The sequence below is a fragment of the Sus scrofa genome, chromosome 16 (assembly GCF_000003025.6).
Source record: "Sus scrofa isolate TJ Tabasco breed Duroc chromosome 16, Sscrofa11.1, whole genome shotgun sequence".
NCBI lineage: Eukaryota > Metazoa > Chordata > Mammalia > Artiodactyla > Suidae > Sus > Sus scrofa.
The window spans coordinates 30,523,920-30,812,277 of NC_010458.4; the positions used below are offsets into that span (position 1 = coordinate 30,523,920).

Consider the following 288,358-nt stretch of genomic DNA (forward strand, 5'->3'; position numbering starts at 1 on the left):
ATGATTGTTTCCAACCATCTATTACTGTTTGTTGCTCTATTCAACTAACTCTTCTATAGGACTGATTCAAGCACTTCAGTCAGAAATGATAATATTTTTGACTTGTATTAGGGCTTGCAGCCACATAGAATGCTATTTAGATGGAGGGACATTGAAAATATCAGTAAAGAATGATTCTGGATTCGTTTTCTGGCTTTTCAAATCCTCTTGCAGAATGAACTGGATTTTTTTTAACTGAATCTTTAAAGACCCATTATTGAACAAGTAACTTAAAACAGAAGGCCCAGATTCTAGTCTTGGATCCACCAGTGAGTAGCTGTGCACTCTTAGACAAGTCACTTGACCTCTCAGATCTCGGGAGTGGGGGGTGGGGAGGGACTACCTGTATGAGAAACTACCTGCCTATAAGATCTTTTTCTCAGCTATAATAATGAGCTTCTGGGGCCACTCTCTGCAAAAGATTTTCATTTTAAATTGTCATTATGGCAGGTGTGTGGACTTGGCTGTGGGTGCAACTACTGGTCTTCACTTGAAGTTTCAGGTCTCTGCAAGTAAAGGGGCTATTGTAGGCCCCATAGCATTGAAGGAATAAAAGCTGGGTCCTTCTGACCAAGGCTGTCAGACTCCACCTGCAGCCTGTGAGACACCCCTTAAACTGGCGGGCCCCAGACTACATTTAACCATAATCACAGCTTAATGAAAAGAGATTGAGAACTAAAGAGTTTTACTCCCTGCTCTTAGACTAATTTGAATTATTACTCTAGACAAGCTACTTACACTGTCAATTTCACATTTTCACCCTTGGCCAAAAGGGAAGAATAACATTGATTCTAATCATATCATCTGATTGTTGTGAAAACTGCCGCCCCCACCCCTTCCAACACACACACACCTCCCTCACTGCAGTCAGATAGAAAAGTACTTTCAACATCTTTGGTAGACGGTGGTCCCAGTGCAGTTTGTGATGACAGATCTCATTGATTCAGAATATATATGTCGCTCACTGGCCCACCCAGATGATTCATCTTAAAGGACTGCTCTTAGCTTGCCACTTCCCTGCTCAAAACCCTTCTAAAGCTCCCACCACTTAACAGAGGTAATCTGAAGTCAAGGTCATAGCTATTGTTTAGACTCCTCAACTGTGGACACAAGTCTTTTGCATGCTTTTTTCTCCATTCTGTTTTTTGAAGCACTTCCATGAGGCTGTTGGAGGATCTAACAGATCAGCCTGGGCTTCCAATCCCTTCCTATTCCAGGGTTGCATCTGTCCTTCGTGGAAGAGATGCCCACCTCACATTGGTACAGGCTCTGCCTGCAGAGTCCTTCGGTCTCTTCTCCAGGCTCCACTCCCATTGCTTCTGCCTCTTCTGCTCCTACAACCACCAGGCACTCACTTCTTCCTGTTGGGGCCTCAGTCACAAGGCTGAAGTCCTGGGCTGCCATCCAAGGTCTTCAACGGTCCAACCCCGACCTACTCCAGCCTTTTTTATCTTCTCCTCAAGGGGGAACCTTTTACTCAGGCTAGAATTTATTTTGTAACTCAAGACATCCTCCTTGCTTAGAATAACTGCTGCCATCCTTACCCTTTTCACAATGTCTCAATCTTTGCTATCTCACACAGTTTAATGAAACCTCACCTGCTCCAAGATGCTCATGGAGACTTGGTAGCCTTGTTTTCTCTTAATAGCAATCACTTTTATCCTTTGAACTCTGCTTCTGACACTGCAATGCTGTCCGAGCTGACTTTTAAAGGCAGGACTTTAGTCCTGCTACAAATTTGTAAGTATTACCGCTTATGTAATTGTCCTGGACTCTCTTCCTTAAAGACCAACTAAAATATGGATTACATGGGACAAAAGTTTGGTTAGAGGAGTTCCCATCATGGCTCAGTGGAAACGAATCTGACTAGCATCCATGAGGACTCAGATTAGATCCCTGGCCTCGCTCAGTGGGTTAAGGAAAGTGCAGAGTGGATCAGAGGGCATATTAGCAGAATCTAACTTGGCAGTTAAAACATCCTTGCAGGGAAGTGGCATAGGCTGACACATAAAGGTGAGGCAGAATTAGCCAGGTGGAAATGGGGTGGAGCCGCTCCTGTGGAGTGGGAAGGAGCACAGAACCTGTCTGGCCAGAGCAGACTGACCATCGTGGAGAGTGACAGGGATGAGGCTATCCAGTGCTTAGATTGTGCGGGTCTTTTAGCCCATGATAATAATTGTGATTTTTTTTTTTTTTTTCTTCTTAGGGCAGCACCCACAGCAAATGGAAGTTCCCAGGCTAGGGGTCAAATCAGAGCTATACAGCTGCCTACTTACGCCGTAGCCACAGCAACGCAGGATCTGGGCTGCATCTGTGACTTACACCACAGCTCGCAGCTGGATCCTTAACCCACTGAGTGAGGCCAGGGATCAAACCAGCAACCTCATGTTTACTAGTCGGATTTGTTTCCACTGCGCCACAACAGGAACTCCAATAATTGTGAATTTTAATCTAAAAAGTGACAGCCATGACAAGCTTTAAAAAGTGAAGTGAGGAGTTCCTGTCATGACTCAGCAGGTTAAGAACCCAACTAGTATCTATGAGGACACGGGTCCAATCCCTGGCCTCACTCAGTGGTTTGAGGATCTGGCATTGACATGAACTATGGTGTAGGTCACAGACGCAGCTGGGATCCTGTGTTACTGTGGCTGTGTCATAGGCCAGCAGCTATAGCTCTGATTGAACCCCTAGCCTGGGCACTTCCATATGCTGCATGTACAGCCTTGAAAAAAAAATGTGAAATAATTACATTTTTTTTTTTTTTTTTAACAATGAATCCCAGGAAGAAAGGTTTTGAGGGTGATAAAAAAGTAAACAGGGTACATCTTTAATGTAACAAAGGAGGGTTTGGTAGGAGGAAGTGGGTGGGACAATGCTGATGATACCTGACTTCTCTGCCCAACACATCTGCTCCAAGCTGGCCTTCACTGGTAACTTCTGCCCACCTTTTCCCAGCTATAAAACTCTGAATGACTCTGTAGCTGAGGTCAGTCAAGATGCCCCTGGAGGCAGCAGATGGCTGCAGTCTACCCTGGACTCTCGCTGGTTCTTTCTGGAGGTGGGGAGAAGAGCGTGACGTGGGTCAGGCAGGAAGAACAGCCTGTGAGATGGCATTCTTCTCCGCGTGAAGCCGGGCGAGGAGCAGTTACCCTCTTGGCACCAATAAAGAAATAGAACTGATGATTCCGTAGGTGGCATTTTCTTTTTCAGTATCAAAGTAATCAATGTCCTGCTGTGGTGGCAAGAGACACTAAATTGCTGAGGCGGCTGCCTTTGGATGAGAAAAAATTGGGCACCTGCACTTAGGTCCATAAATAACTGAAGGTTATTCTCCCTGGGGATGAAATTGTTGGTCTAAATAGTCCCACCAAATGCTAATTTAGGGATTACACTGTGTCTGTCTAAATTGCCATTGTAATTTCAAGACAAAATCTTGTTTGGTCAGAGCAAAAAATATATTTTAGAAACACAAGTTTATACCTGAACCAGGACTTTTGGCTGAAATTCTCCAAAGGCAGAGAACTTCTCTATGAGTGTTCACCCTTTATTTATTTATTTATTTATTTATATGGCCTCACTTGGAGCATATGGAAGTTCCTGGGCAAATGATTGAATCAGAGATGCATCTGCAACCTACTCCACAGCTTGTGGCAACATCAGATCCTTAACCTACCGATCAAGGCCAGGGATCAAACCAGAATCCTCATGGACACTATGTCGGGTTCTTAACCCACTGAGCCACAACAGGAACTTCGATTGTTCATTTCTTTTTTTTTTTTTTTTTTTGTACTTAAGTATGCCCAACCTCAAATCCTCAAATCCGTATGGTTGTTATAAAACCAGTATAGGTCTATAATTATTATCAATTTCATTTTATTCATAATCAAATAAGCATTATTGAATAATAACTCTATGGCTAAAACTGTCCTAGCTATCAATCCTCTTACACCTGATAGCATTTTGAGAATTAACTTTGCCATCCTGAACCTACTTTCCTAATGAAATTGTATCAGTCTTACTTCTATGCCTGGCACGAGGATTACATTCGGGAATTCTTTTTGCACATGGAAGGATGACCTTTAGTTTATGAAAGTTTCTCTTCTAAAGCTATAAAGTATTCTCTCTTCTGGTGGCCTTTATCTTAAGTATTTATAAATCTGCTAGTATCATAAGTATGTAATTTTTTGTCCATCTTTCAGATCTTCCCTAGATGCTTGTTCACAGATACATTTGAACAATTGGAGTAGCACTTTTCATACAGATATTCCAGATATTCCAGAAATATAAAGGCAAACCTTAGATCCCTCAATGTATCAACCTTCATCTTAAAGGGACCTTACAATAACAGGGTGATGTCCAGCCTGTAGTGATCAGAATGTGGGGTTTCTGAGAACATCTCCCAATACTATTCTTTCATCTTTCGTATCCAGTTGCATGCCTGTCTAGTCACCTGAAACCTTCACTCCAAATCAGAGTTGTCAATGGCTCCTTCCTGCCCTTTGTACCTATTTCAAATCCTGTAGTTCAGTCTTCAAGCCCTCACTAACTGGCTCCCATTGAACCACTGTTCTTCAAAGAAGTCTTTTCTTCTTCATTTTGGTTTTGGGCGTTGCATCTGCCAAGGCATACGTATAACCCCAGTTCACTTTGGCTGCCTGACTCTAGTCATGGTATTTCCCTCCACACAATGCTCTCTTTCTCTTCATCCCATCATTTCAAACCTTGAACTTTAAGCTCCTGTCTTGCTAAAGGCCACATCCTGTATAAAACTGTATCCGATGTGTTAAATCCACATAAGTAGAGAAGGAAAACATACTGTGCAATGAGATAACAAAGAGAAACAAGCTGGTCCCCATCAGAAACATAGGAAAAGCCTCTGCCACCTGTGTGAAGGCAGAGAGTGCAGGCGGCAGAACACAGAATGCCCTCTGCTAGAGCCACACCATGGAGCCTGGTGAGTCTTCCCCTGCCCCAGCAGGATACTCGGGATTCTGCAGAAAAATTGAACTAGAGAGGCTCTGGACCAGGAGACAGCCGACACACTGAAGAGAGGAAAGAGGATCATCCTGAAGAGAATTAATTGAAATTCTACGAACTGAAATGAAACTCCTCAGCAATCTTGCACTCCTCAGTTTCAAAAATACTGTGAGCCAGGTACATACTCCAGTCAGAGCATTGGAGGCACCTTCTCTGGAGCAAACAAATAATCTCAAAGGAAAAGAAAAAAAGAATTTAATGCTACTGGTTTTGGAATAATCCCCTGATGAAATGGCCACATCTCTACCCAGTCCATCTATGGGGAAGTCTACCAGTTGCAAAGTTGTGCTGAAGCACAAAAAATTCCAAATTAATGTTTTATTAATTTTAGGAAAGTCTCTCCTTGAAAGACAGAGGGGAAAATAACCACAGAGGAGAATTTGAAGGAAACAGAGGGAATCCTGGGAATATAAGGAAACATCAGAACTCTGACTGGTTTCCTTGGAGACAAGATAAAATATTATATCTATGGAGTAATAGAAGACTATTTTAAAAATAAGCAAATAACAGGAATTCCTGTCCTGGCACAGCAGAAATGAATCCACCTGGGAACCATGAGGTTTTGGGTTTGATCCCTGGCCCTGCTCAGTGGGTTAAGGATCCAGTGTTGCTGTGAGCTGTGGTGTAGGTCACAGGTGCCACTCAGATCTGGTGTCGCTATGGCTGTAGTGTAGGCTGGCAGCTGTAGCTCTGATTAGACCCCTAGCCTGGGAACCTCCATATGCCATGGGTGTGGCCCTAAAAAGCAAAAAATAAAAAATAAAAATGATACACCATATAAACAAAATTAATATAATTTTGGAATATAATATTGAAGATATATTTCAAAAAGTAAAACCCAAGACAGAGACTGAAAATAGGTCCAAATAAACTTTGATAAAGGAAAATTTAATGCTGCTGCTGCTGTTGATGATTAGGATAATATATATTTCTTATATGAAAGGCATAAATTTCTAGCTTGAGTGAGCTCATCATCATATTGAGAGTAAAAAAATGTTAAAAGCTTTCAAAGAAAATAAAAATATGCCCCATAGAAAGGATAAAGTATCAAGATAATAGACTTTTCAGCAGCAACTCTAGAAGCTAGCATATAATGGGGCAAAAGAATCAAAATATTGAAAGAAAATGAATCCCAACCTAAAATTCTAAAATCAACTAAGTTATCAGTCATGTATAAAGTTAAAGAAATAAATTTTAAGACCTTTTTCATGAATAGCTTTTAGAAGATTTTCTCCAACAAAATAAGGAAATAAACCAAAATGAGATAAAAACAGATCCAAGAACCACAGATAGTGTTTCAGAAGCACAGCTCCAGCTGGCCTTCCAGGCAACCAGATCAGAGTAATAAAGAGGTTATCTAAGAAGATCTTAAATTTAAAGACTAATATGCATCTGGCTATATTTTCTTTTAAAGGTAAAATGCATCCATCCCAGAACCAGCTTCTATTTCTATTGCTTTGTAAACTAGGCTGAGTCTGCCCATTCTCTGTGAATACATCAACAGATAAAATGTGGCAAATGGCAAATTCCAAACATGAGAAAACCAAGATAGGTTGGTGATGCTGTGCCCCAATTCAAGCCCTTGTTTTACAAATACAAGTCATTTTCCTCAATTCAACATAGAGATTCTGTTTGTTTGTTTCCCCTTACAGTTGTTCCACAGTTGTAAGGCCACAGTTAATTCTGTGACATAACCTCAGTCAGTGGGCCTTTGGCATATTATATCCTTAAACGGTCTCTCCATTGTTTTCTCTATGTTGAATTTGAGGGAAAAAAATAGACCACTGTTTTATTGTTTTACACCATCTCTCCATTGAAGTCTTTCTCTGACTCTCTGCTGCTTCTTCTGTTAGTGTTAACTGACTTCTCCATCTGTTAAAATCTGCTCTATGCAATTTTTCTAGCCCTGGGAAAAGTGTCTGGAATGTGAACAATTTACCTATCCTTAGGAGCTTGTCTTTGATAAGAACCAGACTATTGCTTCCTATTCCCTTCTCCCCAAAGAAGACAAATTCTTCCCAAAACTGACACCACTACTTTAGTTTTCATTTAGTTCTTCTAGCTGTTATGCTCAAAACTCTTGAAAAAGCAGAGACATGAAAATGATTAGAAATCTTGTCAGTAGAAATTACCTCAGTTTCTTTTCAACCTTTAGATCAGGGAAAAAACAAACAAATAATGCAAGGCATTGTGGGTTTGATTGTCTCCCAGAGGAGTTGATATGGACAGATCGGATTATGTTAACCAGTCTTGTCTCTTACTTTATCTTTTAGTGAGTTCCTCATGTTAATCAGGTGAATTTAGTCAAGGGCTGTGCCATCAATTTAATTTCATTTCCTTATACTGTCTTTACTTTTTAAATCAAGATTGGTATGGTTTAATTTGAAATTTCAAATGGATACAATTATTTGTACCCAAAAAATAGCAATTTATAAATTCTTGCTCGATGAGGACACATTAAATGATATCAGATGCTAGTGCTGTACTTAATTGTAATTGGTAAATATTTATTTATTTATTTATTCATTCATTCTGCTCCTGTGCCATACGGAAGTCCCCAGGCTAGGGGTCGAATCACAGATACAGATGCGTGCCTATACCACAGCCACAGTATGCCAGATCCCTGAGCTGCATCTTCGACTTATGACTTACGATGCAGCTTGTGGCAACACCGGATCCTTAACCCACTGAGCAAAGTCAGGGATCAAACCCGAATCCTAATGGGTTCTTAACCCACTGAGCCACAATGGGAACTCCTCAATAGGTAACTTTAATGAACTCTTCTTCCTTGATAGAATTAAGTAAAAAATAAACATTTGCAAGTTTAGCAATATGTTGCTTAATATAATACATGTTAGCATTATTTTGAAGAGTTACTGCCTTCAATGACTGTTGGACTGGGAATCCAAAAGCCTTGGTTGATTGGTAACTAAAAATATAACATTAGGAAAACCACTTAACCTTTCTGGATATCAGTTTCCTCATGAGCAAATTGAAAGGGTTGGACAAAATTATCTCTAAGATCAATTTCTAGTGATACATGATTTTATAATTGCTATGCTTGTGATAGAAAATTGCTAATAAAAAATAACAATGCAGGTTAAGAAGTATTAATTCAAAAGTGAATACAAGTGAATGGCTTCAAATTGATAATCTGAGTAAAAGGGATGTATGTGCTGCTTCAGCAAATTATTATAATTCAGAAGGAAAGGTGAAATGAAAGTTGCAAAGTGTTGTTTTCTTTTTGATTGTTATCATTAGTTTTGAATCTTATCATTCTTTGTTAATATCATAATATAGGGCTCATGTTTATATAGTAACTTAATTATCCTGCTCTCATCCTTTATTTAAAAAGCTATCATATATGGAGCGTTTATTGTGAACTAGGTCTTTATTACAAGAATTTTATGTACATTTTCTAATTTACTTCTCACAGTATGTATATGATGTTAGTACTATTATCAGTAAAGTATAGGAGTTCCCATCGTGGCGCAGTGGAAATGAATCCGACTAGGAACCATGAAGTTGCGGGTTCGATCCTTGGTCTTGCTCAGTAGGTTAAGGATCTGGCATTGCTGTGAGCTGTGGTGTGGGTTGCAGACATGACTCAGATCTCGCATTGCATTGGCTGTGGCGTAGGCTGGCAGCTACAGCTCTGATTGGACCCCTAGCCTGGGAACCTCCAAATGCCTCGGGTGTGGCCCTAAAAAGACAAAAGACAAAAAAATAAATAAATAAAAGTAAAAATAAAACGTAATAATACAAGTGTATCAAGTAATAAACTGAGGCATAGCAAGGTTGGTTAATTGTCAAGTTCATATAATTAGCAAATGACAGATTTTTTTAACCTGGATCCATCAGACTCCAAAGGTATCTCTTAGCCACTCTAGTGCCTTATTTATAATTTTTCATTAATATTTTAGCAAATTAATGTGCTACAATTTTCTCCAATTTCTAGTCACTCTTTAAAATGTTGGAAATTTTTTTTCGATTCTCACCTTTACAAAAATGCATAAATGAAAATGCTAACAGTGGAAGATGCTTCTTAGCCATTACATAAATCTAATATCTTGTGAAAAAGCAGAGAACTAACACAAGACTTCCTTGTCATTGTCTATTTGAAGATTGATTTTTCATGGACCATAAAAAGCTACTTTCCAGAGTACAGACACAAAGTCACTGGCAGGTTGGAGATAAGCGAATTTTCAGGAGGCCCACCTCTGTATCCAAACTGTTAACTCAATATAATATCAAGTTCCAAAAGTAAAGCTGTTATCTTATGGCTGCTTGACAATTTCATTTGTACCTTTCAAGTGAAAAAAGTAAAAAACTAAATCTTACTTTTTATGTAATCCAATTTATTACGGGTTGAATCATGTCCCCCTGAAATGATATGTTGGAATCCAAACTCCCAGTCGCTTAGATGTGACCTTTGCAGATGCAGTCATGTTGCAATGAGGTCATTAGTGTGGACCTTAAAGCAAATGAATGGTGTCCTTAAATAAGAGGAAATTTGGTCACAGAGACAGACACATGTAGAGGGAAGGTGATGTGAAGAGACAAAAGGAGAAGATGATCAGCTAAAAGTTGAAGAGAGAGGCTTGAAACACATCTTTCTCTCACAAACCTCGGAAGAAACTGACCCCTTGAGTTCAGACTTCAGCCTCCAGAGCTGGGAGACAATACATTTCTATTGTTGAAGTCACCCAGGATTTGGTTCTCTGCTACAGCAGCTGTAGCAAACAAGTATTGCTTTCTAGGCCTTAGCGATAGAGTGCGAAGAACTTAAGATATAATTTCAGTGTTTTTCTGCCTCTACCCTGTTTTGGAAAAACCAGACCTCTAAGTTTACTCGTAGTTATCAGTCCTATGTGCTTGAAGCCTTTCTGCTTTTTTTCTCCTTACATTTTCATTATCTGCCTGACATGCTGTCCTTGTAGTCACTGTTTTGTGAATCCTGCTCTTGGTTTCTCACATTTCACTGGTGGAAACGAAGATGAAGACCGAGAGAAGGGAGGGTGAAGGACAGACTGCTAAGTGCAGAGGGGTGCTCAGGACCTGGGCATGGTGCAGTATATGGAGACTAGAGTGGAGGTGGGGTCCAAGGAACACCTTATCCTCGACATATATAACCCTCAGTGACCTGAGAGGTAGTAGGTGGCTCCTCTCAGACTCAGAGACTCTGATCGTAGCTTAGGGTTTCTGAGTAAGATTACCAAACTCCATGTAACAACAATTAGTGGAGTGTAGTTTCACCTCCCAAATCTGAAGAAAAATACCTGTATCAAAGAAAACTCTGGTTACCATCAACTAAGTTAATAAAAATACATGAATACTGCAGCATGTACACAATTAGTTAATAAATTTCAACTCAATAATTATCTGAAATTAGGAAAGCATAAAAGATAGGAATGTGCTACATACCAACTCCATGTTTTTGTACAAACACCATGGTTACAAACATGGATTGTAGAAACCATGGTTTGTACACCATGGTTACAAACACCATGTTGTGAAATTAATAATAAATGGTACTGTGTAATCAAAAAATCTGAATTTGCAGACTAACATTATTTGCCAACTACTTGGCTATGCATAATTAAATGTTTAAATAAAAGGCTAAAGCATTTATGTATATACTCATCCAGCAAATATGTTTTATGGTCTCCTGTGTTCCAGGCATTTAAATAATTTGTAGAAAGTCGTGATTGCAAAGGTTTTCTGTTGTGTGCTTTTAAGCATGGCATGTAATGTCTGGAGGCTTGTGTCCTCTCTTTCTATGAAAAAAGGAGTTGTATTATATTACCTGGAAAGGTCTTCCCACTTTAAACTTCTTTGACTTTTATGATTCCATTCACTCCATACTTTAATAAATTTGTTCCCACTGTTTGGTATCTTTAACTTGTGCAGAAATCCATTCTCTTGATTATAAAGTCCAAACGTGTGGCTGGTTCTTTGATCTGCTTAAGGATGCTCCCAGGCTTCAAGCTGTTAAAGTTTTCTGGGTCATAGACTAAATTTGGAAAATGGCAAGATTTTAAGCAGCTACTACTGTAAGATTTACTACCATACTTTCTATTGTCCCCAAATAGCCCTTCTTAACATTTACCTTCTACTTCTGAATATGCCATAAACAGTCCACTTACCTTTTCAAAATTAACAGCTATCGTGAGCACATTAAAAGGGCACCATTGTGAAGTTTGTTTTATGTTTCTTTCCATTAAAACATATTATTTTCAACATCTTGCTGTTTTACTTCTTTTCCCTGGTGTTGAGCACAATTACCACAATATTCTTACAACTCTGCTTTAAAGCTCTCCTCCCAGCTGAAAGCCACACTACATCGTTAACTCCACAAGGTCCAATAACGTTTTCCCAAACATGTTGTGACTGTCACCACTGGAGAGCAATGCTTTTAGGGAAAAACCTGGAGTTGGTATGTAGCATGTTCCTTTCTTTTATGCTTTCCTAATTTTAGATAATTATTGAGTGAAGTTTATTAGCTAATTGTGTACATGCTGCGGTATTCAAGTACTTTCATTTATGTAGTTGACGGTAACTAGAGTTTTCTTTGATACAGGTATTTTTCTTCAGATTTGGGAGGAGAAACTGCACTCCACTAATTGTGGTTACTGGAAGCCCAATATGGTTCTAACTAGAACTTAATCAACTGTAGTTATAACGGAATTATTCCATGCACCTTGGAGAATTATATTAATTTTTCTCTACTAAGATATCATCCAGTGGGATCTATACTGAAGTATCCACAAACCATGGGCACTATTTTACCTGTAACAAGGGGAGCAAGTTGAGTAGCAGGAACTTGAACTACTTGAGTCAAATAAACTCAAGTTCAAGTTGAGTATTGTAACATTTTAACATTTCTAGTATTGCTCTTCTCTGGTTTCAGGAAAAAAATGACACTTTGATTTCAATTAAAATTAATTTTTGGGGTGTATAATTGAAAAGCCCTTAGCTTAGCTTGAATTGATTTACTGATCACTAAAATAAATTTTAGAAATTCAATTTTCTTTCATTGCCACCTTCAGTAAATCTTTGTCACATACTCTATTTTTGGTTCAAGGTGCCATTTGATTTAAAGGTCTGTGTGAGAAGATCTCTTGGGTAGGGATGAAAATTTACTAGATAGTTTTCAAACATGTTCATAAATTCTCCAAATTGTCCTTTAGCTCCGTACTTGCCAATGCTCTAACTTGTTGGTCATTTGGTAGTCTAAAGCACTCTCAAGACCATGTCTCAGAAGTTATTCAGAGAAGACCTAGGTTCCTGACCAAGATCATTGAGAGAAAGCAAAGTGACTTAAGGCAAAAAAGGCATCTAATGATGGTGGAGATGATAATTCTTTATCATTTTATGGAGGAGTAATTGACGTATATTTAAAATTTACAATTTCATCATGAATCCATAGTTACTCCCAAACATTTCCTCTTGCTTAGCTTTAACTCTCCTTCCCATTTCTAACTGCTCTATCCCCAAACAACCAGTAATCTGCTTTTGCCATGATAGATGTGTGTGGTTTTCTAGATGTTTATGTAAATAAAATCATACAGTAGGCATTCTTTTTTTGGTCTGGCTTTTTTCTCTCAGAATAGATAGTTAAGTTTCACTCATATTATTGTGTGCACAAATAGTTCACTGCTCTTGCTAAATTGCATTCAACTACATAGATATACCATAATGTGTTTATCCACTCACTCATTAATGATAGCCAGCACAAAAATGAGAAACTCAGCCTTACAATGACAGGGGAAGCATTAGTTAACATGAATGATCTTGGAATAGGATCTTGAGCCTTAGATGAAGCTGTGCATATCAACACCTTGATTTCAGTCTGGAGAAGCCCTACACAAAGGATTCAGCTAACTTGAAATCAGACTTCAGACCCATGGGAACTGTGTGACAATAAGTTTGTGTTGTTTTAAGCTTTTATGTTTATGGTAATTTGTTACAGAGCAGAGGTCAGGAAATGCTTCAGTGAGGATTGGCATATGAAAAAGTCAAAGTCTGCTCAGGAGGTAAGAGGAAAGAGAATATTGTTGGCAGAGGGTGCAGCTTGTTCAAATGCTTGTTGGTGGATGGCCAGGGGAGCATTCAAGGAGCTGGAAGAAAGACATTGACTGGAGTGTAGCTGCTCAGAAAGAGACTGAATTGAGATGAGGCTGAAGAGGTAACTACGCCCTGTAAATGTTTGGTCTTTTTGTTAAGACCACTGAGACTTCAGGAAGAATTTTTAATGTGTTGTAAGGTGGAGAAGAGAGTGGGATGACTGTGATCAGATTTGCTTTTCTGGAAAGATGACTCGATCTGCAGTTTGGAGGATAAACTTGGAGAGGGCAACGGTCAATGTGGAAACCAGTTAGGAATGCAGTACTATAACCCTGGAGATAGAAGTGGGCAAACACAGTTGAGCATTAACAGTGGAGGCCAACAGTGGACAAATTTGAGAAATATTTAGGAAAAGCCTTAGACAACCATATAGAGATAGAGAGTTTCATGCACTGATTCAAAGCTGAAAACAGAGGTCTACACAGAGACAAACTCATTGACTTGTAGAAGGTAATTGAAGCCACTGAGTATGTAGGAAACTATCTAAGATAGCAGATTCTTAAACGCTTATTTTCTGCAGGATAATATTGCAAAGAAGACGTTTTGTAACCAGAGATACAGGAATAAAAAAGTGTACCAAGGAGGCCAAGAAAAGAATATTGTAAAGAGAATTTTGATACATAAATTTTACTTATACTTTGAAATATTTTCACGGTATAAATAAATACTGAGAAGCCAAATAATATGAGCTCTAAAGATGTCAGTTGTGTTTTGAAGCTCTTACAAAGAACTGTTTGGATGAGATAATACGGCTGGTGAGAAAATAGAAATATGGTAATATTGACAGCATTTTGGAAAGGTTGTGAAAAAGGATGGAGAGAGGCTTCTAGCCGGAGGAGAAAGGAGGTCAATGAGATTTTTGAAGTTTGTTTTGCTTGTTTGTTTAAAAATAGAGAAGATTTAAATACCAAGGAAAAGATCCAGTGAAGGAGTGAACCATTGTCCTTTGTTACTGCTGTGCTTTTATTACTTAGCATGATTATTTTTCCTATGGAAAATTAGAAAGTTTCTATTCAACAGCATGGGTAGTCTTATAAAACTTTAGAGATATTCTTTTTCTTTAGGATCCTGGCTTAAATCTGAATGACAGAGAACTCCAAAGGAAGTCTGTGTAATAAGTAAGCAAATAAGTGAACTCATTCAGAGCTTGGTGTTTGTTGTTGTAGTTGTTCTATGATTGGGGTTGATCAATTCACAAGGCACTACATTTAATAGCAGCTTCTGTCTTCTGAATACTGTCTAAGCATCTGTGATAATTATTTAGGCTCTAAAAGGGGATTGCTACTCCCCAGGAGCTCAAAATCTAGTGGATGAGCAGATCAGTAAAGGCACTGGAAGGTTTGTGGAGTACTAATGGAGGAGAAACTGGAGGAGATTTCTATTTCCTGGAGTATTATTAAATGTTCCTTTTAAAGTTAAATTCTTGACCCAAGAAGTTAATGCAGTTTTTTTTTTCATTGTTCCTGATATATATAAGAGCCAGAGCCAAATTTCTATCATCACCATCCTTAAAATCAACTTGTATCCATGCTGCATGGCATTGTTAAGAAAGTCCTGGCAGTCATCGTTTGTTGATGAGCAAATTTATGTATGCATCAGCCCTAGCCACCATACGTTTTTGTTCCAATAGGATAACTTCAATTTTTACTTTGCCAATTTTTACTTTGCTTCTATTTTCCTCTTAAACTTTCTCTGACCATTCAGGATTCAGTGAAGGGTTGTCTATACACCCTGCCCTCGGGGCATGGGTGATATTGCAAAACTGCTGAGTAATTGTTCACTGAATCTCAAAATAAATGCATGAAAAGTATGACAGAACCTATAGCTTTGAAATAAGTGAGCCCAAAGTCTCAATTTTATATCACAGAGGAGGAAGAACAAATGAGGAGATCCAAAGGTGGCCAGTCAGCTCTGGGAGACTGTCTAACTGCTACCATGTAAAGCACCATCTTTGCCATTATGAGGAAGCCCGGTGAGAATCACAGCCGCTTAAAGATGGCTCAGTGACCAATCAAGGATGCACTGAACTTTGTACAAGGAACATCTTCTTTGTAACTGTGCATTTGGAGTGGATAAGCAATGAGATTCTGCTGTATAGCACAGGGAACTGTATCTAGTCACTTGTGATGGAACATGATGGAGGATAATGTGAGAAAAAGAAGATATATATATATGTGACCGGGTCATTTGGTGTACAGTAGAAAATTGACAGAACACTGTAAACCAAATAAACTATAATGGAAAAAATAAAAATCATTAAAAAAATTAAAAATACCTACTAATTTGTCAAAAAAAAAAAAAAAAAAAGAAAAGAAAAGAAAAATCTTGTGGCTACCCTGAAAAGTGGTCTTCAAACAAGATGATTTGAGTATTGGCCAAAGAAAGTAGGACTTACTTGCATATGGTCTCTGATGTTAGAACACAATCAGTGAGAGGAAATTCTACATGTAATCTTGAAATGGGAAGCTCCACCCTACCAAAATGCGCCAATTTTTTTTTTAATTAAAAGAGAACATCATGCATGGGACAGATAACACATTAGAGGAGTCAGAGGAATGGGGCTATCATTGCTGGATAAAATTAACAATTGGGGATAATCACCTGTATTCTCTTACCTATTAAGTCAAATTATCTATTAAAAAATTTGATTTTGAAAATCCATACCAATTACTCTAATATTCTTTTTGTTTATTCCATCATATGTGTATCTAAGAACATTATGTGGATATTTCACTTGATGAGTGACAAAACTAAGTCTTTTGGGGAGTTCCCATCGTGGTGCAGTGGTTAACGAATCTGACTAGGAACCATGAGGTTGCGGGTTTGATCCCTGCCCTTGCTCAGTGGGTTAAGGGTCCGGTGTTGCTGTGAGCTGTGGTGTAGGTCGCAGACGCGGCTCGGATCCCGCGTTGCTGTGGCTCTGGTGTAGGCCGGTGGCTGCAGCTCCGATTAGACCCCTAGCCTGGGAACCTCCATATACAGCGGGAGCGGCCCAAGAAAAGGCAAAAAAAAAAACCCAAAAAACCAAGTCTTTTGACTCATGATGTCCCCACACTTTCAGGGCAATAGGCGTTCTTGATGTACTCTAAGGGTGCATTACCAAGCCATGTCCTCTGTGGTCCCAAAGTAATGATCACTTAGAATGGATTCTTGGCATTAACTTACTCTGTATGATTCTTCAGTATGTAGATTTTGATAAAATTTTTCACGGAGGGAAAAAAGTTATTTTTGGCAATGTAATCCTGTCAGATAGCATTGCTCATAATTTACTGCTGCCTTCTTTTGAAAAGTAATGGATATAAGATGTAAGTTCTTAATTATTTGACTGACTTGGTTTCCGAGGTCTGCCAAAACATTTTCTTTTTATGGTTTAAGAATTATTTGGAAGCAGACTTCATATGAAATAGCATAAAATCATCTATTAAGAAATATGTAAAATTTATATATAGAAAAATTCTAGAAGTTTCTGTGTAAAATGTACATGTAGAAAAATTCTAGAAGGATATAGAAGAAACTGTATATAATAGTTCACTCTATGGGGTTCCCATCATGGCTTAGTGTAAACGAATCTGACTAGTATCCATGAGGACACAAGTTCGATCCCTGGCCTCGCTCAGTAGGTTAAAGATCCAGCTTTGCCATGAGCTCTGGTGTAGGTCACAGATGAGGCTCAGTTCTGGCGTGGCTGTGGCTGTGGTGTAGGCCAGGTGGCTACAGCTCTGATTCAACCCCTAGCCTGGGAACTTCCGCATGCTGCATGTGCAGCCCTCAAAAGACAAAAAAAAAAGTTCACTCTGGACAAGAAAGTTGAATGGCAGAGATGGCTACAGAGGTTGAGAAGCAAAATTTTAATTTTTTTCCTATGCATAATTCTCTATTGTTCTTTTTTGGTTTTTAAACGATGATCTGGTATTAACTTTATAATTGAAAAAAATGTCTATGCCTTGAGAAGCTTATCTGGCTTCTCTCGCACATTTTTCACTTTGCATTTTAGAATGCATTTTCTCCTTTTCTAGGTCATCGCTGTTTGCAGTTTTGCATATAAAACACATCAAAAGAGATACCTCTCTGACTAGACTATAGAATGCTTTTGCGTTTTTCCTTCTTTTCGTATGGAAAAGATTTGTAAAATGAGATCAGTGAATGCTGGGAATAAACAAAAATCAGTCATGGCACTAAATCTTCAAGGTAGACATTCAGTAGCATTTGTTCATTGTAGATTTTATGTATCTTATCAGCAAATAAACTTATTTTAGTAGAGTGAGTGGATTTGTCTTGGTAAATGTTTAGAGCAGTATGTTTTCAGTATAGGGATTTTGGCAATGGTTTAAATTGTGCATTTACATTTTGTATAGGATATGACAAATCCAATCAAAGCTTATTTCACTTTTTATGATTCCTTCTTATAATAAGAAATACAATAAAATGGAATATGAATGTCCTGAGGCACTCACTACTCTGTATAAATAGGACTTTTAATTAAGGAAGAAAATACATGATTACTTATTTTATTAATTTAATCTTAGTTTTTGTCATTGTATGTCTTTAAATTAGCTGCTATAAATTTGTGTCTGCAATACCATCATACTGAATAAAAGTCTATAAATGGTGATGCGAATGTTGCTGAAGAAATTGAGATGTTATTTCAGGACATTATTCTGTTAGAAATCTCAATTATTTTGTTTTAAATGATGGTCCTAGAACCACCTTTTTTTTTTTTTTTTTAAGCTAAAGTGGCTTTTTTTTTTTTTAGTGTCACATAACAACATTGGATTTTAATATAGCTTCTAGCTTTTATAATAATTTTCTTGATTAACTCTGAAAGTTTGATTTATTAGAATGACAGTATTTCTTTTTTCTAATTTTTGAGACAAATCAAAATAATAGAGAGGAAAATGACCCAAATATTTTTTTAATATTCAGACAATTTTTAAGGAAATTATTAAATGAAATTAAAACATTAGAAAGAAATTTAATAACTCAAGAAGTATTTATCAAATTATTATCCGGTACAAGACAATGTAATCATTGCTTTAGGATATTCATTTATTCATTTGAAAATATTTATTGAGCATCTACTATGTGTCAGGCTCTAGGATAAATTCTGCGGATATGTAGACCATTTAAAACAATTTTTTAACACAATTATGTCCCAGGCTTTATTTTTGGAACTGGGATACAGTAACAAACTAAAAAGAAAACATTCCTTGTCCTCATGGAGCTTATATTCTAGCTGATAAAGACAGAAGGACATAAGATAAATAAATGAAATATATAGTACATCACACAGTGATGATTGCTAAAGAGGAAGTATAAATAAAGCAGAGTTGGTATATGAAATATTGGGGAATATGAGTGAACTTTTAGATAGGGTTCCAGGGCAAAACTAACTGAGATTTTGACATTTTAGTAAGCACATGAAGGAAGCAAACAGAGCTATATCTGGGAAACAGCTGATATCTTGACAAGTAGAATCCTAGGCAAAGGCAATAGGAAATGCAAAGGCCCTGGGGTAGGATTGCGTGTGCAAGGAGGTCAATGTAGCTGTTGGGAGAACAAGGTGGAGGGACTAGAAGAGATTAAAGGGGCAGTGAGGAAACAATTACCTTTGCAATTGATTTTATATGGCCTTATAGGTCATTGCAGAAATTTGGGCTTTTACACTAAGAGAGATTGCAGGTCACTGGAATTTTTTGAGCAGCCAGATGACACCACTTATGTCTCAACTGGATCACTTTGTTGTCTTTAAAACATACTGCAGTGTGGCAAGGGGAAAAGTAGGCAGATTAGTTGAAAGACCAAATCAAGGACTGAGCTCAGATAGGATGCTGGTGAAGTGGTAAACATCCAAGTATTTTTTGCAGTTGGAGTCAACAAGATAGTGTGACAATGTTTATATGAAATGTATAAGGAATATAGGAGTCAAGAATGACCCCAAGGTTTTGAGCAACTGTGTTGGAGTGGGAGTTTTTATTTAACTAAAATAAGGAAAATTATAGCAGAGAAAGATTCCCCTCCCCAGTCTCACTCCTAGGAATGATGGCAAGTTTCATAAATCAGTTTTGTACATGTTAAATTTGATTTGCCTCTGGACATTTGAAGATGTTAGACTCTATGGTGAAAGGTTCAGGTTCATGAATCACTAGCATATAGATTATATTTAGTGCCGAGAGCTAGATAAGGTCATTTGATGGGGATAACCTAGAATGGGTTCGAAAGACTGGAGGGCATGAGAAGTTGCATTGTGTACAGATGAAGCTCCAAGGAGTTTTGCTGTAAAGGAAAGGAGAAAAAATGATAGCTAGAGATGGAAGTAAAGATATAAAATGTAACTATGAAATGGCTATAAATAATATTTGAAAAATATGTTTTTAAACATGTATCATTTTGATTATAGCATCTCATACAATTCATATCATAACTGGTACTTTAAAAACTAAAAGTAGCCCTTCAAAGAAGTCCCAGTTTAACTGTAATGTAGAAAATGGAAGACAAAAATTACTGAGGAGGAGTTCCCATTGTGGAGCAGTGGAAACAAATCCACCCAGTAACCATGAGGTTGTGGGTTCGATCCTGGCCCTTGATCAGTGGGTTAAGGATCTGGCATTTCCATGAGCTATGGTGTAGGTCTCAGACGTGGCTCAGATCCCATGTTGCGCTGGCTGTGGTGTAGCCCAGAGGCTACAGCTATGATTCAACCCCTAGCTTGGAAACCTCCATATGCTGTAGATGTGGCCCTAAAGAGCAAAAAAAAAAAAAAAAAAAAAAAAAAAATTTACTGAAGAGAGTTCATACCTCAGAAGCTCACCTGAACAGTGAGCATGATTTTTGAAGTTTGTCTTATGAGCTCAAAGAAATTGCACTGATAGTGCCCTGAAAGGGTCCAGTCATTCTATACACTTTATAAGAAAATCAACTAGCAAGAGGCCGTTGTATTAGAATGGAAGTGGCAACAGTGTGCAAAGTCATAATGGGATTTTTATTTAACTTGGAATTAGAACTTTAGGCGGAAAATGCCCCTTATGGGAGGAAAGTTTTTCCAGAAGGAAATGGACAGAGGGATATATATATATATATATTTTTTTTTTTTTGAACCCTTACCTTACTCTTTGTGAAGAAGCACCCTTAAAGTAAGAAATGGGCATCATAAAACAATTATTGTGTCTGGTGTTTTTTTTTTTTAAACTATGTATTAAGGGTTGAATTATATTTCCCCACAAAATATGGTGAAGTCATTACTCCTAGTATCTAAGAATCCATTAATATGAATACCTTATTAAATATAACACTTCACCTGCATTATCCCAAATCTCTAAAGCAGACTTTCTGCAGTGTAGGTATCACAGCCTGAATGTTACAGATCAATGCTTTACATGGATCAATGCTTTACAGATGAGGAGTCAGAACTTTAAAGGTGCTCAAACAGTGATTGAGGCAGAATTCTATCAGATCTGAGCCTCTCCTCACGGGTAGGTTATACGCCTCTCTCCCGTTAAGCTATGAAGACAATAATACAGGGGAAAATGATCAAGATGGAAAAAGGCATATGTAGCTTTTGTGTTTGTAATTTCCTAACACTTTAGTTTTTAACATACGTGAATTTTTCCTTCATGTTTCATGTATTTCGAGATTAAGAGATTCAACCAATAAAGCAAATGAGTGCTCCACAGTGCATGGTTCGTGTGAACAGACGCCAATATAAAAAGAAATCACTGTGTGACTCTAAAAATAAGAATTAAATAAAAAAACAGATGCCATAATTTCTAGAAAGGTTGCTGAAAGGAAAAAGAGTAATTTTCCCCTACTTCAAACAAGCACAGAAAGAAAACAAAAACCTGACAGAGTTCTGTATCACCTCAGGTGAGAAAATGCAAAAAGTGGCAAAATCTGAATAAATGAACATAAACAATGAAAAATGAATAAGCTAAGCATGATTTTTAACAGGCTCATTAAATAGACAATCTGGAAATAATTGTATACTAAAACATGGAGGAAAATAATATATATTATGACTTTGTTACAAAGTCAAAGACTTGTGTTTTGAAGAAAATGGAAAAAATTAGATATAATTATGAGAAGATATGTTTCTGACTGGAAAAATCAGAGAGAGTATATTTGGCTACTAGTTCCATATACCTGTGTATGTGTTTTAATGTTTACCTTATTGGTTTTTTGCTTTATCTTATGTATCTTCATGGATCAATGCTTAGTGAGGGAAAGTATTTTTGAAATAGAACACTGGATCAGACAACAGGCTCCTGCTTTGGTGGATAAATTTCCTTAGTGTCCAATTTTTCAAGATAGTTGTTTATATTGACCTCACATGGCTAAGTTCTGGACTGTATAACCTTAGCTGAATTTCATTCTGTCTTGTCGAAGGGCATTTTTGTCTTTTGGTTGGGCTGGGGAAAGTTCAAAGGTCAGGCAGCTGGAAAGAAGGTGGCCATCGAGGAGTCCTTTTCCTCGCCTCCAGTCCTCCTCATCTCAAGTTACTCCTTTCCAGTACCATCGCCGTCTTATCCCAAAGCAAACTGCTCCCTGGGGCAACTGACATTTTCGGGAACATATTGCAATGGGATCCACAAAGCCTCTCCGTGCTGAGAAATGGAAAGACTATGCTTTATACATCAGCCCCATAACATATTCCTCTGTGAGTTTAAGATGAAACTGCTGTTCTTGTATCAGCGAAATCATCTGCAATAGTTTTATATGTTATTGTTTTATGTTAACATGGTATTGTGAACTACCATAGTAATTAGGAGAATAAACTTAGGTACCAGACAGAGCTGGTGTCTGGTTTCAGGCTTCTCTACTTACAAAGTGATGCCAAACAAATGATTTAATCTCTCTAAGACTCCAGTGCTTTCTGATGGGGTTGGTGAGAGCAAAGGACATGAGCCTTGGAAAGCACTAACACGAGTGCCTGTAGAAAGTGGAAAAGAGCAAAAATTTTCATCATTGTCTATGTTACCTTAGACAACTTAACTACCCTGTGCCTCAATTTCTTTACCTGTAAAAAGAGGGTAATTATTTTATCTGATTCATAGCGCTTTAGTGAAGATAAAAGAAAAAATATGTCAAAAGTACTCAGAACAGTGTTTGCCACAAAGTAAGTAGTTAATAAATAGAAGCTTCTGTTATTATCATCATCGTTGTCATCAGTTGTATGAACAGGATCAGCAGCATTACTTATTAATATGAGTAGTGAAGTGAGATTCTAGCTAAGTTCATTTATGATTGGTATACATTAAGTGTGGCTAGCTTTGGGAGTTCCCGTCGTGGCCCAGCGGTAATGAAACCGACTAGGATCCATGAGGACACAGGTTCAATCCCTGGCCTCATTCAGTGGGTTATGTATCTGGCTTTGCTATTGCTGTGGTGCAGGCAGGCAGCTACAACTCAGATTTGATCCCAGCCTGGGAACTTCCTTATGCCGCAGGTATGGCCCTAAAAAAGCAAAAAAAAAAAAAAAAAGGTGGTAGCTTTGTATAGGTGGAGTAGTCTGGGTGATTGCAGGCTTGCTTGAAAAATTTCCACCTCACTCCATCTCATCCATACATATTATTCCCATAGAGTTCCCCACGACTAAAATCTCACCACGAGACATGTTTTTAAGTCCCCTCTCCAATGGATCACTTTGAAAGTGGGAGGGAATTTAAGATATAGAAACATCTTTATTTGAAGAGTAATAATGCCCAAAGCCAATTATAATATGGATCAGTTTATCAGGTCGTTTTCCTTCTTGATAATAAGAATGCAGATAATGAGTGGTCAGATTCCCAAAGTGGTAGAGTAGATCAATAGGCAGAACAAATCAGAATAGGAGGCAAAGCAAGAACATGTGAGAACTGCCAAAGAACAATACTGCTACTTTAAAGGTAGAATGGGTTTTATCCAAATGACTAAAAATACTGAAGGGGCTGTTCTTGTCTCTGTTCTTCCCTGAGTGCAAACAGCTACAGAAAAATTGGGGTAAGGAATTAGTGGCAGAATTTGATTTATAAAAAAAAAAAAAATGTGCTCAGAATGCTCCCAAAGGCAATGCTCAAGGGAATGTCATCTCTCAGAAAGAGTGAAACGAATGGATGCATTCATTCAAATCTTCCATATTGGGAAAGGAAGCTGTTGATAAGAAATGGCTGCCTGATTAGTCTTTTGAGTAATAAAAAGGCAATAGAGAATGTGCATGAAAAGAAAGAATTTGAAAGGTTTAGGCTCGTGAAGAAAATGTCCTCAGCAAAAAAAAGTCACTAAATTATAAAATAGTTTGTGAACTAAAATGAAAGATGAAATTGGAAATTTAAGAAGGAAAGGGTATGTTAAGTATTAAAATATTAACATTTGAATTGAATTGTTGATTTTTAGTGATTTTAGCAGCACCAAATCTATGCAGGGTCATGAATAATGTGAAGAGTCAACATTATATAGACAGTAAATGAGAACATTTTAGAGAAAGTATTGCCATCATACAGACTTCTTGAAGTTCACTAACCTTGGAAATTTCCTTTTGTGGCACAGGTACAAAATGATCCAGATTGACTTTCTATGTATTCACATTCACCACATAATAAGCAATCAAGAGATAATTAACAGTCCTTGAATTCACTTTAAACTTTATAGACTCAGCCAAAGTAACAGCTATATTTCATTTTGTAAGGCTGTGGCCTTTAGAAAAGTGACTGTAAATGATGTAATATGTAGTCAAACGAGTATCATTCTGGTTAAATCAAGAATGAGTACCTTTTGTGGTGAATGTACAGACAAATGCAGAGGTTGCTCTATATCAGAACACCAGGACCAGGCCGGGGTAGGGTTAACTAATGAGTTTATTCCTCCCTCCCTAAAAGGAAGGTTTTGGGGATTATCCCAGAGCTGATTGACCCCAAAAGTATCTTTTCATCAATTTATACAGTGTCTGAAATTTCTACCACTGAATTCCCATTTTGACATCATGCCTAGAAGATAGGGTTTATTTAGTTAGAGATAAGTTAGCTGAATGGAGTAATAAACATCAACACATTTGCTTCTGCTAGTTATCACATTTGCTTCTGCTAGTTATCACATTTGCTTCTGCTAGTTATCTGCTGTCATCTACTATGGAGAAGTACCAGGGGAAAAAAAGGACACACTGGATGAAATATCTGCAAAGAGGACCTGCCTGTGGAGTTCTAATCCATAGATGACCATATGGGCCAAGAGTTTGCAAGGAAGACTCAAAGGTTGGGGATAGAAAACTAAATTGGGGAAGACATTGCTTTGGGAAAGTAGGTGTTCTCCTTAGTAAAAAAATCCTTTCTCCTCTGGAAAAGAAAGAGAGAGAGAGAGAGAGGAGAGGGAGAGGGAGAGGGAGGGAGGGAGGGAGGAAGGGAGGAAGAGAGGAAGAAAGAAAACCAAACTAGGGATTGAAAAGGAGTTAATGCAATTTCCATGGAAATCAGCACTAACTTGACAATTTTGCTTAAATATGGTTATTTTATTACATTCCTGAGAAGAGATTTTACTGATACAATTAAAGTTGGTTCAAAAATTGTTGAAATCTTTGAACATTATCTGAGAGACTCTGGAGACAATGTAACATGCCTTCATGCCTTGCTGTATCTAGACTCAAAAGACACACACACACACACACACACACACACACACACACACAAAAAAAAAAAAAAGCGAGAGAGAGAGAGAGAGAGACCTAAGCTTGTAAACCCAGCATTAAATTATTATCATCCTTATTTGTATGGGAAAAAATAAAACTGGATCTCTAGCTTACTCCACCCAAAGGTTAACTGAAGATAGATCACAAATATAAATGTAAAACCCTGGCACCATAATGCATTTAGAGGAAAACTTTGGGCAGGTAGAGGTTTCTTGACCAGAACACTAAAATAGATAACTATAAAAAGAAAAAAAAAGATAAGTTGAATTTCAACTAAACTAAATGTTCTTATCAAAAGTCACGATGAAGAAAACGTACAAGCCATAGACTGGTAAATATCTGCAGTATATATATGTCATATATATATATGACAAAAGGACTTGCATCTGAAATACATAAAGTCAAAAACGAAAGTATGAACAACCCAGTAAAAAGAAATATAGAAAATTCACAAAATAAAATATACCAAAGACCAATAAACACCCAAGGAAGTGTTTATCATAATCAGTTATCAAGGAAATGAAAACTAAAACTGTAATGAGCTATCATTTCACACGCATTGGAATGGCTACAGTCAAAAAGATTGATAACATTGAAAACTGGCAAAACTATAGGGTATCTGAGACACACACATTGCTGGTAGAAATATAAAATGGTCCAACCATTTTAGAGATTTTTTTGGTAATTTATTTTAAAATTAAATATATATGTATCGTATGACTCAGCAGTTTTACTTCTAGGTATTCACTAAAGAGAAATGAAAACATAAGTCTACAAAAACTCAAATGTCCATTAATATATGAGAGGATAAAAAAAATTGTGGCATAGTCATACAATAGAATACTATACAGCAATGAAAACACACTAACTGCTGCATGCAATAACATCATTAACTCTCAAAAAGCATTAAATTAAGCAAAAAATTCTAGGCATAGAAGAGTATATACTCTGTGATTCAACTTATATGAAGTCCAAAATCAAGCAATTGCATGATGAAAGAAATCAAAGTCATTGCTGATGTAGGGGGAAAGGGAAGGAGGCAAGAGGATGAGACTGACAGGAAAGGGGCTTGAAGGAACGTGCTGGTGTGACAGAAATGCTTTAAATCTTGTTTTGGGTGAAATTTCATGGATGTATAGATTATCACAATTTTAAAATTGTGCATTTTTGATTACTCATACAGGAAATAATTCTCAAATGGATTCTTTCACATTGAATTTCTATTATCTACCAGGTACTATGTTAATGGCTTTATAAGTAGTATTTATAAACAAATCTAACATTCCTTATTTTAATATATAAGGAAATTGAATCTCTTTAGATTTACTCCATGAAACTCATGACAGATTAATATTTAAAGCTAAGATCTGATGCCAAAACCGATGCGCTTCCCAAACTTCTACACTTTCAGAGTTAATATTTCTTATAGTCCCTAATGACAAAATACACAGATTTGGGAATTTGTGGATACAGTTGAAATGGATGGAGCTATGGAGAAAATAGCTCAAAAACTGTGACCTGCTGTCTGAAATTTTGTTTGTGAGAACTTATGTGTCACAGACAGAAGCATAAAAGGATTCTCAGCACAATAGTGAACTCACACAATGGCTATTATCTGAACAATTTTAATGTGAACTATTTTAAGAAGCTAAGTTATTTGGTGCACACACCTGTTCGAATAAATCACTTTATAATTCTTTCTTTGATAGAATTACAACTGTCAAAAATGTTTAGACAGAAAAGGTATTCTTTCTTCTTCTATTGTTCCTTGCTAAAACAGCACTTTACTGACTGGGGGTGTGGTGAGTAACTATTGAAACATGGAGAACAAATACGACTTTTAAAAGAATAGCCTAAGTAATACTGGAGTCAATGATACAGCCAGAGAAGCTCTCAGAAGTTGTCTTTTCATAAATGAGTTTCTTTTGCTCTTTGTCATAGAGCTCAAATTTTTCTCTTTGAGGTTAACTTTTTTAGGACTTGATGATATTTTGCTTCTCATGAAGGTCATGGAAATGCAAATGCCTCTTGGAAGAGGAGAATCATTAGACTTTACCAGTAGAAACATGAGTTCCTAGATAAGGAAACTGAAAATAGATGGAAAGTAGGCAGCCATATTACAGTATATAATATATATACTTTGTTTATAGCAAAGTAATGCTATAAACACCTTAAATTTACACAATGGCAGTTTTCAAATTTATCCAATATAAAAAGAAGGTAAATATGTTGGTTAGGCTAGGATAGGCTATGCTGTGGTAACATGTCAATCCTGAAACCTCCACGGTTTTATAACAAGGTTTATTTCTCACTCACAAGATTGCCAATGGAGCTCAGGTGACTCTTGACACACCTTTTGTCCATGTGGTAACAGAAGGATCAAAGTTGCCTCCATCCCCCTGTTTGGGCTTCTCAAAAGTGGCTTTCATGATCTCTGCTAAAGACCAGGTGTGCGCCACCTCCACTCACACCCCGTTGGTCAGAACTCAATCTCACTGTCCACCTTACCACAAAGAGGAGCAAGAAATATCTTGCTGAGTGCCTGGGCACAGAAAATGATGTGTACGAACACACTGTTGATTCCACAGCAGTTATCTTAGTAATGAGAAGACACTGAAAGAGAGGTTAGCAAATTTCAAATGGGAAGTCAGCCAATTTTAGAAAAATCAAGAATGGGCCACCTTGTATAAGAATGCAAAATTTAGAAATCACAGCTACCTCATTCCACATACATATTCCCCCAGCGTGAGCCTTTGTTATCTTCCCAAGTGCCAACTAACCTTTTGGTTGTTCTATTTTATTAACTCTCAAACCTTATCCTCAACATCTCATTGGTTCTCTTCTACTAAGGCATAGTGATGTCACCACTGGGAATGTGATTAAATCTAGTTCTCTACCTTCTTTACATCCCTGAGAAGTTCACTGCTGGGATTATGCGCCATCCGTCCCCTCCAGTAACATGTGCTTAAGAGAAGGTCACTTATTTTAAATCTGTCAAAAGAAAAGAAAGAAAAGAGAACACTTGATTTCCAGATTGAGTTTGTCTATAAATCTCATACTCATACCAACTCCTTTGGAACACAGAGCTGGACTTCAGGAGAAAGTGATGTGAAAAGGAAAGACCAAGTAAGCCTCCTGGCGAATACCTTACAATCTTAAATGACATTCATTTTACTTAAACATTCTTTATAGGAAAAGGATTTCCAAGTCTTAGCATCATTTGCATTTATGATGAAATGCACCGCTGAGAAGATAAGAGGGAGAAAATGAAATTTTGTTTTTGTTTGAGCATTATCTTTGTAGATATCATTTTACTGCTAAGGAGGAAGATTTAGCAAATACTTCTCTCTAGCTCTGAAATTTCTTTTCATCAAGATAAGGAGCTAAACAGTAACTTCTTTATAGAAACTTGTTTTAAAAGACTTTACCATTCTTTGACAGAAAATACTGATTCACACATTATGGAATAAAAATTGATCATCATGAGCTCAGTTCAGTAAGATGTTTGCAGTGATTACTCTTGACACTGTCACAGACTTTAAAGTGCTTAGCAAATATTTCATAAATAAAATGAAGATGATTACAATAAGTGATTTCTCATCATATTTCTTTGCAACTCGGTAAGCATAGCAAAATGCCAGATGATTCCCGTTGCTGTAAAAATCAATCAGGGGGTGATAAATAATTTTTCACAAAATGATTACATCAATGTCAGCCTTAGAGTGAAAAAGCATGTTGAACATATTACGAGTAGAGCAACACTGATTGTTTCTGAAATTGTTGCTTTCTTAGTATGAGGTTTAAATAAATCATGGATGTATTGAGGGGCAGAGAAATAGCCTTGCAATAAAATGGTGAGGCTGGTTTTTATTAGGAATGGAAACTGAAGCAAACAGCAAACCACCAGCACCACAGCAGCAACATGCAACTTCTGATTTCTTATAATCATATGCTTTTGATTGCCAAGTATTGGGAGAAGTCATCTTTTACACCATGTCAATTAGATGAAAAATTCTGGTCACGTTGAGTATTTCTTTCAGGGCACATGATTTTGATGATTTTTGATCCCCTTTCTCTCTCTTTTTGTCGTGGTGGCCATGATGCAATAATCTCTAAGAATAGGGAGATGATGAGGCTGAATAGAGCAGCTGTGTGATTGACCATCGCAGTGGTCACAATCCAGAGGACCAAATCAGCTAACTGGGGTGAGGATTAGCACACAGGAAATGGCTGATTGGTGTGCACTGCCTCTTCTCAGCTCCAACACACCATGACGCGTCCTCCAACCAAGGCATCTGAAATATGAGATTGTGGGACGAACTTGACTTGAAGTGAGGGTGCTTTCCTGAAGGAAAGAGAAAATTAGGGAGAGGAAAAAAAGGCTTGATTATAAGCACTATGATTAGGACCATGATAACCACAGTTCAAGCTAAAGCATAAAAGGCTTTTTTTTTTTTTAACAGACATCAGTGAACATGGCAGATGCAGCTTTGACTGTCCTCAGCAGTAATCCTTGTTCAATCTAAATCTAGTCTCCTCATATTCTTAGCTATTTAAATGTGTTACATAAGATTTAGGAAAAAGAGATAAATAGTATATGAGAATATGAATGCATATATATGATTTCCAAAGGTTAGGGAAAAAATAAGATAATTTGGCAATTGTATTTTTGAAAATAGCATACATTTAAAGTTAAGGTAAATGAAGTTTGTCTTTCTGTTAAGCAGTCAATGTTCAGCACACTATTAGGATAAAATGCATCATTTCAAGTCAGTACCTCCTTGAAAAGCTTTCTTCCAGCCCCACCCTCAAAGACACCCACAGCTTTCTCCATTCATTTTGTAAATGCTCTTACTTCACTTTAAATCAAACCAGTAAACATATAAAGATAGGATCTCCTTCTTTACTAATATTTCTTCCTAACACTTTTCTGGCATGAGTTTTTCTTTTTCGGAAGTAGAGGTAAGGAAGGGGCTTAGGTTTGAGAGTCAGTTAAGGAAGAGAATGGAGTGAGCAAAACGAAATTTTGGGGTCTTTAATTTTTTTTCTGAATATATTATTTTTTGTGTTGTTTTAGAAATGCAAATGATGGCGCCCATAAAAATGCTATTTGAATGTTTTAACCCTAAATATATAATTTGTGGATCTGGCCAAATTCTAATCTATGTTGAGAATGCATTTATAATGTAAGGGAGTAAACCCATGTAGGTTAGAATAATTTTTGGTAGAACTTGAATATGTATTTAAAGGTAGAATTTGAATATATTTTTAATGCCTTTTTTTTTAACTTGAGGAATGAAATTCTCTGGAATTGATAACTGAGAATGAGTTTGCATATGAATTAAATCCTATTTCTCAATTTTCTAAATGTTATTATAAATGAAACACAAATGAGAGGATGGCCCTTAGCTTCTCAGATCAACTCCTCAGATGTATCAAATTTTCCAATGGTAAGAAGCCATATCATCTCTGACTTGTGGTTCCTTCCTCCAACAAACATTCATCAGGGTTGACATGCTGGCCTATACTAAGCACCAGAATCAGTCTTCCTGACAGTGAAACAAATCCCTCCATTTTCATAATATAAAATACAAATAAACCAAAATATGTGTGATGAATTTTGCCAAAACACTTGACTTTTCAATAATGCTCTCATTTCATTGCCAGAGCATAAAATGTGGGATATTTTTAATTTAAATAAATGCTGACATGATCAGTTGAATGGGCTTTTTTCAAGGGATATATTTTAGTCTACACATCTAAGTTATTCTGATATTCTGATTCAAATAGAAAACCTTCATACTATTATGGCAATTATCTTCAAAATCATCCTTAAATTATTAGGAAACATTCTTGATACTGACAGTGTTTAGAAATCCAGCCAGTAATTCAGCCCCTGAGTACTGAGGTAAGACAGTTTACCTATATAGAAATAAGCCATTTATTAGGTCTTTAACAAAATTGCCTATTTCTTTAATAGACTAAGATTATTATGCATTAAAGAGCATAAAGAAGATGGCAAATGTGGAGATAAAAAATAAGAGCGAGAGGGTGAGGGCATAGCATCATGACTTTAAACCCATATATTTGAAAACTATCATATGAAGAGATGAATGGAATAATTTTATATGTTCACAGAGTTAAGAATAAATTGATAGAAAATTCTTCCCTGTATTTAGGCTTAATCTATCAAAATTGTTATAAGGGAAAAAAGAAAAAGGATGAACTGCCTCAGGAGGCTGTGATTTCTCTCTCACTGAGAATATTCAAGAACAGGAAGGCATTCCTTTACTAGGTCAACAGGTATTTATTGGCTGGCCTCATCCTATGCAAGAGATACTGTGTGGGTCCTGGGAATAAAAGATGAATAAATTCAGATGAAATAGCTGCCCTCATGGAACTTCCAAACCAGTGGAGGAGATAAACACAAATTGAAGAGATATTCTAATTACTACTTTGCAGGAGTAGAAAGAGGTGGGGGAAGGAGAGCAAGGGACTGTCTAGAACGTCAAAAGAAGGAAGCAACAGCTAAGATGAGATCCAAGGCAAGAAGAGAGTTAACTGGGTATAAAGGATGTAGAGGCAAAGTAACAGAAGTACAAGTAAGTGTGGCCCATTCAAGAACCTGAAAGAAGCTAAATTTGGAGCAGGGAGAGTGAGAGGGAGTGCAGTGTGAGGTGGGCAATCAGTGGCAAGATGTATATGATCTTACAAGCCTTATTAAGCATTATTTGGTGTTTGTTTTTATTTATTTATTTATTTTATCTAGAGAACACTGGGACACTCTCTAAAGTTTTCATTTTTTTAAAAGGAGGACTATGATTCGACTTGGGTTTTGAAAATATCATTCTGCTGATGATGAGGTAGAGGATTTATTGGATGGGAGCAAGAGTGGATATGGGGAGTGGATGTAGCATTTAGAATAATGCAATAATCAAGGAGGGAGGTATTGCCTCCTTGCATTAGGCTGGTGGCAATGCAGATGGAGAGAAGGGGGTAGATTTGAAAAGTTCTTGAGAAGAAAATCAAGAGGCTCTTGTGTTAGTGTGGGAGGACTTTAGCATCACTGAGGTGCTTGTGATTCAGATAGAGGGACTTCTAGATGAAGTCTGGGGGTGGTAATATAGAGGGCAGATCATGAGTTTAGATGCAAACATTTTAGCTTGGAGATGCCTTAAAGGAGCAAAGAAGAGATATAAAGCAGGAATTTGTTTGCAGTCACCTTAGGCTCAGAGGAGTAATCCAGACCAAAGGTAACATTTGGGAATCAAATAATTAACAGTTGTAGGAATGAATGATACAGTCCATGGAGTGAAAATAGAATAGGGTCAAGTTTTGAGAAGTTGCACTATTTCATGATTGGACAAAAAAGGATAAACTTGCTAAGAAATCTTAAAGGAATAGTCAGAACCACAGGTGCAAACCTCTCATTAAAAAACCAAAAGCAAAAACAAGAGAAAAGAGCATTTTAAGAGGTGGCGAGAAGTCAACAATGTCAAATGTACCTGAAAGTCAAGACTACATAATGTCCACTGGGTTTAGAGATGTGGTCTACATATGACCTTGGGGAGAGACAGAGGGAATTCATATATAAGTTGTCGGATGGGATAAATTCCAAGGTTCCTTTCAGTTGTAGGATTCTTTAAATTTTTTTTTCATAGAAAAATACATTTCTAAACTATTTTATCATAAGATTGGTATTTCACTTGCCCCTTCAAAAATGTTTTCTAAATTTGGGACCATATTTATTGGAAAAAATACAGTGCAAATTTGTGCAATGATGTTTACACATTTTCAAAGGCCAAAGTGAAAATATTTGTATCTTCTGGTTTTATTTTTAATGAAAATCTCTTCAGCTCGGCTGCTTCTTGACCTTCCCCTCCACAGCAATTCACACCATGTTGGAATGATAATCTCAAGACTGATTTCAAACATTTTCATTCTTTCCTTAATCTGGGAAACCAGTGGGACGTATCAAATTCTAGTCATCATACTAAATTACAGTTCCTTGGAAGTGGAAGATACCTCCCTGGTGATATATTTATCTAAAGCTGGGAAAATCCTAATAGCCGTTAGGACGTTGCCAGAGATTGTTTTGCTAAACATCACTGGGGTCTATCCTTAGCTCTCTAACGAGTTCATGGCCAGATTCACAATATTGCTCCCAGCATGCTCTGTGTGGTAATTTCCCTCTCTATAAAATGTGTTGCCCCCACTGATCTCCATGCAGGGTTCTGTCGGTGTATTGATGATCAGATACAAATTGTTGTAAGGGTTCAGTCTTTCTTAAACGGTAATGATCCATCATCTTTTTCAGGCTGCATGCCTCTCAGAGTGTCAGATGGCTGGGTTTTAACTGCTCTTTCTATGGATGGTTCAAACTACTCCCAGCATTTCTGGATCTCCAGCTCAACCAGCTACTCTTATAAGTCAGTGATTACTCTGTCTCCCCGCTGAGCTATCCTGTAATACTACAACCTGTACTGGCTTTATGAATAGCAAGTAAATAATGGAGTGGCTTTGCGTCCCTCCCTCTGTCCCATTGCTGGTCTCCCTCCAAAAAATCTTGACTGAGAGGACAGAGGAGCCCTCTGCTGGGGGTCTCCACTCTCGGCTGTTCCCGTGATTCCTCCCGGGAGTGGTATCTTCCTCCTATGAGCTCAGCAGTTTTTCCTCCCACAATTTCCAGAGGAGCCTCTCCACAGCTCTCTGTGGCAGTGGCTGCCCTGTTTTTAGTGATTTCTCAAATTAGTAGTCCGCTGTCAGCGTCAGCTTCTCTCAGCAGTGAGACTCAATGACCGTGACTCCTGGCGCCTTCCTGCAGCTCAGAGGAGTGGGAACTGTTTAAACCTATAATGTTTACTGTCTTGGCTCTTGACCAGCAGCCACTCTGACTGCCAGCCTGTGCTGAGTCTCTAGCATCTCTTGTTCTTTTCTTGGCAATTCTTAGCTAAATCCTTCACCAGCTAGGTAACCCAGAATCTTTCTCCGCTGGATCTGAAGGTGATTGCACAAAAAGTCCTTCTGGAGCTGCTGAAATGGCTCTGACAGTTACAGTCGCTCAAAAATAGCCTTTCCAAGTTATTTTAAATCAACCTAGAATTAGGACGAAAAAATGTCTGTGACACTCACTACAAAGTCAGTCTCTTGATTTTCCTTTTTATTTATCTGTGCCCTAAAATTAATTTGCTCAGGGCAAGTGTTCTTTTTTTTTTTTAAATATAATTTTTTATTTTCCCACTGTACAGCAAGGGGGTCAGGTTATCCTTACATGTATACATTACAATTAAATTTTCCCCCCACCCTTTCTTCTGTTGCAACATGAGTATCTAGACATAGTTCTCAATGCTATTCAGCGGGATCTCCTTGTAAATCTATTCTAAGTTGTGTCTGATAAGCCCAAGCTCCCCATCCCTCCCACTCCCTCCCCCTCCCATCAGGCAGCCACAAGTCTCTTCTCCACGTCCATGATTTTCTTTTCTGAGGAGATGTTCATTTGTGCTGGATGTTAGATTCCAGTTATAAGTGATATCATATGGTATTTGTCTGTGTCTTTCTGGCTCATTTCACTCAGTATGAGAGTCTCTAGTTCCATCCATGTTGCTGCAAATGGCATTATGTCATTCTTTTTTATGGCTGAGTAGTATTCCATTGTGTATATATACCACAACTTCCGAATCCAATCATCTGTCGATGGACATTTGGATTGTTTCCATGTCCTGGCTATTGTGAATAGTGCTGCAATGAACATGTGGGTGCACGTGTCTCTTTTAAGTAGAGTTTTGTCCGGGTAGATGCCCAAGAGTGGGATTGCGGGGTCATATGGAAGGGCAAATGTTCTTAATCATTAATATTCTCTCAAAAGGTAGAGTCTCTACAACTTAGGCAGGTAGGCAGTGACCTAACTCAACATGGAGGGCATGTGAGAATTGTCTCTTCCAGACTCTCTACCTCACAGGTCCCTCAATAATACTTGGCATAGCTTGGGAATAGCTCTGGTTATCCCACAGGACACTTCCAGGAAGACAATATAGCATGATAGCTATGATATGAGATCTGACATTAGACTAACCTGTACTAAAAAACTTGCCTCTTCCACTTACTGATTATGTAACTCTGGGCAAGTGACTTTATTTTCCCAAATCCTACTATCCTTTTGTGTTAAGTGAGGATGATAATTACATCTAACTTTTATGGATGCTATGGATGCCTGATGTATAATTAGCTGTCCATAAAACTTAATGTTAAAAAAAAAAAAAAGAATCTGACTAGGAACCATGAGGTTGCGGGTTCAATCCTTGGCTTCGCTCAGGGGGTTAACGATCCATCGTTGCCGTGAGCTGTGGTGTAGGTCGCAGATGTGGCTCGGATCTGGCGTTGCTGTGGCTCTGGTATAGGCCGGCGGCTACAGCTCCGATTAGACCCCTAGTCTGGGAACCTCCATATGCCATGGGTGTGGCCCTAAAAAGACAAAACCAAAAACTTAATGTTGTAGGTTTTTCCACACTCCTCTCTGATGTACAGAGAAAATAGATTTTTCTCCCTTTTATAAAACCATTTTGGTCTTCCTTGTAAACCGAAAAAGGAACCTAAAAAACTAACTAGAAAACTTTAGTTCACTGCAACTTAAACAGTCTTTTAGGTAATGCTTGGCCTCCTTTGCTGAAAGTTATCAGGTTTCCATTCCCCTTCCCCTCCAACCCTCCAAGATGGCATTAGATATAGAAAGAAAGGGTAACTGAGGAGTTCCCATCATGGCTCAGTGCTTAGTGAGAACCATGAGGTTGTGTGTTCGATCCCTCGCCTTGCTCAGTGGGTTAAGGATCTGGCATTGCCGTGAGCTGTGATGTAGGTCATAGACGCGGTTCAGATCTGGCCAGTGGCAACAGCTACAATTGGACCCCTAGCCTGGGAGCCTCCACATGCGGCAGGAGCAGCCCTAGAAAAGGCAAAAAGACAAAAAAAAAAAAAAAAAGGAAAGAAAGAAAGGGTAGGTGAAACTAACTGTGCCCTTACTGCATCAGGGAAGAAAGGGTCCAGAGATCTATGTGATATCTTTGTACTCTTCTCTCATCTCCATGGCGATGACTTTCTGTACCTTGCTTGCCCTGCTGGCATCCTAGCTCAGGTCCAGGAATTGACTAGCCTTTTGGTTTCATTATTCCCCTGTGGAGCATCCCAGTGATTCAACCTTCTGTTGGATGCCACTGGTGCTCTGGGCACCTCCCCCTCCCTATGAAATACTTCTGGGCTTAAATCTAGAAGAGGGATATCAGTACCTGCAGGTCTTCCTTCTGTTATCTCCCAAGACAGAAAGGGCAGGCTCTTTTTCATCCCTCTAGATTCTATCTTCCTGTTCATAGCTTCAGTCTATGACTGAAGTTTAATGTTGGGTTGGATATAAAAGTGAGATTTACTTACTGACAAGAGAACCCAAATTTGGAGCTACTTTGAAATTCTATACCTCTTTCCCTCTTTTCCTGCTAAAACTTGTATCCTTGTCCCATTTCCTATACTGTTTCTAAGAAGATGGATGTTGGGTATCTGAGTCAGATTTTTCTCTATTCTTCCTGGGGTTCTCCAGAATTGACCAGACAATCCTAGACATCATGGGGCAAGTCCTATTCTCTACCCTGTGGATCCCTCTCCCACAGGGTCTTGGTTCTCTCCCAGCAAGAAATCTCCTGTGGGGTGGGCATCACCAATAAAGGAGGTGAGTGGTGTCTCTGCCTGAAGACAGAGGGAACTGTAGTGGCTCCTAGTGCTTGCCAGTCTCTCTTTTCCCTTCTAATCTCTGGATTGAAAGAGGAGCCATTAAACTGAGCTGACTCCTCTAGACCACATGATACTGGCCTCGGTTTCAGAAAACTGTGGGTTTTCTTTCTGGCTTAGCTGAGATGTCTCTTTAAATTTTTACTGGTCTCAATTTTATGTCCCAAGTTTTCACTGGCGGAATTTACCTTCCCTCTCTTGAGTCAAAGGAAGGAGCTTAAAGATAATTTTCCTTTCTTCCTTCAGCTAATTCTTTGGTTACTCTAACCTGAGCATTAGATTTTTTTTTTCTTTTAGTAGCATTACTGCTGTGATCTCAAGATAGCTAAGTATAGATTCGAAATTAGTCCAAAATGCAGATTTTTGCTGCACACAAATCTTTTAAAAAGAACAATCTGATAGGTTTACCCATTCTGCAAACTCCAGCCCTCTCCTCAAGTACGAGATTTTTTTCTTTCCTATTCTCCCTTGTTTTTTTCCCCTTACATTCCAATGTATACACACGGGATTTGAAGTTAAAACATTGTTGTTTAGTATGTAGAAGAATGAGCATTTCATTTGATTTCCCAGTGAAAATTCACTTGGCTCTGGGATGGAATTTTGAGAGCCACCTGTGACAGGAATACTTTGCTTTTAGGCTATATGCAAAAGTCCAAGGAGCTCAGTGACAGAGAAGTTTAACAGAGCTTCTAGAAAATTGGTGGAATTTTAATTAGAACATATGCAGGAGAAGTCAACTTGTAGCATTCTTAGCAGGTGCCTAAAAAGACCACAAGAAATTATCTCAAAGGCTTTTTCTCCTTCTTTCTTGATATTTGGGCAGGAACACCTTGGGTTCCAATTTGGTTGGGTTAAGAAGATGAGGTACAGAGGAACCTTCCCACTGTACAGTTAACCTTGGGCCAAGTAGTGACCCTCAGACCAAATGAGTAGAAAGGTCCCCTGATATCCACGGCCTCACTTAGTCCACATTTGAGGACCTAGTAAAGTATGGCTCTTATGGCCAAATATACCCTGGCATGTGGAACAACTCTTGGAGATGTAAATTCAGGACAGAGTTCTGATTTCCTCCCCAATCTCCATCTCCATCTCAAGGGCCAGGGAAAGGTCAGATGAAACTATGGATGAAGTGAAAGTACCTTTCAGGAACATTAAAGTTCCTTGCTAAGGGTGGCAGGTGTTACCCCTCGACATAGTCGATGTCAGAGCTATCCTGGCAATCCAAAGGATAAGCAAAAATCAATAATACATAAGCTTGGAGTCAAAGAACCAAAAAGCAAGATATTGTCCAAGTTGAGTTTTTCCTTCTTCAAAAAATGGGCCTTTTAAATCTACATTTGAGCAAAATTACAGGTCAGCTGAGAGGAGGAGTCTCTTGAGCTGTTCTCCTCACCGTCATATCGGCCCCCATCTACTTCTGTCTATTTGTCATCAGGGGTGGACATGAGTAGCCTTAATACCCAATGGGCCGTTAAATCCTACCACATCTGACAGGGGCAACTAACTGCCTTTATGGAGATGATTATTACCTTGTTGACATTATCATTATAGACAAAACTAGTTACCTTAGATGGTGCACCAATGCACACTTCAAAGAGGAATCCAAACTAATTAGGTCAATGATAAATTCTTAAATATTTATTTTTTTATCATTGCCACATAACTAAGTTATAATGGAAATATGGCCAAGCAACAACAAATAACCACAAAGTGTAGTTATTGTTATTATTTTTGATATTAGAATAACAGATAGTTGGCTTGATATTTTGATGATCCAGATTATCTGATATGTTTAAATCAGATGCAGAAAAATCTCCCCTTCTTCCTCCAAATATGTTAGATGTTGATGTATTGATATCGGGTAAGAAAGTGATGTATCTGTGAGCGAGACTGACTTTTTGCAGGCCCATGGAACATTAGGTCAAAATAAAGATTTTTCTTAGAAACAGATCTGTTTAGTTCAGTTGGTTAGGTGTGCAAAGGAATCAGTGTGGAAATTGTGTGACTGCAAGCTAATGTAATTAGGGAAATATTTCGGTCAGGGGCAACTAAAGCATGTCTGCACTAGTTTAAATACACCTACAGCCTACTTGTGGGAGATAATGCCTTTATGTAAGCAAACCGAAGTCCGTCTTCCTGTGGACAATTCTGTCCAAAAACAAATATGCAGTAGCACCAAGCCAGCAGACTGGCCTCTCAGTGCAGGCTGGCAGGCAGCCAGCACCAGCCTGCTGAGAGAGAAAATTAAAGGAAAAAAAATAAAGCAGCTGCACAAGGTGAAGTCTGATGGTGGCTGTGGAGACGCTTCTGGGCAAGTGAGGAAAAAAGGTCAAGGTTTTGCTTGTGCGGCGCCTTCAGAGCTGAACTCACTGCTGGGGTGTCCTAGTTTCACAAAAGGCCGGGCCCTTTTGTGGGGGAAAATGCACATATACAGAAGCTATCTCAGAGCTTGAGCACTGAAGTGTGCTGTTAGGAACAAATATTCTCCAGTGGCCACTGTTTTGTTGTTAGCATCTGTCAATTGTAGATTTCAAGTCTATTTACTGACCTCTGTGCTAGGATCAATGACTCCTCAAAATTAATGCAGTCAGTGGAAGAGCTTCATCCTGAGAAGGAACAGGAAGAAAGGGCCACCACAGCAGAGAGAGTGCAAAGAGATACTAAGTCTTCTGGCCATAGGCTCCCACTCCCTAGTCTTGGTGAAATATCTCTCACCAGATCATTAATTGTTGGTCTCAAGGCTCTTGGCTGAAGAATATAGAAATCTATTTTCTCTGAAGACTCTGTTTACCTCACCACTTCACCTGTTTCTTTGACAATTCCAATCCCACAGTTCATTCAGCAGATGATTATTAAGCTCCTACTATATGCACATACCTTGTTAGTATTTGTTGACTCTTAGTTTTTTTGTCATTTTTCTATGTCCCATCTAAGGTCACCAAGCTGCAAAGGTTGAGGTGACGTCATTCATGTTGTAGTCTACATAGTACAACCTTTCTTGGAGTTGTGCTATGCAGAGGCTTTAAAACTATTGTAATGGAGAGGGATGAACATCCTTTGAGGACCAGAACCACCATGTGTTGCTTCTTGAAATTATCCTGGGTTCAACAGAAGATGGAAGTTAATGGAAGCATGGCATTATTTTGTTCTTTTTTTATGGCTGAGTAATATTCCATTGTACACATGTTCCACAATTTCTTTATCCATTTATAGAAGCATGTCATTATGCCAGTGACAATTGTAGTGAATTTATCTCTGCTGAGGAAAAGAATCAAGTATAATATGCACAGGTTGTTCAAGTTGTTTGGTCCCTGAACATTCAGCAGTAAGTGCTCTTTCATGACTACCTTATTCTTATGTCCCATCTTGAGAATGTGAACAAGTTATCATACTGGGGAGAGATTTCACTGTGATAGACTTTTATCAAGGAGAAGAACTGATTTTAAATCAAACACAGGTCAAATGATATACTATAGTTCCCATGGTTTATTTTAGCCAGAGGCAAGAAACATCTTTGCTTTTGTTTCAGTATTTAAACTTCTTTTTATAATAAATATAAGTATTAACTTAATCTTCATGCACATGATTACAGTTCTCTGTGTGTTTTATTACCATCAAGATTGCTAAAACTCACTTGGGGGGGGGTGTCTCTGAACAAGCCTGTACCCCATTGTTTACTGAGCTCACTGGAAATGATTTAGTCCTTTTTATCCCACTTTTTTCTCCTCCTTCTCCTCCCCCTTCTCCTTCCTCCTCTTCTTTCTCTTCTTCTCCTTCTCCGTCTTCTTTTCCGCCTCTGTCTCCTCTGCCTTTGCCTTCTCCTTCTTCACCTGCAGCACATGGAAGTTCCTGGGCCAGGGACTGAATCCAAGATGCAGCTGCAACATTTAAGCTGCACAGCTATGGAAATGCCAGATCCTTAACCCACTGTTCCATAGTGGGAACTCCTGTCCTGATTTCTAGGTTAATTTTGTATTCCATGATTATATTTTCAATTCTCTTATGGATATGAGACAGTTTCACAACTCATCTTCAGAAACTACACATAATTTTCACACATTAAACTTTACTATTTATTTAACTTCCAGAGATACTTTCAAACTCATATAATTGGAAACTAGAAATATAAACAAAGTCAAGCAAAAAAAAAAAAAAAAATCAAAGACCCAAGTTGCAAGTTTATACTGTTCAACAAAGTGTTAGACCTTACACTGCAATGTGGAAGACTTTAAACCATGGCTCTTGTGCCCAAAGAATATATAATCTGAAGATTGATGGAGATTATCACAAATGGTTGAAAACAATATACTGATTAAAAAGCTGTATATTGCACTTATTATTTTAAGTATGCCAGAATATCCTAGAAGATGGGTGTAGAATGGGTTGAAGCTTGAACTGGGACTTGAAAAATGGATTGGAATTGAATGTTCAAGGATACATAGCTAGGTACCACTCTCAATCTCCATCATTCTTGGAATATCCAAATATTTAATAAACATCAACATCTGTCCAACTCAGTGCCTATGCACATGCTTTTCTCTCTACCTGGAATGTTTTTTCTTCGGTCTCAAATTAAAACTTGCTTTTTCTATTTCAGTCCCTTTTCATTCCAGAGTAGGTTAATTCTCCCTTATAATTCCTCATTATACCCTGCATTCTTCCTTTGTTGCACTTATAAAATCTGTAATCGAATATCATGTAATTATATTTTTGTTTAATCTCCGTGATCAAAGTGCAGGCTCCAGAGTGTGAGGATCAGGTATCCTTTGTTCATCATCTAATGCAGTGCCCAGCACGTCCTAGGTACTTGATGCCTAGGATGTATGACTTAATGAGCCAAATAGAGACGATGCTGGGGGAATAAAAATGAACAAAGCGTGGCATTGGTCTTGAAGAACACATGACATAACAAAGAAGAGCAGGTGCCCATAAAATAGTTAAGATTTTTAGGGACAGCTTTTCCAGAAAAGTTTTATAGTAAGGAATATTCAATGTGAGAAGATTTATAGTGCTCCTGACTTGTGAAGATCACTGTGTCCACAATATATAATTTAAAGCTACCTAATATAAGCCTGAATGGGTACACGACAAGATCTACTTGCAGATTTTAAAGAATTATGGGACAAATGCCTTTGAGAGAGTAAAAGCATTTGAAGCGCAGTACTTTTAAAATAAATTACAACCTGAAATGGTACTCTAGGGAGAGCGGAGAGATTCAAAATGCTCTTTGTTCTTTGATTTCCCCCCCCCTCATTCATATGTAATTATTCTTCTCTTTTGTCTTTGGAATTATTGTTTTACGCTTCACATTTCAGCTTGTTTAGTATATGACAAGATTAATAACCGTCACACCAAAATAACCAGTAATTATATACATTTACTATTTTATGAAGCAAGAGATGACAATTAGCAGGTTTTAGAACACTGGAGAGTTTATTCTTAGACATAGTTTTCCTAATATTAATTACTAAATGTAAGTCATCACACTGCTCAGTTGTAGTGGTTATAATTATGTTGGATGAAAGAAATGATAATTCAAAAGTGCATATGTGTTTGTATAAATATAAACACCAATATAAAAATTGTCCTTAGTGAAGGCTTAAGAGGAATACAACTGATTCAAACAAAGCTGAACATTTTAGTACAAACTGAATTAGGGAAATTGATGTTTTCTCTTATTTAAAAGAAAATAAGAAATGTATTACTCTGGTGGTAAATGTTGATGATGGGGTAGGCTATGCATGTGTGGGGTTAAGGGATATATGGAAAAATCTCTGTATTTTCTCAGTTTTCCTGTGAACCTAAAACTGCCCTATAAAATAAGGTCTTAAAAAAAAACACAAAAATGACTCAAATATTATCCATGATTGTAACAAGAGATGAAAATATGCTCAATGAAGATAATTATATTGGAGAATTTGAGTCCATGAATATTTGGCTATTTCTGCTTTATCATACTAGAAACAACCTTGCTATGGACAGGCTTGATAGTAGCACCAGTATTGCTGGTCCAGGAAAAGGAACACAGTCATCAAATGTTCTCCTTCTATGTAAGTCTTACATCTGAACTCTAGGTATACAATTAAAGAATATTCTCTCTCTCTCTCTTTTTTTCTTTTTGGTTTAGGTGCCAATAAATGTCCTTCCTCTTACTTTCAGTTTAAATGTATAAATATCACATACTAGGTATATGTAATGTAATAGATAACATTATGTGTAGCTGAATCATGTCAAGGATATATTCACCAATAAGTTATATAGTATCAGACTAACAATAGCTTTAAAAAAAAGCTAATTTTCTTTTGTAACAATAATTATGGAGGAAGGCAACTCGGGGTGGGTATAGCTGTTCCAGGAAGTCATCAGAGAACTAGACTGCTTCTCTTTTTATGCTCTACCATACTGTTTAGCTTTCATCCTCATGGTCTCAAAATAGCTGCAGCACTTTCAAGTAACACCCTCATTCCAGGTAGGAGGAACGGGGGGATACCTTATTTCCCCCCATTAAGCCTTTATTAGGGAAGGAAAGCTTTATCCAGGGACTGTCTTATACACCTTATCGGCCAGAGGTGTGTCACAAGGCCACCTCCAACTGCAAGATGGGCTTGGAATTGGAGAATTTTACCCTCCAGTCTCTTGGAGATGATAAAGAGTAGATGGGTTGGAATGGATGTTTATTGAGCCAATTTAAGAAGTTCTTAAACTTCCATGAAATTTACTTAAGAAGCTCTACCTAAGAAGTTCTACCCTCCCTTAGAGAGATTCTTATAACACATATTTAGTAAATGTAGGTAGAGGACAATTGCTTTGGTTACTCCAGCTATGTAACAAATTACCCCAACGAAGCAGCAAAAACAGTATTTTTTTTTACATGTTCACACATTCTGTTGGTCTGTAATTCAGACAGGGCACCATGGAGACAGCTTGTCTCCATTCCATAGTGTCTGGGACCTCAACTGATATGACAATGCAAAGGGCTGGGGGTGACTTTCATCATGAGGGGTACTGGAATCATTTGGAGGCTACTTCACTTACATGCCAGGCATCTGGACTGGAAGAACTTGAAAGCTAAGCTCAGATGGGGGATCAGCTGGAACACATGCACTTGGCCTTCTCATGTCACCAGAACTGGGGGCTAGATTCCCAGAGAGAGTAGGCCAAGAGCAAATGCACCAAGTGACCTGGGCAGAAGCAATATGGCTTTCCTGACCTAGCCTTGGCATCCCAGAGTGACTTGTAGGAGCAGTCACAGGTGCACCCAGATTCATGAGGAAGGGGCAAAGATCCCCCTCCTCTCAATGGAAGGAGGTCCAAGGAATTTGCATCTATACAGTAACAAGGATGGGACTAGGTTCTCTAAGAATGACATCTTTTCAATTTTCTTGTCCATCTCCACCATTCCTATTGAACATTGAGAATAGGCAGTGTTAACTCTATCAGGAGAAAATCCTTCCCAGTATTCCTGAAAGCTGGTGAGCTATTTAACCCCTGGGCAGGGCAGAGCGCTTAGAGCTGGGGTGGCTCCCCAGTTGCTGAGTCTGCTTATTGGGAGCATGGCTGGGACAGGGCTGCAGGTCCATAATTAAGCAACCCCATCTTCGCACAAAGCATCTGTCCTCTAAAGTACTGGCAGGGGTTTTCTGTGTGAGAGTTCTCTGAGCGCAGAAAATTACTTTTCTATTCTCCACGCAGTGTGGAATGAATGACCTGTGTTTGTACGGAGGCAGCCAGACGTAGAGTCAGATCACTGAACAGATAGCAAAGTGGAGCCAAGGAAGGCGTCCCTTTATCTGAAGCATGGAGTGGCATGTTGTCTTTACAGGGCAGGAAAAATAGCACAGCAACAATTCTGAATGAATTAGGTCCATGAAGAACAATTTCAGGCATTAGATAGCATTTCTGGTTGCAAGGCCCTTATAGTAATATCCTTGGCAAGGAAGTGCAGTGGGATGATTTAATCCTGGCTCTGACGCTAACTCCAGGATTCTGGGCATGTTTCTGCAGCTCACTCTCCACTTTGCTTTCTCATCTGAGGAAATGGGGATAAAAATGCTCATCTTACTCACTGAGGACTAATTGAATAGTCTCCCTGGGGAACTACACTGGCCTCCCTGAAGTGTCCTACCCTCGACTCTGTCCCTGGCAATGGAAAGTCTGCAGGTCCCTGAAGGCTGTCAGTTCCCCTTGGAAACTGTCCGTAATGCTACAAGAGACTGAGTCAACTGTCTTGCTGGCATACTCCCATCGAGAGCTCTGGGCTTACCCCTGTCAGAGCTCTTAACATTCAGCAGCGCACTTCACAAATTCTAACTGCAAAACAGTTATGTGCCAGTGACAATCCTAGGGGCTGGAAAGGCAGCAATGAATAAAATCAGAACCATCTCTATTCTGCTGTTTTGTATATCCTAGTACAGCAAAAAAAAAAAAAAAAAAAAAAAGGGCAATAAATCCTTGCCCACAGCAAATAAGAAACAAAAATAATTCTACATGGTGATAAGGGCTACATGGAACCAGAGGGTGTGAATAGGAATGAGCGACTCTTGAGGGCACCCTATGGGCAGATGGGAAAATCCTAGCCAAGGATATGGCATTTGCGTTTGAAATCTAAGTGTTGTGAAGTAGCCAGCATATAAACCCAGTACAAAGACTTTCTGAGCACTCTCTTGTCTACTAACATCTTCTTAAAATAGATACTTTTCATATTCCCCCTTTACATACAAGGAGACCAAGATAGAATGGTGAAGAAACTTGCACAAGAAATAGAGCTAGTACATGGCAGAGCTTAGATTCAAACCCAGACACACGGCTTACAAAAGCCCATACCCACCACTCGGTCTCTCCTAAGGCATTTGATATTGCCCTAATATTTACTTTTTACTTGAATGTTTTTTCTACTAGACCATGAATAAATTAATGGTTAGAGTTCAGCCCTAGCAGTAATGCCCAGGTCTTAGTCCATTCTTGTGAGAGGAGATGAGCTCAGGGTGTTGTTACTCCACCATCTTGGCCTCTCTCCTCTTAGTCCATTCTCAACAAATGTTTATCAAGTGACTGCATGAGTGCATGCCTGCAATGAGCAAATCCAGATGAAATAAAGCACTCATTCAGTGCTTAGCATTAGTAATTCAAATATTAGTTCTTACTCCCCAACTCCTTGAGTTAGACTCATATAACCTGCTGCTGAACTTGAAGAAACTAGAAGATTTATAGGGGAAAGGGGGGGGTCACCTTTATAATGTATCAACAATTACATTAAGAAAACAAAGTCTTTTAATTTGTTAGCAGAAGATGAAAAAGAGTAACTTTGGCGAGTTCTGAAGAAAAACACATGGGAGCGAGGAACCTGTAAAGTAATAAATTTCCTCCCTCTAACAAAAATGATGGCCCTTGTGCTCTAAAGAAAAGCAATTTGGAAAACTTCCACATCTACGCATTTTGGGGAAAATGTAGGGAGAAATATGATGTTAGTTAAATGTCTTTAATAGGCACTTCAAAGTCCTGGACCATTAAATCATTTCCACAGCTTTTTGACGGTTATCGCCGCCCCCCAATCATTATAAAAACCACTCCTCGAAAAGCTGAAATAAATTGGAAGGGCAAAACAGACTTGAAAACTTTGCATGAAAGAGAACTATATCTTGTACTTGAGAAATATTTTTCGATGTCAGCACATAGCTGCCTCCTGCCAAAGATGAGCATGGGAGTAGCGACCTTTGTGGATGACTTCTCTTTGTTAGATTTTTGCCCTACAGAATTTTAGAAGCCTGGTCACAGGAACATTTAAGGATACCAGGTGGTTTTGAAATGCTTGGTTGAACTGGGTGATTTATCTAAAATGTAACATTTGAAAAAAACAATTCTTCCATGAAGAAAGCGAACATTTATACAAGGTGGATCAGTCACAGTGTTCTCAGAAGTAATTGTAATGCTCTTGCTGCTGCTAAGTTTGATGGAAAAGAGTGGTGCTTAGACTGGCTTTTGGGTCCCTCTAAAATCCATATGTTGAGGAGTTCCCATTATGGCTCAGCGGTAAAGGACCCAACTATTATCCATGAGGATGAAGGTTCAACCCTTGGCCTTGCTCAGTGGGTTAAGGATCTAGCATTGCCATAAGCTGCGGTGTAGGTCACATATGCGGCTTGGATTTGGCATTGTTGCTGTGACTGCACTGTAGGCGAGGAGTTACAGTTCCGATTCAGTCTCTAGCCTGGGAACGTCCATATTCTGTGGGTGTGGCCCTAAAAAAAAAAAAAAAAAGACAAAATAGAAGTAAAATTCATATGTTGAAATTTGAAGCCCCAAGGTGATGGTATTGGGAGAGAGGGTGTTTGGAAGGTAACTAGGTCATGAGGGTAGAGTTCTCATGAATGGGATTAGTTCTCTTATATAAGAGAACTCCCTTGAGCCTTCTGCTTCATGTGGTTACAGGGAAAATGCTGTCATCTTGGACCAAGGAGCTAAGATGTACTAAAAATGTCACCAGTTGTTCCAGCAATGTTAGGGTGAGACTTTCTGCTCAATGAATTACCTGGGGTGGGCACAGTTAGAAGAAAAAAAATAGCATTATATATTGTTAACCACCTAACATCCACACAAAAGATCTGGGGATAGCATATATTAGTTTGTTTTTCAAGACAATATATAACTCCTGGATTTAAGAAACTGTCCTATTAAGCAGTAAAGTGGCATAAAGGGAGCAGAAGAGACATCAAAGAATCAATATTTGCCATAGTCCAACATCTTCTGTGGAAGAGATGACAGGCAGGAGTACAAGCAACCGCTGAGTGCCAAATCAATGGAGGGTAGCCAGATGCAGGAGATACAAAAGAAATACTACTAATTAACTAGTGGGTTAAAGACACAAACGGTGATCTGAGCTTATGGTTACAGTTTTGCACATAGCAGATACTCAAGAAATTTTAAAGACCGATTGCCTGAATGACCAGCCTGATGTACCTGAAAGGAAAAAGAAATACGGTTTTTTGTGTTGTTATTATGCAATTAATTTGAAAGACAAGGTGTGACAAAGGAAATCAACAAATGCAAACATTAAATACAGTTGGTTCAAAAATCAATTTTGAAATGTGTAATGTGAAAAAGTCCAGCTATGAATCAGCTTTTTCTCTTTGCACTCATTCCTTATGTTAGTAAATACACCATCAGCCATAGGTAGAATTTACTGCTTTTGTAAATGCAGAATGAACAGCAGGTGGCAGCAAAGGATGCTGTAAGAGAAAGTGACTTCCACAAGCCTGTTTAGAATTCTCTAAAACTTATTTTGACAAGGTGCAAGTAGAGAAGGCAGTCAAATATGAGTGCTTTCTGAGTAAAGCATCTGCTTTAAAAAAGAAAGCATTTGTGAGGGTTGATCACGATACCCAAGTTTAGATGCTTTTCTGTCATTTTAATCACCTTTCGACTAAATGAAAGGATTGAAAAGCTTAGTGAAAATACAAGTATCCCACAGCAAAGCCCAACTAATCCTCTTACAAAATGGACATTTATGCTGAAGAGAGATTTCTGTAATAAGACATGACATGCAATATTTATTACAGAAATTATCTCCAACCAGCATGGAAATATGCCAGCTGGAGGAGATATGTCTCTTGGCTCAGAAGAAATATTAATGGAAAGATACTAATAGTATTTTTTTTTTTTTAAAAAAAGGCTATAAGTAAAGAAAACATTAAAGCATCATTAGGTATAGATGGGCTCCTTGAAAATGTGACAATGTGGGGAGTTCCTGTCATGGTGCAGCAGAAACTAATCCAACTAGGAACCAGGAGGTTGCGGGTTCCATCCCTGACCTTGCTAAGTGGGTTAAGGATCCAGCATTTCCATGAGCTGTGGTGTAGGTCGCAGACTCGGCTCGGATCTGGCTGGCGTTGCTGTGGCTCTGGCGTAGGCCAGCAGCTGCGACTCCAATTCAACCCCTAACTTGGGAACGCCCATATGCTGCAGGTATGGCCCTAAAAAGACAAAAAGCCAAAAAGAAAAAAAAGAAAATGTGACAATGGGAAAAAAAAGAGCATGGGGCCTCTGGGTCTTCTTACGGTATCTGAAAACAGGAATGATGGATATACTACAAAGAAAAGAATCACATTAATTTGCTAGAGAAAGAAATTAGTGGGGAAGGAAGAAATGTGACAGTCTGTAAATATTTGTAACAAGGGCATCCACTTATAAGAAAAACCCAGGGGCCTCCAACATTAAGATCAGCTTCCAGGTTCCCTAGAAAACCAAAGTGATGGTCCTAGTAGGTAAGTTTTTGCAAAAGATTACACTTTATTTCTTTACATTTCAGCTGTTACATTATCTGTTTCAGTTGGTGTCCAATAGGTTGATGAGTAATGGGTGGAGTTGAGTGTTTCCCAAGACATTGAAAATAACTGATAGAAAGGCTCATCATAGAATGATTTTAGGTTCATCCTCACTGGGCTCCCAAGTGCTGCTTCAACCCTGGAATAACTGATGTTTAAGTTATGAAATTCCTCGAACTCCTATTTCTTGAATGTAAACTAGGACTAGAAGACTATCCCCTCTCGGAGTTCCCATGTGGCTTAGTGGTTAGTGAACCCAACTAGCATCCCCGAGGACTTGGATACGATCTCTGGGTTGGGGATCCGCTGTTGGCGTGAGCTGTGGTGTAGGTCACAGATGCGGCTTGGATCCAGCATTGCTGTGGCTGTGGCATAGGCCTGCCCCCTACAGTTCCAACTGGATCCCTGGCCTGGGAACCTCCATGTGCTGAGGGTACGGCCCTAAAAGACAAAAAGATAAAAAATAAAAAAAGGACTATCCCCTCTCACCACGCCACATAAGGATTAAGTATGACAATGGATTAAAATGCTTCCTCATCGAAATTATGTTAAATTCTAATTCTTTTCTCTCTTTAGGAATATCCCCAAAGATGTTGGGGCATTTTGAGGAATATTTCCAAAATAACTCCCTCACCAACAGCCTCAGTGTCAAAACGCCCTAGTTATAACATTCTGCCTTCCAATGGAGCAAAATCCCTTGGAGGATTCATAAGGTATGACCTCAGGCAGATGCTAACAGTAGAGCGTAGCAGATGAAGTAAAGATGGTCACGCCGCAGCTCCCAGTTGGCCACAGCTGTCTGTCCTAACCACAAAGACTATCTAGTTAACTTTATCTGAATTCAATGTCATATTCCTGAAAGAGAGACTTTGATTTCTCTCTGCATCCTTGAAAAAGAGATTCATCCCTTTCTGGTCCGTTGTAGGAGGTCAATGGTGGGGGTGGCTTCTGGAGTGAAAACATGGCTGCCCAGGTTCCAGTCTGTCTGGAGGCTGACTTCTCAGAGTGGGTGTCATTTTACCCCTGCACGTGTGTACTATTTCCACTGGTATTGCACACACACTCACATGCTCACTCACATTCTCTTCTGTATATTTCTATTATCAGAAAAATTATTATAAAAATGAAATCAAATTATTTATGGATGCTTGCTATTTTGCTTAAACGTTACAGATGACAGGTTTTTTCCTTTTTAAGTAACCATGAAATATTTTTTGAATTGAGTTGCCCAGGATACCGTGAAAGTCTTACATATCAACAAGACTTCAAAGCAAGTCCCTTGATCAAGTTGGTACTTATTTACTAGGAAAAAATTCACACAGATAAGCCAGTTCTGAAGTTGCTGTCATGATGAGGTATGGGGTGTGAACAATTTCAGGGCTGTGTCTTTGAAATGTTCATACTTATGGAAACCTTGAAAAAAACATTTTGTGATTAAGAGCTCTGTATTTCACATGGTTGATATTTTATTTTACTACTTTAAAGATCTTAACTATACGAATATTAGTGTAACTATCGATCATCTAATGCAATATTATCTTATGATTCTTGGTGAGATTATATGAAGTGAGAACCTAACATTCTATTGCTGTTTACAATTTTTTTTCTGTTTATTTTGAGATGTTTTATCTCTAATTGCCTTCTCCAACACATCCTTTTGATGGTACTAATAATATCAGGTTCCTCTGCTGAAGTTTCTCCATCAGTGACACTGAGCTGATTCTTGAAACCCAGAAAAAGTTTCAAAGATTTTATGCAAATTTCTGCTCAGAGGCCCAAAATTCAGGTCTTTAATCCCCCTTATATATATATATATATTTTTTTTTTTTTGTCTTTTGTCTTTTTTGTTGTTGTCTTGTTGTTGTTGTTGTTGTTGTTGCTATTTCTTGGGCCGCTCCCGCGGCATATGGAGGTTCCCAGGCTAGGAGTTGAATCGGCGCTGTAGCCACCGGCCTACACCAGAGCCACAGCAACGCGGGATCCGAGCCGCGTCTGCAACCTACACCACAGCTCACGGCAACGCCGGATCGTTAACTCACTGAGCAAGGGCAGGGATCGAACCCGCAACCTCATGGTTCCTAGTCGGATTCGTTAACCACTGCGCCACGACGGGAACTCCCCCCTTTTATATTAATTCATTTGTGGAGATCATAGGAAAACTATGAAACAGTATTCTTGGATTACAGGATTAGGGATTAGGTTGGGTGAATGGGAGTAATAATAAGTGGTCTAATTTTATTTTGGTATGTTAAGTTAGTGGTATGTCTACCTAATATATGTGTATATATGTGTGTGTGTGTGTGATTCTTTTTGGTACCAGGCAAAAATCCTAGCTATGCTTCGACTATAGAAAAGACCACATCTCATTAATCTGCATTCTCAATAATAATTGTCAATTAGGAGAATGACTAGAACAAGTAATCACGCACACACACAACTTTTTCATTGACACTATCCTGTGTTTTTTTCCTAGTATATTTATAAACTAAGTCTAGAAAGTGTCTTAAAGTTAACCAGTGGGATTGCTCCTATTATTGAAGAGAAAATTGAGACACAGCTTATTAAAAGACTTGCTCAAAGTGAGACAGCAGCTTACTTCAGTGTGACTCTGGAATCCAGTCTCTAACTTTGAACCAACTGCTATTTCTAGTCCTTCTCACAACTTCAATTTTATATTAATATTATTGAAGTTCTTGCTACCTATGTTTACCCCAAAGAAGGAAGGAAGAAAACAAGAACCTAGTCTCAAAAATCTTAAATTACATTAAGATACAATCTGACATTCAAATTCTGAGTAAAGTTTTCCAACAATCTGAAAAAAAAATCTTTGAAACAACATCTCCCAAGTAGCCGAGATAATAATGAGCTATATTTTTCTAAGCAGAAATTATAAATATCAAAGGACATATATAAACATTATATGTTAAGCCAGTTAACTTTTTCATTGGCACTCTAACCTGTAATTATTTTGGAAAGACCCAGAAAATCAGTCTCAAATATTGGTTCTCTACTCCGACTGCACGTTAAATTATCTGGGGAGGAAAAAAAGGCGCCCGAGTCCCCACTGAATTAGAATGTCAGAATCCCTCAGCCCTGGGCCTTATCCCACTCTAGCCCGCTAAGGGACAGCATCAGACCGCTGAAACTCAGGCATGTCTCCATTGCGTCTCTTCCCCTTAGATCGCAGTAGGGGGCGCTCCGGCACCGGGTTTACTCCTTCGCCACTTCTTCCCCACCCCCTGCCCAAACCTCAAGACAGTGCCGCAGAAAAAGGCTTTCATTTGGAAGCCCTCAGAGAGGGAAAAGACAGGGAATTGCACCTTAATTATTTATATATCCGACGTCTGGGAAGTAGTGTTTAAACAGTATCCCCAAACTTGCCTCTACAGAGCTTCTGACCCAATGACAGCTCACCTTCTCATCCTTTGGACTTGTGAAAATTTAACTTCCCGCTGGGGTAGTCTGGGCAGGCAGCGGGGTGGAATGGTTTACGGCTTTGGATCTTGAGCAGTTCACTGTTTAAATAAATCTTGGTGAGCAATGGAGAACAATCTCCACATTAATCTTGTGTAATTAGCGTTATAACCCTCAGCAGCCTAAGAAGCACTAAAGACAAAGGTTTATGCAAATATCCCTTCCCTCGCCTGCTGCCCCTCCGCCTTGCGGGGTCCCTCTCCCCCCATGTCTCCCTCCCTCCGCTGTGGCGCAGTCTTCGAGGCTCTTTTTAATGACGCGGGACACTAGGTACCTTAAATTTAGTTAATGATAAAGTTCTTGACTTTAAAAAATAAAAGTAAAAAAGGAGACGCAGTAGCAACCTAAAGAGGGGAGGGGCTTGCGCAGGCCGAGGCTTTTAGAAGGATTTAGCCCATAAGGAATTGGCACCTGCCTTTGGCAGTCAGTATTGTCCAGTTAAGGATAGAGCCTACCCTGTGGGGAGAATTAGGGGTTGGGAGGCGACATTTTCTCCAACCAGCTCCCTAAGGGTGCATACCCAGTGTGGACGCTCTTTTGGCAGGAAGGGATGGCTATGGGAGTTCACCCCCAAGGACCCTACCCTGCCCTCCAGACGCGCACATTTTCCAGGCATTAATCTTGAACTGAGCCCTTGGCTGTGAGGAGTTGCTAAAAGGAGATGGGGCCCCAAAGGAGGAGAAGAGTGTAGGGAATCTTAAGGCACAAGTCTTTACTTGCAGTTGTGGGAGGTGTAGGGGGAGCGGTGCGCAGAGAGGCCGAGATGCGCGCACGGCCGCGCATACGCCAGCACAGACACCCATCCGAGGGCGTGCAGATCCCCTGCCTGGCTCTGGATTATCTTCTCTGTGTTTACTGTTTCGGAGGGCTTTACGTGAAACGAATAAATTTTTACTTGCTCCCAGGGACTGGCTTGTTGTTTTATGGCATGTACTTATTTAAAGCCTCTTTTGTCGGTGTTGAAATGGTCCAAGCTTCCAAATACTGTGCAGGGCTATGAGCGTGGAACAAGCAATGAGCATCACTGGCACAGCAAAATGCAGTGGCGAGAGAAGCCTTATTCATTTCTTACACACACACACACACACACACACACACACACACACACACTGCTTGCTTTTATTTTTTACAAACCAGAACCTAATGTTTTTTTAATGTCTTATGCAGAGGACTAAGGGAATGCAGTCTAGAGAATTATACCTGAAATACTGCAGGCATTGAAGAATTTCCACAGAAATTGTGTTCTGATTAAAAACAAACCTCAATACAAATCTATTTATCCTTCTTCCATCTGTATATGCTTAGGGTTTATCCCTCCCTTTTCTGACTCCCCCCACCCCACCCACCCAAAGGTAAGCACAATGCTAGGCAAAAGCTAAGGTTTGGCTCTTTTAACCCCTAATAGCTGTCATCTCTACACTTTGTTTATGAAATGGAATAAGAATGGGAGGGGGACTTAATTTAAGGGCACAAATGGGCTGTATAAATACAATATTCATTTTTTAAAAGTGAAGTGGATTTGGTTTACTCTGAAGAACAGTAATTCAAACAGCACCTATCTGCTCCAGATAGAGTAGCTATGCACATCTATACAGGCAAGTTTGAAATTTAGAACAAGGCTTTGATTTATTCCCTTTCTATCAGTGATTAATGCCCCTTAATTAGCTAATCTCAAAGCCATTATTTACAACCAGGGCAGACAAAGGGAAAACTGATGATCCAACACTTATGTCAGTTTAAAATTTTGAAACAACAAAAAAAAAATGCTTTATTCACGGTGGAGCCCCGAGTCTTTCAAATAAAATAACAAAGAAAAATATTTGAAACCAAAATAAAAAAATAATCAGGACAGAATAATACCCTCCCCCCAGACAATCCCAACCATCTCCCTACTTTTTCCCCAGAAATTGCTGCCTGGAGCAATTTGAGAATGTAGATATTTAAATGGAAAAGGAATATATCCTTTGTGTCCTCCTTTCCTTTAAATCTATTAAAGTTCTCAATTTTAATAGCCGAAGCAAGGGAGGCATTTATAGCTGAGTTTTATAAAATCTTAACAGGAAAAGAGTTTTTGGATTTGAAAGCAGTTTTCTCTTTATACTTTGTCTAGGCGGGCTTTCAGGACTTGAGTTCCAGGCTTGCATCTCAAATCGGGTGCTTCCGAACCCCTCCGGTCTCAGGGTCGTAGGATGCCTGTTAGACCTGGGGCAGGGCCTGGGGGGTTGCGAATTTCTGTTTTAGCACAGCTCCGCAAAGCGCCATGCTCTCAGAGGCTCAATTTCAAGTGACTCTTAAAACTCTTCTTTGGACAGAGCTGCAGTTGTTTGGCTCTTTCTTGGTAGAAAACCAGATAGACGGGTAATCCTGGGGCTTTCAGAGCCTCTTTCTTGGGTGCTAGAAGGGGTCACCTTGGGAGCTGGCCAGGTTGCGGGGAAAGCTGCTGAGGAGCCTTGGAAAGGGGCGGAGCGGACCAAGTCTCAGCTGGGATATTGGCTCTATACGGGACTAGCTGCAGGTCGCCGCAGGCCTCTTGGGTCATCTCGGCTGTGTAATCCTTCTTTGTCCCCCTTTAGAACCCACAGTGAGGAGAGCACCCCCCCCCGCGCGCCCCCGCCCACCCTCATCCTTATCAATTTTCTCCAGGGAAAACCGTTCCTGCGCTGCATCTCGAGTCCTTTGTGCACTTGGGCATGTTCACAAATAGAAAATACCTAAAGAACAAGACACCGGGAAATGTTTCGAGGCAGATGTGGGCAGCCTAGGGCAACCAACAGTGGGACTGAGGGCGGCCTTGAAAGGGGCCTGATCCGAAAGACAGAAGCGGTGGATTTATCTGTGGACTCCTGAATCCCAGACCAGAATGGGAACAGAAATCGGCCTCCGCAAATTGGAGTGTTCCCTTCAGGCAACAATATAATGGGTTTGGAAATCCCGTCTGGAAAGTAGCCGGCCAAGGAGTAGGAAATAGAGCCTTACTGGAATGCAGGGAGCAGGAAGGAAGAGTTTTTGAGCGGGAAGCGTTGGGGGGGGGGGGTGTTGAGAGGGGACATCGGGGAGGGAGGAAAAGGAGAAGGTAAAAAGCTAGAGGAGCGAACGGGGAAAAGCAAGAGGACCTGTATCCTTTGTTTGAAAGCACCCGCGTTCTAAATCGTAGGAACGAGGTCATCATTAGCGCTCTGACCCAGAGGAGAGACGCATTAGAGAGAGAAATGAACAGGAAACCCGCACCTCCCCGCCCGGTTTATTTCTCTTTCCTTGAAATCCCTCGGCCTCGAGGTTCCCTTCGCCTAAGCTTTCCCCCTCTCTCCCTCCCCCGCCCCTTGAATGTACAAAGCACCGAAGCGGAGAAGGGAGGGAAGGAGGGAGTCAGGGAGAGAAAACCAACAGGCTTTTCAGAGTAAAAAATAAACCTGTGCCGCCAGATTACTAACATGTTTTTTCTATTTGCATCGATTTATTTGGAAACAGTTGTTGGGGTGATAATTTGGCCTGAGAGATTATTAAAGTCTCAAAGTTCCCAATGATTGTGGACTCCTGCTTGTAAAAATACCGATTTTTTTTTAAATACTGTTTCTTTCTTTCCTAAATGAAACCCCAAGAATGCACTTTGGTCTTGGGGACTGAGGGGCGTGGTGGACAGACAGCTGTTGAATGCAAACAAAGATTATACCCAACGCTGTTTGGGGTTCCATCTGGGAGGATTTTTCCTCTCCGTCCCATTCCAGGGGAAAGGAATGGATTAGGAATAGGCTCGTCAAAATTTTGCATTTGTGGCAGAAAGATGGAACAGGAAAGAATGAACCTTGAGAAACAAAAGGATGATTGAGATTTGGTTTCTAGGTGTACAAAATTTGGAAATGCACAAAATAACTAAGGAAGCCACAGAGATACCAACACTCTGGGAGATATCTACAATGTTGACTCACAAATGAATCATCTCTTCCCTTCTCTATCTTCCTCCAACTGATCAAGAATTGTGGCCCCACCTAGTAAGCTGCCTAGGAAGCCAAAACTGCAGGATATTTTGAGAAACAAGGCTTCAAATCTGCCTGAAACTAACAAAGCAACCCTTTAGTCAGCCAGACTGCCGCTCCCTCCTCTCTCTCTGGCTCCCTCTCCCTCCCTCTCCCTCTCTCCATCTTTTCCTCCCCACTCCCACTTTCCTCCTGCTAGCCTCGCCCCAATTAGCCCCCAACTGCAAGTCAGCCTTACACCTGCTGGAAGGATCTTGGTGGGAGTGGAGGAAAGTGGTGGGTTTGGTTTTCTGCAGAGTATAGAGGCACCTTGTCAAATCTGCCAACAAACCCCTGTAGGATCCTTTTCAGGAATATGTTGAAGCCAGGAGCCAGGCTGGCTTTCCTCTGCCTGAGTCACTGCCCACGGTCACTTTCAGTTTCTCCTGTCAACCAGCATGCCACTCCTCCTCCGTCCCTTTCAGAGCAGTTCTATGCTCCACAGAGTTTGCCAAGCTCTCTTACTGATTTAGGGTGCGATATTTAAAAGAGGGGAGAATAGAGTAGCTTGAAAGAGAAGGAGGCATCCATTGGGATCTTCTTTTTAAATTTTTAATTTTATTGACACACTTTTGAAAGGTTTGTTTTGGTATAAGGCGAAGCTGCCAGTTCCAAATACAAACAGACGGACACACACTGTGTATATCAGATGTTGGGAATAAAAATGGTTTATTGATTGAAATAATAGAGGCATTATTTTGATTTGTCTTGACATGAATGCTGATTTATAAAGCTCTTCCCCCATTGATTTCTTCTTGTAGTTCAGACACATGGAAATGATAAAAATCTCACCGAAGCTCACCTTGGTGCTAATCAAGAGAGCTCAGCGCAGGTTATAAATCTGATATTATATTTATTGCTTATCTTTATTTGAGGGGTTAGTCCCCATCCTAGGATTGTCCCCTTTCAAAAAAAATTTTTTTTCGGATGCATCTGTTTTCACTTTGCACTTTCAACGGGCTGGAGCAGACAATAGTGTGAAAAACATCTGAAAATATGAGGCGACAGAGCTGCATGTGTGTTTCATTTCTGCAGTGTTATGGGAGAAAATAACAAAAGAAACACACTACACACGCACACTGGCCCAGGACCACTGCACAAAAGGCTCGTTGACCCAGGGCTAACATACAAGACAAATTAAAGAGAGGAGCAAATCGGAGGAGGTGCTGGGGCAACCAGGGGCCGGGCAATTTGGGAAAAGATCAAGGACAAACGATAAAGAAATTGGACACGGGCTGGGAAAGAGCTGAGGGAGAGAGTAAAGTGTCCGGGACTGGAACTCGTGTCCCCGAGGAGGAGGAAAATAATGTTAAAAACAAAAAACAAAAAAAACCCTGAGGGGTTTTAAAAACTTTGCTGCACGGTAAAAGAAAAAAATAATAATCATAAAATATACACAAATCCCCCACACAAAAGCAACTGGCCGCCCCAAAGATAGGTGACTCTGTTTAATTGCTGCAGAGTCAAGAGAGTCCCCCATCTGGCCCGAGGTTGGCACAGGACAGGTTGGGGGTAGACTGAGGAACGCCTTTCCCCGTGAGAGGACACCGATTTTTGTGCTGTTTAAAGAAGCAGAAGTACAAAGGTGGGAGTGATCTTTATCTGATTATCAATGGATAGGGGATGTCCTCTTTGTTGCCCCCGACAGATGACTACGTAAAAATAAATAAATCCCCGTTGGTAAAAGGGGGAAAAGTATTTAGTAACAGAGCATCAGAGGGAAGGAGACTGTGCGCGGCTGCTCAGGAGGTGGACCGCAACTGCGGGATGCAGCCAATCCCCAGGCCTGCGTGAATTTAGGGACAGAGCCCCCGGCCGAGAGTGCGAGCAGGAGCCTCCTCGCTGTAGAGCAGAGAGCGTCGGAACCCGCCAGGACCCCCGCAGGCAGGCGAGTGCCTAGGGTTTCTGGACTCTGAGCCAGGGGGGGTCCTGGGGAAAAGGTATGGCGCTAGGGCAGCGGGAGGGATGCCCTGGATTCTTGATATTCTTCCCCCCCGCCCCGAGTCTCTGTCTCCGTTTACCCCACCTTCTGGGGGACGCGCCTTCAGAAGAGACCTGGTGGCGAGTTGAGGGAGGATCGCATCCCTGCGACCCTGAACTCCCCACACCCCAGCATTAAAGATTGAACTTGGGTTCTACCTGCTCTGCAGACCATTTTACTTCTCTTACTAAGATCTTAATTCATTGCTCAGCCCGTTGCTGCCGCAGAGCCCCTGTGGGTTTCTCCAGATCCCCTGCCGGGTGTCTTTCCAGGGAAGCCCAACCCCCTGACCCCCGAGGGCACACAAGGGTTTTCCGGTTGAAAACAGTCTCAGACTTTGCGTGGCCGGTCCCCTCCTGAAGCTCACCTCAGGCAGTGGCAGCAAGTTCCCGTCCAGTTGTTAGCTTTCCTTTTGCAGGGATGGGATCGCCTTCAACTTCCAAGGCTGCCTTCCCCGGGCGAGTTCCACGATAACTGAGCATTTCTGTATATTTAGATCTTTGGAGATTTAGAGAGCACGCTTTCATTTATACAACGTCTGCCGACAGCCTCGTCACGTTAAGGAATCCTGTTCCGCCTCCCCATACGGACGCACACTTATTTTTATTTTTAATAAATGGTTAAAAAAATCAAAACAAACCTCTGAATCAGTCCGCCCAATTTTATGCTCCATCTCCTCCGTGTATGTATTACATTCTTTCTGCCAATCGATGGAAAAGAGTGTTTAAGGGCATCTGCAATTTCCTTTGTCACTTGCCACTCTCTGTGTATAGATTTTACATATCATTTGTTTACCAAATCAGTTTGTCTTTTCTCAGTCCAGAATTCAGGATTTGTGTTCAGGCATTAATTAGTTGACCAGTACTCAGAGGACAGTACGTTTAGAGGAGCCACCTGATGAAGAAGGGGATCACTACACGGAAGCTGTTGTGACAGATCCAGGCCCTCTGCAGGCTCTGAATTAACTCAAAGAGCCCTCTGCCTTCGGAGGACTCCCTAAAAATACCTTAGTTTGAAGAGGGGGTGGGGTGCCTAATGTAGCCCAGCTTCTACCTCCAGGCATTACAAGATGCTTCTTGCCCAGCCCAGAGATACAGCGTAGTTTCATTCCCTTGACTGCAGATAATATGTAGTCACTTCAGTTCTCCAGATCATATGATGCTTACCTACATTCTAGTCTTGAATAGCCTCAGGTTCCTTATTGGGTCCCGGCAGGTTTATTTATTGATTTCTTCACTAGATTAAATCATGATTCAACATGGCTGAATGATGTAGAATTGTGGGTGCTCTTTTTGTTACCTTAATTAAGATTCGCACGGAAAAAGTTTAAAAGTATTTTAGTGATGGTGGTTTCCTCAGAAAGCATCCTTTAGGTTTGTTTGTTTGTTTGTTTATTCCACAAAGTGAACTTTAAATTGTCAGGCTCTCAAAGTTACTCTTTAAATGTTTGGCTGCCAATTTCAGGTTTTCTTCCCAACGCTGCCCTAAGCCAATGATGGCAAATTGGACCAGATGACCACTTGTCCACTTCTTAAGAAAATCTTGTAAAAAAACCTTCATCACAATTTACCCACCAGTCAAACAATGGGCATCTCAAAATGGATTGAGCTTTGTCTATTTCAGCAACTATCAGATTCTGTGGCATTCAAAATTTCTAAGCAGTAATAGTTGAGATGCATTTTGGAGACAAGTTTAATCTGTGCTTGGAGCCTCCACTTTATCATTTATGAAGGTATCTCTCCTTGGGTGCAATATCTCTTTATACTAAGCTTTCAGTGGTAACTAGGGACAGACACCAAGGTGAGGCGGGATGCCATCTGAGATGTTAAGGGCAACAGCTCTTGGGTAAACAAAAGAAAGCCCTGAGGCAACAACCTTACTTCAGAGCACAGCTGTTCCACTGAGTTCAAGGTGGCTTCTTTTGCTCTTGTCTTTATCATCAAACACAAGTTGCCTTTATCTAAGATTATAATAAAAACCCTGGCAGACCAAAGCAATATCTGGCCTAGGATGTAATTTCTTTCTTTGGAATGCAAGAACAGTTGATAGAAAAATCTCTTGGTTTGCCATGATGTTGTCTTTATTACCATGTGAGCTGAAGTGAGTTAATAAATAGAATTTAGGGAGTTCCTGCTGTGGTTCAGCAGAAACAAACCCAACTAGTACCCATGAGGTTGTGGGTTTGATCCCTGGCCTCGCTCAGTGGGTTAAGTATCTGGCATTGTCGTGAGCTGTGGTGTAGGTTGCAGATGCAGCTCAGATCCCACGTTGCTGTGGCTGTGGTGTAGGCCGGCAGCTGTAGCTCCGATTCCACCCTTAGCCTGGGAACTTCCATATGCCGTGGGTACAGCCCTAAAAACAACAAAAATAAGATAATAAATAGAATTTGGAATAAACTGTAAACGATTGTCCCTCAAATACTAAGCTACAAATAGATATATAATAAATCTGAGAAAAGAGGCAGAGTATCTTCCCAACTGACAAAAATTATACTGTAACTTGATTGTAGGGTTGGCCAAAAAGAGTAATAGACACAAATGACGGCTTGTCCTTATCCAATCATCAGCTAGGCCAGAATAGATTGGGGCCAAGGAAATTCCAGTCTAAATCCCTTTATTATAATTCTATGTTCACTAAGCATTTTTCTAATTATCATTTAGCTTGCTGTATATATCGGCTGATTTATGAAAAAAGGAGTATTGAGGTCTGGGAGATACATATCTGCCTCTATCTATCTATTTATTTATCTATCTACTGTCATCTAACCACTCAATGGTTATTCTGGTTTTGACTTTGGTCAAAGTGATTCTTCTCTGAATGACAGAGTCACTTTTGGTTTGCTAAGAAATAACTTTTTCAGGCCTGCAAGACTGAGGATTAGCTCTGGATTCTGAGGAGCTTTCTGGCAAAGGTGTCCAGCAACATTTTTTTGGCAATGGCCAGATATACCTTCTTGGTAATAATAGCCACTCATTGGCTGTCTGCTCAAACATTTCAACAGACAGCAACTTTGCCACTATAACTCCAGTGTCTAGACTCTAGAAGTGGCTGATAAATTATTTTCTAAATGAACAAATCAAAATACTGCAAATGTTCCCATCTTTTATCAATAATTAATTCATCTAAGCTATTCTTGAAATTATAGTTTTGCGAATCCAACTAGGAACCATGAGGTTGCAGTTTGGTCCCTGCCCTTGCTCAGTGGGTTGACAATCTGGCGTTGCCGTGAGCTGTGGTGTATGTAGGTTGCAGACGTGGCTCGGATCCTGCATTGCTGTGGCTCTGGCATGGGCTGGTGGCTACAGCTCTGATTAGACCCCTAGCCTGGGAATCTCCATATGCTGCGGGAGCGGCCCAAGAAATGGCAAAAAGACAAAAAAAAAAAAAAAAAAAAATTATAGTTTTGCTTCCCATCAAATCTTGGAATCATTAAGTATGATACCTACCCCTATATTGTACTGGGTCCTTTTATGTTTCAAGGCAGTGTGTTTATTTATTTATTTATTTGTTTATTTATTGGCCATACTCACAACAAATAGAAGTTCCTGGGCCAGGGAGCGAATGTGAGTCACAGCCCCAACCTACGCCACAGCTGCAACACCACCAGATCCTTAACCCACTCTGCCACAGCAGGAACTCCTCAATGCAGTTTAAATTGAATGTTCTTTGGATGCTGAATTCTGCTATTTGATAAGCACATGTATTTTATTATTTTATAGCCTTTGTTCCTAATTCTTTTAACTCTCCTTTTTCCCTAGTGAAAGGAATCACCAAATTTATTTAGCTGTTCCCATAGAAAAATTATCTCTTGATTATAAGTTGCCCATCACTTAATATTTTATGTTTAATTTTTCTAGTGTGGCAGATAATACTGCATCCACTAATTCAGAGATGAATACATCTAAATTTTGTAAAAGTTTAATTCCTACCTCCAGGGCTGTTGGAGGATTAAATCAGATAAATCAAGCCAAAGATTAAGCACAATGTGTAGCACTTAGTGCTAAAAAAACCCATTAGTTGGTACCATTTTTAGCACAGATGTCCTCGGGCCGAAACTTTTAGAGGATGAGGTATATTGACACCTGTTTCTTTTTCTCTGCTTGTAGCTAAGAGCTTAGAATTCCTCCTTTTATAAATATATTTGAAGTTATTTTTCCCTAAATACATTTCATTAAAATTGTTGCTGCTCAGGGCTTTAATATAAATGTAGAGATTGGCATTTACACTGTGCAACTCTCTTTACAAGTTATTTTAAACAAAGTTAAAATAAGGTATAATCCATCATTCATCTCTTGGTGACCTCATTTTTCACACATCCCTGCTTAAGTTTACTTACCTTCCCATTTCTCTGAACTGTGCAGTAGGAAGAAAAAGATCAAAGAATTGTGAACTCACTGGACCCTACTTTAGACATATCTGATTTCTAGAATCTAAGCCAATTCTTTATTCATTGAGGGTAACCAAACTATTTTTTTTAATGCTCTTACAAATGTCCCTTTAAAATGTTTATCTAAATTTTATCTCCCAATTTCTTCTTCACACACTTTTCCCATCCTCCTAAAAATGCTTTTATATTAGTGGGTCAAGAATTTTTCTTATATATTCCACACTACCTTTCCTCCAATAGCTAATGCTTTTTTTTAAAAAAAGATCGTTTTCATTTAAATATTTTCTCCTAATTGCTGAGAATTGAAGCAAAACTTTGTAATCTCCACTTAATTTTTTATAGATGGCATTTTTTTTCTTATTTATTTATTTTTTATTTTATTTTTTTCCCCACTGTACAGCAAGGGGATCAAGTTATCCTTACATGTATACATTTTCCCCCTCACCCTTTGTTCTGTTGCAATATGAGTATCTAGACATAGTTCTCAATGCTATTCAGCAGGATCTCCTTGTAAATCTATTCTAAGTTGTGTCTGATAAGCCCAAGCTCCCGATCCCTCCCACTCCCTCCCTCTCCCATCAGGCAGCCACAAGTCCATTTTCCAAGTCCATGATTTTCTTTTCTGAGGAGATGTTCATTTGTGCTGGATATTAGATTCCAGTTATAAGTGATATCATATGGTATTTGTCTTTGTCTTTCTGGCTCATTTCACTCAGTATGGGAGTCTCTAGTTCCATCCATGTTGCTGCAAATGGCATTATGTCATTCTTTTTTATGGCTGAGTAGTATTCCATTGTGTATATATACCACTTCTTCCGAATCCAATCATCTGTCGATGGACATTTGGGCTGTTTCCATGTCCTGGCTATTGTGAATAGTGCTGCAATGAACATGCGGGTGCATGTGTCTCTTTTAAGCAGAGTTTTGTCTGGATATATGCCCAAGAGTGGGATTGCGGGGTCATATGGAAGTTCTATGTATAGATTTCTAAGGTATCTCCAGACTGTTCTCCATAGTGGCTGTACCAGTTTACATTGCCACCAACAGTGCAGGAGGGCTCCCTTTTCTCCACAGCCCCTCTATCACTTGTTACTTGTGGACTTATTAATGATGGCCATTCTGACAGGTGTGAGGTGGTATCTCATGGTAGTTTTGATTTGCATTTCTCTTATAATCAGCGATGTTGAGCTTTTTTTCATGTGTTTGCTGGCCAATAGATGGCATTTGTGCTAGCAATGCACTGAAACTGCAATGCATGAGGATTTGTACGGGACATTATATATTCTTGCCTCGAACTTCTCAATTTTACACTTAAGTTTTTTTTTTTTTTTTTTTTAATAAAAAAACCCAACATGTGAATGGATATCATTCCATCCAGTTTTAGGACCAGTTATTTAACTCTTGACTTTTCTGTCCTGCTATGATGACTAGACACTCTCCATAGCCTTCAGTAAATTTCAAAGCAAAGAAATTCTTCCGTTTTACCCTCATTTTCCCTACATTTTGAGTGCAACTTTTTACAGATTATTTAATGTGTGTGAAAAGATGAAAAAAAAAAAAAAAAAGGCACAAATGGGTAATCTGAGGATCTGGGCCAGGCTCTGTCATTCTAGTTTGCTGTGGGACCGTAATGAAATGTTCTAAGTTGTTCCCTATTTCTTCATCTATTAAATAAGGATAATAATTATTTTTTACTTATTATAAAGGTTTGTGGACTTATTAATGATGGGATGTATGAGGGAGAGAGGAAGAGACTCAAATTAGACCACGTAATTTAAGGCTCCAAGGAAGGACCACTTTCTGTGACCATACCTTGTGTGAGGTATGCTACATGTAGATTCCATTCATTAGTATTATCAGTCATATTCATGAATTATATTTGGGGGGAAATTATTTAGCTCTAATTTTTAGCTTGCTGCTTTCTTGTCTACCTAGCTTCGTGCTTGATTTTGCTCTTTATCTCATTAATAGCCCGTGCTTTTTTTAAGGAGGTGGTACCCTCTCTTATCTCCCGTAGGCTTTTGTTTTATCTTTTTAGGGCCATACCTGTGGCATGTGGAAGTTCCCAGGCTAGGGGTCTGTCCAGAGCTGTGGCCTCTGGCCTACATCACAGATCATGGCAAACCAGATCCTCAGCCCACTGAACGAGGCCTGCGATCGAACCTGTGTCCTCATGGATGCTGGTCAGATTCGTTTCCACTAAGACACAACAGGAACTCCTCCAGTAGACTATTAATTATGTCGATATTTTGAAAGCTCTTCATTTTGGAAACATTTTTTTCCTCTACAGATTCTTTTGACTTTAGAGTTGAGAGCCTTGCTTTTACGGCTTTGGCTCTGACCCAAGGTTTGTTGAATTTGGGCTATATGCTTATCTTTGAACTTGAGTTTTCCTATTTGTGTATGGACATATCTTGCCTTTGCTGGTGGAAGGAAAGGTTTAGGTTATGTTGCAGGGCGGGGTATGTAAGTAGTCCATCATCTGAGCTCAAAATATCACTGTTCTGTTTGGGTTCATCTGCCAACAGGATGCAGCACTGTTTCTACAACTCAAGCATCTGCAGGCACGGGTAACAAATGTTTCTGTTGCCCCCTCTTGCCACAAGGAGGAGGGGGAGAGGTTTCAGACTGCCTGGCTATCTGGTACTTCAATGTCCCAGGCATCACAGCAAACTCACAGGGGCATCAGGGGATATTTTGAAGAAATGGTGATATTCAACATTTGATAGACACTGCAAGAACTACGAGGTCACAGTTTCAACATTAGATAATGCTACCTTCCTTTTGATGATACCATATTTTTGCGAAGCTGGTATTTTGGAGTTTGCCGTGACAAAAAACAAGTACCATGCGAAAATCAGTGTGGAACAGGAAATAAAGGGGACAGTGTCCAGCGTGGTTCTGCTAGGGATGGAGTAGGCACAGGTAATTTTAGAAGTCCTAATAAAGGACCACAGATAACAAGGGAAAGTGTAGCGGACATTGGGAGGTCACTGTAAGTAAATAAATTGCTCAAAAAAGCCATCAGAACAGGGCAGGCTTGTTTGACTAATGGGAGATGCGAGAACTGCCTCAGGTCCTTGGGGGTGGGATGAGGCCTGCATTCAGATTGAGACCAAGGGCAGGAGTTTGAGGACCGCCCTTCTGCTGATTTGAATACACACCTTATCAGAAACCAAGGAGGTGGAAAGGCAGAGGCAGTCTTTTCCAACACCCACTCCCATCAGATCCTGAGGCAGAGCCTCCTTTCCTGCCTGCTTGCATCTCACAAGCGTCCTATCCTAATAAATCAAATTTCTTGCCTATCCCTTTGTCTCTCGCTGAATTCCTTCTGTGCAGAGACATGAAGAACCTGAATCTCGGTGACTCCAGGCCCAGGGTGAGTGATTCCAAGTTAAAACCTTCGGTTTAAGTCCCAGTCTGGGTTTCCGCTGGGTTCGAGTCCCAGCACGTGGGTTCAAGTCCCAATCTGTGATCTGTCTAGGTTCAGGCCAGTAATACTGTCAGTTTCAGCTCCGGATTTGAAAAGTCATATTGTGCCCAATATATATACATATTCTATTAGAAAATATTCACGGTTATTTATGAGTGAAATACAAATATTTTTTCTCTCAATCACACATATTCAAGTGGCTATTAAGTTGTTAAGACACAAATGCTTAAGTTGTTTGTATCTAACTACTTACTAATAAAACTATTTGCTACATTGTATATTTCTTTTGGCCCCAGGGTAGAATGAAAAAAAAAAAAATTACTGAGACATGAATAGAATGTGAACAGAAAATGTTCCGGAACCACTGGTCTTAAATTTTTCATCGTGGTTTCCAGATCAACAGTTCTAATGCCCAGAACTTTTTCCTGAGTCTTGCCTCTCTTGTTACTGAAATAGAAGCAGCCCTGAAACATCTTTTAACATTTGCAACAGTTTTAAGCTATAGTTCCCTTCATTTTCTTTCCCCTTCTGCTCTCTGTCTTTCAGGGATTCCTAAAAATTTCTGATCCACTAATATCAGATTGTTTTCCAGTGATACTAAGGCTTCTCAGTATGGGAGGGTGTGAGGTGGGGGGTGTGAGGTTATAATGCTTTGTATTTAGCCTACTGTTTTTTATCCTATAAACCACATTGTAGTCCTTGGGCAACTTTAGGTTTATATACATTAAAAAAAAAAAAAAAACTCTTTTTCTCTCTTTTTTTACATTTTATTTTTAAATTACTTAATGAATTTTATTAAATTTATAAGTGTACAACAATCATCACAAACAGATTTTACAGCATTTCCATCCCAAACCCTCAGTACATCCCCCCATCTCCTAACCTGTCTCATTTAGAAACCATAAGTTTTTCAAAGTCTGTGAGTCAGTATCTCTTCTGCAAAGTTCACTGTGTCCTTTTTTTGGATTCCACATGTCAGTGAAAGCTTTGATGTTGGTGTCTCATTGACTGACTTTACTTAGCATGATAATTTCTAGCTAGGTCCATCCATGTTGCTAAAAATGCCATTATTTCATTCCTTTTAATGGCCGAGTGATATTCCATTGTGTATATGTACCACATCTTCTTGATCCACTCCTCTGTCGATGGACATTTAGGTTGTTTCCATGTCTTGAAAAGAGTGCTGCAATGAACATCGGAGTACATGTGTCTTTTCAAGTCATGGCTTTCTCTGGATAGATGCCCAGGAGTGGGATTGCTGGATCAAATGGTAGTTCTATGTTTAGTTTTCTGAGGAATCTCCATATGTTTTCCACAGTGGTTGCGCCAATTTACAATCCCACCAACAGTGTAATAGTGTTCCTTTTTTCCACACCCTCTCCAGCACTTATTGTTTATAGACTTTTTGATGATGGCCATTCTGGCTGGTGTAAGGTGGTACCTTATAGTGGTTTTGATTTGCATTTCTGTAATAATGATTGATGCTGAGCATCTTTTCATGTGTTTTTTTGGCCATCTGTATGTCTTCTTGGGAGAACTATCTGTTTAGATCTTCTGCCCATTTATTAATGGGGTTGTTTGCTTTTTTGTTACTGAGCGGTAGGAGGTGTTTATAAATTTTGAAGATTAATCCCTTGTCAGTCAATTCATTTGAAAATACTTTCTCCCATTCTGTTGGTTGCCTTTTTGTTTTGTTTAGGGTTTCCTTTGCTGTGCAGAAACTTTTTAAGTTTAATTAAGTCCTATTTGTTTATTTTTGTTTTTATTGTCAGAGGTGGATCTGAGAAAGAAGATGTTGTTGTCATTGATGTTGGAGAGTGTTTGGCCTATGTTTTCCTCTAAGAGTTTTATGGTATCTGGTCTTATATTTAGGTCTTTAATCCATTTTGAGTTTATATTTGTGTATGGTATTAGGAAGTGTTCTAATTTCATTCTTTTACATGTGGCTGTCCAGTTTTCCCAGCACCAGTTATTGAACAGGCTGTCCTTTCTCCATTCTATATTCTTGCCTCTTTTGTCACAGATTAGTTGACTGCAGGTGCATGGGTTTAATTCTGGGCTTTCTATCCTGTTCCACTGATCTATATGTCTGTCTTTTGTGCCAGTACCATATGGTTTTGATGACTGTTGCTTTGTAGTATAGTCTGAAGTCTGGGAGCCTGATTCCTCCAGCACCATTTTTCTTTTTCAGGATGTCTTTAGCTATTCTGGGTCTTTTGTGCTTCCAAACAAACTTTAAAATATTTTGTTCAAGTTCTGTGAAAAATGTCCTTGGTAATTTGATAGGGATTGCATTGACTCTGTAGATTGCCTTGGGTAGTATAGTCATTTTGATAATATTGACTCTTCCAATCCAAGAGCATGGTATATCTTTCCATCTGTTTGTGTCATCTTTGATTTCTTTCATCAGTGTCTTACAGTTTTCAGAGTACAGGTCTTTTGTCTCCTTAGGTAGGTTTACTCCTAAGTATTTTATTATTTTGGATGTGATGGTAAATGGGATTGCTTCCCTAATTTCTCTTTCTGATCTTTCATTGTTAATATATAGAAATGCCGTCAATTTCTGTGTATTAATTTTGTATTCTGTGACTTTCCCAAATTCATGGATGAGCTCTAACAGTTTTCTGGTAGAGTCTTTTTCTTTTTTTTTAATTGTTCTTTCCCATATATATATATATATATATATATATATATATATATATATATTTTTTTTTTTTTTTTACTGTACAGCATGGTGACCCAGTTACACATACATGTATACATTCTATTTGCTCACATTATCATGCTCCATCATAAGTGACTAGACATAGTTCCCAGTGCTACACAGCAGGATCTCATTGCTAATCCATTCCAAAGGCAATAGTCTGCATCTATTAGCCCCAAGCTCTCCATCCACCCCACTCCCTCCCCCTCCCCTTTGACAACCACAAGTCTCTTCTCAAAGTCCATGATTTTCTTTTCGGTGGAAAGGTTCATTTGTGCTGTGTGTTAGATCCCAGATATCAGTGACATCATATGGTATTTGTCATTCTCTTTCTGACTTACTTCCCTCAGTATGAGAGTCTCTAGTTCCATCCATGTTGCTGCAAATGGCATTAGTTTGTCTTTTTTGTGGCTGAGTAGTATTCCATTGTGTATATATACACATCTTCCTAATCCAATATCTGTCAATGGACATTTGGGTTGTTTCCATGTCTTGGCTATTGTGAATAGTGCTGCAATGAACATGTGGGTGCATGTATCTTTTTCAAGGAAAGTTTTGTCTGGCTATATGCCCAAGAGTGGGATTGCTGGATTATATGGTAGTTCTATGTATAGATTTCTAAGGTATCTCCAGACTGTTCTCCATTCTTGCATTGCCACCAACAGTACAGGAGGGTCCCCTTTTCTCCACACCCCCTCCAGCATTTGTTATTTGTGGACTTATTAAGGATGGCTATTCTGACTGGTGTGAGGTGGTATCTCATGGTAGTTTTGATTTGCATTTCTCTTATAATCAGGGATGTTGAGCATTTTTTCATGCGCTCTTGGCCATTTGTATATCTTCCTGGGAAAATGTCTTTTCAGGTCTTATGCCCATTTTTCAATTGGGTTGTTGGCTTTTTTGCTGTTGAGTTGCATAAGCTGTTTGTGTATTTTCGAGATTAATCCTTTGTCAGCTGCAATCCTTTGAAACTATTTTCTCTCATTCTGTGAGTTGTCTTTTTATTTTCTTTTTGGTTTCCTTTGCTGTGCAAAAGCTTGTCAGTTTGATTAGGTCCCACTGGTTTATTTTTGATTTTAATTCTGTTGCTTTGGGAGACTGACCTGAAAAAACATTTGTAAGGTTGATGTCAGAGAATGTTTTGCCTATGTTCTCTTCTAGGAGTTTGATGGTGTCTGTCTTATATTTAAGTCTTTAAGCCATTTTGAGTTTATTTTTGTGCATGGTATGAGGGTATGTTCTAGTTTCATTGGTTTTCATGTAGCTGTCCAGGTTTCCCAGTAATACTTGCTGAAAAGACTGTCTTTTTCCCATTTTATGTTCTTGCCTCCTTTATCAAAGATTAATTTACAGTAGGTGTTGGATGGTAGAGTCTTTAGGATTCTCTAGGTATAGTATCATGTCATCTGCAAATAGTGATTGTTTTACCTCTTCCTTTCCAATTTGGATTCCTTTTCTTTACTTCTCTGACTGCTGTGGCTAGGAGTTCCAAAACTTTGTTGAATAGTAGTGGTGAGAGTGGGCATCTTTGTCTTGTTCCTGACCTCAGTGGGAATTCTTTTAGCTTTACACCATTGAGAATGATGTTAGTTCTGGGTTTGTAATATATGGCCTTTATTATGTTGACGTAGTTTCACTCTATGCCCACTTTCTGAAGGGTTTTTGTCAAAGGCTTTTTGTGCATCTATGAAGAGGATCGTGTGGTTTTTACTCTTCAGGTTGTTAATGTGGTGTATCACACTGATTGATTTGTGGATATTAAAGAACCCTTGCAGCCCAAGGATTAATCCCTCTTCATCATAATGTACAATCTTTTCATGTATTGTTGGATTCGGTTTGCTAATATTTTGTTGAGGACTTTTGCATCTATGTACATCAGTGAAATTGGCCTGTAGTTTTCTTTTTTTGTGGTGTCTTTGTCTGGTTTTGTTATCAGGGTGATGGTGGCCTCATAGAATGAGTTTGGGAGTGTCCTTTCCTCTGCAATTTTTTGAAATAGAGGTGTTAGCTCTTCTCTAAATGTTCGATAGACTTCGCCTCTGAAGCCATCTGGTCCTGGACTTTTGTTTGTTGGAAGTTCATTAATCACAGTTTCACTTTCAGTACTTGTAATTGGTCGGTACATCTTTTCTATTTCATTTTGGTTTAGTCTTGGAAGATTACCTTTTTAAGAATTTGTCCATTTCTTCTAGGTTTTCTGTTTTATTGGCATATAGCTGCATATAATAATCTTTTATGATCCTTTGTATTTATGATGTCTGTTGTTCTTCTCCTTTTTCATTTCTAACTATTAATTTCAGTCCTCTTTTTTCTTGATAAGTCTGGCTAAGGGTTTATGAATTTTGTTGATCTTTTCAAAGAACCAGCTTTTAGTTAATCATTGATCTTTTCTACGGTTTTCTTTGTTTCTATTTCATTGATTTCTGCTCTGATCTTTATGACTTCTTTCCTTCTACTAACTTTAGGTCTGTCTGTTCTTCTCTCTCTAGATGCTTTAGATGTAAAGTTAGGTTGTTTATTTGAGTTTTTCTTGTTTTCCTGAGGTAGGCTTGTATTGTTATAAACTTTCCTCTTAGAATGGCTTTTGCTGCATCCCATAGGTTCTGGAGTGTCATATCTTTGTTTTCATTTGCTTCTAGGTATTTTTTAATTTCCTCTTTGATTTCTTCAGTGATCCATTAGTTGTTTAGTAGCATGTTTGGATTTTTGCAGATTTTTTCTTGTTGTTGACATCCAGTTGTATAGCATTGTGGTTGGAAAAGATGCTTGATATGATTTCAATTTTCTTAAAGTTACCGAGGCTTGATTTGTAGCCCAGGATGTGATCAATCTTAGAGAATGTTCCGTGTGCACTTGAGGAGAATGTGTATTCTGTTGCTTTTGGATGGAATGTCCTATAAATATCTATTAAGTCCATCTGGTTTAATGCTTCATTCAGGGTCTGTGTTTCCTTATTGATTTTCTGTCTGGATAATCTGTCCATTGCTATAAGTGGGGTGTTAAAGTACCCCACTATGATTGTTATTGTCAATTTCTCCTTTTAAAGTTGTTAGCAGTTGCCTTATATATTGTGATGATCCTATGTTGGGTGCATAGATATTTAAAATTGTAATTTTAAGAGACAAGGAAGGACACTACATAATGACCAAAGGATCAATCCAAGAAGAAGATATAACAATCTTTTTTTTTTTTTTTGCTTTAATTATTTTCTAGGTACTCTCTCAATTATTCTTGGCTATCAGTTTTTTAAATGCACTTGATCTGTCATATTTTGGAATATTTCCTCTTCTTTTTACTTAGAGATCCTGGCTGCTCTACCAAATAGATCATTTTGTATAGAAGAAATTATTTTTCTTTGCCAGCCAGGAGGGCAGAACTATATCATTTTGTTTCCATGAAATCTTACTCGTTTTACAAGTGTTTCCCAAATTATTTTCATGACTGGCGTTTTATTTTAGGCCACTGCTAAAATTAATTGGATAAAGAATTGCTTGGCTTTTTGTCTCCACATTGGATGTTGTTTTCACTCCTGAAATCACTATTATATAGTTGTTTGCTCATTAGTATATCTCAGACTAATTTTTGTTCACATTTTATTAGAAAATATAGCATTTACCTTTCTGGTATATCTTTAGTACAGATTTGCAATCATAAACACTGACATATGATTAATGATCCAGTTTGGAAATCTGAAGTTTTCATGAAGTCATTACTCTTTCCTGAATTGAATTTTTTAATAAAATAGCTCTCTCCTTCATTATGGGACAGCATTGAATTTTTCTCTTTGTCAGTAAGAAGGAAAAAATAACCCCTCTGATAAATTAGGATTTGGGGATTAGAATGTACACAATGCTATATATAAAATAGATAAACAACAAGGACCTACTGTATAGCATAGGAAACTATCTTCAATATCTTATAATAATGGAAGAAAATGTAAAAAAAAAGAATATACATATTTATACACACATATACAACTGAATCACTTTGTTGTACTCATGAAACTAATATAACATTGTAAATGACTATATTTCAATAAAAAAAATTGCTAGCAAACAATACAAATCAGAATAATAGTCTCCATCAGACTAAAAAAAAAAAATCCCTTTATTTTAGTCATTTTGAGCAGCTCTAACAGAGTACCATAGTCTGGGTGGCTTAAACAACAAACATTTATTTCTCACAGTTCTGTAAGCTGGGAAATCCAAGATCAAGGCATCAGGAGAGCTGGTCTGTGGTGAGGGTGTTCTTTCTGGATTACAGATGGTCACCTTCTTGCTGTATCCTCACATGACAGAGAGAGAGGAGCAAACTCTCCTGCCTCTTCTTAAAAAGACACCAATCCCATCATGAAGGCTCCATTTTCAGGACCTAATTACTTCCCAAGGCCCCATCTTCAAATATCATCACATTGGGTATTAGGATTTCAAGGTATGAATTTGGGAGGACACCTTCCATCATTGTTTTTAGATTTCCTCAGTTGGCTAGCACCAAGGACAGAAAAAGCAAAAGAACTCTTTAGCCATGCTTATCTGCTTCTGCAGATTGTGCAGCTGGGAGAAGGTCACATGAGGTTATATTCACATGACATAAAATAACTGATTAAGAACCTCACTCAAACTGGCTGTTAGTTCTCTCTCTCTCTCTCCTTCTCACACACACAGAGCACACATTCTGTCAGGTGGGTGTGCACTGGATCCACCTGTGGTTAAGAGACAGTAGCATGGATCAATGATGTCATAGAATGTGCCAACTGGAACATGTCAGTGGATAATATAAAACTTGGGACCTATCTCTGTCCCTACCCTTGACTATAGCCTCATTTCTCATCAGGATGCTTCAGTGCCTAAAATTACCTCCACTTCTCTTGGCTAACTTCTCTAGCTGTACTATTGCTACATTACTTTCCAGGAATCCATTAGGTTGGTTTACCAGATGAGCTTTAACAGAGAAAGCCCTGAGGCAAAGGAGCACTGAGTAGGTCAGTTAATGGGTGGGCAAGTCGACAGAAAAGTTTCATGGTTGTTTCATTGTCAGGAAGGTAGTGGAGCTGTCAGGGGCTAAGTGACACCTGGAGTTCCCAGGGTGTAAGATTAGCACCCAGCCACCCTGGAAATGGGTTTATAAAAATGGAAGTGAAGTACAAACCTTAGCTGTGTTAGGATTTTGCCTCATGTCAGTCCTGTCTGTCTCTTTGGGTTTGTCCCTCCATCCTGCATTCCTCACATAAGATCCAAACTAGTGTTAGAATCTGGGCCTTGGCCAACACCCTATGCCCCCCAATGCCATGAGGTGAAAGATCTCTTTAGTACCCCTCAGAACTTTTAGTAGAATTACTCCAAACCCTTTACATTGACAATGTAATCAATTTCCAGGAGTTTTGCGAAGAAAATAACATATAGTACAACTTCATTATAGAAATTGGACCATCTTAGAATTTGTATTAATTCAAACAGGAGTTTCTCTGAGTTGCCCCATTGCTAGCAAACAATGCCAGTTAGAATAATAGTCTCTATCAGGCTTCAACAAGAAAAATTTGGGGAACTTAAAAAAAAAAAATTGCTTCAGAACATTCTTAAATTCTTTACTCTGCATTTTGTTGGTCTAATTAAAGTTGATATGCTAGCTCAAAAACAATTTTAAACATTTCTATTGTGATTAAAATTTCATGCTTTCCACTCTTTCCTGGAAGCCAGACTGCTATCCTATTTTTCTAAAATTAGTGGTGAATCTTGACTGATAAAAATTCTCAATTTCTTAGCATAGTTTTGTCCACAACTACTTTTAGAGATGGAAAACTTGAACCTATTTATTTAAAGGTTACTTAAATCAAACTTAAGTTTCCTAATTTGGTTTGGATGATCAGTTATGTATTTGTAAACTGAAAATATAAACCAGCGAATAAATTCAAAAATTTCCAGGTAATACTAGCTGAAGTGTTTCCAAACTGAGATAGCAATCTTGATCATAAGCTCAGGTTGGCAGGCGAAGTTCCATATGTCCCATTTCTTGTTTAAATATTTGATTTCTTAGACGATTGCTTAGAGTGGGGCCACCATACCTGAGGCAGAGAAAACACTCACTCAAAATGTAGTTATTAAAACAAACAAGATTTCTTTGTAAAGAAATCCTATTTTTGGTATGCCTCAGAGATGTTAGGTGGTTGAGATATGCTAGAGTGGGGGCATTGCTGTGTTTAATCTTGTGATTCATTATTTAGCAAACAGAAGATAGGTCCCTTTGCAGCATTACAGAAAAAGAACTGCTCAGAGCTGGAAAAAAATACTGAAAAAAATCATTTTTTTTTTTTTTGTTTTAAACTCAGAAGTGTTTTCTTTTCCAAAAATATGGAAAAGTAGTAAGTCAGTCAGTAGCAAATCAATGATGAGTGAAGAATGGCTTTTTTTTTTAAACTATATTTTTGTTGGTCTTTCTGGTCATTCTTTAGCATATCTATTTCCTTTGTCACGTGCATGCCTCTACTCTCTGCAAATGACCGTTCCTCCCCATTATTATTGATGTTTTTATTTAGTCAGTGCCCAACAGCACATTATGTTGGCAACTGTTGTTTCAGAGAGGAGGAGGCTGGGACTCAGAGAAGGAAAGTGAATCACTCTCGGCCACACAGAGTTGGCTGGTAGGAAACACAAGAGGAACAAGAACTCAGTTGTTTTGGCTCCTAATCAAATTCTCCCCACTCCCTTCAAAGCTCAGTTCCTCCTCCTATCATTTTAAAATGCCTAACTATTGCTTAAGTTTGACTTCCAGCTTTTGATACAATTTGACCCTGGAAGGGCAAGTTAGATTGAGCTGATTCAAGAGCAAACAGTGTAAAGAAAATGATAAATGTATTTCAGAGATAAATATGTTTAATTAGAGAACAAGTATGAATACCTATAATAGGAACCTCACTTACTACTTCCAAAGGAAGGTAAAGCATACATGTAATTTTTCATGCTCTATTGTTTAGGAAATGAATTATGTATAAATTGTTCCTAAAATAGCATGGTAAGTTATTAACATACATTCAATGACTTCTAGAGGAATGCGCATTAAGACACAAAGGCCATGCCTGTATGCAATCATGGAATTTACCATTTTAATGTAGATTGAGGTTTTTTTGGGCGGGTGGGGGTGAACCGGACACATCTTATCAAACCAGTTTGGAATGACAGTGGTTCAAATGAACTCTCTTTATCTGTTGTTTTGTTCTATAGAAACAAAGAGTAAAAAGATAAAACACCATTGAATTGACTCCATACAAATGTGCTTTAGACATCCTCCCTGGAACTGATTCACCTTTGTTTCTGTTTTGTTTTCAATTTCTCTGTCTCCTCTTCTTTTTAGTAAATGTGAAACATGACGTAGAATGTGAAATTTTTATGAGGTTTCCATTTATGTCAACTCATTCCTACCCATTCATTATTTATTTGGCAATTAAGAGAATCTGTACTGCTATTCAGTTTATTGTGTCAACAAGCATTTGTTACAAAGCTACTAATTTTCCTGGGTTCAAAAGAAGTAGAAGTCCTGGAATATTCCCGAGAGCCATGGCATTTAAGAACTCAAAATATTAGTAAATAATATTCTAAAAGTTATTTAAATTGCTTTGCATGAGTATGGGAGGGTATGGTTTTAGAAATGTGAGTTCAAAACGAGAGCAGGAAGAAAGATGCTTATATTATACCATCAATATACACATTTAACATTGAAAATCTGACTCCATATCACTGTTTTTGAATACCCAGTGGATATGTTCTACTAAGCCAGACTCCAGCCTTCATTTAGGTGTTAGAGTACAATTTTTCACACTGCTCTTTATAAAAGACTCTTTCAGACACAAGTTCATCTATAAAAATCCAAAATATATATTTGATTCATTTTCAAAACCATAAAACCTTCTTCATACAAATGAATTTTATACACATTACTAAATCCTCTAACATTCTAATAATCTAAACTTGTCCCTCACCCTTCTAGGATAATTCTGTCTTGTATTCAGAAGGACAAGGCTGAAGAACATTTGATAAAATAAGTTTTATGTGTTATTTATGAGAAAGACACTTAAAGATTTAAATAAGCCTTTAAAATATTTACATTTTTACTTCTGACTTTTTGTTTTATACTTTTTTTTTTAAATGGGCTTTTCTCCTATATTTGATGTAGGTTTCAAACTTTAGATTTATAGTTCAACACCTTGCAACAAATTTTGTAAATATTCGGTGGGGGCTTAGTCTTGCGATATAAACACTTCTTGCTATTGAAGCACTGAGCAAAAGCAGAGCCCCTCATTTATTATGAGACATCCAGAAGACTAAAGAGATTTTGAACTTTTTTTCTTTTTTCTGGAACATCTTCTTCAACAAGAAAAATGAAATGTCATCATGCTAAGGTGAATCATAATAAATGTTATGTCTTGTCTGACACTGAAAATAAATCCAAGTAAGTTTGGAGAAATATTGGTGGCTTTTTCCCCCATAGAGGTTTAGATCAGCTTTATAAATTAAACAGTACGCGTTGACAGCTCAGGGGCAGTAAGTAAACTATTCAGTAGATAATCTCCATAGAAACCAAAAAAGTTTAACCATCTCAATCTAAAACTGCACTTCTAGGCTCAACTGATGGATATAAAAAAGAGTGAATCTTTCTTTTCTTCAAATTAATGATTAGGAATAAAAGTGCCATTTTAAAAGCTTGATATCAAACAATTTAGAAGAAATACACAGGATTAATTGTTGTAGTGGGAATTTCAATATGAATGTTTTCCCCTAAAGTTTTATACTATTCTTTGTTAGCTTATAGAGAGCTTTTCTTGTTTGCCAGGCAATTTTCTAAACACTTCATATATATAACAACTCATTAAGTCCTTAATATTAGGAGATTCTGTTATTACCCTCATTTTACAAATGAGGAAACTGAGGCACAGAGAGTTAATCTTCCTCCCACTCCAATATTAAGTGGTGGAGCTTGGACTTGACTCTGGGCTCCATGGTCGGTCATATTTCCTAGTTAAACCACATAGCTTCTCTAGAGCACATACCTATATGAATATTTATAGCAATTGATTTGGTGACAAGGAGAAATGTTAATTGTTTTGAAAGATAAAATCTTGACTCGGATTTAGTTATTCATTAATCCTGAAAGTGTAATCTGACAGATATTAAAAGGCAACTTTTCCAGAGTTCCTGTCATGGCTCAGCAGTTAGTGAATCTGACTAGGATCCATGAGGACATAGGTTTGATCCCTGGCCTTACTCAGTGGGTTAAGGATCTGGTGTTGCCATGAGCTGTGGTGTAGGTCGAAGATGCGGCTCGGATTCCGCGTTGCTGTGGCTCTGGCGTAGGCCTGTGCCTACAGTTCCGATTGGACCCCTAACCTGGGAACCTCCATCATGCCATGGGTGTGGCCCTAAAAGACAAAAAGACAAAAAAGGAAAAAAAAGAGGCAACTTTTCCAAGATTTGTCTGCTCTAAAGTCTACAACTGCTTTGAATACATCACTTTCCCTTTCTTTGGTGATAAAGGCATTGTAGAATATAACAGGAAATCTTGTCAGTTGGGAGGCCAACAAACAAGCATAGATTAGTTTCTGTGTGGGTTTATTTATTTATTTATTTTAGCTACTATGCTTAGTTGAATAGTGTTCCCCCAGTATTTATGTCCACTTGCAACCTGTGACTGACTTTATTTGGAAATAAGGTCTTTGCAGATGTAATCAAAATTAAGATAAGGATGAAACTCAAATCCAATATGACTGGTGTTCATATAAGAAGAGGAAAATTGGGACACAGAAACACAGACACACAGGGAAGAAGGCCATGTGAAGACAGAGTCAGAGATGGGAGTGATGGAGCTATGAGATAAGAAACCACTAGAAGGTGGAAGAGGCAAGGAAGGTCTTTTCCCTAGAGCCTTTGTGGGGAGCAAGGTCCCCCTGGACTACTGAATTCCAGGATGCTTCAGTGCAGTGTTGTCTGTTATGGGTGGGCCAAGTCACTCTGTCAATTCTGCAATTCTCTTTCTTTCCTTCTTTCTTCACTTGCCATGGCACCCACCCTTTGTCCGGAATCGTATACTTGGTATTCAATATTTATTACATAATTAATTAGCATCCATGATGCTTAATTTTATGTACCAACTTAATCAGGGTAAGGGATTCCCAGATAGCTGGTAAAACATTATTCCTTGATGTGTCTGTGAGGGTGTTTCTAGAAGGGATTAACATTTGAATTGGTAGACTGAGCACACGGGCATCATTCAATCTGCTGAGGGCTGAAATAAAACACAAAGGTGGAGGAAGGGCATCTTTGCTCTCAGCTTGAGTTGGGACATCCATCACCTCCTGTCCTTGAACATCAATGCTCTTGGTTCTCAGGCCTTTGGATTTGGACTGAATTACACCACTGGCCTTCCTGGTTCTCCAGTTTGCAGATGGCAGATTGGGTGAGTGGGTCCTATATAGTAAATGTTTCCTCCCTATCTATCTATCTATCTATCTATCTATCTATCCATCCATCCATCCATCCATCATCTATCTATATCTCCTATTGGTTCTACTTCTCTGAAGAATACTAATACAGCACCAAAAATATTCCAGGTGTGGTTTTAAACATGGAATATAGCAATGAACAAGAATGGCCCATGGTTTCAAAGCCTTGCTGCTTAGTAGGGCAGATTGACACATAAATAGATAATTATAACGCGGTGGGGATAGTGCCTGGATGGGATGGAAGACATAGGGTAGGTGTGACTTTCTTCTTGGAGGAGCTGAGTTTTAAATATAAATGAACCCTCTCTGTCCATTTCTCCCTCTAAACTATAATAGGTAGGCACATTAAGCACTCCTTACAAGGAAATACAGATGATTATCAGACCTATTGTCTGATTTCTCCCATATGTAGAATTTTAATAGATGTGAACCCATAGTTATAAAATTTTGGTCCTTATTGCTGATCATAAGAGATATAGCTTTTTGAGAAGTAGAAACTTTTTAGTGCTCTTAAATGTGAAATCAGTAACCTCTGATATTGCCTTTTGTGTGGCTATACTCTGTCCATTTCTTTGTCTGGAATTCATTATTTCCTGTACAGGTTTGGTGAGAAGCTGAGCTGGTAGAATCTTAGTAAATGCCTGGTGCACATCACTCTGTGCTGGATCTGTCATGGTATTTAGGGATATACTAGTCAATGAGAGAGACAAATTCCTGTCCTCCTCACAGCTTGCCGTCTTGGGAAAGGCAGGAACTGTGTTTCCCCAAGTTACTTAGGTCTGAATTGAAAGTTTCCATCCTTTGCTAAAGGCGATATCATTAGAGCCATCAGATTTAAGATGATTGTGTAGCTACTGCAACCATGTTTGAAAAGGGAAGCTTTCTGCTTGTTTTTGTCTATTTAAATGACTTGGCCTGAGATACTCCTCTCACCCCCAAGAGAATTTAAACCAAGTCATGGACTTGGTCTAGCATGTAGATATTTGTACATTTGTAGCTGCAAAAAAAAAAAAAAAAAAAAAAGAGAGAGAGAGACACCCACTCCCCCCAATTAAATGCTCAGAAGCATTTAATTACTTTCCTTTGAGACTTTAACTTTAACCCTGTTTATTACTCTTAAACCACTCCAGAGGGCAATATTTTTTATTGGTGACAGATTGCCCAAACTGTTGCCAGTGACCTAATCTCCCTCCGCAGACATGACTGCATTTTGCTGAGAAGCATTCTCTGGAAGGAGGAGAAGATGTGTGTCTATATAAAGGCAAGTGCTCTGCTCTTTGTTATTCCAGATTTGGATGTGCTTGCATTCAGATCCATTAGGTAGACATCAAAATTTTCACTTGAAATCTAAGGCCTGGATATAGCAAAATACACACAGATGCATAGTCTAATTCTCAGAATCAGTTCCTCGTTACATTGGTAGAAATTTGGTATTTGGTGCCTTACTGATGTGATTTTGCAGCCTAGGAGGAAAGGTCTGTTTAAGAAACCTAGATTCAAAACCAAGCGTCAGAAAAAAAGGGCCTATTTTTAACTTTGCTAATCAACTCTAGACACATTACTGACCTTTGCACCTCTGTTTTTACATGTACTAAACAGTACTATTCACAGCTGTGCCTTTGTATGGAGTTTTGATGAGCACCAGCCCGTATAAGATAAGGGTTAATTGTTGCTCTCAAAGGTAGTGGCAGTATCCGCTGGCTTAATAATCACATTTTATTATCTCTACCTTTCCCAGTACTTCATGAAGTTAGTGTTCATTGGTTTAACTTAACTGAGTCAGAATAAAATTGGTTTAATGTGTTGCATCAGTTAAGAAGTATGTAATGACAGATTTGGATAAAAAAAGAATATTAAAGACTGAGATCTTTTCTGTCTTATCTCCTTGTATATAATATGTAATCATATATATAAGTATAAATTTCTTAATTATTAACATTTCAAAAGATTATTTGGCCCTTGCTATCAATGAGTCCTTGCAGGCACCTGGCACAAGAATGTGTATAGAGATAACACATGATTTGACAGAGCATTTTGAGGCAAAAAATATGTCCAGTCTGGCATATGAACTTTAATCAAGTGCCCCCTCTATCTTATTGGATATGGATTAAAAGGAGGAGGAAAAGAAGGAAAAAAGAAACATAGATATCTTCTAGATCTAAACCACTATAATTTCCAACCCCAAACATGATGATGTTTCAATGCCATGCTTAGTAGAAAAATAGTTGGTCTTAAATTACGCCTACTTAATTTTAGAGAGCCTGGGAGCTTTTATAGGTAGGTAGGGCCTACGGTAGGATGGAACTGTGGGAATGCTTACCAACCAAAGAACATATGAAGGTCAATTTACTCCTCCATAACTGAGAGGCTAACAAGTTATGATTCTTAGACAAGCTCAGACTCAATAAAATGTTTGCAAAGGGTTGCATTTCATGAATAGGATTTAATTCTGACCACCATGAATTTTACTTGCATCTGTCAGTGCTATGCTGATATATATACACTGCGTTGGAAGTTCAGCTATAAGAGGCCAGTGAGTTAGATAAATTTCACATGACATCTAAAACATGGATGGTGAGAACTAACTCTCCACACATACACAAGCAAGCACGCATGCACGCACACACTCACTCCCTCATACTGCAAATATTATGTATTTGACATTGTTGCCATCATAGGTTAGGAAAGAGTATTTGCTCCTTTTTTGGAAAAATGTAAAAACACTTAAAGACATATATACAAATAATAATACATTAAGTGTCTGAAAATATTATTAAATGTTTTAGATTTTTAAATATATATCATGATCTAGTCAAGGAAAAGAAAACCAACTGAAATATCCTTGTAGCATAAAAGAAAATATAATCAAACCTGGGCTCTCACTCTAATTATCTAAACTGAGAATTTGTTTACTTTTCTTTGGGAACAGATGTGATCCATCACAGTAGCCCATAAATAAGGTGTCAAACTGTTCAGCTGATCAATGAATATAAATTATTGAAAAATAATGTAATTCCCAGGTCACCGAGGAATTGAGCTTACTGCTATTTTAAAAGAAAGACTTTCCATTCTTAAAAATATAGGTGCATGTTTAAGAATGTGTGGTTCTATTCTAAGTGGAATTTCTGGCCCTAAATTTTTTGGCAGATTTGTGTTTGCTTACAGAAATAAATGAAATTCTTAGACTCTTTTTACCTGAGTTTCATCTTTGTCCTCATTAGAGACAACTATTTTGGAATTCTTACATAATCTCCTATGGTAGTTAAAATATGTCCACAAATTAATTGTTGCTCCTCTTAAAAATGTGGCAATTAATTTTCACCTCCCTTAAATGTAGGGTGTTGATTATGTTCAGTGACTTACTTTCGACGAAAGAATATGATAGAAGTGACTGTGTGTGACTTCTAGGACTAATCTTAAAAGATATTGTACTTCTGAGTTCCCCTTCTGGCTCAGCAGGTTAAGAACCTGACTAGTATCCATGAGGATGTGGGTTCAGTCTCTGGCCTTGCTGAGTGTGTTAAGGATCCAGAATTGCTATAAGCTGCGACATAGGTCCATAGGTCATGGATGCAGCTCAGATATGGCATTGATGTGGCTGTGGCATGGGCTATGGCCTACAACTCTGATTCAACTCCTAGCCTGGGAACTAGATATTGTACTTCTGCCTTGCTCTCTCTTGGATTCTCTATCTGGCAAAAAAAAAAAAAAAAAAAAAAAGCAAAGATAGGAAATGGAATGGAAGAATGCGGATTTTAGGAAGGAGCTAATTGTTGAGCAGACCTCAAGTACCTGCCACATGGACCTCTTCATGGGCTGCTTGTGTGTCAGCTTCAGGTCCCTGCAGGCCCCTTGGCCAAACAAAATAGAGGCCAAGGCAGGAAAACCACAGAGCAGTTATAGCTAAAATTTAAACTCTGTATAAAAAGAAGAATCTAGAAAAGATATTTTGGGACAAATAGCACCAGTATTCTTTTCTAATTGGAGATGATTATAACAGATAATCAATAAATATAATTGAATAAATAAATGAAAGCAGTAGAGGAAAATCTGTTTTTTCTCTAAGTTTTTAAGATTACTGTTTCTGTCCAGGTATGAATTCATTATGAACTCAATTATATGGGAGTTTTGGTAAGACAGAGTATATTTTGTAGAGAAATGAGATGAGTATTTAAGATCCCTGTTTCTGTCGGGGTATGAATCCAATATGAACTCAATTATATGTGATTTTTGGCAAGACAGTATATTTTGTAGAGAAATGAGGTGAAAGAGGAATCAATATGTGGTAGGCAGAATTCTAAGGTGGTTCCTAAGATTCCTGGCCTCTGGGGTATATGTACTTTCTCTGTAATTCAAACAGTAACCTAGGTTTGCTACGAGGAGATTTTGCAGGTGTAATTTAGGTCCCAAATCAGGTGGCTTTAAGATAAGATTATCACTCGGGCCCTTTAAATATGGATTTAGAGTTTAAAGCCAGAAGTCAGAGATTTGAAGTATGAGACCAAAGCGTTGCTGGCTTGAAAACGGTGGAGGTCATATGGACAGGAAGGTGGGTAACCCATGGGAGCTTAGGGCAGTCCCTGCTTTGGCAACCATGGAAACAGGGACTTCAGACCAACAACTGAAAGCACTCAACTCTGCCTATAACAGAAGTAGACTTTTTCCACAAAGACTCCAGATGAGAGGAGCGTGGTTGACACCTTTGTTTCTGTCCTGTGATACCCTGAGCAGAGAACCCACGCAGGCCCAGTGTATCAGAACTTCCCACCTACAGAACTCAGTTAAAATGGGTTAGTCTTAAGCTGTGAAATTTGTGGTAACTTTCTTGCATAGTAATAGAAAACTAATACACGGTAAAATTAGTGTCACATTCATAACTGATTTTTGTTAACAGCCACAGCAAGAAAGAACAGCGAACTAATTCCTGAGATAGGCTGCTTCAGATACTCTAATACACACTCATTTTTATTGAGATGTGTATCAGCCATGCTCCATGCTTCACTAGCCAGTAAGAACAACATATGTGGCATTTTGAGCAATACACTCATCTGAATTACCTGTTAAATTAGGGAGAAAAGAGGCTTAAAATGAAAGGACAGATTTCACCATGGTGTACTTCCCTAAGTGATTTTGTGGGAAAAATAAATATCATAGGAAAAAGAGATAGAAATGAATTATGGCAGAAAATAAATTAAAAAACCACAAGTGACCTACCACCTCTCAAAATGTCTCTGGTTTAAGAAACGCAGAACTGTTTAATGTGTCCACTGTCTTGAAAGCATTTTTAAAATATATACATTTGATAGATTATTTTGGTCAATTGAACCTATAATTGTAAATGTTTCCGTTAAAAGCAACTAAGAACTTAGGATTCTCTCTATAACTGTTTACCTTTTCCCTGGAAGATTATTTTGTGTCAGAGCAGGCTTTTGTATCTTGTAATAACATCAGGAAAAATGCAGAAAATATTTAAGCAAATATCAATTCCTTGACACAGCTAAGGTAGATTTTCAATTATTTATTAGGTTAAAAAAGTTTAAAAAATGAGTATTAAATACCTAGTGGCATTGTTATTGCTCTATTGTTATTATTGGAAAAAATCTTGTGAAGAATTTTTCTTGGCTCCTTTTGGGTGTTTCTTTCTCCCTCAGAATGTATGTTATAATTCATGCACACACACAACCATCCATGTTATCGGTCTGAACTGAATGCATTCTGTGCAAATCCCAAAACTGTACTCGTCTCATCATATCGCACGTACTGCTTTATCTCACTTATTACTCAACATCCTGGCCCAAGAAACTGTAATCTCTCTCTCTCTCTCTCTCTGTCTCACACACACACACACACACACACACACACACACACACACACACAACATACACAAGCCGACAAATGGCTGCCTAGGAGACAACAGAAATTGGATTGAGGTTCAGAGTACCACATCTGATTTCTGCTTTAGGGGTTTTCTTAGATTAAAAACAAGTCATCAAATCTCACAGTTCCACTGAAGGATAAAGGGGAAAAATGAGATTTTTTTTCTACCACTCACGAATCCAAGAATATCAGTCTAGTTCTGAGAAAAAACCTTTTTTATCATAAGTTCCTGAATCTGGTCAATGTAAAAATAATTCTCTAAGTCATGTAACCATTGTCTTAAGCAATGACCACATCTGCAAGGTGTTTTAGAAGACACTTAGACCTGATTTCTAAATCACTGAGACATAGAGTAGAATTTATTTTGTGTGGTTTCATGGTGCCAATGTCTCTTTTCTTGTTTTACATGGTGTTGGCATTGCGTTACTGAATTGGACCGGAAATACAAGATCTATTGCTGTAATCAGTGTCTTGTCATTAATCACTTTGTTCCTTTGCTCCACCATCACTCCTTGGCAGAAAGTACCTCAGCAGCTATTTCAATCATTCACATCCATTGAAGGATCTCACAACCAAAGGACTTGGTGCTGGTTGCATCAAGGTCTAGCTAGAAGTTAGAAACCAATTTGAGAATTTTAAACAAGGAATTTAATGTGGGAATTGGTTACCAAGAACTGGAAACTCATCTGAAACTGCAGGTGAACTCAGAGATAAGCAAGAGCCAGAAGCTTTGCCCCTAAGCTGCAAGGACAAAGGCAAGGAGGCCTGTTGCCAAAACAAGAGAATGTCTAGGAATAGCTGAGACCAAATGGAGTTTGGATAGGCACAGACACCATTAAATCTTTAGTAATGGCAATTGGAACTTAAAACCTTCCATTTTTCTTTGTCAGTCAACTCTCATTTTGGAGAATGATTCTTACAGATATTCTCCAGATGTCCAAAGTTCTCTACCTATGCAGTGAACTTGAAACTCCTCATTCCCAATACAAACTCACCTGTCCTTCTGTCACCATGGATGTACTCTTTCCTCCTAATGTAATTACCCTCCCTGGCCTTTGAATTCTATCTTCCTCCCTAACGTCAGGGAATGTAGAACATCAATTTTAAACTCTTCTGTGTCTTCAAATCTTCTGCTAGTTATTGCCAGCAACATTTTAGATGTTCAGGTCTCTGCTATTTTCCCCTGCACCCTCCTCCCCCGCCCCCCGCTGCAAATCACAAGGAGAAAGAAAAAAGGAGCCACCTCTGCATTTTCCCATTCACAGCCAAGATTTTGAAAGCCTTGGTGTTTTTTTTTGTTTTTTGTTTTTTTTTTCCTTTTTATGACTGCACCCATGGCATATGGAAGTTCCCGACTAGGGATTGAATTGGAGCTGTAGTTACTGGGCCTACACTATAGAAAGCAATGCTGGATCCAAGCCGCATCTGCAACCTACCCTGCAGGTTGATGCAATGCTGGATCCTTACCCCATTGAGTGAGGTGAGAGATTGAATCTGCATCCTCATAGATACTATGTCAGATTCTTTTTTTTTTTTTTATTTTTTTTTATTTTCCCACTGTACAGCAAGGGGGTCAGGTTATCCTTACATGTATACATTACAATTACATTTTTTCCCCCACCCTTTCTTCTGTTGCAACATGAGTATCTAGACAAAGTTCTCAATGCTATTCAGCAGGATCTCCTTGTAAATCTATTCTAAGTTGTGTCTGATAACCCCAAACTCCCGATCCCTCCCACTCCCTCCCTCTCCCATCAGGCAGCCACAAGTCTCTTCTCCAAGTCCATGATTTTCTTTTCTGTGGAGATGTTCATTTGTGCTGGATATTAGATTCCAGTTATAAGTGATATCATATGGTATTTGTCTTTGTCTTTCTGGCTCATTTCACTCAGTATGAGATTCTCTAGTTCCATCCATGTTGCTGCAAATGGCATTATGTCATTCTTTTTTATGGCTGAGTAGTATTCCATTGTGTATATATACCACTTCTTCCGAATCCAATCATCTGTCGATGGACATTTGGGCTGTTTCCATGTCCTGGCTATTGTGAATAGTGCTGCAATGAACATGCGGGTGCACGTGTCTCTTTTAAGTAGAGTTTTGTCTGGATAGATGCCCAAGAGTGGGATTGCGGGGTCATATGGAAGTTTTATGTATAGATTTCTAAGGTATCTCCAGACTGTTCTCCATAGTGGCTGTACCAGTTTACATTCCCACCAACAGTGCAGGAGGGCTCCCTTTTCTCCACAGCCCCTCTAGCACTTGTTATTTGTGGATTTATTAATGATGGCCATTCTGACAGGTGTGAGGTGGTATCTCATGGTAGTTTTGATTTGCATTTCTCTTATAATCAGCGATGTTGAGCATTTTTTCATGTGTTTGTTGGCCATCTGTGTATCTTCCTTGGAGAACAGTCTATTCAGGTCTTTTGCCCATTTTTCCATTGATTGATTGGCTTTTTTGCTGTTGGGTTGTATAAGTTGTTTATATATTCTAGAGATTAAGCCCTTGTCAGTTGCATCATTTGAAACTATTTTCTCCCATTCTGTAAGTTGTCTTTTTGTTTTCTTTTGGGTTTCCTTTGCTGTGCAAAAGCTTTTCAGTTTGATGAGGTCCCATGGGTTTATTTTTGCTCTAATTTCTATTGCTTTGGGAGACTTACCTGAGAAAATATTCATGATGTTGATGTCAGAGAGTGTTTTGCCTGTGTTTTCTTCTTGGAGTTTGATGGTGTCCTGCCGTATATTTAAGTCTTTCAGCCATTTGGAGTTTATTTTTGTGCATGGTGTGAGGGTGTGTTCTAGTTTCATTGCTTTGCATGCAGCTGTCCAGGTTTCCCAGCAATGCTTGCTGAATAGACTTTCTTTTTCCCATTTTATGTTCTTGCCTCCCTTGTCAAAGATTAATTGACCATAGGTGTCAGGGTTTACTTCCGGATTCTCTATTCTGTTCCATTGGTCTGTCTGTCTGTTTTGGTACCAGTACCACACTGTTTTGATGACTGTGGCTTTGTAGTATTTCTTGAAGTCTGGGAGAGTGATGCCTCCTGCTTGGTTTTTGTTTCTCAGGATTGCTTTGGCAATTCTGGGTCTTTTGTGGTTCCATATAAATGTTTGGATTGTTTGTTCTAGTTCTGTGAAAAATGTCATGGGTAATTTGATAGGGATTGCATTGAATCTGTAGAATGCTTTGGGTAGTATGGCCATTTTTACAATATTGATTTTCCCAATCCAGGAACATGGAATATCTTTCCATCTTCTTTGATTTCTTTGATGAAAGTTTTATAGTTCTCGGCATATAGGTCCTTTACTTCCTTGGTCAGGTGTATTCCGAGGTATTTGATTTTGTGAGGTACAATTTTAAAAGGTATCGTATTTTTGTATTCCTTTTCTAATGTTTCATTGCTGGTATACAGAAATGCAACTGACTTCTGAATGTTAATCTTATATCCTGCCACTTTGCTGAATTTATTAATCCGTTCAAGTAGTTTTTGGGTTGAGTCCTTAGGGTTTTCTATGTATAGTATCATGTCATCTGCATACAGTGACAGTTTTATCTCTTCTCTTCCTATATGGATGCCTTTTATTTCTTTTGTTTGTCTAATTGCTGTGGCTAGGACTTCCAAAACTATGTTAAGAGCAGTGGTGAGAGTGGGCATCCCTGTCTTGTTCCAGATTTGAGTGAGAAGGCTTTCAGTTTTTCCCCATTGAGGATTATATTTGCTGTGGGTTTATCATAAATGGCTTTGATTATATTCAGGAATGTTCCCTCTATACCCACTTTGGCAAGGGTCTTGATCATGAATGGATGTTGAACTTTGTCAAATGCTTTTTCCGCGTCTATTGAGATGATCATATGATTTTTGACTTTTTTTTTGTTAATGTGTTGTATGATGCTGATTGATTTGCGTATGTTGAAACATCCTTGTGAACCTGGGATGAACCCAACCTGGTCATGGTGTATAATTTTTTTGGTATGTTGTTGGATTCGGTTGGCTAAGATTTTGTTGAGAATTTTTGCATCTATATTCATCAATGATATTGGGCGATAGTTTTCTTTTTTGGTGGTAACTCTGTCTGGTTTTGGAATGAGGGTGATGGTGACATCATAGAATGTCTTTGGGAGTATTCCTTCTTCTTCAACCTTTCGAAAGAGTTTAAGGAGGATGGGCACCAATTCCTCTTTATATGTTTGATAAAATTCACCTGTGAAGCCATCTGGTCCTGGACTTTTATTTGTAGGGAGTGATTTTATGACCTCTTCAATTTCATTTCTATTGATCTGTCTGTCTGTTCAGTTGGTCTGTTTCTTCTTGATTCAGTTTTGGCAGGCTGTAAGATTCTAGAAAATTGTCCATTTCTTCCAGATTGTCAAACTTGTTGCCATATAGTTGTTCATAGTATTCTCTTATGGTTTTTTGTATTTCTGCTGTATCCGTTGTGATTTCTCCTTTTTCATTTATAATTTTGGTTGTTTGGGTTCTTTCTCTCCTCTTTTTAGTGAGTCTGGCCAGGGGTTTGTCAATTTTGTTCACCTTTTCAAAGAACCAGCTCTTGGTTTTATTAATTTTCTCTATTGTTTTTTGAGTCTCTATTTTATTGATTTCTTTGATCTTTATAATTTCCTTCCTTCTGCTGACTTTAGGACTTTTTTGTTCTTCTTTTTCTAATTCATTTAGGTGGAGGGTTAAGTTGTCCATTTGGGATCTTCCTTCTTTTTTGAGAAAGGCCTGTATTGCTATAAATTTCCCTCTGAGCACTGCTTTCGCAGCATCCCATAGATTTTGAGAGGTTGTGTCTTCATTATCATTTGTTTCAAGGTAGTTTTTAATTTCCTTTTTGATTTCCTCATTGACCCATTGGTTTTTTAGTAGCATGTTGTTTAGTCTCCATGGAGTAGGTTTTTTCTCTTTCCTTTTCCCATGGTTGATTTCTAATTTCATGGCATTGTGGTCAGAGAAGATACTTGAGATAATTTCTATGCTCCTAAATTTATTGAGATTCGCTTTGTGTCCCAATATGTGGTCGATTCTTGAGAATGTTCCATGAGCATTTGAGAAGAATGTGTATTCTGCTTTTTTTGGATGTAGTGTCCTGAAGATATCAATTAAGTCTAACTTTTCTATTGTTTCCTTTAGGATCTCTGTTGCTTTATTGGTTTTCTGTCTAGAGGATCTGTCCATTGATGTGAGGGGGGTATTAAGGTCTCCTACTATGATTGTATTCTCATCAATATCTCCCTTTATGTCTGTTAATATTTGTTGTATGTATATGGGTGCTCCTATATTTGGGGCATATATGTTGATGATAGTAACATCCTCTCCTTGGATGGATCCCTTAATCATTAAATAGTGTCCTTCTTTGTCTTTATGTCTTTTGTTTTAAAGTCTATTTTGTCTGATACGAGCGTTGCAACTCCTGCTTTTCTGTCATGTCTATTGGCGTGAAGTATTTTTCCCCACCCTTTCACTTTCAATCTATATGTATCTTTTGTCCTAAGATGAGTTTCCTGTAGGCAGCATATTGAAGGTTTTTGCCTTTTTATCCACTCAGCCACTCTGTGCCTTTTGATTGGGGCATTCAGTCCATTGACATTTAAGGTGATAATTGATAGATGATTATTTATTGCCATTTGAACCTCGTGTTCCAGTTGATTCTATGGTTCTCCATTCTTCCTTTTTTTTTTTTTTTCGGTTGGATGGTCTCCTGTTATTATCTGTTTGAGTGTATTTTTTTTTTTTTTTTTGCAAATGCAATATTTGGTTTTGGCTTGTGGTTGCCCTGTTTTTTAAGTATGCTAACCCCTTCCCATAATTGTGTGTTTTAGCCTGATGGTCCTGTAAGTTCAAACACTTCATTACTATATTAAAATTAAGAAGAGAGACATACAAACAAACAAAAAGGGTTATTTACTTCCTAACATCCCTTGCCCACATTTTATGGTTTTGATGACTCTTTTTTATTTTTTTCTTTTTAATTTTATTTTGTTTGAAGCATGTTCATGATTAAATCTGTATGCTGGCTTATTTGAGTGACTGCTCTCTGATTGCGGTTTCCTCAGTCCTAGTTCTTCCTCTTCTTCTTCTTTTTTTTTCCTTTTCTTTTTTCTTCCCTTTCCTTCCTTTCTTTTTGGTTTAGAGAAGCCCTTTCAATATTTCCTTTAACCTGGGTTTTGTGTTGCTGTATTCTTTAAGTTTTTGTTTGTTGGGAAAAATTTTTATTTCCCCTTCTATTTTAAATGATATTCTTGCTGGATAGAGTATTCTAGGTTGCATATTGTTTCCTTTGAGCACTTTAAATATCTCTTGCCATTCCCTCCTGGCCTGTAGTGTTTCTGTAAAGAAATCAGCTGATATTCTTATGGGGGTTCCCTTGTAGGTAACATTCTGTTTTTCTCTTGCTGCCTTTAGGATCCTCTCTTTATCACTAACTTTTGCCATTTTTATTATGATGTGTCTTGGTGTGGGTCTGTTTGGGTTCAGTTTGTTTGGGGCCCTCTGTGCTTCTTGTATCTTGAATCCAGTATCCTTTAGACTTGGGAAGTTTCCATCGATAATTTCTTCAAATATATTTTCCATTCCCTTATCTTTTTCTACTCCTTCTGGAATTCCTATTATGCGTAGATTGGCCTGCTTTATATTATCCCATAGGTCTCTTATATTGCTTTCCAGTTTTTTGATTCGGTTTTCTGTCTGTTGACCAGATTGAGTGATTTCCATTATTCTATCTTCCATATCACTGATTCGTTCTTCTGCATTATTCATTCTGGTTTTTACTGCCCCTAGTTCAGTTTGCATCTCTGCAAATGAATGTTCTAGTTTTTCTTGGCTCCTCCTTATATTTTCTAGTTCCTTTCTGAGGGTATCTGCATTACTGTTCATATCTTCCCTTAATTCCTTCAGTATTTTCACTATTTCTCTTTTGAACTCCAGGTCTGTCTGACTGCAGAGATCTGTTTCATTGTTGACTGTTTTAGGTGAGTTCTCCTGTTGGTTTGACTGGGGGTGGTTTCTCAGCTTCTTCATCTTGCTTGTTGTTTTCTTTCTCCTGAGGGAGTTGTACTCTCCGTTATCGGGCAGTGTTTGCCTTGTCACTGCCGTGGAATATTTCCTGAGGGCTGGCGTTGCTGGTCAATCTTTTTTGAGGCAGTGTGGCTTTTCTGGAGTGTTAATGGGGCTACCAGTGTTTCTTTGAAGCAAAGGAGGACTTCCTGAGGGCAGACAGGACTCGGAGGTCCACACCACGATGGTAGCAGATTTCACTTGGTCATGCAGAGCTTGCTCTGGTGTTTTTAGGCTGTGGGGTTCTTGCAGGGGGTTGGCGGTGTTGGGCAGCTGCTCTTCAGGGGTGCATCACAGCTATCTGGGTCACTGAGAACCTAAGAGGCTCTTCCCTAGGGCAGCCCAACTCAGAAGGACGGCCTGAGAATGTAGGCGGATCTTTTCACAGTCTGGCCGAGCTTGTTGCAGCTTTTCTGGGCTGCAGGGGCTCTTCCAGGGGGCTGGTGGTGCTGAGCAGCTATTCCGCAGGAGTGGGGCACCCCCTGGGGGCTTTGGCGGGTAGCAGGGCCACTGGAAACCCAAGAAACTCCTCTCCAGGGCAGCCCTACTCAGAATGACCATCTGAGATCTTTTCCCGACTTGGCCAGGCTTGTTGCAGCTTTTCTGGGCTGCAGGGGGTCCTGCCTGGAGCTGGCAGTCCTATGCAGCTGATCCACTAGGGCACCCCCTGGGGGCTTGGGCGGGTAGCAGGGCTGTTGGAGATCCAAGAGGCTCCTCCCCAGAGCAGCCTGACTCAGAAAAACCGTCTGAGGTCTTTTCCCGACTCGGCCAGGCTTGTTGCAGCTTTTCTGGGCTGCAGGGGGTCCTGCCTGGAGCTGGCAGTCCTATGCAGCTGATCCACTAGGGCACCCCCTGGGGGCTTGGGCGGGTAGCAGGGCCATTGGAAACCCAAGAGGCTCCTCCCCGGGGCAGCCCGACTCAGAAAAACCATCCGAGAATTAGGCAGATCTATTCACGGCCTGGCTAGGCTCGTTCTAGCTTTTTTGGGCTGCAGGCCTTTTCTCGGGGGCTGGTGGTGTTTGGAGCTGCTCTGCGGAAGCGTAGCCCCTCCAAAGGGCAAGCAGGCCTGTGCAGGGACAGCCCCTGTGGTGGTAGGCTTCAGGCAATTGTTGAGGCCAGCCCTCCTGGATGGCAGGCAGCCCCAGGTCCGGTGAGAGGGTAGGGGGTGGCGGGGTGGGGGGAGGGGATGCACTGGGAAGCACAGCTTTCTGCTAGCTAGCGGGCCTGTAAGCTTGCTGTGGCGTGGGGTGTATTCTATAGGGACCCACCCCTTCTTTTCTCCCCTCCCCAGCACGGGCGCAGACCAGGCTCTTCTCCCAGGTTCCCTCTGATGCGGCTTTCCACTTCCCCGCCCTTAGAGTATTGTTCCCTTCCTCTGTGACAGCTTTGTTTTCTAGTCTCCCAGGCAGTCTCTGCCCCGTCAAATGGTTTCTAGACCTCCCAAGCAGTTTCCGCTCCTCCCCGCTCCCCCAGCCCGTTCTCAGGGTCTAACCTTTGGAGGCGAGGTCTCAGTGCCCAGCCCCCACCCACGCGTCCCCCGGCCCTTTCCTGGGGACTAACCTCTGGAGCCGAGGATTCGGTGCCCAGCCTCCACCCAGGCATCTCAATTTTTGGTGACTCTGCCCGTAGTTCAGATGGTCCGTTGGGTTCTTGATCGGCTTTTCCGTACTCCAACTTACTGCTACACTCTTCTCTGCATCTGGAGATTCCTCCAGTTTGTCTGATCTTTCCCCCGGTAGGTGACTTTCCAGGGTGCAGGATCCCTTTCTCCTCCGCAGTTCCCTTTTGGGAGCGCCCGTCCCGCTCGGATTCACCTTCTCTCACTCTCCTCCTTTCTCCCGTTCTGCCCAGTAATGTCACGAACTTCTTGCCGTTATTGGAGTTTAGGTTCCTCTGCCAGCGATTGGTTGCTGTTCTGTGCTAGTCATTTATTCTGTAGATGTGCTTTTTTTTTGTTGTGTTTGTGGGAGAGGGCGAGAGTGTACCCCTACTCCTCCGCCATCTTGTCCTCTCTCCCACTATGTCAGATTCTTAACCCACTGAGCCACAATGGGAACTCCTGAAAGCCTTGTTTATACTGTCTGCTCACTTCCTCACCTTCTATTCACTTGTCAACTCATTGGAATCTGCCTTTTGCTCCCTCTTGCAGCTGAAATTGCACTCTCTAAAGCCACAAACAACCTTTTGTCTTCCTGTAATGGAGACCCATTTTTGGACTATTATAAAAATATATTTTGGTCTTTTGTAATCCCTAACCTCCAGCTATTCCTTAGTTCCCACATCAAGAGCCATAATTAAAGGTTTCAGAAGATGGTTTTCTTCACTGTTTAGGGAGAATGTCTCTTCCAAATTTAAGACTGAGTTGCCTTGAGGCGTAATTCAACCCCCTGCTCCCAAACTGCAAACAATCAGCTGTAGAACAGTAGCGGTTCTCTAAGTGTGATTTGGGGGACCAGGCACGTCAGCACGTGGGAACTTTCAGAAATGCTAATTCTCAGAATCCAACCCAACCTACTGAATCAGAAACTCTAGGGGACAGGGTCTAAAAATCTGGATTTTAATAAACCGTCCTGGTTATTCTGGTCTGTGCTAAAGTTTAATAACTACAGAGGAAGAGGAAATGGAAAACAGAAAAGAGGTAGAGATGAATGAAGTTTTCAGGGTCTAAAATCTTTGATCTATTTCTACTGATAGATGGGAAGAGGGAATATCAAGAGCCAAGAGGTATAGCAGAAACTCCCAGAGAACACTGCAGGGGAAGGTGTGGATGAGTTGGGTGCTTCTCCAGGCAAAACTGGGGAGATTCACATATCATGGCAAATTGTGGTTCTGAAGAGCTATAGCCTCAGGTACATTGTGGCCAATGCATAAATCTCAAGCCGCCTTGGTGAGCTGAGAGCACAGCTGGAACACTAGACCAGACAGATCTAGAGGACAAGAAAAATAGGCCATCAAGGGCACTGAACTCGATGACTGGAAGCAGTGTTTTTTGTTTGTTTGTTTTTTAGGGCCTCTTTAGGGCCTCACCCTGTGGTGGGGAAGTTCCCAGGCTAGGGGTCAAATCAGAGCTACAACTGCCGGCCTCCGCCACAGCCACAGCAACATGGGATCTGAGCCATGTCTGAGACCTTCGCCACAGCTCACAGCAACTCCTTGCCCACTGAGCGAGGCCAGGGATCAAACCCACATCCTCATATGTACTAGTCAGGTTTTTAACCCACTGAACCACAAAGGGAATTCCCTGAAAGCAGTTCTGAACTAAGCAGTGGTGGGTGTTGGTGACTGGCCAGAGGTCCATATGCAATCATTTGTAACTTGGCAGTGACCATTCCAGTGTGGAATAAAGTAGCCCTCACCACAGAGACACGAGTACAGAGTATAGGTTCAAAAATCCCTCTTTCCACTCCACTATGAGGACCCAGTCAGCTCTTGTGCACGCCCACCTTCTGAAGGATAAATTTGGGAAGGAAATAATTTGAAAGACTGAGAACTTATTTGAAAGGACCTTTTGTAAAAATCAGAAGAAATTTTGAACTAGAAGAGTTGGTGTCATCATTAATTGCACCCTATTTCTTGGTAGGGTGAGGGCTCATGGAGACATTTAGATCATTGATGAAAAAACAGAGAAGCTTCTTTTTTGGTTTTACACCTGTGGATACCAGTTCATGTCCTTTCTTGATGTCTGCTGCTTTTCATGCTATTCACCACTCCCTCTTTCCTGACCGATCTCTTCCCTTGACTGCAAGAACACTGTGCTCTCGTTGCCTTCTTCTTGCCTCTATGACAGTTCCTTCTCTATCTGCAACTCTGGTGGGAATTCCTCCATTGATTCCTAAAATATTGACATTCTACAAAAAGTTCTATCTCCAGCTTTTACCTTTCTGTAATCTTTAATTGTGGTTTTCTGTTTATTTGTTTACAGCTGCGTCTCAGTATATGGAATTCCCAGACTAGGGATCAAAAAGGAGCTGCAGCTGCCAGCCTATGCCTCAACCATGACAACACCAGATTCGAGCCACATCTGTGACCTACACGGCAGCTTGAAGCAACGCCAGATCCTTAACCCACTGAATGAGGCCAGGGACTGAACTTGCACCCTCATAGACACTATATTGAGTTCTTAAGCCACTGAGCCACAATGGGACTCCTAATAGTAGGTTTTTTTGTTTGCTTGTTTTGTTTTTTCAGTTCTGGTTGTTATTTACATATATATATATATATATAATACATATATGTAATCATTTTTTTTCCATTATAGCTGGTTTACAGTGTTCTATCAATTTTCTACTGTACAGAATGATGACCCAGTTACACATACATGTATACATTCTATTTTCTCACATTATCATGCTCCATCATAAGTGACTAGACATAGTTCCCAGTGCTACACAGCAGGATCTCATTGCTAATCCATTCCAAAGGCAATAGTCTGCATCTATTAGCCCCAAGCACTCCATCCACCCCACTCCCTCCCCCTCCCCTTCGGCAACCACAAGTCTATTCTCAAAGTCCATGATTTTCTTTTCGGTGGAAACGTTCATTTGTGCTATGTGTTAGATCCCAGATATCAGTGACATCATATGGTATTTGTCATCTCTTTCTGACTTACTTCCCTCAGTATGAGAGTCTCTAGTTCCATCCATGTTGCTGCAAATGGCATTAGTTTGTCTTTTTTGTGGCTGAGTAGTATTCCATTGTGTATATATACACATCTTCCTAATCCAATATCTGTCAATGGACATTTGGGTTGTTTCCATGTCTTGGCTATTGTGAATAGTGCTGCAATGAACATGTGGGTGCATGTATCTTTTTCAAGGAAAGTTTTGTCTGGCTATATGCCCAAGAGTGGGATTGCTGGATTATATGGTAGTTCTATGCATAGATTTCTAAGGTATCTCCAGACTGTTCTCCATTCTTGCATTGCCACCAACAGTACAGGAGGGTCCCCTTTTCTCCACACCCCCTCCAGCATTTGTTATTTGTGGACTTATTAAGGATGGCTATTCTGACTGGTGTGAGGTGGTATCTCATGGTAGTTTTGATTTGCATTTCTCTTATAATCAGGGATGTTGAGCATTTTTTCATGCGCTTGTTGGCCATTTGTATATCTTCCTGGGAAAATGTCTTTTCAGGTCTTATGCCCATTTTTCAATTGGGTTGTTGGCTTTTTTGCTGTTGAGTTGCATAAGCTGTTTGTGTATTTTCGAGATTAATCCTTTGTCAGCTGCAATCCTTTGAAACTATTTTCTCCCATTCTGAATGTTGTCTTTTTATTTTCTTTTTGGTTTCCTTTGCTGTGCAAAAGCTTGTCAGTTTTTGATTAGGTCTCATTGATTTATTTTTGCTTTTAATTCTGTTGCTTTGGGAGACTGACCTGAAAAAACATTTGTAAGGTTGATGTCAGAGAATGTTTTGCCTATGTTCTCTTCCAGGAGTTTGATGGTGTCTTGTCTTACATTTAAGTCTTTAAGCCATTTTGAGTTTATGTTTGTGCATGGTGTAAGGGTGTGTTCCAATTTCATTGGTTTGCATGCAGCTGTCCAGGCTTCCTGGCAATACTTGCTGAAAAGACTGTCTTTTTCCCATTTTATGTTCTTGCCTCCTTTGTTGAAGATTTATTGACCGTACATGTCTGGATTTATTTCTGGGTTCTCTATTCTGTTCCATTGGTCTGTCTGTCTGTTTTGGTACCAATACCACACTGTCTTGATGATTGTGGCTTTGTAATATTGCCTGAAGTCTGGGAGAGTTATGCCTCCTGCTTGACTTTTGTTCCTCAGAATTGCTTTGGCAATCCTGGGTCCTTTGTGGTTCCATATAAATTTTGGGATTGTTTGTTCTACTAATTGTGTTTTTTATTCTCATAAATGCAAGATGGTGCCACTATTCTCAGAATCACCCTCATCTTAGAAAAGAAGAAAGAAGGGAGAAAGAGGAAAGTCAACCCCCCCTTTTGAAAATTTGCTATTTTAATTAGCAAAGGAAGCCCTCTCAAAGGGGAGTCTGCCTACATCTAATTATTTAAAATGTTGGAGGGCAGATATATTGAATAATATCCTCTGAATTGAGAAGGAACCATAAAGTACAAACTCTGAAGTTTATTGTGGGTAACTTATGTACAGGGTATTGTGAGAAGGAAATGACCATCCAGGAGCTTTTGAAACTGCACAGCTATCTGCTATAATGGGCATAGGGGGACTTAAAGGGGCCAAAGCTAAAGACAGAATCTGACTACAAGGAAGAAGCACATCCAAACTGATGGGAACCAGGGGTTTTTCCTCCCTCTGGAGGCTCTCATGACCATTTTTTCTTGCTGACCACTGTTAACCACCCGTGTCATCAAAAAGCATTCTTCCAGTTTTCATATCAGATGAAGGCAAGGGTCAAAGTTGATATGGAACTCATCTGGCTTGGGCCAACCCCTTGTGGGTAGACTAGAGCTCAGTCCCCTAGAAAGGGAAGGGGGTAGGACTGTGGACCTAAGATGGATCTGATCAAACAGTTCAGCCACACATAAAACTGCCACACATGGCCATTTCTAGCTGCAAGAGAGTCTTGGAAGCTAAGTGTTTTCTTTTTATCTACATTCAAATAAAATTTAAAGAAAGGATTTTGGGTAGGAAACCAATAGTGTATGCCTCAGTTTCTCTCTTCTTTCTTCTTCTTTTCTAAGATGAGGGTGATTCTGAGAATAGTGGCACCATCTTGCATTTATGAGAATAAAAAACACAATTAGTAGAACAAACAATCCCAAAATTTATATGGAACCACAAAGGACCCAGGATTGCCAAAGCAATTCTGAGGAACAAAAGTCAAGCAGGAGGCATAACTCTCCCAGACTTCAGGCAATATTACAAAGCTACAGTCATCAAGACAGTGTGGTATTGGTACCAAAACAGACAGACAGACCAATGGAACAGTGCTTCATGAACAAATCATGGTGATTTGATCCAAAATGAGAATTTCAATCCTTAAAAAAAGCAAAACCCTTCAATCACTTCAATGTTACTCCCAATAAAAATTAAAATTACCTGAGTTCCCACTGTGGTGCAGTGGGTTAAGGATCTGGTGTTGTCACAGCTGTGGCTTGAGTTTGATTCCAGCCCAGAAATGTTCATATGCCTGCTGGTGTGGCAAAAAAAAAAAAAAAAAAAAAAAAAAATTCCTTGTTATAGCATGTATATCCCTGATCTGGCCTTTGCTTTGTACTCCTTTCTTATCACATTCTCCTGCCCTCATTTGATGCTTTAATCCCTTTGAAGTATTCCCAGTGTTATTTGAACATTTGCCTATATTGTTTCCTCTGAGAAGAATATTGTTTCCTGCACTTCATCCTAGGCACCTCGTATTTATTCATAGGGGTTCCAATTAAGTGGCAAGAAGCCTTTCCTGTCACCTGAGACTGGGTCAGGAGCCCTCCTGTGTCTCTCTTATTCAGAGGAGCACTACTGCACTCTCTTGCAACCTTCTATTTACTATCTTCCTTCCCATGAGACTTGATAAAAGGCATCATGTTTTATTTATGGTTATATATCCATCCTGGCACATAGTATGCGCTCAATACATATTTGTTGATTGCACAAATAAATAAAGTAGAATCAAAGTTCAGGTTTCAGTCAGTGAATTACATACAATCAATTCAAATATATAATGATGCCTGTAAGTGCTTAAACTAACTACAATTTGCATTTGACCTCTATTTTACTGCTAGGGAAGCCTGATAAAGAACTGCTTGGAACTTGTCTGGAGAAAGAGGATATTCAATGAGTAATTTTGATTCTAGTTGAAAGTGTTGTCACTTTTAATCAACTTTAAACCTTCATTCTTGTTTAGTACAGCTTTCACAATTCTGATTTCTTACTGTGAAAAATCGTTCAAGTAATCTTAATGTAATCAAATTAAAAAGACACAAGTTATCTATTAAGATGTAACATGTTTTGGGATACTTTAATGCAGCTTATATTGTCAATCATTTCTTCAATGGGGTTGTAAAGTATTTAAGTTAATAGGGATAATATGAACCAAACACCAAAAACTATCCCTCAAATCAAGAAAAACCATTTGGCTCAGAGAGGGTATAGGATAGAGACTATGGCATTAAATTTCCCTATGGTTTCCATATTACTTATAAACCCACATATGACACAAACTTGTGAACTCATGTTCACACATAAATTAGTAACATGCAAAAGTACAAAATGCACACAAGCTCAGCCATTTGCCCAATAAGCTATAGAAATCTTAGCAAAGACATTGTTCACTATACCAATCCATGCTTTTTTATAGTTCACTGTTAATTACTGTTTTTAAAATTTACTGCTTGGACAAAATTTCATTATTTTCTTAAGAAGGTTCCTTCATGCCTTTTGATTTTTCTTCTCCTCTTCCTCTTTAAAGACAATCTACATTATATACCTGATTCTTTAGTGCCTACAGTGATCAGGGCCAACTTTGAAATTCTATTATTGTGTTCATTTACATTGACCTTCATACTCTGATTGTTTTTTGGACTTCTAAGTTTACAGGGTCTTGAATTTCTGCCTCGTCTTGCATAAATTTTAACACTTTTTCCATATTTCTATTTTATCATAATTTTATTATATATGGTCTGTTGTAATTTTTTCTTAAATCATTCGTGGAGTGAGTCATGGTATAAACAAATAAATATTCCCTCCCATATAGTCTCACACTTGCATGAAATTGAAAATACTTAAGGAAAGGGAAACACTTATCTATGCTTGTGCTGAGAATGTTTCATAGAGAATCATTCTAAATGCGTCATTTAATCTAATCAGTTGGGATTACTTTTTGGGTGCATGTTTTCTTAGTCAATATTCTTTTGCTTTCCTGATATATCCTCATGCTGATTGGTCTGACCAAAACTTACACTTGCCAGAAATTATTCTGCTGCTGGTTTAAGCATCAACACAGCAAGAGAGAACTGAGGTTTAGCGAAAAGCAATGGTAGGAAAAATTTAGATCTGTGAAAACTGATTTCAGATTTATTATAGAAGGAGAATAGAAAATACATTTATCAGACATCTAAAAATGGCCTTTGGTTCCAGACACATATATGAATTCATTCCCCTATCTAGGTGTATGACTTTGGACAATTATTTCATTCTCTGTGCCAAAGTTTTTTTTTTTTTTTTTTTTTTTTTTTGCTGTGCCTGTAGCACTCAGAAGTTCCTGGGCCAGAGAATGAACCAGCACCATGGAAGTAAGTAGAGCCACAGTAGTGGCAATGCTAGATCCTTAGCCCACTGAGCCACCAGGGAACTCCTGTGCCAGAGCATTTTTATTGGAGTTTGATTATAATTTTTTTTATCTCTATTGAATCATTTTTAAGAATAAATGAAATAATATAGAATTCATAGCACAGAGCCTGGCATATAGGTAGTGTTTTATAAATGTTAACTCTAATAAATGAAAGATGAATTTTTTATTTCTCTATAAAGCAATGAACTATATACACTTTAAAAGATTTCCATAGAAATGAGATACACTCATAAGCTCTAACTGGTAGGTTATTTTAAGAATGAGCTACTTTATTTTCTGCTTCAGTGAATTGAGTATATTCTTAACTTGATTTTACTTTCCTAAAACATCCAGTGTTATGTAAGAGACTGCAATCTTTCCTTATTCATTTAAATGGGATCTGATAGCCTGTATGTTTCCTTGTGTGCTCATGGACATCTTAACCATTCACACTGCAAGGAAAAACACCTCCAGCCAACCTGTATTCCCATTCTTCAATTATCATCCTTGTCATCAACAACAAGCATTATTTATCATTGCCATAATATAATAATAATCTAAGGTAGATGATACAGAGCAAACTGATGTAGCAAACAAACTTTGGGCAAGGGAGCAGGCAGAGGGGAATAAATCAAATTGGGTTTGAATGAAGTAGAATCACAGTAAGTAATGTTGGAATAGGAGAGGCTCTAGAAGAATGACCAAGAACAAAAAGAGGATTAGGTCAGTTAGTGTGGTGTGTATATGTACCAGTGGGGCTGTAAGGCCATGGTGGGAAATAATAGTAGAACTGAAAATGACAGAGATGGATTTGGACATCATTTCAGGGGGAATGACTGAAGACTTCTGAACAGGATTCTACTGAATCAGAATCAATAAAATTCTCTCCAAAATGAAAATTAGCTGACTTTAAAAGATACTTCCTAATTAGCTTACAATTGATTTCTAAGTAGTCTAGCATTCTAGAATGAGTTTCAGCTTGATGGGAGTTTACTTTCTCAATTCACTAAGAAAAAAAATCGCTGATCTTTTTAGGGCCACACCCATGGCATATGGAGGTTCCCAGGCTAGGGGTCCAATTGGAGCTGTAGCTGCTGGCCTGCGCCACAGCCACAGCAACACCAGATCCGAGCTGCGTCTGTGACCTACACCATAGCTCACAGCAATGCTGGATCCTTGACCCACTGAGCAGGGACAGGGATTGAACTGCAGTCTCATGGTTCCTAGTCGGATTTGTTTCTGCTGCACCACGACACGAACTCTCAGTTTCTAATCTTAAGTAGCCAAAGCAATCTTGACAAAAAAGAATAAAGATGGAGATATCATACTCTCTGACTTCAGACGATACTGCAAAGCCACACTAATCAAAACACTATAGTACTAGAACAAAAACAAACTCGTAGATCATGAAACAGAATAAAAAGCTTAGAAATAAACCCATACACTTACGGTCAATTAGTCTATGACAAAGGAAGTAAGAATGTACAATGGGGAAAGGACAGTCTTTTCAATAAGTAGTGCAGGGAAAACTGGACAGCTACATGCAAAAGAATGAAATTAGAACATTTTCTCATACCATATACAAAAATAAAATCAAAATGGATTAAAGACCTAAAATAAGACTGGAAACTATAAAACTCTTACAAGAAAACATGGGCAGAACACACTTTGGCATAAATCATAGCAATATTTTGACTTTTTTTTTTGGTCTTTTTAGGGCCACACAGGTGGCAGATGGAAATTCCCAAGCTAGGGGTCGAATCAGAACTGCAGCTGCCAGCCCACACCACAGCCACAGCAACACCAGATCCGAGCTGTGTTTGAACCTATACCACAGCTCATGGCAACACTAAATGAGGCCAGGAACTACACCCACATCTCCATGGACACCAGTCAGGCTTGTTACCTCTGAGCCACAACAGGAACTTCTGGGTATGTTTCTTAAGGTAAAAGAAACAAAAATAAATAGATGAGACCTAATGAAACTTAAAAGCTTTTGGATAGCAAAGAAAACAAGCCCATCAACAAAACAAACATACAAAAAACAACCTACTGAATGAGAGGAAGTATTTGCAAATAATATGACTGATAGGGGCTTAATATTCAAATATATAAATAGTTCATATAGCTCAGTGTCAAAAAAACCCCCAAACAACCCAATTAAAAAATGGACAGAAGACCTAAATAGACATTTTTTTTCAAAGAAGATATAAGGATGGTCAATATGCATATGAAAAGATGCTCAACTTCACTAATCATAAGAGCAATGCAAATCAAAATCACAATAAGGTATTACCTCACACCTGTCAGAATGGTTATCATCAAAAAATCACAAACAACAAATGTTGGCAAGGATGTGGAAAAAAGGGAAACTTAGTACACTGTTGATGGGAATATAAATAGGTGCAGCCACTATGGAAAACAGCTGTGAGCTGTGGTGTAGGTCGCAGACACGGCTTGTATCTGGTGTTGCTGTGGCTGTGGCGCAGGCCAGCAGCTACAGCTCCAATTGGACTGTTCTTCAAAAAGAAAAAAAAAAGAAAAATGGAACAACCGGCAGTTCTGCTCCTAGGTATATATCTGAAGAAAATGAAAACACTAACTTAAAAAGATTCATTCATCCCAATGTTCATGGCAGCATTACTTACAATAGCCGAGATATGGAAGCAACCTAAGTGTCCATCAACAGATTAATGGATAAAGGAGATGTCAGAGTTCCCATTGTGGCTCAGTGGTTAATGAACCTGACTAGCATCTATAAGGACTTGGGTTTGATCCCTGGCCTCACTCAGTGGGTTAGGGATCCAGCATTGCTGTGAGCTGTGGTATAGGCTGGTGGCTATTGCTCCGATTGAACCCTTAGCCTGGGAACCTCCATATGGCTGTGGGTGCGGCCCCAAAAAACCAAAAAAAAAAAAAAAAGGAGATGTGGTGTGTATATATATATGTATATGCAATGGAATATTAGTCACAAAAAAATTGAAATTCTGCCATTTGTAACAAGATGGATGGACCTAGAGTGTATTATGCTTCATGAAATAAGTCAGATAAAGACAAATACTGTATGTTACCACTTACATGTGGAGTTTGAAAGCTAAAACAAACAAATCAATATAACAAAGCAGAAACAGACTCACAGATAGAGACAACAAACTAATGGTTACCAGTGAGGAGAGGGAAGGGGAGGAAGGCAAGAAAGGAGGAGGAAATTAAGAGGCACTAACTACTATGTATAAGTAAATAAGCTATAAGGATATATTGTGCAGCATAAGGAATATGGTAATAACTTTAAATGGCTATAAAAATACCAAACCACTATGTTGTACACCTGAGACTAATATAATATTGTAAATTAATTTATATTTTAATGTTTCCAATTCCATCTTTCAAATTTTATGTCAAAATTTGGAACCTCTAAGTGCGTAATGATTGGGCTAGGAGCATGGAGAAAATTTCTATATTATAAAAGAACATCTTTTCAATTTGAAGCTGGTATAAGATCGGAAATATCAGCTCTAGACAAAGAATTTAGAAAATGGAGGACTACATTTGCTCAGGTTTAACTCTGCAAAGCTCTTCACATTTTTCTTACAGGAAATGTTATAATCCTATATGGCTATTTTGGCTCAATTGTTTATATGCTTTTACCAATTGGCTTAAGATGTCTGGATGTGAGATAATAGAACATACCAGAGATTAATCTCCTCATCGTGCAAGAACGTCTTTAAACGTTTCTTTAAAATGTTATTCCTGACCCCCTCAATGCTCTAGTTACTATGACATACAAAAACATAGATAAGGCGTCTGATGGTCATTGATTAATGGGAACTTGGACCAGTAGAGTAAATACTGCGCAAACATGCCCTACTTGGGCCCATGTGGATGGGGAAGAAGTGAGTAAACCATGCTGTGTCTGCCAAACACCTCTGAAGATAATGGAAATGGGACTATTATATTTCTCTTCCAAATGGCTGGTTATTGCCCATATTCATAGCAGAGATAAATGGATTCACTTGAAGAATCCTGACTGACTACATGGGTGGCCCCATATAACTGGTGAAAAGAGTCCTATCCATGAAAATGCTTAACTTCTACACACACACACACACACACACACACACACACACAACTTTCAAGAGAAAAGAGTCTGTGGTTAACTCGTTTAAAGGATTTCAGCATGCAGTAGTTAATTACTGTGATGCCCTTCAATCTGTGAATATGAGATCTCTAAATTTTTGGCTTAGCATAATACAAATATTGTGTATGCCTTTGGTGTTCCTTCCATGGGTTGCAAATGTAGTTATCACTCATATGCACATCCATTCACACTCATTTACACTTGTATACACATTCTTATCGTACATAGAGTAATATTGCTCTTTCTGACTGAAAAAAAGTACAACACATTTAAATGAAAATCTCTGCAAGGTCAGACATACAAAAATAGCAGTGATACACCACACTTTTAAAGAGCATTTCATTAATAGATGGATCAGAACTTCTTGTTGTATATCACATAACTGTTAGGTATTTAAAATGAGACATATTTCTAATTTTCTTTCCAAGCTTTCATATACTTCAAATTTATTATATAAGTTGTTAGTAGCAATGACATCACAAGATGAATTCAAAGCAATGATTGCTTTAACATTTAAAAAGCTTAGAGTGTGCCGATTATTCAGGCTGCTAAGTGAAAGTACAAATGTCAGTTTAGCTATCTATAATCTCACACTGTTTAAAGGTTCATGAATTACACATGCAGTGGATAGAAATGGAGGAACTGAATTTGACTAAAAGACCTTTTTCACAAAAAATTTGCTGAAATGGTTTCTTCTAATGTATTTTAGTGATTAATCAATTTGATTTAAAATGTGAGAATTATTTAAGGTCTGTACTTTGGATTTACTGTGAACTCAAACATGTTTATATTTATTGCATCAACTAAGTAAACAGCATATGCTTAATGCTTTTAAAATGCTCTCCAGTAAAATTTAGGTCACTACTTACTTGTTAGCTATCAGCCATGAAGATACATTGACATATTTGATTAACAGTGTGCTTTTCCCATAGTGCTTGGTGTAATTTCTGCAACTTCATGTCATTGGCAGAAATTCAGTATCAGCTGCTAACATACTTAAAGATGTTTTACTTACATTAATTTTCTATATTTTTCCAATGTTTACAAATGTTCCTTTCTAAATTATTGAAGAACAAACAATCCTACCATGTAAATTTTCTTTAGAGCATAAAAATAGAAATGCTCAGGATGCATTGATATCTTACTAATACAGGGTGCTAGTGTACATGGATTCAAAACAGTGAGGACCCATAACAACCAAAAATTAGGATTATTTGAAATTTTAACTACCACATGATGTTATTAAACACTATATACTCCTATTACTCTGTAGCCATATCAGGGGGCTGCAAAACCAGATTGTCTGGAGAGAATTATTTTATTCCTCTTTCCCTGCAAATAACTCCTGGTTTTGAGCCCGATTAATCCTAGAAATGTTTTTTTTTTAATTTTTTTTTTTAATCCTAGAAATGTTAATGGATAAATGCTACAGTGGACACTAAAAAATCAGAAGGCGATAACTCAGCTAGGAGGAAAAATGGTTTGATTACATGTTGGCTTCTACCAATCCCACTTCTCTCTACTGACGATTTTTCATAGTTATTAATTTTTTTACCAGCTGGGGAAAGAAAAGAGAAAAGGAAAACAATGAATGGCAGTCCAAAACATTTCAGTCTGTCAAATGAAAGACAGAATGAATAGATAAATACTGACACTAGTTCAGGCATTGAAAAACCCTGGTGGCTACATTTATCCAGCGAACAAAATGCCCTACTGCATGGTGGGCATTTGGTTTAAGATAATGGCGTGTAGAATCACAAGCTGAAAAATGGGAATTACAAGGCTGAGTTCACTTAATTAAAAAATTGAGGCCGCCGGAAACCCCTCACATAGCTGCAAAGTCTCCTTAGAGTGACCTGCTAGCCTACATTGGCCAGATGCTCCAGTGCTGGTATCTAGGAGATGCCAAGCAGAAGTTATCAGAATCCTTACATTTTTATGTTTTGGAAAGGTAGAGGAATCAATGGACTGAAATCATTTACATCTTAGAGGCGAAGGACACAGAATTCAAGGAGTCTGCCTCAACGTTTTGGAATTGTCCCTGTTTTCCCTATGTTTGGACAGAGAACACTTAATCTTCCATGCAGTCTCACATATTCAAAAATTTTCAGGTTCGGAAAGACCTAGAAATTATCATACTAAGTGAAGTTAGGTAGTGAGAGACAGATATCATGTGATGTCATTTCTATGTGGAGTCTGAAAAAAAAGATACGAATAAACTTATTTGCAGAACAGACACAGACTCACAGACTGAAAAATTTATGGTTTCTAAAGGGGATGGTTGGGGGAATGGGCTGGGGGTTTGGGATGGAAAGCTTCTAAAGCTGGGTTGTGATGATGGTTGTACATGGCTGTACAACTATAATTAAAAATTAAAAAATATATTTAAAAAATTTTTAAATACAAAAAAAATCTTCATGGTATTTTCTCTTGGGGGAGGGGGTCACTTCACATCTGGCCTATGCAAATCAGAACTCACTTTGTTTCTCCCCCAAGTTGACCTTCCTTCTCAGGGTGTGTCTTTGTGGGATTGGTGTTACTAGCTTTTTAAGTCATAGAGCTGGCTGTTCCTGATAACTCACATCAGTGTTTACCCCTCCACTCCGCCTTTTCTTTCCTTTTTTTCTTATTTATTTATAAAATTAAAGTATAGTTGATTTATAGTGTTCTGTCAGTTCCTGCTATACAGCACAGTGACCCAGTTATCCATATGTATACATTCTTTTTCTCCATCTTTTCAATCTGCCATCAGCCCAGCATCCCGCTGTCATTTCTCCCTTACCTGGGTCTCAATATTTCAAATTTGCTTTTGTAACTGGTCATCTTTTTCAGGCAATTCAGCTACTACTGTGCCTTTAAACTGACAATTAATGTAACTAAAATATTTTCATGTTCAGAAGTTGAAATGATATAACACTTGTGATTAGCTCCAATTTTTGACAAGGTCTAGTTTTCAAAGCTCTCTTCAGTTTGGCTACTCTAATCTTTTTTTTTTTTTTTTTTTTTTTGTCTTTTTGTCTTTTTAGGGCTGCACCTGCGGCCTATGGAGGTTCCCAGGCTCGGGCTCGAATTAGAGCTATAGCCACCAGCTGACACCACAGCCACAGCAACGCAGGATCTGAGCCACGATTGCAACCTATACCACAGCTCACGGCAACGCAAGATCCTCAACCCACTGAACAAGGCCAGGAATCGAACCTGCATCCTCATGGATACTAGTTGGGTTCATTAACCACTGAGCCACTATGGGAACTCCTGGCTACTCTAATCTTAACATTAGTCTCCTCTGGTTCCAACCATGTCATTTTCCCTCGAGAGCCCTGCGTACATAATTCCAGTTCTTGATCAGAATTCAGACTTCATACCCAGAAATAACCTGTATGTTTCCTTGTCCTATCCAAAACCTAACTATTCTTTCAAATCTCTCCAAGCCTCCCAAACTTGCCTTGGATGTCCCTGAGTCCAATCGGTTTCAGTGTGTGTATATGTCCTTATCCTTGACCATCAGTCTCCCCACCTGAACCATCAAGAGTATCTGGAAAAATGACTACATTTTCTAAAATCTCTCCCCATATGACTTAGCAGTCTCTTCCCCCTTGCCCTTCTAGTAACCATGTCCCAAGCTTCCTGGGACCCTCAGGCTCTCAGACTTGATCTTAAAAGTCCTTCTTCAGCTGTTGAACTCTCCTATGTCAGCTCAGTAGTGCACTTCTCAGTGAGGCTTAAAGACACTTTTGGACCTTAAGTTCCACCTAATGTAAAAAGCATTTCAAACATAGTTACGACCTCTACTCCCTGGAAATCAACAACACTATTCTGGGTAGGATTTGAGTATGGAAGGTTGTGGTACCTGACAATAATTTCCTAAATTCTTCCCATAAGATCCAAATTTTCTAGGATACAGGATTTTGCTTCTCCTAATTCCTCCATAGTACTTGTCAGGCAACTAATCAATACTTCTGTGGTTGAAATGAATTGAAAACCAGTAGAGGGAGAGGAAGGATGTCGTAGACAATAAGAAAGTGGATGTTGAGTAAAGTGCCAGAGTGTGGGATGAGGAATTGGTTTAGTAGCTGAAGATGTGGCAGTTGACAGAAATGGGACAGATACGTGAGGAAAATCTGATTTCACTAGCATTAGGATATAGATCAGTGGGTCCCAAATATAGATACATATTTTAGTTACCTAGGGAGCTTTTACAAAGTTTTATTACTTGCTCTGCTCACTACACCCCTTCCCCCATTCTAATGTAATTGCTTTGGGAAGGAGCACTAGCTGTTTTTTAGAAAAAAGCTTTGTAGGTAATTTTAGGGTTAAGAACCACTGATGCGGGACTTGGTCACTCAGTGTGTGGTCCCAGGGCCAATGTTATAGGCATCATCTGGGAGATTGAATCTCCAGCCCCATTCCCGAACTTCCAGAATCAGAATCTGCATTTTAACAAGATTTCCCCATGATTCCTCTGAGCACTAAAGTTTGAGATGCATTGCTCTACTGGATCCATGCTGATTTCAACCTAGGAGACCACCCTAGCAAGCTAAACTCTGGTTTTATTTTTTTTCTTATTGTCTTCCTTCCTTCTCCCTTTCCCTCCCCTCCTCTTCTCTCTCTCTCTTTCTCTTTTTTCCTTCCTTCTTTCTTTCCTTTCCTCCAGTTAAAACAAAAAGATAAACTAGTTTAAAACTACCTTGGCCACCTTCACTGCACCTGGGTCAGACACAGCCCATCATGCTTACATGCCAAATATGTCTGAGAGGCGGGAAGGGTGGAAGAAAGAAAGGCAGAGCTCACAAACCCTGGCAATGACTTCAGCTCTCTCTGGATCTCTGTATATATTTTTTCCCAGGATCAATTTTTGTGTACTGTGACTCAGCACCTCTGCCTCCTTCCTCTCTTCTTACAATTTCAGCCCCCCCCACCCCCACAAGAAAATCTATTTCTTTGTTGATTATCCAGAGTTCTGAAGCTACTTATCCAAAGCTTCTTAGGAGGAGCATTAATGCTAATGGATTTAGTGCTAACCACACCAGTCAAGATGGCAACCACATCCATGAAAGGATATTCCTGTTTCCTGCCTCTTTCGTGCTGGGGAAGTAATCAATAGGAAATTTGGAAAGGATGTGAGTGTTTGGTGGAGAGGACATAATCTCTTAATGCTGACAAGGGCTCTCTGTCTTTCAGTATCCAACACAAAGTTTTCTTTTAAACTTTGAAAATTTAAAATGTTAACCTCTATCCAAAAAGATCAGCCCTGGTTCACCCCTAAAGTCATCAGGTGGAACAGTTTAGTACTACACTGTCCCAAAGATAGCCATTAGCCACATGTGGCCTTTGAGCATTTTGAGCCACGCACACTGCATTTTGGATGTAAAATACCTGCTTAATAATTTCATGTTGATTACATATGATTGCATATGTTGAAACCATAATGTTTTGGATACTTAGACAAACTCATTAATTTCAACTGAAAATTTTTAGTTTTTAAAAATGGGATTATTAGAAAATTAGAAGTACACATGTGGCTTGTGTTATATTTCTATTAGCACCTGTCTAAAAGAACTAAGCAAGACTTGTGGTTGCCAAGAGGGAGAGGGGAGAGAGTGGGATGGACTGGGAGTCTGGGGTTAGCAGTACAAATAGTAGTTAGTAGTAGTTAATACAAATCATATTAGGGGTTAGTAGATACAAACTATTACATTTAGAATGGATAAGTGATGAGGTCCTACATAGCAAAGAGAACCATATCCAGTCTTTTGGGATAGACCATGATGGAAGATAATATAAGAAAGGGAATGTATCTATATGTGTAACTGGGTCACTCTGCTGTACAGTGGAAATTGGTACAGTATTGTAAATCAACTACACTCTAATAAACATTTTTTTAAAAATATAAAAGAACTAAGCAGCGCTTTCTGCAGTAAAAGTCTAGGCCAGTGTTTACTCTCACCCTAATTTATTTATGAAGCTAACGAAGTAGGAGACTCATAGACTTAAGCTACAGTTTAGGAAGCAGCTATGGCTTGGGAGGCATGGAAAGGGACAGGAAATGGCAGACACATTAAATTATAGATAATGTGGTTTGAGCCCATTTTTTTTTCTCTTTGTACTAGACTATCCAGAAAATTTATAAGCTTTCATAAACAGTATTAGGCTGATTTTCACTAGCTCAAGAGAAAATTTTGGAGATGGTTTTGCATGTGCTAAACACATTTAGGGGACAAATCATATCTAAATAACAAATATTTACTGAACACCTATTATGTGCAAAGCACTGTACTATGTGATGTTCCACACTGGAAAGATGTTATATTTTTTAAGGACATGGAAAGTAGGAGACAATAAAGATATTCAGTCTATTAGACCCAGTATGTCCAAACAAAACAGGTGTGGCAATGTCAAAAGCATGTAACACTAGTTATGTCTTTATGAATTAAGTGAGCTAACTGCTCTACCTCGGCATCTAGTTGGTTCTTAGCATATTGAACCTTTCAAATCAATTCTCAGAGTTATTTCCTTTTTCTCTTTTCCCCTTCTATCTTATTGAGAGTATTAGCTATGTTCCTTCTTGGGCTTAGGTGGGCCAAGTATCAGGCTAGCCTTGTGTCAAATCTTAGGCTATATATTTGTTTCTTCTTGAGGAAAAATGTGATGATGACATTAGACTCATCTTGACTCATATGGATTGATAGTTGCCAAATACTAAACATTTATTTATCTGTGGATTATTAAGTGATATAATTTTCCATGAAATAAACAACTTTCAATATCTACATCTTTTGATATTTCAATGTCTTTTCTTTTGATATGTTAAAAGGGCTATTAAAAACACAATGTAATCTACTAATGCTGTATAAAGAAATGATGCAATGTGAATAGAGACCAATAATTATCAGCCTTGACCAGGAAGTTATAATGCTAAAATTGATACATTTTAAATAGAAAAATAGGAAATCCATTCTTACCCCAAAGAGAATTGATACAGTGTAAAGCCATTCACATAGTCCATTGAGAGGAGGGTGGTTATGGTCTGTACTTTAGATATCCTTAAACCACTATTTTTCTTTTTCTTTCTTTCTTTTTTCTTTTTTTTTTTTGCTTTTTAGGGCTGCACCCATGGCATATGGAGATTCCCAGGCTAGGGGTCCAATCAGAACTATAGCTGCCAGCCTACGCCACAGGCGCAGAAATGCCAGATCTGAGCCATGTCTGCGACCCACACCACAGCTCACGGCAACGCTGGATCCATAACTCACTGAGCAAGGCCAGGGATTGAACCCACAACCTTGTGGTTCCTAGTCGGATTCGTTTCCACTGTGCCAAAATGGGAACTCCCAGGCCAGTGTTTTTCAACACAACCCAATAGGTTATAACCTATTATAATTAAAATACATGGCATAGCAAGCAAGTCATAATGTATTGTTTTATGGAAATCTTGCTTTAGTTGTATGTGGAGGGTGTGTGTTTGTGTGTGTCTCCTGGGTCACCATGTAAAATATATCTCTCATTGCAGACAGTAGTCAAAAATATTTAAAGGTCATTACAAAATTCATTTTAATGGGTAGCCATGAAAATGATGAGTCTGAAGTCTAGGGAAACTACATCTTTCCCCAAAGCCACAGAACTGACTAATAAGAAAAGTGGACAAAATAACTTAACGACTCCCAGTAAAGTTCTCTCTACTGTGCTGCTACTTCATTTCGATCTTAAATATTCTAGCTGAATATGGAAAAAAGATTCTGCTCATATTAAAAAAAAGTTGACAAGATTATTATCTCATAGATTCTTCCATTCATGACTTTACAGACTAGACAAATTAGAGGAGAGAATACTGATAGAAAAGTTTTCTTCTAGTCATATTTTAGGTTTAAGTAGCAGCGTCTCTTTTTATATTTAAGAAAAGTGTGGCTCTGGTTTTCTCTCTTCTGAACTGATTCTAGGTGATAAAAACAAGTGGACAGACAGGGATTACCAGCCAGCAAATTTGGTGAGATATCAAGAAAGCATCTGATGCTCTTTTATTTAGGATTATCTGACCCAGTGGAGAGCACAATCATGAATTTTAACCAACTGCCAAAGGGTTTATTCAATAGATTTGGAAGCAGGATTCAGTGAGGTTGGCGTGGAAGCCGCAAAAAGTTTGAATGAAAATACTTAGAGTAAGTCATTTTAAGCCATTGTAAACTGATGTAAACCAGGAGTAATCATTGTAACAAGTTAAATGGAAGGGAAGATCGTTTTGTAACTATAAAAATATATGTTCCAAGTGGAAAAGTAGTTGAGTGTATGTCTTCAAAAAGGGGGATGTAAGATATTCATCGACCTTTAACCATATCACACAGACACATTTGTATGCATCCTTAAAGTCACTAGCATTCACTTTAAGTGTATATTAAGAATGAGGCGACCTGATGTTTTATGATTCTCACAGAGATGAAAATCAGGCTGAGACAAAATGAAACCCTTTGGACAAATCTGGATTCATTCTCTTTCTTTTACCAGCCTACCCGGATCCACTGAATCTTATAAGATCCACACAAAAGTAACCACCATTTCTAACAACTCTAGCAATTTGCTAGTTTCCTTTCAGTAATAAGTAGGAAAATATAAATCTATTTCTAGGAAAGTAGTCTCTCACCCTTTGATTGCATAAGTATTTTAGGATTGACTTGGACAATTTTTTTCCAAAGAACTTATGGATGGCTTATACACATGTTTAGATGTGAACATATATAATTTAGACAATTATATTAGGATATATATAGAATTACTTTAAAATTACTGGTAGAATAAATATTTTTCTGTGCAGCTATATTAACCTCACCAGTATTTTATTGACATCTTAATTGTTGTAAAAACATGTATTCTCATATAATTATCATTAGCCTACAAACAATAACCTTCTGCATGTTTAAAGTGGTTCCAGAGCTTGTTATTATAGACTGCTTTCAGTACTGTTCATTTAGTATGCTGTGTTTTTAACACAAATGTAATCCACTCTGCATTTTCCATTTAAAATGCATAAGGCAAAGTGCATCATAACAGGATGTAACTACGTATTAATCAAATTAGCACAACACTTCAAAGGCTTGGGCTTTTTGCTGGGTTATGGTTAGATCACAATTCATGAAGGAGAGAAGCAGCATAATGAACGGCTTGGCAAGGGAGCAGTTTATTTTCCTTCCAGAAAGATATAGAGTGGGTTAATTTTCATGATGGGAAAACATGTCCAGAAAGGGTAACACTAAGCATTAAGCCAAAGGACAATAAGTAGAATTTAGGATCTATAGTGGTTTGGCCACCGATAAAATATAAATTCTGTAATTATTTGATGACACAACAGAACTCCAATGACGTATTGTTAAATTAATAAATCTTCATGACCCAAGCAAATCCAAGCCTGTATCGTCAATATTAATACTCAGAAGATGGCAGTTTAGACGATTCTTTGCCACTGTGAACAGCATGCTATATAGCAATGGGAACTATCAAACATAGTGCATCCAAATATAGGGCTCAATGCAAACATAACGTATACTATGTAGTTTGATATAATTCTAATTAAATAATTACTGATCTTTATCAGTATTTGGCCTTGCATAATCATAAATATGCACACAGCACAATGGACAAAAAAAAGTTAAAACACCTGGATGGAACTTAGCTGGGACTAATAATAAAGAAGAAAATACACACACACACACACACTCAGCTGATTGCTATCATTAGATACCCAGCACAGGTAAACTTCCTTCTCTCTGTTACTGACAACTAACAAATGAACAACTGATATCCTTTTCATCAAAAAAATTTTTTCTTGCCTTGGAGATTAGGGTGAGGGGAGCACACTGAGAAGCATTCATCTGCCTTCTGATTATTTCCTATAACTGGCATACGAGTTTAATGCTAGGCTCACTTTCTTTTTCCTGTGTACAAAGTCCAGAACTGTAGTCTACTTGGAGCAAGAAAGCAAACAGAGAATATTCAAAACCAGAACAAGATTAAAGTAATCGTAATTTCTGAGCTATTCCGAGGGTGTGCTACTTTATACAAAGGAAGAACTCTTTTTCCATTACACAAGTCCAGCTATCTGCACATATACAAAAGTGCACGGTCTTAGAGTGAGAAGTGCAGAAGAAAACATAAGAGTTGAGAGTGCATTGGAACATGGGCAAAGACGGAGAGAGGAGAGAGCAAAGAAACAGGAAAGGAGACCAGTGAAGTGAGGTAAATAAAAATAACATACAGATAGCACTCCACATTCATGGTTCCTCTTCTGCGGATATGGAGGGCTGACTAAAGGGTTCGAGCATCCATGAATTTTGGTATCCCTGGGGGTCTTGGAATCCATCCCCAGAGGATACTGAGGGACCACTATAATGGCAGGAAGAGGGAAACTGGTGGGGGAGGGAGAGGAACAGGGACAATGGAGAGATGTGAATGGTCCCACCATCAGGAAAAGTAGGTGAGTTTACCTGGACATTTCACCTCTGTTCTCAGGCTATAATATGGTAGTGGTGGTGATGGATTAGAGGTGCTCAAAGGGGCTTATAATTTAAAAGTTCTGTGACCCTGTGGTTTATGACAAGTTCTACTGCCAACTATTTCCACAAGTGTCCAGCAAAAATTCTCTTTTTTCTCCATATTTTTTAGTAAAAGAAAAGATTTCCATTTTAAAAAGGAGGTCTCTAGGCACAACGATAGTAACACTCGTCTCGGAAAGGAATCCCTGAAAATTCAGGTGCATTCCCGCTGCTAAATCTATCACGTGCATTTTTTTTTTTTGATTGTTCATTTTTCTCTTTTACACAGAATGAAATCCAAGTAAACCACACAGCTGGCATTTGGGGCAGAGAATTGCTTGTGTGTTATGTGTATTACAGGATGTTTAGCAGCATCCTGGTCTCTATCGACTAGATGCCTCTGATACCACTCTTCCCTTTCCCCAACTGTGATATCAGACAGTGCCAAATGTCCCAGGGATCAAAAACTGTACCTGGTTGAGAACCAATGGCTTAAACCAAAGACAGGTCATATAGTCAGGCTACCCAAAAAACAAAGATTAAGTAAATGAGAATTTTTTATATTTCACAGCACATATCACCAAATTAAAAATATCTACAGATCAAAGGATAAATTTGTGATAGCCTGACTCCATTGAAAACAACAAGCACAAAACAAAACCATAAAACCCAAAAAGCAAGACTCTCAGAGTACATAAAACTTCAGAATTCCATGAAGAAGTATATTTGAGTTTTAAATAACATTTTGAGAGGGAAAGAAGACATACCAGTGCAAACAGGTTTGAGAGACAGACAGACAGACCCTGAGACTTTTCCCATATGAATTTAATAAACAGATCATGAGCTGTCTTGTAAACCTTCCCGAAGAGACTAATAGCTACAGCTGGGTTAATTTATACTCCCATCAGTCACTGACTAGAATCCCAGAGCATCGAGGAGCAAGATGGCCCTCAGTTTCGCATCTTTCTGAGGAAGGAAAAACATATTCTGCGCTGACCTTGCCAGAAGCTGGGTTTTCCTCAGAGCTCAGCTCAAGGGCAGAGGATTTAATATCAGAACTTGGGTACTGATGACTATTCTGGGGATCATTTGGGTGAAGGCCCTGGGTTTTCCTCACACCAGTCATTTAATGGTGGCTCATGGAAATCAAGTGGTGAGTGAGTGAGCGCCCTCTAGTGGACCCCCCCTCCCCGCCGCGCCCCGCCACAATTCTCCAACTTCTTTGGGCTTCAGAGTCACAGGGGTGTGGGTGGGGGGTTGCTGGGTTCCAGCCCCAGAGTTTGACTCATGAGATCTGGGTGAGTCTGAAAATGTTCATTTCTGACAAGTTCCCATGTGATGCTGCTGCTCCCGAGCTAGTCCAAAGTCTGCATGTTTGACTCTATCTGCCTTAGTGTTTTCCTAGATTACCTCCAAACCAAGGGGTTATTCTTTTCAGCTGATTTTTTCCCCCCTCAGCTGTTTAGTCAGTGGTGCCTATTTTACATTTGCTTATATGTGGCCTTTGCCTGTTTCACTAATTTTTTCCTAATAAAAGCTGTCTACTCCTATAGAATAGTTACCTTGCCTTTCACTTATCCTACAGTGCTGACTGCACAATAGATTCCTAATAAATTACTCCTGAATATAGAATGAAGGAAGACAATGTAAAGTGTAACATTACAGGATATTTTATCCTTTTGATTTTTCTTCATCATAAGTAGGTATGTTTTAGCTTGACTTAATACCAACTCCATTTTCTTCTGACTTTAAATCCCCCCCCCCCCGCCGCATATAGACCTCATTTAGGAAAAACAGGAACACATATTATGGCTTACATACTTCAACATGAAAAGCATATAAAAGGACTTTATAGCTATACTTCTATTTTCATTATCTCGGTGTATTAGTAAAAGCAAACCTATTACATCTTCCTTTTGGGAAAGCCAAAAACATCTGGAATTTATGTTATGGGAAAGAGCTTTGACAGACTTTATTTGACATGCACATCGACTGTAGAGAAAAAAAATTACTAGAGGAAATGTTAAACTAAATTATGATGCTGGCCTGCCGATAGAAGATTTAAGCTGGTTGGTTGGCTGTGTCCTGAAGATGCGTTAAAACATGGAGGTACAAAATGGACAGCTGTTTCAGAGAGATCAACCCTGCATTATCCTAACTGATAAATAAATGTGAAATATAGCATATAATTCTGGTTTGGGGCTCCAGATCTGAGATAATTCTTAAGAGCAAGGCTCAAGTGATTTGTTACCAGACCCTTAGAAGCAACGCTTTGTGTCACATTGCTGCACACTTTGTTTTTATTTAATGGGAGCTATATCATTTTTATTTGATTTCTTATTTATATTTCAGAATTCTTGAAAGGTTATTCTGCTATCAAAGTGAAACTATGTATATACTGCCAAGCCATTTGGGCTCATATATGTATAAATAAGAGATTTCCTCTGCCTTTGACTCCTTAAGGTTTGCTGAGAAGTCCTACTTTTCCTGCTATGATCTATAAGGGGAGAATGGACATGATCTATCTGTCCTCTTTTTGCCCCCTCTGGCTCCAGAACATACCTCCAGATGTCTTCAGAAGCTGTAGGAAAAAGAAAAACATTTTTCCCCCCTTTACTCCTCTTATTTCTCCATTAAGATGCCATATATACATATATATGTGTGTATACATATAATGTGTATATGTATATATGTGTATATATATTTGAACTTCAAAATCAGAAAAATATTTGAAATTAAGATTGTCTCAGGAAATCCATGACATACAACCATTTTAAAATTGTAAGTGTCATATTCAGAGACAGAGATTTTCTAAAGAATGTGTGTTTTATCATTACAGCTGCCTACTAGGAAGAAATCTGGAGGTATTTTCTCCCAGCTTTCTTAGCTTCTTTTCTGCACTTGTCTGTTTTCCTTCATGATCAGGCTACAACATCACCCCTAGGAAAGCCTATGCTCCCCAAAGGAGACACAGTGAGACAATTCCCACTAATATGACATAGGTACATGGCTGTGTTGTGGGGGCAGATGTTCAGATGACATACTGCCTTTTCCTTAAATCTGAAAAGTGCTTTTCTCCATCTCTGTAAGTGTGATCTCTTCAATGTCACTGAAGAGATCTGGGGCAGAAGATTCTGAATATAAAATAATTAAGAAAAATCAATACAGGGTTGCCAAAATTAAAGCATCAAGTATTAAAAGTTTACAATAGCCAAAACAGGAATACAACCTAAATGTCCATTGATGGATGAATGGATAAAGAAAACATGGTATTTACATGTAATAGTTATTATTCAGCCTTAAAAAAGAAGGAAATCCTGCCATTTTCAACAACATGGGTGGACCTGGAGGACATCTGCTAAGTGAAATAAGCCAGGCACAGAAGAACAAATACTATGTGGCCCCAGTTATATGAGGAATCTGATATAGTCAAATTCATAGAAGCAGAGAGTAGCAGGGTGGTTGCCAAGGGCTGGGGGAGGATAAAACAGATTTCGTTCTGTTTTGTTTTGGTCAAAGGGCACAAAGTTGCAGTTATACAAGAGGAGAAAAATCTTAGAAATCTACTGTACAGCATAGTCCCCATAGTTAACGATACACTATTGTACACTTAAAATTTTGCTAAGAGAGCAGATCTTACATTAAGTGTTTTTTATCACAAACACAAATATATAAAAATAAACAGATCGAGAAAAAAATTTGGAGGGGTATGGTACAGATTATGGTGATGGTTTCAGAGGTATATAGTTATCAAGTTGTACACATTAAACATACATATCTGTTTGTCAGTCATACCTCTATGAAGTTTTTTTACATAAAAGTTTATGTTTAATAATATTTCAACCATTCAAATTCAAGACAACATAATTAGGCAATTTGAAAAATAATTATGGGTTTTTTAATCTTTAAATATATTAACTTATATGGCTGGTGTGCTCTGGCAATGGCATGTATGTTTATTTATTTATTTAAATTTGTCTTTTGTTTTTCTTGGGCTGCACCTGCACCATGTGGAGGTTCCAGGCTAGGGGTCTAATCGGAGCTGTTGCCACCAGCCTACACCAGAGCCACAGCAACATCAGATCCGAGCTGTGTCTGCAGCCTACATCACAACTCATGACAATGCTGGATCCTTAACCCAGTGAGGGAGGCCAGGGACTGAACCTGCAACCTCATGGTTCCTAGTCAGATACGTTTCTGCTGCACCATGACGGGAGCTCTGACATGTATATTTAAAGTTGTATGAAGAACATTAACTTCTTTCCATTTTGGCAGTTGGCCTCTGGGACTGTTTGTGTAAATTTACGTGAAAATACTGTCAAAAGTCTCTGTCTGAGACCCTTCGTGAATGTGGGGTCATGTGAATGAGTGTCTTGGTCCACCTTGAATAGGTGTATTCAAGATATTTTTTAACCCATTTTAGAGAATTAGGCTTGTTATTTCATAGATTTTTAAAATGATTTTCATTGTTTTTCCATTATAGCTGGTTTACAGTGTTCTATTTTCTACTGTACAGCAAGTTGACCCAGTCACCCATACATGTATACATTCTTCTTCTCACATTACCATGCTCCATCATGAGTGACTAGATATAGTTCCCAGTGCTACACAGCAGGATCTCATTGCTTATCCATTTCATAGATTTAAATCATCCTGTAAGCATGGAAGAAACTAAGCCATGAAGATACCTAGATTTTGCTTCCTATCTAGTGTAGTTAAACTAAATTTAGCCTTTGTGCTAAAAAAACATTACAATTTGCACTACTGGTTAATGCAAGAGAAAATTCTGGTGCTCAGTCTGTATGTGTCTATGTATCAATGTAGTAAACAATAGTGGATGTTATGTCCAAGCTTTGGTCAAATGTTAACTAGTATTGAAGAAAGCAGAGCTGATGTGCCTGACTCTAGTTCTATTTGCCAAAACAAACTTCCTTTTCCTCTTTTTCTCTCTCATTACATTGATTTCTGAGTGCACTTATGGACCCATGAGCATGGTAGGAAGTGGGGTGCATACAAAGAAGTATCTTTTCAATGATTTTATAGATGAGACCAAAGCCCATAACCCAGAAGGCAGCAAACACAGTGTATATTTAAACCTTAAGTTCTGAGGCACCATAGATGTAATGAGAAGGCAGATCTTTGGGGTGATGCTAGCTGGAGGTGTCCTGGGAGAAGAGATGTTAATTAAACTAGAATTGAAAGATTAGGCAGAGTTTGGGTAGGTGTGCAGGGGGTGGGGGGAGTTCCCTAGCTGGGTACTGAGGAGACCTTCTCATTGCAAGGTTTGTTGGTAAATGCTGTGTGATAATGTTAGCTAGGTCATGTGACAGTATACTAGGAAAAGTCTTCAAGATAAGTAGAGAATGTTACACACAGTTAATGGAGTGTGAAGATGGAAGCAATTCTAGTTTGGTAAGCAAAGAACGATATGCTGAAAGTAGTGATTTAAGTTTGCTGAAGCCTCAAAGCTGGTCTGCATTAAATTGCCTTAAGGGTTTGATAAAAATACAGATTTCAGTGCAACTGCCCATTTCAGATATACTGAATCAGAATTTCCAGGTGGGGAGACCAAGAATCTCTGTCTTCAACAAGCATCTATGAGTGATTTTAATACCCAGCCAGATTGAGTGGTTTGCAAATTGAACACAGATTGATTGCCTTCACAATCATATTAAGGCTTGCCAAAGTTTTTCACTCATCATCACTTCACTCGATCTCCCATTATGAGGTTCCTCCTCTGCCTGTTTTTCATTGTCATGTGTACTCTGAGATACATACAAAAATAATGGCTACCTACCCTAATGAGACTCAATTTCCGCACTTGTTAAATGGGTTTAATTCTGTCAGTGCATTTGCCTGCTGCTTCACAGGGGCGGAGGATTATTATCTCTCTCCATTTTCTCATGCTTATTTTCAGTCTCTTCAGAAGAAATTAATTTTCTCCCACTTGCTTCTACTGTGCTATACCATCAAAACTTTGTCCACTTGGTGATCTCACTCTGAATTCTTACTTTTTTTTCTTTTTCTAGACAGGCTACTGCCTCTTGAAGTCCCCCCCCTGTGCTTTCTCACTATTTCTTTTCTTTTTATGGCCAAAAATACCTCCCAAAATTATCTGTACTTGTGTTCTGCATTTACTCGTTCTTTAATTCCTTCTGTTGGGTATTTTGCAAAGCTGAAAAACTTGTTCCTTTCTCTCCTTCCCCTGGAAAGCTTGGTGCCAAATAAGGACAGAAAGAGAAGCCAGGGTGAAAGAGATCAAAATGGCACCTTATTATCAATAAAAACAAGTTTGGACTATATGCCTACATATGGATTTTAACTGAACTTGATAGCGATGTTGAATTAAACTTATTCTCCCCGAATACAGACTTTGGTGTACGTGCGTCACGGGAAAAGCATTGCTTGTGGCTTGGCTGTGACGCTGGATACCAAGAAACAATCTTTAAGTAGCTAAACTGAGCATGTCCATGTCCATTTTCTTCTTCTGGACTCACCAATCGGATTTTTCTCCCGTACTCCTACCCCTCCAGCATAGAGTGAGGGTCCAGCGGAAGGCCCTGGTAATTTGCAAATGGAAGCAATTCTCACAGAAATGAGTGGGAAGCAGGGTGATCCAGCATTCTCCACCGCTATGATGAAACAGTATAATTGAATGACAGAAGTGCCAAACCTCTCCCATTGCCTTCCTCTGCCCTCTTCTTCTTGAGGTAGAGGCATTCAATTTGCTCCCTTGCTCCAGCACCCCAGGTGTTCTCCAGAAGGAAAGTATCCACCCATAGGAAGAGGTTCCATTTTCTCTCCTCACAAGACAGAAGCCCCTGGGGTGAAGTCTGCCTGGAAAAGCCACTTTTTTTTGGGGGGGGGGGTCTTTTTGTCTTTTTAGGACTGCACCCTCGGCATATGGAGGTTCCCAGGAGAGGGGTCTAATTGGAGCTACAGCTGCTGGCCTGTGCTGCAGCCACAGCAGCACCATATCCGAGCTGCATCTTCGACCTACACCACAGCTCCCGGAAACACCGGATCCTTAACCAACTGAGCGAGGCCAGGGATTGAACCCGTGTCCTCATGGATGCTAGTCGGGTTTGTTAGCCACTGAGCCACGATGAAAACTCTTGGAAAAGCCACCCTTTTATGAATTGTCTGCCTAAAGGAGACCTCTTTTAAAAATTGATTCTAAAAAAAAAAAGAGTCCTGACAACACACTCCTAGAAGCTCTCCTCCCTCCCTCCTGCAAAAGTTATAAAGTCCTATTTTTCTCCCTTCTGATTATTCACCTGCAGTCTTTTCAATACCACCCCTCTGGTTACCATTGTTCACTCTTCCTCCTCAGCTAAGTTTTATTTCTTTATACACTAAGACAATGCTGGCGTGCTTGCAATAAATAGTTTAGAATGATGGTCTGTACAACTCTGGATGGAGTGAGACTTTCAGTTCTGTTAAGATAATGTAGGCCTTTCCTGTTTTGGGGTTATCATACCATATTATTGGCTCAAACTAACTCATCATAGTGGGGAAAAAAAAAAAGCCCTGCAATATTGTTGATATATGTTGTTATTTCTGTCACCTCTCCTGCTATCTTTGATTTTGAATATTATTAGGTGTGACATGCCATTCACTTCTGCAAACCTCATCCTGGAAGGTGTTGCATCAAGGTCAAGAGATGAACTCAGGTAGCGCAGCTCAAGTTCCCTTACATATGATCTCTTCTGCCTTGGTGGTGTGTGCCTCTTGCCAAGCGTTTCCCTCTGTTTTCTAGTCTGAGGACTATATCCTAGGTAGAAGATGTGAGCCACCTGAGCACAGGATCAGTGCCACTCTTTTGGACCCATAAGAGCTGGCTTAGTGTCTATTTGGTAAATCAGTGAATGAATGAGAACATGGACACAAAATTGGAGTTGTGCTTTCTATTCTATTTGGCTCCAAATAGTGAATTATCCTTTTCTGGTCCTCCACTCAGCACAAAACTAAATAGCCCTCCTCCCCCTTTTCCATGTCCCAATTTTATTCTTTATAGTCCCTTCACTCTGATCTCTTATATTTTCATCCTGGGTTGGGTGGTCTTTATTCTTTCTTTATACAGTCCCATTTAATACCTGCACCTGTGGAAAATCTCCTTTCTTGCTACACAGAATTCTTAGGTGCTTGCTTGCCATCTTCTTCTAGGTAAATCAGAATTATCATGGCTACTATTTAAGAGCTTCTCTTGACCAACCCTTTTCAGGATCAGAGACTATTTTCCCTCTTGAATCTTTCTAAATCTGTTTTTCTAGAGTTTATAACCCACATCTGACTTCCTGTCATCACAAGTTCTGAGATTCTAGTACTACTAATAGTAATAACTATAAGACAGTTCATTGTTATGAACTTTTAATTTATCACGTCTAAGTGTATTTTTTTCATTTGAGAATAAGACTTCTTTCGACAAAGATTACCATTCTTTTTGCTTCCCTTAGACATTCCTCCTAACAAGTCAGAGTGGTGACAGTAACTTCTGCCACTTCTTCTGCACTTTGAGATATTAAATTGTCACCAAGAAACATGAAGAAACAGCTCGAAATTCTTCTTTTAGTTAAAGGAGATGTCTAACAAATGTATGAAAGCTCCAACCTCCTTCTCTTTGTTTCTTGCATTTAATTTCTTACCAAGTATTACATTTCTGCCCTTGCAATGACTTTACAGTCTTTCTCTTCTTACTGTCATTGCTCTGGTTGAGGGCACTTCAACCTGGACTGATGCAAGAGGCGTCTGACTGGCATCTCTGCCCTCAGATTCTTTTCCTTTCAATTTATTCTGAAATCAGCTATCAGATAAATCTTAAAACAGTACATTTAACATATAATGTTCCTGCTAAAAAAATCTATAATGTATCTCAAGTAACAATAAGATAATTCCTGAACTTCTCAGCTTAAAATTCGAGTCTCCACAAACAGCTTTGCGGATTTATCTTCCTCTGCTTCTCACTGCATATTGACAGTAGTCTTAGGCTCAGACACATTCACACGGTCCCATCTCTTAGATGCTTTCTTCTTTCTGGCTTCTGTACATTCTAACTCTACTATTTTTTTGTAAACCCTCTTGATTCAATTAGCAACTATTTTTCAATATCTATTCGGTATAATGCCTTGTGGGAAATTGAGTTATAACAGGCAAAATTTCTGCCTACAAAAAAGACTGTGATTTGCAGTTTATTGAAGGTGACAGCATAGTATCTGGAATTCTATAGTGTGATAATAGAAGGGAGACTATGACATGCTAAAACAAATGCCTTTACATATGCTTTGGGAGGACAAAATGAGAAGACATATATATTTCTGATCAAGGAGTTTGTGAAAGGCTTTATAGAAGAGGGGCCATTCTGGCTGGGTTTTTATAGATAAGATACCAACATTTGGAGTATGAGCATCCTAGGTTAAAGGAAAAACCAATAGTTGAGGATATTGGGGTATAGCTTGTATATGAGGTGGGTGTGGAGGAGAAAATATCTGAGCTAAGTCTGGGGAGTTAGAGGAGCAAGGCTAAAGGATTTGCATCTTGCTCTCTAGTCAAGAGGAGATTTTGAAAGGTTCTGAACAATGGAATAACACCATAGATTCTGTTGTTAATGAGGATGTCTCTGGCAAGCAATATATCATGAATGGCTTTAAAAGCAGGAAACACTAAAGCTGGTGATCAAAGGAGAGGCCTTTGTAATAATCTATGCCAATGATGATGAACTAGGAAAGCAGTAAGACTAGTGGGAAGGGTTAATAGGAAAAGCATTTTTTGCAATTGATTCTGCGAGCTTAGAAAGAGACAGGTAGGTGTTGGGAATCTGGGAGAAATATTGATTTACTCAATAATATTTCATAGGACCCTAAATATGTCCTGGAGCTCGCTGTGATCTAGAAATACCAAAGTGGATATCATAGCTTCAAATGAAAAAGTTCACTATCCAATTAAGAATAGAAACATAAACAAATACCACAAAACGTAATCAAGATATCTATATTTACATCTTTCTATTTATTGATCTTTTTTTTTTTCCCCAGAGAATGGGGATACAAAAGTGATATCTTATTAACATGCCATTTAAACTGGCATGTTAAGTAAGATGGGGTAGATGAAACTTTGAGGCACAGAGAAGAGCATTGCAAGTACAGGGATGAATTAAAGCACTTGGTGTATTTTGAGAGTCCCTGAGAAGCTGGGAAAGGCAGCGGAGGTACCTGATCTGAGGTAGGAAGGAAAATTAGCTACATTGTGTTCACCGTTGCAGTTTGTTCTGAAGGTGATAATAAAACAGTAAAAGGTTTAGAAAAGTAACACTGAGCTGAAGATGAACTGGGGGTAAAGAGGGAAAGCAGGCCATTCAGTGGGGAGCTGTTGCAATAATTCAGGTTAGAGATAATGAAGCTCTGGACTTGGGCAGCAGCAGAGGGAAAGAAAACACAAGATTAAACATTTATGTCACTGGTGGAAACTGGGTATAAAGCACACTGAGTGTGGAAAGAGATTAGAAGGTGACTGTGAGGATTTTAGCATGGATGACTGAGCTGCTGCTGTTGCCATTAACTGAGAAGGAAATATAGCCCGAAGAACAGGATTCATGCAAGAAAAGGTAAGTGATAATAATCACAGGTAATATTTACTGAGCATTTATACCAGGCTCATTCTAGTACTTTGTGTGAATTAACTCTTTAACCCTTACAAGAAAGTAATGACATAGGTACTCTCATTATTTCTATTTCACAGATGAAGACATTAAGGCACAACGATACACAGCTACAAGAAGCACAGTCAGATTCTTTTCCCCTATGGATTATTACAAAATATTGGATAGAGTTCCCTGTGCTATACAGCAGGTCCCCCATTGGCCAATCATTCTGCACACCGCAATGTGCATATACCAACCCAAACCCCTAAAATGGATTGTGTACATATATAACTGAATCACTTTGTTGTACATCAGAAATTATCACAATGTAGGAAATTATTTCAATAAAACTTTATGAAAAAAAAAAAGAGTCAGAAATTGAACTCAGACAATAATGAAGGAAAATGCATTAACCTCATATTGCTGACCCTTCATTCGACTTGGGACAATGTGAAACTTTCTCTATAGGGAGATTTGGAATTCTGAAGGGTGAGAGAGAGGTCCTAAGTAGAGATGTGGAAATGAGAGTCATCGACATGAGTAATGAGTGGTGAAAGTAGAACGACAAAGAAGGAGACTGAGGATTGAACCTCTAGAAAGCTTCCTCATCAGTGTTGGAAGTGGTGTTCGAATTACAGCAAGAATCAGTTGTGGTCAGAGATGTAGGTGGAGAGGAAGCTGAGTGTGTGTTGCAGAAATAACAAAACTTTTTTTTTCTCCTTTTGGCTGCCCTGCAGCATATGAAATTCCCCCTGCAGCTTTAACCCACTGTGATGGGTGGAGGATCCAACCTGTGTCCTGGTGCTGCAGACTCCATTGCATCACAGTGGGAACTACTGTACTGCAGAATTCAAGAGTGCAAATCCTGCCATTAACAAAGATGTATTCACCAGCACTGAGACCAAGATGGGCAAGGCTTTTGCTGGGAGATTTGGCCTTTGAGAGTGAATGCATATCACTTGAGAAGGCAGTTTCCCATGAGTGGTCCAGAGAGAAGCCAGCAGTCCATAGGAATGATTCGGCATTGCCATAGGGGAAGTGGTTAACAAAGACTTTGCCTTTTTAAAAATCGTGATAAAACACATATAACATGAGATCTATTCCCTCAAATCTTTAAGTGTACTGTACAGTATTGTTAACTCTAGGTACTAATTCGTACGGCAGATCTCTAGAATTTTTTCATCTTACATAACTGAAACTTAATACCCATTGAACAGCAAGAGGAAAGGTAAATAAGTAGCTGAGGAGGGCTGAGCGTTAAGGGGAGGGTGTTTACATCTGTTTTAAGTATTTTGGAGACAAATAACATAGTAGGTCAACAAAGAGCAGCAAACAATGAACTAGATGAAGTACAACAGAAAGAAAATGTAAAAAATGGAATAACTTTCTGGGGGGTAGAGTTTTGGCTCTAAGGTATAGATAGATGTTTTTTTTTAAAAGAAGGGATTGGGGGTTTTAGGACATTCTAATCCTTTGAAATGATGTTAACTAATTTCAGAGTAGTCATATAAATGTAGAGTGGTATTAAAAAGCAGCCTCAGGTCTTTGCTACCTCATCAGTGGGATTCTCCCAGACCACCTCTCATTGATGAAACTCATCATTTTCCTCAGGATTCTTGGTCCACTGATCCTCTTGTGCTGAGACTCAGGGTGGGTCTGCCCTCCTCTGTTGGTGTCTATGCCCTATAACCCTATGTAAGAAGAACTACTCTTGTTCCCTCCACCATCCTTGGTGGGACATTGAGGTTGATCTGCCTTTATTCTTATGCTCTGCATTAAGGGAAAATAATCAGATAGAAATAATCTAGGAAGATAGCTTAAAAGGCATGTGTTGAATGACCTCAACCTCCTAAGAGAAGGAGGTGAGGTCATTTGCTGACAGGGAGGGAAAGGCTCGGACTTAAAGGTTTGAAGAGAACAGAGGAAATTTGGAAGAATTTGGAGAATTCACTGTGAATAAAAGGATTTCTAAACAGTCCTAAGAGGCCAACTGAGATTAGATATCATAAATTTGTAGTGGAGCCAACTGGCAGTTTCTTGACTTTTTCCAGTATTACTTGGCAGTGGGATCACAAGAACAGAGAAAACATATGGTTGGATTTGGCCAACTCTGGGGATTGGCAGAACAGCTGCAGAGGAAGTGTGAGATGGGTTAAAGGATTCTTGTTACCAGTGAGAGAGGAGAAAGGATGAGAAATGGGTGACCATGATGTTTATCTGGCCAGTCAAATAAGTAACAACTAAAGCCAGAAGGTGACAGAAACAGGGGAAGGCAGAGCAGAGGGGAAAGTCTAGAGAAGATCTCAAATTCAGAAGGACAAGGAACAGGGTGAGGAGTGTGAGAAGGAATAGAAATTGCAGAGGGACTAGCCATTACCTTTAAGTGGAGTGGTCAGCTTTGGCATCTATGAGCCTGCTGGTCAAAAAACATTCAGGTGATGATAGTCTGTGACACATGGCATCCAACATGTGGGTTTCCAGAGTACAGTAAAGCAAAGTAAAAAATATGGAGGAAGGAATGGTCTCGAATGTCGAAAAAGTTATCTGCTATAATGTTGAAACTAACTGTAGGGTGGTGTGGAGATGAAATCTGTGTGACAAGTGTGAAATTCCTCAAAGGTGAGAAAATGAGCAACATTCTGAGAGATTAAAAAGATCTGGCATTAAAATATCAGTCTGAATGTGTATCCTCAAGTCACGGTCAGCCATGTCCTGGCCGTGTGCAAAGATGGAGGATGAAGGAAAAGAGAAACAAATAGTTTGTTTAAATTTTATTTCATTGGGAGTTCCTGTCGTGGCGCAGTGGAAATGAATCCGACTAGGAACCATGAGGTTGCAGGTTCGATCCCTGGCCTCGCTCAGTGGGTTAAGGATCTGGTGTTGCCATGAGCTGTGGTGTAGGTCACAGATGCGGCTCGGATATGGTGTTACTGTGGCTGAGGCATAGGCCAGGAGCTATAGCTCTGATTAGACCCCTAGCCTGGGAATCTCCATATGCCAAGGGTGTGGCTCTAAAAGGACAAAAGAAAAAAAAAATTTATTTCATTGGTATAAAAACATTTAAAGAAAAACAAAAAGGCCACAATACATTTTTTTTTTAAATGTTGCTAAGAAGTCATTGCTTCTCTTGTTCTGAAGAGTCAAATGTGAAAGAAAAATGTAGATTCTTTTGTGATGTCTGTGGAAAGATTCTTGGTCATATTCCTGTGTCAGCTCTATTACCAACTTATTATTAAGTTTTATTTCTGGCCCATGGACATTATTAAAATTTTGAAAATAGAAATAAAACTCCATATTTTACAGAAGGCTTTGCAGCCACACAACTGGCACATTTCACGACTAAGTCTGTCTTCTCTTTCAGTTCTCTCCCTGAGATGACTCCAGCACATGGAAAGAATTGCTGGGCAAAAGTCTTGCAACATGCAAAATGACTAGAAATGATCACTTTGCAGTCAGGGTGTGGATAATGTCATCTGTTTCCCATTCAGTTAACAGTTGTACACCTCAGCACACCATCGGTGAGAACCACAGCCTTGCTAACTGCTAGCTTATCAAATCATGCCCAACAAATGCAAGATTAGTCTCAGCTACATGTTCCTGGGTGTTTTATCCACCATGCTTTCAAATGACTTAAGTCACAGGGCTCCAGCTCTTTAGATTATTCTAGCTCTCTTTCTCCTTGTTCTTTGATAGTCTTTGAGGAAACAATGAAATATTCTCCTTGATTTTCTCTTATTCTGTCTCACTCCAATCAGTAAGACCCCATTATACTTTGAAAACAAACTATGGTTACCAAAGGGGACAGGCTGGAGTTGGGGGGATGGACTGGGGGTTGGGGATTGGCATATGGACACTATGGTATATGGAATGACTGGCTAACAGGGATCTGCTGTATAGCACAAGGAACTACCCAATATTCTGTGATAATCTATATGGGAAAATAATCTGAAAAAGAATGGATGTGTGTACGTATAACTGAATCATTTTGTTGTATAGCAGAAATTATCACAACATTGTAAATCAATAAAACTTTAGAAAATGAAAATAAATAAATCAAATGTAATGCCTTGGTAAAGAAATGTTAGTATGTGCTATCTATAAAAGTATTTTGAAGGTGGCACAGCAATCATGAATAATTGGGGGGTTGATGGGACTGGGCCATTAACTAATCCACAGTGAGTAGTGGATGCTTGTCATTGAAAAGATTATTCTCCATCTATTGGATTGGTTTGGTTATCTCAATTCAATTTTGACCCAAATGGTGTTTACTCAAAAACCCATTTAAAAAAAAATCTGCTTTTAGAGAGTTGGCTCTAGTTGTCTCCACTTAACTTGCTTCCAATTCAATTCTCAAAGTCATATTTCTGTTCTACCTTCATGCTTAAGAATTAGTTCTTTGTAAGTTGACCATTCATGATAAGGTCTATTATTTTCATCTTTAAATTACTGGGGGTATCTGATGCACTTGCTTTACTGGTGTGCCCCCTCACGTCGCTCTTTCTTATTATTCCTCTAGTCCTTGACTAGAGTGTATCTCCTTCAGGAAACGGCTGTGTGTTACCTTCTCCCTACCCTCTGTGATAGGAAAACTCCCTTAGATACTTCTGCAATATTCAATGTATTATTCTATCCATGCACTTCCATGTTGTATTATAATTATTTGTCCATATCTCAATTTCTATTACTGAATTTTGAGTTTCTTAAGGGTAGAACAGGGTCTTATTCTTCTTTGTATGCTAGTGTTGAAGCATAGACTAGGCAATCAGATGATGCATGTTGAGTGAAATAACGTACCAAGAAATAGCAAAATCCAGGATTTGTTTTTACATGTGGTCAATGCATTTGGATCCCTAACAACTTCAATAAACAATAATTAGTAAAACAATGTATTTATTTTGATTAGGAAACAAGTAAGGCCAGATAAAGTTGGTTGTTGCATATAGTATCTCTATGAGCAAATAGGCTGGTTTCCTCTACTATCCCTGTAAATGCTCCCAAAAGTGGGAGTAGTGGTAGTGGTGCTGGAAAAGGAGAAAAACAACTCCAGGTGAATGCATGTTTTTATTCTTACATCCTCAAGCTCAGTGCAACTCAGGGCAATTGATTGGACTAATTTTAAGATAATAAAACTTATTTTGCCCTTTAGGATCAAGAATTAGGCTAGATAGCACTCCTATGTTCATTGAATCCTCATTCACAGTAAGCAACAGGTGAAAACAACCCAAATACATAATATTCCAATACAATGGGAATATTATTCAGTGGCTAATAAGGAAACCCTGTACTGTTTATCAAGGGAACTATAACTAGTCTCTTGGTATAGACCATGATTGGTGATAATATAAGAGAATGTATACATATGTATGACTGGATCACTTTGCTATACCACAGAAATTGGTACAATACTGTAAATCAGCTATACTTTAATTTTTTAAAAAAGGAAACCCTTTCATATCGTACAACATGGATGAAACTTGAGGGCCTTGTGCCAAGTGAAATAAGCCAGTAACGAAAGGATACTTTCTATATGATTCCACTTATATGAGGTACCTAGAGTCGTCAAAGTCATAGAAACAGAAAACAGAATGGTGGTTGCTGGGGGATGAAGGAATGGGGAAATGAAGAGCTGTTGTTCAATGGGTATAGAATTAATTCTGTGAGATGAAAAAGTCCGTGACATCCATTGCACAACCATGTGAATAGAGTTAATACAATGGAATTATATACTTGAAAATGGTTGAGATGGTAAATTTTATGTTTTTTTAAACCACAATTAAGAATAAAATAAAATAAAATATAGTCAAAGAAAAAAAGAAAAGCTAGGCTAGATCTTGGCAAGGTGGGTGCCTCTGACCTTCTCCCTCCTGCCCAAATCCTGATATTAATTCTCTGCCTCTGAAAGACCTAATGTTGACAAGAGGCACAGAAGAGTGACCCCAAGAGGAGAGAATTTTTCTACTTCTACGCCAACAGCAGAATTGGTCGAGTATCACAGTCCATGAATCTTTTACCATAGGCCTTATATTGATGCCTATAAGAAAATTTAAGGGTCCAGTTCTCTCCCTCTAAAGTATGAAAGAGTCTAAGAAAAGGCCCATCCATTGTACCAGCTGTGTAGAGTAGCCACGAATATAATAAAGTTAGACAAGCTACATGTCAAGGAATGTAAATTTTATACTGTGGATAATGTAAGCTTCTGATAGCCTTTTAGCATAAAGTGACATAATAAAATATATGAGTTAATGCAATTGCTCTGTTGGAGTGGTGTCAAGGATGCTAAGGGAAAAGAGAATAAGATAGAAACAGTGTTTAAATGCACAGCATTCTTTGGCTTAGGTGACTGGGAAGTTATTAGAACAACAAGTTTAATGTCATAATGGAGGCACAAGAACAAGCTTGGTGGCCTGAGAAGTGAATGGGAATTGAGAAATTGAGTGAGTATAACTGGTGTCCTGGGAAGGGAGATAGGTAAAGTATTATTTAGAGGTGAGAGAGTTTAGTGGCTTTTTTCTGCCTAGGATGGAAGAGGCTTAAGCATGACTAAGCAAGGAGTTAACAGAGACAGAGAATCAGAAAACACAGGTGACAAAGGGATAATTGACAGATGGGGTTACTGCGAAGGTCTAGAGCTAGGACGAGGAATTAACATTTGAAAGGAGAGGGACAGCTCTATTTTTGGAAGAGGGAGAGAGAGAAGTATAGATGTGAGATGCTGGACCTAACGATTTCTGGGGCTGAACAAGTGGGCCAGTGAGTTGCCCTCTCCATTTGCGAAGTGACAGTTTAGAGGCAATTTTTCATAAGTATCATTGTGCTTAGTTTTGATTGGCTTAATTTGAAGTAATCACTTTCTAGCCAAAGAGAATTTGACTAAACCAACAGAGGAAAGATTCAAGGTAATTATTAAGGGTAAGTTAAAATGTTTCTTATCTTGACTGGAAAATAGGACAACTAAGACACAGAGGTTTTCCAAAAATGCCCTTCATTGTGTTGACCATATGGCTGCTTGCCAGATGACCTGGCCTCTCAGAGAAGCACTACCCAGGGCTCAGGTCAGTGCAAGGAAAGCCAATGAAGGACATGTCTAATGAAAAATAAAATTGCTTAAATAGAGCAGAATGTGGCTTGGGCTGAAATTCAAATCATTTTCTTATTAGATGATTTCCCCATGATCTCTTTATAGGAAGAATAGAAGGTTGGGAATCTTTTTTTTTTTAATGTTTTTGAAGTTATTTCATGATGATTCAGTTTCTATTTCTGTTCTGAGTACTAAGATTATTTATAATCTTATAACAGCTTTCCCCCCCCAGCTATTTTTATATCATTACAAAAGAACTCCTTCAAAATGGTAAACAAAAGAACTCCTTCGAAATTCAAAATTTCATGTTGCCTTGACTATTCCTTCCCATTTTATTATTTTTTATTATGTAAAAATCATATCATAAAATTCTCAGTGCAAACTCCCATCGAGATGTGAAGGGCAAGCATTCCCAAGAAACACAATCTTATTAAAATGCACTGCTTTATAGGGAACACTTAGACCCATTGTGAACAAAACAACATGCAGCCATAAAATGATTAAAATGTTCCTGATAATAAAATTTTGACCCCAAGTTACTGAGAGCAGATCGGTATCTTTTAAGGATCGACCATGACCTGTTACTGTGGGAAGTGGGGGTGGGGAGGTGGAGTATTATGAAAGGCTACCGCAGACTAGAAAAAAATGTAGAGGAAGATAACGCATGTCGTTTTGCATTATAAAATATGACACATTCTCCAAAATATCTGATTCTTCTCATATAGTTTGACTGTTTTCTTTCATCAGTGGACGAATATTGAATATGACTGTATGTGGCTTCTACTGGGCATTTAATGATAAGACACTGTCAATAAATAATCCTTCACCATTATCTTCTTCCTCAAGACAATCTCTTTTTGATCAGGAAGACTAAACTATGAACTGAAATATACATGCATATATATGTACATGCAAGTGCATATATATTTTAAAATGTGAGCTGTGATGTAGGTCACAGATGTGGCTCAGATCCCTTGGTGCTGTGGATGTGGTATAGGCTGGCGGCTACAACTCTGATTGGACCCCTAGCATGGGAACTTCCATATGCCGTGGGTGCGGCCCTAAAAAGGCAAAAAAATAAAAATAAAAAAATAATATTGGATTTCTTGTAGACAATATGTAGTTGGGCCATGTTTTTTTAATTCATTCTATCTGTCTTTTTTAACTGGTGAATTTAGGTTACTGACATTCAAAGTGATGACTGATGTAGTCAAATTAATGTCTACCATATTCATTACTGTTTTCTGGTTGTTGCTCTTGTTCTTTGTTCCTATTTAAGTCTTCCACTCTTTTTCTACCTTTTGTGTTTTGTGTTTTTTTTTTGTTTGTTTGTTTGTTTGTTTTTACAGCCATACCTGCGGCACATGGAAATCCTTTGGCTAGGGGTTGAATCAGAGATGCAGCTGCCAGCCTACACCACAGCCACAGCAATGGCACAACCAGACCCAAGCCACACCTGCAGCAATGCTGGATCCTTAACCCACTGAGCAAGGCCAGGGATCAAACTTGCATCCTTGCAGATACTATGTTGGGTTCTTAACCTGCAGAGCCACAGCAGGATCTCCCCTTTTGTGGTTTTAACTGAATAGTTTGAACGATCCATTTTCTCTTTTTTTGCATATTATAATTCTTTTTTGACTTTTTGAATGGTTGCCTTAGGGTTTCCAATATACATTTACAACTAATCCAAGTCCACTTTCCCATGACACTATACCAGTTTATGTGTGGTATGGGTACCTTATAATAATAATATAATAATTTCTTTCTGCTGTATTTTGTACATTGCTGTTATTTGCTTCACTTATATACAGGCATACATAAGGATAAACTAGCATATACATATATGTATGATATGTACATAAGCATACATCATCAAATATGTTTTTGCTATCATTGTGGACAAGTTCAGGCAGAAGCCTCTAAAATTACTTCTCCAGCCAATATAGTAAATCAAAAATAATATCACATCCCAGGAAGAATGATAGAGATTAGTGACATCTTTAAGGACAGAAAAGGTGCAGAGATGTTTCTCACCATATACCCCTTTAATTTTCCAGACTGGCTTCTACAAAACCAGATGGATTCTAGTGGATGACAGTAGCCTACCACAAATTTAGCCAGGTAGTTCTAATTGGACATGCTGTGGCTGTTGGGGCAAATTTGCTGAAATATATTAACACAACCTCAAGCACATGGTTATGGTTCTTTTCCATCCTATAAGAAAGGAAATGGTTTGGTCAGAGATCAGAACTAGTTTGCATTCAGATAAGCAAAGGGCGCTGCTGCAGGTCCAGGCTGCATTTCAAGTGGCCCTACAATTGGAGTCTTGTGACTTGGTGTTAGATATCCCCTTACTTAAGACAGAGACTATTATAATAATCCAGGCCTGACTTGGCAGTTGCTTGGACCAAGATGGTAGAAGTCAAAGTGGCAAGAAGTGGCTGAATATAAATATATTTCAAAGTAGAGACGACAGGGTTTGTTGATTAATTGGATGTGGCTTGTAAGAGAAAGAAATACGTCAGGAAGGACAACTAGTTACCTATCACAGAGTAATAGCATAAATATTTGTTTAAATATCATGCAACGAGACTGTAAATGCCTAGAGAGTAGAGATCATATTTTATTTCTTTTAAGTTCTCTGGACTTTGCTTAATGTCTGGTGCATAGTAGGCCCTCAAGGAAAGTGCCTAAGGCAGTCTAATACTCATAGGTGTTTGCAGTGTTGCCACTGCAAATATTGTGATGGATTTTATTCACTTAAACAAAGATTACTTAATCAAAAGATTTTATAATTATTTATAGTTGTAGAACATTAATATCTTCAGCTGGATTATTTTTCTTGTACAGAAATATAGGAGATAAATGAACAAGACATGACCTGGAATAGTTCAATGTTATTTTTCCTGATTCCAAAAGCACAATTATTGATTTTTATTTTTATCATGGTTAGAATAATAGTAACATTTGTCATCTCTGTCTTTTAGCACTCAGCTCATGTGGAACTATTAAAAGTTGCCCTTATAGATTGTGCCATAAATAAAACAGGGTTGCTGTATTTGGTAAAACATACCCTTTTAGAAGGGTAGACAAGTGCAATCTATATGCTGTAATGTTCGTAGGACGAGGACATTTGGGTAGCGATCAGTAAAGATAATGATGAAGATGCTTTATGGATGAATTATGTATCAATTGTTTTTCTGAAAAAAATATAGTGGAGAAGAACTTTATTTATGGCTGGATTTCTTTAAAAGGGTTAGAAAGGTTGCTGTTTTATTGTATGCTCTAGGTTCGCAAATCAATATTTATACTTTGTCTTATGCTAATGCAACCCTAGCCATTTGTTAAAACAAATACAAAAATGTGACCTAGTTACAGTGCTCTCAAGTCAACTTGCCTAAGGGTAGATATTGGAGAATTAGTAACATAAGATCTCTTTTCCCAGTGGTATTTTAGAGCATCTCATGAATACATTACTTAGGTATTGTCACCCTTCCTTCTATATTTATTCTCCGGCCACTTGGTACTTCCAAGGGTCCTTATCTATCATGCAATGATTCTTGAATTAGTGTCTAGAGTCCTTGTGAAGAAATATTTCTCTTTACAAAGTTATAAGATTTATTAATAAGCTTCAGATGTCGACTCCACTTTGATCTGTGGAGGCTTTGCCCCACCCCCATCATTTTCTTATGAATGAAGAAGGTATTTTTGTCCACTTGCACACTTGTCTTTGGTGTTCTTTTTAAAGCGAAGATGACAGATTGTCATAGCCAATATCCTCTTTTGGGTAACATTAATTCAACTGGCTCAGAACTAAACACAACCTACTAACCCTTTTTTACCTGAGCTCTCTGTCCAGTATGAGAAAAATGACTCAAATGTGATTTGCACCCAGAGTAGCTATTAGGTGTAGCAGTCTGGTAAGAAATTTATCAGTTGAACCCACCATTTGTCTCATCTGATTGGGAATTATCTTAAATCATTCTTGTTTAACAACTTAATTCCAGGAAGTTCAGGTATAATTCATCAGAACCCATTTACCAATAATGATTATAATTACTTTTTTTTTGTTTTTGTTTTACTTTTAGGTGGCTCTCTAAAAGGGAGATGAATCATGTAGATTCTTGGTCAAGAGAACAGGCAATAGACTTAGGTTTCGAATGTAAATAACACAATCTCTAAATCCCCCAGTAGGGATTGTACAGGCACAATTGGGTTTAGTGGGTACAGACTCATTATAAAGAACACTGAAATTCTATTTATGGCTTAATTTTCTACAAACAGTATCACTGAAAAAATCAATAGGCTAAAGTAAAAGTCAAGACAGAAATCTCGATCCTTTTTGCAATTGTAACACTATCATTTTGATTCAATTTTGAGATTCTCCTAATTTACTACTTCTGAAAGCCTGATAAAATGTGCAAGTTAATAACAGAGAGATTACTGATTAAGATTGAGGGAAATTAGACAATATAATAATTTTTACAGCAATGAAGAAACTGTTCTTTGAAATTAAAAAAAAGTTATAATTAAGCAAACGTCGGCACCTAAGTGATTGAAAGTAAATTATGAAATACTGAATTTACATGTTTTCCTCAAGATTTATAATTTTAAATGATTTTACAGTACTTTATAAGCAAGGCTGTTTATATTTGGCCTTTTATTAGATTTTATGAAATGTAATTCTATATATAACTGAATAATATGACACATATGAAACTACCCTTGAAGAGATTATTATTATTATTATTATTATTACTGCAAAAGGAAACTGGGGAAAGAGATTAGATGACTCACCCACCCAGTGATCAAATGTAGTGTATAAAAAACCCAAAGTCTAAGGCTTGTTTGACTTAGTATAGCAATAAGAAAAACAGGAGAGGAAACTACGTTATAATAATTATTTCACAGCTTCTACTTCTGATGTAAAACCCAGCACCACAATCAGAGATTGCAAGCTGTTTCATATATCCTATTAGAAAATCATGAAAGAATATAACATAAAGAACATTTTACACAACTCCAAAATAGTGCACTTAGTTGCATTTTTTAAAATTTTGGACAAAATAAATGATGAAAGTTACTTTTACCTAGGCTCTTTTTTTTTTTTTTTTTTTCTGGTTACTTGTGATTTACATTAGGCTCTCATGGAGTTGCCTAAGGAAATAAGGGAACACTAATTTTAACAAATCATTATTTGCTGATGATTTTTAATTTTTAATCATAATGAGGAGTAGTGAGCAATACACTACCAAATCTCCCCAGATTTCCTGAACTTTGTCCTTTTCACTAGTGAACTTTGACTAAGTTAATTCTTGGTTCTGAAATACAAAAGCAGACATGTTTTGATACAAATTTTTCCACTGGGGAAAAATATCTGCAGTGTTTTGGGAAAGACATAAATCAAATAAATTAATATAGTTACTACTGAAATAACAACAACTGAGGGAACTATATCCAGTCTCCTGGTATAGACCATGATGGAAAAGAATATAAAAAAAGAATGTATATATATATGTATAACTGAGTCACTTTGCTGTACAATAGAAATTGGCACAACATTGTAAATCAGTTATACTTTAATAAAAAAAATTGGAATTATGAAATACAGGTTTCTTTTTTGTGCTTTATATCCTTTGCTTTTTATAATAACCTATTGAGGTCCTTCAATAGATCACCATTACTGGATATTTATATAAAAATATTTTAAAAGGCTGATTACTTATGATCAACCAGTTAGTTCAAACCAGCATATCGACTGTGATAATGTGAATGACAGAAGTGAGCTTCATTATAGGTTTGTCATCCATAGAAGCAAGACTTTTTCGTGTACTGGATAATATTACCTATATACACATAACTTTCATTTGAAAAATGTTTTAGAATTCACAACGTGCTTTCCTAAATATTAATCGAGTTTCATGTCCCAAACAACCTTGCTAGGAACGAAGGAAAATATTATAGTCCCATTTTCATGTGAGGAAACTGAGGCTAAGGAAAGTTCAGTAATTTTGACTAAGGCAAAAACTAAGCTGAGGCATAGCAAGTCCGCAGCCGAGTCATCTGACGTCAAGAATGTAAAGCACTGGGTGATGAGAGGAACTAACTCAGGCAAGGAGGTGTCGTTAAGAACATAATTATCGCTAGAAGTGGAAAAAAAAGGATATATTCCTCAAGATGTTAACAAATATTAAAATAAATCCAGCCAAAACCTGATACTGTCAATTCCATAGGCTCAGTGTGTTTCTAACTGCCTACCAATTTTAGAAAGTAGTACATAGGAAGAAAATCACATGTTCTTTAGGATCAATAATTCTTGCTTTTAATCCCCCTCATTTTGGTTTTGTGAGGAATAAAGCCACACGTATAACAGAAATTCTCTGAACTTCATAAAAAAGGTCACTCTATAAATATTGGTATTATTATCATCAATAACATTTATAATGCTTGTCATCTCTCTACCTCATAGACACGTTGTGCACACTGGAATGAGGTAATGTCTGCAAAGCCTTATAAGTTCTCTAAGTGAGAATTAAGATATAAATACAAAATGTTTTTATCAATAAAGTATTAGGTGAATATGGTCTAGACAGAAGGTAGTAAAATTTGGTTAGTGAAGTAGATGCTGACAGATCTTTACAAACAATACTGGTGATTGGGTTCTACTGGTTTAGATTCTGAAATATAAATCTTTGTTTTCCTAAGATCATATTAGTCTTGGGTAAAATTTTAAATAGGAATCCCTTTAATATTTCATCCAGAGTAAGCTTATATTTAACAATTCCTTTTTAAAAAATATACAAACCAAGTTATACCTATGTTATAAGAAAAAGCCAATTTTGGTATAAAGTTTACAGCCATTTAATACAATCACATCCTTCAATAATTTTTTGATATTTTTTTCTTGACTTTTGTATATCTCCAATAGGGTCACCTGAGGTCATTAAGTTTGCAGATAGAACAGATAGCGTTTTGTCATTTAATAAGAGCATTTTCTTTTTCATTCATCATTCTTGTAATATTGCATCAGGTAAGCTGAAATATAGGATGCATATAGTACTCATAATCTCCCTACTCAAGGAAGTTTGCAATACTCCTTTGAAAATAGCATTTAGAGACGCCACTAATAGAACCAGGCAGACTATTTTAAGAAAAGTTGCTTGAACAGTAACACTCTGCTCCTTTTACTTGTTCCTTTGCTGTTGATAGTTCTCCTTAGTGAAATGATCATCCCTTCACCAGGAGCCCTGCAGAGGCACATTTAAGGAGTTTAATATTTACTGCTGTGATGCTGTATTAGCCTTATTCCAGTTGTCAATGGATTTCCAAACTAAATAAATTAATGAAATGGTTTGTCCTTTGTCAGAAAAAAAAAAAAATCAAATCTTTGTAAGGTGGAGTCTCCATTACTATTTTAAAAGATTTCTCTTTTGGGGTCTAGTCTTTAAATCAAATCATATCTTTAGAGGTAGAAGTTGAAAATTAACCTCTATGATTAGACAAAGACAAATGCACTGCAGACACTTATGTTCTAGGCTGTCATTACAATATCACAATGCCTAGGGGAACAAGATGAGAGAACTGGGGTGTCTTTATGCCAAAGTAAGTTCAGGATCGAATTGAGGGCAGAGATTGAGGTAAGTTTGTGGACAGTCTCTCACAGACACACATAATAAAGGGCATCATACTTGCTTGAATCCTGTCAATATCTAAAAATAGCTGCTTAAGGAGTGACTAAATTATAGAGACTATGATCCCAACATTTCTCACCACAGTGGATAAAGCTTACTCTTTGATATCAAGTTAGGTTGCAAGGCTTTAAATATCTGATTCTCCTTGGGAATAATAAACAATGTAGGACAACCTGGGATTGAGTCTCTTTCTCTTTCTACCTAAAATACACTGCTTAGCTATCTCCTGAGTTCTTAAAAATCTAAAGAGCCAGGGGCTAAATCAAGTCACCTGTTATTTCCAAGGGAACTTTAAATATATATGAAGAGATTTAAAAAAATTAACAGTCACAGGAAGTTTCCTGAATAGTTTCTTTGGCATCTACATATTGGATACTTATTTTTTCTGTTTCTATTATCCAACTCTGACATTGAATCTGGATTTAGTTCCATCTGCCCTACCCCCCTCCTTATTGGAGGAATAATTGCTGTTCTTTTCAAATCTCCTAGGAGAGTCTTCTGCTCTGCAAAGTTGTAACAAGACATGACATCCAGTCCTGGTTAATCAGTGTTCAGCCCAAACCCACAGTGGCAGTGAAGGAGGTGGCACTTACAATTTGCCCGTGACACTGACCAGGTTTTTAAGGAATAAGAGTGAGGGGAAAATAGCATAAAATACTTAAATTTTTATGGAAAAGGTATAACTTGGTGAAAAAGCACCATCATAAATTCCCAAAAAGTGTATCTTAATGATACACTTAGAGTAAATCATTTGCCTTGAGAGACAGGAGGTCTCTGGTGACCTGCATTGCATCCACATGAGAATCCTAGACTAGCTACTTTCAGCTAAATGTACTCTCATATTAATATTTTAAAATGCCATAATGCCTCTCTGAAAACCTCAGAGGACAGATACATCAATTTGCGAGGTCTTCACTCCAGGAAATAGAAACAGGGATAATCTGCCATTAAAAGAAATAGTTCATTATGTCTGCTTCTTGGGAGCACATAAACTATGTCCCTCACATACTTAAGTTGCAAATCCTCACTTTAATGTGAAGGGAAACACCATGCCCCAGAGCTTTATTGTCCCACTGTTTATTAGTACAAAAAGGTTTGTTGTGGTATGAAATCTTAAGCTTGTTGCAGTAATCAATCAGCTTCAAAGAGTCTTTACCCCGAGCCAGATTCATTACAAATAAATCAATTAAACATAAAGTTTCTATTTTCAGGAGGTCCGTGATGCAGAATAGAAGCAAATGCATCACAGTTATAGAGAAAGGAATTTTCCTGGAGCAATGGCTCTTCACAAAGAGCCTTTTTGCCTTTATTGCACCATGGAGCACATGCTGGAGTATGCTCTTTTATTTTAGTTAATTGCAGACATTCTTCTTTTTAGCATATATTTTTCATTGGGGAAAAATCACATCCATATGAAATAGATACGTGGTAAGCTAAAAATATTGCTGGAGGCAGGAAAAAAAATTAAACAATTGGGTTGTGTCTTCTTGTCATTACCAGCCTGAACCTTTCATGAGGCTTTTGGGCAATTTTCACTCTCAAAGCTTTATTGCATTTTTTTCAACCTCTGTGCTAAGACTGTTTACAGAGCAGGCAGTTTAGCAGCAGACGCAAAAACAAGGCAAAACAAAAATTCCCCCAAAAAACAACCAATGAAAAACAAAATCAACAACAAAACCTCTCAATATAAGTCTACCTCATTATTAAACTAAATAAAGAACAACACATTCTAAACTGGGGGACCTCTTTCATTCTGTTGGGAGTGTAGTGATGGGAGAAAGTGGGAGAAGCAGAGACATATTTCATCTTATCAAACTCGATAAGTCAAAATTGATAAGTTTGACTTATCAATTGAACACCATAAAAGCACTCATCAGTGACCTTTTACCTTTTTCCATATATTTAGTCTTCATGTGTTTTTAACAAATGAGCTGTTTGCAGAGATTCCCAGGAAGTGAGAGAACTTGGTTGTGAGAGAGGCCAAATCCAAAGGATTTCTTATGGAAGTATGGTCAAAATTCTGATGCCACAGGATGGGGTGGGGGAACAGGATGTGGGTTGTGAGGAGGTGGGTGTGGTGGGGGTGGGAAGAAATCTGTCTTCTGTAACATTCTGCTTATATGATAAAATGCAGGCCAGCCCAAAGGCAAAACAAACAGATGAAAAGGCCTCATCACCCCAATTAAGTATCTTTCTCTCATTGATCAGGACTAACAGTTGTTTTGATGATATATGATATGCTCTACATATGGTGACATGTGACAGTGCACTTCTGGAGCCATCTGAGAGACAAAGGTAGAGAAATGACCAAATGTATCAATAGCACTTCCTGTGAGGTAACACCCTCCGCCTGCTTCCACACAGGGTACCTACTTGGTAGGAAGTATAAAACTGCAGATAAATATTTTCTCTTAGGCTACCAGATGGCCTTTTAGAGAAAGAGGGAAAAATCATCATCTTTTCCCAGGAATCGACAGTGTCCTGGTGCTGATTTTTTTTTGTCTGTGATGAGGTTCTATCAAGACCCTCCAATGATAATACAACACTTGCTCTGAGGATCAACAAAACATGCTGGAAAGAGAAAGGAAAATATACCCAAGAGCTGCTGTCAGGCTTGTCCAATATGTTTCAAAGATTTCTCAGATACATTGCTTTTACAATGTGCATTCCTTCAATTTTATCTCAACAAAAACTCCTCTTTTTCCTGACAATGTGTGGCAATACTAAAATTCTCTAAAGACAACATCAAATTAGCTAATATTTGCTATTAGAATATAAATGCTCAAGGGATTAATGAACTTGTATTTTAATCAGGCAAATCAGAACTTGCTATGGTAACTCTTAATATTACTAATGGACAGCATGGCTGTATTCTGCAGAGGTGTGCCTTATCTTGGCCTGCTGTTGATAACCAGTTTCTACTTTAATTACAATGTTGGTATTATGATGAAAGTTTTTCAAGAAAACTAAAAGAATGGGAAAGCAAGTACATTTCCTTCACATTTTTTTGTAGAACTATCTACTACTAAATCAAGTATTTAGTTATTTTCAAAGAACCCTACCTTTCTAGAATTGGCTTGGAACATATTTCCCAACATGTCTATAGGACTATAAAGATAATTTATATGTGATTTAGTTTTCTCTCTCAGTCTAAAACGTCTCTGAGGAGACACACAGAAAATACTATGTAAAAAGTCAAGACATTGAAGTTAGAACTCATATTAGAAAATATGGATAAAATAGAAAGTATAATAAAATAATTAGGTTATATTTATAAAGGTGTTGATTTAGAGTACAACCAATAAGGAAGCTTTTGCTACTTCCTTCTACATCATTGCTGGAATTATCTCATATGACAATGGAAGACCCTTACATGTTCTTTTATAAGAAATGAGGGCCACTTGAGGGGGTTTAGAATGGATTATTTTATAAAATATTCTTCTATTTTTATAGAATATGATATTAGAAGTTTAGACTCTCCATCCTTCAGTATTAAGATAATTAAGACATATAAAGAGACAAAATAATTGATCACACAACAGATTTTAAGATGTGCAATATCTAAAATAAGATGTGTGCTCTTAATGGGCTCTGAAAACATAGCTGCTTTGGCTATTTTAACTGAGCTAGTAATGGATCAGTTTGCTAAAAATGACTCAAATTGGAAGTATAGACATAACTACAGTAAGAGTGTGTTCTAGATAGATGGTCATGAAAAACAAAAGGAAGGTGACGATGATGTTAATTATGAAAGACATAAAGAGGAAGCAGCTAGTGTGAAGTTGGCACCATTGATACTGAAAAAAAATGTTGACTATAAATAACCAAGTGAACTAACTTCTTAAGAAGAATTCTGAATTAAGGACATTAGACATGAAATATACGCCTCTATGCTATTATCAGTGCACAGAGAATCTTTATCTTTGTAATGAGAGGAATATTTATACCTAATTAATCAAAAATATGATATTAACTTGTTCACAGAAAAGTTCCTGTGTAAGGATAATAAAGAACACTCTGATTAGATAATTTGAGAGAACTTCACCTACTGTTGATAACCAATTTCTATTTTAATTACAAGGTCGGTATTAAGATGAAAGTTTTTTTGTCCAAGAAAATTAATGGGAATTTTATCAATATTTTGGCTCATCTGTAGATTTAGAAAAAGAAACAAAGATGATAGAGAAATAAATATCTCCATTGTTCTGAAGTCTTTTCTCAGTGAGGTCAATAAAAGGCTATTGTGATCAGTAGGTTAGCTGTGCCCAAAGCCTTCCTGCAGCTCATGTAGAGATTAGACTGAGAGCCCAGACCAGAGCCCAGTTTGTGAGAAGAAGAGTGTGATGCTGAATCCAGCGAGCCCTTGTGTATGCAGGGTGGGATATAGAGCATTTTCTTTTTGTTAAACTGATCAAAAGTACATTGATCAGTTTGTACATTATTTCTATTTTAACAAATTATTCCTGAGGAAGTGGTCTAAATAAGATGACAGGAACAGGTAGATGTCCCCATCACTCAGAAGAGAATTTAGATAGTTCAGCAAGCAAAGGATTTTTTTTTTTTTTTTTTTTGCAGTCTTTATAAATATATCACATAACTCCCTGATTCTAGCCAGGGATCATTCCTTCACCTGCAGGGCATACAGAGATTGTCAAATGGCTATGGATTCAGGAGAAATAAGTCACTCAGCCCTCCGGAAAAACCTGTGCCTCCTTATGACGTCTTACCCAAATTATTCTTTAGGCAACCATGGCCCCAAATCTCCATTGTTGTGGTAAATAATTTTGAATGCCAGGATTTCCTATTGAGATTTTCTTCAAATCATTAAATAAATAGATCACTCAAAAAATGAAGTGCATTTTCTGCTGAGTCTGCTTGAGAGTGTATTCTTTACCACAGTATTTCTGGCTTCTTGGCAGCCCATGTCACGAGATGGGTTGACCAATTTTCTATCTCTGCTGTAAAAAAAATGGAGCATTCAGGGCATGTTTGGACTTGCTGTATCTGTTGTGATGTGATTAGTGGGGAAACTTCTCTCTGAAGACAGTTGGGGCAGAGTGCTTTGAATTCTTTGCACTATAATGGAACATTACTTAAACTATTAGAGAAAAATTTCATTTCAGTCTAATAAAATCTCTGAGCTTATTATTACATTTAAATGCTTAGATTTGGGAATTATCAGTGTTACAGAATAAATTTAATAGGAAAAGTCTAGCATATTCACTTTATGAAGTTCATGTACACAAAATGTAATTATTAAGTATTCAATATAAATTGGCTCATGGTTCAAAGATATTATTTAGTTTTCTTGGACTAGCAAGTAGGGAAAGAAGATTTTAGGGCCAGAATGGAAAAGCTGGACAGAAGGAAGAGGCAGGGGAGACAACTATTTTAAAAGTCTAGCAGGAAGAAAGAGGGCAGAAATGGTGGAAAAGAGAACTTCAGGACTGAGTAAAAGAAAAAAAAATTTTTTTCCCCAAAGTATAGTATTGAGGGCAATGGAAGAAGGGGGAGAAGTTTTCCATGAGGAAGAGCTAGGTGATAAATAAAAGTTCATGCTTCTGATCATTTTAAAGAAACAAGGGGAGTTCTGGACGTGGGGCTGAGCCCTGAGTATGAAGGAGGAATGCACTGTGATGGTTTTGTTCTTCTAAAGAAAGTAAATGATGAGCTAGTCTGTTCAGAGTACAAGAGAGGAGGGGGAGTTCCCGTCGTGGCGAAGTGGTTAACGAATCCGACAAGGAACCATGAGGTTGCGGGTTCGATCCCTGCCCTTGCTCAGTGGGTTAACAATCCGGGAGCGGCCCAAGAAATGGCAAAAAGACAAAAAAAAAAAAAAAAAGAAAGAAAGAGAGGAGGGGTTTATTGGAGACTGAAGAGTGCTAAGATGGTTAGAATTGTTTTTGTGAGCAATACATGCAATATGTGAGAAGACAACGTGCATCCAAGGAAGAGTTAAATCAAAAGATTTGAGAGAGCTACTCTGAAACCCGGGTTGAGTGAGAAAACTCTGATTTCAATTCTATTTTTAGGCTGCTTTGACCTACTTTGAAATCTCCCCAATGCTCACAACTTTTCTGCTTTCTCTCTGGACCACCATTGTGAGGTCATACATTGCCCTTTTGCCTTGTGAGAAAAAAAAATGTGTTTCAAACTTTTCCCACTTCCAAAAACAAATTTTGTTTCTTGCATCATATCAAATGAATGTGGTAAATGTGCAAACATAAAAAGAGATCCTAATTGCTTTGTTGATCCCTATAAGCTCTTTTAACTGTCATTCCTCCCCAAGTAATATTATTTTTCAGTGGGATAATTCAGAAAAATATGTCTAAGTCCTAGAAAGAAATACACAATTCTGGGAGTTTCAAGCAGAATGGGGGCTTGTGAGGCAATCTATATGGGCAGTGAATTTTGAAAAATTCCTTACAACACATTATATCACATAATTCACCGCAAGTAATATAAAATATATTTGTTTGTATATATGATTGTTTATATAATAAATTTACTTGGGCCTTAGGCATATTTTTCTTTCCTGAAAAGCTAGAGAGACAAGATTGGGCTGTAGCTGGATAAATATTTCTCCCTGATTACATAGCATATAAAAATAAAATAACACTTTCAAAATATTTTACTCTGAAAACTTTTCTATTACTCAGGGAAGCTTTTCTTAACTGCTTCCTTTGAGTTTGCTTTGTGATTTACTGGGATCATTTAGAGACTGCTCATATTTTCTAGACATACTGTAGATATTTTAATGCCTTAATCAATTTTTGCCACTTTAGTTCCTCTACTGGGCTAGATTAATCTTCCCCTAGGTTCCCAACTTTCAAAGAAGATCACTTATCAAAATCATCTTTACAGGAAAAAATGAAGCTGCAATTAAAAAAAAAACACACTCATCTCTCTCAAGTCATATATCATAAATATTAACTATGATATAAATAGCTTTTAGAATAAAGACTTAAAATAAATGTGTTCTTCAGTCTTAGAAAAAGTGTAAAAATGAATATTGTTTGCCTTCCAATTTAAGTTGATTTGATTTTTGGTTTTATTCCACTAATGTATTATAATATGTCACTTCCAAAAGAGTAGAGGTGTCATACGTGGTATGGGTAAAAATGAAGTTTTAAAGCAGGGAAAATGAAATAAAGCAGGTGAGGGCATAAGAAACCATCACTAAACAAATCCCCCCAATATCTAATTTGGAGAATAGCTTGTTCAGTATGACACTGATGAGTTTCTCTAGGTTTTTATTTCCACAGTGCACTTCTCTGGGCTCATGTGGTTTCACCATATATGTGTTCTCCTCTTGACAAGTTTTCTCCATCCTAGAGGAAGGGCCCCAGCTGCCAAACAAAGGGGCTTGGAAGAAAGGGAAAGTGGTGGCATCGCTCTTCTGCTCTAAGAGCCAAGATAGAAAACTGGATTGACCACTTTTTTCCTCTGCTTTTCCAGAAGGAAATGGTTTCCAGGAATACTGATCCTGACTCACTTACCAAGGCAATGGGCTTATGGTATTTGACCCTCAATGTTCCTCCTGTGCTGCCTGCCATTCTTCTTTGGTAAGTATCCAGAAAAGAAGAAAACATTCTTATTTCAGGCATCAGCTAAAGCTACTTCTCTAGAAAGTTTCCAGGAGAACTTGAATTGGAGCTAAAGCTGCTGGCCTACACCGCAGCCACAGCAACATGGATCTGAGCCATCTGCAACCTACACAACAGCTCACGGCAACTCCAGTTCCTTAACCCATTGAGAGAGGCCAGGGGTCAAACCTTCATCCTCCTGGATACTAGTTGGGTTCCTCATCACTAAGCCATGATGGGAACTCCTCTGGGTCCTCTTATGGATAAACATATGGGAAAGGAACATAACTGGCCATCCAGCCTTGGGGCCCCAAGATCATTTTCAAAGAAATATTTTAAAACATTTCAAAATGTTAGAAGAAATTACATTTTCAAGTAATGAAATAAAACTTGGGCCTCCTCTGAAATAAATTTAAAATTATTTCTAGCTGGAGCTAAACTTTAACATGGAAAACTTTCTACCCCTGTCTCCCTGAAAAAAGTATTTTTGCTGTCGTTTCACAAGTTTTACTAGTAGGAAATATGGTTCTGACAATCATGTCTATAAAAATTATCTAGAGATGTATTAATTATCTAAAGCCTGTGGTCACTGTTTATTGCTTTGGTGAGCCTAGAAATATGCTAACTCTGGACAAGAGACAAGAGAGGAGGAAAACTTTGGGCTGAAAGTCAAGAAAATTGGGGGAGATGAGTTCCCAGCTGGACTCCAGTGTTAACTTTTTAAAATCAAGTACATAGCCCAGTGGGGGGGTGGTGTGTGGGGAAGGTTGGGGGGCAGGGCTTAGTTTCCCCAGATATAAAATGAAGATTCCAAGCTGGAATACTCTCTGGAGTACTCTAGCAATAAAAGTTTATGTTTGAAAAATTTTGTCTAAAGAGCAGCTTCAACTATTCAAAAAAGGCCTATAAGGATGAAACTGATAAAAAGTTTCAAAAATGCCAATTCTTTGACTTCTCAATGTCTCTGATTTACCTTGAAGTCTTTTAAAAAAAACAAAAAGCACTTGTACATACAGCCAGGTGAAGTGGCTATTACCTTCCCTTGCTTTTCTATACTTGGGACAGCCCAGCAGAGCTGTGAAAGGTCATTGTAGTGAACTGAATCTGACTTGTATCCATGAGGATTCAGGTTTGATCCTTGGCCTTGCTCAGTTGGTCAGTGATTCAGCGTTGCCATGAGCTATGGTGTAAGTTGCAGACATGGCTTGGACCCCCTGTTGCTGTGGCTGTGGCATAGACTGGAAGCTGCAGCTCTGATTCAACCCCTAGCCTGGGAACTTCCATATGCTGCAGGTGCAACCCTAAAAAGCAAAAACAAAACAAAACAAAACAAAAAACAAAACAAAAACCAAAAGGAATGGAAGGGCAGCTTGCAACCATCATGGAAAACAGACAGGCTGATGGAAGACATTCTGAGTGGGATGGTGGTGCCCCTTCCTGCTCGTCTTTAATTAAGTCTGTGTACTTGGAAACCCATTGATAAGTAGAAACCTGATTCTATCCTTTGAAAGAAAGCTGTCGATGATGTGCTCCATGAACATGTTTTTCTTTTCTGCTCAGCCATTTGTATAGGCTCACTCCTTATTTGTCTCTTGATAACCTCATCAATCTCATCCATGCCCTCCTGACCACAGTGCCTGATTGCAGTAATTCCATTTTAGGGGGGCTTTCAGAAGAACTTGGCTTTTGCATTTAGCTAGCACTGCCCGATGGAGAGATCGTTGCTTCCCAAGAGTGAGCCGCCGAGATCATATTATGCTTGCCTTGATTTCTTTGTAAAGGCTGCCTATAAAATTTCATATTGATTTTAAGCTGGCGCTGTTTCATTTTTAACTCCTTTGTAAGCCAAGAGTCCGGTTATATTAGTGTCTTCTCCTTGTCATTCCGACAGTCATAGCTTTAGCTTTTTTTTTTTTTTTTTTTCCTGCAGACTCCACGCCTTTCCGTGTAGAACTTGTGGCCTTTACTCTTTCATACATTATTGTTTTGTTTGAAAAGCCCAGAGCAGCACAGTGCCAGGTTGCAAGGCTGAGATGCAATTCAAAAAATAATGTGTAAATAAGAAAGCAGAGAACTTCAAAAAACAGAAAGGTAGGTAGTGGATGGATATTCATGCTGAGGACTCGCTTGGTGGCATTGGCAGCCTGACATTCTTCCGGAACGGGTTTTGAAGAAGAAGCAAGGATTGCCAAGTAATGTGAAACAGGGCCCAGTTGTCAGTTGAACAGTGAGAAATGGCTGCAGGTGTGACTTATTGAAAGACTACCTTAGTTTCAATGTTTATCAACTGGCTGTCCTCCAGAACCTCAATTTGGTGTCATTTGGCAACAAGTCTGACCTAAAGCAATACAGATTTATAAGTGGCACCAACACTAATAGCACAATCATTTTGTAGTGCTTTGGAATTTGCAAAGCCTGTCAAATCCATTGTCTTATTAGATCTCTGCAAATACCCTGTAACACGGGCAGGGTAGGTCTTAATATGCCTACTTCAGAGGTAGGAAACAGACCGAGAGAGCATATATATATATATATATAACTATATATATATTTATAACAATATATATATAACAATATATATATTTATAACAATATATATATATAACAATATATATATTTATAACAATATATATATAACAATATATATATAACTATATATATATGTGTGTGTATATATATATATATATGTACATATATATATATATAACACAAAAGGAACTGGGGCTGGAATTTCTGTTTCCTCACACCAAACTTGTTGCTCTTTAATTTTGTGGTAATCTGAAGTCACGCAAGCAAAAATATCATTTGCATATGTTTTGCATTTCCTTTAGGTTGACAATTCCTTATTTATTTCCTTGTCTTTGTACTTTCAGATTTGTCTCCAGCACAGCAGCGTTACTTTTATCACAAAGGAGAATGACAGAAATCAAGGTCTTCATGTTAAGCATATTATTCTTAACTGCTTAGAGAATTTTCCCACTGGATTGCCCTATTGTATTTTAAATTTTATTTTAGCTCTATTTTCTCGTCTGTAAAGTGAAGGGGTTAGGCTACGTTCTTCTCATTCTATGGTGCTGTGATTAGGAGAATGGGAGGTGAAGAAAGAATCAGAGCTGCAAGTGAATATGATTATCACAGAATCACAAGTACAGTGTATTATGCATGTTTTAAAACTAGATATAGTATTTATATTCTAAAGTGTTTCCTTATGAATTACCTTCATCCTTCAGTGTACTGTTTAGTCTTGCTGCAAACATAATCCTTACACAAATCCAAATCAATTTGTTTGTCCTCTATGTAAGATACTTAAAATTTTCAAAATGTGTTTATGTCCAAAGATGAAATGTTTAGTTTTATAGAATTCTCTCAGTTGATATAGAGCTTTCTAAGACTGACTGTAAATATCCACTAAAATACATTCTCCCCCTTACTCATGACTTTTGAGAGGACTTAAGCATTAGCGATCATTTTAAATTTAGTGATTCCATATTCTTTATTTAATGCCTCGCTGCTCTATTTGAAACCAAACCATACATTTCAACATTTAAGAACAAATGAAGTTTGAAAAGACTTGTATTGGGTTCAATAATTTTTCTCTTAAAAATACTTCAAATATTACTAATTGTTCTTATTGCACAGAGATGCCAAACTGGTGGTCAGAGTAGTTATCTGCTAAACTACTTATATCTTAGCTGATAGAACAAGAGGAACTTAAAATATTCAGAGACTTAGAATACAATGAGATTCGTACAGTTTGCTCTAATAAGCCCTTGGATAAACGGTGACTTTTGAAAGACTCTTGAATTACACATCCAGGCTTCAGATTTGGACTTTGGAAAGCAGTAGCATCAACATCAATAAAAGGGGTTGGTGGATGCAAACTGTTACATTTGGAATGGATGGGCAAGGGAGTCCTACTGTACAGCACAGGGAACTGTGTATGACTGGGTCACTTTGCTGTTACAACAGAAATTGCAGAAACATTGTAAATCAACCATACTTCAATAAAAAAATAAAACAACAAAATCACAACCACCACAACACAAAACCCAGGGAAATACATTTAAGTAGTTAAAACTTTTTCCTTCAAGTTTAATTTTTCTAACACTATTAGTAGATTCCTAGTAATAAACTGTCATTTGTTCCATCTTCTTGTTTTTTTATGCATCTAAATAAGTAGGAATTCAAATTGTAAGGAAACTTAGGGCTTAACTTCTATTTGTGAGTTCTAATATTTCACATGCTAAAGTACAACCCCAGGCTCCATGACTCGTTTTCAGTTTTTGAGCAGGATTTCCCCAGAGTGTATTTGCTGCTAAGACCACCAGACTGCCTTTTCTTCCTAATACACGCACTGCTTTGGCTCCCAAGATTTTTGACATGATGGCTTTTTAGTCCCTTAAATTCAATCCGAAGGTGGCTATGATCAAAACTGGTAAAGAGCAAACTCAGTCCCTTAATAACATCCACAGTCATAGTTACATCTGTGCACAACCATGGCAGTGAAACCCAAAGCCAGGCAAAACTCCCCGCTTCTTCTAAACAAAAACAAAAAAAACATTCAATATGCAGTTTAGTTTCATTAAGTGGCTTGTAGAGGTCTGAATGTCTCTCCATGAACCTGGGTCACCTTCTGCACACATCTGAGTGATTTCTGGTTTCAGATGGAATCATTCCTAACTCTCAGTATGCTGAGGTTTGCTTTGAGTTTTAGAGTTTATTCACACAAACTCGGGAGATATAAACTGAAATAAAAATACTATGTTCAAAGAGTTGCCTGAAAGTTAAAACCACCCACCCTCACGGAGCTGCAGCCTTTGTATCCTCTGACCAGAGTCTCTGGGAGGCTTACCCTCAGTGAAATCATCACCAGAGTCATAGCTCCAAATTTTTAGAGGCACATCAATTGATGATGATAGAGTTTGAGTTAATTTTTTTGGTCTTTTTGCTTATATCTCTGGTTTATTTTCTCTGGGGCTTCCTCCCAGGACCAGGCAAGGGAAAGGAAGAAATAGAGGGAGGCAGAGTCATAACTCCTAAGTGTGCATTTTCACTGATGCTTCTGATAGGGACTCTTAGAGTGGACTTGAGGGGAACAAGCTGAGGGCGAGCACATATCGACAGCTTGGTTGGCAGTACTTCCCTGCTGAGTGCCAAGTTACAGATGCACTCCCAATCAATTCCCACACAGTTACAGTTCAGTAACTATTCTCAAAGAAAAGAGCATGGCACCAGGGGCTGTTAGATGCAGGAACATCAACAGAAGGTTGGAAGAGAACAAATCTCCAAGCAAAGCAGAGCTATGGTAGACCTAAAAAGACAAAGAAATAAGCCAAGCCAAGTGTATGTGAGTGTGAGCGTATGTGTAATAAATGTAATAAAAACAGACATTAAAAAATCATCGTGAGTTCGTTAGTTATAAGATATATTGGTGCTTGCCCTATGTCGGGCAAGATACCTGTTGTTGAATTGAATGAAATGGAATACGCAAATAAAGTCCTTAGAAATCCCAACTATTGAACAAAAAAGTGAAAATACTATGTGCATAAGATACATTACTTTTAAATGAATTTTTTAGGCGTAATAAAATCTGTATAACAATTACAGCTTGGGAGTTCCCATTGTGGCACAGTGGTTAACGAATTCAACTGGTAACCATGAGGTTGCGGGTTCGATCCCTGGCCTTGCTCAGTGGGTTGGGGATCCAGCATCGCCGTGAGCTGTGGTATAGGTTGCAGACACGGCTCGAATCCCGTGCTGCTGTGGCTCTGGCGTAGGCCAGTGGCTACAGCTCCGAGTCTATCCCTAGCCTGGGAACCTCCATATGCCTTGGGAGCTGCCCTAGAAAAGACAAAAAGACAAAAAAAAAAAAAAAAAAAAAAAAAAAAAACAGTTTTAGCTTGAAAACTGACTTAGAATGAGACCCTTGCCTGCTGTGCTCTGCAATCTATTTCTATAGCTTCAGATACTGGCCCATGAAGGTCTTTGTTCTCTGTGTGTGTGTGCACATTAATGTGTACTATGCTTATACATATGCTAATATAAATATATTAGGTATTATATATAAAAATTAACTTAATTTTTAAAATTTAGTATAAAATATTGAATATGTATACATTGTAAACATAGACTATATAGACCATTTATGAGTTGGTAAATGGGACTTACTAGAGAATAAAAAAATATCTGAAGAGAAGTTTTAAAAGATAAAATATTTTATATTGAATTTAAAGTTTAAAAATATTCATTTTTAGGAGTTCCCATCATTGGCTCAGTGGTTGGCGAATCTGACTAGGAACCATGAGGTTGTGGGTTAGATCCCTGGCCTTGCTCAGTGGGTTAAGGATCCGGCGTTACCGTGAGCTGTGGTGTAGGTTGCAGATGCAGCTGGGATCCTGCATTGCTGTGGCTCTGGTGTAGGCCGGTGGCTACAGCTCTGATGGGACCCCTAGCCTGGGAACCTCCATATGCCATGGGAGTGGCCCAAGAAATGGCAAAAAAAAAAGCCAAAAAAAAAATTCATTTTTAGAACTCAAAATAATTGATTTTTTCCTAGCTTGAAATACTTAAATTGATTAAAATGCACAGAAATTCACTAAGACAATAACTTTAAACTCAATATTGAGTAACTTTAAAAGCCATTTTATAGTTAAAAAAAAACAACAAAACCTGTTTTTGTTTTAATGTTACTGATTTTTCACTTGATTCAAAAATATGTATTTTATTAAAAATTCTACAATATTTTCTTGATGCTGATAGTCTGGCTATTAGATTGGATAACCAGCTGACCTAGGTAGAAATCCACAGTAGACTGAAAACTCTGTTACTAATTTCTTTTTTTTTTTTTTTTTTTTTTTTGTCTCTTTGCCATTGCTAGGGCTGCTTCTGCGGCATATGGAGGTTCCCAGGTTAGGGGTTCAGTTGGAGCCGCAGCCACCGGCCTATACCAGAGCCACAGCAACTCGGGATCCAATCTACACCTGCAACCTACACCACAGCTCATGGCAACACCGGATCCTTCACCCACTGAGCAAGGCCAGGGATTGAACCCGCAACCCCATGGTTCCTAGTCAGATTCATTAACCACTGAGCCATGACAGGAACTCCCTGTTACTAATTTCTATAGTGAGCATCATGGAATTAAAAAAAAATCATGATCAATGAACAAAAATGGTCATCTTTAACTAAAGAAAAAACCATAGACATCTGTTTTTAGTAAATTTTATAGGACATGAGAGATAAGATAGTGTGTGAAGTGAAAATTTCAGAGCTGATGTTCTAAAGGAAAATGAATTGTTTATAACACTGTGAGGGCTCTCAAAATTGTCATGGACGACTTGCTTTCAAAGGGAGTCCAGATCCAAGTAAGAAGGCTCAACAGTTGAACTGCACAAAAAATAATATTCGAATATATATGCCTTTTGTCTCAGATACTTCCATGTTTTGCAACTTTATAAATATACATTTCTCTTTCAGTGAAAAGATTTTTTAAGACAATAAAAACTGATCACATAGCAATTACAGCTTGACAATTACTTAATTTACCTAATCTCAATTTTACCTTTGGTTCTTCCAACCATGCTGTGAGGTTATTGTTCTACTTTCCAGATAAGTAGTGTGATCCATGATGGTGGATGGAACTACTTAAATAAAATCCTTCATTTCAAGCAGTATTTTCCTTGGATACTTTACTTTTCTGGAATATAGTGCTGCATATATATTATATAGTTAATAAATACTTCATGATCGATGGATAGAGTGATTAGTATTAACCAAGATTCTTATCTCCAGTGAGATATTTATAACAGCATCTAAGAAATAGAACAAATACTTCCTATTTTTCACAAGTTCCTTTGGCTTTTTCTAGTTTTCCAGGAGCCAAACCCAATAATGATGAGATCAGCAAACCTCCTTTTTGGTAAAAACAGCTTTTCCTTCCTCAGAACTCCCCTTCTCTGTCCCTGTGACACCTTGCTCAGTGTACTGCAAACAGTCAATAGGTCTGTTATCAATCAGTGAAGGTTTACTGAATGCCAGCTCTGAGAGACACAGAAATGTGCAAAGTAAGGCTGCACAGAGCCAGTGAGCAGAGAAAGAGCTGGCTTTTCTTTACGGTGGAAGTACCCTTGTGAATTTGGGCAAACCAGCTTCTCATCTCCTCTAGACCTCAGCTTCTCACCTGTATAGCCAAAGTGCTTGACAGGTTAATCCCATAACTCCTTCTAGCTCTGACAGTCCCTTCTCCTATTGATACAACATCTTTATTTCCTGGACTGGGTGTGGGAGGGCATGCAGAGAAATAAATTTGGACGAGTGGAAACATTCCGAAAAATACAGTTTTGTTAAACTCATTCCCAAGAAGCACATGTTCTTTTTTTTTCTTCTCAATGTCTTGCCCATTTTTAGGTTTCTATTTTCAAAATGACACCTTCTGAATAAATAGATAGTGGCAATAAAAGGAGCCATAAAAGCCACCCAGGAAGGTGGCAATAAAATATGAATCATGGTTCCCAGGATCAGTAGCATTGTCAGGACTTCACTATGAACAGTGCTAATAACTGCTGTGTTCTCTTAGGGGAGGGGAGAGGCAGGTGCTAACCAAGGACACAGAAGACAACTAAGTAAAAACGGGGGAACCGACATGAAAGAAATGGTCCATGTCTCAGAGCTGGCTGGGCTGAAAAAGTTACCATCTGGAAGAGCTGGAGCTGGATCCAGGTGTGCTCCAGCAGACAAAATGGGGGCCAAGTCGTTGCAGGAGGCAATTTCTACCTTCGATTCTGTCCTGAATATGATGTGTGATGTTGAAGGTTATCAACCTTTATCTATAAATTTCTTCTTAGTCAAGTGGGCGAAATAACTTACTCTTTTCCTTAGTTGTAGTTTTTTTAAATAAGGCAAAAATTTATAAAAGGTTTTGATCTCTTTATACATAAGACACAGCACAACTAATAAAAAGAACTGTATTCATTTTCCACCACCAATGTTCGTGAAATAAAATGAGTGGTGTCACAGAGCAATTTGCTAAACTATATTTTGTAAGTACAAATAGGAATTTTCCGCCTCACATACAATTTAGTCTATCGAATTAGGATGAACATTAACCAAAGAGAACACAATACGGGAGCTGTAATTTAATGATCACACTAGACAGCCGCCTCCCACATAGCAAGAGGTTATCATAATTATTTACATTTGGGCGTAGAAAAAAAGACAAAATGTGTCATCTTTTTGGTTGCTGCTTGCATTCAAAAAGGAAATGATCTCCTCAAAAGAGTGCAGTCAGCAAAATGAATTAATTAAAACTCATCAAATTTGATAGTGGAAACACATATTAAATAAAGAATTTCTCAAATTCAAGACAAGAGGTTCTCTAGAGAAGAGAACAACTTAAAAAGATGGAGATAAAGGAAATCAGGACTTTTTGACATCTCAACGCAGCCACGTTTCCAACAGTTAACTCACACAGTGATGGAATCCACTGGAGAAACACAGATTCGGAGGGCTCTACACCTTGTCTCCTGTTTTTCTTTCACTCTCAGAATTTCCAAGGTTTACGTTTAGTATGTATACTGCTCTCTGGACACAGACAGATGTTTACGGACTATGTATGACAACCAGGAAGGGTAAACAGAATGACTATCTGAGTTGACCTAAAATGGGGATGTTTTCCTGTCCACCTGCTTTTGGATAATCAACTTTCTATCTGATTAGAAACTAGATTTAGGGATAGAAGCTATTCCTAGAAAGATATGCTTCTACTCCTTTCTTCTATTCCAACTTTTCCTAAACATTGAATTGTGGAAGAGTTTAAGAAAAACCTTGCCTTGGCGTCATATGTTCTCCTCCACTGAACTGGTTTTAAGAATGATGATGATGCCACTCTATGCGCCATAAATACATCCTCTAGTTTACTAGAGGGGAATGGGCTCATGGTATCCAGCACCTTTGCACAGACTATGGGATCAAGAGGATGGACTTCCTAGCTCTATTTACCAGAAAAGAGGATTAAAAAGGCCAGGACCAGGATGAGGTAAGGAAAATGTAGAACTGATTGGAGTATTGGAAAACAGACTATTTTCAAAGAAGGTACATGGGGTGATTTTCAGAAATTAGGGAATTTGGGCAACCAAGAGGAGAGAGGAGGGTATGGAAATATTTTATGTACAAGAGAGCTTAGCGGTCAACTTTAGCCCTTTTACCTTTTTTCCAAGCTCATGCTCCAGAAAACTTTATTGGATAGGCAGTCTATTTTTATGGTATATTCTCTGAGTATCTGGAATTCAGTTAGATTTAGCAAGCTGAACTTGCCTATCACCTTATGCAATGCTTCACGAACACTGAAAAGCTGTGTCCCTTTGAATGTCAACAGTTATACCCAAATTCATGTGAGCTGTGTGAGACAAATAAAATTTTATCCATACATTCAACCAAATATTCACTGACTGACTACAATATACCAAGCACATGTGGAGGTGCTGGGAAGACCTTAGAGAACAATCACAAATACCCTTGACCTCAAGGAGCTCACGATCTAAGGAGAGAGGCAGCAAGAAAATTAATATGAAAATGCGGCATGTGTCAGAAGAGCATAAATTATTAAGGAAGATAAAACAGGGAGAGAGGATAGTTTCCCAAGCCGGTAGATGGGATGGGGATGTGTCATTACATCTGGAAAATTTCAAGAAGGCCTTCCTGAGAAGGCAGCATTTATGCCACATTTGAAGGAACTAAGGGCAAATTTATGTACAGCATTTGAAAGAAGCCTTCAGCTGATAAGCACAGCTGTTAATGTGACTTATCTGAAATTTTTTAAGTTTATTCTTTACCTCTATAATGTAGATGAACTCTCATTACGTACTTACTGCAAAATATAATTATTCCTTATTATCCTATGTCTCATCTAAGAAAGACTGCAAATCTAATGTTGTGAGAGATTTAACTTTCTTAAATTTTTACAATTGTCATTTCTTTATGAAAATGTCATTTTTTTTTTCTTTTTGTGAAAAGGGCCAGGACTAGGATGAGTCAAGGAAAATGTAGAACTGACTGGAGTATTGAAAAATGGATTATTTTCCAAGAAGGTACACTGAGTGATTTTCAGGAATTAGGGAATTTGGGCAACCAAGAGGAGAGAGGAGGGTATGGAAATATTTTATGTAAAACAGAGCTTAGAGGACAACTTTAGCCACTTTACCTGATGAGGAAAAACATAACCTTAATTCTTTGCTGTAACAGACTGCAGTGTGTGGCAGAAAGCATAAAACAGAATTAAGAGACCTGGGTTCTCGTTGCCATTTACATATTATTCCTCGACCTCAGTTGGGAGGTTTCCCTTTATTTGGAAAGTGAGGGCCCTGAACTACTTCAACATTTCCAAAAGGATGTTCTTCAGGGCACTAGTGTTGGAGATACTTTGGGGAAACAAGAGACCTAATGAGGACAATTACTTTTGGAAACATAATTTTCCATATGGATTTTGGTTAGGGAGTTCAAAGCAGGTAAAGAATCTGAAAAGGTATCGGCCATAAGGAATCCACTTCAGGGTAAACTTCATTTAACTCAGTATCCTAAACATACTAGAACAGACCTGGAAAAAGCTGAAATAAATCATAAAGTTTTCCTAAAGTTTAGAAATTTTTATTTTTACTTTTTTTGTCTTTTTGCCATTTCTAGGGCTGCTCCTGTGGCATACGGAGATTCCCAGGCTAGGGGTCTAATGGGAGCTGTAGCCACTGGCCTATGCCAGAGCCACAGCAACACAGAATCCGAGCCGCGTCTGCAACCTACACCGCAGCTCAAGGCAACGCCGGATCCTTAACCCACTGAGCGAGGCCAGGGATCAAACCCACAACCTCTTAGTTCCTAGCTGGATTCATTAACCACTGTGCCACGACAGGAACTCCTAGAAATTTTATAATTGTTCTTTTTTATTTAGTTAGTTCCATTCTATCAGTAGAGGTGCACTAAGTTATACTGAGGTTAAACAACCGTCAAAAATCTTAAGATAGAAAAAGAGGCTTAGGACAGAAAAAGTTATTTCTTATTCATGGGGGATGTCCAGTTAGGACTGGCTCCAATCTCTGCTCCATGTTTTCACTGAAGCGCCCAATGGCCAGAGTAGTCACAACCTAGATCATCACAGTTGCTGCAATGTTAGGAGAGAGAGCTGAGTATGACCTAATTTGAAGGTGCAGCTGGAAGTATACATTTAACATATATACTTACATATGTTACACTGTATATGTTATATATGTAATGCTATACTCTAACATATATGCTTGAGAAGAGCACAGGTATATGCTCAAAGCACCAATGACTTCCTCTTTACCTCTTGAAATAATCTTATGGTTAAACGTACTTTATTGGATGGTGGCTTTTATGTTGTTGAGTGCTGGGTTTTGTTGTATTCCAAAAAAGAGCATTGGACTTCATTCTGGCAGGTAATACAATCACCCACTAATTAATTTTATCTTTTTGAGGCTTGTTTTCAAGTTATTTTAGGATAGCTTTAGAAAAAAAAAATATATATATATATATTTCCCCCCCTCCAGAGCTAATTTAGCCCCACTTTTAGGTGTGACCCTTAGGTGGCCTCTATGGAAAGTTCTGAGTATTCAAGGAGCCTTCTCTACACTGGACAGTGGGAACTGCATAATTCCTAGATCTGTGCGGACTCTGGAAATTATTCACTGGTCTAGCTCCCCCCAAATTTTCTTTTCTCAGAAGTTGTTCTCGCCTTGGCTCTTGGGGTTTCACTCTATGTCTACAAAGGTTGGTCTTAAACTAAAGATTCAAGAATATGTCTCTGCATGTTTTTGTAACCCTTTTGCCACATAACCCCCTCCCTTAAATGCTCAGCAAATTCTAGCTGCTTCTTTACTCAGGGAGGTCTCCAGGCTCTATCTGATTTCCCCTCATTGTGCTACAGTTTAGAAATTTTCTGTAGGCAGAATGCTTGGGTTGCTGTAGATCTCATTCTTTTATTTCCTTTCTCTCAGAGACCACAGTATTGTGCTGTCTTTTGTTGAAAGCATGAAAGTATTTCCTATATTTTGTCCTGTTTTCTAGTTGTTTATGGCAAGAGGTTAATTCAAAATCCTGTACTTCAGGGTAGAAACTCATGTCTCCTAAATCTAAATTTAGCTCTTGTTTTATAAACACTTTGTTTTTCAGCATGGCAGAGCACCATGTCTTGAAGGTCAACAAAATGGATTTCTTGTTTTTTCCTAGGAGAACAGAAAGCTATAAACATGATAAACTCCAATACTGTATTTCCAGTTTCCTGAAATTTAACTCTTAGAATCAGTAGCGAAAGCATACACTGACCTAGGTAGTTGTTAAGATATGCAAGCAAAGAGACCAATTTCTAAGGCAAATTAACTTATCTCTGAAGCATTAAGGCATCATGAAAATTTTCCATATCCTGTAAATATTATATTGAAGTCAGTAGAAATTAAACTACATTATCAAGGAAGTAGTGTGAATTTAATCTAGAAAAATAGCACTACTTTTATTGTACATGATATTTCATGGCAAGCCAATGGTTTGAGTTGTTACATTGGAAGATCAGGTATTTCTATGTGCTAATTGTAATAATAACCTGAGAAACTGTCATAAAAGGGCTGAAATCTAGACTGTAGCTCTTGGATCTGCTATATTCTGGTGTCTGTAAGAATCTCAGGCACCTTATAGGCTGCCTAATAAATATTAATTGGATAATTGGATGCATAAACAATGACAAGAAAGGATGAGGTTGTTTACAGTTAAGCTCTTTTCTTAGGAGAAAAGTGTTAAACCTCTACTTCCATGAGGTAGTGAGCTCTGAGAAAGTGTCCAAGGTTGAAAGGGTTGGTGTTAACATACAGATGGACAGATAGACTTCTTACAAGAATTCTGGAAATGATATTGATGATGATGATGATAATATGCAATAATGATACTATAATAAAATGAATAATAATGAATAGTAAATTATTCATTGCATACTTTCTATGCACCAGATGTATGTTCTATGCACTTTTTATGTCTACTTCATTAATCCTTTACTAAGACTCTGAGGTGGATATTCATCTGATTTTATAGTTGGAGAATCTAAGATGATAAGTATAAATAAGATAAACAAAAAGATATGTACCTTGTACAGTAAGATCATACACACACACACACACATAGATAAGTACAGCAGGATCATATAGAAATATGTGATAATACAGATAAGTATAGCATAAAGATAAAAAGTAATGAGCATGGCAACAGAGCTAGTTAGTAGCAGAATCAGGCTGTAAATTTCCAGTTTGGCTCCAATGCCCACAATTTTAACCTCAGTGCTCCACTGGCTCTTCTTCCATGGGACCAAACATGGAGAAGCCCACCAACACCGAAAGTAAGGAAAATCCCTCTGGGAGTTAACTTACACAACTGACGAAAAACAGGTCATTGAAAAAGTAGGAAAATTACTCACAAGAATTTATGTCTCAAACCAGCAATACCTGACAGAATCTGGTTGGATGTATTAACATATTCTCTCTCTTTTTTTTTTTTTTTTTTTTTTGTCTTTTTGTTTTTTCTAGGGCCACACTTGTGGCATATGGAGGTTCCCAGGCTAGGGGTCCCATCGGAGCTGTAGCCACTGGCCTATGCCAGAGCCAAAACAACGCGGGATCCGAGCCATGTCTGCAACCTATACCACAGCTCATGGCAACGCCAGATCCTTAACCCACTGAGCAAGGCCAGGGATTGAACCCACAACCTCATGGTTCCTAGTCGGATTCGTTAACCACTGCGCCACCATGGGAACTCCATGGATGTATTAACATATTCTTTAAAAAGAGCAGAAAAATCTGAATAGGAAGATGCTGGTCCAAGATGAAAGCATTAAAAAACTAAATCAGGTATGAAAATGCTCAAAAGTTGAAGCTGCTGTTCTCAGTGGTAGGTGTCACTTTCTATTGAGGAAGTTATACTTCAGACTTTCTTTGTTAAAATCATTAAAGATGAAAACCTGTATTTCTTAGTCATGCACACTAAGCAACTTTCTCATTACAATTTTTCTTTCATGTAGTTTGCCTCTGTGGAGTAGAGATTCTGAGTGGGTATGTAAGCATATATCTCAATAGAAATTAAATTTTTGTTTCCTGGTTTAGATACCTAAAGTCTTCAAAAATTAGTTATCTTTAATCCTTATTATCCAAAGCAATGAACTTTAGCAAATTAACAAAATGGAATCTCCATGTCATCCTGGTAATCTAGAGATTTTTGCCTTGAAAAACTGATCCTCCTTCCAGGAGTGATATATAGATCTTCGACTTACCATGGGCCTACCTCCCTGTAACCCTCCCCCTACAAAAACCATTGTAAGTTGAAAATATCCTAGGTTGAAAATGGATTTAATGCACATAGCCTAATTTAGCCTCGCCTACCTTAAACATGTTCAAAAACACTTACATTAGCCTACAAGTAGACAAAGTCATCTCATACAAAGCCTATTTTAAAATAAGGTATTGAATATCTTGATACAGCAATGTGGATCTGAGCCTTGGTTTTTTTTTTTTTGTTTTTTTTTTTTTTTTTTTTTTTTTTTTTTTTTTTTTTTTTTTTTTTTTTTTTTTTTTTTTTTTTTTTTTTTTTTTTTTTTTTTTTTTTTTTTTTTTATTTATGACAGCAATGTGGGATCTGAGCCGTGTCTGGGACCCACACCAGAGCTCATGGCAACGCTGGATCCTTAACCCACTGAGCGAGGCCAGGGATCGAACCTGCAACCCCATGGTTCCTAGTCGGATTTGTTAACCACTGCGCCACAATGGGAACTCCTGATATTTTCATCTTGACCAAGTTTATCAGCATGTAACCCCATCGTAAGTCAAGGAAGACCTGTACTGTCTGTCTTAAACTGTAAACTCTTCTTTAAATTTCTGTCCTCTGTATTATTGTGGCCAAAGAGAAAATGATTATTACTCGATTATTTTTGAAGGTTGGAAGGGATATTCAGAATTATAACCATAAGTTTAACACTGATTGGAACTTTTACCATGAGCCAGATACCATCCTAGAAGCGTCACATTCTCTATCTTACTGAAGTCCTATGATGTAGGTCCTCTTAGTCACATTCTAAAGAAGAGAAAATTGAGGCCACAGAACTAGTCAGTAGACCTGAACTTCAGGTACATCCAAAGCCTCTATGTTCCCTCTCACATTTTGCCATGCCATCTTCTAATGTAGCATCCTTTTAGAATAAGGATAGTATAGAATCAAAATCTAAACATATAGGCAATATATTAACTTTCTTTTGTTTTCTAATCTTAATTTTTTTGCATTGGTACACCTGATGTTACAATTGTCTAATATCAGCAGATTTGCAAATGATAGAAAACACTGTCTCCTAGGCTGGCTCATTCAAGGTGTAGCAACAAACACTCAGCTGCCATACTTTATAATTACTTATATTCAGTCCAAGAGTTCCATTCGATATTGGAAGTTCAGTGGTGGCCACTCTTCTATTTATTTTATTTATTCTCCACACATATTGGGATAAACGATGAATTATTATTTTCTTTTCTTTTTTTTCCCTGTGATTTGATTTGTGGCAAAGAATAAAAGGGTTAAAGTTCCCAGGCTCAAAGTAGAATTTACCGGAAACAAGAATATGTGTAATAATTTCCAAATTGTATTTACGGATACCATTTTATTCTATTGATTGGAAATTGTACTCAGCAAAGGGTATCATACAAAGGAGATAAGAGAGAATGAGAAATTGAAACAAAGCATCGATGGAAGTTTCCTAACAGCAAAAAATGAGAAGGCTGTGCTATCCCAGGGGATGTGGGGGTGGACCTGATGCCTGAAACAGTGAGCGCTGTGATGGAGTCAACTGCAGCGAATCCCGTAATTACTAAATTAGACTGTTCCATTTCTGGATAATGCATGCTGCATTTTGATCTTGATTTAAAATCCAATTAGTTCAGGATCATCATTCCTGTTAGTTCTAGCTTCTCTTTGGTGGCTTTGAGAATAGAGCAATAGATGAGTATTTTTGTGTTTGTTCTTTTAGGGTGTCTTTGAAGACATGGCTTTTTAAATCTATGGCAACAGGTGTCTTCCCTCCCACTCTCACATATTTTACTGATTACCCTCTCGGTTTATCCTCAAATTCTCTCAAGTCATAGTAACCAGTGAAATGCTACATTGATACACATTTGGCCTTTCCAATAAATAATGACAACCATGACCCACTTGTCTTTGAAACTGCCGCTTCCTTTTAAATTTCTTATGTTTTCTTTCCTATGTAGAGAGTTTGCCCTTTATGGATTGGTATGATTATTAATGGTCTTTTTTTATTTTCTGAAATAATTAGGCAAATTTTACTTATATTATGAAGGAATGAACCTTGAAAGGAGAACAGATTTTAGATTTTTCAAATGTGAGGCACGAAGACTTCTGGAAAATGAGCACTTGACTGTTTTCTCATGAAAGGAAAAGGGAACTTCAGGCAGCCCACTAAAATAGCTTCAGTTTGTTCACATCACTACACCATAAGTAACTGATTACAGACAGTATGAAATAGCCTCAATGGAAAGACAGTAGGATTTATATATTAGAATATATTAATCTGTGGTTCATGATTATGGAATTACTCTGAATACAGTTTTGCTTTTTCATGTTAAATTAAACACATGAAAACACTTCTGGAATAGTGGTATACTGTATATTATAAAAATATATTTTTCATAGTGAAGCATGGAGTTATAGTATACTATAATTTTATACCCCAAGAAAGAAAACAGGCACTTTTTTCCTCCATGGGCTTGCTGAAGAAAATGTGTAACATTGATTGAGAGCTACTTGTTAATTCACACTAGGGAACCATGTAGATTACTTAATTTTGAAAATTACAATGTAAACAAAACCAATGCCATAAAGGAGTTCAAGGGCCCTACATCAAAATAATATTTTGTTCATTTACTTTGACAAGTGCGGTTCATATACTCAAGTGTTACTTAGGCGTATATTGCATTTGAATTAACATAGAGCATTTCATCAAAATAATGAAATCTGAGTGATATAATAACTTACAGAGAAATTTCATCATATTTTTCTGATGCAGATATTTTAAACAATTTATATGCATTTATGGGTGCATTACTGTTACCCCATCTGTCCTTCTCACTCTGTTTCTTTCTCTCTCCCATGCTCTCTCTCACTGTCTCTCTCATATACAGAGGATTAACAGTAAATTTAACAATTCTGCTTTTTCATATGCTCATAGATTATGATTATTAAAAATGATTGTGTGGTTGATAATTCATACATTTCTGTATTCTCAATTTGCATTCTTCATATTTTCAAAAGCAGCTACTCTTTCCTTGTGTAGCACATATCACATTGCAACTGATTATTAAACAATATTAAATCTATTAAAACTACTAGTCTAATAAATATATAGTCTAATACTATGTATCAGCCAAGAAATGGAGAGATGAGAATATTAGCATGTGGATATTGAGGAAGGAAGAGATGTAAGCGTTCATCATTTTAAAAATTCCATTTTTATTAAGCTTACACTCCACAAAATTAATTTTGCTTCTAGCTTCAATTTTTAAAATTAATCTTGTATATCTTAAGAAAAAGAATGTGGAAAAACAGCATACTGTTATCTCAAAAATCATTATCACTTAAACTCTATCCTAGTTACCAAAATACCAGAATATAGAGATAGAATAAAAATTAGGTGAGGGAGGTTCCTGCAGTGGCACAGTGGAAACGAATCTGACTAGTATCCATGAGGATGAGGGTTTGATCCCTGGCCTCGCTCAGCGGGTTAAGGATCTGTCAGAGCCCTGAGCTGTGGTGTATGTAGGTTGCAGATGTGGCTGGGATCCCACGTTGCTGTGGCTGTGGGTGTAGGCCAGCAGCTATAGCTCAGATTCGAGCCCTAGCCTGAGAACTTCCATATATGCAGGTGTGATCCGAAAAGCAAAAAATAAAAGAAAGAAAAAATAGAAGCAATTATAAATGATCTGTATCTATATGGAGGGCAATATAGTTTTACTGACATATCATGGTATTTATTTTAAGCAGAAATTACTAAAATAAATTATATCTTTAATACTTGTTTTTTGTAAATTGATTTAGCTTATATTTTAATTAACTTAACAGTTGTCTGTCTTTAAAATATTATACTTTAGTTTATTAATTGAGAAGTAATGTAAAGGTGTCCCACAAATTAGCATTCAACGTTTAATTAAACTGTTACTTTATTTCGGCCATGCAGTGGCACGCGGAAGTTTCCAGGCCAGGGATCGAACCCACGCCACAGCAGCAGCTCAAGCCAGAGTGGTGACAATGCTGGATCCTTAACTTGCTGATCCACCAGGAAACTCTAAACTGTTACTTTTAAGTAAAAATATTTAATACATGACTTCTTTGTGGGGCATGATTTTGTGATTTTAAATTTTTTGATAAATTTATTGTGTCTACTTGAATTAATCTAATCAATTTAGGCCTTGAGAGCAAGAACAACTTTGTATGAGTGGAACCAATAAAACTCCCAATGAGGACCCAGACCTTATTCCTTAAGGTTAGAAGGTCAGGAATATTATTTAAACCTCAAAATACATTAATATTTTGTTTAAATATTCCCTTCTTTATTAGGAAGAGGAATAGCAAAATCAGTTTATTCAGGTAATTACAAGACTACGGCTTTCCAATTGAATTTTCAATTAAAAAAAGAAATTAAATATCACAATATAGCATATTTGCTAAAAGTAAAACTTATTTTTCTCCCTCCAAAATTACAGAAGTAAACAAGCAATTTTTCTTTATTGTTAGTGATGTTAGAATCACAGAAAACTAATTCTAAGAAGTTTGATTTTAGGCAGACTTCTTCCATCTGCAAAATCACCATAGTTGACAAAAGACCTACTAATTCAAATCCTGTACAGAGTGATACTGTTTTAAATAACACTCAAAAGATATATATTGAGGTCATGAAGCTATGCTGTAGCATCTACAGTAAACTGAATAGTTAGAGCTTCTTAATATACACACGATTATTGTAATACTTATTCATTGTTTTCTATTTATTTTAGGGATTAGAAATGAGCATACACATAAATTATGTATATTTAACAGTTTTTAAAAAATATCTCATATGACAAAGAAAGTGAAAATGTATTTTTCTTTTACAATTGCTTATCAAATCCTTTATCTCTAGTTTATAAGGGGTGGCCTAGAATATCTCTCAGATCCCTTACCAAGATTATTTACTTTTAAAGAAAGAGAAGTTGATTTCATTCATTACCAGCTCATCTCTGCTCTATTAAGAAGCAAATGAGTAGACATTTCTGAGTTACTTTATCCTTAACAAATGCATGGGTATTGCCTGTTTCTCCCAGAGAGTCACAAAGATAGGAGATGGCTTTGAAAAGAAAAGTGCTAGTCCCTGGGGATCAGAATCCTTGTACCTGTCAGAAAGTTAAATGTGTCTTAGCTGAAGGCAGCTGTTCACTTAGACTTTCAAAAATGAAAATCCTTTTGATGGATTTTTTTAAAAAAATTATGTATACATACATATTGCAAAATTCAAGGGCATGTGCAAATCAAGGATGCATAGATGGCTTGTTTCATGAAAACAGAGAGATAATTACAAAAAAAATTAGATATCCTACAAGCATCGGCATGTTATTTCAGCTACATTAGTCTGGCCAAACTCAATATTCCCACATCAGTTTTGGCTGAGGCCCATACTATTACCATGGAAGATGTTAAGGGTGTGAACAGATAGCAACTCCAGGATAACTAGAGTAAGTGGCAAGGTCTTGGATGATTTTATATATAATAGAGTGAATGGATGTGTAGCGTACTATATTTTTGAATCACAACATGATTTGAAGAGTACAGCAAGATCCAGAAAGTTAGCTAGGGCTAGTTTCTTTTCTATTAAGAGCCCACTTAATTCACCTCCATCAGTTACATAAATGAAGGTTTAATGCAAGTTTCACTTGTTCTTTGGAAAGGGTATGAAAACATATCTTTGTAGTTTCCTGTAGTTTAGCAATACTGTCTATCACTTTAGTTTTCAGAATTGCAGCACAGGAGTGGTATTGGTTGAGGTTTATATTAGCAAAAGATTGAACCTCAATGAGACACTGACCATTGCAAGATTCAAATTCAAGATTCAAATTCAAACCATTAGGACAATGTGTTTGGTACCCAGGGTGGCCCTGGCTAAGCTCCGCTGGCAGCAAAGGGTTACAAAGGTTAGAAGGTGCTTTCTACAAGTGGGCTTATGACTCAAATTCAATACACAGCCATATGCATTTATTGAAGATTGTGATTTCTGGCACAGGGCATACTCTACAGAACCGCTGTGGTGTGATGCATGCATTGAAGAACAATGAACAACTTTGAGTGAGGAGCACTATAACATTAAAGCTCATATTTGCAGCAATCTACAGTTGAAGATAGGGGGTCCAGAAGCAAGTGTATCATTGTAATTGTGAGACCACAGATAAGTTAATCTCTCATTGCCCAATTTTCTTCATTTGCTAAAGAGGATTTCTTTTCCTACAGGGAAGATATTTTTCTTATACGGTTAATATGAGTGATTGATGATATATATTGACTTGCACAGTACCTGGCAATTTTATCTGCTCACTAAATAGTTGCTAAAAATAAGCACTGATTCAGAAAAAGACAAATGCCATATGAGATCACTTACATGTGGAATCTAAAATACAACACAAATGAACATATCTATGAAACAGAGGCTCACGGATATAGAGAACAGGCTTGTGTTGCCAAGGAAGGAGTGGAGGGATGGACTGGGAGTTTGGGATTAGGAGATGCAAAAAATTATATACAGGATCGATAAACTACAAGGTCCTAACGTTCAGCACAGGGAACTATATTCAATATCTTGTGATAAAATACGACAGAAAAGAAAATGAAAAAGAATACACACACACACACATATAACAGAATCGCTTTGCCGTACTGTGGAAATTAACAGAACATTGTAAATCAACCATAATTCAATTACCTCAATAAAATTAAAAAAATTCAGCAGTAATTATTATTGGATATTATACAGCAGCAGCATTTCGGGATGAAAAGTACCTCTTATGTGGAACCAGAAGTCCTGGGTACAAGCTCAGGCTCTAAGTGAACCAAAGCAATGCCTTATAGTCTTTTATGGAACAAAACACATTTTTAAAACAGCACATTGTTCAATCATTCTCTCTGCCTCAGCTTTCTCATCTGTGATATTTGAGAAATGGTAGCCCCTACCTCACCTACTCGACACACTTGTTGTGATTATGAAATGCAATGATATCTCTGTGAACATTATATAAATGGTAATGAATTACATACATGTGAATTATTATCCTGTCCACTGAACTAGAGCCCACAGAAGTGCACATGTGGGCAAAGGTGAATGTTTGGTGGCTTTACCTAAAACAAATGATGTGGAGGTTCTGAAAATTCACATAAGCAAATAAGGTCAAATGAAATTAAGTGATAAAGGATAGCGATATTTTCAAATAGCTTTAGGTGACTGTATCTAAATGATTTAATTTGCATTTACTCAGCACTTAAGTGAATTAAATCTATTTATTAAGCACTTAGAATAAAACGGACACAGGGCAATAAGCTTTTTGGGAGCAGAGGCTGGATCTGTATTTGCTTCCCTTTCTCTCCTGGTGTTATGGGATCAGTGGTGTCTTAGGAGTGCTGGGACTCAGGTTCAATCCCCAGGCCCACACAGTAGGTTAAAGATCTGGCACTGTTGCTGCAACTGCAGCTCAGCTCTAATCCCTGCCTTGGGAACTCCATATGCTACAGGTCAGGCAAAAAAGAAAGAAAGAAAAAAAATGCTTTGAGTAACTGAATAGCACTGTGTTTGCTGCTTTGAGAGATACACTGAAATGCAAGACACGGTCCCTATACTACCTGTCTCCCTTCCTCAAACATTTATTGAGAAGTTATTATATGACAGGCACTCTGCTAGACTAGGGAAACAAGCAAACAAGAACTAGACCACTGCATTGACAAGCTAACAGCCCAGGGAGAGATTTACCTGTAGAAAGATGAGATGAATAATGATACAATGTGACAAGTGATATAACAAAGCATGAGTAAGTGCTGTGGGAGACTCAGGGACAGAACAGTTCACTCTGCCTGGATCAGAACAGTTACTTCTCTATAAAACATCTGGAGAACACAAGGCTGTGTATACTAAAGTGATGGAATAGATATTGTAATTATGCAGAGATTCATAAGCCTATTTCCATTATGCAACTAAGAATGTGTTACACAGTATCAGTAGCTAATAAGAAACACCATTTCATACCTAGCCTATGGACCAATGGAAAAATAAATATGAAATCTCTCTAAGGAAATTCTTTGCTGGATTAGTTATTATAGTCAGACACCTGATCCCAAGTTGGTGCTCAGCTGACCCCCAAATTAGGGAGAGCCTGGAACAAAACTTTCTGATCACAGCAACAATTTCAAGCATTCACACATTGATAATGCATTTACAGTTTTAAATATTTGGTAATATTATTCTATGCCAATAAAATGGAAAAACAAAATCTTTGTGTTTTTTGAATAATCTAAGCTTTCTGACTACTAGATACCTGCAGCCAGTTTAGAAGATTTTGGCTTCTCTTCCAACAACTAAGACAACTAAAGAATTGTTAAGCTCCTGACTCACACCCTTCCCATCTGTCTCCACTACTATTTCTCCTTGATGTCAGTGTCCCCTCTTGCTTGAATTCTTCATCTTCAATGTCCTAGTCCTCTGCTTCCTCTTAGGTGCCTAATTCCTTGCTCATGCCCTAAATTATATACAACGATCAAAATTTCCACACAGCTTAAACCTGCATTTTGGATAGCTTCTTTGACAAACTGGGCATCACTCTTGATGACCTCCACAGTTCAGTCTTCCCCTGAACCATTTAATCCATTGTCAAGTCCCATGGTGCTATGTCAACAATACATCTTGCATTCATTCATTCTCTTCTTTCTCTCCCTTTGGTTCAACTATCTTCAATCACTTAGATACTATTAAGCTTGTAACTATAGCTTAACACACCAGTAACAATCCTAATAAAAATACTAGCGAAGTTAAGCAGATACGCTAAACTTCCTATTAGAAAAGATAAGAGTAAATCCAAGATTTATTTTACTTTAAAAAGGGAAATATAGCTTACATGGAAATGTAAATAAAGCTTAAAGTGCCTGATTTATAGAGATAAACTTAATATTCTGTATGAACCAACTCAATGTCCACATTATACTGACATCATTCCCTTTTTACAACCACATATGAGCTAATTGATGTTACAAAAACATGTTAAGAGCAAATGACACCTCTCTGTAAACTCTCTAAAAGCCAAATTTCTACAAAATAAGTGTTGCATTTGTCAGGAAATTTAAAAATAATTTGGATTATTAATTAATATGAATTTATGTATCATGAAAAGTTAGATCATCTGATTTTTAGTGTCAGTTTTGCCCTTTAAGAGCCATATGACCTTTAGCTAGTCACTTGACTAGCTGATGACTTCTTTTGAGCAAAAAAATGAAAAAATTACACCTGACTTGTATTCATCACAGGACCATGATGATTAAATGAGTTATAGTGTGTATAAATGAAATTATGTAATGAGCATAATGAGTATAAAATTATTTTGAGCACTAAATAACACTATATAAGTGTAAAATGTTTAGATTATTAAGAAGAAAAACATATTACTGGCAATTGCTAAATCTTGTGTGTATGTGCATTCATGAAACAATGTAGACGCTCACGGCCTCTGAAGTGCACATCTATGAAACTTGACCTCCAAACAGAGAGTGGTGATCCAGACTCCCAAAGAATGAAAGCCAACCTTTCATGAGAACCCAAGCTGATTATGGGAGGAGCAAAGGGAAAAAATATTGCAACAGGATAAATGTGAAGCAGAGTGAATGCGCCTGGAAACTGAAACACATTCCCACTACCAGGATATTCCAGCCCAGGGCTTTTGTGACAAGGAAGTGACTTGAGGTTGTTTTCCTGAGCCTCAAGGTTTCTCCAGTCAGCAACAAGGACACAATGCCTATGGGGCCCTCACTGCCAAAGAAAAAATGCATACTGGTGATAATCATTCACAGACATTCACTACTTTGCAAGGAACTGAAAAGAGCAGTACAGGAAGTCACAAGGCAAATCACTCTTTAGACCAAAATCTACATGCAAGTGTTTCTTTCTTTCTTTCTTTTTTTTTTTTTTTTTTTTTTTTTTTTTTGTCTTTTTGCCTTTCTTGGGCTGCTCCTGTGGCATATGGAGGTTCCCAGGCTAGGGGTCAAATTGGAGCTGTGGCCACCAGCCTACGCCAGAGCCACAGCAACGCCAGATCCGAGCCGCGTCTACAACCTACACTACAGCTCACGGCAACACCAGATCCCCAACCCACTGAGCAAGGCCAGGGATCAAACCCTTAACCTCATGGTTCCTAGTCGGATTCGCTAACCACTGAGGCACGGCGGGAACTCCTACATGCAAGTGTTTCTATACCCATAGCAATACCTATACCTGTAACACTTAGATATCTATATTTTCAATTGTTCAAAGACAAGGCAGAAGCTAAGGCTGAGATTCAATATGTAAAAGGAAGATTTGGACCCTTTGGGTAAGATTTGTTTCAGTACAAAAATAGTTCAATACTGAATACAGAGTAATGGAAAAGCCTCCATAGATTATGTAAGTCTCAGAGGCAAGCACTGTAAAAAGAGTGATGGGAGATGATGGATTTAAAAATGGACTCAATTACCTAGTGATTTGATGGCCCAGAAATAAAAATCGGAGGGATGGATAAAGCAATATAGTCATTGAAGGAATCCAATTTGGTGTTTAAACCTGGCTTGGAAACCTCAGAGGAGCAGATTGTAGTTATAATTAGGGATAATGTTTCACTTTGTTTTAAAAATGAGTCATTGGAAAAGGAGTGGGGGGAAGAAAAAAAACCCCTACATTTCCTTAGTTCTTTAATCAGTGCAGGAATTAGAACTCTAAAGAAAAGGCTAGGAGTAGTCTAACATGACTTGCTGGCTTCATTCCTTTATTTTTCAATCACTTGTGCAATATGCAAAAAATTAGTGAGTACTGCTAGATGTAAGACCAGGATAATGTTAGGTGTGTAACTACAATATAAAAGCACAAATCAGAGTCAGAAGCTGAGAATTGTGGTTTGTATAACAAGTGCACAGAAGGCCCATATAACTAGAATACCTTCACAGACCTATTTTACTAATATATTTATTTTTAATAAAAACTAATCAGTTTGGGAGTTCCTGTTGTGACTCAATGAACCCAACTAGCATCCATGAGTATGTGGATTTGATCCCTGGCCTTACTCACTGGGTTAAGGATCTGGCTTTGCTATGAGCTATGGTGTAGGTTGCAGACATGGCTCGAATCCTGTGTTGCTGTGGCTGTGGCATGGGCTGGCAGCTGCAGCTCTGATTTGACCCCTATGGGAACTTCCATATGTCTCAGGTATGGCCCTAAAAAGATAAAAAATAATATTAATCAAAACAATGCATGTATAGTTAAAATATTTAATAGTAAAATACACATATACACACATATGATTCTTGTCCGAATCTAAGCCATAAGTCCTGTAACTTAGAGGTAATAATTATTAATAATTTCCACATTTATATAACACACTTTAAATACTAGGATTTCACTGTTTATACTCTTCTGCAACTTGGCTTTTGTTTTGTTCAACAATTGATATTTAAATGTTTCCATGTTAGCACAATAAATTATGTAACTTACTTTCGGTTACTTAGTTTTCCAGTGCAGAGCTGTGGCATAAATATTGTAATAACATGAATGAATATAGTTTCTAGAAAATTTTTTTTTTTTGGCTTTTTTAGGGCCACATCTGTAGCATGCGGAGGGTTCCCAGACTAGGGGTTGAATCAGAGCTACAGCTGCCAGCCTACACCACAGCCACTGCAATGTGGGATCCGAGCCACGTCTGCAACCTCGTTGCAATGCTGGATCCTTAACCCACTGAGCGAGGCCAGGGATTGATTCTGTGTCCTCATGGATCCCAGTCAGGTTTGTTAACTGCTGAGCCATGTCGGGAACTCCTATAGTTTCTAGAAATTTTCTATTATTACCTGCTGTAATATACATATATGCATATCTTTCTCTTGCCCAAGTTTTTCTATTGCATAAATTTCTGAAATAGAAATTCTGGGTCAAAGCCACATACATTTCCAGTGTAGATTGATGGTGCCAAATTTGCATCATGTTTACATATTTACATCCTCACCACTACAAGTACCCTCTTGCCAACACTGGATATTATAAAACTTCGCCATCTTGTCAGATGGATAAATGATAAATCCTACATTGTTTAGTGTGTGTTCCTTCAAATACAAGAACAAATTACATTTTTTTCGTATTTAAAAAATTATTCTCAGGAGTTCCCATCATGGCTCAGTAGAAACAAACCTGACTAGCATCCATGAGGATGTGGGTTCAATCCCTGGCCTCGCTCAGTGGATCAAGGATCTGGCATTGCTATGAGCTGTGGTGTAGGGCACAGATGCAGCTCAGATCTGGTGTTGCTGTGCCTGTGGTATAGGCCAGCAGCTACAGCTCTGATTCAAACCCTAGTCTGGGAACCTCCATATACCATGGGTGCAGCCCTAAAAAGACAAAAAAAAAAAAATATTCTCTTCCCATATATTTGACACCCATTTCCTTGCCTCCCTCTCTCATGAGCATGATAAAGGGACCCAGAGGAGGAAGCAACCTTCCTACTATAAACCCCCCACTCCTTCCAGTCATGCTCCTCAGAAGAGCCCAGCCCACCAGTGACCCCTGCTCCTGGCTGGTCTCATTTTCCATCCAGAGTTCAGGAGGGTGTGGGCAGCCCTTGCAGATGCCTGGACGATTTATATGGCAGCCTCATCTGGTCCTCACAACAACTCAATGAAGAAGGTACCATTGTTAGCCACACTTACAGAGGGGGAAAGTGAGGGCACTGGGTGCTTAGGAAGGGATCCAGGGTCACGGAGGCTGTGGGCTCCAGTCTGTTCCCTTGACCCCCACACTGGTGGCCCCTTTCTGAGGAGTGGTGCAATCTGACAAGTCTGAGGGGACCCATGTGGTCCTGGTGATGGCCCGTCCCTCCCTTCCTGTTCCCAGTCCTGCCTGAGAATCCCATTCAGGTTTCTCAAAATCCACATACACGAAACTAATAAACAGGAAACTCTTCCATCTCCCAACACTTCCAATTTTGGACTCTGCCCACCTCTCAGACCCTTCTGCAAACACTCCCATTCTCCAAATGACCAGATACTTTATCATCCAAACAGAGACACTTTAAGCGTGAAAAGGTCAACTGTTAATGATTACCCCAAGGCCACTGGTGTGAAACAGGGCACACGGCCACCCTATTTCCACCACTTTGTAAAGACACAGAATACTAATGTGGTGTTCTCTATGGCCCTGGCAGAATTGACTCACCCAGAATGGCTGGGCCTCCCTTATTCAGGTCCTCGGGGGCACCTGACCCAGTGTCTATCCTGCCCTTTGCCAAATAAAGGTTTTTATGTCATGGCTGGAAGCACTGAGGGATGAAAGGTGAGGAAGGATATAAGATGACTCCACCAAGCAGAAAGTTTTGGAGGCAGGAGGGAAAGTCAAGTCTTATGGACCTGAAAGATCTGAATTCAAATCTCACTCTGTCCCTGTAGAGTGTGGCCCTGAGGAGATACTTCTCTTATTCTGTAAGCCATTGGTAGACAGGGATAACTGTGCTAATTCACAGAGCTGCTGTGAGAAGTAAGGGATGTAAATAAATGTAATGTCAGTAAATCGTGTTATTTCTCTGTGATTCTTTGGATGGTTTTTCTTTTTCTGGTTGATTTCAAATGAGTCAGAATATATTAATCAATTTTGCCTTTGCTATAAGGTATTAGGAATGTGTTTTGCTGATTTACAACTTATATTTTTACTTGGTTTGATCTTTTACTATAAAGGACATTTTAATTATTTATGTGATTAAATTTATAAATTTTTCTGCTCTATGAATTTTAGGTTTGCTTTCATATGCAGAAACAAAGAAATTTCCCCATAAATTGCATCTGGTGCTTTTACACTATTTTCGTTGAAAGATTTGATCCCTCTTAAATCATTTTAATGGATTTACTTTTGAATAATTGGCATATGATCAACTGCCCATATTTAAAATGTGCAATTTGATAAGTTGATATAGGTATACACCTGTTAAATCATCACCATAATCAATATGGTGGCCTATTTATCTGAAAAGTTTCCTGTTGTCCCTTTTCATTCCCCCTCCCGCCCTATCCTCATTCACACTGTACACAGGCAATCATTAATTCCTAGACTGCTTTGCCTATTCTAGAATTCTATAGAAATAAAATCAGACCGCATATACTTTTTGTCTGGCTTTTTTCACTCAACACAATTACACTGCAATTCATGTGGTTGTGTACATCAACAGTCTATTCCTTTATTGTTAAGCAGAATTCCATTGCATGGCTATATAATTATTTGTTTATCCATTTACCCACTGGTGGACCTTTGAGCTTTTTCAAGTTACTAGCTGTAACAAATAATGTTATGATGAACATTTGTGTGCAAGTTTTTATAGGGACATATGCTTTCATGTCTCTTGGTTAAACTCCTAGAAATGGAGCAAGTAGTTAGTTTGCCAAGTATATGCTAATCATGGGGGGAAACTGTCAGACTATTTTCTAGTGAGGTTTTGCCAACTGTCATTCCAGCATTACTTGGTATGTTCTGTTTAAAACATTTTTTTGCCATTTTAAGAAGTGTGTAGAGGTATCTCATTGTAGTTGTAATTTGTATTTCCCTAATGACTAATGACACTGAGCAACTTCTCATGTGTTTATTAGCCATCTGCTTAACTTTGGAAAAATGTCAATCCAAATCTATTGCATATTTTTATTAGGGTGATTACTTATTATTAAGTTTTAAGAGTTCTCCATGTATTCTGGATGTAAATCTTTACCAGATATATGCTTTGCCAATATCTTCTCTGTTTTTCTTTTTTCTTTCTTTGTTTTTTTTAGGGCCACACACCTTTGGCATATGGAAGTACCCAGGCTAGGGGTCTAATCTGTGCTGCTGCTGGCCACAGTCACAGCAGTGCCAGATCTGAGCCACATCTGTGACTCACACTGACACTGCAGCTCATGGCAGTGTTGGATCCATAACCCACGAGTGGGGCCAGGGATCAAACCTGCAATCTCATGGATGCTAGTCAGGTTTGTTACATCCAAGCCACAATGGGAACTCAATCAGTCTGTTTTTCTTAATATTGAAGTCCAGTAAATCCATTTGTTTATGGATCAGTTCTAGGTAAGAAATATAAGGTCACAAAGATTCTTTTCATGTTTTACCATAAAAGTTTTAGATTTTAAATTTAGGTTCGTGATTCATTTTGATTTAATTTTTATCTATAGATCTAGGTGTGTGCTTTTTATATATAGATAGACAGTACTGGTAAATGGTTATTCCAGCACCCATTCTGAAAAGACTAATTTTTTTCTCCACTGAACTGTCTTGGCTCCTTCATCAGAAATCAGTTGCCATTTTTGCATGGGACTATTTAATTCTAGATAGAATCTCTATTATGTTCCACTGCATTTTGACTATCTCAACCTTATTCTCACACTGTCTTATAAGACTTGTGATGAAGTAATGCTAGTTCTTTAACTTTGTTCATCTTTTTCCAAGCTGTTTTCGTATTCTGGCTCCTTTGTAATACCATCTGAATTTTAGATGTACCTTGTCAATTTCTACCAAAAGCTGCTGAGATTTTGACTGGGATTGTATTGAATCTATAGATCAATTTGGTGAGAATTGATAGATTAACGACATTGAGTTTTACCATTCAGGATAATTTAGGAGGCTTTAATAAAAGGTCAACTTCCAAAGTGTGGGGTCAGGATACAGAAAAGACACAAGGAATAGTGCAATTGCTGGCGCTGTTACTGCTTATACTTGAGTTGCAAAGAAGTGTTTAATGAAACTGAAAGGAGCTATAACAGAGAGAGGCTGCTTTGGGAGAAGCTGTGATGTTTGAGGAAGTGGAAGGTACACATACTCTATTCACTCACCTTCTTTCCTCTATTTTTTCCCTAGGGTTCCCCACACCCAAACCCAACCACATATGGAAAGTAGCAAGTAAAGATCATCTGTTGAGATGATCGTTTTCTTTTCCTCATTCAACGTACAGAATTTCTACGGTCAAACCGTCTTTATGCTCCCGAGATGGACTTGACCACATTTCACTATTTTTTACATATTCAGTATTATATTTAGGATTTTAGCAAAATATCCATGAATACTATTTATAAAAAAAAGCTATAGAATATGGATACTCTTAGATTTTGGCATTGACTTTGGAAGACTAGAAATTTTCCTTTTCTATGTATGATCTAAAATTGCTCAAATAACCTACATGTTTTTTGTAGGTTTGAAAGAACTGATGAACTGATTTGTGAAACTATCCAAGGTATATGTTTTTGATAATGTGAGAGTGATTTTCTCACTTTTTCTATATTAAGTGATTTGTTGTTACTTTTTTCAATATTTTTGTAGAAAATCATATTGCATAGAGTAAAATATACATTTTCAGTATATTTTTATTTTTACTTATATCAAGTCATTTTTTTGCTTTTTAGTTTATTGTTCTTTGTACTTGAATTTATAATCACTCTTAATTTTTAACTTGCTATTTCCCCAATAAATATTTTAACAGTATATTTATGATTTCCTCATGTTTCTTGAATAAGATGGCTATTAACTTACCTATTATATTCTATTTTCCTACAAACAATTAGGTATTGGGTTTGCTTTTTCTCACATTTGTTGATTTTGGTTTTACCTCTGTTAATTCTTTCAATATATTTTATCTTTCCTTGGTAGTGAATTGAATACTTGTTATTTTCATTTTTTCTCACATATAATTTTAAGACTGTGAATTTCCTCTAAGGACAATGTTGACCATGGCCAACATAGGTTCTGATTTGTGGGGGCTTTCCTCTATTATTAGTTTGTAAATACTTTGCAATTCCAATTTTGCTTTTTTTAAAAAAACCAAATAATGACAAAGATGGCTTTTATTCATTTATTTATTTTTCTATTACTACATTATTCCAAATCTCTTCCTTTGAAATGTTCCTTGTGCTTTTTCTGGTAAAATTACTAGTAAGCACATTTTTAAAAAAGCAGGATTCTAAACTTAATTTTATGACTCCAGGAGTTAAATTCTTTTCATCCTTGAATAGTAAAGCAATAAAATTAATATGCACATAAATAAGTCTGCTAAGAACTCTATCTCTTTTTAAAATTTGGATTGCCTTTATTTGCCAATGGTTCTATTTCAAAGATACAATGGTTTAATAAATATACACATATATTATTTATAAACTATATTTTATTCATTTTTAAGATAAACTTTTTCTCACTGCAACCTCTCTGAGATTGTGAAGCATAATTTAATTGGCAGATTTTCCTTAGTAATGAGTAAAGCACAGTATATTGTTCCATTTATAGCAGCATAGTTTCAGTGAAATATGGTACTAGTATATCAGAAACAGGTATAATCTGAGATATAATCTTAGATTAAAATTTAGTTCACTTCTAAAGTAAAAGTCATGTATTATTCATTATCTGTTTACCCTAATATTGGGGACTATTTTATTGAAAACTTTTACTATAGGGAATTATATTTTGAGGACGTAATTTAATCAAACTATTTCTTAATTCTTGAAATAACTTAGAAGATAGTATGTTATACTAGGAAGAATACTTTACTGGGAGTCAGGATCCATTGTTTGTTTGATTTTGGACAGCTTCTTATTACTATTGGCCTATATTTTTAAGTGGAAGATCGTGAAATTGGACTAGGTAACCAGACTGTTGTGTAGCTCTATGAATTCTAAAAGTACATGGATCCATTGGTTCTATGAAGCATAAGTTAATTATTTCCATTTAACGAAGTTGGCTATGAGTACATTAGAAAGTGAGGTTTCAAATCTGTGTTTGCTATTTCAGCTCCTCTAGTCATCAGTGTTTCAAACTTAAGGTAATGCCAGGCTAAGTGGCCTGTTTAAAATAGGTGGAAAACCTTTTCCATGAGTTTAGAGATTCTCCAATCTGAAAACAGAGAACAGAGTCTTCCAAACCATTATCAGCACATTCTGCTCGGAGCCAAAATATGCATTAATATGGGCACTCAACCCACTCTTTGATCACTGTTAGCTGTATGACATGTTTGCGTTATCTCACTTTGAACTTCTTTTTTTTTTTTTCATTCATAGATCAGAAGTATCAGCATACAAACTTCTTAACTTATGGCAATTGAACAAAGCATAGTGACTCAAGGGAAAAAGAATTACACACACAGGAGTCAAGTCAGTGGGGATTTGGGCTCTAGAGCAAAGACACCAGTAGATCCCCTGCTAATGGTGACTAAACCCTTGCAGGCTGTGGTTCAAAACCCATTCTGCCCAATTCCCACTCTGCAAACTTTATGCAGTTTTTAAAGAGCAAGGATTTACCAAGACAGAGAGTTATTAGGAATTCAGCACTTTTTCTTTTGAGCTCAGAAAGTTGAGAAGTAAATTTTTTCTAAGGGCTTAATGACAAGTTTTTTATTTTAGTTATTGAATTATTAGATGATTCTATTTTTAGTTTCTAGGGATTTCTTCATCTAGGAATAGCAATAGAACTTAGGTATAAGAATACTGGTTACACTGAACAATTTGGTAACAGGATGTGGCCATTGTGGACCCCAGGTAAATACTTCTGTCACCTCATTTGAAATCAGTGACTTTTTATTGTATACATAATTCACGCAAGCCACTAGGATAGGCATTTTTGTTTGTTAAGTTTTACAGTAGATATTGACACAACACTGTAAATCAACTATACTCTAATAAAAATAAAATAAGATAGGCCTTTGAAAAACTGCAATAATGAATGAGACAAAAACATTGTCCTCAAGGTGATTAAAAGACAAGTACCCAAATCCACAGAGCACGTAGCAGAATAATGTGCTTTATGAGGAACTCAACACCTTGCCTGGATCCTGGCATTTCTGTGCCAGGGCATCCTCATGGGATTTGGAAACAAAGCATCTCTATGGAACCTGTAGTTGACACCGTTGGTGCTCTATCCAGATCCCCTAGTACTCATGACTATGTCTTTGGGCCTCTCTCCCAGTTTCTGTGTTCTTTGGCTTCTTTGACCTGTGCAAGTTCACAGGGTTGATGTTTGCCCCTCTTCTAGCCCAGTCCTTTCCCAATGACTGGTGGAGGAGAAGACAAGTTCGTAAATGAGGACAAACTCCGAAGTGTAGTTCACATTCCAGAGCCCTCAGTGGGATGAGGCTAAGGCTAAGACTTTTTCTAAGATTGCAACTTGCTTGGCTTCATCCCCTTCCTCCATCGAGTTGCTTAGTGGTTTCTCTTAGGAGCAGTGTGCTTCCTCAATAAGTCCCTGGAACATGAATTCTTATTTCAAGTTCTGCTTCTAGGAAAACTCACACTTAAGAAAAGACATAACGAACTTCAGATGTGGACAGGAGAAAGAGGTTTCTAGGGAGAAGAAAGCTGGGGTTAATTTGGGAAGGGGTGAATAGTCCAATTTGGCTCAGGGCAGGGAATTGTGGGAGAGAAAACTGGAAAGGTCACTGTGGACTATTATGAGACCCTGAGAGGATCTTGAAAGCCAGATTAAGAAGAAAATGGACATATTTGTTATAAAGTGGCCCTATTAAAAAAAAATCCACAACACAAATCTAAATGATAATAGAGCTCTCAAAAATTGAAGGGATTAAGGGGCGGGGAGGGAGTGGGATGGACTGAGAATCCAGGGTTAATAGATGCAAACTATTGTCTTTGGAATGGATTAGCAATGAGATCCTGTTGTATAGCACTGGGAACTATATCTAGTCACTTATGATAGAGCCATGATGGAGGATGTTTTGTGAGAAACAGAATGTATATATGTATGTGTGACTGGGTCACTTTGCTGTGTAGTAGAAAATTGACAGAACACTGTAAACCAGCTATAATGGAAACAATAGAAATCATTTTAAAAAATTTGAAGGGATTAATAACTAAACATACCATATGAATAAATATATACTTCATTAATGTCAGTGAAATAAAGTCCATTCAAGCCAAGATAATTAATTATAAACTGGGTTTGTCTCTAACAGTGCCACAGCTGACTGCAACCACTCATACAATTAGGAAGCCGACTTCTTTCAACTGACTCCTCTGAGTGGCTGGGGTACAGTCTCTTTGTCTGTGCCTAGTGACAAAGTTGAAACATCACTTTTAAAAGAACCATCATCTTCTTTTTCAGATACACTTTTAAGATTTGAGCTTGTTGATTTTACCAACTTTATTTTAATGGAATGCTGGAACTTTCCATTTCTCCTGAGTTCTGGTGTTTTCCACAATGATGTGTCCTTCAGCCATTTCCAATTATCACTAAAAATAAAGGTCATTATCTTTAACTGCATCTTAACCAGATTTATTGTTTTTCTATGAGTTTTTTTTCCTAATGGTTATATCATCACTAAAGTTTTCCCCTTTCTAACTTGACTTTGAGGCTTGGTATTTAAAAAATGGCTTTGATCAAATGCACACTCTTACAAGTTACTACAAACATGGAGTGATAATACATATTCCTTTATCAGGGAGATAGATGCCTGGGATTCAAAGTAAATACTAAGAATGCCAGGTTTAAGGAGTGAATGAGAATGTAGGTTATATCTTCTATGTTAAAACTCGACAAGATAAATGAGCTTACATAACAACAAGTGATACATTCTGCACACATCAGTAAGATTACATGACACTTGAATTTAGAGTTTTAGAAATCAAGCCTCTTAGAATTATGAGAAGTTGATGATACTAATGCAAATTCCTGATGAAGCATCATATAGCTTGGAAGAAAATAATAATTTATATCGGACCTCCTCTTTCAGTTTCAGAACTTCAAAAATAAGTCATAGGAAATTTCAAGATCTTGGGACCAGTAATGAACTTCAGATCTTGTACCTGGTTCAAGAGTAGGTTTGTTGTAGCTACCACACACAGTGATTTATATTAGAAGAGAGTTAGGTTTTTAGTGCTTAAAAAATAAATATGTTTATTATCCTTTACTGTAGTTCAACTACAAATTCTATAGGAATTTTTCCCTTTTCTTGATACTGGGAAAGTCACACAATCTACATGGTCTTATAAATATCTGATCTTACAACACACACTTAGTATTAATTAAGCATTTATTTGCTTCCGTCTCCAGGGAGACTGTGATTCTTTCACTGCTGAATTTCCAGTGACCCGCAGAATGGATGCAACATGGTAAGTCTGTAGTACAATCAATAGAGGTAAATTATATTGTATCCATGTTTCTTGGATTAAGGATATGATATGTTAATGTACATATTATTACTCCTCATATAGGAATAATAATTATCAAATTACAAAATAGACAGTACAATCATTGTTAGATGAGTCCACTGACTACATTCTCTATAGGCTTTTGTAATATTTGAGCTAATGTTTAAGCAGAAGCCTCTATTAAATTCCAACTGGAGGTTCACATAAGAATTCATACCTTTGGCATCTAAAAATTAACAGAAAAAAAATCTTCATTTTCAGATATACAAAAATTCAACTCAGAAATATGGCCCAGTCTTTGAAGGAATGACAAGGAGATGGACAAGAAAAAATTTAACTCTCTAAAACAGTTTTTAAAGAAATGATAATTTTTTGCCATTGAAGTTAAGAGCCATGAAGAAAAAAAAAATCCCTTTTCTAACCTTAACTTTAGCATTTTTCCATCTTACAACCACCTTTTCATTTTATCCAATTTTCTCATTCCTTCTACTCATTTCAGACAGAGAGATGTGTTTCTTTACTGAAATTAGTCTATTTCTATCTCAATAGGTTAGTGTTCATTGCACCCTTCTATCATTTTTTGCCACCTTTTTAAAAATATCAGGCTTCTTTTGATGCATGAGAGTTATTCCCCCCCCCCTTTTTTTTGTCCGGTAATCATATCTTTGTTACTATCATTAAAAATAAAATCCCATGGTTCCTGGAAATACATGAAAAAAATGTTCAACCATCCTCATAACATTTAAAGTATGACGTAAAATGATACAATTTTATGCATATCAGATCATCAAAACTTAAAAAGTTTGACAAAACATAAATTTGGCAATGGATAGGTCAACAGGCTGTTTCACTGTGGAAATGGAAATCAGTACAAACTCTGTGGGTAGAAATCTATACAAGTTTAAAATTCAATTCCAGGAGTTCCTGTTGTGGTTCAGCAGGTTACAAACCTGACTAGTATCTATGAGGATCTGGAGTTCAATCCCTGGCCTTGCTCAGTGGGTTAAGGATCCGGCATTGCCCGTGAGCTGTGGTGTAGGTCACAGACAGTGGCTTGGATCCCACGTTGCTGTGGCTGTGGTGTAGGCCGGCAGCTGCAGCTCCAATTCAACTCCTAGCCTGGGAATTCCATATGCTGTAGGTGCAGCTTTAAAAGGCAAGAAAAAGAAATAGCAATTCTAAGTCTAGAATTTTCCCACAAAAATACATACCATTGGGTTTTTTCATGGTTTGTAATAACAAGAAAAGTTATGAAGAGTTCATGGTCAGAGTTCACAAAAATAATTTTTTTAAAGTATCAAAAAGTAAATGTCCAATAGTAAGGGTTGACCTAAATACATTATTATCATGCATGTAAGAGACTAGTAATGATGCTGCTTAGAAAAGTAAACAGTGATGTGGAAGACTGTCCGACATATTTGTGGTTTCGTTAATTTGTTTACAATCAAGGTACGGAAATGTGTACACACACATTACTTATACATTCATAGATTTCTAAAGAATATATAAAAATTATTATCAGAAACTACTTTTTAGAAGCCAAACCAGAAGTATCAAATATTTTACTTTTGGTAGGCTACCTCTTAGTATTATGGTTTAAATTTTTTTGCTAGTTACTTTCATAATTAAAAGAAGCTTATATCGCTGCTAGTGGACTTTGAGGTAAAACAAAAATCTCATCATTTAAATTCAGGCTGTCAACCTATCTACAAGACAGAAACATTCTCCCACAGACACAGAGAACAAGCTGTGGTTGCCAAGGGAGAGGGGAGCGGAGGTGGGATGGATGGGGAGTTTGGGGTTATTAGATACAAACCACTCCATTTAGAATGGATAAGCAATGAGGTCCTACTGTATAGCACAGGGAACCACATCCAATCTTTTGGGATTGAACATGATGGAAGATAATATAGAAAAGGAATGTATATGTATGAATGCATCACTTTGCTATACAGCAGAAATGTGCACAGCATTGTAAATCAACTATACTTTAATAAAAAATAAATCAAAAAATACATTAAGAATGTCATTTTAGTCTTGATATTGTTTTATACTCTTGGTTGTATAAAATAAAACATCAAAATTAAAATGACGCCCTCCTTCTCCCCAGTGTGCCCAGAGGCCATCAACTAGAAGGAATCATTGTTAATATTTTGGCTCCTTTTCTTCTGACTCTCTGTCCATCTCTCCTGGCTCTTGCCTGGGCTTCCCACAAGCCTGGAGGAGGTGGTGACATGGTGGGTAGGGGCTCTGACTTTGGAATCACTGCAGCCCCATGCCTTCCTGTTCATGTGACTCTGGCCAACTTACCTAATTTCATAGTGCCTCTCTTTTCTCTATGTTTAATGGAACCTATTAAGGTTGATGTGAAAAAGAAAAATCCTTGCATATCATAATGACATCAGGGACATAGTAAGTACTCATTAGAGGCAGTTATTATCTCTGTATTCAGGCCATTCTTTTCTACTTTTCCCCTCCTCATCCTACAATTCTCCAAGCTGTCCATCATTAAAGTGCCTTTCCCTTTGACCTTGATGCATTCTCCATCTATTATTCTCTCATTTTCCCTCTGCTATCCAAATTTTGAGTCTAGGTTGCTTTCTGCATTGCTACCTCCTTTAACTACCACTCTGTCCTTCAACATCTAGTTTTGTCTCCATTATTCTGCTAAACCTGCCCCATTAATACTTGGTAAGGGCTCAGCATGGTCACTAAATAAAATGACAGTTCCTCAATGCTGTGCAAACTTTTCATGCATTTCAAGCATTCCTGCTGATCTTTCATCTCTTCCCTTGGTTTTCTTGACAGTTTTCTTGGTACCCTTTAAATAAGCCTCTCTGACTCAGGCTTCTACTTTCCTCTAAAGGTGGCAGTCCACTTTTCCGTCCTTTTTTTTTTTTTTTTTTTTTTTTTTTTAATCCATTGGCAAGAGTCTTCAATCCAAGGCTGGAGCTTTCAAGGCTTTGAGAATTACTCTCAAATCATGTGATTTCCATAGTCCACATTTTCATTCCCAACTGACTATGTTACATTTTTAGTAGAGAGATGTCAAGCTTCTATCAAGCATTATCCTTCTTCCTACTCCTACACCTCCATCTGGTTCTCTATTTTTGTAAAGAAAAACCATCTTCTCTGTCACTTCGAATTAAATGCATATCCATTATTGACTCTACTCTTTCCCTAGTTCCCACATACAACAGGTTGCTAACAACCATCAATTTCCCTCCTTAAACTGGTACCATGCAGCTCTCAGTTCTTTCCATGGCCATGATTTAAGTTGAGATCTTTATGACTTTTTCTCCCTACTACTTTAAAAGCCTTTGAACTGGTTTCTGTGCTTTAATCTCTTCCCCTCTTTAAGCTTTCTATGCTTTTAATCTCGTCCCTTCTTTAAAACTTCCTAAATAGTTTTGGAAGAAACTTTTTGCCATTTTCTTGGGCCGCTCCTGCCAGGCTAGGGGTCTAATCGGAGCTGTAGCCACCGGCCTACACCAGAGCCACAGCAACTTGGGATCCAAGCCACATCTGCAACCTACACCACAGCTCACGGCAATGCCGAATCCTTAACCCACTGAGCAAGGCCAGGGATCGAACCTGCAACCTCATGGTTCCTAGTCGGATTCATTAGCCACTGAGCCACGACAGGAACTCCCTCAACAGTACTTTTGAATAAATTTCTTTTCTTCCAGTTTTGGTCAATACTATTGAACTATTTTTGATGCTTTCTTTACTTCTTATCATCCACCTCCACTGAGGCAGCTTTAGCGTAAATATCAAGGACATGGTCTTTGAAGCCAGTTCCCTTGGATTGACTTCTAGTTCCACCACTTACTAGCTGAGTGAACTTGGGAAAATTACTTACCTTTCTGTGCTTTAGTTTTCACATCTGTAAAATGGAGATAATAGTGGTACCTATCTTATAGTGTTGTCAGAATGAGAAAAGGTAGTATGTGCTGTAAATTTGTGTGGACAAACATCCAAGTCCTTTTTGAATCGTCTAGAGTTTCTAGCACAGTTTGCATATGGTAGATTTTCTGCAAATGTTCACTGCCTAAGTGAGTGAAAAACACATAAATGATGGAAATTTTAGATCATGAAAGATATTAGAAAATGATGAAAGTATATATGGGTTGTTAATCCTTTCTAACAGAAGGTGAATGAATCTAAATTTTAAACATGAGTTTGAGAAGGTTAAAATACTTTCCTAAAATCAAAAGATTATTGACCTAGACCATAAAAACATTTTCAGAATCTCTCGAGTAGAATATATTGCAACACTTGAGAAATTCACTTCTCTTAATTAAAATACCCTTTGAGATAAACTCATACACCAGGAATAATTGACCCTTAAGTTACTTCATAACCATCCACCATAGTTCTTCCTGGTACAAAAAAGTATTACTTATCATTCAGTTGTAAAGTTAAACTAGAAAAAAACAATATATTGTTTAAAACTATTTACCTTCGATTGAAAGTATAAAGAACCATAACATTTATACTAGCAAAGGAAGAGTTATAAGAATAAAATTACTAAATTTCAGCAAACAATTTTTTTAAAGTGTTGGAGTTCCTGTTGTGGCTCAGCAGGTTAAGAACCTGATTAGTTTCCATGAGGATGTGGGTTTGAACCCTGGCCTCAACGAGTGGGTGAAGGATTCAGTGTCACTGCAAGGTGCAGCATAGGTCACAGATGCAGCTTGGATCTGGTACTGCTGTGGTGTGGGCCACAGCCTATGGCTCTGAATTGACCCTTAGCCTGGGGACTTCCATAGATTTCGGGTGCAGTCCTGCTTGTGGATGCACACTGTTACATTTGGAACAGATGAGCAATGGGGTCCTACTGTATAGCACAGGGAACTGTGTGTGATTGTGTCACTTTGCTGTACAACAGAGCTTGTGTTAACTATAGTTTAATTTAAAAAGTGTATATTAGTGTAATCACAAAAACAAACTGGAAAACAATGTAATATATAGGACAGACAAATAATTACCTATGTTATTATAATTTTTGGTGAAATGTTATTTAAAATTAATTTTTTGCCACACCCATGGCAAATGGAAGTTTCTGGGCCAGGGATTTAATCTGAGCTGCAGCTGCAACCTACACTACAGCTGTGGCAATGTTGGAGCCTTAATCCATTAAGCCAGGTCAGGGATTGAACCCCACACCTCAGCAGTGACCCTAGCTGCTTCAAAGACAATGCCAGATCCCTAACCCACTGCACCACATTGGCAAGTCCACAAATTAATTTTTTAGGGCAGAAGACTAAATAGACATTTCTCCAAAGAAGACATATGGATGGCCAATAGGCATATGAAAAAATGCTCAATTTCACTAATTATTAGAGAAATTCAAATCAAAACTACAATGAGGTACTACCTCACACCTGTCAGAATAGCCATCATTAACAAGACAACAAATAATAAATGCTGAAGAGGGTGTAGAGCAAAAGGTACCCTCCTCCACTGTTGGTGGGGATATAAATTGGTACAACCACTATGGAAAACAGTATGGAGGCACCTCAGGAAACTAACTATAGGGCTACCATATGTTTCAGCAATTCCACTTCTGGGCATATAACCAGACAAAACTCTCATTGAAAAATATACATGAACCCCTATGTTCACTGCAGCACTGTTCACAATAGTCATGATATGGTAACAACCTAAACGTCCATCAACAGATGAATGGATTAAGAAGATGTGGTACATATATACAATGGAATTTTACTCAGCCATAAAGAAAAGACAAACTAATGCCATTTGCAGCAACATAGAAGGAGTTAGAGACTCTCATACCAAGTGAAGTAAGCCAGAAAGGAAAGGACAAATACCATATGATATCACTTATTTGTGGAATCTAAAATATGGAACAGATGATCCTACCTAAAAATAACAAACAATCGAAAAACAGAAACAGAGCACGGCCAAGAGCAGACTTGGGGTTCCAGAGTAGAGGGAAAGGGGAGGGAGTAGGAGGAATGGGCATTTTGGGGGTTTCTGGGGGTGCAAATGTTTTATCTGGAGTGGATGGGTAATGGAATCCTACTGTACAGCATAGGGAAATGTGTGTGATTGGGTCACTTTGTTGCACAACAGAACTTGATGAAACATTGGAAATCAACTATAATAATAATAATAATAATAATAATAGGAAAAGAAATTAAAGATGTGTACCCCAATTTAAAAAACGGGCTAATAACATGAAAATAGATCTAATAAAAGAATGACCGATGTTCAAAATATACTTATTTAGACAACCATGAACATTTGCTTTCTATCAGAAATACCTTTTGTCAGGTTTTATATATAAGTACTAATTACCCAGTATTGCTGAAGACACATTAAAAATGATTACTTTTTTTCTCTGAAAGATATATAAACTGATAGAATTTACTTGAAGTAATTTGTTAACATGGGTTTTTAAAGTGAATTCATTAATTCAACATATATTTCTTGATTATCAGGCATTGTTTGTGGGAAATGGGGATAAAGAATGAACAAACAAATAGATATAATGTTTGTATACATTATATACAATAGTACCTTGGGATACTCTCTGATTCATGGAGGTTGGGGAATTCCCTCTTGGGGTAGGTACCATCTGAGCACAGAATTGAATGAAGGGAAGGAGTGAGGCACAGAGATATCTGGAAGAAGAGCATTGTAGGCAAAGGGAGCAGCAAAAACAAAGACTCTGAGTGTGTTTGGGACCAGGCAGCTCACATATCAAGTGTGCAGGACACGGTGGCAGGAGATGAGGTCAGGCAGGTGGCCAGGGCCCGATCTGGTAGGATCTTGTCCTAGGCTGTGGTAAAGACATCAACTTTTTCTGGGCATAATGAGAATCCACTGGGATGTTTCTATATGGGAGTAATGTAATGTGATTTATTTCTTACAGGTTGCTGTCTAGAAAATAGACTACAGAGGGATCAGGGCAAGGATGGATGCAGGGTTAGGGAGACTATTATCCAATAATATTTTAGGATTCAGAATCCGTTAGAATCTGCATTTTAAATGCACTGTCAGTTTTCTGGTTGATTTACTGGAGGTTTTTAAAAATAAGTTTTCTTCTGTTTTGATAGTTTTATTTTAATTAAAACCAGGTATATCCACTGTCCCTTTTGCTGCATCCTACCACATCTGGAATTGTGCTTTAGAGCACTCTGAGTTTTTTCATAAATGTTTTCTAGGAAAAAGTTGCTGGGAAAGCCTTTAGCCTATTGCCTGCTATAAGTGATAGCATTTCTCACCAGAATTTGGCAGATGAGGTAGACAAGGCCCAAGAGGTTAAGAGTCTCCTCAAAAGTGTGAAGAGTTACCAGAGGGATGATTGGTGACCACAGCTAAGCTCATCTCTCTCCACTAGCTCTTGGAAATCTTCCATTATGGATGGCACTAAATCCTGAGGATGATGGAGCATTTGGGTTTCTTAGTTTGAGAGAGGAGTCTGGAGTGTGTGTGGTGGGGGGCAGGATTGATGCGGAAGCCTACACAGGCTGCCACTAGCCGGGCTACCGGTTGGTATCACTTTCGTCATCCATCTGCTTCATCATGACCCCAGGAGCCTATCCTAAAAGAGGAATTAGCCAAGTTCCTGAGGTGAAAAAAAAAAAAAATTCTTACTTCCAGGAAAAAGAGCATCCAAAAGCTTTCTTGGATATCAAATCACTTTGCAAAATAATATTTTGATGACTTAAGTGTGAACAAATCAGAAACACATGTTTTCAGTTTCCTGGGGAATAATGATTGCTTTACAATTAACCAAAAGGTGCCAGGTGGAGTTTAGATTTTATTAAGTCTCAAACATTTGGCAAATAGTTCAAGATGTTGGACCCAGTGTGCATCTGGATTCATCCAGTCCTGATATAAATTAGATATCACAAACATGTGTTGAGTTGTGTGGCTTTGATCTCCTTTCAAAAGGGATTGGATTCTCGGGACCTAACTTGCTCTCACAAATGGAAGTTCAGTGTGTGCCTGGATTTTCCTTCTCTCCACTAATATTTTCCATTAACTTGTGGGAACATAGATGAACATTTGGAAAGCCAGTTTGGGAATGCGGCATGACCCAAGGAACTTCATCTTTAAAAATTCATAAGTAAAAATTTTAGTGATAATCACAAACCTGTTCAGGGGACCTTTTAAATTAATGGCTAACTTTTAGAAAATGTTCCCATTTGTGAAATTATGTATCAGATTTTGGTGAACATTCCAACATGGTTAAGATTCATGATCATAGAAAGTGATGAAGCATACACATGTATAAGAAAAATCCTTCTAATCTTCTTTACTGGGAAAAAAAAAAAAAAAACCCTCAATCTCTTAAAAGAAAACACCCCTTTGGACTTTAGCTCACACTGAAATACTGGTTATAAATAACACGAAACCAGCATGATTCTGACTAATGTTATTCAGTCTAAATTGATAATAGTTTACAGACACTGAGGGAGCTTTATTTAATAGAGCATAATTTATTATTGTATTTTTCCAACAATCTTAACTTTTTCATGCATAAGCACATGTATGTGTCTAAATCCCACCCCCAACCCCAGGCTCTAGTCACTGTAACTCTTCCCATTTGGTGGGAGGAGGTTATGCCATGGAAAGGAGTCACAGCTGTTGGAGCTGGAAGAGCCAAGCTCTGGCCACGAGACTGAGCTGCATTTCTTCTTCTATAGCATCAAAGAATCACCAGAAGTACTTTCTTCTCAATCTGTAATATTCACCCATTTTTCCTTTCTATCTCAGCTGAACCTAAAGGCTGTCTGCCTCAAAGGCCCCAATTCCCATCTTGTCCAGGAACTTTCAAAGCTGTTCTGCCTACTTTTATATATATCTATCTTGGTTTAAAATGATCGCTTTAAGTTCATTTTTCATATATTTTCCTTTAAGACAGAATTAAGTATAATAAAGAGGTAAAATATAAGGACAAAAAATATAAGCAAATTCAGAGACTGGTGGTAGACTTCAAAACAAATTGCTTAATAATCCTGGGATATTTTGAGGGTTTTTTTTTTTTTTTTCTGGATTTTTTAGGGCAATACCCATGGCATATGGAAGTTCCCAGGCTAGGGGCTGAATCAGAGCTTCAGCTGCAGGCCTACACCACAGCCACAGTAATGCCAGAAGCAAGCCACATCCACCTACACCATAGCTTGTGGCAACACTGGATCCTTAACCCACTGAGCAAGGCCAGGGATTGAATGCACATCTTCATGGATACTAGTTGGGTTCTTAACCCACTGAGTCACAATGGGAACTCCTAAACATTTTTAAAGTGAGAAAGTAAAAATATTCTGTGAACTGATTAGAAAGATGTTGGTGCAATTTCATCTGAGTGATTTTCCTTCTTTTTAATAGGTTTTCTTTGGTGAATACCTGGGAATGACTAGAATGGGAAGATATAAATATTTGAATTATCCTTATTTCTTTGCAAATTTATTCTGTATTAATTAATAATCTATTTTATGTGGTGCTGAAATATGGAACATATTCATTGCAAATCATTTACCAGTTTTGCGACCTTAAGCTTATTTTTTAACTTCTGTGTGCCCCAGTTTGCTCACTTAAAGTGGAAATAATAATACAATTATCTGATAAAGTTTACACATGAAAAACACTCAGAACTACCCCTAGCACATAGCAGGAGCTCAATGCTTATCATTATTATTGTTACTGTTATTATTTTTGAAGGATCTGCATTTGAGACTTGAGTCTATACAATAATCAGAGAACACCACAGACAATATTTGATTGCAGCGAAGTACTATGTTGGGTAAGTCAAAGCAGGCTTTATAATGGTAGAAGACCTAGAGGTGAAAGCTCACTGATGCAGCCTAATAGATTGGTGGTAGCCAAAAGATACTAGATCCAAATGTTTTTTTAAAATCTATAACAAGATTTATATTTTGAAAACATAACTGAAGACTGGATTGTAGAGGGACAAGACTGAATGCTGAGAAACAAGCTGGGAGGCTATTGTAGTAACACAACTGAGAGTTTGTATTTCAACTAGAGTAGTGGTAATGGGCTTAGAAAAAATAGACACATTGAAGATACAAATTAGAAGTAGAACCTTCAGTATTTGCTGATGGTTTGCCTTTGCCTTTGCCTGTAAAGGTAAAGAAATTTGGGTGAAAAAATTTGAAGAATTAAGCAGGAGTCTCCCCTTCCTCTTTAAATGTTTTGTTTGTTTTAGCAACAGAATACTTGATGATACATTTTCTGAGATAAGAAAGGTTGGGAGAGAAATGAATTTTGGATCCAAGAGGTAAAGGTCCCAAGGAAGTATGATGCCAGGGCCCCGGACTAGAGATGTTTAATTGGAGGTCCTGAGTTTATAAAGGGCTTTAATGGCACAGCATGGAGAAGATCATATGGAGACAGGGTCAGGCAGAGATGAGTAAAGATATCCAGGACCCCCAACTTTGCAAGATTGGGATAAAGAGGAAAAGCCCTAGCATGGAAAGCTGAAAATGAGTGACTTTGGGGAAAAAATCAAGATGAGGTGGATTAAGAGGGGACTTTCTGCATCCACCCCCCAAAAACAACAAAAAAGTTACTCTCTGAAGGGCACATTAAGTCATGTCTCTCTTCTTGCATTATTCAATATTGACTAGACAAAGCTCTCTTTTCCATAATTATACCCATTAACATGAACTAGGGACAGCAGCTCTTCTCAGTGGGCATCAGCAAAGCAAAGAAGAGGTTGTTTCGGATATTGGCTCCCCATGAAGTGCTGCCCACAAGGATGAGGTTAAGATAGGAGCCAGAGATCTTCAGATACAGGGCCCTTCCCCTTAGGTGTTGTGGATGGAAACCAGTCTTTGTTACCACTGGGACTTATTCCTCTACTAAAAGTGAGCTGGAATAGCTGAAATAGCTGGAAATGCAGCCCGGAAGAACCTTTCAAGTTCCTATTTAGTCTCTTCCAGCTGATGATTTATTTAAGGCAGGGCCAATCAACAAACTTCCCAAAACTACCCAGTGGCATACCAGCTCTTTTTCCGATATTTAGTCTATATTGTGACACAGAAATCATCAAAATTACAAATATAAATACTTTATGCCTCCAGTCTATCGCTTAGCTTTCAGGGCAGAGTACTTGCTTTATTCATTTCTGTAGTCCCAAAACATAGCCAGCACCTGGCAGAGAGTGAGAACTGACATCAGCATTTCTTGAATCAGTGAATAGATAAATGCCCAATGCAAAATGCTAAGGAAGTAGAAATAAAAATGATAGAAAAAAAACCTTAGCTTATATTGTAAAAAATTCTTACATCATCTTGTATCTATGTCCTATACAAAGTATTGATATGTTTACTATACTGTTATAATTCCAAGGCCTCTTCCTAGGCATCAGCAGTTGTACAAAGCTATACATTTTCCATCAGACATTTTTTTTTTTCCACTCAAGGAAGCTATTTTTGCTAAAGCAACAAAGCCACTGAAAAGAACCAAGCCAAAACTCTATATACCAACGGTGATGATAAGTCTGAGCTGTGACATGGTAAATGCTGTATCTTATTTTACAAAAAAAAAAAAAAAAAATCCAAATTGATATTTAATAGTCTGCCAGTTGTGCCAGGAGCACATAGAATGCAGAAGAAACACTTGTAGATTGCAAAGTGATATTTAAAGAAAAATGCAGACCCAATAAGCATTTCCATGTTTTGTATATTTGCTTTTCAAGAAAAGATGTTGAATAGGCCATTTGATATGTTAGCTGAATGCTGCTGTTTAGATATTTGTTGGGTCTGCCATTGAATTTTTCATTAAAAATATGTGGTTAACAGCAGCCAACCTGATTTGCATGTGTGTGTTTCTGATTTGTTCACCGCTATGCCTCTGTCTCCTACATCTTAATCACACCCAGGTGCCCGCCCCATTACATTACCAGAAGGGAAGTGATGGACATCCTTTGACTCTCTTCATGACCCCCTGATAATCCTGTTTCACACACAGGCTCCCTGCTGTATGAAACACAAAAGCTGCCACTGTAGTTCTTTACTTCCAGTCGATATTCTGACAGACTTGATCTAGCAAATTAGTATGCTGTGGTAGGGGCATGACAAAAGACCCTTTTGACACACTCTGAATCAATACCAAGGCCGACAGAGAGCCATTTCACTGTAGTTCTGTTATTTTTCCCCTTTTGATGACCCTTTGCTTTTTTTTTTTTTTTTTTTTTTTTACCAGCTTATATGACCTTGTCAGATTTAAAAACATAATGTTGGAAAAAGTCATCCTTGCACACACATGTGCATGGGTGTATGTGCACACACACACGGGTACATACACAAAGGCCATCTCTAGAGTGGCAAAATGCTGAACAAAATTAAAAAACGAGATATGTAGTTGGTGGGGAAATACAAAGGTCTCTCAAAAAATGATCCTTCTTTCTACTAAAAAAAGGAAAAATTTGGAAAATAATCAGACATCTCGAAGAGTTATATCTATTAATAAATATAGTTTAATTAAGCCAGACCAGTTTATATCAGGTTATACCTGGATATTACCAATTTTCCAATTCTGAACTAATTCCATGGGTATTTTGTATTTCAGATTTTATTTTATCTTGGCATAATTATATATATTATAAATATCAATTCACCTAAATGATGTGTCTTTTTTCACTCTTTATCCAGCAAAGGAGAAACCCATGCTTAAAATGAACTGTGTTGAAACTGTATCCGCTATCTCCTTTTATTGTTTGCAACCACAGAACACAAGAAAATACTTGAAAATGTACTTGAAACTGTTTCTCAGAGCTCAGTTTGTAAATGAATGATGTGAAGATTAGACTAAAGATAAGTTAGGTCTAAAAATAGAGGTTCCTGGGCTTAGAAAACACTTTAACTGCACACACACACAAAAAAACACACAATCAACCTCTCTTCTAAAAAAGGTACACAGTGGGTTGATTTCTAGTGTTTTCCAGGGAGTATGTACACCACCCATGTGGCACTTCATCACCTTCCAGCACAGAAACCTTGCTCTCTCATATGAAACAACTCCACAGACTCAATTCAGACCTAAGATTACTTCAGTTAATCCTTTTTAGAAACATGTGCAAAATTATCCAATCTAATTTCAAATCTTCATTCATTTTGTTCTTCAATGAAACATTACTAGGATCTCAAATAGTCTCCAGAGTCACCCCAGCCTGGGAACAGGTTGTGTTCTTTTGATTTATCAGTGCTAACATCAGGGTACACTGATTTGTGGGCCTCTATATGTGTACAGGACACAGAGTTAGATGATACAAGATAAATCAAAATTGTAATGGCAATAATTGTATAAATCCCTTTGTGAATTCTACAACAGCAGGGCAATACAATTCTGAAATATATGGTAGTCTCATTCTTTTAAAAAAACCTATTGTTTAATATCATTTCTTTTATATCATCTAAGCTATACAGACTTTGGGGAAGATAAAAATATAGATAAAAATGATATATTTATGTTTATTTCACTTTAGATAATTAAGAGACAGAATGGACAAAGATTTTTTAAAAATCATTTTCTTAGGAAGCTGTGTCTGCAACACAAGCATTTTGAATTTTCTGAATTTTTTTTTTTTTTGTTTCAGGAATATACACAGTTTTTACAGAGGATTAATTAGGAGCAACATGTTTTTTGGATGTATTTTCCTTCCTGTCCAAACAAATCACACAAAGCTAGTAGTCTTTCTAGAATTTGACTTACCCACTCCAATATATATGTACACACACACACAGTGACTACAAAGAGACTGGAACTGCTCTACCATTAGTTGAAATGAGATTCTCTTCCAGACGGAGCAAAACTTTAACTTTAGATCTGGAGTCCAACGATCTAAAGGAGGACGGTTAGACAACACAGAGGGGTAAAGAAATGCCAAAGATATTCATTTGTGATCCAGAGAGAGAATCTCCATCATAATGAACAAAGATCTCTATAGTTTTGTTACTGGTTTGTTTGTCCCCCAACCCCCTCCCAACTCTGCACTTGAGAGTTTTTAATTTATTTTTATTTTTATTTTTTTAATTTTATGGCCACATCTGCAGCATATGGAAGTTCCCAGGCCAGGGACTGAATCCAAACCACAGCTGTGACCTACACCACATCTGCGGCAATGCTGGATCCTTAACCCATTGCCCCGGGCAGTTGAAAATTTTTTCTCCTGCAGTTTTCATCTTTCAGATTCACACTTCACCCAGTGAGGACTTCAGGTAACTGAGTTTAGATAGGATTTGAGTTCACAGGAAAGGAGTTATTTTGGGCAGGAGGAGGTCATGTGTCTAGAGGTCCTAGTTTGTCCCACACAACTTGTTGGGCTATACAACTCAGGATGGAACAAAACCCAGTGACTTCCATGTGGTGGCTTGATATCTTTAGAGAAGATCATCCCTCTGCTTTGTAAAAATAGATTTTAAGCTACTTTTATGTCTCTTTTCCATCTGCACAGATCTTTTGTCCATGGGTTTTCGAAGTATTTCTCCTTATTTAAGAGAAAAGTTCTAAGTTCAAATTCCTGAGTCAGATATTCTCCAAACTGAAGAAAACATCCATATAAAACCTAAGTATTATATGCACTTTTTTTTTTAGAGCCACACTTGTGGCATATGGAGGTTCCCAGGCTAGGGGTCCAATTGGAGCTGCAGGTGCCGGCCTACACCACGGCCATAGCAATGCCAGATCCGAACCTCATCTGTGACCTACACCACAGTTCATGGCAACGCCAGATCCTTAACCACTGAGGGATACCAGGGATCAAACCCGCATCCTCATGGATACTAGTCAGGTTTGTTAACTCCTGATCCATGAAGGGAACTCCTGAACATTATTTTCTTAAAAATAAATCATTATAATCTGCCATGAGATTTTTAAGAATAAATGTGTTAAATATGGGAAATATTTCTTTCTTCACAACATTAATGTGAATACCAAAGTTCTTATACAACTAATTCCCAATTACTTAGTAACCTTTAATCCAAATTTTATCTTTCTAGAAAAAAATCTCCTTTTACTTTTTGAAATATTGTCTGACTCCTGAGGACATCATTTCCTCCAAGGTTTTTACCAGTGCTGAACAAGTGAAGGCAGAGAAAAACATCACTCAAGGTAGTCGTCTGCATAGCTTTAAAAACAATCTTCTTTTATTCTAGAGTTTTCAATACAATTAAAACATTGAAACATTAAGGTGGATGACCACCTCATTTACAAAAAGACTACATGAGACTTAAATGGCACAAATAAGATTTGTCAGAGATTTTTGAGCTCATGCTCCAGTTATTACTATGAAATAACATAATTTCCAGGAATGAAAAACAGTCCATAAGAAGAAATTACCATTGGTGGGGGAAAGAAAGCCAAACAAAAGAGAAATAGGAAAAAAAAAAAGTGATAGAAAATGCACGCTTACAAGGTTTATAACCTATTTGCTAATGATTCATGCATGATGGATTTATATTTATTCTTCTTGACCTGGGATTTTGGATCTTTTCCCTTCAAAATACCCTTAATGAGCAGAGTAATTATGAGTGGAGAAAAAAGCCGCTCAAATGAGGAGTTCTCATTGTGGCTCATTGGTCATGAACCTGACTAGTATTCATGAGGACGTGGGTTTGATCTCTCGCCTTGCTCAGTGGGTTAAGATCTGGCCGTGCTGTGAGCTGTGGGTTGCAGACCCGGCTCAGATCCAGCATTGCTGTGGCTGTGGTGTAGGCCAGCAGCTGTAGCTCCAATTGGCCCCCTAGCCTGGGAACCTCCATATGCTGCAGGTTCAGCCCTAAAAACCACACACATACACACACACAGAGAGCCACTAAAATGACTATTCATGGTTTTGAGATTAGGGTCATATAGCAAAAGAATATGTTCAATGTTATCTCCAAATTCATTATTACCCTGACTACAGCTTCAGTGAATCCTTCAGAAATAATAAAGGCAAAACCACAGAAATACTTCTGGAGATATTTCTACTCTCTAAATTAGGCAAGTCTGGATTAGCCGGAGTAACATTAACTGGAGTAAAGTTCCATTGATCAAACTCCCTCCCCTAAGAGGAAAACAAGAAAGACAGGTAACTATTTCCATGAGCCAGGTGAGGGAAAGCTAGTGGAGGGACATGTCTGTCACCATCATGAAGTGGTGGAGGTATATTGTGGGTTAGCCCAGCCAGGGATATGCTTAGGACTGGTTGTGGGCTACGGGGCAGGCAGACAAGTCATAGCACTTAGTGTTCTTGGCTGGGAATACATCATGGCACTTCTTTCTAAGTGTGACAGCAATGTGTCTTGCCATACATAGTGGAGCTATGAAGAAGAGCTGGTACCTTGGAAATAAAGGGAAGGGGGTGTTCTCCTGGAGAGAGATGTCCTAAGGAAACTAGGTTCATTCTCCTCCTGGCTCCTAGTGCTTCTGGGAGGGAGTTCTTCAGAGTCTATGAAGAGGCTAGAGACAATTTCTGGATAAAACCAAGCATAATGAGCCCTACTAAAATTTCTCCTTAGGAAGATGGCAGGCAATTTTGATGTATATATGTAGTCTTTTTAGGGCCACACCTGTGGCATATGAAAGTTCCCAGACTAGGGGCTGAATCAGAGCTACAGCTGCTGGCCTACATCACAGCCACAGCAATGCCAGATCTGAGGGGCATCTGTGACCTACACCATAGCTAACAGCAATGCCATATCCTTAACCCACTGAATGAGGCCAGGGATTGAACCCATATCCTCATGGATACTAGTTGGGTTCCTAACCCGATGAGCCCCAGTGGGAACATCTGATCAATACGTTTTAACTGTGAAGAGGAGGGGCAAAATCAGAAGCATTTGGGATCAACCCCTTCATTCCACACAGACAGATGCAGGTGTGGAGCACATTGTCCTGAGTTACCTAGTCTAGCCTAAGGACAGTCCTTTTCTGATGAGCCCCAGACTCTGGTGCCGGCCTGGCCCACGCCTTCATCTTGCTTCATGACATTTGAGAGAGGAAGGGGAGAAGGGGAAAGAGGTAGAAAGTATTGACTGAACAGAGGTTTGAATTATTTTGGTAGGTTTATACATGTTCTACCTCCCTATTGATTACTATAAAAATGGTAATCATATGACTGCATCAGAAAGTACTGAGTAAATTTTTTCAACACATATTTTCCATCCTTAAGCAGCTCACTGATAAATATGTGACTAAGTTAAGAATAATATCTATTTTAGAATCTGGAATTCATCACGTAGAAAAAATACTTCTTCCTCAGATCAACAGCCCTATCCTTTGCAACTGCATTCTTTAAAGTCACAAGTCTAAAGATAGTTTGCAAGTTTTCTTGAACACAACAGGAATTATAGAGCACTATTGTCATATAAAAAGCACTCATTGAGATTCATTGGTGTATATTTGTGAGGTCAACTAATCCTAACAGTGTCGTGGAAGAACCTGAAAGTACAAAATTTAATTGACTGAGTTTTCACAATTATAAGAAGGAGGCTTTGCTGAGAAAGGTGAGTGTGGAAAACCCAACTAAAAATTACATATTTAAAGATGTGGCTTCACCATTATCTGCCACCATTTGCTTTCCTTTCACCTTATCATCTAGTTCCTGTCCCCTTTGCTTCCTCTTGTTCCTGTTCTTCTTTGGATTCCACATTCTTTCAATTCTAAGGATAACTTCAATTCAAGTGCCTTGTACAACCATGTTTCTAAAAATTCAGACTCAGATTCATTACACTTCTAGCTGAATCCATCATCCAAAGCCAGGAACAAACCATTCCCTTTGCTGGACTCCAAAATATCTGAGTTGTCATCAACTCTTCTCTCTTCCTTACTTTCCTGTCTATTCAGTGAGCACATGCTACTCACACTACCTCTTCTGTATCCTTTATTTCCATTTCTGCATCACTGTCCTACCAACTCTGCTCTTGTTCATATTCTCCTCACCAGTAGCTATGAGTATTTCAATGGTCTCTCTGTCTTCCACACAGACACCAGGACTATTTTACTAATATTATCTAATCTTATTAGTTTCCTCCTTAAATAAAACTTCAATGACTAACCATGTGACAAAGAATGAAGCTTTCGTAGCTCTTTGTCATTTAACTTCACTCTATTTATTATCCATCTATTTATTATCACATACTTATGTAATGCCCACCTCTAGCTCCAGTCTCCTCAGGCATAGCTCCAATAGTTGCTTCCTGTTTTTGAAAGACTCCACCCTCTTGCTTACAATTTTTATAAACATATAACGAACTGTCAATGGCCAGCCCATTTTCAAAGTTCAGTTCATATATTAACTCTTTTCTGAAAACTTTAAAGATACCACATATAGAATTATTTTCTTTTCTTATACAACACTCTGCCTTGTGTTGTACAATTAATGATAAATGTATCTCTCTTCCTAAGTCACTCCTTATTTTGCATTACATAGTGTAGTCATCAAAAATATTTGCTCAACTGTACTGTTCTCTTGTAGGCATGTCTGAGAAAGAAGAAAAACATGAGTGAAACATCTTAGTAAACAAGTTGTGTCCTCTATTTGTCATAATTCTCTCCCAAAGTCATTTCCATAACTCAACCTCTTCCTCCTGAGTCCAATTGCACTCTTTCAGTTTTTATGTCTTCCTTTTTCTTTTCTTGCCAATCACACTTAATTTCGCCAACTGTGTAGGTCAATATATCCTAGCCTCAGCTGATTCCTTGCCCCTAAATGTTTCTGGCTTCTTGCTTTTCTTTGATTTGTAAGAAAACATGTGCTGAAGGAAAATACACCCACACTAGTTACTTGGTTTGGCTATTTTTAATTGAAGTGTAATTGACATGTAACAGCATATTCAGGTATAAACATAATGATTTAGTACTTATATATATTGCAAAATGATCACCACAATAAATCTAATTAACATCCATCCCCATACATAGTTAAATTTTTTTTTTTTTTTTACTTGTGATGAGAAAGAACTTTCATGATCTACTCTCTTAGTAACTTGGCAATTGCTTTTTGTTGTGTTTCTTTAAGTTCCTAGATACCACCTCCACAAAGACTTAATCTTTCTTGGATTCTACCTATAGAAGTCAAGGTGTGGTAGGATATTCTGTAGTAATTTGATGACAGGCACCAGAAGCCAGCACTTTAGCTTTTAGGGAACTTTGCTCCTGACCAAATAGGATTAAGGCTGTTTAAAAGTGTAATTCATTTGGATTTCCTTTTTTCTTTCAGACACGTGCCTATAGTGCTTATTTTGTCTAGGTGAAAAACATACGACCTACTGCAGGAAAAAAAAAATTCACTTTGTTTATGTCTGGTGCAATTTTTTTATTTTAAAGGGCTAGAATTCTCCATGAGAAACTGTTTCCAGAAACTAAACATAATGAACAACCTGAGTGCAGAACCACAACACCCTAGTCTCTAGTCCATGAAACCTTATACCATCCAAAGCTCATGGAAATGTGCTACTTTACTACTCCATGGGTCTAAGCTAAATGGAACTCCACAGCTTTTGCCAGGACGCTGCACAGCAGACAGCAGGTTCAAATGCAATGACCACCAGGGAAACAGTAAGCCTGACTCAGCAAGATGAACTGGCCACATGAATATTTGATTGCTCATTTTTCTTCTTTTCCTTGGGCCACTTTCCTGATCTAGATAAATATTCATTCTACCTCTCAACTATTTCTCCTCCCTGTGCTATTTTTCAAGCTTTGTCTCTCATTTTTGGAAATAAAATTTCACTCCAAGAATTTTTTTTCCTCCTGTATTTATTTGACTTTAAAATATCACTGTTGTTTTCTCTGAATAAAGAGCTGGTATAAAGTATATAGAAAATACCCTTGGTTGTCTCCAGACTACCTTCTACTCTTCTTCCTTCTTAAGAAAAATTCTGATTTTTTTTTCTCAAGTTCTTACTCCTTTCCTACAAAGTTCAGAGGAGAAATATGACTCTACCCTCCTGTTCCCCCCCGCCCCCCAGAGCAGAGGCAGGTCTAAAGGCTTTCTGGGTTATCCTATTCTGCGGACACTGGCTGAGAAATGAGAATGAAAGCACATTTTGGTGAGATGGAGGGAGATTCTGCAGAGGAGCCTGTAGGAAGCTTTCTGGCTTCAGGAAAACAAAGCCAGAGGATGTCTTCTTCCTCAGGACATTTTCAAAGTATATGATATCCCTGTCTCATTGCTCTTGATATCTGCCTAATGATAAAAACAAAGCCACAGATGGCGGAGAGCAGACATGAAAAAGATCCGCTCTTGTGTGATGTCCTCGAGCTGCTGGATCAACCATCAGGCCAACCTCTGAATCTACTGTTCACCTGAGACAATGCATTTTCCTGTTGCTCTATCTATTTTAGTCAGTTTATGCCTTACAGTTGAAAATATCCTAACTGAGGCAAAAGTGCCCAAAATTCAATCCCTAAAGAAATACAAAATTCAATCCCTAAAGAAATACCCGGTGCCCAGCTCAATGCCCAATGTCTATGAAGAAAGAGCTCTTGAAAACTTTAAGGTTTAAAACCCTCTTCTTTAGCATGAAAATCCAATTCCTCTGTGGCGAAGCAGGTTAAGGATTCCATGTTGTCACGGCTGCGACTGGGGTTGTTGCTGTGATGAGGGTTTGGTGCCTGGCCTGGGAAATTCTGCATGCTGAGGGTATGGCCAAAAAGCAGAAAAGTCCAGCCTGCTACCCTTTCTCCCAATATCTAGTAATCTGGCAGGCACTATGAAGAACTAACTTTACCATAGGGGAAATCATGAGGGGATGGATAAATTGGGAGGATGGGTGTAACAATCTCATACTACAGTGCATGAAATAGATAATTAACAAGGACCTACTATATAGCACAGGGAAATCTATCCAATATTCTATAATAACCTACATGAGAAAAAAGAATGGACATATGCATATGTGTATCTGAAACTAATGCAACATTATCAGTCAACTGTACTCCAATAAAATATTTTTAAAAAGAACTAACATTTTAGCAGGGAAAGCTGGTAGAAAGCAAAGCCTTTCAACTTTGAGATAGATATAAAAGAGCAGATGGAGAGATGGGCAGAATTGCAAGACCAGCAATACATGCTTCTGTTTTACCTGCAGGCAAACTTGGCAGCTACCATGTGCTTACATGCTTCTTCATGTAAGACTATAAATGAGCATTTCTTATCCCAATGGACAAACATTGTCTTTTCTTTTTTCAGTAACACAGTTATTCAATGAATCTTTGCTGAGGGCACAAGATATCATTATAGCCCTGGTGGGAGAGAGGTTTGTCTGACATTGCTCTGCAAACACTGAGTCTACAGTGTGAGGCAGAAGGGAAGAGAGCACCCTGCATTCAGGATGGGCAGGATCGTAGAGATGATGTAGATAACAATGCCCCACCACCCTTCCTCCAACGTGGAACTCGGTTCGGGAGAGACATAATGTCTCCTATGCAGTGGGAACCAGGGCTGCTCACCGCTCACCAGGCTCAGGTGCTCTTCCTTAAGTGACTCTACTGCTGGCCCTTCTGGATGCTACACCATGGATGTCCTTCCTCTCCAGTGATTTTTAACCCAGTTTTAATGCTCTAGACTTGTGTCATGATGCTGCTTATCCTTGGAGAAACACTGCACTGTAGTCTCTTTCTGGAGATGTTACTTCTCTGGCCTTCTTTGACCCAAGCCATGCCTATAACCCCAGCAGTGGCCAAAGGCCAGACTAAGTACCTGCTGAAGTCTGAACCCTTGCTAGAAAAAGCCCCTGAGAGCCTTCTGGAATTTGTCTCACAAATCTGGGCCCAAGTATTGCTTCTTTTCATTGAAAAGTCCTCTTCTTTAAGGCTACCCAATATTAGGCATGGATGGGAAAAATTCAGATGGTCACAGCCATTCCTCTACATACTATAAAATCAATTATAATAATTTTATAATTAATAGTAATAATCACAAGCATTTACTGAGCATTTACTCTACATTAGGCACTGAACTAATCTGTGAGTGTCTCACGTGAATTTTACAATTCTTCTTTCTGATAAACAGTATTATTTTACCCAAATTACAGATGATAAAACTGAGGCACGGTGACACTAAACAATTTCCCCAGGTCTTATGACCCCTTTCCTGACCCTACAGGGATACAAGGAAAATAAAGTTGGTAGATAACTTTAGTTTCATACCCTAAGGGAGAGTTTTATTGCTGAACAACTTCTTAAGAACTGGATTGAAAGGATGGGGAGGACATTGTGAGACTGGCAAATTAAAAAAATCTGTGAAACATGTAACCTTGCCCTTAAAAATTCTCAGTCTAATCAGGGAGACAGAGTATTTAAGCAGGAAAGAGTTAATAACAATACCAAGTGATGTGTTATACAGCTAAATGCATTATCTCGCAAAGTGATTTACAGTAGGATGTCCACATGGGGAAGGTGCCCATACTTCATCTTTGAATGAATGGGCCCAAGAGGAGGCATCCAAACACATTAACTAAAGTGACTCCCTTCTTCAATGTCAGAATAACCAACGTCTAAGAAATTTGATAAATAATGTTGGAAATAGATTGGCACCAGAAGACCCTGGACATCTCAGGATTCGTTTTCTAAGGATGTATTTCCCATATTTCTCAAAAGTGACAGAGATAAATAACAGAAGATAGCTGCATAGGATGGAAGCACGAAATCAAATATGTGTCCTCTCCTCAGTGGTCCCATGCCTCTGCTCCACTCTAAACAAGGCTGGGATGCTCTCTCCCCTTCCTCCAACTGTTGAAATGTTATCCCATCTAGCTCAAATAACATGTCTTCCAATAAGTCTACCCCAGTCTTCATTTTGATATGAACTCTTTCTCCACCAGAGTCCCCCTGTCCTTTGAGCTTCTCCAATGACTTTTGTCCTTTCTATTTTGTATCAGATTTACCTGTTCACCTCCCACTATATTAGCTGCAAGTGTCAATCCTCATTTTCCCAGCTTCCTCTACAGCAAGGGCTTAGGCATGGGGCATAAATGCAACAGATAAGATGCCCCTGCCCTAGACTTTGAGTCAAGAATTAGTGATATGAAGAAGCAGGAATAGCAGAGAATCCCGGGGTGAGGGTGGGGTAGTGTTGGCAGCAGGAACATCCATTTCCTAGGAGCAAAAGTGGAGACGTCCCCAGGAGAGGGGGATAGGGTGGTAGCCAGCGATGCTGGCAAAGCACACTGCGTGTTCTGGGGCAGCACCTTGGTAGCTGTGTCTTCATGGTACCATGTTCTGTGGCATGGTTTGACTCTACCACCGGCTGTTCTTCCCTTCCCCATCCCTCTGACTTTCAGTTCTTCAACCCTTCGACTGATTGAAAACTTCCCAGTACTTTTTAAAAAGTTCCTTAAGGGCTTAATTCAGCCAGAGACTGTCTTTGATGCCTTTTACTAAGAACCCTGGTGGTTACATTTACTTAAGCTATTGTTTCCTTATTCCGCTCTAAGTAAAGAAGAAAGTTGTTAAATATTACCTTATGTATGATAACTTTTATAACCACAAGAACTAGTGCTATGCCAGTTACCTGTCACTAGTGGAAAACTCCATGGGTTGTTTGGAGTAAAAGGAAATATTTGTTGGAATTGGTAGATCCATAAATCTATTTTAAACCTAGGTTTATCTCATGTCTGTAAGGCCTTTCTATCTTAAAAAAAAATGGGGAAAAATATTCAAATGGCTCCCAAACCAGCTACAATCAACACTCTCAAATTAGATATTAGGAGAAAAGTATGCCGTCTTCCTTAGTCTTACCCATTCAGACTTTGATGAGGTGGTGTGATCTTTCTTCTTGAGCATGAACTACTCTGAGTCCCTTGATGCCTCTAAATTTGTGTATTAGGCAAGAGATTTAGATTTAGAAATAATGTGTTAAAAGGATAAATATCAGACCTCACTCCAGCGTTTACACTGATGACGTCTTCATGTGCTACATTCATTATAATATAGCCTAACATTCATATTATGAGTATTCTTTTTAAAAGCATCTTTTTACCTCAATTGTCTTACTTGATCCTTAAAACAAATAGGTGCAGTAGTAATTTCTAAGTTACAGATTCAGAAGTCATTGTATACTTGCTTTAAAAAAAAAAAAGAAGGTGTATTTTGTAGGTTAAGTAATTAAATTCAAGTCACCCCCACTAGTTAGTGAAAAGCCAGAACTAGACTGTGGTCTTTTGACCCTGAGAAAGTTGCTCTCTCAGACTGAAAGGATCAAAATGAGCTTATCAGTCAATCACTGTGTCAGCCAAGTATTTTTTAAGCCTCTGCAGGGTCCTTAACATTGTCCTAACCCCTGCCACTTGAGATACAGAAAAAAACATTTAACATGGTCACTGCCTACAAATACCTTACTCTTCAAATGATTCCCTATATAAAGAGCCAAGTCAGGACATAAAGAGGGGAGGGAGTAGGGGGAGAAAGGAAAGGACAAAATATTTCATTTCTGAAGAAAAAGTAAGGACAGAGATGATGACCAGTAGGCCCTTCCAGTTCTCAGATGTATAACGTACAAAAACTGAAAAGTGACAAAGGAGCCTGGTCTAAGCAGTTATGAATGTGGGAGAATTTATTTTCATCGCCCTTCTTTTATGAGTGTCTTCTTTGGATAATCTTCTTGGCCTCCTATTTCTTCTCCTTCACATCTAAAACAATCTGCATTCCACCAGACCTTGGGTAACTGTTTTCCAAGCTTATTTACAGTAAGTTGTTGATTGATAATGCCTTAATATGCTACCTATCCAAGCAGAGCCTTCAAAGTCTTAAAGAAGAAGACAAATTACAAAGGATGGTAAGGCATCTTGTTAGCTAATGAAGGGAATAAGTCAGAAACAGAGGATCTTCCATCAGCCTTTAAATTAATGCCACTATACACTGTCAGCTTTTACAGTACTTCTATTTTTTCATTTATACAGAAAGATCTATTATATTACAGATTTCTTTTGGTTACCTCTAAGAAAAATGTGATAGATTACCTAATGGATGATAAGATAATGTTGAAATAATAATACTAAGAGCAACAAAACCTAGGGTCACAGTAGAATGTGATGGAAAAAAGTTCTAGAGTGTGTAGTGAGTCTAACTGTAGCCCTACCCCCAGAAGATATGTCTACGGCCTAATATCTGGATCCTGTAAATGTGACCTTATCTGGGAAATGGCTTTCTGCAGAGGTAATTAGGTCTAGATGCTTTAGGTGGCTTCTAAATCTAGTGACCAGTGTCCTCATAAGAGACATGCAGGGGAGAGACATCAGACAAAGAGAAAGCCATGTGAAGCAGAGACAGGGATCAGAAGTGCATAGCTACAAGCCAAAGAATGCCCCAAATCAGCACGAGCTGGAACAGTCAGGGAATGGAACCTCCCCGGTAGACCCTTGGGAGTGAGCACAGCCCTCTAACACCTGCTTTTTGAATTTCTGGCCTCCAGAGCTGGGTCAGAATACATTTCTGTTATTGTAAGCCACCACACTGTAGTAATTTACTATGGCAGTCCTAGGAAAGAGTACAGAGTACAAGTCTGAAAACATGGATCCTTCTCTCTTTTTCCTTCTACACTAGGATTTAACCTTGGATGCTAATACTTCTCCCAGCCTCAGATTTCTTAACTACTCAATCATGGGATTGATCTTCTTCCTAAAGTTCCTTCTAGCCATAACCCTTTCAATATTCGGCTTATGTATAATGTTTTATATTTTAATATATTTTTTGGTAATTGTCCTGTGAGAAATTTAAGGCAGATGTTTTAGAGAGAAGGGCACTGGAGCACAGAAAAGCTCAATGGACCTTTAATTATTCATCCAAACACTTTCTTAGCACCAGGCACTTTCTTGAGCACGGAGGATACAGAGATAAAGTTACTTGACCAAAACTGTTAGCTGGTGTCATAGAGACTGGTCATTATCCCCAGCAATATCCCTTCTCTTTCTTCCTGGTAAGCACATGGCAGTTAAGATTCAAAATGAGAGCTTGTGGTCATTGATGCAGCTACGTGTGGCCACATGTCCAACTTGCAAGCAATGGGCTGTAAGAAGAGGTGGGTATACCTCAGAGGGATGTGTCCTTCTTTAGCCTTCTTCTTCACGAGAGCTAAAATGGCAATGCAGCGCCAGTAGCCATGTTGGACCATGAAGAATTGTGAGTATGGAAAGACATGCAAGAGAGCAACAAGATATGAAGATACACAGCCCATCACACCATAGTGCAGCACATCAGTCTTGAGATTATTACATCCAGATTCTGAACTGATAGAGATAAATACCTTTCCTCTTGTTTGTACCACTGTTAATGCTCTATGTTCTTTATATCTGGATCTTTTGGCTAAGGCAAATGCAAGTTTCCCTTTCTGCTTCTCATGTGAATATAACTCTTCTCTACACCCACTGCATAGCTATTAGAGAGACTCAAAATACGTGGAAGCCATATATTGTCAGTAAAAGAAAAAATAAAACCAAAAACCTAGTACAAAACCTGGTTCAACAATCTTTCTTTGTCCTCTCATGGTGACATAAATTTCTCATAGGTTTGCTTTTGATTTTATCCTCTCATTATCATTCTTGATTACAGCTACATTGTCTTCCTCTATAAAAATATACCATTTCTTATTGGGGCATCTCTCTCTTCCTCATTGTCAGTATCTATTACCTCTATTAATTCTGTAGGTATGTTCATATATATTTTTTGTTCAATTTTGCCCTGGCTCCTCTGGTATACCTGCCATATTTTCCAAAACCATAGTTGTTAAGTATAATGCCATCTGTAGAAATCATGCCTGAACTCAGCCTACAAATCACTGTTCCTCATTAAGAGTCTCCTTTATCTCGGAGTTCCCATCATGGCTCAGCAGAAATCAATCTGACTAGCATTCATGAGGACACAGGTATGATTGCTGGCCTCACTCAGTGGCTTAAGGATCTGGTGTTGCCCTGAGAGCTGTGGTGTACATCACAGATGTGGCTGCGGCGGTGGCTGTGGCTTAGGCCAATTCCAGCTCCAGCTGTAGCTCCAGCTCCAACTCTGATTTGACTCCTAGCCTGGGAACCACATATGCCACAGGTGAGGCCCTAAAAAGACAAAAAAAAAAAAAAAAAAAAAAAAAAGAAAGAAGAAGAATCTCCTTTTTCTCTAAAATATGAAGTTAGTTATTTTATTTTTATTTTATTTTTTTGAGTTATTTTAAGATTGGTATGTATGCTGACCACACCTAAAATAAAGGTGTATATTAATAACCATTATGCCTTTCTTCTCCTAGCATATAAAGATGTTTTCTCAACCACTCATTAAGGGTAAGGACACTGGTCATATTAGTATATAGACCTTATATATTTCAGCTGTCTCAGAGGGAAAAAATATTAGTAGGCCAATCAAAAGACTTTTCTGTGTAAATATATAATAGACATCCCCTAACCTTTGGTTACTTGTCAATATCTCAAGATTTTTTTTCAGTTTATCAAACAATGCCTATATATACTCATTTTTACTGCATTTTAGTATTCCAGTTTACTACTGGTATTAATGTTCTTCTAAATTTTTCAATAAGACCCATTCAGAATGGTTTTAACTAGAGTTTTCTATTAGCAATCCTAAATTTTATTAATCTGTCTTCTGTCTTTTAACAAATATACCTTTATTAACATTTCATGTTTCACTGTGTTTGACCTTTCACTCATAATTTTAATCTATTACCTGCAACAATGTACTAATTAAAGATACTGTGTTAAGGAATGAAAGGAAGGCAAAGATAAATCAGGTCCTGCTTTTGTCTTTAAGAACGTATGATCTGATAACCTTCCTTAGGCACAACTATTTGAGAAAAATCATCCATACATAGCACTAAAACAAATTAGAGGGTTATGAGTACCATGAGTCTTTCCAAATCAATTACTGAGAGGGTTGGACAACCAAACAGAGCTCCCAGGCAGCAATCCCTTTCAACGGAGAAGTCTTGTGGGATCAGAGAGGTACCTACGTAAGAGAAACAGTGTGCTCACAACACTGGTAGAAGACATCTCTGAGGTCATCAGGTGGAGGAATACTTCCCATATTTTTACACTGTTCCTTTCTTGAGGAAGGATGCCTGATGCTAAATGATTTGTTTTTGCATGCTTTAACTGGCTGATGATACCCTGAATTAGCCCATGCCATTTCTTGATGCACACTTCTCCCATTCTCCTCCACCTCATGATCATCCTGTTTTAAATTACGCACTGTCACCAATGACTCTCCATTTCCTCACGCTCAAGGGTCATGCTGCTGTCTCCCCAGTGGGAATCATTTGCTTATAGCAGAAGCTGACTTGATATGCAGAACACTGTCATCTAAATAGAGCAGGCACTGTTACCCCCATTTAATAGCAAAGATACTTGAGATTCAGAGGGAGTCACTTCCTGCAGGTTATATAGTTGTTTAGTGAAACAACCGAAACTCTTTCTACCATTAACCAGATATGTCTGCTTTTACACTGTGCACTGAGATTTAAATGCTTTACTATGGAGAGGTAGTAGAAAAACCTAAAACCTAGAGATAAAGGGAAGAGGAATACTGTTTCCTAAGAGCCTATTTTATGTCAAGTGTGTTTCAGATAGATGATAGATGGATGGATGGATGGATGGATGGATAAATAGATATGGATAGATAGATAGATAGATGTAGAGATATCATTTTATTTCATTCTAACAGCAACCCTCTGAGGTACTGCTGTCTGTTCTCATCAGTGAGGCAAATTAAACTAAACCCCATGTTCATCTTCATCTTTACTCTGAACTAAAGTAAGCTGAAGTTGTTAATTGGTGAAACATGAAAATCAATGAAAGGAATGCATAATTCTGGCTTAAACCACTGGGGCTTCTACTAAGATAAATAAGGGAATGGATGAGGGAGCAAGACTGTTATGGTAGTGAAAGCTCTATCTTTTAAGATCCCAGATCCTACACCAGGGATTGAACCTGGGCTACAACAGTGAAAATGCTGAATTCTAACCATTCATTTTAGAGGCTTGAATTAAATGGATGGTTGTAGCCTTGACAGATGAACTTAGATAAAATTGCTCTTAATGAATAACATATACCAATGCTTTAAGGGAAAGTATACTAAGATTTTTTTTTCCTCAAGCTTATCCCAGAGATAAGGCAATGAACTTTTAAGTAAAATTCTGTATGTGACATAAATGTTTATTCTTTTGAACATTACCATTTTACAAGTATTTATGCAAATTTCCAGGTGTACTTTATTTTTGTCTCTTCTAGGGCCACTCCCATGGCATATGGAGGTTCCCAGGCTAGGGGTCTAATCGGAGCTGTAGCCACTGGCCTACGCCAGAACCACAGCAATGCGGGATCTGAGCCGGGTCTGCAACCTTCAGCACAGCTCACAGCAACGCCGGATCCTTCACCCACTGAGCAAGGCCAGGGATCGAACCCACAACCTCATGGTTCCTAGTTGCATTCGTTAACCACTGTGCCATGACAGGAACTCCCAGATGTACTTTAAAATACTACATAAAAGAGGTTCATAGCTATATTCAGAATCTCAGCTGAGGCAAAGCTGTCAAAAAGCATGCCAAATAGAAGCCAAAGTTACTATGATACTTTCCCCCTGTGGTTCAAACTACACAGTCCAAAATTTTCCTTTGGTACTACAGAATAAAGGAAACTGCTGAGATTTTGGATACATCTTTACATTTTATCAAAATATAAGGACCCTATGGTGTGTAACATCTTTGGACTATATTGAATCAAATTGACTATCTTTAGGTAAAGTTTGGTATACCTGTTAGTAACAAACTAACACAACTTTCTTCCCCAGGACCACTCCTTAAACACATCAATTTTATTCAAATCATGAAAAAGAGAAAGTCTTCCAATCTTTTGGCCTTGTCTTGTGAGAATCATATGAAAGTGGATTAAAGCATTCACCACGCAACACAGTAATCAAGTTAGACTGCAAGATGCCATACTGGAGAGAAAAAAATTAAATGATAATTGAAATACTTTTTAATGTTTATTTGTTGTATATTCATAATAATTTTCCTTTTGGTAATTTTCTGTCTGCATGGGGTCAGCAAGTTGATATACATTAAGCAGATATCCTTATAATCTTTAAGATCAAAAGGGTGCCTTAAGCAGGTTGACCTTACCATATAGGGTCAAGGTCACATGTGATTTGCCCACTGAAGATGAGTCAGAATGGTGTCCCTTTTATACTATAGGAGAGCCATGTTCATAGTAAGCACAAAAATTTTGAGAAATGACTGAATCAAATAAGTGAATGACTTATTTGTGAGAAAGGACCTCCACTGTCACTAGCAACGATGAGATGGGTCTCAAAATAATTATTTCTTTTAGTGCTTCCTGTGGGTTTAAAATTCAAGACAGAAGAATAACCACTAGTTTGTTTGACATTTTGGTTTCAATCAAATAACACCTTATAGAACTTATCGTTTCAATTCAATTACCTCATGAGATTAGAAAATTATTCACCCAACACAGCTCACAAAATATTAATTTTTGTGACTCGACTTACCCTATTCCTTCCTAAATATGTTTTATCTTATGAAGTCTCGCAGTTGGAGGCATCCTTGTCCACACAGGAGACTCTCAAGATAAGAACCTGGAAATCATCCCCTATCACATCCAGTTCCCAACTCCCACATGATTCATTCACAGGACCTACACCACACGTAGTCACAGAGTGCTGCCTGTACCAGGCATTGTTCCAAGTGATGGGTTTGAAGCAGTGATAAAAACAGACATTGCCTCTATTCTCTCAGTGCTTGCACTCTAGGAGGAGAAGATAAATAGGTATGCCAGGTGTTCAGTGGAGTTCAGTACTTTGAAGAACAATAAACAAGAAAAGAGATAGAGAGCCACAGCATTTCATCCTGTTCTCATCACCATCTCTCAGAGCAGGGCAGCAACAGGCTCCCTACTTCCTGCTGTGGTGCAGTGGGTTAAGGATCCAGCATTGTCTCTGCAGTGGCATGGGTTTGATCCCTGGCCAGGCTAAGGATCCAGAGTTGCCGCAGCTGGCTCAAATTCCATCCCTGGCCCAGGAACTTCTATATGCCATGGATGCAGCCAAAAAAAGAAAAAAAGAAAAAACCCAAAAAACAACCTGTTAAAAACAGTAGTCAGACCTTTTCAACTTTCCTCCTTAAATTTTGCCATTTCCTGTCACCTTTAAGAAAAAGCCTTAGCTCTTTCCCACAGTGATCTTCTTGTGATCTTGCCACTGCTTTTATTTCTAACCCCATTGTTTCATTTCCTGCCTCTCTGTCCCAAATGTAACTTTCTGGTAAGGACCATAGACCTTCAGTGATGTTTTGTTTCCATGTCTTTGCTCTTGCTGCATTAAAAATAGTAGCTAATCCCTTCCAGTGTTTACTAAGTATGGCTGTGCCAACTGCTTAGGATGTTACCCCTGTGCATTCACCAGCCTGATATCTCTTTATTCTGTAATGCTTTTATCTAGGAAGTCTTCTGTGATCTCTCCATTTCCCTTACCCTACTAAATGCATATCAATTTTATAAGTTCCTATAATACCCAGTGCTTACCTCTGCCATTTGCCATATTAGATTATAACAATCTTTTTGTGCATCTTTTACTCCTACTGAGAAGTTCTTGAGGACAAGGGCCATGATGCCTTTGTTCTGTCTACTCAATGTCTAGTATAGTGCTGGTCTATATTAGGTATGCAAGGCATACTTATTAAATAATGAATGAATGAATAGGTCAGTGACATTTTAAGATAAAGTGGGGGACAAGCCAAGGAGAGAAACATATTCAGGAATCCTGAGACACCAGTAATAATAACAGCAGGCACTAAGGCCATGCAGTAAATTCAACAGAAACAAGAGTAACAGTACCAAGCCATCAATAGCCTTCATTTTATTGATGAATAAAAACATATACAAGGAAAGCACTTTACAAATAAGCTAATAAAGATCAAGGTGACTACTTGAAAGGTAAAACATTTAGAGGTTGGCATTATATATAAAATAATATGACAAAACGAAAAAGGCATTTGCGTAGGAGAGAAATCCAGACCAGGACTAGAATGGGATTCTGATTAGACAGAATCGCTGATGATCAGACCATAGTGAGGCTGAGATAGAGAAAGTGTTCAGACAAGAGGGACAATGCCAGAGAGGGCCTAAAGGAAGGAGTAAGTGGCAGCAGTGAGAGAGGAAGATTAAAAACCAAAATCAAACCTTTAATGGAATCTGGCTGCAAACAAGCATTTCCATTGTCATACTGTCTTTAGGAACAACCCACAGGCATGGAGGGAACCACTCAATTTCCCAAGGAACTCTCCTGGGAAATGCCTTCATGGTCTCACAGTCAGAACACAAATGGCAGAGAAACTGTTTGCACAGATAGCAGGTGCTATAGATATTTGCCCTGATTTTAAAAAAAAAAATGATACCTTTATAAGAAGAATGTTAATGCCTCAGTTTGTATTGCAAGTGTGTTAGGCTTCGTAATTAATTCAGAAGCTATTTTGGCTAAAGTAATTCAAAGACGATGTTCAAGTATCCAGCGCTGAAAGGGTGTGAATTCCTAGCATATGATCGTCTTAAATAATGTTTAGCTCCTGATTAGGCTCTAGGACTATGCTAGTGAAATAAACATAGGTAGACAAAACTGGAAGCAATTCAAAATCCACTAACAATAGACTGGATAAATCAACTGGGGTGAGCTAAGAAATGCGATACCATAAGCCATGGAAATGAGCTAATACTATTTGTAAAAAAACAGATGAACCTCCCCCCCCCCAGCATTTAACTGAGTGAAATATTAAAAAATGATTAAAGAACAAACTCAGCACCATTTCAACATCTGAAACAAACAAACAAAACAGTAAATGCTCTTTACAGATGAATATATGAAAAGCATGGAAATTCTTTTTTGAAATTAGCTACTTGTTACCTCTTGGAGGAAGGAAGGAGATTCAACAATGGAGAGGTTTTCTGGTAATTTAAAGGTTTCATTTATGTTCTACCTTTAACTGGTGGTGGAATGATGGTATTTATTTTATCTTTCTGTAAATATACACTACACACACGTGTTATATACAGTGTATGTATAATATGTAATGTATATAACTACACATTATACACATATCTTTGTGTGATAGAGTTCATAATTTTTTAAATGATGTAACACTTTTTATCTAAGTAACAATCCCATGTTCCTTGCATGTGAAACAGAAGTTTCAAAATGCGTGCTGAATAAGTCTCTGCCTGCACCTGATGGGCTAAGTGAACTGTCACAAAGCTAAGAGCGTTATTTCAGTCAGCCTGGCAATTGATACCAATCATCGCAGCTGACTTTTCCACCTAGCAATCTGTGCCAATTGTTAACATGGGTGAAGTGAGCCAATTGCTTGAGACTGGGTTTTATTAATTTATATTAAAATTTAGCCTTAAACAGATTGGGGAATTAAAATAAAAAGGGCAGACCAAAAATGGCAAAAGGAATCTAGAATATTTTGAAGCTAGTGCTTTCACTGCAAAACATAAACCTTTATTCAGGATGATTGGAAATCAAAAGCCTATTTGAGTGCACATCATTTCTGGCAATTGTATAATTCATAAATAGACAAATGGCTTATGAAACATGGTGAAAAAATGTACTCCTAAGGAGGTATCGTCCATGCCAAGTTTACTGCTGAGATCATAAACCAGTGACAATAGGGGTTAATAATAGAAATGTTGGTAGTCCTCTACTTATAATAGAACAAACAGCACGGCTATAATTACAATTTTCTTCCCCCCCTGTTATATAGAAATGAATCAATATCCAAGTAGAGAGAGGATAAAAATGTCTTCAATAATTTGCACTGCTCTTCAAAGGAATTGGCTTCTTAGGTCTGCACAGTCAATTGTATCATTCAAAATTATTAGAAGGCAATTTATCAAATAGTGTAAATTAAAATTTGTTTTGACCTATTGAAGGCTATTTTATGTGATTTTCAACTAGAGGCTGAATAATCATGCACACTTTCCTTTTCTTAACCAAGTTATCTTATAAAGGAATCAATATGTTATTTCAAGGGATATTTATAAGAATCAGCTCTTCATGTGATCTAAGATATACCAACACCAAGACAATAATATATGGATGCTCCTTGCCTGGCTTGTTATTAATTAGGTCCAGGGAAACATCTGATTATGACTGCAGCAATAACTCATATATCTTGCACGAATTACTATTATTCCCAAGAAAAATAACAGCCAATCTGATTGAACTTCAATAGAACTATGTTATGGGATGAGTGGAGTAGCAAAACTGGTGTAAGCATGAAAAATGTGAATTTTCACATACTCAGAAATTAAACTGGCTTGTACAAACTTGGAATGTGGTCTAAATTAAAACAATAGCAAATCTAAATTCTGAGTGATGCTTTGTTTCTTTCTTTTTTTCTTTCACTATTATCTTGGTAATCTGTGTTTGCAGGAGGAAGTTGGCATGAAAGATTACTGAAATTTTGCACTAAATAAACCTTTTGGGAGACAAGTCATATTTTCAAACCTACCTGCAAACATACATAAATTTGATTAGATCCAGTTTGAAGATGCAAATAAAATTTGAAGAAGGAAGCAATTTCTGAGTTTTTGTATACATACTTCTGCTTTTTCTTTCAATGAGCATTTCATTACTGCTTTCAGATGCAGCAACACTTTTGGGGAAAATAATGCTCTCTTCTGTTTAGCCCTTGATCTCATTAATTTTTTCTTTCACTTATTAATCTGCTGGGCTACTGCTCTAAGATTCCCTGCTCATCTTTCTCTAAGTGTTTAGTTCTCCCTACTTTGGCCACCAACTGTTTTCATGGGAGCCTTGGCTCCCCTCCAAACAGTTCTGTGACAAGAGGTATGAGACTCAGTTTCTCAAAAACTCATTTCACTCATTCCTAAGAGCTTCAGGTAAAGGAATATCTCTGAAAGAAATGTGAAAACACTCAGAATTCCCTGAAAATTCCATTATGTTTGCAGGCAACATCATGACTGTATGGCTAAGAATACAAAGATAAAGGTAGCAGGTCTCATAAACACCAAGTATTCTCAGTTTCATATTTCATCTCCTTGAATCTTCTAACGACCCTATGAGATATGTATTATTTTTATTTTTTTACAAAATGAAAACTGAGGTCCCAAGAGGTTAAGTATTTTACCCAAGGGTTTAGAGTCTCCAGAACCCATCATTAGCCACTAGGCAGCCTCTTCAAATACTTGTTAATTATTAAAATATTCAATAAAGGGAATGAAAAAAAAAAGCCAGTACAGAATTTAAACTTCAGTATAACTGGTTTTTCCTTCCTGAACTGTTTGCTCATATTGAATAATGAATAGACACTGCTTCTACTTTGTGATCTAAATCATTTTCTAGCTTTAGGTTCCATTTCCCTGCAGATGGCATTCAATTTTACCAGATTGATCTCAGTATCTCTCTGAGACATTATACTTATGGTCTAACACAGATTTACCATCTTGCTACATTCTCCAGTTTGACTCTGGAAAATATGAAATTCCCAACTTTCTCCTCCAGCTGCACTTCTACAGAATTTCCTTAAAAAATTGAAAGAAGTAAAGATGCCACTATGTTTTACATGTACTTTTCTTATTTCTACCACCAAGGGGGTCACTTTACTCATTGTTTTCTATTCCAAAGTATTGTTATTTAATCCTTCTTGATATGTTTACTATTTTACTTTTTTTTTTTTTTTTTTGCCTTTTTGCCATTTCTTTGGGCCGCTCCCGCGATATATGGAGATTCCCAGCCTAGGGGTCGAATCAGAGCCGTAGCCACCGACTTACACCACAGCCACAGCAACGTGGGATCTGAGCCGCGTCTGCGACCTACACCACAGCTCACGGCAACGCCGGATTGTTAACCCACTGAGCAAGGGCAGGGATCGAACCCGCAACCTCATGGTTCCTAGTCAGATTCGTTAACCACTGCGCCACGACGGGAACTCCCTATTTTACCTCTTTATCTCTGCTCCCAGAAATAAATTTATCCGTTGTTGTTTTCTTTTCAAACTCTTACTCTTTGTGTATATTTATATAGAATTTTAGAATTATCTGTTCTTGCACTATGTAATTATAGATTCTTTATATTTATTCTTGTTCTTCATCTATTAATACTATGCATTTTATGACATGCATAATATCTTATAATTCATTTTTATGAGGCTGAGTCTTATCATACTCTTTACATTTTAGGGTTCTATAGGCAGGTATTGTGTCTTCCAAAGTTTTATGCATTCCATAGTGACTAGCACAGTGCCAAATGCTAGAGCATTTAGATAATAAAGATTAAAGATGCATTATAGATACTTCAGCTTAAACATCTTCATTTTACACAAACAAAACCTGAGAGTATACACTGGAAATCTGGATTAATAGCATTATTTTCCCATTCATACACTTATTAATTATTTACATTACTGAGAACCTACAATGTTCCAGATACTTTTTAGACATTATCTTTAGTTTCACTGCCAACAGCGGGGTGGTCATTTATCCCTATTTGCAGATGAGGAAACTGAAGCATGATGGAAGATAATGTGAGAAAAAGAATGTATATGTATGTGTGTATACACACACACACACACACGTATATAACTGGGTCACTTTACAGCATCAATTGACAGAACACTGTAAATCAACTATAATTTTAAAATTTAAATAAGTAAATAAATAGACACTGAGGCAGAGTTTCCAGGCTTGTCCATGATTATACATTGAGTGTAAGCCAGGATTCAAAGACAATTTTTCCAGCTCTGTAACCTGAAGTAACTATTTTATTTCCTCATATTTCTTCCTAATATACCAGGACATCCATTTTACTAACAAGCTCCAGGCAAGAAGTGCCAAGCCATGTAAGACCATAGCATTTGAAGCTAACAGCCCTTTCAAGCTATCCCACAAAGCCCAACCCAGATTTGATCATTTTATTGAAAAAAAAAAAAAAAAAGAGGTGATTCCTTTCAGAACACATTCACATATCTCAATAAAAAAATTTTGTCCTAAGGAATTCAAAGGTGCCTTTACAATATGTTCTTTTGCTAACTGTTCCAAGAACATGACATAATTGGGGAAGTGAAAATATTCTGGGATAGATGCTTTTCACACTGCTTTTTCTGTTACTTACCAAGAATTCTAAGATGGTCCCAAGATTTCTTCCATGTATAGGTAACGTTATGTGGCACAGTTAACATTAAGAAAGAGAGATTTTTCAGATGGGCCTAACCTAATTACATGAACCCTTTAAAAGTAGGGTTTTCTCTGGTTAGGAGCAGCAGTCAGTGTAAGCACAAAAAGGATTTGATATACCATTTCTGGCTTGAAAGTGGTTCATTGGCCAAAGAATGTAGTTGGTTTCTAGCATTTGAAAGCAATCTCTGGGTGACAGATAGCAAAGAATCAGAAACTTTAGTCCTACAACAATAAGGAACCGAGTTTGGCCAATAACCAGAATTGGCTTGCAGGTAGGTTCTTTATCAGAACCTCTAGATGAAAACTCAACCCTTGTGTAAAATCTAGTGATCTCATGTCACACCCTGATCTATTAAATTGTGAGCCAATACAGGGATATTCTTTTAAGGCACTGAATTTGTGATAACATATTACATAGCAGCAGAAGACTAATACACTAATACACATCTTCAAAGCCTTCCAATGCAATTACATTATGAGTCTTTTGATTTCTCATTTTAGGAAGAACAATCTGAATGTTGCAAAACCTTTCTAACTTAACTGAAATTCCAGCTTATCTGAAGAAGCACAACTTTCCCTGGTGTTCTCTTAAAGGAGAACTGTTTGTTTCTCTCATTCCACATGAGAGGAATGAGAGGCCAAAAAATTGGGGTTGATGGTTTCTTTGCTTCTCTAATGGCTCTCAGACTGTTACTACCATTACTCTTTCTGCTTGGGTCCTTGAGACAACCACTCTATCTATGTCTATCCACCTTCTTCCTTACTATAATCCTACACACAACACTTCATTATCCATAAAATAATTTATCTTTAGCTCACTGTCTATGACTATTTCCAGAAACCTGCTGTTCTTGGTGACTTGAAAATCCACGGAGACCCAGTTCTTCAGCCTCATCTTTTCTATTTACTTTTTGCTTCATTCTGCCTAAGCAATTTATTCCCGTATTTCTATCCCATACTTGGTCATATGTGGATACTTGACTCTTAAAAATCTATATTTCAAACATTCAATTTCTGTGCCATTTGCTCAAGCACCCTCAGCACTACCGTTCTGCTATCTCATGAGGTTTCCAGTGCTTTCTCGCCACTTTCTCATTAGTCTCTACTCCTCCAGGCTTCATGTTCACTTCTGTTTAGCCTAAAGTCTAAGATTTAGCATTATAATATAACCTTGAAAAAACCCTACACTTCCTTGATTTCTCTCCCATGATTGTACTTATCTTGCAAAACTGCGATTGTGAAAAATACCTACCATTAACCTTCTCTATGCCTGCGTGGGAGCAGCTATATATTGCCGGAGGAAATCGCCTTATTGAAGCTGGCAAGTTTCACTTTAAAACTCAAAGATCAAATTGACAATCATGTTCAACTACATTTTTTTTTTTTTTTTTTTTGCCAAAGATTGAGCCTGTACAACAACAATGACAATTCTGAATCCTTAACTTCTATGCTACCAGGGAACTCCTGTCCAGCCATCTTGTCATGTTTCAACAGAAGGGATACTTTTTCTACACCCTAAAAGATTACTTTATATATTCTCCCCTCTCTTTAAACATTTCTCACCCTGATTCCACTTTTATTTTTATCTGATGGCCTCATTTCCTCTCTTATTGAGAAAATAGAAGGCATTTGATAGGAAATGCCTCATGCCTTCTCCACCAGATCTGAAATCCAATCTATACTGAAATTTATCTTCTTTTGTTCCCCTCTTTCTTCAGTTGAAGGAGAGTACCCTCCCCCAGCATCAAATGTAAACTCCCACACTCGTCCTCTGGACGTCAGTCCCTCTTCTCACAATATGCATAACTCTGGATTTTTTAGTTATCTCTTCTCTTCTACTAGATCATTCCCATCAGCATATAAACATGGTCTAGAATCTTCCATCATAAATAAAAATGCATCCCTTTTCCTCACCTATCATCCTATTTCTCCATACCCCTTCAAAGTTAAACTTTTATAAAACTTGCATACATTAGTTGTTTACATGTCTTCACCTCTCATGCCTCAACCAACCACAGAGTGAATTTTTACCCCATAATTCCACTGAAACTGCCTTTATCAAGATCACATGACATCCAATGACTTATTTTAATAGACACTTCTGATTTATATTACTTAAACTATCAGCAATCCTCACCAGATTCAACCACTCCCTCCTTCTTGAAATACTGCCCTCTTTGAACTTTCACAATGCTTTCCTGGTTTTCCTCAACTCAGTGGCTACTCCCTTTTTCTCCTTTTCTTTTTGCTTTTAAAGCCTTGAATTCTTTAGTTCTCATTATTGAGTTTGCTTCTTATTTTTTCTATATCCTTTTCTTGGCAATTTTACCAATTTTCATGAATTTAAACATATCCTAATGTTAATGACTCCTATCATTCATCCTCGGTCCAGATTTCTCCTCTAAGGGAGACACTAATAAAGGAAAGACATTAAATTTTAGTCCCTGGTTGATGAGTTTAGAAGAAAATGAGTACATAATGATATAGCCAAAATTCTATAGAATAATGAGGAAATTTAAGATAAACCAAGATCATCATGTCACGCTGAGTCTTAGGAAAAGATTGAAATCCACAGAGCAGAGAAGAGAGGCAATGGGAAGAAACTATGAAAGAATTACATGGACATTTGAGAGAAGAGAATGAGCATGTTGTGTTGGAAAAGTATAAGAAACTGGCTCAGTTCCTGCAGTTTCATGAGAAAAGTTTGCATAGTTAGTGTTGAGGCTGACCAACAAAGTCAAGTGTATTCCAAGTTGAGCTTATTTATTTATTTAGTCTTTTGAGGGCTACACCCATGGTATGTGGAGGTTCCCAAGGTTAGGGGTCCAACCAGAGCTACAGCTGCCGATCTACACCAGAGTCACAGCAACGCCAGATCCAAGCTGCATCTGCAACCTACACCACAGCTCACAGCAATGCTGGATCCTTAACCACTGAGTGAGGCCAGGAATAGAACCTGCAACCTCATGGTTCCTAGTTGGATTCGGTTCTGCTGTACCACGATGGGAACTCCCCAAGTTGAGTTTATAATTGAGGCAAAAGAGGAAGAATAAGAGTGGTTTAGCAGGTATGGTTGCCATTCAGATGCACGAAGACACATTCTTGGATTAGAGATTGAGGTTGAGGAAGTGGTAATTCAGCTGAATCTCAGAGAATTTTGGACTCAGAAGATTTAGAAACATCTGATGACTCTGAAGGCAAAGAAAGACTACCATCAAACCTCATTCCAGATGGTGAGCCTGAAGGACTGGGCGTTTAGGGGCTATCAGATAAGAATGCTCATATAAGAAAGAAGAAATGATTTGAGGATTTAGACAACTGAAGTGCTTAATCAAATGGAATGGGTACACTAATTAAGAAGATATGCATAAGGAAATTTCTCACAGCACTGGAGAGAAAAAACTGGAGCAAGATTCAGAAACCAGAGCTTTGCTTACATTTGTTACATTTTATCTTATTTTCAGTGTAGCATTCTTAGTTCAGAAAAATATGTATCAGGACATTACATGGTATAATTAGATAGTGAAAATTCCTTAGCAAATAAAGAGAAGGAAAAAAGACAGCCTGGAAACTCTGATTCTCAAGTGTCAACTATCACAAATCTAGAATGGACAGACTGACATTTACATATCTATATTTTGAATTATAGAAGTCTAGGGAAAAGACAAAAAGTTCAGGAAACAGTGTATATAAATGAATGATTTTTGCATTTCTGATTTTTGTTCATTTGAAATGTAAATAAATCACCTTTGCCTGTTTCCATTGGAATAATTTTCTTAAACGATAATCTTGAGCATGATTAAAATTAGATATTTGAGGCCTAAAGAATTAAAACTAGTAGTGAAGAAAGAATAAATTAACCTATAAAACATATATTTATAGTTGCCACATATAAGATCCCCCCTCACATACTCTTCCTTTTAAAATACAGAAGTAGCAGATGTCTTTACATCATCTACACAGTGTGCTTCAGTTCAATATACTGTTCCTGAAAGCATGTTTTTGCTAATTGCAAATAACAAAAAAGCATGAAATGGAAACAGTTTTAAACAAATGCAGAAGTGCATTATGGAAACTTGAGCACTGATTTTATTTGCAAATATACTACTGTTTTTCCTTAAAGAGTTTCCATATAGAATTTCCTTTAAGGGTTTCAGTGAAGGAAAAATAAAATCATGGTTTTCACATATCATCCTTTCCCCCTCTACAACAAAAGGATTTGACTCTCTGTGGTATATGGTTATTAACTGTCTCTAACTATTGGATACCTCAGCATCTTCCTTTAAACAATCTGCTTTTTCCCTTTTCTTGAATCTGGAAAATAAACTTAAAATAAGGTACTAGAAGAAATGTTTTGCTAATTTAGAAGATTTAATTTAAAAGGTATTTTCTTCCTGAATATTTGTTATACATGAATATCATTAATATCATTTTATTAGTCAAAAATGAGTTTACTTTGGGATATTATTACACTAATATTATCAGATATAGGCAATTATAATGATAATTATGGTATAATGAGCTGTCTACTTGAAAGAAGAGCTCAGTATTTATTGTTTTGCTTCTTATTTTTGTTTAAGTTAGAATGGGTTGAGAGGATTTGGTAACTTCTTTAAAAACTAATGAACTATTCCTTGGGAGTCAATCCATAAAAATAATAATATTAATAGAGATCCATGAGAGGAGAAGAAAATTCACAGATGCAAGAAATGCATATGGTAGAATAACCAAATATTGAGGTGAATGAGGCTGTAGCAATGTTTCCTGCAAATACTACAGGCAATGACAACTGCAAAATGAACATAGCCATGACTTTTGAGGCTTTAAAAAAAATTATTTGCTTTAAAATTAAAGAGTACAAATGAAAATTAAGGCCATTTTGGAACTGAAAACACATTTTTCCAAACAGAGCAGCCATGTCTGGCACAGTTCCTAAGAGTGACACGAGGCAAAGAGCACAGTTACACTCAAGAGGAAGGGCTGGATATTAGAGTAAGTGAGGCTGACAATCGCTGGGTCCATGGGTTTGGAACACTGGCTGGCCCTTCACCGATGACAAGGATGTGATCACACTAGCAAGAAGCTGGAGGTGAGTCATGCCCTACCATATCCCATGTATGAATAAAAGTACAGAAATATGATTTGGTGTTCAGACAGAGAAACGATTCGTATTTGAGAAACCTTTCCACCAATATGAGGGAAGGTGGGGGTAAAATAAAAGAGGAGGTAAAAAATTGGAGGTGAATTTGATGCCATCAAATTAGAAAATTTTCCTTGGAAAAGCATTCATTTAAATTTCAATACTGACAAGTAATGTATTTAATTGACAATTCAGACACATATTTTGATATCTAAAGTCCAAAACAAATTTTCAACAATCTATGTCTAAGGAAAAGACATGAGTAATGTATCTGTCATCATTTCTTTGGTGTTTGTTTAGTCACATTCATAAAAGGGCAAAAGTATCCCTATTTATTTAGAATCTTTTTTTCCAAAGTCATTTCTTCCATAAAATATCTTTATATTAAAAGATATCTAAAATTGAAAAAGACACATTAAGTACATCATAATTCTAGAAAACATTATTTATCTTTTCCTGGCTTCCTTAAAAATGGATTCTACAACACAGAGGAGAATAGAGACGTAAGAAAACATTATAACTATATTTAGCAAGGAATGATATATCACTCTATTTTCAGTAACAGACTCAATCTTCTCTTTTCCCAGATTAAAAATTAATCTTTTCATTTTTATGACCTTGCACATTACAGACTGCAGAATATTTTTAAATTGTGTGCAATATTAGTGAAAGTTTTTACTTCTTATGTTTGGAATTATTTCTTAAATTACAAGATATAACATTATTTATTAAAGGTGTAGGTTTCACAAGTGCAAGTATAACTCTTGGAACATTAATTTTTGAAGCAATAATTTTTAGCTCTTCTAAAGTAAGAACAATTTTAATAGAAGACTTTAATGCTTTGTAAGAACAATTTTAATAAAAGACTTTAATGCTGTGCACTATATGTTGATTGATAAAATGTATATGAAGACATATTAGCCAATATAATAGAAGGTTAATGTATAAGCCACGTTGCCAACCTATTGATTTATAAGTAGAGCCAAAGTTATTTTATCTGTAGAAAATAAGCATCCCTTCTTGTGTTGCAGTGTATACCACAATCCACGTTATAATTTCCAGTCTTAATTATGAATTTGAAATTAGGGCAAAGAAAATTGGCTCATCTCAATGTCTATTTTTATAAAGCCGCTTGATCTGCTGTCCTTCTTTACTATGGGGATTTTGCTATTTAAACAACTCAAGCTGATCACCTAAGATCTATCACTTTTCACTGTGATATTGCTTGTGTCCTCTATCACTTGCATTCTGGAGTCCTCGTCCTTGGAAACATTACTTTGTCTGCATCTTTTTCTTCATGGCACAATATAATTCCCCAGATGACAAAGTATCTTATGCTTTTTATATTTTATAGATGTTGTCTGTTGGTGTCACTCAGGAGAACATTTCCATTTTCTGGGTAAGCTTCACTCCAATCACAGAGTAGGGTGCTACAGCTAATCCCATCCACAGCATGTTGATGTGAATGGAGAGCAGATATTGTAGAATAAATGGAGTAAAGTGTAAGGTAGGTAATGAGGCAGTAAGAGGACATTCAGTCATTCAAAATTATTGTTAATTATCAGATATACTGCAATCACCCCCCTTAATTTTTTTCTGAAAACTGAAAGCCTTATGTCTAGAGCAATAAAGCAGACTGTAAATGTAATATCAGAGTCATGATATATAATCTGTAAGATTTTCGTAACAGAAGAATGGAACAGGCATCCAAAGGAGAAAAATAAATATTACTATATTTTAAAAATTAGACAAGATTAGATCATAGTATTTAAACACAATTATGCTGTCAGCTAATACATTTATTCCCAATCTACTATTAAATTAACATCTATTTCATTTTTTCTCCCATTTTTGGCATTGCCTTTCCCCTGACAGCATCTTCATTATGTGCCTTCATACTGCCCACCCCTCCCATAGTTATGTGACCTTAGGTCCCTCTTGTGCCTCTGTTAGTCTTATCTGCTCTCAAAAGGATGTTTGTTGCTCCTCTAACATAGTTCTCTTCTCTCACCAGAATATATTCAACCTGAACCAAAATGTAAGGTTAAAATTTAGGTAAGACATGAAACTAATTATATAGAACTGTCATGCAGCACCTATGAAGGTAATCACTGAAATACTAAGTCTTAATCATTATTTCCTAAGACGAAAAAGAGAGAAAAGTCTGTAAGTCAGTATGGAGGTTTAAGTAATACCTACATTTATGGGCACACTTGGACGTTCTCTAAAAGGATCCCAAAGGAAATTCTGCTGAGAAGAAAATGAACTAATTTCATTTTCTAGCTAAGGAAGAAAAATATTTAGAAGATTTATTCTAGTAGTTCAGTAAATACAGGGGGAAAATATTCAACCACAGTGGTAGTCAAAGAAAAATAAAAAATCATAAATGAATTACATATTTAATTATTATTTTTAAAGAAGATTTTCTAATGTTAGTAAAAGGGCAGAGAAATATTTGTTAGGAATAATCATTAGGGACAATATATATTTTAATTGAAATATAGTTGATTTACTATGCTGTGTTGGTTTCAAGTGTATGGCAAAGTGATTCAGTTAAACATGCATACACATACACAGAGATTCTTCTTTTTCCATATAGGTTATAGCAAAATATTGAGTATCATTCCTGTGCTGTACTTGTTGCTTATTTTACAGATAGTAGTGTGTACATGTTACTCCCAAATTCCTGATTTATCCCTCCCACCCATCATTCCCCTTTGGTAACATAAGTTTGTTTTCAAACTCTGTGAGGTCTATTTCTGTTTTATATAAGTAAGTTCATTTGTATCATTTTTTTAGATTCCTCATACCAGTGATATCATGTGATATTTGTCTTTCTTCATCTGATTTACTACACTTAGTATGATAATCTCTACGTCCATCCATGTTGTTGCAAATGGCATTAATTTGTTTTTTATAGCTGAGTAGTATTCCACTGTGTGTGTGTGCACACATGTGCACATAACACACATTTTCCTTATCCATTCATCTGTCCATGGACATTTAGGTTGCTTCCATGTCTTGGCTATTGTTAAAAGTGCTGCATACATGTATCTTTTTAAAATTTCTCTTTTTTCTTTTTAAGCCACCCCTCAGGATATGGAAGTTCCCAGGCCAGGGATCTAATCAGAGCTGGAGCTCAGACCTACACCATAGCTGCAGCAATGCTGTATCCTTAACACACTGTGCCAGGCCAGGGACTGAAATGGCGATTCCAAAGACACCAACCGTCATTAGCCACTGCACTACAGTGAGAACTCAAATTATAGGTTTCTCCAGATGTATGCCCAGGAGTGGGACTGCAAGATCATATGGTAGCTCTATTTTTAGTTTTTTAAGGAACTTCCATGCTGTTCTCCATAGTGGCTACACCAAATTACATTTAGGGACTATATTTTGAGAAAACCAGATACTACTATCTGTGAATAGTTCACATTCTCTCTAAGGAGACACAAAAATTTTTTAAACATTCTTAATTAAAGCTAAGGAGATATGTTTTTTTAATTATTAATAAAATTATTCTTAAGCTTCAAATAGCCCCAAAGTAGGAATAATCTAAAATTCCAAAAAAAATCAAAATTTTAAAAATTGTGCCACTATAATAGTGAATAACACAGTGTAAGACTATGCTTAGAATAACAACAATAAGAAGACTATTCAAATATAATTCCTGATTGCTACAGAAAATCACACAAGCAGACATACTGGAAACTATGTAAACACAGCATCTTCCACCTTCCCTGAGTCCTCAGTGCTGCCTGGCAGTATTTCTCCCTTCTGTTATCCTCAGAGACTATTTAGAAATTCTTAAATCTCCTCACAACTCTGACCTCCAGCCTCTCAGATCCTTCCCACACAATTTGTTTGCCTTCTATTTCACAAAGCAAGCAGAAGCTATCATATTTCTTCAGTTTCTCTTCCTAAAGATTCAGTTTTTCAGCAGCTGTGCTATATCCTTTCTGTCTTCTCTCCAGTTGGTATAGAAAAGAGAAGCACATGGTCAGTCTAATGCTGGTCCTTTTTCTGCTCTGAATTCTACCACTTTCTGTCTCCTTAGCATCCTCGCTTCTCTCTCGCCCTCCTTTCCTTCAGTTTTTCCTCTACTGCCACAAATCTATCAGCTTTAAAAACGCTCATCTCTCCAACTTTAATCAATAACAATAAAGAACAACAAAAGCTCAAAGTTTATTTCTCTAGTTAAACTTGAAAGAATGGATCACTCCTTCAACTCCTAACCCACTGCCATCTGGCATCCGGCCCTTATCTTACTTTGTGTATCAGCAGAATTTTTGGGCTCCCACTTCCTTCTTGGGTTACTCTTTCCCTGGTTTCTGTGGCACTGCTCAGTTCTGCCTTCCCGCCTCTCTTCCTGACCAGCCCTCTTGTCTTCTCTATTGGCTCCTCTTCCTATGATTGGCCTTTAACAAAGCCTTTCTAACACCTGCTTCTCAGATGCTGTGCACTCTCCCTAGTGATCTCTTCAACTGCCATAACTTCAAGCAGAGATTAGAAAAAGATGAGGCTCTCATCTTTACCTCCAGCCCCAAACTCTCTCTCCTGAAAGAGTCTATGCAACCACCTAATGGACACTCCCCAGAGGGTATGCAACAGGCATCTTGGACTCAATATGTTAAAACTTCCCTTTGTAGTCCCTCTATTTCCAGCTAAATGGAATTCTTCCATGTGTTTGCTGTCACAATAATGACAACACTATGAATCCAGTTATCCAAATCAGAAGTTTGAGAGTAATTTTTAACTTCCCCCGTTACGTTAATCCAATATCCCATCAATCGCTAGATTCTGTGTTTCTGCAACATAAATATTTCTCAAGTCTCTCCACCTCTCATCTGAATTTTACCACTAGATCCAACTTGTTCCTCCACATTAGTTTTTCTTCCATTTTTTAAAATAGTGATATGCAGGTAAATGTTTTACAATCACTTCTCTGAAGAAAAAAAAAGCCCCCAATATGTAGTATTTGCCACTTGCCATGCAGTAAATAGTCACATCATGATGTGATCCCACTGAATATTGAGTTGGGAAGTGACAATAATCTTCGACTCTCTTTAGCTCATGAGTTGGCTCCAGCACACAACTCTTTCTAATGCAGTGTTTCTCCACCCTGGCTGCATGCTAATATAATCCGATATTTACATTTATATGTGTACAATCACACACACACACACACACACACAAATGCACAGTGTTTCCAGAGTTGAATCATTTTGGCTCCCAATACTGATATATATAAAACTTCTGCAAGTCTGCAAGTGAGGTTAGAATCAATTCTGTGCACCGAGTGAGCTTTCTGAAATCAAATCTACAGATTCAGTGCAATCCCTATCAAATTACCCATGACATTTTTCACAGAACTAGACCAAACAATCCAAAAATTTATATGCAACCAACCACAAAAGACCCAGAATTGCCAAAGCAATTCTGAGGAACAAAAACCAAGCAGGAGGCATAACTCTCCTAGACTTTAGGCAATGTTACAAAGCCACAGTCATCAAGACAATGTGGAACTGGTACCAAAACAGACAGACCAATGGAACAGAATAGAGAACCCAGAAATAAACCCAGACACCTATGGTCAATTAATCTTTGACAAAGGAGGAAAAAACATAAAATGGGAAAAAGACAGTCTTTTCAGCAAGCATTGCTGGGCAAACTGGACAGCTGCATGCAAATCAATGAAATTAGAACACACCCTCACACCATGCACAAAAATAAACTCAAAATGTCTGAAAGACTTAAATATAAGACAAGACACAATCAAACTCCTGGAAGAGAACATAGGCAAAACATTCTTTGACATCAACCTTGTGAATATTTTCACAGGTCAGTCTCCCAAAGCAACAGAATTAAAAGTAAAAATAAACCCATGGGAACTAATCAAACTGACAAGCTTTTGTACAGCAAAGGAAACTATAAAAAAAAAAAAGACAACTTAAAAGAATGAGAGAAAATGTTTCAAATGATGCAACTGACAAGGGCTTAATCTCTACAATATACAAGCAACTTATACAATGCAACAGCAAAAAAGCCAACAACCCAATGGAAAAAGGGGCAAAAGACCTGGATAGACATTTCTCCAAGGAAGATGTACAGATGGCCAACAAGCACATGAAACAATGCTCAACATCCCTGATTATTAGAGAAATGCAAATCAAAACTATTACAAGATACCACCTCACACCAGTCAGAATAGCCATCATTGGAGTTCCCGTCATGGCGCAGTGGTTAACGAATCCGACTAGGAACCATGAGGTTGCAGGTTTGGTCCCTGCCCTTGCTCAGTGGGTTAACGATCCGGCGTTGCTGTGAGCTGTGGTGTAGGCTGCAGACGCGGCTCGGATCTGGAGTTGCTGTGGCTCTGGCGTAGGCCGGTGGCTACAGCTCCAATTCAACCCCTAGCCTGGGAACCTCCATATGCCGCGGGAGCGGCCCAAGAAATAGCAACAACAACAACAACAACAAAAGACAAAAAAAAAAAAAAAAAAAAAAAAAAAGAATAGCCATCATTAATAAGTCCACAAATAACAAATGCTGGAGTGGTTGTGGAGAAAAGGGTACCCTCCTGCACTGTTGGTGGGACTGTAAGCTGGTACAACTACTATGCAGAACAGAATGGAGGTCCCTCAGAAAACTATACATAGAACTACCATATGACCCAGCAACTTCACTCTTGGGCATATATGCAGACAAAACTTTCCTTGAAAAAGACATATGCACCTGCATGTTCATTGCAGCACTATTCACAATAGCCAAGACATGGAAACAACCCAAATGTCCATTGACAGAGGACTAGATTAGGAAGATGTGGTATATATACACAATGGAACACTATTCAGCCATAAAAAAGAACGAAATAATGCCATTTGCAGCAACATGGATGGAACTAAAGACTCTCATCCTGAGTGAAGTAAGTCAGAAAGAGAAAGACAAATACCATATGATATCATTTATATCTGGAATCTAATATACGACACAAATGAATTTTTCTACAGAAAAGAAAATCATGGACTTGGAGAAAAGACTTGTGGTTGCCAAGTAGGGTGGATTGGGAGCTTGGGGTTTATAGATACAAACTATTGCTTTTGGAATGGATTAGCAATGAGATCCTGCTGTGTAGCACTGAGAACTATGTCAAGTTACTTATGATGGAGCATGATAATGTGAGAAAATAGAATGTGTACATGTATGTGTAACTGGGTCACAATGCTGTACAGCAGAAAAAAATTATATTGGGTAAATAACAATAAAAAAATAAAAATAAAATAAAATCTGATCATGACACTTAATCATTCCCCCCATGCCCAATTAAACAAATTAATTATCTTCAAAATAACAGTCAGGTTCTTAACAAACTTTTAACACCCTAAAACCTACTCTTAGTTTTGTTTTCTATGCCTAGAGTATTCCTTTCTTTCATTTAGTTAACTTCCCCCAAGTTGTCAAGTCTAAATTTAGATAGTGCTTCTTCCAGGAAGCCTTCCTGCATCTATCAAGTCTGCCTTTGGTTCTCTTCTTGTATTACCACAGTACTTTGGCTCCTTCACTAGCTCCATGAATTCTGTGATCAGGCATGTCCTATTCATCATTGTATTCTCAGAGTCTAGAACCTAGTTTTTAAGTGAAATTTTGAATGAAAGAATGGGTCTTATTTTCTCATTTTCTTCTTAAAATACTTATTTAAAATATTATGATATAAAAATTTAAAAATATATAAAGTCTGAAAGAAGGCAAGAAGGCTACCCATAGACCTACTTCTCTAAATCTATCCACTCAAAAATACATTCATATGTATTTTAAAATTTTTTCCTAGGCCTAGATAATTTAATACCTCTAATACAGGTTACCAAGGATTATCACCAATACTTAGATGCAGTCTGTTTAGGTTGACTTCTACCTATATAAAAATAAAATAATTGGAATGTAATATATACACCATCTCCCTTACTCTTTGCTTCTGTAGGGAACCTATGTTTCCTTGCTTTCGAAAATTAATGTGACCTGGTAGACAAAGCTAAATTTAGATGACGCTCCACTTCTTCTGGGCTGTTATCTAATTCCTCTGAACTTCACTTTTCAGAAGTCAACAAATGGGGAAGTTCCCTTTGTGGCAATGGAAATGAATCCAACTAGGAACCATGAGGCTGTGGGTTCGATCCCTGGCCTCCACTCTGCGGGTTAAGGATCTGGCATTGTCGTGAGCTGTGGTGTAGGTCACAGATGTGGCTTGGATCCCACGTTGCTGTGGCTGTGGTGTAGGTCGGCAGCTGTAGCTCCATTAGACCCCTAGCCTGGGAACCTCCATATGCCCCAAGTGTAGCCCTAAAAAGAAAAAAAAAAAAAAAAAAAGGAAGATGTGAGCAAATGGGATTAATAACACAAAATTTTAAAGGTTATTGTGAGGATTGTAAGAAATGACAAGTGTGTAACATACAGTTGTATAATTTGATAATGTTGAATGCTACAGAGTTTGGAGGAGAATTAGGATTGAAAAAAAAATAATGAATGTCCATAAGAGGATCAATTGCTGCAGCCCTTCTAGAGTGTGGTCCCCTAAGGGTGTAGAGGCCAAAGCAAGATTGCAAGGACTTTAAAAGTAACTGTAGGCCACAAAAGCAGACCCCCTCCTTAGAGCACTCTGACAAAGAAGACAGAAATATGTGATATCTAGAGGGGGCAGCAGAGTCAAGTGAAAGTTCTTCAAGTTAAGTGACAGCAGGGACATTGGTGGCCAGGAAGCGTGTGAGGATGAAAGAGAAACATACCTCAAGTGGGAGATTGGAAAGCTCCAGGTGCCGAGCCAGTGTTAGACTTGTACACAGACCTCATCATGGGAAGGATAACTTCCTCTAGACTTGAGGAAGTTCAGACTAAAAAAAGTATAATTGATTTTTTTTTTTCTTTTTCTTTTTCTGGCTACACCTGCAGCATATGGAAGTTCCCAGGCCACAGCCACAGCAAAGCAGTATCCAAGCTGCATCTGCAACCTATGCTGCAGCTTGCAGCAGCGCCAGGATCCTTAACCAGGGATCAAACCTGCATCGTCACCGAGACTATGTTGGGTTTGTAACCTGCTGAGTCACAACGGGAACTACACAATTGCTATTTTTAAGATCTATATTTCTCCAGAAAAGAGACAATTCTACTCAAATAAACCATGAGGCCGTGTTGATTGCTGAAAGAAATCTGAAGGCATAGATGCTCATGTTTCCAGTAACTAGCAGATATCTGCTACCTCATCTTTGCATTTTTTTTTTTTAATCATTGGTCAAGTTTAAGCACAGAAATACTTGACAGTGAGATTTCAAATAACTGACTGTATCCACCTCAAAATCACAGTTATTATATTTGTTCAAAAGAAGTTTGAGAAATCAAGGGCCAATTTATTTTTTAAAGATTTGATGTAATGGAGACCCAGAAAGTTTTCATACTTGAAAAAAAAGACTAAGAGTTCCAGTGCCTTTTTGTTTTCTTCCACTTAGCTTGTCTTTTGGACCAAGTAGACACAGCTCCTGCTCTCGTGGAGTTTACTTCTAAAGGGGAAAGTCTGATAGGACAGAAGTAAACAAGTGACTGCACAGGGTCACATTGTGATGGGTGCCCTGAGAAAAGTGAAGCTGGCACAACGTGCTGAAGTGCCAGGATGGGGCCAGGAAGGTGCTCTATGACAAGCTGACATCTGAGATGAGACCTGGCTGGAAGGAAGCAGAGCCACGGGGAACTCTGAGGGTATGGTATTGTAAGAGTTCAGCACATTCCACTGGCTTAAAGTGGAAACATGGAACATGGAAAGGTCAGTTGTAGTTGAAGGTCAGGATAGGAGGCAAAGGCCAGCAAGAGGGGAAAACGTGAGTCTAGGACTTGGGCAGGTGGCTTGCAGACCATGAGGAGGCATTTAGACTGTTAGAGCAATATGATGTCATTATAGAGTCAATCAGTAATATGACCTTATTTCTATGCTGTAAAATGTTTCGGATACTGTGCGAAGGAGAAACGATGCAATGTGATCATATTACTAACTGGTTACAAGATGCATAAAATCTCATAGCCTATCGGTAGCCTATTTAGAGAAGAGTTTTTACATGATTTTGGTGAAAGGGGTTTTAAGGAGACTCTAGTAGTTTCTTTACCTCCTTTATTTGACAGATGAAGTTGTTAAAGGCCATCTGTGAAATAATATACCCCAGGTCATCCCATCAGTGACCAGCTGAGCCAGGATTAGAACGTGACTCCCTATCTATTGTTCTTCCCACAGTGCCTCACTTTTCCTTGGTTCAGCCTCACTTCATCGATATAAGGCCCTCTCCAGATGTGGCATCAGAAGAAAGACACTAGCTTTGGATCATTTCACTGACTCTCAGAAAACACGGAGGGTGTGGACCCACATCAGTCACCTAGGTTACTTGTTACAGATGCAGCTACTAAGGCCAAATCTCTGGGAACGGGACCCAGTTATTATTGCACCCAGAAGAAAGAAAAACTGGAAGAGTCCAAGAGTGGTCCAGTTTTCAAGATGAAGCCTTTATCAGATTTAATTACACTCAATCTTTTTTTTTTTTTTTTTTTTTTGGTATTATGTCTTTTTAGGGCCACACCAGCGGCATATGGAGGTTCCCAGGCTAGGGGTCTAATCAGAGCTCTTGCCACTGGCCTACACCACAGCCATAGCAACGCCGGATCCCCAACCCACTGATCAAGGTTGAACCTGCAACCTCATGGTTCCTCGTCGGATTTGTTTCTGCTGCACCATGACGGGAACTCCAAATGACACTCAATCTTAAGCAGTGTGAGTCTGCTCTCTCTACTGGATGTTTTCCAACATGTAAGAAAATCCACTTCACTTCATTTCTATTCTCACCCCTCATACAATTTTAACAGACTATCTTTTAAAAAAGAAGTCATCTTGTGAATGGAAATAGCCCCCAAAACTTATGTAGCCCTACAGGCAAACCTGCAAATCTAGGACAATGGCCAATCTAATTACCAATAATCTGATATCATGCAAATAAAAGGGATGTAAATATGGTATATACTGATTAGGAAGGAGGGAAACTGAATGTAATTTAGAAATTAATCCATTAAAATGGGATTGAAGCAGTAGGATTTTGCTATTTGAAAATTTATTTATATGAAACATTCCATCTTCCTGATGGTATATAAAAGGTCACAAATAACGCCTGTATTTTATCATTGGGAAACATTCCTAGTTGAATTGCATTTGTTGATTACCTCTTCTAATTTTCTTATTTGTGAGTAAGAAATTTTATGTACATTTTATTTCTTAAATTTTTAATTTATTATTTTTTTATGACTGCACCCACAACATACAAAATATCCCAGACCAGGACTGAACCTGCACCTCCACAGTGACCCAAGCCACTGAAATCTGATTCTTAACCCACTGCACCACAGCAGGAACTCTGCTATGTATATTTTAAAGTTTAAGTTCTTGCTTTCTAAATCAGCTAGCAGTGCAGTGACTTTGAGCATGGGGCAGCCAACTCTGCGACAGCAGCTCCTGAAGGACATTCATATAATAACAGCAAAAATGGGTGCTACTTAACTTTTACTTCATGCTAGAGGCATGGTACCAACTTTATATGCATTATCTTATTTAAACCTCTCAAAATCCTGGTGAGTAGGTATTATATCCCTTCTGCAAGAAAAATAAAAACCACCATTTTATTCAGTATCTGTTCATATTGGGAAGTTAATATCAGTTTCTTAGGCAGTAGAGAAATTTCCCCAGGTTTCTGGGTGAACACTTGATCTATGAGAATTGTGAAGGTACAGGACAATTGCTCCAGCCTAATAAAGGGAAACAGGCATGAACTGATAGTAGATGCTACAGATTCTTTCAAATTTCCTGTATTTTTGAAAAGTCATACAAAGAAATTGGAGAAAAATCATAAAACTTTCTTGATAGACACAACCAAAGCAATTAATAAAATCCAACACTGATTTTGTAAAATGTTCTTTATTTACTATCAATTTAGTAACAAAAGTGCTTCTGTAACTTGCTAAAAGGTATCTAATAAAAAAAAAATCTTCACCTGACTTCCAGTTACGGCAAAATATTAGAAATATCTCCATTCATGTTAGAAGCAAGAAGAGAAGGGCTACAAAATGGCTGCTCTTCACAATTAAACCAGGGTTCTAACAAAAGATGAAGAGAAGGTAGAGAAATAATATATGCAAGATTTGGACAGGAAGAAGCAAAGTGGTTATTACTTGCTGACACTAGTATTCTATCAGAGAACAACTAAAATAATTTATAAGCTAATAAAACAAGATAGCCATAGATCAGAAGAACCCAAAATGTTCTTCTATTGTTTACTCTAACAGCAGTAAGCAATAGAAAAAATGTCATTAAAAAGGGTTTTCTGTTTGGAACAGCAACAAAACCTGTATAGTCCATTAGAATACGTATGACAAAAGAGGACCAAGACCTGTATTGAAAAAAAAAGGCAAAATGGCATTGAAGGAAATAAAATAGATCTGAATAAACAAAAAGAGAGAAACTATTTTCATAGATGAAGTTTCTAGCCTTACTATAAATGTTCAATATGATTTTAGTCAAGACTTCAATGTGGATTTTACTAAAAAAACTGGACAGACTCTAAAATTAATATTAAAAGATGAACAGCCAAGATAACCAAGATGAGTCTAAAAAAAGAAGAATAAAGATAAGGGAATCTGTCACATAGATGTTAAGGCTTGTTATAAATAAATACTTAATTAAAACAATGTGAGTTTGATGGTGGGATAGATAAGATTTATACTAAAAAAAAGCTGAGGAACAGACTCAAACGTATATAAGAACTTGGATACCTTAGAATTAGAAACACAATTCTGTGGGGGAAAAGATAGACTACTCAATAAATAATGCTGGAACAACTGGCTTTCTACATGGGAAGAAGTAAATCTGATCCTTGCATAAAATTGTAAAATAAAATAAATTCCAGATGGAGTAAATTTCAAAATGTGGAAAAGACTCTAATAAACCATATTAGATAAATATTTGGAAGAACATCTTCTGAAACTTGGATAAGATTTCTTCAGAAATAACACAAGAGTATGACTCATAAGTAATTACATTACTATATTTGCTCCCATCAGAATCTGAACTTCTGTGTGACAAATAAATATAAATATAAAATTAACAAGTCACATATTGTCTAAAGGTTATTATGACAAATCCGTGACAATTAAAAAGAAAGAGAAGAGGGTGCAAGAGGAGGGGAAGGAGGAATGGAGGGAAGAAAGAAAGGAAGAAGGGAGAGAAAGGAAGAAAGAATAAAAGCACCCCAAGAGAAAAATGAGCACAGGTCACAAAGAATACTCTGCAATTTAAGAGAGAAAAATCTGAATGAGCAACACAGTGAAGAAAGATACTGGATCTAACCAATAATCAGGGAACTGCAAATTAAAACCACATTTCAATATCATTCTATACCCATCATATTGACAAGAAGAAAGGTTAGGCCTAACAAAGCCAAGCACTGATAAAGGTATGGAAAAAAGGAAATGGGCATTCTCTTCCTATGGGGTTATACACTGCTGCAACCACTTTAGGCAATATCTTGACACTATCTATTGAAGCTGAGTATGTGCATATCCTATGGCCCAGCAAACAAACATACTCTTAATCATGTGTACCAGAGCATTCTTTGCAACACTGTATCAGAGAAACAATGACAACATAAATGAGTGTCAATAGAAAAACTGATAAATAAATTGTGATAAATGTTCATATCATGACCAGCATTGGTAACTTCATCTGTACTTAGCAAGGGAGTTACAAAAATAGATATCATCAGGTAATTTGCCGAATTATACAATAGGATTTAAGCAAAAAGTCTGAAAACACACAAAGCAATACAATAGATTGTTAGTGGAAATGTCCATCGACAGACGATTGGATTAGGAAGATGCGGTATATGTACACAATGGAATACTACTCAGCCACAGAAAAGAAAAAAATAATGCCATTTGTAGCAACATGGATGGAACTAAAGACTCTCATTCTGAGTGAAGTAAGTCAGAAAGAGAAAGACAAATACCACATGATATCACTTATATCTGGAATCTACAGCACAAATGAACCTTTCCACAGAAAAGAAAATCATGGACTTGGAGAACAGACTTGTGATTGCCAAGGGGGAGGGGGAAGGAGTGGGGTGGTTGGGGAGCTTGGGGTTAGCAGATACAAACTGTTGCCTTTGGAGTGGATTGGTGATGGGATCCTGCTCTGTTGCACTGGGAACTATGTCTGGTAACTTGTGACGGAGCATGATAAGTTGCAAAAATAGAATGTGTACATGTATGTGTAACTGGGTCACCATGCTGTACAGTAGAAAAAAACGTATTGGCGAAATAACTATTAAAAAATTTAAAATAAATAAAAAACAAGCAAAAAGAAAAAAAACTGAATCCTGATGGAGATACACATTTGTTAAAAATATTGGAACATACATTGACTCAAGGAATCTAATCAATCTTGGCATTGGTTTGGGAGGGAAAGAATGGGTAAAGGATTTAAGGAAAGCAGCCAAGGGGACCTTCTTTTATATAACATTGTTTTATATGAAATAAAATATTCAGTGTGTACATGTGTGTATGTGTATGCATCTGTGTGAGCCTCTGTCTATAAAAATCGGAGTTTAAAATGACAAACATTTGCAATATTGAGTGACAGTATTTTTACACCAAATTTTGCGTTTTTTTCTACTTTGTAATGTTAAAAAATAGAAGACCTAACTGTGAATCCAATGCTGAGTTAAGCTAATCTGAGGCCAAAGGACTACCAGCAGAGGCATTAGAATCCTGAGAAGATGCCTGCAAAATATTATGCATCAAAAATGGTAATTTACCTGCCCCCTTAAGGGGAAGTCAAATTGGTGTCAAGTACCAGCTGGGCTGCTAGTTAATGCCTGGTTCTAAGAGTCTGGAGTGTTTTCCTGGAGGAAGCTCTTGAGAACACAAAGGCAGAGCTGAGGCCAAGATGCTCTGGAGAAATAAGGCTGGAGAAGGTGAAATCTGAAAGTGTATTTCCCTATGGCCAGGGGAGGTCAGCAAGGCAGAAAAAAACAAACATACAAAATACTGAAAGGCTGGATAGGGAAGAAATATTTTCTTTTTGGAGGACTCCTGGGCCATGACAATTCTTTCTTTAGTCCAATCTCTTTTCTCTCTCTCTCCTCCCTTTTCTCATCCTCCTCCTCTTTCTTCCTCTCTCTCTCTCTCTCCCCCCAATCCTCCTTATTCACTCCCTCCTCCTTTTTCTTTAAAGGAAAAAAAAAAAAAATGGACATTAAGGTGTGAGAACAGTTTACATTTCTATTTCATATTTTGATTTTTGTACTTTCCAGAACACCCCACTTGATCTTACTACCCTTTCTTTCCCAAGACTCTCCAAGACAAAAATTACTGAGTCCTTCTAAATCTTTATAATTTGAAGTCAAAGAAAACTTGGGTTTATGGCTTAGAAGATACCATTTTATGATCTATGTAAAATATTTTTGTAGAATTTGAGAAAAATTTTTTACAAGTAAAAATGGAGTAATTGCCCAAACTTTACATATAATATTCTGTATTAAGTAAAACATTTTTTTTTCTTTTTATGGCCGCACCTGCTGCACATGGAAGTTCCCAGGCTAGGGGTTGAAGCAGAGCTTCAGCTGCAGGCCTATGCTATGCCCAGCGACATGGGATCCAAGCTACATGTGTGACCTACACACAGTTTGGAGCATTGCAGGATTCTTACTTAACCCACTGAGCAAGGCCAGGGACCGAACCCATATTCTCAAGGACACTGTGTTGGGTATTTAACCCATTGAGCCACAGCCAGAACTCCATTATGTTTCTTTTTTTGATATATAAAATTGGATACACATTTTTTTCTGAATATATCCCTAAGATGTTGAAAAGTTCCTTTAAAAATCACTAGTCTTGACATCACTGATCATCAGGGAAATGCAAATCAAACCCACAATGAGATATCACCTCAGACCTATGAGAAAGGCAACAAATTCAAAAAGACAACGAATAATAAGTGAAGGGGAGGGTGTGGGAAAAAAAGAAAACCTTACTGCATTCTCAATAGGAATGTAAATTTGTACAGTTACTATGGAAAACAGTATGGAGCTTCCTTAAAAAATTAAAAATAGAACTACCATATGGTCTAGCTACTCTACTGGGTATATATCCGAAGAAAATGAAAACACTGATTAGAAAGATATATAAACCCCTATGTTTACTGCAGCATTGTTTATAATGGCCAAGACATGGAAGCAACCTAAATGTCCAATCATAGAGGAATGGATAAAGAAGGTGTGGTATGTACATGCAATGGGATATCACTCAGTCATAAAAAGAATGAAATCTTGCCATTTCTGATAACATGGATGGACCTAAAGGGTATTATGCTAAGTGAAATAAATCAGACAGAAAGACAAACACTGTATGGTTTCACTTATTAGTGGACTCTAAAAGACAAAAAAAGAATGAACATAATAAAACAGGAACAAATTCATAAATACAAACAGAGAGCACAGAGGTAGGGGGATGAGTAAAATAGGTGAGGGAGATTAAGAGATAAAAACTTCCAATTAATAAATAAATGAGTCATGGCAATGGAATATACAGTGTGGGGAATATAGTCCATAACATTGTAATAAATTGTATGGTGACAGATGGCAATTACACTTATTGTGTTGATCATTTTGTAATGCATAGAAATACTGAATCCCTTTGTTGTTCATCTGGAACTAACAGTGTGTTGTAAGTCAGTTATACTTCAATAATAAACAAATAAAATCTACCCCTTAAATAAATAAATAAGTAAAAATCACTAACTATATACAGCCAAAAGTGACAGAAATATGTAGAGACTTTTGTTATACAGTTGACCTCTGCATAACCAGACGGTTCAGGGCACCCACCCTCTGCACAGTCAGAAATCCAAGTGTAGTTTTATAGTTGGCCCTCCTTATATGCAATTCTGCATCCCTGGATTCAACCAATGATGGCGAGTGTAGTACTGCAGTACATATTTAGTGAAAATGAATGAGTGTATAAGAGAACCTGTGCAGTTCAAACCCTTTGAGTTAACACCCAGCATTAGCTGACTATGACCTTGTGTTATCAAAGTTGCTTCTGACCCACGGGGATGCTTCTGGGTCTCTCTCATTATCTTCTTTGTTCTGAGAGGAGCCTAGAATCTCAACAGGAGATTTCAAGAGAGTTCAAGTTATCTACCTGAAATGGACAAGAAGAATTCTGAGCCTGGGCTCTTACGTCAGGTGGGTAATAAGCATTTCTTGGACGGAGCTACACTGCTTCTTCTTTTCCTCCATGATCTCTGTAGCATCATCTGTGCTAACAATTCCTTCACTCCCATAGTGATAGTGACACATTTTTCTACCTACTACATCTCACTAGAAGTGATGACTCTAGTGCCAGAATTCCTTCAAAACATATGGTTGCAATTTTCAGATTGAAAGAACAAGATCACAGTTTGCTAATTCTAGAATAAACACATATGTGGAAGACACCTGCCAATAAGAATAAAGCATTTTTCTATTCCCTAATGAAAACATTTACAAGCAAAATATAAACTTGGAAATCTGCCACTGGACTCAAATAAATACACACACACACACACACACACACACTCTCACACATTCAGAGCCAAACTTTTAACCTGTGTGACTTAGGGTAAAAATATGTGCTTGCTTAATATCTGAGAGAGAAGATTTACCTATTTTGATCACAATTATTAAAAATATGAAAGAAAAGTCTAATCCTTTATAATTTATTTGGAATTTTCAGCAATAGCTGATGGCAACAAACTATTCCAGTCCTGCAATTCATTAAGACTATAAACCTATGTTACTCTGTAAAAGATTTGTCAGTGAAGGTTCAAAACATAAGCAGAAATTTAGTGGAGTTTTAAATTCCTGCTAAAGCAAAAAAAGTATTTTTTCCTTTTTAAGGCCACTCCATGGCATATGAAGTTCCTGGGCCAGAGGTTGAATCGCAGCTGCAGCTTTAACCTACACCACAGCCACAGCAACACCCAGATATGAGCTGCCACCTATGCATAGCTTCTGACAACACTGGATCCTTAACCCACTGAGCAAGGCTAGGGAGCGAACCTGCATCCTCACAGAGGGACAATGTTGGGTCCTTAATCTGCTGAGCCAGACAGGAACTCCAAATTTTTTTTTTTTAAGAATCAATTAAACAGGTTGTCTTGGTAATGATTTACATTTTTTGCTTTTTTTTTTATTCAAAAAAGTATCCGTACTGTTTTGACTTGTTCTCTATCCTTTCTTTATGTTTCAAGAACCTCAAGTGGTAGAGCTGAAACTTAAACATGGATTTGTTTGATCTTATAACCTATATTATTTCTATTACCTGGAAGGTGGAAGAAGGGAAGGAGGGATCCCTCAGAGAAGGAGAATGGTGCTAACAAAGTCTTGAAGACATGAAGCGTTGTAGTGGATGCAAAGAAAGGCAGGTGGCCAAGGCACTGCTGGAGGTTTACTTCTAAGGCAGCAACCACACACACCCAGCTAACAAGGAAAATATGAACCAGTGAGCAGAACAGAGTCATGAAAGAGTTTTAAGCAGACAGGATGTGGCCTTTAAATGTCAGAATTCAAAACAAAAAGGATAAATTTTAGGAGATTATTGACACTTGATTTAGCCAAAAGGCTGAGAAGGGATAAGAGATTATTCAAATAATCCTGGTTCTCACCTAAAATTCTGCAGGAGCTGAGGTTGGCAGAATGACTTAGAAGAGAGGATTTGAGAAATATTTAGGAGGTGAGATGAAAAGGAGCTGGCGATAGGATGGTGGTGGGAAGAACAGTAAGAGAGGAAAATGAGACAGTAGTTCACGTCCAGGGGTCAGGCTTGGGTGACAGGAAAGTGGAGATGCTAACCATGAAGAACAGGGGCTTCAGAGAAGGAGCCATCCTGTGACAGGGCCAAGGGAGAAAAGAAATGAGTTCAGCTGGAGAAACCATGTTACCTATGTGTCTGTCCAAGGTGAGCTGGACATGTGCCTGATGCTGGCATTTTTTGTAGATAAGACCACCGATAGGGATACAACTGATCAGAGGTGGACTGTAGAGTAAGCAAAAAGTGATCACTCACAGGAACGAGTTTACTATGGAGGCCAAGAAAGGAGCACTACTGGGAGCAGATTAGACTAGAAAAAGTCAGAAAACAAAAGAATTTGTGTGCTACAAAAAGACATAGAATTTGTGAGTTCCCTCGTGGTTAATGGTTAACGACCACAAGGATAGCTTGCTCAGTGGATTAAGGATACAGCTTGCCTTGAGCTGTGGTGTAGGTCGCAGTTGCGGCTCAGATCCCACGTTGCTGTGGCTGTGGCATAGACTGGCAGCTACAGCTCTGATCTGGCCCCTAGCCTGGGAACTTCCACACACTGCAGGTGCAGCCCTAATAAGCAATAAAAAAAAAAAAAAAAAAAAAAAAAAGGAATTTGGAGTTCCTGTCGTGGCTCAGCGGAAACGAATCCAACTAGGAACCATGAGGTTGCGTGTTCGATCCCTGGCCTCGCTCAATGTGTTAAGGATCTGGTGTTGCCGTAACACAGCTCGGATCTGGCATTGCTGTAGCTCTGGCATAGGCCGGCAGAAACAGCTCTGATTAGACCTCTAGCCTGGGAACCTCCATATGCCGCAGGTGCGGCCCTACAAAGACAAAAAAAAAGGAATTTGATTTCAGTAAATAGAACTGGTAAAACCTGTTTGGGGATAAATATATCTATAAAATTACATAAGTAACTATGGATTATATATACACACACATACCCATCATATTTTTAATATACCTATACACAGGTTTGTATATATAGACATATGTTATATATATATTTATATATTATGCCTTATATGTCTCTATATTATATAACAAAAATATGTACATATTCATTATACATATATTATATACGTGTAATACATATGCATATATATGTATATGCATATATAATGAATATATATTGTCATCAGTCTTATATATATCATTATTTTTATATATACAAAAAAGAAAAAGAAAGAAAGCGATGTTTACTCAACTATAAATCTTACCATACCTGTAGTTTGATACACACACACACACACACACACACAGAATGAACTGAGTTAAACACTTAGTTGAATGTTAATAGTCATAAGAAATAGAATAAATAAGAATTCTTTCAGCAGTTTAACTGAATTTTTAGCTTTTACTATTAGTACTCCCCCAAATTATAATTTGCTTGCAAAAAATTGACATCCTCCAATTTGATCCCTAGCCTGGAAACTTCCATATGCTGCGGACCTAGCCCTAAAAAAAATGAAAAATAAAAAACAAATTTAAAAAAGGCAACATGAATAATGAAGTGAATTCAGAGAAAAAAGTACATTTGAATGGCAAATTTGAGGTCAACAGCAAATGGCTATATGGAATAGCATAGTTAAGGTCTAGAAAATGCTAGAATAAGCCACCAGTTGGCTTCTAGGCTTTCTGGATAGGAGACAAAAATAAAAATCAGTTACATTAATCATATTATCTACAAAGAAAAATAAAACAAACCTATTTCTGGTGCCAAAACTAATGAGTTTTTCATCACAGGTAGTCAGGAGGAAAAAAAAACAAAACAAAACAAGAACACTACACTACTCAACACACCTAGATAATAAACGGATTTAATGAATTATTTCTTACAATGGCTCTAAGTATGGGCCATTGACAACATAATGCCAAATTACATTTAATAAAAGCAGTTTTACAAGAGAATAAACCATATGGTCCAGATGTGTGGATATCTGCTTTTGTGGTTTATTCCAAATAAGAATGTTTTTGTATCTATAGAAACACATGGACTATATTTCACTCAGGCAATTCTTTCCAAATTTATGTTGTCAAGCCATGCATTTGATGAATAGTAAACAGTGGTGAGTTCAAGGTTAGAGTCCTTGACAATCACTTAGGGTGCAGCTATTTCCATCTTCTGATTAAATGATGGAAGTGCCTAACTTCCCTGAGAATGGAATGGGGGTAGAGAAAGGAGTCTGGAATTTTACTTGTTTTTAAAAATTGTGGCAAAATACACATAAGATAAAATTTACCTTCTTAACCAATTTTTGGTGCACAGTTTAGTGGCATTAAATATACTCACACTGTGGCGCTGCCATAACCACCATCCCTCCACAGAAGGCTTCATCTTGTAAAATGATACCCCATCTATTAAGCCATACCTACACATCCCCCTTCCAGCCTAACCTCTATTCTACTTTCTGTATCTATGAATTTGACTACTCCATAAACTTCACATAAGCGAAATCTTAAAGTATGGAAACATAGAATGCTTCACAAATTTGCACGCCATCTTTGCAAGGGAGCCTTGCTAATCTTTTCTGCGTGGTGTCACTGTTGGTCTATGTGCTGCTGAAGTGAGCATTTTAGCTGGTTTTTGAGGAGCGACCAAGAACTCATCAGACTTAAAATGGGGGTGACAATACCTACACAATGACAGAATCATCTGAAGTTGTCTTCTGTGTTGCTGAAGACTGAGGTGAGGAGAGATGATGAAAGAGATGAGGTTAAAGAGACCAGAAGAAGCCAGATGCCAAAGCGCTTTGTTGAGCCTGATTAAGAGCCTGGACAGACATGCAATGAGATGGGCAAGGGGAAGTAAGACATGTATTTTAGAAAATGTTAATTTCAGGAAGAAAAGGGAGGCCTGGAGAAGGACTCAATTTGAGACAGAAAGACCAGGTAGAAGGCAGCGATTACCATGTAGGTAAGGTTTTACTTTTTACATTTTTTATTTTTTTCAGATCACAAGAGTGTTAGAATGGGTATACAGAATTGTAGATCATGAGGAAACGTGTCTGCACTGTGGAGCTAGTGTTCACCCATTTTCCTTTCCAAGCTTAGAAGAAAACTTTCGACATTTCAGAAAATTTTGTATTTTAGCAAAGGATCCAGACAAGTCAGTCTAAATTCACATTTTTTTTTTCTCTTTATGGCGACAGCTGAGATGTATGGAAGTTCACAGGCTAGGGTTTTGAACTGCGGCTGCAGCTGCCAGCCTACACCACGGGCACAGCAAGGTGGATTTGAGCCCCATCTGCGACCTACACCACAGCTTCTGGCAACTCACAATCCTTAACCACTGAGTGAAGTCAGGGATCTAACCTGCATCCTCATGGAAACGATGTCAGGTTCTTAATCCAATGAGCCACAACAGGATCTCCTAAATTCGCATTTTAATTCAGGAAAGCACATTTCTCTTCACTGATCTTTCTCCTTTTCTCCTTTCACATATTTTCGAGGAGGAAGAGGATATTCTTGAAAAAGAGTAATAGAGGGCATATCAAGACTGGCGGAAAGAAGTGTTAAGAAATCTGGAAAGGGCTAGAATAAAAATTTGCATTCTAAGATGTCTAATTTTGGCTTGGTTAGCAATGGTGTTTCTTCCAATTATAACACAGATTTTTTTCTTTTTTTTAATTTAATTTAATTTAATTTTTTTTTATTTTCCCACTGTACAGCAAGGGGGTCAGGTTATCCTTACATGTATACATTACAATTACATTTTTCCCCCACCCCAGATTTTTTTCTTAAGATAGCAAGAAACTGAACTGTAAGAAGAAATATCTCAATTCGAAATAAGGACAACTTATTAGAGCTTCTCTATGTGGAAACCAATTGCTTTGTAAACATGAAGAGCTCTCTATTATTGAAAGTGTGTAAAAAAAAATCTACATGACCACCTGTCAAATATAATGGATGAGAAATCACTGTAAGAGATAAAAATTTTGAGTTGAAGAACTTAAGGACCCTAAATAATTCTAAGGATAACGTCAGATGATGTCTTACTAAAAACTGATGCTTTTGAAACTCCAACGGAAGTTCTGATGATACTCCCAGTATATTGATATCCCTCAATTAATGATGTATTCTAATTTACAGAAGAGTAACTTCCTCCTTCAATGTTGTTAACAAAGAGGCCCCCAACCATTATTTTGCACACTTGTCCAAAATTTAAGCCAGTGTATCCAGAAACTTGAGTTTAAAGTATGTCAGGAATAGAAGCATAGGCATTTTTTTTGCTTCAATGCTAATCTTCTCAAATTCTGTTTTCCAAATGAAGTATCAGAGAAGCACTTTCCATGAAACTGTTTCACTCAATGAAGAGAATGAAAATGAGAAAAGTGGAAAAACCAGCAATAGAAATCTTTTTGTTTTTTAAGTCTAATACATGACGAAATGTACCAAATGTATCAAAAGTGAAAAAAAGTGATGAAATACTTAAAAATTCCATTTAATTTACAATTGGAACTCCCAATCCCCACTATTCTTTCTTCCCAGTCTTAAATGCCTTCCTGCTTTCTTTCCTCCATCCAATCTAACCTGCCATCACTGGAGTCCTAGTCATGAACTCTTGGTCCAATGTGGTCCTCATGCTCTTTTATGTCCCAGAATATCATCAAAATACACACTTTTTTAAAAAAAAAGTACATCTGATCCCCAAACCCTTTATGATCATTTTGTAGGTGAGGAAATTGAAGTTCATGAACTTTAAATCGATGCTCAGGATCACAGAGCCCTGAGCACCAGGCTGGAACTAGAGTTCAAGTCTTCTGGATCCTTCTCCAGAGTGCTTTTACTTCATGTCATGGTCTTTCTAGCATTGTATGTCTATTGTAGATGCTAACAAAATCATGCTATCCCCCCGTACGGTAAAGTTTGAACAAAATATTGGGATTGAATTTTTACCTTAAAGACTTTTACCTTAAATTTTATTTACAAAGGACATAAAACCTATTCTTTTCATTTGACCAAGTTCAGGGTTGCAGAGCAATTGCTCCTAACAGGAAGTTGCCAATTTTTAAAATAATTTCCCTCTATTTGATTGTATAAATATTTAACTTCCTCTTAAATATATACCAAGAAGCATTTCACTTTTGTTTTCTCTTTTAGCTAACACTTTTATAGTAAACATGTGTGACATATACATTAAAGGAAAATATTCTCATTAAGATTAATGTTTATGAAATTATATTAACTGTTTATATTTTATTAATACTATGTAAATTTATAACTATGAAGGGAATATTAAATGTATCCATTGTCTGCTCTTCACTCTAATTCCTGTTTGATTTTTCATATTAAAAATTTTCAAATCCTACATTGAAAAACTCATGAATTAAAGTAATGAATTTGAGTAACTTTGCTAAAATGTTAATACAGGCAAGATTATAATCAGAAAGACATGAAATGGAAAAAATATTTTCTTTTAAAATTAGCTAGACCTAAAAGATATTCCATTATATAATTTATCAAATAAGAATTATTAGACTGATTGCAAATATAATTAGAATAAACTAAGTATAGCTGAACTGTACAGTTATAACTTTTAACTTTCATTTTCAAGTTATTTCAGCTTTAAAAATATATTTAAAAATTAAAAGTGAAATTTCTGATAGAAAGTTAAAGCATATTTTTTTTTGAAATTCCATCTTTGTGTATATCAAGACACCTAACCTTTTTTTTAATATTTAGTTTTCATCTTATTTTTCTATGATAATATCGGTATTAAAGTACAACACAAAAATTTTTAAACTTGTTTCTTGAATTAAGTGGTGAGTTATATTTTCTAGTGAATGATATGTGACATAATTTTGAGTTACATAAATATTTGCTTACTAAGATCAAAATTCAGCCTTGGATATATTATACTTCACTTTATTTACCATTAATTTCAATAATAAAATGATCAAAACAGGGTCTTAAATATCCCAGCCATTATTTTTGAAACTACCTACCGACAAGAAATAAAGACCTGCCATTGATGTTAACTATTTCCATTATTTAAAAAGACTGAATTGAACCATTTTTTGCTTCTTCCTTTTAGGATAGTTGCTAAAAGTAAAATAACCAGGCAGCCTTATCTTAGGTGAGCCTGTTTCAGCTTGGAAATAAACAAAGCTCTCTCTCGATGAGCTAGGTTCATTTCATATTTGTGTAATACCCTGGAAGAAATTAGGTTTCAATAAAGTCCATTTTTGTCACTGCATGTAGCAATGAATATCACACCCAGCAGGGCACAGTGGCACCTGGCTGTCCAGACCCCAGTGAGCACAAACCATCTGGGGGTAATTACAACAAGGTATTCTTTAAGGACCAGATGGGACCAAGGAACAGAAGCCCCGACCCCTCCCAGTCATTTACAACATAATTCCTTTCAATGATATACTTAATCCTCCCACCAGCTATGCTTTTCAGCTTGCTGTTGTCACTGTTCCTTTATGTTAATTCAGTTTCAAGACCAAGAAAAAGAGGGGGAAAGAGAGAGAGAGAGTTCAAGAAAAAAAGGGAGAGGGGGAGACAGCCACCGGCGCCTCTAGGGACCAAAAGAAATTATTCATCCCTAAATTGTTTCCACCACAGCAAGTACAGTAACAAATTTTTTTTTTAAAGAGGGCTGAAATTATCCTAAAGAAGGTCAATGCGACAGCCCTGTGTGGCACCAGCTGAGGTTTACTCAGCCACCTGTTAGCTAGAAAGCTCTCTGCACACGCTTATGATGCATTTAACCAGTTTAAAGGGTCTTTATTGTCAGGCCAGCCACTTCCATTCAGCAGGCCCGAGCCATAGGCCTGCTTTGTGGTCATATGTGGCACACAAGCCTTAATTCAATTACGCTGTAAGCCTATCCAATCTGCATCACTGCCCTTTCGCTTTTGTGCCATTTGTCTTGTATGTTGTAAAGAATTTTATTTTGAAGAGGGAAAGGCACCCTACAACCCCGTTGTCTTTATTTTTCATTTAAGGTTTGTGCCGCAGGTGCATTGCCACCTTTCAACTCCCGAAATGGATTCATCTTTAAGTAATATTTTAGGTGGAAGTGTTGTTTATTGTTTGGTGACAATGCTTTTCTCATGTTGCTGAGTTTTATTTTTTTTTAATTAGGTGTATGTTCAAACTCTCCATCAGGCTGACAGGGAGTCTCCGAACCTGAGAATTTTAAATTCAAAAGGGAAAACATCATTTGATGGATGAAAATGACAGTTAATTTTGTTCCACCATTTTAAAAAAGAAATCCATTTCTTAGGATACACAAATACTAAATTAAAATTTTTTCATTTCCCTTAATTTTCTGACATCCAAAATATATCAGTTTATATGAATGAGACTTAGTGAAGCTATGTTATTGGAAAATTTTAAGTTCCAAATGAAGTTATTAAATATATTAAATCTGTTCATATTGTTTGCATTCTGGTGCTTCCAAATATCCTTGGCATCAAAGCAGTGCATATCATTGTCAAACGCTTGCCATTTTCATCATAATTTATGGGCAACGAAAACAAAGATTTCTCAAAGTCAGGACTCATGTTTATTTTCATACTAAATTTTTCTTAAATGGAGCAGTTGTCTCTTTGAAGCATGCTCTCCATAACATTCTTATAACTACCTAAATCCTACCTCCTGAGTTCAGTGACCTTAAGAAAGGTCTGAATCATTTCCAATCAACATTCCCTCAGATCATTAAATGACTTGTCATGGGAGTTTGAAGGAACTTCAAAAGAGGGACAGAAGAACGTTCTTTTCTATTTCATATCTATTTTCCACCCCAGTCAAGGAAAGGACAATACTGCTAGTTACTTATCAGCGTTACTCAATGTTTATGTGCATCCATTCTACTGCAGCAAGCTCTGTATGTTTTTTTATGGAAGTCCCATCTTTTTTAATTACTGAATTAAAACCGCAATTATGAAACACGCAAAATGGACCAAGACATTCTAATTGGTGAGAAAAAATAAAGATATTTGCATATAACCTTCAAAATAAAGAGGATTTCAAAAATTAATTCTATTTTTACATGTAAATTTAAGGTATATCTATCTCTCTCAATTCTTTGCCCATTCCTTTGTGTTTTCTTATAGGTTCTCATTTTTTAAATAAGAAAAACTAAGGGTTAATAGAGAGGCTAAGTGGCTTGCCTAAGAAGTAAAAATTCTGATTTCTTACTGAGGTCTCTTCTTATCACATCATGAGACCTTCATATAATTATTTCATAAACTTCCTGAGTTTGACCCATCTGCACAATTCCCTGTACATATATGTAGTAGAGCCCATTATCAATATTCTATGAAGTTGGAAAAACAAATTAACTTATAAAAGTCTAGACAAAAGCAAAAACAAACAAATGAGACCTAATCAAACTTAGAAGCTTTTGCACCACAAAGGAAAGCATAGACAAAAGTAAGAGATGACCTATGGACCAGGAGAGACATTTGCAAATGATGTGACAGACAAGGACTTAATTTCCAAAATACACAAACACCTCATACAGCTCAATATCGCAAAACAAAAACAAAAACAAATAAAAAACCAAACAACCCAATCAAAAAATAGGCAGAAGACCTAAATAGACATTTATCCAAAGGACATACAGATGGCCAACAGCCACATGAAAAAAATGCTCATTATTGATAATTCTTAGAGAAATGCAAATCAAAACTATAAGGCATCACCTCACACTAGTCAGAATGGCCATCAGCAAAAAGTCTACAATAATAAATTCTAAAAAGAGTATAGATAAAACCCTCCTGTTCCCTCTGTTGGTAGGAACATAATTGGTGTGGCCACTATGGAGAACAGTATGGCAGTTCCTTAAAAAAACTAAAAATAGTATTATCATATGCTCTCCCAATCCCACTCCCAGGTATATATCTGGGAAAGATGAAAACTATAATTTGAAAATATACTTACACCCCAATGTTCATCTCAATGTTCACCCCAATAGCAGCACTATTCACAATAGCCAAGACATGGAAGCAACCTAAATGCCCACCAACAGAGGAATGGATCAAGAAGATATGGTGTGTATACACATATATATATGTATATACACACCATATATATGAATATAGTAATATTCATATTATTACATTTTGAATATTACTCAGCCATCAAAAGAATGAAATAATGCCATTTGCAGCAACACACATAGACTTAGAGATTATCAATCATATCAAGTGACATAAGTCAAAGACAAATACATGATATCATTTATATGTGGAATCTAAAAATGGTACCAATGAACATATTTACAAAACAAAAACAGACTCACAGACATAGGAAACAAACTTATGATTATCCAAGGGGAATGGTGGAGGAGAGGGATAAATTAGGAGTTTGGGATTAACATACCCACACTGCTATACATAAAATAGATAAATAAGGACCTGATATATAAAATAGATATCACCCAAGGAACTAGATTGAATATCTTGTAATATCCTATAATGGAAACGAATCTGAAAAAGAATATCTATATCTATCATCTATCTATAAAACTGAATCACTGTCATACATCTGAAACGAACACAATACTGTAAGTACTTCAACACTACAACAAAAATTCTAGAATCATACCTAAACAATGAGAAAAAATGGCCTGGCCTCTTGACATTAAAAAAAAAATATTAAGATCTAAGAATATGTCTTCAGTCACTTTTAAATCCTCTCATAGATGGGAAGTAACAATAAAAAAATAAAATTAAAAAAAATCCTCTCATAGAGTTTTGAAGGAAACTATTGGTAATGAAATTTGTTCAGTTTCACAATTGCCTATGTGACTCACTTAACCTGCTTGCATTTTGCATCTCCATTTTAATATTAAAATTATTTGAGACTTCATTTTTTTAAAGGACATTGGCATCGTGAAGTTCTAGAATATCCAAAGTAATCCTTGAGAGGAAATGTAAGAATCCAACTACGTATGCTTTAAAAGCATTTTAGAAGAAAAGAAATACAGAAAATTCCATTATAGAACATAATCTAATCAGTATTTTACTATCTAAATTATTTTTTTTAAATTTCAAACACATATTGATTTTGAAATAATGGAATCTGCAATAACCCCATGTAATAAACTCATTACTATACACCAAAAGAATACCTGTTAAAATTTAACCGTCCATTATACTTTTGTTAGTAGCTCATGTTACACAACAGGATGGAATTTTATAATGTTCATCTTGTATTCTCAAGCTCCATTAAAAATCACACACATAACTCTTTCTGAAAATACCTTAAGAAAATATTGAAGAAAAATAATATTTTTTAAAAACCAAATAAGTAGTCATAACTATAGTTATACATATATACACATACAATATTTATATACAAAATATACCCATATAGAGTTTGCATTATTTATTTTAATATTGTACCCATATAATATTTGAGAATCTAAACTTATTATAGCTCACTAAATCAAAGGACGAAAGAATGATTTTGGATATCTGTTATTCAGCAGCTAATATCCTCAAAAAATATTCAAAGCTGAAATTTGAAAACAGATCATAAACAATATCAAATTCATAATACTTGAGGAATGTTAGTCGTTGTTTACAACACTCCTATATAAGGATAGCTTTAAGGAAAAATCTCAGATAAAAGGAAAATGATGACCTTCATACTATAGTGGGACACAAGTTTAGCTTTGCATAAAAATTCTGTCCAACACAGTGGTGCCTCCTGAGGTTCAAATGTGCTTTGGAGAAAACTAGCACTGCACACCCAGGACCTGCCACTGCAGACCTCCCTCTCCTTTCAATGGGATTTTCAAACACATGGAATGGACATGGAATGGGGCCTATGTGGATGTCTGTAAGCCAATTATGCAATCTGACTTCAAATAAACCACTTCCCAACCAGATTTTCTGGTTCTTAAACATGCATGAAACTATTCATCCATCTTGAGTTTCCAAAATTTGTCTAGAAAATTCATGAGGAGATTTGTGTGTGTGTGCCATTTTGCCATAGTCAATTCTAATATCAAGAAATGTCCACACGATGTCAGGTGTTTAGAGGAAAAGTGAAAAATCAGGTCAACTGTTGTTTTTCTTTTCTTTTCTTTCCGTACGCAGAATGCCAAATCAGTGAGTTGTATGATTTTTCTCCTTGAATTCACCATTTAAACGTTGTTTGGCAAAGTCATATGAACCATTTTGTTGCTATGGCCAACACTTTTCAGTTTGCTGCGGTAGCTAGAAGAGGAGATAATATATGGCTTGCTAAACTGAAGAGTGAAGATAAGCAAATTCTCACTAATCCAAGAGAAGATGAAAATACTAGAATGAAAACTAAAAGACTAAGATGAAATAATCTCATAATTACCTTTTATTCACATTTCTCACCACTCTAGATACCAGGTGACCCTAGCTATCTGAAAGAAAAAGGTCAATGATAATTTTTCACCTTCAGGAAAAGAAAAGAAAAAAAAAATCTCCTATAGGTAGGTAGGTATCCTCCAATTCATTCCTAGAGTGGTTAAATGGATTATAGATGTCTGCTACTTCAACCTTCAGCTCTGTAGCAATTTCTTATGTAATATCTGATTCTGAGATTACATCAGAAGACAGCCAGTATTAAACGGGCTGTTGTCCCATTTGGCATTAAGAAAAAGGGAAAAGAATAAAATATTGATGACTTATCGGAGTGAGGCTATAAATACCGATGCAAGTGAGAATGGGAAGTAGGGTTTTGTGAAAGCATGCATTTATTGGTTTTGGCACTCTGAAGAGTGTTTGTGGATGTGGAGTGTATGCATATATGTCAGAAACACACACTCGTCCCCATGATGCAGGAGAAGTTAGCATCAAAATGATAATTCCAGATTTCAATGACATATTTCTTTTTTTTTCCAAAACAAACACTGCATACTGAGAACTATTTAAACCACATCATTTAATCTTTAACAATTGCACAGCTTCATTGTACAAATAAGGGAACAGAACATGGAGAACATTGTCGTTGGCCAAGATCAAACTGCTAATGAGAATAAAAGCTTGGGTTTGAACCCAAAGATGTTGGAGTCTTGAGCCTGTGCTGTTAACTGCTATATGCGAAGTATTAAACATATGACAGGTAGTAACACTATGATGTATCTATTGCACTGAGATATTTGCAAGTTCCCTTTCCCTTTCTGTCATTCTGAAGATCATTAGAAGTAGTCATGAAATCTGGAAACTATTATTGGGGGTCACACCTGGGAACAAGAGTAAATGACTGTTCAGGGTGATGGAAGCTTCCCAACATCTCTCCCACACTCTGAAATGTTACCTAACAAAAGTTGATTAATCAGCTACCCCTTTTGAAGTAAAAATGCCTGTTACATTGAGGCTCTCAAGTTCCCTATGCTTGGAACAAATATAGAGTCTACATAAATATTCAAATAAATAATTTTATGAATTAACAAGATATTTAATTTAATTATATTGTTCTTTACTACTTAGGGGTGAATAAGCTGACCTATGGGAATGGAGTTTCAATTTGATTTTTTAGAAAAGGGAACAGGGTAGGGAGCAGATGAAGAACCAGGGGGGAAAAGACGGTCCAAGTGGAATGCCAGAAGAGAGAATTCGGGATGGCCTGAAGGAACATGTGAACATACAATGAGGCGGACAGAAGGCTGCTGAAGACCACAGTTTAGAAGAAAATAGGGGAACGCTAATGATTATATATATAATCATTAATATAAAGAAATTAATATATATATTAATTTTGCAAAGGTTCTCTGGCTCACTCAAGGCTAGAGAACCTTTGAAAAATATAAAGTTTATGTATATACTTTCTGTGTGTGTAAATATATATATATAGCCAAGGCATGTCCTCATTCTTTTCTATTAAGTACCAGGCGCTAACTGATTGTACCACTGGAGCTCCTCCCCATTCTTTTCTAAACTGTCGTCTTCCACATCAAGGAAGCACATTAGCTTCTTGTACTAAGAGCAGATTTGTCCAACCAAGCTGTTAATAAATAGAGCAGAGCACCACACAGGCCTAACTCTACTTCTCTACCTTCACCATCAGCCCTTCTTGACTAAGTCAAGAAACATTCTACCCTTTATTTGAAAGCTTTTTCATCCAATTTCCAACTTTTGTGTATTTCCCCCATATTTTTGCCACTCACGTGCACAGTGTGAGAGAGATAATCTTTCATAATCAAAGCTATCATCAACTAACACATGTTGCTTGGTCACTAGGGGCAGACACACTGCTAAATGTCTGACATTTATTTTATTATTATCTCCATCTTACAAATAAAGAAGCTGAGGTTGAAATCATTGACCCAAGTACACATGTAGAAAGCAGCACAGTTGGAATTTGAATCCAAATAGTCTGACTACAGAACCACATCATAACCACTGAACCAGACTCTCCCCATATGTTCACTCATTAATAAACAAATTGACTCATCAAAACCATTAAAGGTTCTCAGAACTATGTTGGTCCTGGAGAGAACAACAATGAATGGAACAAAAGCTGCAACAGCACAGAAGAAGAACACCTGTTTCTACCTCTGCTAGTCTGGATATCTTCATGGAGAATATAAACACAAATTTTGAAGAATGAATAAGAGAGGAACAAAGGGAAAGTGAGGCTGGGAAACACGGTATAGGCAGGAAAAATACCGCATGAAGCACACAGGGTGAAGACATTGTTCATCCTGGCCTGCTTCAGGCTTTCCTCCTGCGTGGGTGCCCTTTCCTCTCCTTCTGCAGATTGAAACTCTTCATTCTCCAAGACTCACCTAAAATCCACCCTCTCTCAAAGTCTCTGAGATTCTCACTGCTGAGACGGAGTCTCATCCTTCTTGAGACTTTGGCCCTTGTCTTCATCCCGTTGATACTCTGATTTCTTTTGGACCTGTTTTATTTTCTGTCCCCAACATCACGGAGTGTCTTTCTCATCTCCCTCTCATTACAGATCACAATTACTTTGCCTGGCCTTCAGCCTAAATACTCCTTCTGCCTGATACACTTCTTCCCCCAAACTCCCTTTTTTTTTTTTTCTTCTTCCCTTCAAGCTCTCCTTTTAAAAATCACCTATGGAGTGCCCTTGTGGTTGTCTGCTCAGTGAGGATAGGATCATTGTCATGTTCACCTAAAATGGGCTTAATAGATATTTGTCGAATGGAAGAAATGGCTTGTTAAGGTTGACTGCCCTCTTAAGCATTTCTTAATCAGATGGTATCCTTGATCTGATACTACCGAAGGATGTGAGTAGGAGAACCATGGTAGTATCAGATCAGATACCATCGGATTAAGAAATGCTAATTGATATCTTATGCATGTGGTCTCCACTGAAGACATTTTAACTTGATGTTTAAGAAGGCCAGCTAGGACCCTAACAAACAGGTACTTCCCAGATATCTTTAAGTACCTATTAGCATTCCCAGACTCAATTTCAGCTCTAGCCTCTTGTTTTGTTGGAAAAGTGCCTATGTGACATCTGTCTCACTGGAGAGCTGGGTTACCCAGTCTTGGTGGTCAAACAACTGGTTCCAATTCTCCCTGGTCTGAGTGCCCTACAGGATGAGGTAGTATCTTTGAACTTCAAAGCCTATAACTCAACAGGTACATAAAAATGTCCTCACTCACTGTAGCTTGGTTTTATTACCTATACAACAGAGTTGACATTTGTTATTTCTTCTAGTAACATTACCTCCCTAAGAAACTACCCATCCCTTGTCTAAAGTCCAGGATATGACCCCAGTTAGGTGCTCTGCATCTGAATTTTGAGGAAATGTCACAAAAACAAAAACCTTTTGGGATGCCATCATTCTTTTGGTGGCGCATTGAAGACAGTGGTGAGGCTGGGCAAGGTGCTTAACCTCTCTGTCCTCAGCTTCATCTACTAAAATAATAATGATGATAATCATCATCATGATAATGATAATAGTACCTACTTATTGCACTGTGGGTGGATTAAAAGTGTTAGTATGTGTAGAACCCTTAGGACAAGGCCAGGCACAGAGAAAGTGCTAAATAAGCGTTCTCTATTACAGCTTAGCCCTTAGAATTTTGAAGTTGCTCTGTTTATGAGTCCTAGCTATAGGATTTTTCCTTCCGGTTTCTAGGTTACTCCAATTCCCTTCCCAAATGAATTTTGTAACTTTAGTTGGCCTGAGTCAGTTTGTGTTGCTGCCAAAAAACTAATGGCTGCTTCTCTTACATACGGTAGATCTTTTCTCCTGAAGGTGTTTATTAGACCCTAGAGGGCAATAACCATGTATTATTAATCACTGCACCATCTAGAACACCAAGAGTAGGGCTTTGTATGTAAAAATATTCATTTTAGTGACAGGAGGACCAAATACATGAATAATACCATTGATCTCTTTCTTCAGGGCTTTACCATGATTTTTCTTAGCAACAAAAATCAAGGTTAAGAACATCGTGGTCTCCTTTAGGACTCTAAAAGTGGCCAGCACAAAATATTTAGTTCTCAGAGAGGCAGCTGGTGCAAGGGAAAGAAGAGAGAGTCAGTCCCATGGTGCTGTGCTCCAATTCTCACCTCACTGATTATTACCTGGGTGACCTTAGATGAATAACCAAGGCTCTCTGGGTCTCAGTTTCCTCATATGAAAAACTGAGATAATAAAATGTCTCCTGTAGGGACCTAGAAAACCAGCAGAACATTATATAACCCATGAGGGATACCTGATTTACCTACTTGTCTTATTTTTTGAAAGCTCTCTTTGCTAGTTTATTAACAGAAGAAAAAGAAATTAAACTTTTAATGAAAAGAAGCCATTTACAGGAGTATGTAACTTGAACTGTAACTGAAATATAAACAACTTCTGCTACTTAAAGAGAAAATAAGTAAAGAGAACAGGAAAAGTGTAAGACCATTGGTTTGGGGCTTTAAAATGATTCCATTTCACTATGAATGCAGAATTAAAGACAAGTCCACTTTTACTATTGTTATTGATGCAGTACCTGGAAGATTCTTTTTTCATACTGTTCTATATTTTGTTATCACACTCATATAATAAGAAACTTGTCTAAAAATTACTATAGAATGATGATTGTTGAGAATCCAACTCTGAGAAGTTTTATGAATACATTTTAATCATAGGCACATTTTGTGTTAAACCTTTTATCTTTGGTTGCTTGTTTATTCTTTAAAATTGTTTATGTCATTATTATTATGATTATGATTATTTTTGTCTTTTGAGGGCCACACCCATGGCTCATGGAAGTTCCCAGGCTAGGGGTCGAATCAGAGCTACAGCTGCCGGCTTATACCACAGCAACACGGGATCCAAGCTGCATTTGTGACCTACACCACAGCTCACAGCAACACCAGATCCTTAACCCACTGAGTGAAGCCAGGATCAAACCTGCATTCTCATGGATGCTAGTCAGATTCATTTCCACTGAGCCACAATGGGAACTCCCTAAAATTGTTTATAATGTTTTTAAATGACAGAAATAATAAAGCTACATGAAAAATAATTTGAAAAATCAAATAAATATTTATTGACTGTTTACATTATTCCAGGTATATAAAAATAAACAAAAACAGACAAGAGTTCTATCCTTCTAGAAATCACAACTTGGTCAAGAAGGCAGAGACTAATTTATCAAATAACCCCACAAATAAACATGAAATTATACATGAGCACTCTGAGTGTGTTGAAAAGGAGGTCTTCACTATTCTAAGAGCTCAGGAAGAATAAATAAGAATTGCAGAAAGATAAGAATTGGCTAAACCATGAGAGAGAAAAAAGCATTCCAAATGGATAAAATTTCATGTTCCAGTCCTGAGGTAAGCACAGTGAATGCTAAAGACTAGGTAAGAACCACCCAGGGGCAGAGATGGGCATCAGACAGAAAAATAAGATGGAATCAGATTAAGGATTTGTCAGTATCCAAAAAGCAGTAAGAAATCAATAGTTCTAACATAACCAGGTACATTCTTTGTAAAGCTTACTAGGGCTACATTGTGGAAAACAGATTTAAAGTTTGAAAGAGTTATCTTCCATGGTAACCCAAGAGAGGGTTTAACACCTTGGGTCTGGGTGGTAGAGATATCTATGGAGCAATACAGAAATATGGAGCAATATGTAAAAAGTAAAACTCACAAGACCAAATGGACTGGATATAAAGGTTAGAAACATGTAGGTAATTGATCTATATTTCCATTTATCATACAATTTTTATACTTATGTTGTTCTTGCTTATTTGAGAAATATATAAGCTCAAAGCATTATGTTCATCTAAATATGAGTAAAGAATGTTAATGAAACAATATGACCAACTAGCTGTTCAAAAATAAGATGAAAATTAACTTCATCCTAAAGACATTATTTACCATGTTGTAATAATTCTGTGCGATGCTTTTTTTTTTTTTTTTTTGCTTGGAAATAACTGTCATGTTTGTGTCATATATTTTCGCTAATTGTCCCATTAAAATTATGTTTACAGAATGGTAGTAAATAGCTACTTCAGTTTCCCTATAAGTGAAGAGAGAGTAATAAATCCATAACCTATTAGGAAAAGAAGAAATGGCATTTTTTAAGAATGTGAAGAAAGATGCTTCAAACTTCTAAGACAACGATCTCAGTTGAACTGATTTACAAATGAATGGGTCATTTTAAAAATCACACAGGCAGGTTTAGAACCCTGGCTAAAACTCCCCACTTGGCAAATTTTAAGGAAGGAGAACTTGCCAATTTGATTGAAATTTGGGTTAAGCAGGATCTGTCTATTATAAATTGAAAAGGCAAATTAAAAACATAATCAGTTTGAAGAAAAGGTCTGCATAAGGATTGGACTCATTTTTATTTCAGTTTTTAATATTTTAAGACTTAAAGAAAACAACTCCATTGTTGTATGCCTGAATTTCCATTAGAATGCACTAATTACAATATTTACATTGAGTTCCTTAAAAAGAGAATGAAATATTAAATAGAAAATATTAAATATTTAAAACAGAAACAAAGTATGTCTTCATGGGATTGAGTCAGATCTTATTTCAGTCTTTTTAAACAAAAGAATGTTACATATACTAAATTCAGACAATGTGTGGACAAAAATATATTGAAGCATTGAAAACTGGAGAGGCAATTTGCATTGAAAGAATAAAATAAAATATTGTTTAATTACAAAAACCACTAGTAAGCTTGATTTTAATATCTACACAGTAAAAAAGGTTAGCATTTATATGCTATCTGGTTATTACTCAAAAGAAGTTAAAGATGATAGATCAGTAGCCAAGACTTTGGAGGATGTTATCTCAATTTTCGTACAATTTTGGAGACTTCTTCCTATTTGAGAAAAACTTCCCCTGGACTACAATAGATTCAAATAAAGAAAAAGAATACAATTTAAAATCTGATTCCTAAATTTTTGGACAACAAAATTTCCAAAGAACAATAAAGAAAACATGTTGATAAGTCAGTTTCCCCAAAATGCAATCGAGTTACTTGCTCTGGCAAAAAAAGAATTCCATATTTTCATCAATTTGATCCCAATAGTATATGGTTCTCTCTCGCTCCCTCTATATTTCTATCTTTATCTCTGAATATATACATTTAGAGAGCCATAGTTTCCAGATTTTTTATTGTTTATATTTTTGTTTAAATCGACTGTAAAACACAAAACAAAACCATGCCAACCAAGAAACACTGGCCATTTCTTTCAAGCATAATACATGCTTATTTCTGATGCAGACACTGTATTTGTATTGTTTATTAAATAGAATTTGAATTGAAGGACAATTAAATAGCTGAGGTTCATGGATTCATTATTCAAATATAGTTTTATCTTATCTCTTTCCTGACACTGGATCTTTAACAAAATTCTCATATGAATATTTCAGTGGAGTCCTAATTGCTCTGAGATCTCTATCAATTCCTTTCTGAATCCACCCTACACATAGCTACTGGTTCCATCCTCCTATAGTCCATCTCCAGGCATTTCACTCTCCTGCTCAAAATTCTTTAAAGTTTCTCTGCTGCATACTAAATTAGAAGCATTCATGAGGAGCATGAATTAGGTCCTTCACAATCTAGACTTAGAGTCTTTCTTGCCTTACACACTGCAGTGACCCTCTTCCTATGCTCTACACTCCACTTAAACTAGACTACTACTCGACAACTTTGTAGCATGTTGTCTGCAGTTGGGTTTCCTGATTGTTCTTTATCAGAGAGCCCTTTGATATATTCTTTTCTGATACCCACATTTCTATCTCTTGAAATTCTACCGATTCCTCATGACCCATCTTAAAAGTCATTTTCTCCAGGAATTTGTGTGTGATATTTTCAAGGAGATGTGGGATTCCTCTCTTCTGACTCTTAATGCATGCTTGTTTCTTCATTCAAACACTTTTATTTGGCATTGTAATGTATTTACAGGTTTGACTCTATGGTCATATTTGTCTCTGACCACCACAGCACCTGACAGTATTATGATCATAGTAATATTCTAAAAGTCTGCATTGAATTCCAATTAAAACCTAGAAACACCTAAGTCCCTAGTGCTCATCCAAAATTCTAAAAAACACACTATTACATTTTTGCCTTCGTTAAGACACAGTAAGGAAAGTGAAGTAAAAAAGAACCCCCAAACAAACATTTCTTTTAATGTTAATTTTGTGATTTCAAAGGTATTTGGAGTAGAAAAGAGTGGCAAGAGAAGATGAAAGAGTACTTAATATCACTCCAATATGAGTATGTATGCATTTGCAAGTGTTATATATATATAAATCTACCTACTTATCAATCTAAAAAAAACTAGAAATGTGCCATGTCATCACTTGATCATAAAAATGTGTATGAGTCTTAGTATATCATCTTGTATGAAATTTACTTAGTAGATAAAAAGTATATACTGGAGTTCCCACTGTGGCGTAGGGAGCTAAGTATCCTGTGTTGTCTCTGAGGTGGCTCAGGTTCCATCTTTAGTCTGGCGCGGTGGGTTAAAGATCCAGCATTGCTACAGCTGGGTTATAGGTTGCAGCCATGGCTTAGATTTGATCCTTGGCCTAGGAACTCCCATATGTTGTGGATGCAGTTGAAAAAGAAAAAAAAAAGCCTCATTTAGCCTCCCTCAGGAAAACTGGAACACAACTACAGTTACTTAATTATTGATATTTAATGATCCATGTTAGGCGTCATGTTTTCACTCTAATGCCTCAAGATTCTCAGTGAAGAATTGTATTGAGAAAGATTATGCTGTTGCTATTGTTCAAAAGTACTTTTAGCAGAGCAAGATTTTCAGTAAAATGCATGTGCGCATGCGCAGTCTGCAATCAGAAGGGCGACACGAACAATACTCCAGAAAATGCCCCCCAACACATATACACACTTTATACATTAAAAATATTAAATACAGTAATCAAGTGATTAGTCTATTATGACAAAGTCTTTCACAGACTGTACATATATTTGGCCAAGAAAATGACTTTTTAAAAAAGCTGATCATGTCTGCAATAGATACAACTAAGAAAGATTAAGGTAAAGTGAATGTGCAGACATTATCTGCAATACCCAGCAAATTTCTCTTTGTCATAAATACTTTTTCAACCTCCAAAAATATTAGAGTTACATACAGAGTGTTCTGATTTCCACAGATGTGAATACCACTTCATTATTCTTTTGGATAAAGTAAAAGTTGGAGCTATGAATTTATTCATGTATTCCTTCCTTTGGTTCTTTTGTCTGCTCATTGATTTGTTGTTTCTTTCAATAGCTGTGTACTGAGCTCTTGCTAGATGCTCTTCCCTACGCTAGTTAGTCGATGGCTGATAAAGATGAATAAGACACAACCCTGTCATTTTAAGTAGAGCAGAAATCTAGCCCAACACCCCATTCTGTCTGACAGTAAGTTTTGCTGCAAGGTGGTCATAAAGCCACATTCGTAACACTGGTAATACAGAATTCAGTAGTAATAAAGTCACGTTTCTATGAATTTGGAAATAGATGGGGAAATTTATTCATCAAGCCATGCTCTTTTACACTGGATATTATATGCAAAATAATACTCAGCTATATTTATTTTCCTTGACTTACCTACTCTGAGGAACTACTAATTATCTAAGTGGTTTGATTGCACCTATCAAGCAAGGAGGTTTTGACCAGGATAACCTTTTAAAATATGTGAACACTGTGATCAGAGTCTTGATTCCACTTATATTTTAATCCATTTATAAATGCCATTTTTGTAGATTCAGGCTACCTCTTTTGTTTCTTTCTGTCTTGAGTAATATAGGTCACTCTTTCGCTTTTGTACTCTGAGGATGCCAGATTGAGGCCACCCGTGAAGAACTGTGCCAGCTCCTCCTCTTCGCTCTCCTTTCTTAACATGTTTTATTTGCCAGCTGATTAAAGATTGTGCTTCTAGACAACTCTCCATAAACAGTTGGGAGAAAACAATGGATGCTGCTTTGTTCTCAGTCTGGAAAAACCCTTGTAAATTCGCAAGTGCTCATACTGGAAGAACTCCAGAAGTTCCCCTCAGTGACATCGAGGGCTTTGAACAATGCTAAGCGTGTGTGCTTTCGTTTGCCCACATGTGTGATATTTAGGAATTAACTGAAGCATGGTGGAACCTATTCACATAAACAAACACAATATTAAAATAGACTTGATAAATACATTGAGAAAATCCCCCGAAAGGAAAATCGTAAGATCAATTTTACCTCCAGACCTAAATAATTATTCAAGGCTTCGCAAACAGAAAACATCAATATGCATCTTTTAGTAAGACTTGTGAGCTGTCCTTATCACTACCTGCTTCCTAAGCCTTGAGGACATCCCTTCTGAAATAGGAAAGGCGCAATCTGTATGCTAGGAAAACTACAAAGAAGCAATAAATTATTGCTGTAATGACATGCTAATTAAAATTTTGCTTGTAACTCATGTAAGTGTTTGAAGCCCAGCAAATTTCTCTTTTCATTTGTGAAGTGTGAAGGTAAATTGCCCAGTGACAGTGGGACATCGCTAACAAGTACAAATTGAATAACATGCTATCTTGCTCTATTAGCCCTGACTAGCATGTCTGAATTAGATATTCAGCACACTCCCCATTGAAGGCCTGATTGATAAATGCTAAGGAGAATTTGTCAAAACAACAGGGGCTACACCCAGTGGGACATCAATATGCTCCATTTAGTCACCCACACAGCACTTCCTACATAGGATTGTCACATAAAATTAAGACTAGCCGCTAACCAGCCATCAAGCTTGTAGCAGACGTCAGGCAGCCTGTGTTCTGTATGCATATTAGTCACATGCTTAACAATTTGGGCTGTCAGGACAGAAGCATGCAGTGACCTCTGGAGCAGAGGTTGAATTTTCCAACTATACCGAAACATCATGCTCAGCTGCTCAAGATTTTAGACCATTTCCTGCCAGATCTGTGCACAGATGCACTGCCCTAAGCTATAATCTGTGCCTGCGTCTAAATGACAAATGGCACTGGGAAGATTATTGCATTATATATTAAGTACCACAAGTCTGTAAATTATAAGTAAACTACTGTTCAGACTGTCTCCTCCAGCTTTCAGGATGCTTTTCCTCTCCATTCTTTTTTTAAAATAAACCTAATAAATATTGGGTGAACCCAGAGATCAAAGCCCAGCGTTTGAATTAGCCATCTCCATTGCTAATTAGCTGCTTGAATATCAAACAGTTTTAGACCAGCTGTAATTTAATAAGCCATGATTGAGGTTGCCCTGATTTTGTTTCCCCACTGAAAATTCTTCTCAGGTGCAAGTTTGTATGATTTCAGAATTCTTGGTGATAAGTTGTTTTTGGTATTTCCCTTGTAAACATAATTAGCCATAAATAGAGTAACAATAGTAAAAATCATTACAAATCTAAGAGAAGTTTTAATCGGGTCTATAGCTTATATCTCTGCATTTATATGTAAGCTCTTTATATATGTGGTTTTTAGCTCCAAAAAAGAAAGAACTAAAATATAATAAAGTCAATAATTTGAAATAAAATGTATTTTCTATAAAATCAAAAAGCTTGTCATTCTCTAATTTAGGCATGAAAGCTAGGATAACATTTTAAAATAAATTGCTTAAACTTTGCTCAAAACATTTGTACAATATGTTAAAGAGAGTACAGCAAATAATTTTTGTTTTTGAAAATCATATATTTGTAGAAACCTGAGGATAACTATTCTAACTTGAACTTTTAAGCACTTAACGCTGATCATTATTCTCCACGTATCTTGGAATTGCTTTTGTTCTGAGGCCTGAAGCAGAATTACTAAATTAACATTATAAATTCTATTTCTTATGGCACTTCTATAGAAAACAATTACAAGAAATATGTGGAGTAAGTATGATGAAAATTCACTATTAGACTTGAATAGCATTTCTTCTTTCTAGGACATAAATACAAAACATAGTTCTTTTTTTTAGGACATAAGGCAACCTACTACTCATATTTTATATTATCCGTTTCAGAGATAACGCTTGAATAAAATCTGCCCTTTGACACCTTCTGGATTTTATATATCCTAGAGTTTAAAAATTTTCAGCTTTTTGATATATCTCAGTGATGGTATGGATTACATGACAAATCTAATCATAGGACTGATTTCATAAAATAATTATTCTCCATGAAAATAAAAGATGCCAACTTCCTTAGCATATACAAAATAAGCATTCAATTTCAAAAAATTAGTGAGCTTGAAATGCTCATTAATTTATGTTAAACTATAGTAAAGTACTATGTCAAACCTAAAACAAAGTTTGCTCAACATGGTTCAAATAACAACGGAAATTATAACAATGGTCTAAAAAAATGGCTAGGTGCCATCACATTGTTTGGGATTATTACAAAGGCATGTTAGGGCAAGGAGGAAGTAGCTGAACATTTAGTAGTATTAATTTGATGACTTCTTCTGAGCAGATATAAACCTTTTCCTTTCCAATATATATATATTTTTTTTACTTGAGAACTATCCCAGTGTTATTACGGGTGGGGTGGGATAGTTCACGTTTATTAACACTAGAAGCAGCAACCAATTCCTTTTTTAAAAACGCTCATTTTAAATTCTTCAAAAATTCTGTGCTTCAAATTTTTGTTATTATGACTTTCATACATTCCCATTCCCTGCCCCCACCTCTCCTCAATCTTCAGTAACAACAGAAAAACAAAGGACAGCAGGGTCCTTTTGCCTCAGGCACCAGTCTGCTGATGGATATTGTAGCAGCTGAATTGCTGCCCATTCACATTCTAAACCCTCTCTCCTAATTGTCATCAGTATCATCAGTGTCACTAACTGAGACCACTGCCACAATTCTACAGCCCTTCAGAGCAATATTGCCTTTGGCTTTTTCTCCTGGGGCTTGCTCCTTGCTTGGTACAATCTGTGGAATCACTTAGCACAGGATCTATGTTGACTTATAACAGGTAGCAGATGATGCATTCAGACCTCTAGCCTAGTTTTATGCCCTTGTGGCTGGTGCTCTTGCCACTGATGTGTGCCTGTCCAGATGTCAGGGAATAGATGACACTTCTGCTGCCATTTTCATGAAAGAGCTTCAGGTTGGTGAGAACAAACTCAACAGTACATGAGAAAACCTGATGTGCAAAAGTAGTATCATTCTTATTCTTGATGGCTTTGTACATTCTTTATTAAAACTAACCCAGGATTCTCAAAGCGTATTTATGTCTGCATTACTGAGATGCTTGAGGGAATTGAGGAATTGCCTCTCTCCTCTGCTTTCCTTAATATTTATTCTATCTTGTTCTTGTAATTAAAAAAATTATTAAAGAAAAATATTCACATTAATAAATTATCAGTAAGAATTTGGAAACAAACTGCCCTGAAGTGAGTAGTTTTTATAACAATTTTTATTATTAATAGTTCTCTCAATGAGAAAAAATAATTTATTTTCCCATAAATTCATGTTGAATATTTCTTCCTAAGGGTCAAATTTGTATTACATTGAAGTTTACCCACAAACATATATATATATACACATACACACACACACACACACACAGCTTGAAGGAAATTACATTGTCTCTAATCATTATATATCTCAGTAAACAAACTACATATATACATATATATATATATAATTCACTTCTCATAGGATATAAATATAATTTCACCAAATATGTTAGCCATTAGGACAACTGTGTTTGTGAAACAGGCCATGATGTATCTGCATTTTCTATATCTGAACTTCCAGAATTTCAACTATCAATTGTGCATTCTTATTGTCACTATTTTATTAATTACTGTCTTCTATGTGATTGTAAACTCCATGAGAGAAGAAATCACGTCCCCCCTTGTACTTAATTTTTTATCCACAGTTGCCTAACAAAAAAAATATGGATCATTGTAAGAGGAATGAGAAGACTGGTTGAATGAATCAATGAGTGGATGAATGAACATATAAAACTACTGGTATAACTAGGAAATTTTTAGTACTTCAAATATAAACATTGAACAGGCAGCTGAACATGAATGCAGTTAATTCTAAATGCTGTTGGGGGCTCAGGGCACTGCCTCTCACTGGAATATCATATTGCCTCTGATCTCCTCTGGACCTGTAAGTAGATCCAAGCCTTGAAGACACTCACTTTAGGTGAGCTGTTTGAACTAGAGAACAAAATAAGAAAAGTTCTGGGATAACTTACTCTTCAGTAGGGATTCTGACCATTTATTCTTTCACTGTACCTAGGGAATGCCACTTTAGTTGGAATATCTTTTAAGAATTGGGCTTTTGTAATATAGCCTCTCAAAATCTGGAAGAAAACAGGGCATTTTTCATAAGGTGAATACAGTGAAATAGAGTCATATAGCAGTTCCTCTATTTTTAAACAAAGTATTACTAGTAATGCATTTGATTCCTTTCCCACATCTTGGCCTATGTGGAGAATTATACCATTTCTCTTTTCCTGGTTCTATGATGATTTGCTGTACAGATTGGATTACAGCAATACTGTTTGCCTAAGGTTTCCCCTGAGGACCACCCAAGAGCTCTCCTTGCTACAAATGGTAAGGGCCTGTGACTTCAGAGGGCTGTTTGCCTAAAGCATACAGTTCCTATAAAATATAAGGGACCTCTGTCCTGTAGTTCAGATAGTTATGAAATAAATCACTTGAAAATTATTCCAAAAGCTTTTTGAACAAGTCAGTTCAGTACGTTCCCGATAGATCATCAACTTTTGATCCTAAAGAGATCTATGTGCCAGTGTTTTGTGTGTGTGTTTGTATTTAAAAGTCCCTAGAATATCCTTATGTGTGTAACCAGGGTCCATCATGGTCATCCTTCCTATGAAAAGCAATATAAAATGGTTACTGCCAGTTTGTCTTATTCTCAATAGAAAAAGGGACTCTTCCAGGGTCATAAATATAAATTTGTCACTCTAATGATACATCATATATACTAATCCTTATATATGAATTTTAATTTGTTTTATCTTTAAGCCAATAATGTTCTGTAAGGTTAAAAATGATGTAATATATCAGAAGTGGTGTTTTATATATTTACCACATATGATGTTTATTTTCAATCATAATACATTTAAAAAATGAAATATTCTTATGACAGTTAAACTGCTTTTTTTTTTTTTTTGGTCTTTTTAGGGCCAAGCCTGTGGCATATAGAGGTTCCCAGGCTAGGGGTCAAATCAGAGCTGCAGCTGCTGGCCTACACCACAGCCACAGCAACATGGGATCTGAGCCAGGTCTGTGACCTACACCACAGCTCACAGTAACGCTGGATCCTTAACCTACTGAGCAAGGCCAGGGATCAAATCTGTGTCCTCTTGGATGCTAGTTAGATTCATTTCCACCAAGGCACAAAGGGAACTCTGTAAATTTTTAATACAAAAATTATGTATACTCAGATTGATTCTGTGCAGAAAAGTGTAGTGGAGAAATAACTGAAAAATATGGGTTTCTCCTATAGAGAGCAAATTACATAATTTAATTCCAAAAATTTAATTAAAAATTGAAATCGATATTCTAGTTCTATATTGGTTGAAATAATGAAGCCAAGATCCCAAATTCACTTCATTCACCGTGTGTGTATGTATTGCTATGACTCTGGTTAAAAAAAGAAAGAAAGAAAATTCTTACATGCCCCAAGATCACTTTTAAATCACTATGCCTAAAGTAAAATCTGTGCTGAAAAAAAGTTCTCCTCTGACTTTATTTTATTCAGTGTTGTCACTGTCAGATTTTCAATAGCTAGCTTGTAGTTAATTTTAGACCCTCCCTCTTTCCCAATTGCTGCAGGACTTGGTAATATTCCATTAGTTAGAATACACGTAAGTCCTATGCAGTTGCTCTCAAAGCTTCCATTCTTGTCAGTTCCAACTGTCACTACTCCATTCCAGGTGCTTATCACTTCCCCTCTAAATTCCTCTTTCAGCAGCCTCGTAAATGATCTCTTTTTCATACTTCCCATACTCAGGTCTTTTCGCACGGACACTAGATTACTCTAAAAAAAATTGTTCATTTTATTACTAAATCTCATCAGAAGTGTTCAATAGCTGCACATGGCTAATTGGGTAATTCTGAACTGCTTTGCTAGAATTCAGGGCTCTTGACAGTTTTGCTTCAGCCTCACTTTCTGTCATTATCTCCCACTCATCCCTCGAGCTGGACTGCTCTGCTTATGCTCTGAATTTGCCTACTTCATTATTTCTGCCTACACTATCATTATTTCCCATACTCAAAATGACCTTCTCACTTCTAACCACCTACGACCCTGCCTCAGTAAGTCTTCCTCATTTCCTCACTCTCATGTCCTCTTCTTAATAATCACTTAGCCCTTGTGCCATATTACCTTGTATTATTATCACGTTTATGATTACATATGTTTTACCCACCAGTTAGTCTCACAGTGCTAACAACAGACCCTGTTTCCTCTTTCCCCACAGTAAGCCTCACACAGGCAGTGTCTCCAAACTGCTTACTGATAGAACAGGAAACTCCACACAAAGGTCAAACTATTTTAAGGGTAGAAGAACAAATTACATAATCAAATTAAACATTTTCCAGCCTATTAGATCATACCATATCAAAATGATCATATCAAAAGCAGACATTTTGTATAAAATACATCTCCTTTGATGCTGAGGACATGAAATTTCAGTAAAATTTAGGAAAACTGAAGTTAAACCCTAATCAAAATTTACCTTTTTCTTTGAGAAAGATCCACAAATGTCTCATACATAATCATGTCATTTGAAAAGAAGACAATATTAAAATTACATCTGCATAAATATGAAAATTATTTAAAAAATGCAATCCAGATGAGTCTTATTCATATATTTACTCAAAGACTAGCAGAGTATCCTGCATATATTGTTGGGTAAAAACAATATGTATCTGGAAACAAAGTGAAATATACATGACTGAAATCTGACAAATTATTGTCAGAAGCTTGGCCAGGTTTGCAATGGATGAATCATTCAGGTTGCTCCCAAATAATAATATTTTAAAAGCCATTGCAAACAATGTTGAATGTTTTTACATTTAAATGTTACACATGTGTGTGATACTCTGCAAGAATCTTTATCTCCCAAAGCTCTTTTTACCCAAAACTTAGTAGCCATAATAAAATGTATATATCTGGGTTGTTTTTCTTGATATTTTTGATGATTCTTAAAAGCCCAAAGTATTTGTGCTAGGAAGTATAAATCATTTAGTAGAAAGTCACCAGAAAATTTACACTTGCAGAAGCAGGAGCACCGGGGGATATGGCATTCCTTTCCATGACATGAGTGAATCATTTTATGGAATTTATTATTCTGCTCACTGTGATACTATTGTTTTATGAATATATTTTTTAGCTACTCTTCAATTTCTAAAATCTTTCTGCAAATCCAGGAAATTAGAGCAGTCAGTTAGGTAGGACCAAATTGAGACACTTGATCCCCTAATTCATCAGATAGACTTCTTCTGTCATATAATCACAAATAAACTTGTCATCACTTTAACTTGCAAATCTGTGCTTCTAATCACAATGGGATGGAGGATTATTAGGTCTTTTTTTTAATGATTTTTATTTTTTCCATTATAGTTGATTTATAGTGTTCTGTCAATTTCTACTGTAAAGTGACTCAGTCATATTTATATATATATATGTATATATCTTTTTCTCACATTATCCTCCATCATGTTCCATCATAAGTGACTAGATATTGTTCCCTGTGTTATACAGCAAGATCTCATTGCATATTCACTCCAAATGCAATAGTTTGCATCTATTAAAAGTAGGTCTTTTCTGGCCACTAAAGAAGAAAAAGTAAATTAGTCTAATAATGAGGAGTAGCAGCACCAACTTTAAGGAACAGAGTGAAAAAACAAATGACAAGAAGTAAAATTGGTAAATAAGTCCCATATTTATATTGTGAACCTTTATTAAATATGCTTTAAATGAAAATAAGTTATTATTAAGTACAGTACTATACATGATTAAATATTATCCATTCTAGGTATAATATGATGTAAAACATATAAACTAGGTATGCATGTTTTGTACCTATATATATGTTATACAAGTATGAACATATGATATAGATGTGTATATACATACATATGTTAGGGAACTGCCTGCCTTGGCCAGGCAGGATAATAACCATTTGCATGCGTTGTCTCACAATTGGAGGCCCCAATAAGGAACATGGTACTGCCCTGAAAACTAACCAGGAGAATCTGGGAGGGGTCAAAAAGAAGAGAGCAGACCACAGCTCATAATATGTCTTGTAAAATTAACTGGAAGAATTTGGGAGGGGCCAATAAGAGGGAGGAGATGACCAACTTTCTAGGATCCCTGGTGCCAGAATCCATCTTGGCTGAGAGATGGGCAAGCTACTAGCAAAGACCTTGATTCAGACCAAATATGGGCCAAGTAATATGATTGGCCAGAGACAACCCAGAAACTAACCCCATTACCATAAATTCTAAAGCTGCAGCCACCTGGCAAAGCAGTTCTCCCAGACTCCCTTATCCTACTGTTCTCCAGCTGGGCGCCCCTTTCCAATAAGTCTTTTGTTTTGTCAGCACATGTGTCTCCCTGAACAATTCATTTCCAAGTATTAGACAAGAGCCCACACCTGGGCCCCGGGATGTGGGTCCCCTTTACTGCAACATTTTTATACACACACACATACACACATATATATCCATATCTATCCATATGATAGATAATTCTCCAGTATCAAGCTAAAATGACAACATAGGTAATCCAAATATGAGTTACTTCTTTATTTTGGATTCAGACTAATACATTTCTATTAACAGAGTTAACCCTTACTTTTCTGGAACAGGTACTAAATAATTTGCTTCCTGAGTAAAATTTTACAGGATAAATTGATTTATTGTTCCACAGTTCCTCTTGTCAATTTTATTCTATTTAGCATTATCTAATTAGCTGATACTCCTAAGTCACTGTATTTATTGCTGAAAGACATTTGGCTCTTACTGACAGTAAAATTCATTCTTGGAGAATCAAGTTTCACCACTACTGAGAGCGATCAAAAGAGGAATTCCAGAAATATTTGACAACTTATTGCATCATTATTGAAATAAGTGTTGTTCCTCCAAAGATCAACTCCCCCACATTCTTGTCAAGATGAACATGTTTACTGGAAAATATCTGCCGTATGAATGTATATGTGGGAAGAGTAGAAAAATAGATAGGTAGATAGATGACTAGATAGATAAGACAGATAGGCAGATTCATAAAAGAAATCCCAAACTGCAAAACTACTTTTATAAGATTAATAATACTACTTACATTTTGGGGAGTTTTCTTTTTTTGTGTGTCTTTTTAGGGGTACACCCATGGCAGATGAAGGTTCCCAGGCTAGGGGTTTAATCAGAGCTGTAGCTACCAGACTATACCACAGCCACGGCAATGCCGGATCCTTAACCCACTGAGCAAGGCAAGGGATTGAACTTGCATACTCCAGGGATACTAGTCGGGTTCGTTAACCACTGAGCCTTGACAGGAACTACTCCTTTTTGTGTTTTTGAGGGGAAAAGTTGTAATTTTGTGCTCTCTAGTTGTCAAAAAAAAGATACTGGGTGTTGTTAACAAATAATAATGGATTCCTCATGCTATATGTAAAAATCTCATTTACTATCTATCCCTTGTGTGTTCTTGGTAATCTAAGGGATATGAAGTACAATCTCGATTGATTCAGCTTTGAAATCAGCTATATGTCCTAGGGCAATTCTTTGAAGTAGTTTACACATTTGCAAGATGGGAAATATCTAGTTATATCCTGATTTTTTAAATCATAAAATAACTGCTTCATTAGTGAATATTCTTATAAAGGAAAAGTACTAAATGAAAATATATGATACATAGAGAATAGACTTGTGGTTGCCAAGGGGGAAGAGGGGAGGGAGTGGGATGGACTGGGAGTTTGGGGTTAGTAGATGCAAACTATTACACTTAGAATGGAAGCAATGAGGTCCTACTTATAGCACAGGGAACTATATCCAGTCTCTTGGGATAGACCATGATAGAAGATATTATAAGGAAGAGAATATATATACATATATGACTGGGTCACTCTGCTGTACAGTGAAATTGGCACAACATTATAAATCAGGTATAGTCTAATAAAAAAATAAAAAATATATGATCCCCAAATACAGAAATTTAAGAGCAAAAATCAAAGATACAGAATAAATTTTCATTGATGGTGAAAATAAACTAAAATACAAAAGTTCTTTCCTTTTTAAAAGTGTGCTATCCTACTGGCTAAGAAAATATTTTAATTATTCCTGACCATGATATTAACATCCAAAATAATATTCAAATAGGTCTTGTTTTTAATGCTACAGATGGTGCTGTACAATATAGATGAAAAATTAACTGAAAGTAATGAGGGGTCGTATCTTTAAAAGATATATTGCTGTTGAAAAATATGGTTGAATCACACTGGTTGATTTTTTTCTGGAAATGGGTTAAAATTTACACACCACTGGAGATCTGTTTAAGAGCATGTGGGTTAAACACACTGAATCTCCATCCCAAACACAGTAAGGCAGCTACAAGTCAAACATAATGACAGTGCTGATTAATTAGATATTCCTACCCCCAGCACTTCAGAGTGATTTATGGAGACACATCTCTAGCCTGATCCATTGTGCTGACTGGATTAATGGAGTGAGCTAGAAAAATTCACTGGCAACAGTATCTGGCAGCCCAGCAAAACATTAACCCTTGGAGTTTTCTTATCTAGCCTATTGACAGAATATTAATTATGACAAAACATGCATGTCTCACCTAATTATCTTTTGATAGCTTGGTTTATGTTTGATATATAAATACAGATGTACATACTGTGTTGAATATTCAGATATATTGAAATTCCTTGCATGAGAAAGAAATTGCACAGACACGTTTAAAAAGAACAGAATTAGATTAAACTGTGTGTCCATTATGGAAAGGAAACTGTGTGCATATCTTTTTCCTCTTAACCATATGCTTAAAGACACAAATTTTTTTTACAGAGTGAAGAGAACATAAAAATTCATTTTCAAACAAAAAACATTCCCATTGCATTAAGAAATTATCAACATGCAAGTTGCCTGGTGTCAGTGAATTCTAGAATAACGAGAAATTCTGCTTGGGGAGCAAAAAAGACATCTCTGATATATAAGCAATTAAACATTCTGAAGTATGCCTAATCAGAAGCGAGCATATTAGCACATAAATTGCTTTGGGCATATATAAATGAAGTGCTATATATTATTCGAATGTCAAAATTAAAAACCATAGAGCTACTTTTGCACAGTATTTAAAGCTTAGTAACACTGACATTGAATCTTCCCTAAAATAATCTAGAACAAGTCTGAGACACCTCAATATATTCAGCTTTAATTATTTTTGTGGTATGAGATCTATCCTGGTTATATTTTCTAAATATGGTAAGCATATGAAAACACAACTTTTTTTTTTTTTTTGTCCGTCTTTTCTAGAGCTGCACCCGTGGCATATGGAGCTTCCCAGGCTAGGCGTCTAATAGGAGCTGTAGCCACCAGCCTACACCAGAGCCACAGCAACACCAGATCCGAGCTGCATCTGCAACCTACACCACAGTGCAACGCCGGATCTTTAACCCACTGAGCGAGGCCAGGAATCGAACCTGCAAACTCATGGTTCCTAGTCAGATTCGTTAACCACTGAGCCATGACGGGAATTCCTGAAAACAAAACTTTTAAGGAGGTTTAGTTTAAAAGTCTGGATAAAAATGTGTCTTTCAATTGGAAGAAAGAAAATAGAGAACTCCTAATCAAGCAGCTCTACCTTGCACCGAGGCTAAATAAATGAAAATTTAATTAATTAAAATATATGTAAAAACTAAGTTTTTATAATAGTATGGAAAGGATATTCTAAGGAAGATTGCAAAAATTTGGATCGTTACCTCTCTGGGCACTCAAGGTTCATACTGAGAGTGGTTAGATTATCGTGGATTTTCTTTATTCTAACGATGGTACAAGAGAAAGGAAATGCAAAACTGACTATAAATCTAAGTTCATGAATTTTTATTGCACAAGCCATCAAAAATGGAAACTTAATATCAGGTTTTAAGCCCATAGGTATACTATGCCTCATGAAACCAATAGGTTAGATCAAAGCTGCTGTCTTAAATTGCCAAGTTGGAGTTTCCAACGGTTTCCCAAGGGTAGCCCTAAATCAGTGGTTCTCAACTGGGGTAGATTTTGCTCCCTAAGGAGACATTTTCCAATGTCCAGAGATATTACTGATTGTTCAAAGTAGAAGCATGCTACTGACCATTAGTGAGCAGAGTTCAGCTGATAAATATCCTACAGTGCATAAGATAGCTGCCCATAATAGAGAATTATCCAGCTCCCAAAAGTCAATATTGCTGAGGTTGAGAAACCTTGCCCCAGGTAGAATACATTTAAATAATTTTATCCAAAGCTTTCAAATGAACTTATTAATGTTGAAAATTGTATCTGTGAATAAATGTTAAGGCTTGACGATCAGTTATTGCAAAAAGTGTTAGTATACACTTAAGAATACAAAAGTACTCTGAAAACTGGAAAAGTGACCATAAAACTATGAATACATGAGCATCCTCATGGATATTAGTCGGATTCTTTTTTTCTTTTTGGTCTTTTTGCCATTTCTAGGGCTGCTCCTGTGGCATATGGGGGTTCCCAGGCTAGGGGTCAAATCGGAGCTGTAGCTGCTGGCCTCAGCCACAGCCACAGCAACGCCAGATCCAAGCCAAGTCTGTGACCTACACCACAGCTCACGGTGACACCGGATCCTTAACCCACTGAGCAAGGCCAGGGATCGAACCTGCAACCTCATGGTTCCTAGTTGGATTGGTTAACCACTGAGCCACAACGGGAACTCCACTAATCAGGTTCTTAACCCACTGAGCCACAATGGGAACTCCCTAATTTCAAGATTAAGACTTAATTAGTACTACTGCACAGCACAGGGAACTGTATCCAATCTCTTGGGGTAGCACATGATGGAAGATAGTATGAGAAAAAGAATGTATATATATGTATGATTGGGTCACTATGATGTACAGCAAAAATTGACCCAACAGTGTAAATCAACTACAGTCTAATTAAAAAAAAAATTTACAGAGCTCATACTCACTGAATAAGCAGGTATGCTATTAAGTATGGATGACATGTGTTATAGGGATATTCACAGTCTAGCTATATGCAAATGTAATTTCAATACTATGAGAAATGCAGTGACTGCAGAAGGTCCTGGTGTAGAGTGGGAATAGACAAGGTATTTTACCTTATCTTATGAGAGAAGAGAGTCAAGAATAGCTTCTCAGAGGAGATGATGATCACTGGGACCCCAAGGATGAATAATGGCTGATTTGTATAATAATCTCTAATAATCCTCAAAAGTAGGTAATATAATTATTACCTATTAGAAAAACTTTGGAAATAATATACATATCAATAAATGATTGATTGAATGAACAATGGAGTACCATACAGGAATCTAAAAGATGAAAAAGATTAAATAATGTAAAGATTAAACAATGTAAACTAAGAAGTTATCCAAGAGCTATTGATATGGAAGGAAGGAAATGAAGAGGGAAGGAAGAGAAGGAAACAAAAAGGCAAAAAGGAAAAAAAAAAAAGAGAAAGTAAGGAAGATTGAGAAGGAAGGCAGGGGGAGAAAAGTTTTTTATATCACTCTTTTTATGTTATTAAAGAGTAAAAAGTTTTCTCTCACTCTTTGAAAGTGTTTTCTCATTGTACAACTACAGGGGTGATAAATTCATTGAGAAATAAAAAAATAAATTAAAAAAATAGCCAGCATATATTAATATGACTAAAATAAAGATACAGTCATGTTTATATTTATACATGTGTACAGATGATACATCATGTATAAATATAAATGAGTATGTACGAAGATAAATATGACTTTATATGCTGGCTATTATTTGTAGATTTAAGCATTGTAGTACCTTGATTTCTTTTATGATTTTCTAAAAAAGGGTATCTAAAGGATTTTGATTTTTATCTTTACCTTTCTTCAATGCCTGAAACTGCATCATACTGTCATATTTGGCTCTCAAGACTTTCCTTAAAAAGCCTAGCGCATGTCAGGGACATGTTTAAATTGAGAGAAAATAAATAAAATCTACAGAATTAAAAAATAAAATGAAATGAAAATGTTTTCAACGGCATCAATTTCAATTCAGCAATGCAGACCCTGACTCTTTATGCCTAGATGCTAATAGTATGTGAGGTTTCTATAGTTTTTCTCACTTAAGATCAATAATTCTAAGCTCTTCCTTTAGGAGAGTAAACCCAGCTCTTCGAAAAGAGTATTAGAATGTGGGTGAGGATAAACTTGAAAAGCATAATAAATTTAACATAATTACATATTTATTAAAAACATATATTTTCATAAAATACAGAAAGTAAAATTCATGTGGTCAGGGTAGGCTTCTTAAACCAGATCTGAGAAAATAATTTTCCCAACAAAACCTTTAAACATCTTTGCATTTCCTGGAAAATGAATTCTAATTCTTCAACTGCCATAGGCATCCATCCTTTCCAATTCTTTAATCCATTCTCTTTTTAGTTACTATTTCAGACTCTGAGCTAGAAGGTAACTAAACTTATTCCCTTTGCCTAAAACTCCACGCTATATCTCTCAATCTGTACTTTGCATGTACTCCTTAACCTCAATCCAGTTATCAAGTTTTCTGGTCCCCAACATACGTTTAAGTGTGTACACACGCAACACACATGCAGTCATTATCTACTTTCTACTTCACTTTTTGCAACTATTTCAGGGGAACTGCTTCCAGGTCAGATCCAACCCCAGATCTCTGGGTTCCTCAGAGTATCCTGCACTGCCTCCGAAACTGGTTCTCTCTTGCCAGAGCCACACCCAAATGAGAATGCAGGCACAGCTGGCTTTTTTTAAAAACTCTCTTGGTATTCCTAGTACCTAGTGCTGCGTCAGGCAGATGTGTTTCTCAATAAATATCTGTTAAACTGAACTAAAACAAACTGAATTGGAACATATTAAACATTTAAATTAAATACAAAGTTAAAGCTACCCACAAAAATTTTATTTTGTTCAAAAGGGGATTTGGTGTTCTGTTTTGTTTTAAAGGACTGATAACCACCTGTGCTCAAATCTCCATAAGTTCTCAATGCCTTTCTCCTGTAAGGGAATTCATTTTATGTTTCACCTAGATGTTCTGGCTGCCAAGAGTCAGCTTAACACAGCTGTCAAAAATTCTTTGGAGTTCCCATCGTGGCTCAGTGGTAAAGAACCTGACTAGTATCCATGAGGACATGAATTTGATCCCTGGCCCTACTCAGTGGGTTAAGGATCTGGTGTTGCTATGAGCTGTGGTCACAGATGTGACTCAGATCTGGTGTTTCTGTGGCTGTGGCGTAGGCTATCAGCTGCAGCTCCAATTCAACCCTTAGCCTGGGAATGTACATATGCTGCAGCCCTAAAAAGACCAAAAAAAAAAAAAAAAGTTATTGTTACTCAGTGGTTACTCATCTATTTCACATTTGACATTTTTTAAATCTTAAGAAGTCTCTTTTCTCTTAAATGATAGTCTCCTCTACTCTGCCCCAAACACCTTAAAATAATTCATAATATACTCTGTGTTTAAAATTGTAGGACTTTTCACTATTCAAGGTATTCCTTGATGAGAATTTCGTCTAATAAAAGTTTTCTTTTCCTTTCTAACGATTGAATAATAATCAGTGATAGAAATTTTGAGAGACACAGAAATATAAGTTAAAAAATATTTGTTATACATAAAATCCCAATATCCAGAGATGGCCCTTGATAACATTTTGTTGAATTTACTTTCCATTTATTTTCTATGCATGTTACTTTTAAGCAGTTAAGATCAGGGTAAATAGATTATATCCTGAATTTTAAAGATAATTTTATGCCTAAAGCATGACCCTATGCCATTATCTTTGTATTACACTTAATTTTAAATGACTGTATAATATTATTATATGAGTATATCACAGTTTACTTCCCCATTTCCTCATTACTGGCCATTTAGATTTCTCTCTGTGTTATAGCTGTTTCCTGCTTTCAAGAAGCAGAGGCTATAGAACTCCATCCGCCAATGTGCTTGGGTGGATTTTTTTTCTTCCTCCTTCCTTGTTCACGTACTTGCCAGTTGTTTCAGTACAATGAGATATTTAGAGAAATGTTCTATAAGTGTGTGAATAACATGATTGGGAATTTGGGGAAAGAACCATGTCTTCCTCTGCCTTATACATTGCTAATAAATACATTCATGACTCAGGGAATGATAATGAGTCATTTAATTTGCTTAAAGCACTTCCCCTAGGATTCAGTGAAATGGCAAGCTTAAAATTGCTGGCGGCTGAAGATGTTGTAGCTCTTTCACATTTAAGGGATAGGAGCGGTTTCTGCACCGCTTACCTGAAAATTGATCATTCCGGAAGTATAAAAGGTATAATGCCCTCAGAGCAGTAACTTGTCATGGCAATAATACCAATAATCATGATAAACAGAATAGCTTTCAGAGTTCCAAAGGTGTACAGACTTGGGAAAGGTTCTCCCACAATTTGGTGAATTACAGCAAAGCCTATTAAAGTGCCTATACAATGAACTTTTCTAGATGGACATATCCTTGGCAAAAAGGTCAGTAATGTGTCTGCTAAGAAAAGTCATTTATGCCAACAATTTGCTTCCAGTATTAATGACAAAGAAAAAGTTAAGCAACTGGATGAAATAGCTTTTGCAATTTGACCTCCCGGGAACAGGATGAAAAGAAACTCAAGTGCTCTAAACGCTCAATTATAAAGTGCTCTGATGACGGAACACCCTTCCTCAGTTCTCGACACTATATTCCCAGTAAAAGATGAGACAAATAATTTCTATATAAAGGATACTTCTTTATATAGAGACAAATAATTTCTATATAAAGGATACTTCTTTATATAGAAACAAATAATTTCTATATAAAGGATACATTTTTTTTAGAGACATTGCATTTTCTCTTCTACAAAAAGAATCCAAGAAAGGGTAAGAAGAACTCCAACTTCATTGATTACAGACAAGAATTCATGGACTCTTTGATTAAAGAAAGCCACAGAAATAAGAGGAAAAACTTGCATCTTAGATGTAAGCCTGGCAATTTGGCTTACTTCCCATGGAGTAGATGGGCGGGTCTCATCGAAGAGGGAAAAGAAAAAAAAAAAGGAATCTGTGTTGGAATGTGGGACAAAAGGAGCAAGCCCCCTGGAGGAGTACTAACACCAGCATTGGTCCAGAAAGCGCCCTAGAGGATGGCTGTGATGGGCCAGGGCAGGGGATTGTTGCAGACCAACCGAGTGCTGATGGCAGTTTCTGGAGCAGATGGCCCAACAGGCAGGTGGGTTTCAGAAAGGACGCTCCTGGGCCTTTACCCACATTTGCCATGTACCTGGGTACACAGATGGCAGCACCAGCTGGCAAATGAAAAAGATGAAGCTTATGTGTTTTATTTACTCCCATAAATTATAGAGAACAAAGTCCATCTTCTTACATGTATAAAACGAATTTTCAACACTGTATAGATCACTTAACTCTGAGGTATTCACTTTACTGTGATGATTCTATTCTTATTCAAAAAATTTTAGAAGTTATAATTTCCCTAATCTAGATAGTTCTAGTATGGATTATCTACATTTTTGAATGACATGTTTTAGCTTGAATATCTAAGAAAATGCAAAAAAAAACCTTCCAAGAACAAAGAAACAATCTTGTTTTGTACTTACATTTCTACATTCATTGAAAAAGAGCTTGAACTAAAAATTAAAAAATAGAAATTCAGAAAGAAATTGTTTCCTAAATAATAATTCACAATAAATGGATTGTCATGTTTATTTCTAAAAGTACCATGAAGTTAACAATACTTTTCCATAGATTTAAAAAGTTTCAAATATCTAAGATTTCATAGTTTTAAGTATGTGCTTGTTATATATAGATATGACTAGAAATGCTGTCATAAAATAGCATAATTTTATTTTAAATAAATATCATTTATTGACCCACTTTGAAGCATACTATTAAGAACTATGTGTCTAAGCAAAAATATTTTCAAGCGGTTTACAGTTTGGTAGAGAAGAGAACACACAAAAAGGATTCAAGCAAAAGCTTGTTACAAAGAAGCCAGAACAAAGGAAAATTATCATAGAATAAAATAAAGTTTGCTTTAATGATGAGGAAATAGCAGGGGTCACTGAATTGGCTGACTTTTTTGGTAATTAATAATGGATTTCCAGCAAAAGCAAACATTGTGTAACGGCTAGTTTTTCCTTAGCTTCAGAAATTATAATACCAAACTACATAGCATCAGTTTTTAATCTGTGTTTTGAAATCCAAATAAGAACATTTTGAAGTGATTCCACATTGCCGATATAAACAATAATATTTATGTACCTTGAAAATCCCTGACCAAGGTAGGAACGTATTGGGCATTTGAGTCCAAAGAAGTTTTAACGTTGATCCCAGTGGATCAACCATCTCCATGTGGGTGATATTGCTCCTTCAGGGGACATCTGATGATGGTGATGTCTGGAGACATTTTTCCTTGTCACATGGTGGGTACTCCTGGCATTAAGCAAACAGAGGCCGCCAGGGATTTGCTAGACATCATACAGTGCACACAACAACGCCCCCACAAGAATCATCCAGGCCAAAATATCAACACTCCTGGTTGTGAAAGTCTGCTAAACACTCAAAAAAAAAGATTACTTCCAAAAAAAAAAAAAAAAAAAAAAAAAAAGGATTGGCCAAAAACTTAGGGGAGTTCAGACAAGAGATTAGTGTGTTATGCAATCACATCATCACATCTACATATCTACATTGTGGGTGAGATTAAATCACTTTTTAAAGTAAGTTTCAAAAACCCTCTTCAATTTAGCCTTACTCTTTGAATTAGTTTTCAAAAACTTCCTCAAGTCAGACATTTTACTCTGGTCATGTGAATCTCCTTGGTGTCCCAGAAGTGGTTATAGTTAGTGCCATACTGTTATTTCTGTTGTTCTTTTAAACTCCAACAGTTCCTTTTCTCCTACCCCTCTCCTTTCTATCTATGCAAATATTTTATACCCTCTGCAAGTGGGTAATATAACTTTTCCAAAAAAACAAAACCCTGAACTTTTGCACATTTATTATCTCCACCGCATAATTTAGCATTTAATCATTGCCCGTTGTCTTCTGTTGTTTTGTGTCTTGCTCTTTATGTAGACCATGTGCCCTTAAGGGTAAGGACCAGGCATTATTTGTTTTTAAAAAAATTGTACTTAATTTACAAGTAATTTCTGTTGTACAATAAAGTGATTCAGTTCTACATATACACATATCTGATCCCATGTAGGTAATCGTGTAACATTGAATAGATCTATCTGTCCTATAAAGCAGGTTCCCCTTTACCATCCATTCCATATACAAAACTGTGCATTTGTCAATTCCAAAGCCCCAATCCACTCTCCCTCACCCTTCCCTTTTGGTAATTGTAAATTTATTTTTGAGGTCTGTGAGTCTGTGAATTTGTAAATAAATTCATTTGTATCATTTTTTTAAGAGTCCACATATAAATGATATCATATATTTGTCTTTGTCCAGCTTACTTCACTTAGTACAAAATATATGATGAAGGATAATGTGACGAAGAGAATGTATATATATACATGTATGACTGGGTCACTTTGCTATACAGCAGAAATTATAGAACATTGTAAATCAACTATTACAGAAAAAATAAAAATCTTAAAAATATATATATATCAGAGTTCCCGTCGAGGCACAGCAGAAATGAATCCAACTAGGAACCATGAAGTCGCGGGTTTGATCCCTGGCCTTGCTCAGTGGGTTAAGGATCCAGCGTTGTCGTGAGC

At 37.6% G+C, this 288,358-nt stretch overlaps 1 long non-coding RNA gene across 2 annotated transcripts; it reads left to right on the forward strand.

Moving 5' to 3' along the window:
• Positions 8,865 to 153,415, forward strand: LOC110257237. 2 transcript variants are annotated; one of them, XR_002339584.1, is made up of 3 exons: positions 8,865 to 13,264; positions 149,143 to 149,249; positions 152,144 to 153,415. It is a non-coding gene; the product is annotated as an uncharacterized LOC110257237 (long non-coding RNA). The 2 variants fall into 2 exon arrangements; XR_002339585.1 differs by lacking the exon at positions 152,144 to 153,415 and adding an exon at positions 151,201 to 151,468.